General features: G+C 41.3%; 1 protein-coding gene across 1 annotated transcript; it reads left to right on the top strand.

Moving 5' to 3' along the window:
• Nucleotides 1-47008: 47008 nt before the first annotated feature.
• Nucleotides 47009-238833, top strand: ANOS1 (anosmin 1). The gene is made up of 14 exons (XM_040423757.1): nt 47009-47372; nt 98783-98830; nt 142897-142959; nt 147012-147234; nt 159651-159835; nt 165626-165755; nt 181648-181853; nt 182276-182420; nt 183657-183803; nt 211651-211739; nt 218890-219061; nt 227373-227593; nt 228088-228229; nt 236718-238833. Exons 1-14 carry the CDS (start codon nt 47175-47177, stop codon nt 236774-236776), a joined length of 2028 nt encoding a protein of 675 aa, XP_040279691.1. The 5' UTR covers nt 47009-47174; the 3' UTR covers nt 236777-238833.
• Nucleotides 238834-288358: the final 49525 nt, after the last annotated feature.

Below are 288358 nucleotides of genomic sequence, written 5' to 3'. Positions count from 1 at the left end.
AGTATATAATATGCAGCAGGTTCAGAGTTTGTATAGCATGTCCTGAGTTCAGTGTTGGTTTGGGAATATCGCCTCACACCAGCAGGAACCACCCCACTCTGAGTTCCAGGACCTTAATCAGAGCAGGTAACAGGCATATACTTGCGGTTAGTTGGTCCTGGCTAGGAAGCCAGCAGTGGGGAAGCCAGTGGCAAGAAGGTAGGCAGTCCTTCACAATGTTGTTAGGGATCCAGGTCTGGATATGTGGACAGAGTCCTCAGATGCAATGGAGCTAGCAGGGTGCGCACTCCATTAGTGGAACACCCTGCTTAGCACCTGTCTTCAATTTAAGGCCCGGAGGTAAGTGGGCGGAGTCACAGGGAGCCGCTGCGATCCAGGCTGTACTGTTACAGGATGTGTGTGAGCTTGCTGAGCTCCAAAGCCGCCACCAAGTTACGGCCATTATCAGACAAAACCATGCCTCGTTCTAGGTTGAGTGGCGAGAGCCACAGCTCAGTCGGGTCTCTTATCCTCTGCCACAGCTCTGAGGCGGTGTGCTGTTTGTCCCCTAAGCATACCATCTTCAGCACGACCTGTTGCCGCTTCCCCACTGCAGTGCTACACTGCTTCCAGATACTGACTAATGGCTGACTGGTGCTGCAAGATGATAATTCAGAGGTGGAAGTGGAGGAGGAGGCGGAGGAGGAGAAGGGGGGTTGCAGCCACTAACATAGGTGGTGGCAGAAACTCTGATGGAAGTAGAGCCCGCAATCCTTGGCGTTGGTAGCACCTGTATTATCCCAGTGTACGACTTGCTCCCGGCCTCCACAACATTCACCCAGTGTACCGTCAGGGAAATGTAGCGTCCCTAGCCGAATGCACTTGTCCATGTGTCATTGGTTAAGTGGACCTTTCCAGTAACTGCGTTGGTCAGGGCACGTGTGATGTTACGGGACACATGTTGGTATAAGGCGGACATGGAACACCTTGAAAAATAGTGGCGGCTGGGGACTGCGTAATGCGGGACGGCCGCCGACATCATGCTGCGGAAGGCCTCAGTGTCCACAAGCTTAAATGGCAACATTTCCAGGGCCAGTAATTTGGAAAGCTGCGCATTTAGTGCAATGGCCTCCGGGTGGGTGCTGGGTATTTGTACTTGCGTTCAAATGCCTGGGGTAAGGACATTTGTACACTGCGCTGGGACACAGAACGGGATGTGGTCGCTGATGGTGCTTGCAAAGGTCCAGGTGCAGGGCGGGAGGCATCTGGGCCTGCGCCTTTGACAGGGAATTGGCCAGCACATAACACAGGGGAAGAGGAGGCAGTGGTGTGACCTGCAGACACAGATTGTGGACCCAGACATTTGTCCCACTTATTAGGGTGCTTGGATGCCATGTGGTGTATTATGCTGGTGGTGGTGAGGTTGCTAGTGTTCACACCCCAGCTCAATTTTGTACGGCACAGTTTGCAAACTGCTATTCTTTTGTCGTCCGCACTTTCTTCAAAAATTTGCCATACTGCGGAACACCTACACCTTGGCAAGGGAGATTTACGCAAGGGGGTGTTCGCCGGAACAGTTGCGTGCCTGGTTGGAGTGGCCCGCCTTCTCCATTTTGCCACCCCACTGCATCTTCCAGCCTGTTGCGGTGCAGCAAATCCCCCGCCCTACCTCTGTACTGCTGTCCTTGCTCGGCTTTCCACCTTCCCAGGTTGGGTCAGTGACTTCATCGTCCACCACCTCCTCTTCCAGTTCCTCACTCTGCTCATCCTCCTGACTTGTTGACCTAACCACTACCTCAGTGATTGACAACTGTGTCTCATCCTCTTCATCAACCTCTTGAGACAGTAATTGCCGTTGTTATTGGAAACTGTGTCTCATCATAATCCACCTCAGTAAACAGTAACTGAGATTCCTCACCATCATCTTTTTGCGATTGTGGATGCTCAAGAGTTTAGGACTCAGGGCACAAGATCTGTCCCTCTTCAAGCGTGCTTTGCGAGAAGGCCAAATCTAGGCATGGCGCAGAAAAGAGGTCCTCAGAATATCCGAGTTTGGGATCACTTGTTTGTCCAGACTCTCCATGGTGGGAGGAAGGAGTATCAGGGTGAGGATTGGGTTGAGCAAACTCTTGGCTACTGAGACTGGACTTGGTGGAAGACAGGGTGGTGCTTAAGCGACAGGAAACATTATCTGCTGCAATCCAACCGACCGTCGCACTGGTCTGACTTCAAGAGTGGTGTCCTGGGACATAAAGCTAGGTATCGTGGATGATTGTTTTTCTTATGCTCTGGCAGGAGGCACAGTTTCACTGCACCCAGGGCCACGGCCTCTGCGTGCACCATCAGCATCATGGCCACTGCCATGTCCCTTACTGCTCGTCTTCTTCATATTAAATGTTATATATGATTGAAAGTCTGTCAAACCTACAGTAGTGTAGGACTTGGAAGTGTATGTGCAAACAAATTAAAAAAGGTATTTGGGATGTGGAAACGTCACACAGGAGATATCACGCAGGTAATGTCAATGCTATCACCAGTGGCTAATGAAAAATTACAGGGAATGTCACAGGTATTTGGGATGATTAAACATTATACAGGAGAGGTACCACCGGTAATGTCACTGTCCGCAGCGTCTACACAAAAAAGTACACTCTATTTCACAGATACATTTTTTCAGCGCACACGTTACACTGCAGATGTGGCCCTGGTAATGTGACTGTCAGAAGCGGACACCGTCTATTGACAAAGTACATTGTATGTCACAGATATTTTTTGGATGCGCACACTTTACACAGGAGATGTGGCGCAGCTAATGTCACTGTCCGCAGCGGACACCGTCTACGGAAAAAGTACACTATATGTCACAGATACATTTTTCCAGCGCACACTTTGCACTGCAGATGTGGCACTGGTTATGTCACTATCAGAAGCGGACACCGTCTATTGACAAAGTACACTGTATGTCACAGATATTTTTTGTATGTACAAACTTTACACAGGATATGTGGCGCAGCTAATGTCACTGTCCGCAGCGGACACCTTCTACGGAAAAAGTACACTGGATGTCAGATATTTTTTGGATGCGCAGACTTTACACAGGAGATGTGGCGCAGCCAATGTCACTGTCCACAGCGGACACCATCTACAGAAAATTTACACCGGATGTCACAGATATTTTTTGCATGCGCACACTTTACACTGGAGATGTGGTGCGGCTAATGTCACTGTCTGCAGCGGACACCGTGTATGGAAAAAGGACACTGTATGTCACAGATGAATTTTTTCAGCGCACACGTTACACTGCAGATTTGGCACTGGTTATGTCACTGTCAGAAGTGGACACCGTCTATTGAAAAAGTACATTAGATGTCACTGATTTTTTTGGGATGTGCACACTTTACACTGGAGATGTGGCACAGCTAATGTCTCTGTCTACAGCGGCCTAACTATTGTACGCTATTTAGCGCAGGATGCGCTAAAAATAGATATTGCTGTCACACACAATAGTCCTTAGAAGGACTTTGGGGTCTGTAAAGTTTTAGCAATTTAGCGCAGGGTGCTGTAAAAATATAGATTGCTGCTGCCAAACACAATAGTGCTTAAAAGTACTTTTGGGTCTCTGAAAAGTTTTTGTAGTAAAAATATTCCTAAATCACTCCCTACCCTGTCTGTCCCTTCCTCAGCACAGCTCTCCCTGACTAAGAATGAGCCGAACATGCGTCATCGGATGCTATATAGCACCCGATGACACGTTTCGGCCAGCCAATCACTGTAATGGATTGCAGCCAAGAAACGTGCGGGGCAGAGACTCGTGCATTGCGCTCGAACACATGCGGTATTCGCTCCAATACCGCCATGTGCTGCACCACTGAATGGCAAATACTTTTTTTTCCCCACTAATACATGCCAAAAAATGCTTTAGAACATATAACTGCACCGCTTAATGGCAAATCATACTTTTTTTGCCACTAATACATGCCAAAAAGGGCTGTAATTTTCTCACTTCGCCACACAACGGCTAATAAGCCCTTTTTTCCCCACTAATACCCACCAAAAAAGGCTTTATAACATATAACTGCACCGCTGAACGGCAAATAATACTTTTTTTGCCACTAATATACGCCGAAAAGGGCTTTAATTTTCTAACTTCACCACACAACGGCTAATAAGTCTTTTATTCCCCCCTCTTATACAAGCCAAAAAAGGCTTTAGAACATATAACTGAACAGCTGAACGGAAAATAACACTTTTTCTTGCCACTAATACACGCCAAAAAAGGCATTAGAAAATATAACTGCACTGCTGAATGACAAATTGTTCTTTTTTCCCCACTAATGCACGCCAAAAAAGGCTTTAGAACATATAACTGCACCTCTGAACGGCGAATAATACTTTTTTTTGCCACTAATACACGTCAAAAAGGGCTGTAAATTTCTCACTTCACCACACAATGGCTAATAAGTAGAGTTGAGCGAACACCTGGATGTTCGGGTTCGAGAAGTTCGGCCGAACTTAACGGAAATGTTCGGGTTCGGGATCCGAACCCGAACCGAACTTCGTCCCGAACCCCATTGAAGTCAATGGGGACCCGAACTTTTGGGCACTAAAAAGGCTGTAAAACAGCCCAGGAAAGAGCTAGAGGGCTGCAAAAGGCAGCAACATGTAGGTAAATCCCCTGCAAACAAATGTGGATAGGGAAATGAATTAAAATAAAAATTAAAAAAATTAAAAAAGACCCAATATCAATTGGACAGAGGTCCCATAGCAGAGAATCTGGCTTCACGTCAGCAGAGAATCAGTCGCTTCATGCCATAGCAAAGAATCTGGCTTCATGTCAGCACAGAATCAGTCTCTTCATGCCATAGCAGAGAATCTGGCTTCATGTCAGCACAGAATCAGTCTTCATGTAATAGCAGAGAATCAGGCATCACGTCACCCACCACTGGAACAGGCCACTGTCACACATTTAGGCCCTGGCACCCAGACAGAGGAGAGAGGTCCTGTAACAGAGAATCTGGCCTTATGTCAGCACAGAATCTGTCTTCATGTCATATCAGAGAATCAGGCATCACGTTACCCACCACTGGAACAGGCCACTGTCACACATTTAGGCACAGGCACCCAGGCAGAGGAGAGAGGTCCCGTAACAGAGAATCTGGCCTTATGTCAGCGCAGAATCAGTCTTCATGTCATAGCAGAGAATCAGGCTTCACGTCACCCACCACTGGAACAGGCCACTGTCACACATTTAGGCCCAGGCACCCAGGCAGAGGAGAGAGGTCCCGTAACAGAGAATCTGGCCTTATGTCAGCGCAGAATCAGTCTTCATGTCATAGCAGAGAATCATGCTTCACGTCACCCACCACTGGAACAGGCCACTGTCACACATTTAGGCCCAGGCACCCAGGCAGAGGAGAGAGGTCCCGTAACAGAGAATCTGGCCTTATGTCAGCGCAGAATCAGTCTTCATGTCATAGCAGAGAATCAGGCATCACGTCACCCACCACTGGAACAGGCCACTGTCACACATTTAGGCCCAGGCACCCAGGCAGAGGAGAGAGGTCCCGTAACAGAGAATCTGGCCTTATGTCAGCGCAGAATCAGTCTTCATGTCATAGCAGAGAATCAGGTTTCACGTCACCCACCACTGGAACAGGCCACTGTCACACATTTAGGCCCAGGCACCCAGACAGAGGAGAGAGGTCCTGTAACAGAGAATCTGGCCTTATGTCAGCACAGAATCTGTCTTCATGTCATAGCAGAGAATCAGGCATCACGTTACCCACCACTGGAACAGGCCACTGTCACACATTTAGGCCCAGGCACCCAGGCAGAGGAGAGAGGTCCCGTAACAGAGAATCTGGCCTTATGTCAGCGCAGAATCAGTCTTCATGTCATAGCAGACAATCAGGCTTCACGTCACCCACCACTGGAACAGGCCACTGTCACACATTTAGGCCCAGGCACCCAGGAAGAGGTGAGAGGTCCCGTAGCAGAGAATCTGGCCTTATGTCAGCGCAGAATCAGTCTTCATGTCATAGCAGAGAATCAGGCTTCACGTCACCCACCACTGGAACAGGCCACTGTCACACATTTAGGCCCCGGCACCCAGACAGAGGAGAGCGGTCCCGTAACAGAGAATCTGGCCTTATGTCAGCGCAGAATCTGTCTTCATGTCATAGCAGAGAATCAGGCTTCACGTCACCCACCACTGGAACAGGCCACTGTCACACATTTAGGCCCGGCACCCAGACAGAGGAGAGAGGTCCTGTAACAGAGAATCTGGCCTTATGTCAGCACAGAATCTGTCTTCATGTCATAGCAGAGAATCAGGCATCACGTCACCCACCACTGGAACAGGCCACTGTCACACATTTAGGCCCCGGCACCCAGACAGAGGAGAGAGGTCCTGTAACAGAGAATCTGGCCTTATGTCAGCAGAGAATCAGTCTTCATGTCATAGCAGAGAATCAGGCATCACGTCACCCACCACTGGAACAGGCCACTGTCACACATTTAGGCCCCGGCACCCAGACAGAGGAGAGCGGTCCCGTAACAGAGAATCTGGCCTTATGTCAGCGCAGAATCTGTCTTCATGTCATAGCAGAGAATCAGGCTTCACGTCACCCACCACTGGAACAGGCCACTGTCACACATTTAGGCCCCGGCACCCAGACAGAGTAGAGAGGTCCTGTAACAGAGAATCTGGCCTTATGTCAGCACAGAATCTGTCTTCATGTCATAGCAGAGAATCAGGCATCACGTCACCCACCACTGGAACAGGCCACTGTCACACATTTAGGCCCAGGCACCCAGGCAGAGGAGAGAGGTCCCGTAACAGAGAATCTGGCCTTATGTCAGCGCAGAATCTGTCTTCATGTCATAGCAGAGAATCAGGCTTCACGTCACCCACCACTGGAACAGGCCACTGTCACATATTTAGGCCCAGGCACCCAGGCAGAGGAGAGAGGTCGCGTAACAGAGAATCTGGCTTCATGTCAGCACAGAATAAGTCTTCATGTCATAGCAGAGAATCAGGCTTCAGGTCACCCACCACTGGAACAGGCCACTGTCACACATTTAGGCCCCGGCACCCAGACAGAGGAGAGGTTCATTCAACTTTGGGTTGCCCCGCAATATAATGGTAAAATGAAATTAAAAATAGTATTGAATGAGGAAGTGCCCTGGAGTAGAATAATATATTGTTAAGGGGAGGTAGTTAATATCTAATCTGCACAAGGGATGGACAGGTCCTGTGGGATCCATGCCTGGTTCATTTTTATGAACGTCAGCTTGTCCACATTGGCTGTAGACAGGCGGCTGTGTCTGTCTGTAATGACGCCCCCTGCCGTGCTGAATACACGTTCAGACAAAACGCTGGCCGCCGGGCAGGCCAGCACCTCCAAGGCATAAAGGGCTAGCTCTGGCCACGTGGACAATTTGGAGACCCAGAAGTTGAATGGGGCCAAACCATCAGTCAGTACGTGGAGGGGTGTGCACAGGTACTGTTCCACCATGTTAGTGAAATGTTGCCTCCTGCTAACACGTTCCGTATCAGGTGGTGGTGCACTTAGCTGTGTTGACAAAACTTTTCCACATCTCTGCCATGCTAACCCTGCCCTCAGAGGAGCTGGGCGTGACACAGCTGCATTGGCGACCTCTTGCTCCTCCTCTGCCTTCGCCTTGGGCTTCCACTGGTTCCCCTGTGACATTTGGGAATGCTCTCAGTAGTGCGTCTACCAACGTGCGCTTGTACTCGCGCATCTTCCTATCACGCTCCAGTGTAGGAAGTAAGGTGGGCACATTGTCTTTGTACCGGGGATCCAGCAGGGTGGCAACCCAGTAGTCCGCACACGTTAAAATGTGGGCAACTCTGCTGTCGTTGCGCAGGCACTGCAGCATGTAGTCGCTCATGTGTGCCAGGCTGCCCAGAGGTAAGGACAAGCTGTCCTCTGTGGGAGGCGTATCGTCATCGTCCTGTGTTTCCCCCCAGCCACGCACCAGTGATGGGCCCGAGCTGCTTTGGGTGCCACCCCGCTGTGAACATGCTTCATCCTCATCCTCCTCCACCTCCTCCTCATCCTCGTCCTCCTCGTCCTCCAGTAGTGGGCCCTGTCTGGCCACATTTGTACCTGGTCTCTGGTGTTGCAAAAAAACTCCCTCTGAGTCACTTCGAAAAGACTGGCCTGAAAGTGCTAAAAATGACCCCTCTTCCTCGTCTTCCTCCTGGGCCACCTCCTCTTCAAGGAGACATAGAAGTGGTATTGTAACGCTGATAACGGCGTCATCGCCACTGGCCATGTTGGTGGAGTACTCGAAACAGCGCAACAGGGCACACAGGTCTCGCATGGAGGCCCAGTCATTGGTGGTGAAGTGTGTCTGATCCACAGTGCGACTGACCCGTGCGTGCTGCAGCTGAAACTCCACTATGGCCTGTAGCTGCTCGCACAGTCTGTCCAGCATATGCAAGGTGGAGTTCCACCTGGTGGGTACGTCGCATATGAGGCGGTGAGCGGGAAGGCCGAAGTTATGCTGTAGCGCAGACAGGCGAGCAGCGGCAGGGTGTGAACGCCGGAAGCGCGAACAGACGGCCCGCACTTTATGCAGCAGTTCTGACATGTCGGGGTAGTTGCGAATGAACTTCTGCACCACCAAATTCAGCACATGCGCCAGGCAAGGGATGTGCGTCAAACCGGCTAGTCCCAGAGCTGCAACGAGATTTCGCCCATTATCGCACACCACCAGGCCGGGCTTGAGGCTCACCGGCAGCAACCACTCGTCGGTCTGTTGTTCTATACCCCGCCACAACTCCTGTGCGGTGAGGGGCCTGTCCCCCAAACATATGAGTTTCAGAATGGCCTGCTGACTTTTACCCCGGGCTGTGCTGAAGTTGGTGGTGAATGTGTGTGGCTGACTGGATGAGCAGGTGGAAGAAGAGGAGGAGGAAGCTGAGTAGGAGGAGACAGGAGGCAAAGAATGTTGCCCTGCGATCCTTGGCGGCGGAAGGACGTGCGCCAAACAGCTCTCCGCCTGGGGCCCAGCCGCCACTACATTTACCCAGTGTGCAGTTAGGGAGATATAGCGTCCCTGGCCGTGCTTACTGGTCCACATATCTGTGGTTAGGTGGACCTTGCCACAGATGGCATTGCGCAGTGCACACTTGATTTTATCGGACACTTGTTTGTGCAGTGAAGGCACGGCTCTCTTGGAGAAGTAGTGGCGGCTGGGAACAACATACTGTGGGACAGCAAGTGACATGAGCTGTTTGAAGCTGTGTGTGTCCACCAGCCTAAATGACAGCATTTCATAGGCCAGTAGTTTAGAAATGCTGGCATTCAGGGCCAGGGATCGAGGGTGGCTAGGTGGGAATTTACGCTTTCTCTCAAATGTTTGTGAGATGGAGAGCTGAACGCTGCCGTGTGACATGGTTGAGATGCTTGGTGACGCAGGTGGTGGTGTTGGTGGTACATCCCATGTTTGCTGGGCGGCAGGTGCCAACGTTCCTCCAGAGGCAGAGGAAGAGGCCGAGGCGGCGGCGGCAGCAGCAGCAGAAGAGGCCGAGGCGGCAGCAGCAGAAGAGGCAGCAGGGGGAGCCTGAGTGACTTCCTTGTTTTTAAGGTGTGTACTCCACTGCAGTTCATGCTTTGCATGCCGGTGCCTGGTCATGCAGGTTGTGCTAAGGTTCAGAACGTTAATGCCTCGCTTCAGGCTCTGATGGCACAGCGTGCAAACCACTCGGGTCTTGTCGTCAGCACATTGTTTGAAGAAGTGCCATGCCAGGGAACTCCTTGAAGCTGCCTTTGGGGTGCTCGGTCCCAGATGGCGGCGGTCAGTAGCAGGCGGAGTCTCTTGGCGGCGGGTGTTCTGATTTTGCCCACTGCTCCCTCTTTTGCTACGCTGTTGGCTCGGTCTCACCACTGCCTCTTCCTCCGAACTGTGAAAGTCAGTGGCACGACCTTCATTCCATGTGGGGTCTAGGACCTCATCGTCCCCTGCATCGTCTTCCACCCAGTCTTGATCCCTGACCTCCTGTTCAGTCTGCACACTGCAGAAAGACGCAGCAGTTGGCACCTGTGTTTCGTCATCATCAGAGACGTGCTGAGGTGGTATTTCCATGTCCTCATCATCAGGAAACATAAGTGGTTGTGCGTTAGTGCATTCTATCTCTTCCACCCCTGGTGAAGAGCTAGGTGGATGCCCTTGGGAAACCCTGGCAGCAGAGTCTTCAAACAGCATAAGAGACTGCTGCATAACTTAAGGCTCAGACAGTTTCCCTGATATGCATGGGGGTGATGTGACAGACTGATGGGCTTGGTTTTCATGCACCATCTGTGCGCTTTCTGCAGAAGACTGGGTGGGAGATAATGTGAACGTGCTGGATGCACTGTCGGCCACCCAATTGACTAATGCCTGTACCTGCTCAGGCCTTACCATCCTTAGAACGGCATTGGGCCCCACCAAATATCCCTGTAAATTCTGGCGGCTACTGGGACCTGAGGTAGTTGGTACACTAGGACGTGTGGCTGTGGCAGAACGGCCACGTCCTCTCCCAGCACCAGAGGGTCCACTAACACCACCACGACCATGTCCACGTCTGCGTCCCTTATTAGATGTTTTCCCCATTGTTCCCGTTCACCACAATTTTGAGAATGGCAAATTTGGGAATAGTTTTTCAACCCAGAAAAAAAAATGTGCTTTTACGGTCACTACAAATAACTTTACCAGCTAAAACAGTACAGATTTGCTTGAATAGAAATGTGAGACCTGTTTTTTTTTTGCACTCTGTGACAGGTTAAGGTTTAATCACAGAATCAGACTTCTATCTGCACGGTAGCGTGTGTCTTAGGTTTTTCTGAATGACACTATGAGTACCTTCAATGTAAGATATCCTTTTTGGGATAGATTTCAAGTAGGCCTCATATACCAGAAACTAGTTATTTTGAGAATGGCAAATTTGGGAATAGTTTTTCAACCCAGAACAAAAAGTGTGCTTTTACGGTCACTACAAAAACCTTGACCAGCTAAAACAGTACAGATTTGGTTGAATAGAAATGTCAGGTCTATTTTTTAGGCGCTGGGTGACAGGCTCAACTTGCCCCTGATGTAGTATATGGCCAAAAAATAACCACACTGTTGATGGTTAAATGCACTTCGGTGACACAGGCTCAGCCTGCAGCTGATGTAGTATATGGCCAAAAAATAACCAGACTGTTGATGGTTAAATGCACTTCGGTGACACAGGCTCAGCCTGCAGCTGATGTAGGATATAGCACAAAATAACCACACTATTGATGGTTAAATACACTTGGTGATAGCTTGTGCTGGCGCACCACAAGTCACAAAATGGCCGCCGATCACCCCAGAAAAAAAGTGATCTAAAAACGCTCTGGGCAGCCTCAAGAAAGTGAGCAAGTCAATATTAGCACTTCAATGATCCACAGCTGCAGATCGATCACAGAATGAAGTCTTTTGGAGGAGTTAATCACTGCCTAATCTCGCCCTAACGTCGCAGCTGCAACCTCTCCTATGCTTCAATCAGCAGAGTGACGTGCAGCGCAACGTGACCCAAGCTTATATAGAGGCTGGGTCACATGCTGCACTGGCCAATCACAGCAATGCCAATAGTAGGCAAGGCTGTGATGACCTCTTGGGGCAAGTAGTATGACGCTTGTTGATTGGCTGCTTTGCAGCCTTTCAAAAAGCGCCAAGAAAGCGCCGAACACCGAACCCGAACACGGACTTTTCCCCACTAAAACACGCCTAAAAAGGCTTTAGAACATATAACTGCACTGCTGAACTGCAAATAACACTTTTTTTTGTTACTAATACACGCCAAAAAGGGCAGTCATTTACTCACTTCACCACACAATGGCTAGTAAGCCCTTTTTTTAACCACTAATACATGCCAAAAAAGGCTTATATGACTGCACCGCTGAATGGCAGATAATAATTTTTTTCCCCACTAATACACTCCAAAAAAGGCTTTAGAACATATTACTGCACCGCTAAACGGCAAATACCACTTTTTTTTTGCCACTAATACACTCCAAAAAGGGCTGCAATTTTCTCACTTTACCACACAACAGCTAATAAGCCCTTTTTATCCCACTATACATGAAAAAAAGACTTTAGAACAAATAAATGCACAGCTGAACAGCAAATAATATTTTTTTTTGCCACTAATACAAAAATTCATTAGAACATACAGTATAACTGCACCGCTGAACGGCAAATAATACATTTTTTTTCATCTAATGCATGCCAAAAAAGGCTTTAGAACATAAATGCACCACTGAATGGCAAATATTATTTTTTTTCCCACTAATACACGCCAAAAAAAGCTTTAGAACATATAACTGCACCGCTGAATGATACTCAGAATCAGTGCTAACTGTGAGGTTTGATGATAATATTTTTGCCTGGGCCCCAAATTTCCATATAACAGCCAATATATTGGATAAAACTTTCTTCAAACTTTGCAAGACCATTATCACTCTTTTTTCAGTACATCAGTTTCCTTCTAAACAAAATAAGGTCCCTTTCTCCTATTTACAACAGCGAGCTGGATTCTGGCTAGTTTCCACTATTACACGACAAAAAAGGCTTTAGAACATATAACTGCACCTCTTAATGGCAAATAATACTTTTTTTTGCCACTAATACATGCCAAAAAGGGTAGTATATTTCTCACTTCACCACACAATAGCTAATAAGCCCTTTTTTCCCCACTAATACATGCCAAAAAAGGCTTTAGAACATATAACTGCACCGCTGAACGGCAAATAATACATTTTTTTGCCACTAATATATGCCAAAAAAATCTGTAATTTTCTAACTTCACCACACAACGGCTAATAAGTCCTTCCCCCCCCCCCCCCCCACTTATTCAAGGCAAAAAAGGCTTTAGAACATATAATTGCACCGCTGAAAGGGCTGTAAATTTCTCATTTCACCACACAATGGCTAATAAGTCCTTTTTTTTCCCCACTAAAACACGCCTAAAAAGGCTTTAGAACATATAACTGCAAAGCTGAACTGCAAATAATACTTTTTTCACTTTACCACACAGCGGGCTGTAATTTTATCACTTTACCACACAGCGGCTAATAAGCCATTTTTTTCCCACTAATACACGCCAAAAAAGGCTTTAGAACATATAACTGCACCGCTGAAAGGGCTGTAAATTTCTCATTTCACCACACAATGGCTAATAAGCCCTTTTTTTCCCCACTAAAACACGCCTAAAAAGGCTTTAGAACATATAACTGCACTGCTGAACTGCAAATAACACTTTGTTTTGTTACTAATACACGCCAAAAAGGGCTGTCATTTACTCATTTCACCACACAATGGCTAGTAAGCCCTTTTTTTAACCACTAATACATGCCAAAAAAGGCTTTAGAACATATGACTGCACCGCTGAATGGCAGATAATAATTTTTTCCCACTAATACACTCCAAAAAAGTCTTTAGAACATATTACTGCACCGCTAAACGGCAAATACTACTTTTTTTTTGCCACTAATACACTCCAAAAAGGGCTGCAATTTTCTCACTTTACCACACAACAGATAATAAGCTCTTTTTATCCCACTAATACATGCCAAAAAAGGCTTTAGAACATATAACTGCACCGCTGAACAGCAAATAATTTTTTTTTTGCCACTAATACAAAAATTCTTTAGAACATACAGTATAACTGCACTGCTGAACGGCAAATAATACTTTTTTTTTATCTAGTACACACCAAAAAAGGCTTTAGAACATATAACTGCACTGCCTAATGATAAATATTATTTTTTTCACACTAATACACGCCAAAAAAAGCTTTAGAACATATAACTGCACCGCTGAATGATACTCAGAATAGGTGCTAACTGTGAGGTTTGGTGATAATATTTTGGCCTGGGCCCTAAATTTCCATATAGCAGCCAATATATTGGATAAAAACTTTCTTCAAACTTTGCAAGACCATTATCGCTCTTGTTTCAGTACATCAGTTTCCTTCTAAGCAAAATAAGGTCCCTTTCTCCTATTTACAACAGCCAGCTGGATTCTGGCTAGTTTCCACTAATAGACGCCAAAAAGGCTTTAGAACATATAACTGCACCTCTTAATGGCAAATAATACTTTTTTTTGCCACTAATACATGCCAAAAAGGGCAGTATATTTCTCACTTCACCACACAACGGCTAATAAGCCATTTTTTCCCCACTAATACATGGCAAAAAAGGCTTTAGAAAATATAATTGCAAAGCTGAACTGCAAATAATACTTTTTTTTGCCACTAATACATGCCAAAAAAGGCCTTAGAACATAAAACTGCACCGCTGAACGGCAAATACAACTTTTTTTGCCACTAATACACTCCAAAAAGGACTGTAATTTTCTCACTTTACCACACAGTGGCTAATAAGCCTTTTGTTTCCCACTAATACACGCTAAAAAAGTCTTTAGAACAAATAACTGCACCGCTCAATGGCAAATAATACTTTTTTTTTGCCACTGATACACGCCAAAAAGGCTTTAGAACATATAACTGCACCGCACAAGGGCTAATGAGACATATAAATATTTCCAAGTAATACACCCTGTTAATGGCTGTATCACACAGCACTTGCACCCCAATAAAAAGAACGGTTTGCTGGAATTACAGAGGTATCATCTATTGCAAACCTGAAAGCAGCAGTATAATGGCAATTTAGATCCCCAGTCAGTTCAGCAAGGTGTAATAGAATTGTTCCTATTACCCAGGCTGTAAACTACCCTATTGAACCTTGTTCTGCTTCAATACTGTGAAATAATTCCTCCCTATTCTTTCCCTACACTTCTAATGCTCTTTCCCTGAACTTCTATTCAGCAAAATAAAAGTTTTCAAGTCTTTCCTAGCACTTTCCCTAGCGCCTGCTGATGTCACTCCCTGCACTAAGAACACTGGAAAATGGCTGAATCCAAGATGGCTGAGGCCATTTATAGTGCTGTGACATCACAGGGCTGATTGGCTGCTGATTGGCTGCAGGTATGGCATTGTGGATGATCCTTCGTTCCCAGAGTTATTTGCTCCATGTCATAACATGTGCAGCTTCCATTTTAGGAAAAAATGCGATTCGTTACCATGAAGAGTGAGGAAATTTGAATTCGGTGCAAATCAAATTTTTCTTGAAATTCTTATCGAATTCTACTTCATCAACTTCGATTCGCTCGTCTCTGGTTGTGAATCAATTTTTTGTGGACCAAAATATGGACACGGCTGTGGCCTTTGCATTTTAAAGTGGCCCTTGAGAGTGGTAGAGTCTGACAATGTGGCACCAGAAAAGGCTTTGCCCTTATGCTTTAGATAGCTGTCAAATGACATTTGTTGAGCAGACTGCCGTTCCTCCTGACTCCTCCATTAACATAAATGCTTGGCTTAGCTGAGCATGATGTTTTTTCAGTAAAGAGATGTAAATAAGCTGCTGACACACTCCTCTGCCAGCGAATTATCTTATGAGGAAACAAACACTCGGTGTGTTGAAATTTATGGCTCATCCTTCTTTCCCCCAACATCTGCCATCAGAAGAACATCAGGTGAACCTGGTTGGCCGATTTCGGTGACTTTCATCTAATGTGTATGGACAAGCTCAGATTCATTGTTGCATAGTAAATGGAATGCTCTTTGCCAACAATTGAATTTGTAATTTTTTACTCTACTAAAGCGTTTCCAGCCAACTGTAAGCTCAACAACAATGCTGGGGACAACACAGGCTCACAGAATAGGACTGACAAATGATAAAGGGCATACTGTCTGAACTCAGTTAAAACACTCACTTCTAACTTGTTCCTATCTTTGGAAGCAATGTTAGCAGAAGCAATGTCACTAGGGGAGCTTCAATGATTGTGTTTTCATAAGCACAAAAGAGTGAGTGGTGTAAAGCTTACCAGCGTTGAATGGTAGAACAGGGGAAGCACATTCCTTGGGGTGATGATTCATTCTTCTTTATATGGCTGAATGATGAATCTACATCTGGCTGATACTCAGAATCGGTGCTAACTGTGAGGTTTGATGATAATATTTTGGCCTGGGCCCCAAATTTCCATATAGCAGCCAATATATTGGATAAAAACTTTCTTCAAACCTTGCAAGACCATTATCGCTCTAGTTTCAGTGCATTAGTTTCCTTCTAAACAAAATAAGGTCCCTTTCTCCTATTTACAACAGCGAGCTGGATTCTGACTAGTTTCCATACACGTAATAATATCAAAGAGATTGATCAGACAAACATCCCAGCATAAACATTATAACAAAGAAAAAAATGCTAATTTCCATAAATTTAAAAATATATAATAAAAAACTTAGGCTGATTAACAAAAATTGTGCAAACAATTGCAATACCATAATGCTGTTCATTACAGCTAATTACATTTTAGCTCGTATTATATAGACTAGATTTCATCTAGCATCTGATTGATCTCCATAATGAACATTGTTCTTGCTGCATGTTTTACTAACAGTGTTTATTATGACAGCTTTAAAGCACTTGGGTCCTAAAGAACATCTTCATTGCGGTTGCATGTTCTCCCCAAGTTCTTCTGTCCAAGTAGTCCTGTCTAAAAAACTGCACATTCCAAAAACGTTCTATTCATACAAATCAGTTCAGCCTGTAGCTATCTAGCTAAGACTATCCCATGAACATGTGTACCTGGGTGGGTCGAACATGTATGCATATTGTGTCAGGAAGAGGAGGATCAAACATTGGGCAAAGATTTCATGCGCCAGTCACCATTAATTCATAATACAATGAATGCTAATTGACGACAGTAGCTAGAAGTCACTTACTGTATATGTGCTGTAGCGGTTACCATTAATTGTGATCAAAATTAATTGGATGACATGAAAATCACACCCTAGCCTAATTAATGTATCTTCTCACCCTTTCATTACCCAATCATGGAGTCTGACATGCAGTCTGCCTTGTGGGGTCAGACATCCATGAAGTAATCCAGTTGACTATTCTGTATATTTGCTTTAGTAGGCACTAAAATTTGCCCTTTTAAACCCATTGAGTCATTGCCTTTTAAGCCACTCACTAAACAAATAGAGGAAGTTTTCAGTATTTAGTTACGGGTAATAGAGCATGGCACAGGTTTTAGCAATATGTCTGCTTTCTGGCAGTCCTCTTATGTTAATGAGGAAACCAGACCTAGGCTCACTTCCTCCACATTTTTTTTCTCGGCAGTGCACCCTGTAACTGCTTTGTATTTTTTTTCTTGATCATGGCTATGATATTATTCACTTCCACCGTCTACTGCCTCTAAAGATTCATGTCCACCCTTGATAACCTCAATTGGCTATGTTAAATCTCCATGCCATGATCTGATCCTTTGTATACAGCTGCAGAAACACTTGAGGATCATTTTTAAGTTAATTTAAAGTCTGTTGATGGAAACTATCCATCAGTGAAAATAAGCTGCTATATTCGCATTCACATGATGAAAAGCATAGATTAACTCAGTAGGGGAATAAACAACCGTGGGGCGAGGAAATAAAATCACATTGGCGCTACATGCAGCATCAAACGTTATAAAGCTTCTATATGGTCTACTAAGAAAATGAGATTAACTAAGTAGGTACTATAATCAATGGATCAGAGGGCAAAATATATTATTTATCAGTGAGTGTATGGGTCTATCACTTTACAGCCCTCATACATTTGATGCACTCACGGACGCTAAGGTACAGATCATTAAACACAAAACATACATACATAAGTAGCTGCACACTCTCGTGTCTAGCATGCAGCCACGGAGCCTGCGTGGCTTGCCGCTAGACACGAGAGCGTGCAGCTACTTATGTATGTTTGTTTTTTTATGTGTCGGCTTCCTTACTTTGCATGTACGCTCCTGATGAATAAGCTGCAATATGCAGCAGCTAAGAAACGCGTCGAGAATGTGATCTGATTAGAGACATATTAGCCTCTTGTTACACACGATAGTAGCTAGGAAGTAGCATTACAGAATAGCCAGGGGAGCTATACAAGGTTCATCATCAACACAGAGTTTAATGATCTGTACCTTATCGTCGGTGAGTGCAACAAATGTAGGAGGGCTGTAAAGTGATAGACCCATACACTCACTGATAAATAAAAAATTTTGCTCTCTGATCCACACACAGACCCAGGATCCTGTCTTAGGGTGCAAGACAAATATTCACACCTGGAACGAGTGTGATCCTGGGGTCTATCTATGTTAGCACTGAAGTTTAATCATCCTTTTTTAAGAGTATATTTAATAAAAGTTATATTTTTTAGCGATTCACACCTTATTAGTTAACATACTAAAGAAAATGGTCTACAATGCTGGAGAATACAGTAGATAGAGTAGAAAGATAAATAGACTAGACAGACACATGCATTAGAAACATAATACTGTAGAAGATAGAGAGATAGACAGCACATAGACGGCAGATAGACAGCATGGTGGCTCAGTGGTTAGCGCTGGTGCCTTGAAGCGCTGGGTTCCAAGGTTTGAATCCAATCAAGGGCAACATCTGCATGGAGTTTATATGTTCTCAGTGTGTTAGCATGGGCTTCCTCCGACACACCAAAGACATACTGATACGGAATTTAGATTGTGAGCTCCATTGGAGACAACAAGCAATGATAATGTCTGTAAAGCGCTGCGGAACACGTCAAAACTATAGAAGTGAGTAAAACAGATAGTCTATCAATATTTTTGATTATGCTAAATTTCTGACAGCACTAGAAAAGGGCTGGGAATAAGAACAAACAGTATAATGGCACAAGCAGAGGAGTACCGCAACCTCCTGTGCTGTGTCTTAGGAAGCGTTATAACTAGAGATGAGCGAATCGTAGCTGAAGAAGTCGAATTTGTTCCGAATTTCATAAAAAAATTAGATTCTGAATGAATGCAAGTTTCCTCGCGCTTCGTGGTAACAAATCACAATTTTTACTAACATGGCGGCCACAATAGCGGCTACACGTGTGAGGACATGGGGCAAGGAACTCTGGGAAGGCGGGATGACCCATTATGCCATGCATGCAGCCAATCAGCAGCCAGCCAGGTGATGTCACAGCCCTATAAATACGGCGGCCATCTTAGTTTCTGCCATTCACCATCGTATTTTGTCCAGGGACAGATGTTTTTGCAGGCACTAGGGACAGTGAAAGAAAACCTCATTTTGAAAAAAAAAATGTTTTATAAGTGCACGATAGGAATAGGGAGGAATCATTTCACAGCATCTTAGTGCATGGACAGATGTTGCAGAGGCTAGGGAGGGTGATAAAGAAAACATTATTGGGAAAAAAATACAATTTACAAGTGCAGGGAAAGATTATTTGGGGATCCAAATAGCCATTATACAGCTCTGGCATTCCAGCAATTTGTTGTAAAGGTGCAAGTGTTTTGTTGAAAAGCTTTAGTGGCTTATATCTGTGGAAAAAGAGAAATATATACTCTGTTCACTTCTGCAGCTAAATATGGTGAAAGCGTTTAGTGCCCTATTATAGTACAATATGAGAAAAATAGACCCTGTTCACATTTCATGTTATTTGCACTAAAAACATTTATTGTCAGATCAGTACAATACGAGAAAAAAAGATGCTGTTCACATTTCGTGCTATTTTCACTAAAAGCGTTTCTTGTCAGTTCTGTACAATACGAGAAAAATACACGCAGTTCACATTTGCTGTTATTTGCGCAGAAATAATTTAGTGGACTATTTCAGTACAATGCGAAAAATATATACTCAGTTCACATTTGCTGTTATTTGCGCAGAAATAATTTAGCACCCTTTTTCAGTACAAAAAGATAAATATATTTGTGGCTTTTAGTGGTGTTTTATTTTGCTATTAATTTATTAAATTCAGCTAAAAGTATGTCAGACAGAGAAGTGCCAGGCCATGCAAATAGGAGTGGCAGAGGCGTAAATGATTCTGATGCAGGCACAGGTCGCAGCAAGGTAAGGGGGCGTTGCACCAGGGGTTTCTTCCCAAGGCCTGAGCTCCCAGTGTCAGCTAGCGGTCATGTCTTGACCAGAAACCCAGCGGTTCTTGATTAGTGGACTCGATCTTTAGCTTCGTCGCAAGTGACAGTAGCACCATCAGCCTGAGCCTAGAGTCGCTGATGAGCAGCTTTCTTCACCCGCATAGTGAAGAAAGTACTCACCAGCAGCAGCAGCAGGTAGACCTGGAGCAAGACCTGAACCAGCAGCTGGTGGCATACTTTGACAGCACCCTGCCAGCCATCATTGAAGATCCGCTGGACTACTGGGCAGCCAAACTGGATTTGTGGCTGCAACTGGCAGAGTTTGCCCTGGAAAAGCTGTCCTGGCCAGCCAGTAGTGTGGCATCAGAGCGGGTGTTTAGTGCGGCGGGGGCCATAGTTACCCCAAGAAGAACTCGCCTGTCCACCTAAGATGTGGAGAGACTGACCTTTGTCAAGATGAATCAGGCATGGATCAGCCAGGATTTCCACCCACCAATGCCTCATGCATCTGATTTAGATCATCCATGCCGCCTCACCTAAACCTTGACAAAAGATACAGGTTTCTTCTGTCTGCCTGCCTCAACTACTACTCTGATGCTGCCACCCGCCTAAAGCCACACATCTGATGCCAAGTGTTCCTTAATTCAACCAACTTTGTCAGTGGGTACTGGTATTGCCACCCATCGCCCCACTTTGTCAACGGGTCAATTTGTGGTATCCTTATGCTGCTGCTGCTGCCATCTCTACATTATGTCACCTTGCCACTCTGTGGTATCCTCCTTATGCTGCCGCTGCAGCTGCCTTCTCCACACTCTGTCACCTTGCCACTACTGCTGACAACTCCAGACTCTGTCATTGTGCCGCTCTGTGGCCTCCTCATACTGCTTCTAACTCCCCACTCTATCATAGGGCCACTCTGTGGACTTCTTATGCTGTTTCCACCCTCCCCACTTCATGAATGGGCCTGGCTGACATCATCATTTATTTGACCTTTCTTCTGATCTGTCAGAAGAAAGGAAAAATTAGACGTACAACGGATCCTGTCTGTGTAGCAGCTGTAAGGCCTGTATGGTCCCATCAGAATTGGCTTATCATTTGGTAGCCAAAAGCAGGAGTGGGTACAAAACACAGAAAACATGCAAATATGCTCCACATACAAGATCCGTTTTTTGTGGGTTATTGTTCTGACGGGTCAGAGGAAGGGCAAATTAATAATTGACGTCAACACAAACTTACTGCTGACACCCTCTCCACTCTGTCAGGGGGGGCTCTACTTGTATAAACGTTTAATAGAACAGATTATGTAGACATCTATGTGGAATCAGCTGACGAGGGTATAAAAGGAGTGCGCTTCTTCTTGACACTAACATGGACCTGAAAGGCTGAGTTCATACTTGTGTTATTTGGTCAGTTTTGGCGAATTTAGGTATACTTTCTTATATTTTTAATCAAGTTTTGGTTCAATTTAATATTAAATATTTATTGAATTTACTAATGAAAATTACATGTTGCTTATGACAGAAGAGAATTGTCCAGTCTTCTGTTTATTCAACGACATGGTGCTGCGATGGAGAAAGCATGTCAAGAAAACAATTCCTCTCCACCTGGAGACGAATCCTGTCAAGATTGATGCAAGTGCGGTATTGGCTGCTCATCGACCCAGATTCTTCTGTGGGAAACCTGCCTAGCATGAACAGGCCTACAATAGCTACAGACAATGAGAAGACAAAGCTTCAAGATGAGCTTTGAGCACGGAAGAGTCACAAAGTTAGTCAAGATTCAAACCAACCAACCAGGCCCCGGTCTCTTCATCCGGTGAAAACATCACGGGTTCCCAGTCATCATGAAAATGAATTGGATGATTATGGCTTACAGCTTATGAAACCCCAAAGTCCCAATTTTGAGGTACCCTTTGCTCAGGAGGTATGGACTAATTAGCTGACTAGAGTCTGACACTTTGAGCCTAGAATATTGAACCTTTTTACAAAATTCTAATTTTAAGCTGCATTAATGCAATTCCTTTTAATTTGCATTACTGAAATAAATGGACTTTTGCACAATATTCTATTTTTTCGAGTTTCACCTGTAAATCTACGCGAGCAAGTGTAAAATACGCCTAAGTTATGTAGAGGCTGACGCCTCTACATAACTTAAGCAGATGAACCACCTGTGCAGGAGGTACGGAGACTGGTGTCTAAATCGCTGGTCTTCATAAATGTCCCTCATACTACACCGACACATACACATTTAAATGGCACACACTTTACAAACATACACAAATTACAAACAGTATACTATATACACATTACATCCAATATATACTCATTAACTATAAATATGAATTACTTAAATATACTGTACATTCACATATCCATTACACACTCACACACAGACACACAAATAGAATCCCCTATATGCATACACACACATAGTCTTATATACATGTTCAGTCTCCTGTACACACACAGGCACACACAATCTCCTATACACACAGGCGCATACATACAGTCTAATATACACATAGTCTCCTATGCACACAGGCACACATAGTCTCATATACACACAGGCACACAAATACATACAGTGTCTAATATATACACAGTCTCCTATACGCATAAAGGAACACACATACAGTCTCCTATACACACAGACACACACACACACACATATACAAACAAAGGGAACAGGCCTCCAGAGGATTTTCCGGTCCTCCGGTGGGCCAGTCCAACACTGGATATATCAGAAATGCGTAAAACTGGTATTCTGATCATAACAAGTCATCCCTTATCCAAAGGAATGGATATAATACAAAAATCCAGCACTTCCGATCTTCAAACCGGTTTGAAGATCGGCAGTGCTGGATTTTTTATATTATATCTAAAGGGCCTCAACTAACAGTGACACGTCGGGTATATCAGTGCGGATTGCAGTCCAGTGTTGGAGCTGGTAAGGGGGGTTTACCCCCATTTTTTTCACAGGAATGCATAGGGATAACTATTGAATTGGTGTGGTCCTACTGCTGAGACCCCCACTGGTCATGAGAACGGGGACCTGGTAGCCATCAGGATGCCCTAAAATGAATGGTGCTGCACGTCATTAATCTCTATGGAAGTTCCGGAAATAGCTGAGTGTTGTACCGGCTATCTCTGGAAATCCCGTAGAGATAAGTGGAGCAGCAGAAGTGACAGTGCACATGCCCAATCTCCAAGTATAGGGTCCCTGTTCTCATGATCGATTGGGGTCAAGCCAGCAGTAGGACCGCCATCGTTCAAATAGTTGTCCCTATCCCTCCTGTGTCACAACAGGAAAACTCCTTTAATGGAGTTTTCTCATCTTAGATATTTTTGGCGACACAGATAATCAAGAATTGACACTGCATATGTGTATCTTCTTCATTCTCTCTCTTTATGTGCTCAGTGATAATGAAGAGAGAACTATTACTTTCATATATGTTATTGTAGATCTTTCCTTTACCTTGTACTACCATTTACTAGTTACAATGTTAGATCTTATGATAATTGTCGATGAGATCAATAAATATGTTTGTTAGGGTGCTGTTACATGTACCAGCCAATGTACGGCCATCACTCAGAGCCAAGTGGAGGGTGTGATGCAGCCATGGGCATGCAGATTACTAATAAATGAAGTTGTAACACTGCACGACCAATAATAAACTGCAGTGAGTTACTGTGTGACAGCTAAGTGGTGGCTAGTAAGTAACGGTTGTGCACCTTTCTTGCCTTTTTTTTCAGACTAACCCCCCCCCCCCCCCCCAGCATGGCCAACAACTTACTGCAGTGGTGACATGTGGGTGACACGTCGTCCCCGCTGCGACCAGGCTAAGGCGGTGGTCATGTGTGGAGACGTAACTCAATGGCGGTGATCAGGTAAGTATACTCACCACTGCAGGTACAGCCACAGTGAGGGGTCTGAAAAAATGGTCAATAAAGGTGTACAACCCCTTTACAGTAGTGTACAGGAATAGACAAGGAAAAGGCACCCTAAAAAGGCACTTTTTAGGGTGCCTTTACATTTGGCAGAATTTGTTGCAGGAAATTTTTGGGACAACCTTCCTGCCGATTTCCTTCAAAAACTGTGTGCAAGTTTTCCTAGAAGAACTGATGCTGTTTTGAAGGCAAAGGTCATACCAATTATATTGATATGATTTAGATTTCTCTCTTGTGTATTCACTTTGCATTTTCTTAATTGATAAACGGAAAGCATTAGGCTGGGTTCACACGAGCGTGTCCGGATTAGTTCCGGATGCGTCCCGGTGTGTTGCGGCAAACCCGCGCGAGTAGGAATGCAATTGCAGTCAGTTTTGACTGCGATTGCGTTCCGATGTTCAGTTTTTATCGTGCGTGTGCAATGTGTTTTGCACGCGCGTGATAAAAAACCGACTGTGGTACCCAGACCCGAACTTCTTCACAGAAGTTCAGGTTTGGGATTGGTGTTGTGTAGATGTTATTATTTTCCCTTATAACATGGTTATAAGGGAAAATAATAGCATTCTGAAAACAGAATGCATAGTAGGTGATCAGTTGAGGGTTAAAAAAAATAAAAAAAATTAACTCACCTTCTCCGTTTGTTCGCGTAAGTCCCGGTCTCTTCTTTACTTCTCAAAAGATGAACTATGGGCTAAAGGACCTTTGGTGACGTCAGATCACATGCTCCAATCACATGGTCCATCACCGCGGTGATGGACCATGTGATTGGAGCATGTGATCTTACGTCATCAAAGGTCCTTTAGCCCATAGTTCATCTTTTTAAAGAACTAAAGACCGGGAGAACTACGCGAACAAGAGGACAAGGTGAGTTAATTTTTTTTATTTTTTAACCCTCAATTGACCTTCTACTAAGCATTCTGTATTCAGAATGCTATTATTTTCCCTTATAACCATGTTATAAGGGAAAATAATACAGTGTATAGACAGTCACCTAGCAACCGTGCGTGAAAATCGCACCGCATCCGCACTTGCTTGCGGATGCATGCGATTTTCACGCAACCCCATTCACTTCTATGGGGCCTGCGTTGCGTGAAAAACGCAGAATATAGAGCATGCTGCGATTTTCACGCAACGCATAAGTGATGCGTGAAAATCATCGCTCATCTGAACAGCCCCATTGAAATGAATGGGTCCAGATTCAGTGCGGGTGCAATGCGTTCACCTACCGCATTGCACCCGCGCGGAAATCTCGCCCGTGTGAACGCAGCCTTAGCACTTCTATTTTTGAAAGCATTTCACTTTTTCCACACCTGCTTGAAACCTTTGAACAGTACTGTGTGTGTGTGTATGTGTATATGTAAATATATATATATATATATATATATACATACATATACAGTCAGGTCCATAACTATTGGGACATCGACACAATTCTAACATTTTTGGCTTTATACACCACCGCAATGGATTTGAAATGAAACAAACAAGATGTGCTTTAACTGCAGACTGTCAGCTTAAATTTGAGGGTATGTACAGCCAAATCAGGTGAACGGTCTAGGAATTACAACAGTGCCTTCCACTTGTTAAGGGACCAAATGTAATGGGACAATTGGCTTCTCAGCTGTTCCATGGCCAGGTGTGTGTTATTCCCTCATTATCCCTATTACAATGAGCAGATAAAAGGTCCAGAGTTCATTTCAAGTGTGCTATTTGCATTTGGAATCTGTTGCTGTCAACTCTTAAGATGAAATCCAAAGAGCTGTCACTATCAGTGAAGCAAGCCATCATTAGGCTGAAAAAAACAAAACAAACCCATCAGAGAGATAGCAAAAACATTAGGCGTGGCCAAAACAACTGTTTGTAACATTCTTAAGAAAGGCATCGGTGAGCTCAGCAACACCAAAAGACTCAGAAGACCACGGAAAACAACTGTGGTGGATGACCAAAGAATTATTTTCCTGGTGAAGAAAACACCCTTCTCAACAGTTGGCCAGATCAAGAACACTCTCCAGGTGGTAGGTGTATGTGTGTCAAAGTCAACAATCAAGAGAAGACTTCACTAGAGTGAATACAGAGGGTTCACCACAAGATGCAAACCATTGGTGAGCCTCAAAAACAGGAAGGCCAGATTAGAGTTTGCCAAATGACATCTAAAAAAGCCTTCACAGTTCTAAAACAACATCCTATGGACAGATGAGACCAAGATCAACTTGTACTAGAGTGATGGGAAGAGTAGAGTATGGAGAAGGAAAGGAACTGCTCATGATCCTAAGTGGTAGTGTCATGGCGTGGGCATGTATGGCTGCCAATGGAACTGGTTCTCTTGTATTTATTGATGACGTGACTGATGACAAAAGCAGCAGGATGAATTCTTAAGTGTTTCGGGCAATATTATCTGCTCATATTCAGCCAAATGCTTCAGAATCCATTGGATGGCGCTTCACAGTGCAGATGACCCAAAGCATACTGCAAAAGCAACCAAAGAGTTTTTTAAGGGAAAGAAGTGCAATGTTATGCAATAGCCAAGTCAATCACCTGACCTGAATCCGATTGAGCATGCATTTCACTTGCTGAAGACAAAACTGAAGGGAAAATGCCCCAAGAACAAGCAGGAACTAAAGACAGTTGCAGTAGAGGCCTGGCAGAGCATCACCAGGGATGAAACCCAGCGTCTGGTGATGTCTATGCGTTCCAGACTTCAGGCAAAGGATTTGCAACCAAGTATTAAAAAGTGAAAGTTTATGATTATTATTATGTCCCATTACTTTTGGTCCCTTAACAAGTGGGAGGCACATATGCAAACTGTTGTAATTCCTGCACCGTTCATATATTGGTATGTTTAGGAGATATATCTGTAGATACCTGTCACAGCTGTGTCTCGGTCTGGTTGTTGTGCGCCTTGACACGTTAGCCGTGCATGCTGGTTGCCATGGGCAACGTGTTGTTTTGCAGCATGTTTGTGTTTTGTTCCTTCCTCCGGGTTCATTCCCTGTCTGGGACTGGAGGGGTTAATTACCTGTCTGGGTGTGGTCACTAGGTGTCTTAATTGCCTGTGGCTTTAGGCTACGTCTACACGGCGACATTTGTCGCACCAAAGTCGCGCGACAATTTTTATAATGGCAGTCTTTGGTGTTGCACTGCAACATGCAACATGCTGCGACTGCGATGCAACAGTCGCAGAAAATCCATTTGAGATGTTGCATGTTGCAGTGCGACACCATAGACTGCCATTATAAAAATTGCCGCGCGACATTGGGCCTTGTGGCCTTTCACATTGAGCTCCAAATACAAACGGTTTGGCTCTAATTTGTTATTATGATCCCACTGTGGCTGGAACAGCCTCGCAGTCCAACCTGTGACTCTACTGTACCCTCATACTGCAATAGTAGCTTGAAACCAATGAGACGCATTACACAAAGTCTCAGTGTAGCCCAGGCATAATATCTGTAGAAGACTATTATGTATCAATTGCTGGGCATTTCATGATAATGATTAAGTTAAGAACAAAATTACAGGAACACTTATTTTATATCATTGCACATTCATGGCCCTGTTCACATCTGCACAAACTTCATCAGATGGAAACCCATTGTCTTATAGTGGGGTTTCTGTGGGACTCCATCAAGGTGTCCGTATTTTTTTTTGGAACATAGCCTTAGTAGGGCTGAAAAGAAATGTATGGTTTAATTTTTGTACAATAGGGATTGTAATTCTTAGAATGGACAGCAGGTGGAGATGTTGCCCACTAAACTATCTGCAAAGTAGACCGCTTACAATCTTGTGACAGTCTAGGAATGTTTTAGGTTGTATGTTGAATGGTTTGATCACATTAACATATGTTGGTGATTCTGTATTTGCTGCACTTGCAATAAGCTCGGGACAAGCTTTCTATTCAGCATACAATATTATGTTACAATGATACAATTTTATATAAACCTTTGTAGTGTTTATTATATTGCACAGGATTTAACATAATGATTCCCTAAACTATACTCTTCTTGTGTGATGGGATATTCTTAACTGTATTTATTGATATGGAGTCTGGATCCATTCCCAACACTGGATCACATGTAGGAAAATCGTGTAAATGGGCCCACTGTGTGCTTAAGATAGGTGCTGGTGCACACATTCGGCAGCTCTCAGATCCTGCACCATTTTAATATTGGAGCAGAGAAAACATTTTCATCACAAATCATGTCCCATCAAAATGTCACAAGATGTAAAAAAAAAATAAAGAAATGGGTGAATATATAATATTTACATTTATTTGACACTGTAGCTAAACTGCAATGCCAAAATGAAACAGAGATCAGGACTTTGTCAATGGTTTTGCTAGTTGTTAACATAATGGAAACGATTAACTATCGGTAAAGAAGATTTGATAAGATAGCAGATATCCCAGGCCAGACTGGCCCACCAGAGTACCAGAGGATCCTCCAGTGGGCCCCAAAGATCCAGGAGATTTGGAACTGCCTTTGGAGTAAATTACTTGTTTCTAGGGTCTTTTCTTTGACTCAAAATCTATTAGCCTTTATTGATGGGCCCTGAGAATAATTTCCTTTTGTGAGCCCAAGTAATCACAGTCCATCAATGCGGATTAGCTAAGATAGATTGTAGATGTGAAGACTAAAAATTGCATTTAAATGGTCACTAACTTTTCACACAACTTTGCATAAATTGATAGTCTAAATTACCACAAAAAACTTTGTAATATGTTTTATCAGTGAGAAAGGTCTACAGATCATATTATCAGCAGTTCCCCCTCTTAATTGCTTTTCACTTTCAAAAATGCTTTAATTCTGTCTCGAGACAGACTAGCTGCAGATCGTAGGACGGAGGAGTGAGCAGCAGTAGGATTGATATGGGACTCAAGGAGAGACACTAAGGAGACTGCACAACTACATCCTATCTCAGCATGAGTGCTAAATTCACAAACATGCAGATCATAACTTCTCTGTAAAGTCCTCCATTATCCCAGGGCTGGTTCTGACTGAGTAAGAGAAGGTTAGGAAGCAGATCCTCATCTACTTTCTATGTGTGTAATGGATGGCAGCTAGTCTTCACCCACCATATCTGAGAGAACTGCAAAGTTCACATTCACTGTGCAGAGGAAAAAACTGCTAGATACAATAACATATAATGGCCGAAAGTGGTGTTATTACTCATGTACACACACTGTACTATTGATTAAGGCAAAGTTTGTTGAAATGTATAGTGATGCTTTAAAGACAGAGCTGAGCACTTCTCTTCCAATACTTTGACAGCAGATATCTAGTAAATGGTCACAACTCTAGTGCTGCTGTAATTCAATAAACTGGTCCCCTTTGTTAGTTAGGGTATCACCCAGAGATATGGTATGTATGCCTAGACGTACAGGTACCGTAGGTCTAGAGAATGTCCTGCTCATGAGATTTCATACTCCGGCACTGAACACATGTATTCATTTACAACCTTTATTTGACCACATACATATAATAACTGTCTACCAAATGTTATTTGAATAGCAATTTTATTCTTGATTGTCTCATGAAATTCATATTGGGGGCATTTTCTGATGCCTAATGAAAAGGAAAGCAGGTTAAAGGCATTTAACAGTTCATACAGGACCTCACATTATCAGCTCATATACACCACAAACGTTTGAGTGAATCTACTCCTCTTAGGACATTGTAGACAACAGATGGGAATGTCACTAGAAACAGGAATTCTAAAGATGTGTTAGTTGAATTAAAATATCCAGGGACAGATTTGGTATCAAATCTAAGTTCAGCATCTAACAATGTGCAGCACTCATGTCGTTCTGGATAAGTTGCCTCCTGGCTGAACTTCCATTACAGCTCACTGCATTAGATGTACTATACGGCCTGTTTTCCATTAGTAGGGTGTTTGGCTTGTTTATCAGTGATTTCATTATCAGACATGTAGCACTGAGATTATCACTGACATTCAAGATCTACATAACATCACCACATGCTATATAAGAATAGTGTCCCTGTATGAATTCAGGGATTACACATATATGATGGGTGTCAACAAGTGATGAGCGAATTTATGGCAATTCAATTCGGGTCTGATTTGTCAAATTGATTCTACTCAAATGAAAAATGCTTCAATCTCCCCCTCAATCTCTTTCTCTCTCTCTATCAAAATTCTCCTGAATCAAAACACAATATCACATGACAGAATCAATTTGCTCAAAATCTTCTGTCTTCTCGGCTTCTCTATTAAAACAGTAACAGGCCGGGAAAGTGAAGGGAACCATTTCCTCACCAGCATCGCCTCTTTAGTCCTCCCTGCCAATGCAGCCATGAAATCATGTTCTTCATGACATCTGCAGCCAATCAATAGATGCAGAGGTGCTGTATATAATATGAGACTGTTAAGGCCTGTGATTGGCCACAGAGGTCATGTCACTACTGAAGTCATGTAAGCAAAACCCGGTTAGGAGGATTGGAGAAGCAACACTGGAGCAGAGGAGGTTTGAAATGGTGAGTTATTTCATTATTTCAACACTTTGCCATTCCTTTTGATTTCTTTCTTTTTTTTCAAACTTGAACGACACCCTTAGGATGCACATTTGGCTTGGCCACCAATCGTTTTATGAAGCAGAGACAACCTGATCATAAGCAAGTTAGGATTCAAAATTGAAGAAATCCAACATGTCCTTTAAAAGAGTGGTTAAGACATTACTACTGTTAATTTCAAGCAATTCAATCCTCACCTACATTTAAAGCAACTAATCTTATATCAGATGCACTGGAATATTCTCCACCCACTTTTGAGGTGGGACACTACACAGGTTGCCACTTGATCGCCCTATAGCTATATGTTTTAGGTTGATTCCTCTGGTAGTATAGACAATCCTGGCCAAAAGTCAAGTAATCTGACCTTTTCTGAAGCCTTTATGAACAGGGAAGCTCTTCTGGTGGCTCGAGCTAGATAGTATGAGGCAACCCCTCAATGTAAGGCAAAGTCAGTAATTCAACCCAAGTCACATTATGTGTTCAGCTTCATGCTATAAATACAGTAACAATTACTAAAAAAAATAATCTGTTTTATGGAGGCCATACACATTTAATAGCTGTCGGTCGAACAATAATTTGACTGACAGCTATCTCTACTGACTCCCCATACACATCGGCTGAACATGTATGTGTATTCTGTATTCTATGGAGAGAGGGGAAGAACGCTGCTGCCAGACACTTATGGCAGTGGGTTATCTCCCAGAAGAGCAAAAGGATTGGGCCTAATCTTTCTCTCCCGCGACAAGGGTCAAGGTCGTAAAACCATACTGGATGCCCGTGATCTCCGGGCCCTTAAACGACACTGCACCACAAACAGGAATGCTACTGTAAAGGAAATCACAGAATGGGCTCAGGAATACTTCCAGAAACCATTGTCAGTGAACACAATCCACCGTGCCATCCGCCGTTGCCAGCTGAAACTCTACAGTGCAAAGAAGAAGCCATTTCTAAGCAAGATCCACAAGCTCAGGCGTTTTCACTGGGCCAGGGATCATTTAAAATGGAGTGTGGCAAAATGGAAGACTGTTCTGTGGTCAGACGAGTCACGATTCGAAGTTCTTTTTGGAAATCTGGGCCATGTCATCCGGACCAAAGAGGACAAGGACAACCCAAGTTGTTATCAACGCTCAGTTCAGAAGCCTGCATCTCTGATGGTATGGGGTTGCATGAGTGCGTGTGGTATGGGCAGCTTGCATGTCTGGAAAGGCACCATCAATGCAGAAAAATATATTCAGGTTCTAGAACAACATATGCTCCCATCCAGACGTCATCTCTTTCAGGGAAGACCCTGCTTTTTCAACATAATAATGCCAGACCATATTCTGCATCAATCACAACATCATGGCTGCGTAGGAGAAGGATCCGGGTACTGAAATGGCCAGTCTGCAGTCCAGATCTTTCACCTATAGAGAACATTTGGCGCATCATAAAGAGGAAGGTGCAACAAAGAAGGCCCAAGACGATTGAACAGTTAGAGGCCTGTATTAGACAAGAATGGGAGAGCATTCCTATTTCTAAACTTGAGAAACTGGTCTCCTCGGTCCCCAGACGCCTGTTGAGTGTTGTAAGAAGAAGGGGAGATGCCACACAGTGGTGAAAATGGCCTTGTCCCAACTTTTTGGGGATTTGTTGACACCATGAAATTCTGATTCAACATATTTTTCCCTTAAAATGGTCAATTTTCTCAGTTTAAACTGTTGTTCCGTGATTTATGTTCTATTCTGAATAAAATATTAGAAATTGGCACCTCCACATCATTGCATTCAGTTTTTATTCACAATTTGTATAGTGTCCCAACTTTTTTGGAATCCGGTTTGTAGATAAATAAATAATTGATAGATAGCTATGAGATTAGATAGATAGATAAATAGATAATATATAGATAGATAGATAGATAGATAGATAGATAGATAATAGATAGATAGATAGATAGATAGATAGATAGATATGTGATTAGATTGATAGATAATTGATAGATATGAGATTAGATAGATAGATAAATAGATGATAGATAAATAGATGATGGATAAATAGATAGATAGATAGATAGATAGATAGTAGATAGATATGTGATTAGATAGATAGATAATAGATAGATAAATAGATAGAACTAAAATGTTCCCTGGAATTTCAGTAGCTGTACAGGGATACAGTTGCAAGAAAAAGTATGTGAACCCTTTGGAATTATAAGGATTTCTGCACAAATTGGTCACAACAATAGACAATCACAGTCTGCTTAAACTAATAACACACAAAGAATTAACTGTTACCATGTTTGTATTGAACACACCATGTAAACATTCAGCGTGCAGGTGGAAAAAGTATGTGAACCCTTGGATTTAATAACTGGTTGAACCTCCTTTGACAGCAATAACTTCAACCAAACGTTTCCTGTAGTTGCAGATCAGACGTGCACAACGGTCAGGAGTAATTCTTGACCATTCCTCTTTACAGAACTGTTTCAGTTCAGCAATATTCTTGGGCTGTCTGGTGTGAATCGCTTTCTTGAGGTCATGCCACAGCATCTCAATTGGGTTGAGGTCAGGACTGTGACTGGGCCACTCCAGAAGGCGTATTTTCTTCTGTTTAAGCCATACTGTTGTTGATTTACTTCTATGCTTTGGGTCGTTGTCCTGTTGCAACACCCATCTTCTTTTGAGCTTCAGCTGGTGGACAGATGGCCTTAAGTTCTCCTGCAAAATGTCTTGATAAACTTGGGAATTCCTTTTTCCTTCGATGATAGCAATCCGTCCAGGCCCTGATGCAGCAAAGCAGCCCCAAACCATGATACCCCCACCACCATACTTCACAGTTGGGATGAGGTTTTGATGTTGGTGTGCTGTGCCTCTTTTTCTCCACACATAGTGTTGTGTGTTTCTTCCAAACAACTCAACTTTGGTTTCATCTGTCCACAGAATATTTTGCCAGTACTGCTGTGGAACATCAAGGTGCTCTTGTGCAAACTGTAAACGTGCAGCAATGTTTTTTTGGGACAGCAGTGGCTTTCTCTGTGGTATTCTCCCATGACATCCATTCTTGTTTAGTGTTTTACGTATCGTAGATTCGCAAACAGGGATGTTAGCATATGCCAGAGACTTTTGTTAGTCTTTAGCTGACACTCTAGGATTCTTCTTCACCTCATTGAGCAGTCTGCGCTGTGCTCTTGCAGTCATCTTTACAGGACGGCCACTCCTAGGGAGAGTAGCAGCAGTGCTGAACTTTCTCCATTTATAGACAAGTTGTCTTACCGTGGACTGATGAACAGCAAGGCTTTTGGAGATACTTTTATAACCCTTTCGAGCTTTATGCAAGTCAACAATTCTTAATCATAGGTCTTCTGAGAGCTCTTTTGTGCGAGGCATCATTCACATCAGGCAATGCTTCTTGTGAAAAGCAAACCCAGAACTGGTGTGTTTTTTTTATAGGGCAGGGCAGCTGTAACCAACACCTCCAATCTCATCTCATTGATTGGACTCCAGTTGCCTGACACCTCACTCCAATTAGCTCTTGGAGATGTCATTAGTCTAGGGGTTCACATACTTTTTCCACCTGCACTGTGAATGTTTACATGGTGCGTTCAATAAAAACATGGTAATATTTAATTCTTTGTGTTATTAGTTTAAGCAGACTGTGATTATCTATTGTTGTGACTTAGATAAAGATCAGATCACATTTTATGACCAATTTGTGCAGAAATCCTTATCATTCCAAAGGGTTCACATACTTTTTCTTGCAACTGTATATACATCATAGGAAGTTAGATGATAATTGATAGATAGATGGATAATTGGATAGATATATAAAAAGATTGATTAGTCAGTAGATACTGTACATCACAGGTAGTTAGACAGACACAGAGATATATAGATAGATCGATAGATAAAAAGACAGATTGATAAATAAATAGATTGATCATAGGAAGTTAGACAGATGATCGACAGATAGATTATAGACAGACAGGCAGTCAGATAGATAGATAGATAGATTGACCTAAAATGTTCCTTGGAATTTCAGTAACTGTACAGGGAGATGTCTGTTGAATGGCAAATAGCTGTAATTGTGCTGAAACCGGTAGCAATGAATCTTCTCTAATTAGAATGATCAGCCAAAGAGCGATTTAGCAAATAACAACCATTATGAAACACATCCTCAGTGAACATAAAGGCAATGTTCACATTTCTGCTGAAATACAATTAGACCAAAGAAGTATGAAGATAAATGTGCTATCCTGTTTCTGATCCATTTGCACCCACAGCTTAATTGCAGTTGTTCACCCGCTAAGAATCAATTGCGTGCAGCCCAGCAAGGTCTCAGGCTGTGCTTTATTTATGGCGCTTCTGCTGGAGATTCATAAACTTGGAAGAAAAGGATCATTTAGCCTCATACAGGAGCAACCAAATCGACCGCAAGATGCTTTCTTTTCCACTGGATTTCAATATCTCATTTAGCTTTCGCCTTAGACAGATCACAGGGGTAATCACAGGCTTCCTTTGCAAGGCAATCCTCTTTGAAAAGATCAATGTAATTATGCCTGAGTATGACAACATTTTGTGTGGCTGAGCTGCGCTCCTGGTATTACTGCTGGAACTGAGCTGTATACATTGAGGGATATGGCAGTGAAATCTATCAGCCATTACTAATGCAGAGCCCCCTTGTGCAAATTCCTTCTTCTATATTTGAGGCCACAGAAGAAATCAAATTTGCTATTAATGGGTTGGATAGATTAGGCATAATCTATGTAATCTCAACAACGGCATGTGCAGTCTCAAAGGCTTAGCTCTGCTATATGTGACTACAGAAAGACTAAAAGTGATGGCTGCTTTCTCACGAGACAGCTCAGGAATACCTATGTAGCTGGTCCTTGTAGTGCAGCCTATGTCTAATGACAAAATGGCCATGGAATCCACACTATGGGCACATGCACAAGCTCTGAAATGTATATGTAAAACAAATACCATAAAAGTCTAATAGGTCATGTATAAAATAAGCTATGAATGACTATAGAAATTGGAAACAAAGGTATTTTGTCCAAGAAATTACTCCTATAGTAGAGTTTCTCTATAGTACAGTGCTATATACAGGAAACATATAGCAGCACAGGAAAGACCTACAACTGGGATGTGTATGAAGCTTTAGTATTAGTATCCTTGGACTATTATTAATAGAATGAAATGACCAAGGCATTTTAAAGGTAACTTGTACTTAAAGGATATGTACACCTTTGGGGACATTTTTTTTATTTATTGTATTGTTATCATTTTGAGCTAAAAATCTTTTTTTCAATTGGTCTTTATTAAAAGAGCCTCTTTATCTGTCCAGCCTTTAGATTCTATAGTATGAGGTTCAGAATTTTACTCTGTTCCATCAAGCAGCTCAGCAGATGGCTTATAATCTCTGATCTCCTAAACACTCATTATAGCTCAATTCTTATTTTATTGATAGGAATGTGGCTTAAATAAGTGTTTTATTTTTTTAGCCCAAAATTAGTCAAATGCAATCATAAGAAAATTGCCCCTGAAGGTGTACATATCCTTTAAATGCCAGAGAGTAGCATACAGTAATATTTAGCTACTATTAAACTAGACTGAGAGATAGATACATAGATGAGCAAATCAATTTGTTAGAATCAAAAATCTTCTTCAGATATGTTTAGGGAGAACTATTTTTGAGAGATTTTTTTTCTCATTATAGAGAATGCCTAAAAGGCGTGAGGAGTCTTATTGGTCAGCTGCTTTTCTAGGTTTCAGGGAATAAAGATATGCAAATGAACTTTATTTCCAAAATAAAAAGTCAGTGCTTGACCTTTTAAGCAGGCTTTGAAGCATAACTTGGATCTCATCTGCAGACAGCTGTTTTGGGGGAAAATATATGCAAATTAGCTTGCCTTCCAAAAGGTAAAGAAAGCTGAGGGTGCCTTCATATAAGATGGAAAAATCCACCAGAAAATATGAAGCTGCATTTGCATAGATTTCTGTGTGGACTACATTCTCCGCTAAAATAAATGGAGACATTCAGCTTAAGAAAATCCACAACAAATCATTATTTATGCTGTGGAATGTTAATGTAAGGTCTGTAGGTAGGGAAAGACATAGACAGTGAGCAATAACCTTGAACCCAGCCCTCTTTCCCTACCTACTTGCAGTTCAAACCCTAGGTAGCAAGACTGCAACTGGTCGACAGTCCCTATGCTACTAAGGTGCAGAGGCAAACACCAGGAAGCAAGGGATTTAAATAGAGCACCAAGTCCCAGGATCAGAACCTGATAGGTAATGACTCTATTAGTCAGAACACTAGCAGGAATAAAGCAGCTAAGCAATCAGCCCACTGCTAGTCTCCTTCAGCTCAGACCTGTTGTTGGAAGAAAGAGCATTGCATCTTGTTGCTAAGGACGCTGCTGCTTTACCAGGGAGTGTAGCTTAGCAGCACATCTTCTGGCCCAGTTGCACTGAAGCTAGAGATCTCGCGGCTGAAGTTGGGACAGGTAATAGGGATGAGCGAATGGACTTCGGATGAAACATCCGAAGTTGACTCGCATAAAACTTCATCAGAATACCGTACAGAGCAAGCGCTCCATACAGTATTAGAATGTATTGTCTTCAATGAGCCGAAGTTAATACTTCGCGGAGTATCGCGAGAGTTTGGGTAATTACTTCAGAAATTAATTTCTACTGTTAAAAACTTTTTACCGAACTCGGTTTCGTTTCCAAGTGGTACCATATTCGCTTATCCCTAAATGGTAAGTCTGTGACAGAAATGTTTAGTAGAAAGCAACACAATGTCTAATGTCAGGGGTGGTGAAGGTGACGATAATGACGTGTCGATGGACGTCACGTGGATGCCCACAAGAGAGGAAGAGGAGGGGAGTTCAGAGGGAGAGACAAAGCAGCAGATAGGGTGGAGAAGGAGGAGAAGCAGGCAGAACTCGCAGTGCATCGGAGGCAAAAAGCAGACTGCAAATGTATCTGGAGCAAGCCATCCACCATGCACGGTCACATCTTGCGCGCCAAGGACGCCGGCACATGGCTCCGCAGTGTGGGCATTTTTTAACGTATCAGCTGCTGACAATAGTGTTGCCATCTGGAGCCTGTGTTGTCAACGCATAAGTCGTGGTAAGCTCAACACTCACCTAGGGATGACCGTCTTAAGAAGGCACCTGGCCTCCCATCACTGAGCCCAGTGGGAGCAATGCCATCAGAACCCACAAAGCCACACTCCCAGCGCCCCACATCCTGCCTCTTCTCCTTCTACTCTCTCCTCCCATTTCTCCCCACTCCACCTTCCACCGAGCCATCGTCGCCTTCATCTGGCAGAAGGCAGGCTTCCGTGGCCCAAATGTTCGAGCGTAAAAAGTTTATGACGTCTGCCCAACTGCTAGCCCGCCAACTACTGCCATATAAACTGGTGGACTTGGAGGCCTTTAGAAAATTTGTGGCCATTGGCACACCGCAATGGAAAATATTTCTCCCAAAAGGGCATCCCAGAGCTATATGGCCACGTTCAGCGGCAAGTTATTATATCTCTGGCACACATTGTCGGTGCCAAGATACATCTGACCACAGACATGTGGTCTAGCAAACACGGGCAGGGAAGGTACATAACTTTTACTGCCCACTGGGTGAACCTTCTGACCGCCATCAAGCATGTACCCGTGGCACCCAAGTGGAATTGGTGTTACCGCCAAGGATTGCATGCAGGCCTGCCTCTTCTCCTCCTCCTACTCCATCTTCCATCTCCTCCTTGGCTGACTCCTCCTTTTCCACTGCTACCGCCTCTTCCGCTACACCCCCAAAGCTCCCCAGAACCTATTCGACGTGCCAGGTGAGACGTTGCCATGCTATGCCACGGCTGTTGTGCCTGGAAGCCAAGAGCCAAACGGGTCCTGCACTGCTTTCAGCTATGCGGTCACAGGCCGATCAGTGTCTAACCCCGCTCAATTTGACAGTTGGTAAAGTGGTGTGCGACAACGGTGCCAATCTGCTGAGCGCGCTGAAACAGGGCAAAATTACATACGTGCCACACATGGCACAAGTCCTTAACTTAGTTGTGCAGTGATTTGTTGCCAAATACCCCGGGGTCCAGGATGTCTTGCGGCAGGCCCGGAAAATCTCTGGCCATTTTTAAAGAACTTACACGGCTATGGCTCGCCTTGCTAACGTTCAGCGGCGTCACCACCTGTCTGTCAGACGTCTGATTTGTAACAGCCCGACGCACTGGAACTCCATCTTGTACATGCTTGATAGGCTGCTGAAGCAGCAACGTGCCGCTAACGACTACCTGTACGAACTCTGCAGCAGGACAGGTTCTGGGTAGCTTGGTTTCTTTTCGCCGCGCCAGTGGCTGCTCATACGCGACACATGCAGACTTCTGCGGCCATTTGATGAGATCACCAAACTGGTCAGTTGCAGACAGGGCGCCATCAGTGACATCTTACCTTATGCCTTCATTCTGGAGCGTGCATTGTGTCATTGATCAAGCCATCGAGGAGCAGTAGCTAGAAGATGAGGAAGTCGCATCGCTGAATTAATTCCCAGGGGGGGCAAATACACTTCAGTCAAGTCAACAGGAGTCTGAGGAGGAGTCAGAGGAGGATGGTGGCTGGGGGGAGGAGGAGGAGGAGGAGCAAGAATATCAGGCTTTGAGGGGGATTTTAAACTTTTTGGGGATCCCTGGTGTTGTCCGTAGCTGGGTGGAGAAGACCAAGGACGACATTATCCTGGGCGATGAGCAGTAGCCAGGGCGCTCCACCGCTTCCAATTTAGTGCAAATGGGGTCCTTCATGCTCCAGTGTTTAAAGAGGGACCCCTGTGTAAAAACCATAAAGCGCAGGGAACAGTACTGGGTGGCAACGTACTTAAACCCCCAGTACAAACACAAAATGGCAGACATGTTACCAGCATCACAGAGGGCTGACAGAATGCAGCATTTCCAAGCCTTGCTGCGAGAGATGCTGCATTCTGCTGTTGTGGGGGCTGGCAGAGGAATTTCCACCCACAGAGAAACAGGTGTGGGTACCAATCCTACTGCGCCTGCAAGAAGAGGGCATTTTTAAGATGTGTTGGTCACTTCGGATATGAGATCATTCTTGTAGCCAACCCCCCGAGAGCCGCCCTACGGATCCAGCCTCAGGGAACGCCTAGACCAACAGGTGTCCGACTACATTGGGTTAACGGCTGATGTGGACGCTCTGAGAAGCGAGGAACCCCTGGACTACTGGGTGTTCAGGCTTGACCTGTGGCCAGAGCTGGCACAATTTGCCATGGAACTCTTGGTTTGCCCCCCGTCGAGTGTCCTGTCCGAAAGGATGTTCAGCGCAGCAGGGGGGGATCGTGAGCGATAAGCGCACTCGCCTAGCTCAGGACAATGTGGACTACCTCACATTTCTAAAAATGAATGAGGCATGGATCTCGGAGGGATTCAACACCTGTTACGATCATGTTGTCACGGCCTATGGTGTGTTTTGTGACACTTTCCTTCACTTGGTTGCCCATGGCAACGTGTAGTGTTGTTTGCATGTGGTGGCAGTGTCTCAGCCCTATGGCTGATCCCCAGGACATGGTTGCCACGCATGCCGTTGCCCGCGGCAACAGGTGAAGTTTGTGTGTGTACTTCCCCTTTAAGTTGATGTCTTCCCTTCCCTGTGTTGGAAGGGTTAACTTCCTTCCTAGTGTGTGTGCACTGGATGTGTCCGATTGTGGGTGTGGCTGCATGGGCTATAAAGCCTCAGTTAAGACATGATGTCTGAGGGGTACTCCAGCCTTGTTGTAAGCTGGAGGAACTCTCCTGGTCACATTTCCATCTGCCAGTGAGGGCCACCCTTGTGGTCATAAATTGTGATTTACTATGTTATGAAGATGTGTGTTTACTTCATGTATGGTGTTTGGTAGATGTTTGTTTGGTCTTTTCTTATTGCAGCATATGGTTTCCTGGTTTCCTGTGATGTGTGTTGTGTGCTCTGTCTTTTGTGTTTGTGGACAGCAGCACTTGGGTTCCAGGTTGTGTGTCTGTGGCAGGTAAGTGTGGTACTAGGCTCACTTACCTGTCATTGCCATATGTCTGTTTATGTTCCCCTGTCTGTGTTGCTTGGCCACTTTAGACTCCTGTTCCTCCGTGTCCAGGAGGAACGGGCTGTCTACCCAGCTCCTAGTTTAGGGCCATCTTGAGGGCTAGCAGGGACTTCAAGGTTCCGAAGCATGAGCCCTCCTACCATCAAGGTCTGCTCATGTAGCTAGGAGTCAGGGTCAGGTTAGGGATGCGATTAGGAGGTGACCTGCTCCCTAATCCTGTTGTCCTGGTCGAGCAGCGACCACTCCATCTGCTGATACCGCACGGCTGAGGGTTTTCCCCATCCTCAGCCGTGACACATGTTTAATTGAATTTCCCCATGCCTGCCCACACATATCCGCCACCACCCAGAACAAAGAATCGTACTTGTCTTTTGCATATATAGGGGCATAAAAGGCCTTTTCTGTCAGGTGAATGCCTAATTTTTGGGGCCTCTACTCCACTGGCCTACAGTAAAATTGTTATTTAGTGACCGCCTAATGTACCTCCAGCCACATAATCACTTGTTCTTTTCTGTCAGGTGAATGCCTAATTTTAGAGGCCTGTACTGGCCTGCAGTAAAATTGTTATCCACTGACCGTCTAATATACCTCCAGCCACATAATCACTTGTTCTTTTCTGTCAGGTGAATGCCTAATTTTTGGGGCCTGTACTCCATTGGCCTACAGTAAAATTGTTATTCAGTGACCGCCTAATGTACCCCCAGCCACATAATCACTTGTTGTTTTCTGTCAGGTGAATGCCTAATTTTTGGGGCCTGTACTGGCCTACAGTAAAATTATTATCCACTGACCGTCTAATATACTTCCAGCCACATAATCACTTGTTCTTTTCTGTCAGGTGAATGCCTAATTTTTGTGGCCTGTGCTCCACTGGCCTACAGTAAAATTGTTATTCAGTGACCGCCTAATCTACCTCCAGCCACATAATCACTTATTCTTTTTTGTCAGGTGAATGACGAATTTTTGGGGCCTATACTCCCGTGGCCTAAAATAAATTTTTTCTAGGCTCCAGCAGGGCACATTTTTGATAGCTTCCCTTTAAGTTGCATAAAAATGGCCCCTGATTAAAATACATATTTTTTGTGGTATTTTTTGCCATTGATCCCCCTCCGGTATGTCACTGTCCATGTTGTTTGACTATTTGTGCACTTCTAGTAAATATTTGGTGGCTAAAAATATGACCTGAAGGTTTTTAAGGTTTGCCTGCCATTAAAGTGAATGGGGCCCGCAGCGATTGCGCGGTTCACGAACATTTGATCGCGAACGCGAAGCGTCTTGGCTGATGTACGTCCATCACTAGTTAATTCTTCAGCATATCACAGCTTAGGGATTGGTAATTTTCAGGCCCATAGGATAACATGAGGGAAGTCTTTATGTTGCAGTTTTTTTGTTCGAAGTTTCCACCACAAGTTAAGCCACCCTAAGCCTCTGATGCCACATGATGTAGGGTAGCCATCCAATTAGTCAACTTTTGACATTTTAAATAGGCCTTGAAACAAAATTTTAATAATACCTATGCCAGTACCTCATCTGTAGACAGCTGTTTTGGGATGATTGACTCTAATTAGTACAGAGCACTCCCCTCTGCACACATGAGGGCAATCTGTCTGCAGATGAGATGCTGGCTTAGCTATCATCCAATTTCTGTTCAACTTCTGTTTAAAAGGTTGAGCATTGACTTATAGGATAGCTACCTTACATATGGTGACATCATAGACTTAGCTTTTTTTCATTTTGAAAGGAATGCTAATTAGCATATTTTCCCAGGAACCCAGAGAAGGGTTGCCGGGCTTACTATGCTGTCTCTATAAGGATAGTACCCCATTCTCACAGTGAGGTTCACTGTGACACCGGTTGCCTTCTTGCTCACGTTTATGCTCTTTCATACTGGCTACGGTGGATTCCATGTAGGCCGGTTGCCAGGGGCAACGTGTAGTGTTGGCAACCTGTGTTTGTTCTGTCTCTTCCTTGCTTTCCCCTCTCTTTCTTCTGGTTTGTGTGGGTTAATTTCTTGGTCTGGGTGTGGTCACTAGGTGCTATTTAATCCTGTTAGCTTTGGGCCTGGGGTTCAGTCTGTCTCCTGCCTTGCTGGGTGTAAGAGCTATGCACCTGACATTGGGTTATTCCACCTGCCCTGTCTGTCTTGCCACCTAGTAAGACAACAAGATCACCTTGTCTGGTTCTGTGTCTGGTCTGTGACTGCCATGTGTCATCCCACAAGGGGTCCAGACTTCTGCCAGTTTGTGCTTTGTGTGCAGCTCTGTCTGGTCATCCATGGCATCTGCTAGTCCTGTCTTCGCCTTTGGTGAGAGGACTTCTGGTTTCTCCAGAGGGAGGACATCTCTGTCTTATCTGTATTTGTTCAATGTCTAGGTCTATGTTAGCCTGGCAGTGCTTACTGCTTTTGTTCCTTCTTGTTCTGCCTTCTGTGAGAGGGCTCCTGGGTTCGCTGGAGGGAGGACATCTGGTCTGTGTGCAGCTCTGCTTGAGACCGTCATTTGTCGTTCGGCATGGAGTCCAGGTATCTGCTTGTCTGGCTGTTTGGGCAGCTATGCCTGAGACCGCCATTCAGCCATTCCTCATTGGGTCCCGGCAGATACTTGTGTTCTGGTTCCCGTTTGTCTTGTCTGTACTGTGTCCTGTGTGGTTTGTTCGGGTTCCAGTACGTGTGCCTGGGTTCCAGTACTTGTTTGTTTGGACTGCTGGTTCTTGCACTATCAGTCTCTGCAGGTAAGTGGCCAAGTGCACCCGAACCATCCTAGAGGTTCATCCCCACAATCTAGGGCTCTGTGAAGAAAGAGTCTTACTGAGTCTCTGCCCTCTGGGTTTGGCCCCAAAACCAGTGCACTTTGTCTAGTGGTATTTCCTGCCACTGGTCCTTTACCTGCTGATCCAGTTTTCATCAAAGTATTCGGTTTTGGTTCTTGTCTTGTCTGTCTGATTGCTTGCCCCGTGTTTGTTTGCTTGAGATGTTCTAGCGGTCGGTAGGACCTTCGGTAGAACATGACACCCGTGGATCCTGACCACAGGCTCTTACCTAGCTAAGCCAATTTTCACTACTCAGATGTCTGCAGATCCAAGTTATAATTTAAGGCCTGTTTAAAAAGTTAAGCATTGACTTTACCTTTTGGAAGGAAAGGTCATTTACAAATCTTTTTCCCTATGGAGCATTGTTTGGCAATGTATTTCCCATGGGAGCATCGTTTACGACTTCTGACACCTACTAAGCACTGTCCATAAAGAGAAAATCTCACTCACTCACATTTCCCAGCCATTAAAATTTGTGTGAACCAACTCGTACACAAATTTCTTTGCTGATTCGGACAGAACAAAACAAGTTTAAGAAATTTAAGGATTAAAGGCTTTCTGTCACCAGATTTAACCCTATTAAGCTATCTGACATTAGTGATGTGCTAATGTCAGCTAAACCTAACTAGCTATTCCTACTTATCTATGCCTGTGTTACGCCAGAAATCTAACTTTTATAATATGCTAATTAGCCTCTAGGAGCAGGGGGTGCGTTGTTCCTGTTCCTAGAGGCTCCGTTCTCCCACCTTTGCCGCCTCCCTCCAAGACCGGATTGACAGGACCAGGCAGCGCTCGCATCTGTCTGCCAGCCCTGTGCTCTGGTGAAATCTCGCGCCGTTCAGTATTCCACACAGGCGCGGTGAGGAAGCTGGCAGCCTCGGTCTTTCCGTCACCGCGCCTTCGCCGATTGCTGAACGGCGCAAGATTTCACAAGAGCACAGGGCTGGCAGACAGATGCAAGAGCAGGAACAACGACCCCCCCCTTCTCCTAGAGGCTAATTAGCATATTATAAAAGTTAGATTTCTGGCATAACGGGGGCATAGATAAAAGTAGGAATAGGCTAGTTAGGTTTAGCTGACATTAGCACATTGCTGTCCTGATGCTGCTAGGTAGATGGTGTGCAGGGTGTAGAACCTATTTAAATAGACTGTATGTCATTGATCAGCTGATCAACAATCTGATATTGACAGACCATCTGTACTATGAAAAAAAATAGTTATGGGAAGCTCACCAAAATAGAGCACGGCCTGCTACCATCCAATAGCTAGACAATAAATATATAAAAAGATGACCAGCTCACAAGAAGTCAATTACATCAAATTTAATCCCAACCTGTAAAATTATGCCAGATATTGGCCAATCATACATAAAAATATGCACTCTTGTGTGCTGACATGGGCACACCAAATAGCAGTATAAAATCAAAAGGCAATTATGAATCTAAGATAGCAATAAAATGTAAATGACAATAAAATGATAACAGTCACGGTCCCTCCTTTCTATTAAGCTGCGGAGCTCTCGCAGCTTACTCTATATTATTTGGACTGCAGCCCTACATTGTTTTCCTTTACATTTTCTTAATTGATGTATTTTCAGCAGGATGGTGGAATGTTTTATGGGGCGTAAGTGAGTGTCCAGTGTCTCAATATACACGGATAGGTGCGTTAAATGATTAACAGTGATGGAGCTTTAGTCCACTTACGTGTCCAGTCCCTTCGGCGCCTTTGTAGTGTAACGGGTAGTTTTCTTTTTTATATAGCGCTTGTGCGCTTCTTACCCGATGTTGATAGTGTCTACACTGTACTATCAAGCTGAAGAACCCCTTTAAGTGTCAACCCATTTGACACTGATTCTGCCTTTACTAGGAAATAAAACTGGGAATACTCACATTTGGGATAGACAGTTCAGGGTCTTATTTTGGAGAGGTCCATAGATCAGGGATCAGCAACGTCCAGCTGTTCTGAAACTACAACTCCCAGAATCCTCCTTTTACTTCTTTGGGAGTTACAAAAACAGCCAAGTACGTTTTCATGCTAGGAGTTGTAGTTTTACAGCAGCTGGAGTGCCAAAGGTTGCTGACCCCTGCCGTAGATAGATGACAGACAGAAAGACAGAGATAGATAGATAGATAGATAGATAGATAGATAGATAGATAGATAGATAGATAGATAGATAGATAGGAAATATATAGATAATAGATAGATAGATAAATAAATACTTCCATTGAGCTTTTCGCTTTAATAAGTTCAAAATTCTAATATAATATATTCATAATATTCTAAATAAGAAGATATAGCAATATAGCGAATATTATGTAATAATTATGTAGTAAGTCAGTGATAATATCTGACACTGGAAAAGCTGAGTAATAACTCAGTGTAGATCACAAGTTATTACCCAGCTTTCCCAGTGTCAGATATGATCACTGAGTTATTAACCAGCTTTCCCAGTGTCAGATATCATCCTAGTGTAGATTACGAATATTCTAATTGCGAATTTTCCATGCAAAAGGCTACACTAATAAGCTTGTCATAAGAATGTCATAATACTCAGTCTAATATTCTTGTCAGAAGACTATGAAACCAATAGAGGGCGCTATTAAATTATGAACAGCGCCCTCTATTGGTTTCATATTCTTCTGACAAGAATACTTGTCTTGTCATAAGACTGTAAAGCCAATAGAGGGCGCTGTTCATTACTCCATAGCGCCATCTATTGGTTTCTATAGTCTTATGATAGCTGAAAACCAAGGCAGATTCTGCTCATTTGCATGTCTTTCCCATAAGCCCATTTTTATGCAAATGAGTTTTTACATGGCAAAACTGTATAGAAAGGTTATTGAATATTATGTTAGGACAATCGGAAAACTTTTTGTCGCTCTAATGATATTGATCTAGGTGTGCAGGTCCACCCAAGCCATCCAACAGATGCAAAATAACTTTGAAGTTTGCTGGCTGTTATCTGTCTTATGGATAGATTGGGCACATACCTGGCATTTAGCATACAGCCTTTGTGTGGTTGTCTATTGTATGTTGTACATAATAGGAGTCTAAGACGCATCCAGCTATCTTCTTAATGCTGTTGCCAAACCATTTTCATGGGGTTTCCATCAATTTCTAACCATTTTTTATGAACCAGACACCCTCTTGTCTTCCGAGCAGGGGGTGCCTGGTTGTCTCCCATTGACTTCCATTGTAATAAATTGTATTCGAGCACCCGAATTATTCGGCCGAGCACTCGGATCTGCCGAGCATAGCGATGCTCGGACCGCATTCATTTAAAAAAATAACTGAAGTCACTCCGCGTGCATTCCGTTTCCACACGTCCCGTACGTCTGCTCCGCAAAATACAGAATGCACGCGGACGTCATCCGTATTTTTTGCGGATCTGTTTTTTTGAGGACCACAAAATCCATACGGTCGTGAGCATGCGCCCTTTAGAGAAGGGATTTGTCACCCTAGCAGGGCGAGTTTATACTGCTCCTCTATTGTCCTGTCCCTTTCATGTACCACAGAATAACCTCAGCATCTTTTCACTTTTTCGTCACCCGTCTCATTCAACACTGCTCTCCCTCTTTTCAGAAGCCAAGCCGCTGTCAGTCATCTCCTTCCCCCGGCCAATGAGACTGGGTGCTGTCAGCCTGGTACCACCCTGAGGAGGTGCAGCTGTTGGGAGAGGGGTGGTGAGAAGCAACAGCAGGAGGAGGAGTGGGACTGAGTGCAGCAGCAGCTCCAACCAAATAGAGTTGAATGATTGAACTTTCTTTTTTAGTTTGTGCAGCTCCCCTGCCTCTCTCCCCTCCGCACTGAGTGTGGTCAGCACAGGGAAGCTCCACTCTCCTCTTCCCTTGATTGATCTCTTGTACAAGATGAAGGATCCCGGCTGTTCCATGACCCTTTTCCTATGGATTATCTTGCTGTGGGGCAGCTTTTGGAACTCAGCTTCTGCTACTTCTGGCAAGCAGGATGAGTCCTTCTCTACAGTCAGTGTGTACAGAGCAAGATGCACATCCAGGTGCCTGAGCCTGCACATCACTCGCATCTCTGCCTTCTTCAAACACTTCCAGGTACAGTCTGAGCAGATGCAGCAGCATGGAGCGCAAAAAAAGAATTGAAGTTTATGGATGAACCTTTAATCATCCTACATTATTATTATTATTATTTTTTTTTGCAATCACATATGTAGCAGAGCTCAACTTGTCATTGAACTCTTTGGGGATACGTCTTTGCAGCATTATGCTAAGTGTCTCGGTTATGATATAAGGTGGCAGGTTTAACTGCAGTCCTATGTAAAGCTACTTAGAAGACCTGGGAAGTCGCATTAAAAGACAAACTTTGCTCCGCTACATCACCTTGTTAATCTCTGGAAGGGAGATGACTTGAGTTGAATGCCAGTTAACGTCCATAACTTGCCCTTTATCCCAGTTGTGCATATATTTTGTTAATTAGTGAAGGAGCTTAAAAAAAAAAAAAAAAAAAAAAAAAAAAAAGATGTAGCAGTGTTGAATATGTCACTTGAAATAGATTTGTTTATGGATTTGGATAATGTTTAGTGTAATGTTAATACGGTAGATTTGTCTGCAGTCCTATGTAAGACTGCTGGAAAGGTTATGACATCGGCTACATCTGACGGACCCAAAACTTCTGTGTCAGACTCAACACTGGTACATCTGAATTTATCAACACTGCTGTTTCTGACATTCTCAGCCCTGCTACATCTGAGTTTATTAACATTGCTATTTCTGACATACTCAGCTCTGCTACATCTGAGTTTATTAACATTGCTATCTCTGACATACTCAGCTCTGCTACATCTGAGTTTATGAACATTGCTATTTCTAACATTCTCAGCCCTGCTACATCTGAGTTTATCAACATTGCTATTTTTGACATACTCAGCTCTGCTACATCTGAGTTTATTAATATTGCTGTTTAGGACATTCTCAGCCCTGCTACATCTGAGTTTATCAACATTGCTATTTCTGACATACTCAGCTCTGCTACATCTGAGTTTATTAATATTGCTGTTTAGGACATTCTCAGCCCTGCTACATCTGAGTTTATTAACATTGCTATTTCTGACATTCTCAGCTCTGCTACATCTGAGTTTATTAATATTGCTGCTTAGGACATACTCAGCCCTGCTACATCTGAGTTTATTAATATTGCTGTTTAGGACATACTCAGCCCTCCTACATCTGAGTTTATCAACATTGCTATTTCTGACATACTCAGCCCTGCTACATCTGAATTTATTTATATTGCTGTTTAGGACATTCTCAGCCCTGCTACATCTGAGTTTATCAACATTGCTATTTCTGACATACTCAGCCCTGCTACATCTGAGTTTATCAACATAGCTATTTCTGACATACTCAGCCCTGCTACATCTGAGTTTATCAACATTGCTATTTCTGACATACTCAGCCCTGCTACATCCGAGTTTATCAACATAGCTATTTCTGACATACTCAGCCCTGCTGAGAAAGGGCAGAAGGAAATTGCTTTTTTTTTTACCATTAGACAATAATTGTCTTCCAATTACACAAATCATGTAATTTGCCATGTCTAGAGGATCTCGGTATAAATGAAACACAATCTGATGACCTGGTGCTCTATAATGTGGCTATATGTGAGATATAGATGTAGGAGAGATACATTTGTCATTTGGTCCATATTGTAAAATCAATGCACATTTGGCAGCAGGGCTGAGCCCTCTGTTCAATCTTATCTCAAGTAGATAATGAACTGCACAAATCATACTATTCAATAGAGTAGACTGACAAATTCAGCTCAGCTATATCTATCATTCCAGACTTCTCTGTATACAATGCCATAGGGACGAGCATGTCTCATCTCAGACATCGGTAGATATGCCATTAATGTCAGATAGGTAGAGGTCCCACCTCTGGGATTTGCTTCTATCTCCAGAACGGGGCCCCCAAACCGAAATAGGACACACTGCGCATGTGCGCGTGCTCTCCATTCAAATTTATAGACGTCCCATTATAGTGATGAATAGAGAGCACGCCGCGCATGTATTGCCACCTCTCCATTCACCTGGCGGAAATAGCCGGGGCAGCCCGTAGCGGAGGACGGAGGGTGGCCACCTATGCACGAGTGGGAGAAAGGAGTGAGGTATCCTAGTGATATGCTATCGGTGTCTGAGATGGGAAGAATACCCCTTTAAATATATGGGTCATCTGTCTTCTAGTGCAGCGGCAACATCTGTCTACAAAAATCTGTGTTTCCAATTTCAATTTGGAGCACAGTTTGCGGCTTTCAAGTAAAATGGATAATAAGTGACAACTAAATAAAATAATCTTCAATTCTACCTAAATAAATAAACAAATAAATAAACAAATAAACAAACAAAGACAAGGTATCCCGGCGGCCCATACACTTTAGTGGAATGTACCAAGGTTTGTTTATTTGGTGCGGAGTATTTGTTTATTTTGTCTGCTGAAGAACTTCAGTCCCGTCGTTATTTTGTGGAAGTGAATAGCACCTGTTGGGTATTATGGTGACAAACGCCACCCCGGAGAGCGCTCCGTCACAGCATGCTGAAGTAATAAAAACTGAGAGGGGATGACTTCAGAGATGATACGTTTGCCCCATGCTTCAATTTCAGCCCCAGGCTCCTGATAGATAAGCCAGCATTAGCTTACCTCTGAAAGCAGCATTTTACTGGGGGGGGTAAAAAAAAATCTCTGCTCACCTATTAACCTATGAAATCCACATAATTATTAGTTGACCTTTAGGGGGCAATAGCTGAAAAGCGAAGACCATCAGTGTACATGTGTGATGCATTTATTCCGACAGGCTTAGGGTACGGCTTGGCCTGCTGTGGGGTAGCATGACTCGAACCACACACGCCATAAGCATCGTCTTGGTGAATGCAGGTCAAGATGACTTAAGGTATTTCTCTGAAATACTAGACAAGACATAGGGCATTTCACTTAGTCTGAGTGCTCGCAATTATCCCCATGTGTTTCTTGGCCAAGGATACATCTTTATATTTGCCTCACTTCTTCATGTTTGTCATTTGTGTAGGAGTTTGTGTTCCTTAAGAAAAGTTGCGAATCTGTAGCTGCTGAGGCTTGTCAAAGGGAATGTGTGAATCACTTGTTTTTCTCCTGCGATATCGTCAGGTTGCGATGAGGGGGCTGTCGACAACAGCTCCAATTAGCTAGCTGAAATAATAACAATATAACATTAATAGTATTACTTTTATTAAATAGTTTCTTCTGTTTGGGTCATTAAAAGTTTTAGGGACCTTCACACTCCACATGAGAAACATAGGAGACAAGTAAGCAGATATCTGGGGACATGTTTGGCAGGATCCTCATAATGATGGTGGTCGCCAGTGATTTTCTTGATTCTTGAGCTCTTCTGTTAGTTAATGAACTCTGGGCATCTGCTTCGCAAACAGCACTGCATGTCTTCGGCTCCCTGAACCCTGTTTAAAGTAGTATTCCAGTTATTTCAAGTTATATCCAATCCACAGGACGGCGGCTAACTATTTAGATAGGTAAAGGATTAGAAGACTTACCCAAAACAAGAATAGGGACCCCTATAAAACGTAGGGTGCCCCAAAATGAACAGAGCACAGGTTGGGCACATACTGCTACTACATTCATCTCTGTGGGACTGGCGAAGATAGCTGAGCACCACATTCACTATTTCTAGCAGGTCCCGCGTAGAACCAGGCTCCTCATTCTCGTGATCGGTGGGATGTTTATAATTTAATTAGGCTTCTGTGAAGACCAAACTTGGTAGCAAGACATCCAGTAGGCGAATGATGGAATGGGCCAATCAGCTTGCTTGTTCAACCACAAAGAATTAAAGGGGCTTTGCCACAGAAGATATTCTACATTTTTCAAACCAGAACCTGGAAAAATTTAGTTAAAAATTCTGTATAGACACTGAGCTATTCAATAAAATGTATCTGTATAGCGCCACCTGCTGTTTATTATTTTCCTTATTTCTTCATCCACCTAACTGAGGTGGTCACAGGCGCTCAGTTTAAGTCCAACTGCCACAAGTAGATATAAGTGTAGTTTTGGAAAATTTGTCACAAAGCGGGTGCAATGACAGGCAGCTGCGATAGCGCCGCTCCCCACCATTGTACCCCTCAGATGCCGCATTCATACATGATCGCGGCATCTAAGAGTAATAATACAGTGTAAAACATTTTTAAAAAATTAAATCAAACTTACCGTCTCCATTTGTTCGCGACGGGGCAGCCTCCGCCATCATGCTTGAAGATCTTGAGAGAAATCTCACGCGGCCCAAGATGATGTCATTATGCCGGCCGGCATGGTGACGTCATGAGTCACCATGCATAGGATTTCGGCCGAGAACTTCAATCAAGATGGCGGCAGCCAGCCCCTTGCAAACAAATAGAGGTGGTAAGTATCTTTTTTTTTTTTGCTTTTTGCGGAACGGAACAGGAGGCCCATTATACAGATGCCTATTCTTGTCCGCAAATGAATGGTTCCATATATGGACCATATACAGAATCAAAATATGGTCCATATACGGAACGCAAAATACTGTCGTGTGCATGAGCCCTTAGAAAGAGATAGTCATGTTCTATATGATGTCTTGTTTTCATTTTTTACATCGATCAAGGTGTAACCCCTTTAAATGGGATTTTGCATAACTGATGAGGCAGTTAAAATACCAACATTAGATTTTCAGGACCAGTTATTGACCAGAAGTATGTTGAATCAGAGACCTAGTTCAGAATGGAATCAGTATGAACAGAAGAGGGCACTGTGACTGAAGAACATAGCTAGAAGTCCAGATCCAGGCAGAGGACCTTTTTGGATGTTTTTACTACAGCAGCCAGATGTGCAATGTTAGTGAATAGGAATTTATGACATATTTCTGCGCTGATTTACTGAAATAAGGAAGAACCACAACAAAAGCAGCCATTTAAATATATTTTACTTGTGGTGCCTCATATGTCATTTTCAATCAAGCCAGTTCTATTACACTTTCCAGAGCTGTTCCAGTAAACTGGCATGGCTAAAAAAAAAACATGAATTTTGGGTTGCTGCTTTCTTTTCATAGAAGTATAGCTCTGAACCTCGGCGCTATCTTCTGGACTCTTCCATTTATGACCAGATCGAAGGGATTATACCCCTCAATATCTGTACTTTTTGAGCCGTGAGGCTGATTTAAAGAATATATGTGAATTCAATGTATACCAAATCCCTACCAGAATCTTCAAGTAAATGTGACTGTGCTGCAGTTCTGTACACAGCCTATCAGCAAGAGTGGCGCTATTTCTGTTAGAAAGCAGCCATGACTTTGTCTCTCATAAAGCCTATTTCAGCCAGGTGAGAAACCCTCATGTTGGTAGGCACAATAACGATAATGATTGCATTTGATATAATGGCATATTTAGTATGGGAGTTGGCTTGTAGGCTTCTGAACACCTACTGTAGGAGTTAGATGAATGGTCTTCCTTCAGTATCTTCCATCCAGGAGGAATGAAATTGGAGATGTACTTTACAACGCCGCTTGCTGACAATACAGCTGTGTTAGGGGTTTCTGTGGTCAGTATTGTGACTTGACTTTCAAGTGACACTGTGTTAAATACGGGCTGACATTTTCCCTCCAGCCATTTGCTTGTGACCATTTGTGAAGCACCAAACTGTTCAAGTGCAGCTCAGTTCTGTTCAAGGAATTGCTTAACTTAAATTACCTTTCTAGTCCTGAGCTATATATCTCAGGCAGACCGTTTGAGTGAATCATGGGGATGTTTCTTCGTTGATTTACATGTTCCTGTAGGAGGATACATCCATATTTTACAGATAAGTAAACATCTGCTGCATTACCCTCACCCTGAATCACAGGTGTATGAAGTCTCTGCTGGAACAGAACCAGAGCACGTGTTCACCTCCACCAGAAAGTCTGAGGTGGATCTACAGTCTATAGTCCACTGTTACCTACTCTGCAGGAGAAGGATGGACGGTCAAATGCGTCTGTCATCTACTCCTCGGACTTCAAAGATGACACCACCACACAATAAGTTAATCATCTTTATTATAGTATGTTAAAAAATCACAAAAATGGTTAAAATAAGACCCATAGTCACACACCAAATCAGGAAACCAAATTGTGGTATCTGAACATGTATGATAATAAAAGGCAATGATCAGACACAGCAACCCATTATAAATGCCACAAGGATGGCTGAATATCAGGACACCATATGCACGTAGACGAAGCTACATAGGAAAAAACGCCAACCAAAACGGCTCCTGAGACCCCAACACCATTATGCAGTTGTTTCTTACAGGGAGAAGAAGAGTCAGAAGCTAGTACACGTAGGTACGTCAAGAGTATATTCACAAGCTGTCAAAATCTGCCACGTATTCCACAGCAGAAGCCATTGGGTTGTCTGCCGCAGTTTTTAACTTTGAATGGCACAAACCTGCTTGCGATGTAGACCCTTTGAAAGGAGCTATCTTGTGAGTAAACACCTGCTGTGGCTTCCAGTGACATCGGTCCAGACACCTTGCTTAGAAGGGTCATGTCCATTCTTGACGCGGTCACGGCTTTAAAGCACTGCCCGCGCAAACGGTATTACTGTTTCCCATTGCAAACAATGGGAGGTGGACACCAGGCAGCCACTAGCAGAATTTTGGCCCTGAATCAGTGTGAAGAGGCCCTAAAGTGAATCTGTCACTAAACAACTTTTTTACTAAATAAAAACAGATGATGGCACACATTCCATTTTTTTCAAACCTGTTTTTATTTCGTACCATAATTATTTGTATTTTTGTACACTTGTTTTCATTTGGAATTATGATTATGGACCAGTCATCTTGCCTGAAGATATTCTTTATAGCATCCACATATATCATAGGGCACAGAGGAGAGATGTTCATTGAAGTCTATATGAGAATTTTCTAGACATGTTCTGTGACCTATGAGGAGGTCATTGTGTAGTGAGGGCGAGTAGATAAGCTGTGAGCATCACCTATTGTGTATAGTGTGATCCTGTGCTATCTATATATAGGTGTTATCTTTCATTGTAATCCTGCAAAATAACTGCTAAAAGTTATCTCTAAAAACCCAAAGTGTATACATATTGTTATGTATAGTGGACAGAATGAAAACTGCAAGATTTTTCTTGTTGTTTTATAAATATAGGAAGTGGCATGAAAAATTAAAAATAATATCACCCACATGTTTTAAAGGGAATCTGATTCTGTGATTAGTTTTAGGGTCCATTCACACGTCCGTAGAATGGGTCCGCATCCGTTCCGCAATCGGACCCATTCATTCTCTATGGGGCAGGAATGGATGCGGACAGCACACAGTGTGCTGTCCGCATCCGCATTTCCGGAGAGCGCCCCCGATCTTCTGGTCCGCGGCTCCGGAAAAAAATAGAACAAAATAGAGCAGTTATATGGGGGTGCCGGCCGGGTGTATTGCGGATCCGCAATACACTACGGACGTGTGAATGGACCCTTATACTGTCCTATCTGAGGGCAGCATGAACTGGTGACGGATATCCTGATCAAAAGTTGGGTCACTTTCTTGAATTGACTGTAGAAAACATAGTCTGCTGAGTGCAGAGCACATGCCAAGGAGTCCTCAAATTCTTGAGATCCCAGCTCTCCCTACCCGTCTTCGATTTATATCTTTCTTCCTATTGCAATTGGCATGAGGGAGAGATGGGAGCTCATGAATACGAGGACTCCCTGGAGTGTGCTCTGCATTGACCGGACTGGTCCCTTGCTAAGGCTTTTCATCACAGAGTTTAGCAAATCGAGTGTATCTGTCACACGTCTATGCTACCCTCAGATCGGGCAGCATAAGCTGCTGACAGCTTCCCTTTCTCCATCAAGAGTTGATATAACATTAGGTCATTTTCTGATAACACATTCTCTTTAAATGAATGCAATTTTGGCATATAAGTATTTAAATAGAACTTCTTATATTATATGTTGGTGCAGACAATTGGGTACTTTTATATTTTTAACATACTGTATTAACCCAGTGGTCTACTGGGAAGGGATATGATGGTTGTCTATGGCACTGTTTAGTTTGTACAACACCAATATCCCTTAAAGTGTACCTAAACTTTTAAGTACATTTTATTAAAATCTATAGTACATGTGCAAATAATATTTCTAATCAACTTTAATTATCTTCTTTTTTTTTTTTACTTAAAAATAAGTACCTATGGTGCTTTAGAGTCTGTACTCCCATACAGCACTGTGTATGAGTATGGATTCCCCTGTCGCCAGGCACCTGTATTTTGCAAATAAAAGTACATTAAAAAGTACATTAGAAATATTATTTCTAGCATATTTACCTTAGGTTTTAACTAAGTGTACTTGAAGGTTTAGGTACACTAACAATTCTCAGGGCAAACATTTTATGGATCTCCTATAGAGAAAACGTTCTGATTACTGATGCATTGACATTGATTAGAGGGGTTGTCTGACCCATGACCTATTCATCTGTGAACAGGAAGTGTGACATCCCATCCATCATCACACACTGTTGCAGCCATTTACTGCCTTCAAAGATGTGTCCCCAAGCTACCGCTGAGGCTAATGAGTGGAACGGAGGACCTGTGAATAGATAAATGATTATTTTAATTTAGGCTGGGCACCTTTGGGATCATAAGTAAAATTATTTAGAGATTGGGCAACCCCTTTAAATCACACCAGGCATTAATAAGGAAATCCATGCGGCATGACCTGTTGGGGGTATTTGAGGGCTGGGGTTTAACTGGGCTATAGGAACTACATTATGGCAAAACTAGACATATTTAGGCAGGACTTCTGAAGCTTTGCAACTGTTACCTCACCTTCCAAAACATGGGGTTGCTAGGGCCTCCATGGTTGAAGTCCATCCAGTGCTGGTTTTGTCCTAGAGCCCCTAACTTCTACGATGACCATTCCAGCCACCAGTTGTTCCTAGAACTACAACACAGCTCTAGTCATTTGACCAGCTCTACAGCCCCTTTATTCTTAAGATTATTGGTGGTCCCCACAGTGGGACCCCTACTTCTCATAGTGATGGCATATGATATCTGGTGTAAAACTACAATTCACAGTGTTGTAGTTTCATAACAGGTGAAGTGCCGCAGGTTGCCCACCCCTGGCACATGCCATTATTTTCTGTGATTAAAATAACACATTTTGGCAAACCTACTATGCAGTTGGCACTCACAGAATTGTAAAAATGCATAAATTATGAAGCCTCAATGGTGAATTTGACCCTATTACACATGTAAAACTAGCTTTCACAGTAACTGCCTTATTTGCGTTGGTTTACAGTGAATAGACCTCGCTGTTTTCCCTTTTCATACCAATTTGAGGTACATCTTAAGTAAGAAATACAATCCAAACAAAAGAGTACAAATAAGGCAGACAACAGGCCTTTGATCTGGTTGGTGTATAGATCTGTTGCAACAAGTTGTCCAAGTAGAACAAATAGCGACTTTTTGACATTGAATAGACTCTAATGAACACAACAGCATAACTGAAGTCCAACTGAAATTAGACTGTCATAGTTTTACTGAAAACCCACTGATTTAACTAATATTTTTCTTTTACTGCAAACACATACAAATAGTACAGGCCTTTTACATTTTTCATTGTTATACTATGAGTTATTGATGGTTTCATGTAGGTGCTAGCTACTGTGCTCAGGCATGCAAAGTTGACTCCATGTACAATATTATTCAGGAAAGAACTTACCAAGTGTGAGGTTACTCCAAACTTTGAGTAGGCATAATACTGACAACTAGTGATGGACGAACATCGGCCGGGACAGCTCGCGAATGAGCGTTCGAATGCTTCCAAACCGTGCTTTCGCGGCGGGCCACATTGACTTTATTGGCAGGCGAACCTGAAAAACCTTCAGGTCATATTTGCAGCCACCAAATACTTACTATAAGTGCACAAATAGTCTCACAACATGGACATTGACATACCAGAGGGGGATTATTGGCAAAAATTCCCACAAAAAATATGTATTTTAATTGGGGGCCATTTTTATGCATCTTAAAGGGAAATTCTTAAAAATGTGCCTGCTGGTGCCTAGAAATTTTTTATTTTAGGCCACGGGAGTAAAGGCCCCAAAAATTAGGCATTCACCTGACAGAAAAGAAAAAGTAATTATGTGGCTGGAGGTACATTAGGCGGTCCCTGGATAAAAATTTTACTGTAGGCCAGTACAGTCCCAAAAATGAGGCATTCACCTGACAGAAAAGAACAAGTGATTATGTGGCTGGAGGTATATTAGGCGGTCACTGGATAAAAATGTTACTGTATGTCACTGGAGTACAGGCCCCAAAAATTAGGCATTCACCTTACAGAAAATAACTTGTGATGATGTGGCTGGAGGTACATTAGGCAGTTACTGGATAAAATATTTTGTGGAAGAAGGTATATCACACCCCTCAATCAGTTTGTTTTGGGGGCAACAGGTATATCACACACCTATTGCAATTAGTTGTTCCAATAGCGTTTGTCCCTCTATATAGCTGCGGTATCTCAGCAGAACTACACACAACTGCTGCACTATACAAATGCACTATAATATACTTTCTTTGTTAGAAAGTACATTATAAATATAACACACCCCTCAGTATATCACACCTATCGATAGTACACCTATACCAGTCCTTAAAAGGACTTTTGTGGCCCTATTAGCTAGCGTTTGGTGTCCCTAACAGCCTGTCCCTGCTCCACAAAGCAACTTCTCCCTACACTGGCAAAACACAATGTAAAATGGCTGCCAGATCGGGTTCATTTATAGGGTGGGGGGGTGTCCATGTGCTGAAATATCTCAATTGACTGTCCTGTCCCACCTGATGGATGTGTCATGGGTCAAATGCAAAAGAATATGGCGCCGGCAGACATCGCCATATGTTCGCATGTTCGGCAAATCGCGAACGTGCAGAATTCGCATTGAAACGACAGCCGGGTGAACCGCAAGGCCAGCTCTACTGACAACAGGACGATTTATGTAGACCTTTTTATGGGGACAGAAAGGCTCAAAGTTAGTTGTTTTTGAACCATTACTGACACGTCCAGTGTCGAAAGTTAGGTAAATTTAAGTGACTTTCCAGATACTTTGCTTTGTTTGTACTGATTTTGAGTTACCAGATAGCAGTACATTGTGAGAATTTGGTGACAGTTGCACACTTCGAGCTAAGTTGTTAAGTCATGTGTCTGAGACGTAACTTGAAGCTCCTGGGCCCTGATCGAAAATCTGAAGCAGCCTTTCCATGTACCATGTTCCATAAACAATACTGGTCTCTTCTTATGTGGCCTTTGCACCCCCTTAGGAACCAGAGTCCTGGAGCAACTGCTACCTCTCTGCCCCCTATGGATTTGTCTCTATCTTATTTCCAAGGGAAACCAGAGGAGAGAAAGCTGCTAACAGACACCACTAGATGTGGCTTATCCTCCCTGAGAACAAACCGATTGGGCATGTTGAAATCCAGTTGCCCGATCATAAACATAAGATGATCAGCCAGTCCTGATAAATTTGGTGGGTTTGGTAGACAATAATATAATGTGTATACCTAGCACTAGCACTAGGTTTAACTTTCAGTGGCAAGTTTAAATAAATTACATTCCAAGGATTTCATAGGCCTAGATGTAAAGAAACATAAGATAAGCAAATCCATTCTACCGAATCATTTGTCACATTACCATAAGTTCCTCACTGTGAAAGGTTCTCTTTGCTGATCAAGAAGCACCCACCTGCCTCTTGATAGACATGGCTGGGCAATACCGTGCCTGTGCTGCTGCTTCGAGTAGTGGCACAAGAGCAGAGGCTCTTCTTCTGTTACCAGGACAGTGACTGTTCATGCGCCACAACCTGGAAGTGTAGCAGTAGGTGTGTAGAAGTTTAGTGTAAGTGTTATTGTCAGGTCCAGGTGAGATGTTCAACCCTGGAAATCAAGAAGCAGGAGTGGGGTTCTTCCCTGTATGGGGATAGCCCTTCACAGATGAAGAACTTTTTGTTGTTGAAACAATTCGATTTGTTGGAATCGATCTTCTCCTTTCTAAGGTGCCATGGATATGCACATCGATAAATGTAATTGGCATGATAAGAATAAGAACACCCCCCACCCACTGTACCTCATTGTAGAGTCAACCATTTTGTGAGCAGAATCAATATTTATTTTGCTAAGAATTAAAGCTTTTCATCCCAGCAGTGTTATTTGCTGCTAGTAACCTAAATTCACACACACTATGGGGCATATTCATTAAAGGGGTTATCCAAGACTGTTAAATTCCCCCCATATGCCCAGGCCCTCACTCCCTGCACCGCTCTTGGTCCCTGCACGGCTGCTGCTGCTTCTCCCAGTGTGTGGATAAAAACATCCGGTGTCGGGGGGGGGGGAGCAGCCGATGGAAGGCAGTGACTAGGACGAGCCACTCTATCGTCGCCCGCGATGCTAGGAAGGCTCGTCCCCGCCTGCCATTGGCTGCTCCTGCAACAACCCATGATGTTTTCATCCGCACACGGGATAAGCAGCGGCGGCGGTGCAGGGACCAGGAGCGGCGCAGGGAGCGGGGTTCGAGGTAGGTATATTCATTGTGAGGAGCTCGGCATATGGGGGGAATTTAATAGTCTCAGAAAACCCCTTTAAGACTGACTTTTCATACACCAATCTTAAAATTATATCACAGATAGGGCATGCATCAATATTTTTTACTTTTTTACACCATAAAAAATTTGGTACAAGCAACAATGACTCTGCCCCTTTAGGAAACCCCACTATTTATAGATTTGAAAAAATCAATCTACTATGTCACTAAGGTAATATGCTGACTGGGCCTAGAAAACACTGGTGATAATCTGTATCCAAATCCAATCTCCTACACTTCACTTCACATTGTAAATTAAGACACTGCTTCAACCAGCAAATTATACATTGGGTGAAAATGAAATCAATATTACGCATTCTCTCAATGATATATTCCGTATGTCATTTTTCATGTTCTGTCCAAATGTCAGAGCACGGCTATATATATACAATCTGCGCGCCCGGCACAAAATAAAAACTCATTATATCAAAATACGGCCAAGAGGTGCTGCTAATTTATTATCCAGATGTTTTATTGCATGGGATCTGAGTTCAGGAAAAGCACGTAAAACATACGCCTTATGTGTAGAGTAATCCTATATTTACATTGTGTATATATTCGTTGTTATGTCAGAATACTGTATGCATGTTTTATGTCTATGACATTACAGTTTGTATATTCAATTGCACGGAACAATGTTTTACGGCTGTTTATTTACTTCACTATTTCCGCTGTGCCTTGGTTTGATATTGGCAGCCATCTTGGAATTCCAAACCCTGGCTGCCCCATCAATGACCATGTTGCATAATGAATTCCCTAAACTGATTTAGCTGTGCTTGGCACAATATGGCCTTGTGAGGGCTATTGTTGTAATTGCCGTATTGGAATTATAAAGTAGGACAAATTACATTTTAATTACAGCGATGAGCCCTGCCAGCGAGGACGGGCCTCTACCTAGCTTGTATATTAATCATCATCAGCCTATGTCTCTCTGAACTGAGAAGATTACATTTCACAGCCAACAAAAATCAGATTACGATTAAAATGCATTAGGCGGTTAGGGCACGGAGAGCGAAGATGCTCCAGCATGGTGTAAACATCTAGTTCATCGCGGTTTACAGTCCCCTATGGTTTTAGTACATATTTTTGACAGGAAATATTTCTTCCTTTCATGTAGAAATACGTGAAGAATCTTAAATAATGCAGAACACAATCAGTCGGCCTCCGAGTTAATCCTCAGTTGGAAACATTAACATCAAAGCAACTTGCAAGCAACTCTCTGTAGATTGTGACTTTACTGGGCTACGACAGGCGCTAAGTGTCTGCCAACATCTGCTGCAGTGCAATATCATATTGGGAAAAATATTAGCTGGGAGACGGTTCTAGATTTCATTTACAATCATGTTAGAAAAGGTTACAGTGAGATCATGCAGCAGTAATGTCAGATATGCTGTAGCTTTTAATGTGTGCTATGGACATGCTAAATGATTACTTAACCTAAGGCTATACGGTAGTTGTGTCTGACTTGCTGTCATGTTTCATTAGTCTGGCATTTGGTTCTGTGTAACATGTCTCCAACTCGAGTGTGTACAACTCGAAGAGTGTAAATGGTAGCACTCGTGGCATCTGGTGTCAGCCATTGTAATATACCTCTAGGCCAGGGTTTCTCAACCTGCGGCCCTCCAGCTGTTGCAAAACTACAACTCCTAGAATGCCTGGACAGCCTACAGGTATCGTCCTACAGCAGGGCATGGTGGGAATTATAGTTTACAACAGTTGGAGGGCCGCAGGTTGATCATCTCTGCTCTAGGCTAATGCATACATTGCTGTAGGACGCATTAGCAAAGACTGATGTCTCTGTGTTCATTTTAGAACGATTAGAGTGTCTACTATATGTGTAAATGCTGGCACCAGGTCCATCACAGGTTCAAAGATCATCCGCATGTCAACAGTGATTAGAGGGAATCTGTCACCCCGATTCCAGACCATTATCCACAGTAAATTCATGAGTAGTACTGCAGATATAAAATCACTATTTTTATTTTCCTACTGCCCCCATTCCTCTGCTGTCAGCGCTCAGAGCTGCACTGAAATACAATGCGCACATGAGAGTCCTCTCCATTATGTTGGAACAGCACGGCAGTCTGAATTGGGTATTTCAGTGCAGCTTTGAGTCCTGATACCAGCGGACCAGGGGTCAGTAGGAAAAGAAAAAATTGTGATCTGGACTCCTTATCTGCTGTACTACACATGTATTACTTTAAATATATGTATCTACATTGTTTTATGTTTTTGGTGAATTATTCTAACTTCCTATAGTTTGAAACGTGCAATGATCAGGCCAAGCTCCAAGCTTGACAGATAATATTAAATGTTCAGCCACTATTGATTAAAGTGTACCTAACCTTCTGAATAAGTTTATTAAAACTATTCTAAATGGGCAAAAAATTAATTTTTTGTAATATGCGTTATTTACGTATTTTACTGTGCTTTGGAATCCATATACTTGTATACCACTGTCATGTCAGCGTTTTATGGGTATGTGGGTTCCATTTTCGGGCCAAAGTGAAAAATTTACAGGTACTCTTCCTGCCTATGCCAGCTCTCCTCTGCTAAAGCCTGGCATAGCACATCCATTGTGCTATGTCAGGATTTATTGGAATGGGCACTGTCAGAGGCAGCGTTGAGTGCTACTGCCTGTACATTGCTTACTGTGACCCCAAAATGGAATCCGTATATCTGTACAACATTAACCTGACAGTGGTGTACGAGCATATGGATTCCAAAGCATTATAGACACCTGAACTAAAACGGTAAAATAAGTAAATAAACAAAAATTAACTATGTCCAATTGAGAATAGTTTTAATAAAATTATTCAAAAGCTTAGGTACACTTTAAAGGGAATCTGTCACCGGGATTTTGGGTATAGAGCTGAGGACATGGGTTGCTAGATGGCCGCTAGCACATCCGCAATATCCAATCCCCATAGCTCTGTGTGCTTTTATTGTGTAAAAAAACTGATATGATACATATGCAAATTAACATGAGATTTGTCCTGTACGTGAGACGAGTCAAGGACAGGACTCATCTGAGATTAATTTGCATATGTATCAAATCGTTATTTTTTACACAATAAAAGCACACAGAGCTATGGGGATTGGATATTGCGGATATGCTAGCGGCCATCTAGCAACCCATGTCCTCAGCTCTATACCCAAAATCCCGGTGACAGGTTCCCTTTAAATCTACTAAAAACAGCAGAAAGGATATAATCTCAATATACAGTATGGTTGAAAATAATGTTAGATACAAATGTAGCAATTTTAATCTTGAATGTGATATCACATGATGAAAGCCATTGAAAAAGTCAATTCAAAGTTTCTTACCATTACTTAGTTTGTTAAGGATCAAGATAAGGATCGCTACATCTGTATATGTTCACACCCTCACTCCATGCACGCTATGTGCAAACTATCATAAATGTATCTTTGTAGTAATCTATGATTTCTTTTTGACACATGGATATTATATTGCAAGCTGTAAAGGTTTAATGCAATTTATAGTTTGATACAATTAAAGAGAACCCGTCACCATGAAAATGCAGTACAATCTGTAGGCAGCATGTTATAGAGCAGGAGGAGCTGAGCAGATTGATATATCGTTTTATGAGAAAAGATTCAGTGTAACTTGATTTTATTGGCTTAAATCCATGCTCATTCTGGGCTTTGAAGTTGAGGAGGCAGCCCTACCAGTTATTGACAGCTATATCGGTATGCACGGTCATAGAGGAAAGGCTGTCAGTCACTGATAGGACCATCTCTGTGACTTCAAAGCTAAGAATGAGCAGGAAGTTAAATCAATGCAATGCAAATTATACTGAATATTTTCCCACAAAACTATGTAGCAATCTGCTCAGCTACTGCTCTATACCATGTTGTCTGCAGCTCAGACACCATGTTCAGTGTGACAGGGTCCATTTAATGTACCAAAGTACCAATGCTGAAAATTACACATACCAAAAGACTATGGTATCCAAATATTTTCTTTAAGGTTTATAAATGTTCTAAACCAGGTGAAGAAACATAATTTGTTCAATGGCAATCTCATATCTCTTCCTTCCCAGAAGACAGGAAATCAGGAAGACCATGTAATAATAATGCAATACATAAAATAGCATGGCATAAAGCAGTCAGCAAATTAGTTTGTGTACATCAGTAATCAGCAACCTTCGGCACTCCAGCTGTGGTAAAACTATGACTCCCAACATGCACTTGCCTAGCTGTTCTCAAAACTTCCATAGAAGTGAATGGAGCATGCTAGGAGTTGTAGTTTGACGAGAGCTGGAGTGCCGGAGGTTGATGATCCCTGGTCTTCATAAAGTAGCAGCACGGGTTAAGCCTTACACATGCCCCATGTGCCTGTTATGGTATTTATTGGAAAGCATAATGAAAAATAGAACTAACCTCATATACTATCCTGCCAACTTACTAATCACTAGTCAGACCACACATGGAGTACTGTGCACAGTTCTGGGCTCATATGAATGATGAGTTATAATGATTTAGTCTCATATTTAAAGGATGCCACTTGCAGTAGCTGCCTGGATGAGATTCGTCTATCAAACCAATGTCTATAGATTATCTCAATTGGCTCTAGACAAATGCTGCAACTAGAGATGAGCAAATCGAAGCTGTCGAAGTGGAAATCGTTTAGAATTTCAGGGAAAATCTGTTTCGCAACTAATGCCAATTTCCTCGCGCTTTGTGGTAACGAAGCGCAATTTTCTTAAAATGGCAGCTACATGTGTGAGGACTGAGGACATGGGGCAAGAACTCTGGGAAGGCGGGATCACCCAGATTGAAATGCCTGCATGCAGCCAATTAGCAGCCAGTCAGCCCTATCAATATGGCAGCCATTTTAGATTCTACCATTTTCCAGCGTTCAGAGTGCAGGGACAGACGTGTGAAGGTGCTAGGGACAGCAAGTGAAAAAAAGAAAAAGACAGAAACCAGCACCAGCATCTTAGTGCAGGGAGAGAAGTCAGAAAGCGCTAGGGACATTGATAGGAAAGTGATTTACAAGTACAGGGAACGATTATTTGGGAATCCAAATAGACATTAGACAGGTCTGTCATTCCAGCTATTTGTTATTGGGCTGCAAGTGTTATGTTGGAAAGCCTTTAGTGGCTTATATCTTAGTATCTTATTCATTACTACAAAAAAAATATATACACATTTCACTTCTGTAGTTATTTCTGGTGAAGGCGTATAGGGGCATATTTCATTAAAAAAAGAAAAAATATATACGCACTGCACTGTTGCAGTTATTTTTGTTGAAAGCGTAGAGTTGCGTATTTCAGTACTTTAAGAAATATATATACGCACTTCAATCAGATTTTTGTATGGTCAAAGCGTATAGTGGCCAATTTCAGTGCGACAAGAAATATATATTCTCAGTGCACTGCTGCAGTGATTTCTGTTAAAAGCGTTTAGGGGTGTATTTCTGTACTTCAAGAAATACATATGCGCACTTCAATTAGATTCTTAAATTTTTTTCTGGTCAAAGTGTATAGTGGCCTATTTCCGTACAACAAGAAATATATATTCTCAGTTCACTGCTGCAGTTATTTCTGGTGAAAGTGTATAGGGGCATATTTCAGTACTTCAAGAATACTTCAAGAAAACGATATACTCTTTTCACTCATTGAGTTTTTTCTGATCAAAGCTGTTAGGGTCGTATATCAGTACAACAAGAAAACTTGACACATGGATGCCCTGTGCCCTCACCTGTCCTCAACCTGCCTCCGGCCTTTACTGTTCCCTAACCGCGAGAAGTACTACATGCTGTGGGCTCAGCTCCACTTTTCCCAGAGGAAGAGCTACTAGAGGACAGTCAGCAGCTACTGTCCAGCCAAGATTTGGAGTAGAAATCCGCCACTTCATCCGCTAGGCGGGCAAGTGGTGATGACGAGAGTGGTGCAGTCAGGCTCCTGACCCAGAGGCTGTTGAGGAGGACATCAGTGATGTGCAGACACTACTCGATGATGATGAAGCCGATCGCACTAGGGAGTCAGGTGAAGAAGGTGCTTCGTCATCATCAGGAGAAGAGGGTGGCAGATTGCCCGTGAGCCAGCAGCTGAGCCAGAAAGTCGCTAGCGTGGCCGTCAGTCAGCAGGGTGGCAGCAGTGGGAGGTCGGGAGCCAAACATGCCCGGGGTAGACCACCCACTTTACAGAACCCTACCTGCCTGGAAAGGAGTGGTGCAAGGGTTCACGGAAGCAGCGGCGGTAGCAGTCAACCAGTGAGTAGTCTTGGGGGGAAAATCAGGTACTCGGCGGTGTGGCAGTTTTTTGTGAAGCCGCCAGAGGAGGATAACATGGCCATATGTAGAATATGTGGGCAGAAGGTGAAGCATTGGCAGGGTGCCAATGTTGGCACCACGGCCCTGCGTCAACATATACAGCGTCACCATAAATTGGCCTGGTTGAATCGTGGCTCTGATGTGAAGGTCCAGCCAGCCGCAGCTATCGCTACATCACCCAGTGGCATGCACCCAGTTTCAGCCAGTCAAGGCTCCACCACCTTATCCAAACTGAGCTGTCTGTCAATCCCATCTTCTGCTGGTCCAGATGCTCCTGCTCCTACTCCTCGTCAGTCATTCCGTCAGCAATCAATCACCAAAGTGATTGCCAAGAGACTACAGTATGCTTGCACGCATCCAACATCGCAAAAGCTGAACGTGCTCCTGTCCAAGTTGCTGATGCTGCAGTTCCTCCCTTTTCAAATGGTGGACTCTGCACCTTTCAGAGAACTGATGGCTTGTGGCGAGCTGAGGTGGAGAGTCCCAAGCCGTCATTTCTTTGCAAAAAAGGCAGTACCAGCCCTGCACACACATGTAGAACAGAAGGTGGGCCAGTCCTTGAGGCTGTCAGTGTCTGCCAAAGTGTATGGCAGCGCCAACATGTGGAGCTGTAGCTACAGTCAGGGACAATATGGCCCACTGGGTGAATGTTGTTCCTGCACAGCCACACCAGCAAATTGGCCAGGTCATGCCGCTTCTGCCTCTATGTTGTCACACAGTTGGTCCTGTGACAATGTCCGTCTCTGCCTCTTTATCCTCTACCATGTCCTCAATAGAGATGGCCCGAACTATCCGACGGCGAACAGTTCCCGGCGAACATAGCTTGTTCGCGTTCGCCTCTGCCGGGCGAACACATGCGATGTTCGGTCCGCCCCCTATACATCATCATTGAGCAAACTTTGACCCTGTACCTCACAGTCAGCAGACACATTCCAGCCAATCAGCAGCATACCCTCCCTCCCAGACCCTCCCACCTCCTGCACAGCATCCATTTTAGATTCATTCTGAAGCTGCAGTCTTAGTGAGAGGAGGGAGACTGTAACTGCTGCTGATTTAATTGGGAAATCGATAGCTAGGCTAGTGAATTCAGTGTCCACTCCAGTCCTGAAAGACTCATCTGATCTCTGCTGTAAGGACAGCGTCCTGACAGCACCCCAAAAAGCCCTTTTTAGGGCTGCAACATTAGTCTGCTTTTTTTTTTTCCTTTATATACATATTGCAGTTGCCTGGCCTGCCTGTGTGTGAGGAGCTGCAGGCCCACAGACTGTAGTGTGCCCACTGCCAGTGCTCACCCCTGTCATTCCGTGTGGCACAGGACTTTGCTTAAAAAAAGGCACTTAATTTTTACACTTTAATCTAAGGTTAGTTGCCTGCCAGTGTGTGTCAGGCTGACTTCCACTGACTGTAGTGTGCCCACTGCCAGTGCCCACCACTCATACCGGCTGGCACAGGACTTTGCATAAAAAAGGCATTTAATTTTTACACTTTAGTGTAATTTCAGCTGCTTGCCTGCTGCTAGTGTGTGTCAGGCCGACTTCAACTGACTGTAGTGTGCCCACTGCCAGTGCCCACCCCTGTCATCCCGTGTGGCACAGGACTTTGCTTAAAAAAAAGGCACTTAATTTTTACACTTTAATCTAAGGTTAGTTGCCTGCCAGTGTGTGTCAGGCTGACTTCCACTGACTGTAGTGTGCCCACTGCCAGTGCCCACCACTCATACCGGCTGGCACAGGACTTTGCATAAAAAAGGCATTTAATTTTTACACTTTAGTGTAATTTCAGCTGCTTGCCTGCTGCTAGTGTGTGTCAGGCCGACTTCAACTGACTGTAGTGTGCCCACTGCCAGTGCCCACCCCTGTCATCCCGTGTGGCACAGGACTTTGCTTAAAAAAAAGGCACTTCATTTTTACACTTTAATCTAAGGTTAGTTGCCTGCCAGTGTGTGTCAGGCCGACTTCAACTGACTGTAGTGTGCCCACTGCCAGTGCCCACCCCTGTCATCCCGAGTGGCACAGGACTTTGCTTAAAAAATAGGCACTTAATTTTTACACTTTAATCTAAGGTTAGTTGCCTGCCAGTGTGTGTCAGGCTGACTTCCACTGACTGTAGTGTGCCCACTGCCAGTGCCCACCACTCATACCGGCTGGCACAGGACTTTGCTTAAAAAAGGCATTTAATTTTTACACTTTAATGTAATTTCAGCTGCTTGCCTGCTGCTAGTGTGTGTCAGGCCGACTTCAACTGACTGTAGTGTGCCCACTGCCAGTGCCCACCCCTGTCATACCGAGTGGCACAGGACTTTGCTTAAAAAATAGGCACTTAATTTTTACACTTTAATCTAAGGTTAGTTGCCTGCCAGTGTGTGTCAGGCTGACTTCCACTGACTGTAGTGTGCCCACTGCCAGTGCCCACCCCTGTCATACCGAGGGGCACAGGACTTTGCTTAAAAAATAGGCACTTAATTTTTACACTTTAATCTAAGGTTAGTTGCCTGCCAGTGTGTGTCAGGCTGACTTCCACTGACTGTAGTGTGCCCACTGCCAGTGCCCACCACTCATACCGGCTGGCACAGGACTTTGCATAAAAAAGGCATTTAATTTTTACACTTTAGTGTAATTTCAGCTGCTTGCCTGCTGCTAGTGTGTGTCAGGCCGACTTCAACTGACTGTAGTGTGCCCACTGCCAGTGCCAACCACTGATACCGGGTGGCACAGTAGCTTGCCGATAAATAAGGCATTTAATTTTTAGACAGTAGTCTAAATTCAGTTGCTTGCCTGCTGCCAGTGTGTGTCAGGCCCGCTTCCACTGACTGTAGTGTGCCCACTGCCAGTGCCAACCACTGATACCGGGTGGCACAGTAGCTTGCCGATAAATAAGGCATTTAATTTTTAGACAGTAGTCTAAATTCAGTTGCTTGCCTGCTGCCAGTGTGTGTCAGGCCCTCTTCCACTGACTGTAGTGTGCCCACTGCCAGTGCCAACCACTCATACCGGGTGGCACAGTAGCTTGCCGATAAATAAGGCATTTAATTTTTACACTTTAGTGTAATTTCAGTTGCTTGCCTGCTGCCAGTGTGTGTCAGGCCCGCTTCTACTGACTGTAGTGTGCCCACTGCCAGTGCCAACCACTGATACCATCTCCCCGTTCGAAAAATCTATTCAATAAATGGCACCCAGATTGGGGACGTTAGAGGGATTAAACTGATGAGAATAGTACTACAGAAAATACCACTCATATCGGGTGTGACAGTAAATTGCACGGCGCAGACGCAGTCACCGTGGATAAAAACAAAGGGGAGGGAGCCAGCGTTTTTTTAACCATCTCCCCGTTCGAAAAATCAATTCAATTGACCTTTCGGGGACCCTTGGTGTTGTACGTGGCTGGGTGGAGGAAGAAACCTTCAATGACATCACCGGGACGTGGCTAGCTTGGTATCCAACCTTGTGCAAATGGGGAGTTTGCGGTTGTGCAAATGAACTGTTTGCGGTGCATTAAAAGGGGAGTTTGGTCTGTCAATGTCTGTGATGCGGGCGTAACCCTTACACTACCTGATCGATACAACATCATACCTGATCGTATACACACACTGGATGTTTTAAAGCACGTTATTCCAAACAATTTAGGAATGTTAGTTGATTTATGCCCTTTATGGATTAAAACCCGACTCTGCGTCCACTACGTAATTTTCCATGGGAGTTTTGCCATAGATCCCCCTCCGGCATGCCACAGTCCAGGTGTTAGACCCCTTGAAACAACTTTCTCATCACTATTGTGGCCAGAAAGAGTCCCTGTGGGTTTTAAAATTCGCCTGTCTATTGAAGTCTATGGCGGTTCGCCCGGTTCGCCAGTTCGCGAACATTTGCGGAAGTTCTCGTTCGCTGTTCGCGAACTGAAAATTTTATGTTCGCGACATCACTAGTCCTCAACCTCCATTGCAGGGACAAGTCACAGTGCCCCTCCAGCATACCACATGTGCAGGGCTCGGCGGTGTCACGCTGTTCTGCACCTGGTTTGCCTTGGCGAACGGAGTCACACAGGGAAAGAACTGCACCCTATGATGCATTAAGAAATTGAATCCTGGCTTTCTCTGCGACAACTGAAAATCGGAACCATGTTGACCGACAACTGGAAGAACATGGTGTCAGCGCTGCGTCAAGGAAGGCTGAGCCATGTGCCCTGCATGGCACATGTGTTCAATATGGTTGTCAAGCGGTTCCTGAAATCTTCCACCCATCTGCAAGGCATCCTAAAAATGTCCAGGAAACTTTGCATGCACTTCAGCCACTCGTACACCGCAAAGCACACCCTCCTTTGTGCTGCAGCGGCAGAACGGCATCCCCCAACATAGGCTGATATGCAACATTTCCACCCGTTGGAATTCTATCCTCCATAGGTTGGACTCACTATACGAACAGACAAAGGCTATCAACAATTTCTCAAAGTGTTTTTTTTTTTTGTACTATTTATGGGTGATTGCAAAACTCCTTTTGCTGTATGAACCGAATGACGCTGTGGCAAAATTTTTTCTTTCAAATTCGTTTTTTTTTGTAAAAATTATGGGTTACTGAAAAACTCCTTTTGCTGTATGGACCGAATGACGTCGTGTGAGGTCGTGTGACGTCTGAAAGTGTGAGGAAAATATATATATTTAGAAACAACAAATATACAAAAAGTACATGAAAACAATGACAACCACCTGATGCCCTCTGGACTCTGTCATTTTGCCACTCTGTTGCCTACTCATGCTGCTGCCAGCCCCAGACTTGGTCATTGTGCCACTCTGTGGCCTACTCATGCTGCTGCCACCTCCAGACTCTGTCGTTGTGCTACTCTGTGGCCTAGTCATGCTACTGCCACCTCCAGACTTGCTGTGGCCTCCTCATGCTGCTGCTACCTCCAAACTCTGTCGTTGTGCCACTCTGTGGCCTACTCATGCTGCTGCCACCTTCAGACTCTGTCATTGTGCCACTCTGTGGCCTACTCATGCTGCTGCCACCTTCAGACTCTGTTGTTATGCCACTCGGTGGCTTTCTCCTGATGCCACCACCTCCATACTCAGTCATTGTGCCACTCTGTGGCCTCCTCATACTGCTGCCAACTCCAGACTGTCATTGTGCCACTTGGTGGCCTCCTCATACTGCTGCCATCTCCAGACTCTGTCATTGGGCCACTCTGTGGTCTCTTCATGCTGCTTCCACCTCACCACTATGTCATAGGTCCACTCTGTGGACTTCTCATGCTGTTCCCACCCTTCCCACTTCATGACTGGGCCACTATTTTTCCTTTCGGCTTGGCTGACATCATAATTTTTTTGACTCTTCTTCTGGTCTGTCAGAAGGAAGGAAAAATGAGACGCACAACGGATCCTGTCTGTGTAGCAGCTGTAGGCCTTTATGGTCCCATCAGAATTGGCTTATGATTTGGTAGCCAAAAGCAGGAGTGGGTACAAAACACAGAAGACATGCAAATATTCCATTCACGTGTCATCTCTGTTTTACATCCACTTACATCCACTTTTGGTATTAGCAATACTGATGGATTACTCACCAAATGCTGACCGAGTGAAGGCGTATGCTCCACAGACAGGATCCATTTTTTGGGAGTTATTGTTCTGATGGATCAAAGGAAGGGCAAATTAATCAGTGATGTCAACACAAACTTACTGCTGACACCCTCTGCACTCTGACCGGGGGGGGGGCTCTACTTGAATACGCGTTTAATGGAACAGGTTCTGTAGACATCTATATGGAATCAGCTGATGACGGTGTAAAAGGAGTGTGCTTCTTCTTGGCGCTAACGTCAACCTGTAAGGCTGAGTTCATACTTGAGTTATTTGGTGAGTTTTGGCCCTGTGACTGCCCTAATAAGTGAAGTGTGCAGTGCTTCTAAGAGCGACGCCTGTCATCTGCATGTCATACGGACTCACAGTATTATTTCACTACCAAAGCAGACTCCCTATGCGTGTTACTACAAGGCACAGTGTTCTACACCACTATAAAGGTTCTCAGCAGCCATGAAATAGCTGTTTTTCTACATAATTTGCAGCAAATATATCTAACCAAATTTTTCCTGAAAAGCTGGTGAACCTGCAAATTGAATTTTTGAAAAATTTACTCATCTCTAGCTGCAACCCATGGTCTCAAAAACTTATTTTTGGAAGCAATATTCCAACTGAGATATCCACTATGCGTACTATGGTAGTTAGTCAGTGGCGTAACTCCAATAGAGGCAGCTGCTATAGGGCCCGTGGGGAAAAGGGGCCCATAGTGAAACAGAGGCTCTGCCCCTAATTACACTCATTACTGTCCAGCTCCAGTATAGTATCCCTATCATCAGTGGAGAAAGCTAAAGGACCTATGATGATGTCATCACAGTTCATGTACATATAGTGAAGGAACTGCACAAAGAATGGTGTAGTTCCCAGCTTAGATAGGAGCATCTGCCAGGACCTGTGATGACATCATCTTCGGCATTACTGGTCCTGGATAAGAACTGCGGAGTGGTAAGAGAAGGTCCTCCTCATTCTCTATTTTCCCTCATATCTCACTCATATATAGAGTACTCCAGATAGTTAAAACCACTATTACCTCATGTACCTCACACAATAACCACAATATATAACTGACCACATATACACACTGCATTTTTTATACCTTGCATTTAGTATGCTGCTCTATAATATAAATATATATATTTATATATATATATATATATATATATATATACACACTGCATCTGTTAAACAGTATAATCGATGCAGTGGGTACAAATATATAGTATATACAGCAGTGTACTGACATGTCAGGTATGAGATATAATAGATGTAGTGTGTTAAGATATATAGTATATATAGCAGTGTACTGAAATGTGAAGTACAAGCTGTAATTTATACCTCATACCTCACACATCAGCTTTATGATATTTGTTTTTCTGCCACTGTATAAGCATACGTTTTTACATATATTTTTCTTGAACAAAATAAAATGCTGCAATCTCAAAAAATTAAAGCATGGACAATGAGGGTAAAGTCACATAACAATGGAACTGATTTTCAGTTGCAGAAATTTCTCCAACATCTGTGTCACTTGTCAATATAGCGTTAAGTGTTCTGGGCAGATTTTCATTGGTACTGAATTGTTTCTACTAATTTGCTAACCTTTGCATAGCCTCTAACTAGGGATAAGCATACAAATCGATTCGCTCATCCCTACCTTTAACATATTCCACTGCATATAGTATGCAGGAGAAGTAACAAACAAAGAAAGTGAGAAGTAATAAAAACCAGCAAACAATAAGACCTAAGAAATCAAGACCCTGCCCATAAGACTTACAGACATAACAATTTGTTTGGATTATTAAGGATAATCTTTCTGTTTATGGCCAATTTTAGCTCAATAATCCTTGAGTTTAAATCTTATTCTGTGACTCAGAAGTGAGTACAATACCCACAGCAATTTACAGTCCTAAATAGTCTATTTAAATAGTGTGAAAGGCTGGCCTCCGCAGTTATTAGCAGGCTGAGCTGCATGGGATGGATAAGTGGACAGCTGGCCTGTCATCTCAGATTTCAGGTAGCATCTTCCTAGGGTCAGTATTGTTTTACCATGTTATCAGTTGTTGGACATTTGGAACACTGTGAAATATGGGTAAATGTTAAATGGTGTGTTTTCACATCATTCACCATGTTATTTTAGGAAACGTAAAACTCATATTGATGTTCATGTGTGGTTATTCATGCTTGTGGGCTAAACTTTTGTTCGGACCCCTAAGAATACTTAACACCTAGTAAAACAAGACACGTCTAAACATCTGCTATGAAATGAGGCAGTGAGCTCTTGTTATAGCCCTGGACCCATTCCTATAAATATTTCAGAACGTGTTAATGAAAAGAACATCTCATCGAAACTGTTCTTTTCACAAACTATAATTATTGTCCTGTTTAATTACTTCTCCTTTGACATATCCACTCAATAAAAATCTAATAATGAGAAGGCTATCGTTGAATTTGTTCTCATATCTCATGTATTTCTTTGTCAAAGTTTTGCATAAGTAACTACTAACTAATGAAGATGTACAATCATGGTGAACATGTCCTGGTACAAATATATTTCTAGCTATTTAAGATATTTGTTGAAGTGGTTAAGCTACACTTCGGTAGAACATTTTATTACAAGTTAATTTGAAGAAAGAAAAATGATTTAGGCAATCAGATCAATTTGCAGTATCCAACCTTAACCACCAATGCATGGAGTGTGAAGCCATGTTCTGCACAACTAGTACATTAAGGGTTTCCATCAACAAGCACTAAGCACTCCCAGGAAAATAGCTGATATTACTAGAGAAGCCACAGCCAGCCAGGTGGCCAACTAGAACAATTGCCATCCATATACATTGAAGAAGTCCAGCATCAGAAGCATAGAATTTTCAGGCTTTATTGAAGCATTACCATTCTTGTGTCGGTAATAATGCAGTGTAAATGCTTGAATATATCATTTATTAATGATAAAACCATCTTGTTATCAATGCTATGGCCTGTCCATCTTCACTGAGAAAGTACTGTTATTAGTGGCATGGCCTATAAGCATAGTTGCCTAGTGCACAGCTTTTCACAATAGCCATCGCTAGTCAATAATTATGCTCCTGATCTGCAAGAAAAAAACTTTTTCTCGATCAACAGTAAGAATGATAATGATGAAAATCTCAATTAGATACTTGAAGCAGCTTTTCAAACGGACCATTGCTGGTCAAGACCAGCAATGGTCCGGAAGGGAACGCAAGGGAGGAGTTTCCACTCCATGCATAAATCTCCATCAAGTACTTGAAAGAGCTTTTCAACCCACTGATTGTCCCACCATGTTTCAAATTTTCTTTGTCAACTTAAATGTTAACAACTTAAAGTTAACAAATTAAAGGTTCTCTAACACCTACTCTGATGTCTCCACCCTGTGCAAGTCATTGCACTGGTTGCCCATACAGTATAGGACTCAAAAAAGTTCTCACTCTCACCCAAATAATTACCCACAGTGGTGCACTCCCATATATTTTCTCACTAATCTATGTCTATCACTCTGTTCTATACTCTGCAAATAAGTTAAGACTAACATCCACTATAATAAGTATCTCTCACTCCCGTTTCCAAGATTTCTTTTGCGTTGCACCAGTTCTCAGGAATGCCCTACCCCAAGCAATTATATTAGTTCCCAGCATCTACAATTTTAGGTGCTTCCTGAAAACCCACTTTTTAGGTTGGCCTATCACATCCCCTAATCTATCTCTTCTCCATTCACCCCCCTTCAACATTATTGTTCAGTACCTGACCTGTCATCCAACAGTATCCACTACACCCCATGCACTCAAAAGCACTACAGATATTGGCTGGTGGATGGCTTACAGTCTTGTGAAAAAATTAGGACACCCTTTGAAAGCATGTGGTTTTTTGTAACATTTTTAATAAATGGTTATTTCATCTCCGTTTCAACAATACAGAGAGATTAAAGTAATCCGACTAAACAAAGAAAACTGAAGAAAAGTCTTTTCAAGATCTTCTGTAAATGTCATTCTACAAAAATGCCTATTCTAACTGAGGAAAAAGATAGGACACCCTTGCCCCTAATAGCGAGTGTTACCTCCTTTGGCTGAAATAACTGCAGTGAGACGGTTCTTGTAGCCATCTACCAGTCTTCGACATCGGTCTGAGGAAATTTTACCCCACTCCTCAATGCAGAACTTTTTCAGCTGTGAGATGTTTGAGGGGTTTCTTGCACGTACAGCCCTTTTCAAGTCACCCCACAGCATCTCAATGGGATTCAAATCTGGACTTTGACTTGGCCATTCCAGGACTCTCCATTTCTTCTTTTTCAGCCAATCTTTGGTTGATTTACTAGTATGTTTTGGGTCATTGTCATGTTGCATGGTCCAGTTCCGCTTCAGCTTTAATTTTCTAACTGATGGTCTCACATGTTCTTCAAGCACCTTCTGATACACAGTAGAATTCATCGTGGATTCTATGATGGTGAGCTGACCAGGTCCTGCTGCAGCAAAGCAGCCCCAAACCATGACACTTCCACCTCCATGCTTCACAGTTGGTATGAGGTTCTTTTCTTGGAATGCTGTGTTTGGTTTACGCCAAACATGTCCTCTGCTGTTGTGTCCAAATAATTCAATTTTGGACTCATCTGTCCAAAGAACATTATTCCAGAAGTCCTGGTCTTTGTCAACTTTATCGCTGGCAAATGTCAGTCTGGCCTCTATGTTTCTCTTGGAAAGCAAAGGTTTCCTCCTTGCACACCTCCCATGCAAGTTAAACTTGTACAGTCTCTTTCTGATTGTAGAGGCATGTACTTCTACATCAACAGTAGCCAGAGCCTGCTGTAGTTCTCGAGATGACACTTTAGGGTTTTTGGATACCTCTTTTAGCATCTTGCGGTCTGCTCTTGGGGTGAACTTGCTGGGGCGACCAGTCCTGGGCATGTTGGCAGTTGTTTTGAAAGCCCTCCACTTGTAGACTATCTTCCGGACAGTGGAATGGCTGATTTCAAAATCTTTTGAGATCTTTTTAAATCCCTTCCCAGACTCATAGGCTGCTACAATCTTTTTTCTGAAGTCCTCTGACAGCTCTTTTGCTCTCACCATGGTGCTCACTCTCACTTCAACAGTCAGGAGCACACCAAACTAAATGTCTGAGGTTTAAATAGGGCAAGCCTCATTCAACATGCAGAGTAACGATCTACTAATTATGTGCACCTGGTGTGATATACCTGTGTGAGATCTGAGCCAATTTAAGAGGGAATACATGTGAGGGTGTCCTATCTTTTTCCTCAGTTAGAATAGGCATTTTTGTAGAATGACATTTACAGAAGATCTTGAAAAGACTTTTCTTCAGTTTTCTTTGTTTAGTTGGATTACTTTAATCTCTCTGTATTGTTGAAACGGAGATGAAATAACCATTTATTAAAAATGTTACAAAAAACCACATGCTTTCAAAGGGTGTCCTAATTTTTTCACATGACTGTATGTAGCTTTTTATCTACTCCCCTATTGTGTTAAGATGGCTGGCTCATTGTACAAAACAAGCACTTTTGTGTCGACCCTTGTCTCTTATTTACAGGGCACTCATTCCTCTTGTTTTAATTGTTGACTTGTTTTTTGCTATGTAATATATAATTTTATTTGTACATGAACCCTCTGATTGTACAGTAAAGTGTTGCAGAATGTTTTGGCCCTAAATAAAGATTATTATTATTATTATTATTATTATTATTATTATTATTATATTGAAGTTGTAATGTTGAGACAACTTTGACAAAATGGCCTGTTTTTTTGCATTGAAATTTCAATAATTACAGATTATTTTTACAGAAGTACTGTATTTATTTTTACAAAACTTAAACTGAAATCTGTGTCCTTGCCTTCTAAAATCAGCTACATGCTCTATAATATATATCTTTTCAATGGGTCCCAAACCAAATGAAAGGAATGCTTGTAAATTGGAAGGTTAAAGGCAGGTGCGGCACTACATGATTTTTACACATTTTGAAATATTAAATAAACTGGCCCCCATAGTGTGAGCTCTTGCTTAGTGTTACTTAATACTCAACTATATAGTAACTGCCAGACAACTCTACAAATGTTACATATTGCACCTATTTTAAAGCATTCCAGGAACTCTTTCTCTGTAGGTGTTTCCTTTCAGCCAAACACGTTCTTTATGATTGCATCAATGCAGTTCCTTAAAAGTATTTCATTTGGACACATTGCAGTGTAAGAAAAATATTGTATTATCAAAAGGAATTTTCCATGTGAGGAAAAACTGGTTGACACCTTTCCATACAAGTGCCTTATTCAGAGTCAAGTTGTCGATGCGTGGAATTATATTTCACAAAAACATTCATTTATCCAAATGGCAACATTTGATCAATGCAGCAAGCTGTTCAAAGTCTGTGTGCAGGCTACAATTAGTGCCAAATGATCCTTAAATGCATGGAAGTAACTGGAGTTGCTTGGAAGAGCGCTACAAAAAAAGTTAAACATACAAGCAATGATGTAGTTCTTTTATCAGTTGCCATTTATGGTTCTATTTTTGGCCTAATCCAGGGAATAAGGTTTCAGTAAATATAAAATAGCTTTTGTGGACCCAATGCTATTGTGCATGCAAGGTTGACTGTGCAAATGGAATGGGAAGATGTGCATCAACTACAGTATATCTGTTAATGAGACATCTCATCGTGATTTTGAAGCAGACATACTACACATCAAATTTAACATCCTATAAATAGAAATTGTTGTGTCTTTCAGGATCTTTTGCATGTCCATGGCTGCCTTTACATGCTTTGATAATGTGTAGGATTTGGTGAACTGTTCTAGGGTTAAGACAGCCCTGGATATATCCCCACATCTCACCAAAACTGTAGTCCTCAAAATAAAAGTAACAATAGCATGCTTTATAAGCAGATTTTTATTGTTTCCGGACAAGTATGCAAGCACGTTTACAATATCTGGGTCTTTTTCAAGCTTGAAAAAGACCCAACTATAGTAAGGGTTGAAACATAGTAAGGGTTGATTATCGCAATGGGTCAAATCAATAGCATACTGTCAATGGAGGCAGACCATGCAGTTACTATGGGACCCAGCCAGGATAGTGTAAACAGTTCCTGCACTTCCCTAAAGAGTCATGGTTAGGAGTCGTTGCTCTTTTCTAAAGAGTCCAATGTTCTAATAGTGCTTGAGGAAACCTCTGTATTTAACATTTTTATTTCACTTTTTTTCCAGATTATCTGTGTCATGAACTAGTGGGTGTGAACCCACTGTGCCACGTGTCCTTCCTCCTCAAAAGGCATTGTCTAAGTGAACCCCTCGTTCTTCTCAGTACCCCTGATGGTGGAAATAGAGTTTGTCAAGGGGAACATGAGGTCACTACCTCTTGAGGAGGATTTGCAGACAGACCAGGGGAACAGACGTAGTCAGCAGGCCGAAGGATGAGGTAAAGGTGAAGTCAAACAAGCAATAGGTCAAGGCAGGTGGCACAGGTAAAGGTCAGGAAATCTGGATCAGCAACAGGAGAGTCGAGGCAAGAAGGCAGGGATCAAATAAGTAGCAGAGCCCAGAAACACAAGCACAGGTTAGGTAAACACAAGCAGAAATAACAGTAACCTTTGCAGGACACAAGGACCTTGACAGTCAGGCACCTGGGAAGGGGGCTAGACCATTTATATACATGCAAGAGGGCTGGGATTGGTCAGCATGGTCATATGTGCTAAACCCATAAATCACAGGAAGTAATGCCAGCTGTCCCTTAAGGAAGCCCTGCAGTGAACAAACTGAAAGCATTTTGTGCCCAGGGCTAGAAATAAACCATGGAGCGGATTCACCACCGAACACAGAGCCTGGGACCGCAGTGGTCAGCAGGGGGACATTGGGGGACAGCAACCGCTGTTACAATCTGTTGTTTTGGTCTTGAGTTCAAGACCTGCTGTAGTGACAGAAACCTCAGCAGTTGAGCTACAGGCTTAATGGCTTAACTGTAGTGATTGAGAGGATTTTCTTTGACTAAAAACCTGGCTAGTATTCTTCCCATGTATAATGTACTATCTATAAATACATCTCTATATATCAGCATATTGTATAGATCCCAGCAAAAATATATATTTTTTTAGCTATTTAAAATAATTATTGGTGCAAAATAAATATTTTATTTACATTTATTATAGTTATATATTCACATAAAATATGTTTATTGTAATTGAATTTGCTTCATTGTTTTTTTTTTTTATTGCTGTTATCCCATGCATTGTACTAATTTATAGAGATGTATCATAGGAAGAATACTAGTGAAGCTTTAAGTTCGAGAAAATCCTCCGATTGACCACACTTAAGTAATATACCTCAACTGCTAAGGTTTCTGCCTTTCATAAAGCAGGATCTGGGAAAAATACTGTAGGAATATATATATATTTTTTAATACATAGGGGTGTCCTCAAGCACTATCAGGACACATTCACATCAACATTGGTTATTTTCATTGTTCTGCTGAATGTGGTGCATAATTGACACAGATGGTTCCAAACAGACCCCATTGAATATAATGGGGCCCTTTTTGGGTGCCTGCTTTTTTTATTTTAGATGAATAAACAGTCCTGCATTGAGGACATTGCTCCTTTTGGAATAAACTGCTATGAAGGCCCGAACAAAGCCTCCAGCACAGATGTGAACATGTCTTCAGACTGCTGAAGGCCTATCCCTAGCTATATTTAGGTGGTGGTGGTGGGGCAATTCTAAATATTTTTGCATTTGGCCCGGGGTCCAACCACTGGCATTATCAAAGCATGTAAGAATATAAAGCTTCTGTTAATCTTGTGAAGCTTGTAGGAACAACATCAGGACAATCAGAGTTCTAGGCTTTACAGTATCTGCTGCTATAACTTCTAGTCCACTATTTTCTAGAGAATGTTGGAATCTTTTGATGTTATTGTAATCAGTAATAGTAATGTTAAGAGACCAGTATTATTCTTAATTTTTTTTTCTTTGTAAGTGGAAGTGACCACTAATGACAAATGGTCTCAGAACTTCATTAAGGAGTTGTCAAAGGCACAATGTTATGCATTAATCATCCCTAACTTCTAATACGTGTGAGTTGTATTTTTTCACAAATAATTTAAATTGAAAGATTCCAATTGCAATAATCATTTCAGAATGATGTATGAAACAATGTGTCTAGTGCAGTGTCTCTTCTTAACTCATTTTGATTCAAGATATCTTTTAATAGTTCACATGCATTAAGCAAGTGTTAGACAATGTGTTGATGCACAGTTGAATTCTTCCATGAGGACATCATTAGATAGGAATGTTCTTTGTAAAGAAACATTTACTTGTTGCTAGTAAAAAGCTGTCACTGAGATAAAGCCTAATGATATTCACCACAAAAGGACGTAAGATTTGTAATAACCAGCAGTCTATACAATGACGACATCAAAATCTCCTTTTATGTGGTTTTCACGGTTGTATACGTTTGTTAGTTAATAGTGCATACAGTAGATGTAAGACTACATTTTGACTTGTATAAATATTAGGCATCATTGTATGCATTATGTAAAAATGTTCAAGTCATGTGATTCACTAAGATTCCATTAGGCTTAGAAACATACATCCTGAAGACATTAGAAGTGGGAATTTCCAAAAATCAGATGTGTAGAATGCCTTAATCCCAGAATAAAATAATATTGAGAACACCTGCTCAGTTGAAAGAAATCTTATATTCTGTTCGGAATAATTTAATTAAAAGTGCAGAGGAATTTATTAAATCTATTTACACCACTTCTTTCAGTACCTTTATGGGCTCAACCTAGTCTAGATTAGGAATGCTATAGTGCCATGGCTTCCCTCATTTTCAAGATTAATTTCAACCAAGAATGTACCAATCAATTACAAGAAATATACCATAGCACCTATATATGATATACAGGTTTAATAATGAAAAAAATAAAAATAAACAACTGGTAGCAAGTAGAACCATGAAAAGTTTAAGACCTATAATAATCAAATACAAAAAGCTGCTCCAATAAGAGAGTTAAAAACAAAGATTAAAATTGACCTAGCGGGAGGGTCACAAAGGTGCAGCATATCCCAACATAGTATAAATGTCCCAATAGAATACCTGTATGGACAGCATTTCCCAATGGAAGAATATGATGGGTGCACATCTCGCTGGGGGTATAGGTCAGTGCCCCCAAATAACAGGATAGACCAAAAAATAATAAAGAGCAATTGAGACAGCACTCCTTCATGCAAGTTTGTGTCCTTTAATCCAGATGTGATGTTTTGGGTAATCAAAGCCTTCTTCAAGCATTTTTTTTTTGTATAAATGCCCCAGGGAGTGCAAACTTTTATATCTCCGCATACTGTAGTATATATGCAGGATGCCATTGTATCAAAGAAAGTGCAAATAATAGATAAAATGAGTACAAACCCATAAGGGACCCAAGGTAACACAGCAGTGGACCATCACCTGAATACCCCAATGTACATTTCACTGTCGGTTTCCTTAAAGGGTAACAAGGTGATAGAGCAGCAGTGAAGATATATATATATATATATATATATATATATATATATATATAGGCAGACGGGTAGTGGTTCAGACCACCGGACATAAAGGAAGGTGCAAAATTAATCATCTAATAAGTGATTGTTTCGAGAGCCAATTATGTATTATAGGTGGAACAAAAACTAATAGTAATACCTTAGCTCTGCTCATTACATGGCACATGAATACCCCCTCACATGCCTCTACTCAATGTGTGGGTGGGCATCCAAAAGACAGGGAGAGCGCAGGTCAGTCGCACTATCCGCGTCATTATTGCACTACATTTTCAAGATTACTTAGCAGTAGAAGATGGTATGGAGGTGGATAAGCAATATGTGGAACAATTTGTGCCTCATTTTATTATATTCTCACGCATAGCAGTTATACTACCCATTTCCATACTGTATGCCTGCTGTCTTGAGCCTAAGCTGCTAACCCCAATTCACTTAAAAAGCCCACAGAAACCAACTGACAAACAAAACTTTTTACTGAAAATTGCAAACCACTAGGTCAGGCCCATAAATACTAACCTATTAAGAGATACACCTATGTATAAAAGTTGCCAGAATGGGATTTCAAGAATTCAACTTTTTTTTTTTTTTTTCACTTTCATGATTCTAGCATGTATACAGATGTCCTTTAAAGGTGTTGAAGGTGTTGTCTGGGTTCAGAGAAGAGATAAGTGAATTTTTGAAAAAAAAAATTAGCTTAGATCCGAATTTTTTCATGGCGAATCGCATAAAAAAACTGCTATTTCCTGGCTGCAGAGAGCCTTTATAGTGTGTAGAACATAGAACACTGTTCCTTGCAATAACACGCATAGGGAGTCTGCAGTGGTAGTGAAATTATACTGTGATGTCAGTAGGACATGCAGCTGACAGGTGTCGCTCTTAGAATCACTGCACACTTCCCTTATTTGGGCAGTCACGGGGTCAAAAGGGTGTCAGCAGTAAGTTTGTGTTGATGTCACTAATTATTTTGCCCTTCCTCTGATCCATCAGAACAATAACCCCCAATTAAGGCATCCTCCTTCACTCGGTCAGAATTTGGTCAGTAATCCATCAGTATTGCTAATGCCCAAAAAAACAAGAGTGTATCCAAAACAGACATGACACGTGAATGGAATATTTGCATGTCTTCTGTGTTTTGTACCCACTCCTGCTTTTGGCTACCAAATCACAAGCCAATTCTTTTTTTTTTTTGAACGGGAGGGAAAAAAATGTTTACTTCACAAACAGGACATTAACACACATAAAATACAACACAGAAGGGGAAAATCCACAAGATTTAAAAGACAAACTGAAAAAAAAAGTGCTTCATAAAGAAGAATGGATTTACAACCAGTGTTGGCGTGACCACGATGGTAATGCATATTGATCATGAAATGTATGGGGTTATGGCTGATAACTGGAGGACAGTTCAGCACGTCGACTCCAGCTCATTCCTACAGTGTAGGCTACACAATTACAGCTGGAAGGTAACTGGTCGGTACAGGCAACACCCAAAAATCTTCATAAATAAGCCTTAGTATGTGCAGGTCTCACAACCGCTGTAACAGAATGGTAAGAAACAGTATAACATGTAGTAAGCACTGTAGGGATCATCTCTAAGACATGTAAGACGTCCGGGGCGCCCCAAACATTGTGGACAAGGTCCGAGATGAGAGTCGTTGATGTGTTCAATACTGGATGTTATTGATGGCCAGCTCCATGATGAATCCCAGAGCTTCACAATGCGCTGATGCCACAGATGCCGTCACCTTGACGAGCTAGGTTGCTGATAAGTGGATTCTAAAGTGTCTGAAGAAATGCGAGTAAAGACATTGGAATAAATTGTCCACTTCCTCCAACGGGACCTCGTCCTTTCATTTATTAATATCATTCCATAACGTCTTGAAGTCCTCTGCGTGGATGGCATAAGAAATGTCTCTGCGAGGTTTGACGGGCAGAGAGAAAACAAGCTCTGTGGCCGATACTGATCAAGACCTCTTCCAAATCGCTGCTAACCACATAAGGTCCTGAGAACTGATCACCAGCTTACCGAAAGTCAAAGTTTCGGAGCCGTTATATAGGAAGAGCTGGAGGCTCTTGGGGAGTTTTTTCATATTTTTTACACCATTAGGTGGAGGCTTCCACCTAGCAGTGTTTCCGGTGACATCTCTGGCACTGATGGGCGGGATTTAGCTCTGCCTTAGCTGCCTGGATGAAAATGGGGATATGTCTGGGTTCATCTTTGAACTCAGACAACCGCTTTAAATGGGAATTCCAGGGTTTTATTATTAATGATTTATCCTCAGGATAGGACTTCAATATTTGGTTGGCTGGAGTCTGACAGCCCACACACCTGCCAATCAGCTGTTCTGGGGTAGAGCCAACCCTAGAAGTTGGTGCCGGAACTACACAGCTCCATTCATTATGTAATAGATAGAGCTGATTACTACAGTGCTGCTCCCATTCACTTCAATCGGAGAAGTGCTGCACTAACCAGATCCACTACACAGTGGGAATAGTTGTGTAGTTCCAGCTGAAACCTTCAGTGTGAGAAAACATGAAGCTGAAGAACAGTTGTTTGGCAGGAGTACAGGCCTGAGGGGTGTCACACCCTTGCCAATTAGATATTGAGGATAAGCTATCAGCAATAAAATCCTAGAATATCCCTTAAATAGATTGTCTCAGTATAGATGTTGATAATATTTCACTAGGACATGCCACAGTTTTTATATTATAGTCTGACTGCAGTGACCCCCAGAACTAGGAAAGCACCATGGCAATTCACATATCTGCTCTATTTTTTCTAAAGGCCAGCTCACCTTTTCTTTTGCTCCTAGAATCTGTGCTGCACGGATGTGGAAAACATAGAAAATAGTCCAGTATCTCAGAATCCATAAATCTGGGTTTTATTCATGAAAATCCATACATAACACGGAAAGGCAAAGAGAGCCAAACAACTCCTATGCATTTCAGACATTGGCACTAGCCGATTCATGCATTCTGAGATGCTGGACTGTTTTCTATTTATGTTTGGTTTATTATAGTCAAGTGATGACCAGCAAGACTTTGGGAAAAGTGAAAGTACTTCATTCTACTGGTCAACATTCAAACCTCCACAAAGAGACAACTTTAACCCCTACTGGTTAGACATATCAACATGCCAAAAAAGCATATATAAAGTAATTTGAGTTTTCCATTCATTGATTTATTTTAGTAGAAAGTAATGTATAAATAACATGTTACCTAGATATCCATATTGTTGGGGAGGGCATCGGTCTGAGACCCAGCCTAGCAATTATAAGGAATAAATTACTGCTATTCTACTTTTCATTATATCATTTATCAGCATTAGTATAGACAAACTAAAAGGCAAAATGTTGTTATCTTGACCTCTGTCACTTTGGATAATTTGTTGTTTTCTTGTGTCTTAGTAATAATTAGTAATTAGGTGCAGCAATCTATCAACTTGTCATACAAGGCACCTTGTAAAGGAAATAGTTGCACAGACAGAAGATGACAGAAAAGGGAAGGCTTTTTTTTTATCCTTCTTATCTCACATATATGTGGAGGAAGGAATGGCTATGATGTCATATACACAAATTTTAGTTATCAGGAAGTTAATATGGTATTGTCTAGCCAAAACTACTTTGGAGTGTAGAACATCCATTGCATGTAACTACAGGATATTGCTTCATTGGGTTCCACCCCTGTTTGACATTACTTTATTGTATTTTCCTGAGTTTATTGGATTTTAATTTGTAAAATGTATCACGCAATTAACAAAGTTGGTTACTAAGATATATATTGTTGCTCTGCAGTATACTACTTTGATATAGATTTGGTTTGGGAACTCCAAATGAACATTTTTTTTCCACAAGTGCAGTGTTCAGAAATAGAGCACTGCTAAGGATTTACTTCATGTTCCATCATAACTACAAAATAATTAATCCATGGGGTGGTCCTAGAAATTTTATTTTTCGGCATTTTATGATAATAGTTATCAGGCTGTGTGTAGTACTTTTGTTACATGCAAGAATGAAGTGAAAGACTTCATTGAAATACTAGAGCTAACAGTGGAATGGGGGTCTAATTATAGGTCAATATCTCTCTAAAACTTGGATATCTACTTGCATATGGCCACATTATGGTGACCTCATTGTAACAGAACGCCTGGGTACCTCCGCTGATGGATGCTCCTAGTGCTTCCCGAGGGCTCCATGCACTCCACTTGACATCGTAAGCACCACAGACCCCACGAACCGCCGCAGCTTGGTTCGGGTCTCGCAGTCCTCCACCCACTCTGGACCAAATACCAGGCTTCTAGCTTCCAGTGGGAGAACCTCTCCTAAATCCAGAGAGCATTAACCAGGAACAATCTCTTACAAGAGCTTATACTCAGGGGAGTATTGTGATATAACAATCCCCAAGAGTGTAGTTATCCCGTCTCCCAAACATAAGCCAAGACTTCATGAAGGGGTAAAGCAAGTCTGTTTAATGAGCACAAAGGCATTTCTTATATACAGTTTTCCCCACAAGGTTACCACCACGTGGACCTTGTGGAGCACAGGACACAAAGTTACAACAGCCAATCAACACATTATTGTACAGTTAGACACTCCAAGCTAATGTACACAACCCCCCCCCCCCGCCTGTGATACAATTAACAAACAAATGAAATAACATAATCACTCATAGGCAGAAAACACACCTGTGATAAAATTAACAAACACAATTTGATAACTTTATCACTCACAGGCAGAAAACACAAATTTTTCCCAACCACAGAAAACACCACATATCCCCATAAAAGTCACATCCCCTGATAGCCTTGATCTGGGTGAACAAACTATCCAAAAATCCCCCAGAATTAGTTCAGGGGTTCAGGAATTTCCTGGAAGTCATATTTTTGCCCCACCGTGCACATGGTTCCATGCCCAAAATAGTTCCATAGACTCGACGGCAAAACACTTCTGGACATTTTAAGATGGCCGTCGCCACATGTTTGAATCTGTTCCACTTAAAAGTCCAAGGGACAGAAACAGCGCCTTTAAAATCCAATATGCCAAAATAGTGTCCCAGGCCACTCTTAGGGTATGGCCACACAGAGTGGCTGTGCTGAAGGCAGGTTGAGGCCATGCTGTGGTGAAGAACCGCATAACGAATTAGCTCGCAGCTGCCTTTCATTTAATAATGAAGACCTCACTGTATAGTCAGTCTTCATTGTTAATGGCCGCCAAGCACCTTTAATGCACCTTTAAACAGCATTTTGGGTGATCTTGTGTTCCCAAGTTTGTCTCCATTACACTTAGTTTTGCTTTGTAACACTTGCAGCCACCATTTTAGTAAAACCTGATTAGTTACACGAAGTGTGAGAAAAATCGGATTCCTTGCAAATTTAAGTTTTCCTAAACGTTAAACCAAATTCTGCTTTGCTTGGCTTAACATTACTAAATAACAAGCCAAAAAAGCATATATAAAGTCCATTTTGTAAATTCCATCAAAATCTGACAGATTAGCTGATGTGATGTGAGGTGGTAGGTTTAGAAATCTGTTGGACTGGGGAGATTAGTTTATCTGCATACTCCTTGTTGTAAACATATTAGATTTCTGTATTAAAGCCAACATGACAGCGCTGTTTAACAGACTGTCACAAGTGCTGATGCTTCCTGCTGCTTGTAACCATCATGTCATGGATTACACAGCAAAGGTCTCTTTTAAGAGCAGATTGAACTCATGATCTATTTTCCTATGACATATTCTCCTATGATTTCATGAGATATTTCCCTATTGAGTCGAGAAATATGTAAGAGCATTAACATCCACAGATATGTGATAGTTCTACTTCCTCATGGAATTGATCCATTCACAATTAGATCTCATTTTGATTCTACTACTGTAGAACATTACTGACTTGGGGATGACTGTGATTACAATTAGAGATGAGCGAATCGAAGCTGACAAAGTCGAATTCGTTCTGAGGTTCCGGGAAAATTTGATTCTGAACAAATGCGAATTTTCTCTCGCTTCGTGGTAACGAATCACAATTTTTCCTAACATGGCAGCTACAATGGCAGCTAAAATGGCGGCTACACGTGTGAGGACATGGGGTAAGGATCTCTGTGAAGGCGGGATGACCCATAATGCCATGCATGCAGCCAATCAGCACCCAGCCCGGAGATGTCACAGCCCTATAAATACGGCGGCCATTTTCGATTCTGCCATTCACCGTTGTACGTTGTTCAGGGACAGACGTTTATGCAGGCGCTAGGGAGAGTGAAAGAAAACCTCATTGTGAAAAAAAATGCGTTTTATAAGTCCGCAATAAGGATATGGAGGAATCATTTTACAGCATCTTAGTGCAGGGACAGACATTGCAGGGGCTAGGGAGGGTGATAAAGAAAACATAATTGGGAAAAATATATAATTTACAAGTGCAGGGAAAGATTATTTGGGGATCCAAATAGCCATTATACAGCTCTGGCATTCCAGCAATTTGTTCTTACGGGTGTAAGTGTTATGTTGAAAAACCTTTAGTGGCTTATATCTGTGGAAAAAGAGAAATATATACTCTGTTCACTTCTGCAGCTAAATATGTAGAAAAATTTACTCTGTTCACATTTGGTGTTATTTGCTCTAAAAACATTTATTGTCAGTTCAGTACAATACGAGAAAAATAGACGCCGTTCACATTTGGTGTTATTTGCATTAAAACCATTTATTGTCATATTTCTAGAGAAAAAGATATAGACATCTATGTGGAATCAGCTGACGAGGGTGTAAAAGGAGTGTGCTTCTTCTTTATACTAACATCGACCTGTAAGGCTGAGTTAATACTTGAGTTATTTGGTTGGTTTTGGCCCATGACTGCCCAAATACGTGAAGTGTGCAGTGATTCTAATAATGACGCCTGTCATCTGCATTTAAAAACTAAAAAAATGGCTTTATATGCAATTAGAGTGCTCCAATATATTCGTGATTGCGCTAATCGGCACTAATGATGCAAATATTTTGGCACAATACGTGAAACTTCACATTTTAGCAGGTTTGCATGTATATATGGACAGCAGAACCTATCACACTACCTAACACACTGCACTGCAACAGCTACACTATATCAGGATATAACCTACACTGCTTATCTCCTACTAACTATCTGTATTATATATATATATTAGCTAACTAACTATCTATCTACTGTAGTGTGGAAAGCACAGAGCACAGCAATGACACTGCTGTCTCTCTCAGAACTTTAAAAAACTGTAGAAAATGGCTGCTGGGGAGGTTCTTATATAGTAAGGGGTAGGTAGCTTTCCTATTGGCTGCTAGGGATGTTGCTAAGCTCAGACAAAGACATTGCAGCCTTCTCATTGGCCCACAAGCTAGAAGGGAGGTTACTGATGAAAAAAAAATCTAGAATATTCAAAATTACGAATATATAGCACTATATTCTAAATATTTGCGAATTCTCAAAGTGCCGATATTCGTGATTAATATTCGCAATTCGAATATTCGCGCCCAACAATAATTGTTTCACTATTACAGCAGACTCCCTATGCGTGTTATTGCAAGGCACAGTTCTACACCCATATAAAGGCTCTATACAGCCCGGAAATAGTCGTTTTTTTATGCGATTTGTCAAAGCAAATTTTTCTAGAAAATTCGGTGAATTGGCCGAGTTACAATAGGTCTGTTAATCAGTAGGAAACAAAATAAATATATATATTTTTGTGTGTATATATTTATATATACATATACTGTATATATATTGTGTGGATTCGCTCTGGTAGTTAGGACTAGCGAATGCAGTATAGAGGCAAAGTACACAGTTCTTAAATCAAACATCGGTGTTTATTCACACATTGGTGTATAACAAAATGCAGATAAGGTGTATCACAAAACGCAGGTGGCCTGGTGTTTGTTCACACACAAGGAAAGTCCATAAACAAAAAAAGCCACCTTTTCTCCTGGGTGTTAATTCACACCCTGTTAGCAGTTCAGCCTCATCAAGTCCATAGGCGGCCTGTTCGCCTTTAGAGGGGCCTGAGTCCTCCAGCCCGGCTCAAACCTCAAATCCCAGCACAGCCCTTAGTTCACAGCACACAGACTCCTGAGCTCCACTGTCAGAGGGAGGTAAATCCACATACCTGGCAGTGCTGGCTGGTTTTTATGCCTGGCAAAACCTGGCCTGGAACATGGGGAGTAGTCACCCACCCAGCACTTTGACTACTCCCAGCAAGAGCAATCCCGGATCAGCTATGACAGCCATGCTAAATCTCAAGGTGTCAATTAGCAATAGCTGCTGCTGACACATAAAATATCGTCTCTTACTTCACCGAGGCCAGGAACCTCGGTGACACATACCTTCCATCCACGATGATTCCAGGTACCTTCTTAATATATATATATATATATATATATATATATATTTATATATTCATTTTTATTGTAAAACCTTTTTAGGTTTACAATGGCAAAACATGGGCGTGAGAAATGTCAACATCCCTGTTTGACAGTAAGTTTAAATATTCTTGTTGACATCTAGAGGCTTAAAACTCATAGGGGAAAATGGATTAGTTGTGTGTATGAGATTGATTTTTGGCAATTGCTTTATCAGAGAGGTGCCAAAGATGGGTGTGCTATATCGCCCTAGTAAGTGGCAAGTACACCTAGATTTTGACATGCATTGCTCCAAAACGTGTCACAATTTGCCAAATCTAGGTTCAGAAAAATTGTCTGTGCTTAGCCTGAGATGAAAGCATGACATTTTGCACCATAATTTTGCCACAATTCTCAAATAAAAATGTGTCTAAGTCAACCAGTACTTTGCATAGTGTTAGAGAAAAGTGTCTAGACATACAACCTATTTATCATCCAGTCTGAGCCACTAAATTGGATAATGGAGTACCGCACACTGTTTTACTCTTCCCGGTGCCAGCAAAGACCCAACTGTCATCCAATAGTATAAATATGTGGCACACAGAATATTCTTTGCAATTTAAAGGTAATTTTATTTAGTGATTTTTACAATAAGAGGTTCATGATCCAGTTTAAAGGGAATTAAATGCTGTGTAACCACTATCCATATATGAGCCAGACGTTTCGGTCCATAGGTACCTTCTTCAGCGGCTAGGAGTTTCTGTGGCCGGATATCCCTTTATCTCTGACCACAGAAACTCCAAGCCGCTGAAGAAGGTCCCTATGGATGGAAACGTCCGGCTCATATATGGATAGTGGTTATGCAGCATTTAATTTCCTATAAACTGGATCATGAACCAGACTGAGACACTATGGTAAATTTGGTGAAGGTCTAGAAAATCTAAAGTTACAGAATCCAACAGAAAAATCTCTATAACTCCATATGAATTAGTGGCGTACAGAGGTAGAGTATGGTACTTTAGAGTAATATGAATGACTTGCAGTACAGTGTAGTTTTTGTGGGAACCCTTTTAACTACCCCTTTCTCCTGGCTTATTTATTATCCAATCCTATCTCAGAGTCTTTTTAAAGGGTTGAACATTGACTTATAGGATAGCTGCTTTACACGTGGTGGCATCAGCGGCAGAGCTTGCTAACAGCTCATTTGCATCCCTTTCTTCCCAGAATTCCAGAGGAGTCTAATGTGTATGGCCAGCTTCAGGCGTAATCTCTTTTCTGCTGTCCAATTTGCAGGTTGTGGCCTCCTACCACTAGAAGACTGCTTGCTGTAGGTTATACGAATATACTGTATGATCAGGGAACTTCTCCTCATGCAGTTCTCTAGCATACTAGTACAGATTCCCTTCGATTCTTGCAAATTTTCACCTATTCCCAGCAAACCATTTTAACAATTTAGTAAGGTTATATTTTCTGCTCTGGACAACCTAAACCAGCAAGAATTTTATTTTTCTTCCCAATTAAGAATTTCATGCTGTTAGATAATTTAAACATTATTTTTAACTTTCTAAATCAAACCTTTGATGTTAATATTGGTAGATGTTCATGGTTTATTCGCCTTGTAGATTTGTCTCTTTTCCAGCAATAACATTTATTTGAGCCCTGGTTTGGCAATTACTGACCACAAAACGGGGCCAAATGCTTAACTACTACACTAATCTCTACTTAACTATTAGGCTCTTGGCCTGTAACGGTCTTCCTCTGCCAAGCCTTGTGTGGCTGTTTCATATTGCACAAGCACAAGCTTATATGATAGAAGGTATAACGTTACTACTGAAATAAAATCACTGCTTACCAAAGAAGACAAGTAGTCTTAATAACAGAGGATCAAAGTGAAATATCCAATTCTATATTTTAAGTACTTATTTGTATATTTTAAGAAATTGCATCTATTAGTGATCATTCTAGTAATCATTTCATAATATCCTAAAATATTACGCCACTCATGACACATGTACTCTCACTTGTCTCTCTAGTTTCTGAATAGCTTTAGGCTAGTTTCACATATGTGCTTAAGATTCCAGTATTCTGTTCCAGCATAGGAGCCGAATACCGGAATCTGTGGATCCGGCAGATGCTGTCCACTGCCGACACCGGTTGGATCCATTCATGTGGTCTGCCGGGTTCCAGCTTGAGTGTGGGCATTTTGCTGGACAAAATACTACTGTATGCAGCACTATTTAATACTTTTTTTTGCCATAATCTGTGATGGAGGCTCCTTATAGCTAGTGTTAGCCCCAGCTTGTGCAGATTTCAGCTTTTGGAGCACGGGCCATTGTTCTGCCAGATTCCTATACCTTGGCAGAATGCTATACCCGGAAGTGAGGCGGCCGCACCGGAATTAGCTGGAGGAGGGTGTGTGTGTGGATCTGCACAAGTGCAGATCCACTGGATTCGTAATAATAATTGCACCACCGCGGGAGAAGCACCTACTTCATTTGCATGCGCGAAACCATACATCGCACGTGCGCACTCAGGGACCGCACTACGCTCTGCTATGTGGTGACCCCACCACCCCAATATCCTGCACTCAGCTTTGCTATGTGGTGAGGTAAACAGCTCCAGATGATGTATCCGCGCGTGCGCACTCAGGGGTAGAGAGATCTGATGGAACATTTTGCACTGAAAAATCTACCTACTCCTGAGTGCGCATGCGCGGTGTGCGGTTTTGCACATGCAAATTAAGTAGGTGCTTCTCCCGCGGCAGTGCAATTATTTTCACAAAGCCAGTGGATCTGTGCTTGCGCAGATCCACACACAACCTCCTTCAGCTAATTCCGGTGCGACTGCATCACTTCCGGGTACAGCATTCTGCCAGGTAAAGGAATCTGGCAGAACACCATCACTAACTTATCTGTCCAGGCTCCAGGGGCAATATCTCCAACTTCAGAGCAACCGCATCAGAAGAGATGCCCTGTGAAGCCACGGCCCTTAGTTAAGCGACAGCATCCTTAGCTACAGGATGCAATGCTGTGTTTCTCTTACAGTGGTCGTGTGCTGGAGAAAAACTAGCAGTGCTATATTATTTAACTGTTCTGTTCCTGTGTGATGTGTCTGACTAATGGAACACTGAGTCATGGACCGATCTGGTTTTGATCCTTGAACTCTGTGCTCTATTTAAATCCCTTGCCAGTTATAGGTTTACTCCCCTCTTGTGCTCCTGTTTCTGTCTGTGAGTTCAACATTTTCAACCATTTTCTTTTTTTTAAAAGTGGCACTGAATAATACCAAATAAAATGAAGTTGCAATTAGAGATGAGAGATTTGATTTTATAGAATCTTTTGGTGTATGTGTCACAGGTAAAGGGGAAGGGAAAAACACTAGATACACACAAAAGAAATAGACAACAGTCTAGGCCTCAAAATCTAGGGAAGAGGGATGGTGACCTCCTAGTAATCCCTAGACCTTTCCCTAACTCCTGCCAGTTATATGAGCAGATCCTGATGGTGGAAATGCTCATATACCGTATACCTATGCCCTGCTAAAACTGACGAGCCCTAAGATAGGTAGCAGGGGACGAGACAGTTGGTTCCTTCCCAGATGAAGAAACCCGCGTCTCCCTGAGGCCTAGAACCAAAACACACCAGAGAACAACAAACTGAACAGGCAACTTGAACTTAGCTTTTAGATGAATGGAGAAGCTGGAGATCCAAGACAAAATAGCTCTAGCAACTCCAAGAGAAAATATCAACCGCATGGTCAGCAGTGTGAGGCAGACCTAAATAGAGCCTCATCACTGATAACAAGCAGAACCTTAGGAGAGGTGAGATCCTGCCAAACAAAAACATACAAAGAGGAAAACAGAGAGACCTGTCAGATAGCTTCACGTGCAGCAAGTCTATCCTATCTTCTCACCTCTGTCACGGGAGGGACCATGACAGTATGAGAGAGCGAGACCAAAATGTCATCAGCACCTATTCAGAGCTATTGATGCACTTTTCATTCAGATGCAATCAATTTAAATCTGAGTCAAACCTGATAATGGATGTGGTTGAATTGGACCAGAATCGAATTTACCGAAATTTGCTCATCTCTAGTTCCAATATATTCCCCAGCCGTTTGCAATATATTCAACAACTGGTTTTCCATCTTTGTGGGCCACAGCACAAAATAATAAAAGTATTATTGTCTAGTATGTATATATATAGTCCAGAGAATGAACGGCACTCCAATTGATCGTGGACAAATAACTCCTTTATTCACCCGTGCGGTGCAACGTTTTGGCTCAATACTAGAGCCTTTTTCAAGCCTTGAAAGGCTCTAGGATGGAGCCGAAACGTTGCACCGCACGGGTGAATAAAGGAGTTATTTGTCCATGATCTATTGGAGTGCCGTTCATTCTCTGGACTATTATTGGGGTAAGAAGCCTATTCCCTAAAGGACGTGCACCCAGATTTGTCCATTTGCCTGTGCCGCCATTTTTCGTTGATTATATATATATATATATATATATATATATATATATATAAAGTTTAGAATATATCTGATATGTCTATATTGATAGATATTGATAGGGTATGACATTGTTTCATAATGAGTAATGGTCTGACAGCTAAGACCCCAAAGATTCCTAGAAAAAGGAAAGGAGCTTTTGCCTCTCACAACCAGATGGTGTACAGAGAATTACACACAGATCTAGTAAAGTATTGGGACTGTATTGCGGTACCAGCATAGTGACAGTTTAAGTGGCATAAATCTGTATTGTAGTCACTTCATAATTGGTGTGGGTTTAACCTCCTTCAAGACAAGTCAATCAAATCATGAAAAAAAAGTGGATACAAAACATCCTGCACGATATGATACTAAATATGCAGATGTACATGGCTACATTTATAAAGTCACATAGAATAATGCACTATAATAATAGATGCAAACATAACATGTGGACTAAGCCCTCACTCTAGTAATAAAATCTGAGACACTTAGCCAATACATTTTGATCAAAATACATCTGTGCCCACTTACCCAGCGCTAAGGTGGTCTCAGTTAAGGCAGGTCCTATGCTAAACCTACCTATGCCGTTATGCAGCCCCTGCTCATATAGTGTGTTGCTCCTAGTTACCTCTGTGTGCATCAGCAGCCGGTGATAGGAGAAGCACACACACCTATATGTACCACCCTAATCAAGGTCACCTATTAGATAGGTGGGGCAAAAGTGCACATAAATGCTACTCCCAGGATAGGAGCATATTCACACCTGAAGGTGCCACTCCTTCAAGACAAGTCAAACAAATCATGAAAAAAGAAAAAGGGGATACAAAACATCCTGCACGATATGATACTAAATATGCGGATGTGCATGGCTACATTTATAAAGTCACAAGGCATATTTAGTATCATATGGTACAGGATGTTTTGTATCCCCTTTTTTTAAAGATTTTTTTTGACTTATCTTGAAGGAGTGGCACCTTCAGGTGTGAATACGCTCCTACAGTCGTGGCCAAAAGTTTTGAGAATGACACAAATATTAGTTTTCACAAAGTTTGCTGCTAAACTGCTTTTAGATCTTTGTTTCAGTTGTTTCTGTGATGTAGTAAAATATAATTACACGCACTTCATACGTTTCAAAGGCTTTTATCGACAATTACATGACATTTATGCAAAGAGTCAGTATTTGCAGTGTTGGCCCTTCTTTTTCAGGACCTCTGCAATTCGACTGTGCATGCTCTCAATCACCTTCTGGGCCAATTCCTGACTGATAGCAACCCATTCTTTCATAATCACTTCTTGGAGTTTGTCAGAATTAGTGGGTTTTTGTTTGTGCACCCGCCTCTTGAGGATTGACCACAAGTTCTCAATGGGATTAAGATCTGGGGAGTTTCCAGGCCATGGACCCAAAATGTCAACGTTTTGGTCCCAGAGCCACTTAGTTATCACTTTTTCCTTATTGCACGGTGCTCCATCGTGCTGGAAAATGCATTGTTCTTCACCAAACTGTTGTTGGCTTGTTGGAAGAAGTTGCTGTTGGAGGGTGTTTTGGTACCATTATTTATTCATGACTGTGTTTTTGGGCAAAATTGTGAGTGAGCCCACTCCCTTGGATGAGAAGCAACCCCACACATGAATGGTCTCAGGATGCTTTACTGTTGGCATGACACAGGACTGATGGTAGCACTCACCTTTTCTTCTCCGGACAAGCCTTTTTCCAGATGCCCCAAAACAATCGGAAAGAGGCTTCATCAGAGAATATGACTTTGCCCCAGACCACAGCAGTCCATTCACCATACTTTCTGCAGAAGATCAATCTGTCCCTGATGTTTTTTTGGAGAGAAGTGGCTTCTTTGCTTCCCTTCTTGACACCAGGCAATCTTCCAAAAGTCTTCGCCTCACTGTGCGTGCAGATGCGCTCACACCTGCCTGCTGCCATTCCTGAGCAAGCTCTGCACTGGTGGCACTCCGATCCCGCAGCTAAATCCTCTTTAGGAGACGATCCTGGCGCTTGCTGGACTTTCTTGGACGCCCTGAAGCCTTCTTAACAAGAATTGAACCTCTTTCCTTGAAGTTCTTGATGATCCTATAAATTTTTGATTGAGGTGCAATCTTAGTAGCCACAATATCCTTGCCTGTGAAGCCATTTTTATGCAACACAATGATGGCTGCACGCGTTTCTTTGCAGGTCACCATGGTTAACAATGGAAGAACAATGATTTCAAGCATAACCCTCCTTTTAACATGTCAAGTCTGCCATTTTAACCCAATCAGCCTGACATAATGATCTCCAGCCTTGTGCTCGTCAACATTCTCACCTGAGTTAACAAGACGATTACTGAAATGATCTCAGAAGGTCCTTTAATGACAGCAATGAAATGCAGTGGAAAGGTTTTTTGGGGATTAAGTTAATTTTCATGGCAAAGAAGGACTATGCAATTCATCTGATCACTCTTCATAACATTCTGGAGTATATGCAAATTGCTATTATAAAAACTTAAGCAGCAACTTTTCCAATTTCCAATATTTATGTATTTCTCAAAACTTTTGGCCACGACTGTACTCTGGGTGTAGCATTCATGTGCACTTTTGCCCCACCTATCTAAGAGGTGACCTTGATTAGGGTGGCACATATAGGTGTGTGTGGTGCTCCTCTCACCAGTTGCTGCTGCACATAGAGGTAACTAGCAGCAACACACTATATGTGCAGGGTCTGCGCTCCTGAACATAGATGCATAACGGCATAGGCAGGTTTAGCGTAGGACCCGCCTGAACTGAGACCACCTTGGCGCTAGGTAGGTGGGCACAGATGTATTTTGATCAAAATGTATTGACCAAGTGTCTCAGATTTTATTACTAGAGTGAGGGCTTACTCCATATGTTATGTTTGCATCTATTACTATAGTGCATTATTCTCTGTGACTTTATAAATGGGTTCAACCTCCACTAATAATAATAAAATTATGGCATGAGTTAAGATGTTAATACACTTTCAATAGTGGCTGATCAAACAATGATTTGGCCGACAGCTACATTATCTCTAATTGCACTATTGGTGGCTTATCTGTTGAAAGAACAAAAGGCTCAGGAGTTCAAATTGAATACTTCGATCCTTCTCTCCATGAAAATGAAAGGTACAGCAAACAATACTCCAATGTGCATGAGTGACCTTTATACATGACCTCAACTCAATAGAAAGAAAGTCTTTAAGCTTTTTAATACATTAATCTAAAGAAAGGGTGCCAATGTAGCACATTATATATTGCCAACAAATGCCTCAAAGGAATCTGTGGACATGATCTATTTTAATCAATAGCCTAAATACCGTCTACAAACTATTTGCCACCTGCAATTCTTGTGTCCTTAAGCTAGATTGTCTAGGCTGCAATGATCGAATACAGGACATAGCTTCTTAATATTAAACTCTACACTTTGACGGTTCTGTACAAGGCTCAATTATGGACAGGTCAATTTATTACACCAACCAAGAAAATAAGAGGCACGGGTAAAATGGTGTCACTTTAGATTTATATCTTATGAAGGAGCAGGGATCTATTGATACTGAGTTTGTACTGAATGATCTCTCTATTTTTTGTTTCAGAATAATGGTTCCTTGATATGGTGCCAGAACCACAAGCAATGCTCAAAGGTAAGCACATGATTTTGTCCTTTAATGCTTGTTGATTGTTATATCTTGATTAAAAAAAAGAAAGTGAGAAAAATGAACCATTAATAGAAGATGTGGAGAATGCTCTCTCTTTGTGTGATTCATCCTTCTGTCATTACTGCCAGGGCTTTTTAACCACCTCAGCCCCCAGTGCTTAAACACCCTGAAAGACCAGGCCACTTTTTACACTTCTGACCTACACTACTTTCACCGTTTATTGCTCGGTCATGCAACTTACCACCCAAATGAATTTTACCTCCTTTTCTTCTCACTAATAGAGCTTTCATTTGGTGGTATTTCATTGCTGCTGACATTTTTACTTTTTTTGTTATTAATCGAAATTTAACGATTCTTTTGCAAAAAAATGACATTTTTCACTTTCAGTTGTAAAATTTTGCAAAAAAAAACGACATCCATATAGAAATTTTGCTCTAAATTTATAGTTCTACATGTCTTTGATAAAAAAAAAATGTTTGGGTAAAAAAAAAATGGTTTGGGTAAAAGTTATAGCGTTTACAAACTATGGTACAAAAATGTGAATTTCCGCTTTTTGAAGCAGCTCTGACTTTCTGAGCACCTGTCATGTTTCCTGAGGTTCTACAATGCCCAGACAGTACAAACACCCCACAAATGACCCTATTTCTGAAAGTAGACACCCTAAGGTATTCGCTGATGGGCATAGTGAGTTCATAGAACTTTTTATTTTTTGTCACAAGTTAGCGGAAAATGATGATTTTCTTTTTTTATTATTTTTTCTTACAAAGTCTCATATTCCACTAACTTGTGACAAAAAATAAAAAGTTCTATGAACTCACTATGCCCATCAGCAAATACCTTGGGGTCTCTTCTTTCCAAAATGGGGTCACTTGTGGGGTAGTTATACTGCCCTGGCATTCTAGGGGCCCAAATGTGTGGTAAGGAGTTTGAAATCAAATTCTGTAAAAAATGACCTGTGAAATCCGAAAGGTGCTCTTTGGAATATGGGCCCCTTTGCCCACCTAGGCTGCAAAAAAGTGTCACACATCTGGTATCTCCGTACTCAGGAGAAGGTGGGGAATGTGTTTTGGGGTGTCATTTTATATATACCCATGCTGGGTGAGAGAAATATCTTGGCAAAAGACAACTTTTCCCATTTTTTTTATACAAAGTTGTCATTTGACCAAGATATTTATCTCACCCAGCATGGGTATATGTAAAAAGACACCCCAAAACACATTCCTCAACTTCTCCTGAGTACGGGGATACCAGATGTGTGACACTTTTTTGCAGCCTAGGTGGGCAAAGGGGCCCATATTCCAAAGAGCACCTTTCGGATTTCACAGGTCATTTTTTACTGAATTTGATTTCAAACTCCTTACCACACATTTGGGCCCCTAGAATACCAGGGCAGTATAACTACCCCACAAGTGACCCCATTTTGGAAAGAAGACACCCCAAGGTATTCCGTGAGGGGCATGGCGAGTTCCTAGAATTTTTTATTTTTTGTCACAAGTTAGTGGAAAATGATGATTTTTTTTTTTTATACAAAGTCTCATATTCCACAAACTTGTGACAAAAAATAAAAACTTCCATGAACTCACTATGCCCATCAGCGAATACCTTGGGGTCTCTTCTTTCCAAAATGGGGTCACTTGTGGGGTAGTTATACTGCCCTGGCATTCTAGGGGCCCAAATGTGTGGTAAGTAGGTAAATGACCTGTGAAATCCGAAAGGTGCTCTTTGGAATGTGGGCCCCTTTGCCCACCTAGGCTGCAAAAAAGTGTCACACATCTGGTATCTCTGTATTCAGGAGAAGTTGAGGAATGTGTTTTGGGGTGTCTTTTTACATATACCCATGCTGGGTGAGATAAATATCTTGGTCAAATGCCAACTTTGTATAAAAAAATGGGAAAAGTTGTCTTTTGCCAAGATATTTCTCTCACCCAGCATGGGTATATGTAAAATGACACCCCAAAACACATTCCCCAACTTCTCCCGATTACGGAGATACCAGATGTGTGACACTTTTTTGCAGCCGAGGTGGGCAAAGGGGCCCATATTCAAAAGAGCACCTTTCGGATTTCACAGGTCATTTTTTACAGAATTTGATTTCAAACTCCTTACCACACATTTGGGCCCCTAGAATGCCAGGGCAGTATAACTACCCCACAAGTGACCCCATTTTGGAAAGAAGAGACCCCAAGGTATTCGCTGATGGGCATAGTGAGTTCATGGAAGTTTTTATTTTTTGTCACAAGTTAGTGGAATATGAGACTTTGTATAAAAAAAAAAAAAAAAGAAAAATAAGCATTTTCCACTAACTTGTGACAAAAAATAAAAAATTCTAGGAACTCGCCATGCCCCTCACGGAATACCTTGGGGTGTCTTCTTTCCAAAATGGGGTCACTTGTGGGGTAGTTATACTGCCCTGGCATTTTCCAGGGGCCCTAATGTGTGGTAAGTAGGTAAATGACCTGTGAAATCCTAAAGGTGCTCTTTGGAATATGGGCCCCTTTGCCCACCTAGGCTGCAAAAAAGTGTCACACATGTGGTATCGCCGTATTCAGGAGAAGTTGGGGAATGTGTTTTGGGGTGTCATTTTACATATACCCATGCTGGGTGAGAGAAATATCTTGGCAAAAGACAACTTTTCCCATTTTTTTATACAAAGTTGGCATTTGACCAAGATATTTCTCTCACCCAGCATGGGTATATGTAAAATGACACCCCAAAACACATTCCCCAACTTCTCCTGAGTACGGCGATACCAGATGTGTGACACTTTTTTGCAGCCTAGATGCGCAAAGGTGCCCAAATTCCTTTTAGGAGGGCATTTTTAGACATTTGGATACCAGACTTCTTCTCACGCTTTGGGGCCCCTAGAATGCCAGGGCAGTATAAATACCCCAAATGTGACCCCATTTTGGAAAGAAGACACCCCAAGGTATTCAATGAGGGGCATGGCGAGTTCATAGAAATTTTTTTTTTTGGCACAAGTTAGCGGAAATTGATATTTTTAATTTTTTTCTCACAAAGTCTCCCGTTCCGCTAACTTGGGACAAAAATTTCAATCTTTCATGGACTCAATATGCCCCTCACGGAATACCTGGGGGTGTCTTCTTTCCGAAATGGGGTCACATGTGGGGTATTTATACTGCCCTGGCATTCTAGGGGCCCTAAAGCGTGAGAAGAAGTCTGGAATATAAATGTCTAAAAAATTTTACGCATTTGGATTCCGTGAGGGGTATGGTGAGTTCATGTGAGATTTTATTTTTTGACACAAGTTAGTGGAATATGAGACTTTGTAAGAAAAAAAATAAATAATTCCGCTAACTTGGGCCAAAAAAATATCTGAATGGAGCCTTACAGAGGGGTGATCAATGACAGGGGGGTGATCAATGACAGGGGGGTGATCAATGACAGGGGGGTGATCAGGGAGTCTATATGGGGTGATAACCACAGTCATTGATCACGCCCGTGTAAGGCTTCATTCAGACGTCCGGATGCGTTTTGCGGATCCGATCCATCTATCAGTGCATCCGTAAAAATCATGCGGACATCTGAATGGAGCTTTACAGGGGGGTAATCAATGACAGGGGGGTAATCAGGGAGTCTATATGGGGTGATCACCACAGTCATTGATCGTGCCCCTGTAAGGCTTCATTCAGACGTCCGGATGCGTTTTGCGGATCCGATCCATCTATCAGTGCATCCGTAAAAATCATGCGGACATCTGAATGGAGCTTTACAGGGGGGTAATCAATGACAGGGGGGTAATCAGGGAGTCTATATGGGGTGATCACCACAGTCATTGATCATGCCCCTGTAAGGCTTCATTCAGACGTCCGGATGCGTTTTGCGGATCCGATCCATCTATCAGTGCATCCGTAAAAATCATGCGGACATCTGAATGGAGCTTTACAGGGGGGTAATCAATGACAGGGGGGTGATCACCACAGTCATTGATCATGCCCCTGTAAGGCTTCATTCAGACGACCGGATGCGTTTTGCGGATCCGATCCATGTATCAGTGCATCCGTAAAAATCATGCGGACATCTGAATGGAGCTTTACAGGGGGGTGATCAGGGAGTCTATATGGGGTGATCACCACAGTCATTGATCATGCCCCTGTAAGGCTTCATTCAGACGTCCGGATGCGTTTTGCGGATCCGATCCATCTATCAGTGGATCCGTAAAAATCATGCGGACGTCTGAATGGAGCTTTACAGGGGGGTAATCAATGACAGGGGGGTAATCAATGACAGGGGGGTGATCAGGGAGTCTATATGGGGTGATCACCACAGTCATTGATCACGCCCCTGTAAGGCTTCATTCAGACGTCCGGATGCGTTTTGCGGATCCGATCCATCTATCAGTGGATCCGTAAAAAACATGCGGACGTCTGAATGGAGCTTTACAGGGGGTTGATCAATGACAGGGGGGTAATCAATGACAGGGGGGTGATCAGGGAGTCTATAAGGGGTGATCAGGGGTGATTAGGGGTGATCAGGGGCTAATAAGGGGTTAATAAGTGACGGGGGGGGGGGGTGTAGTGTAGTGTAGTGGTGCTTGGTGCTACTTTACTGAGCTACCTGTGTCCTCTGGTGGTCGATCCAAACAAAGGGGACCACCAGAGGACCAGGTAGCAGGTATATTAGACGCTGTTATCAAAACAGCGTCTAATATACCTGTTAGGGGTTAAAAAAAAAACATCTCCAGCCTGCCAGCGAACGATCGCCGCTGGCAGGCTGGAGATCAACTCTCTTACCTTCCGTTCCTGTGAGCGCGCGCGCCTGTGTGCGCGCGTTCACAGGAAGTCTCGCGTCTCGCGAGATGACGCGTATATGCGTGACTGTGCGCAGCGCTGCCACCTCCGGAACGCGATCCTGCGTTAGGCGGTCCGGAGGTGGTTAAGTACCATAATAACTCCTTCACTGTTGAGGACTCCATTTAAACATTGCTTTTCAGTGATAGTGCTTATTCAAGACTTGAAAAGTCTAGAATAGAAGTAAGTACTTGTTCATTTAACCCCTTGTCTCTCTGGGAGGGGTAGCTGATCAGATGCTTCTAATGATTTAGGGGTTGAAGACAGCTCATTATTTATTGCAGCCCTGCCATTAAAAGCCCAAAGAGCAAATAAACTTATGGCTAATTAATTCTATTAGACTATTAGACAGAAATCTGATTAAGATGTGTAGACGAAATATGTGTTTCATCAAATGGTATGGTAATTTAGATTGAGATCTGTAATATGTGTATGAATATCTATCTATCTATCTATCTATCTATCTATCTATCTATCTATCTATCTATCTCTCTATTTCTCTTTTTAGTTGTATATGTATTGCATCTGTATCTTATATTATTTTTAGAGATAAGCAAATTGATGCGAAATAAATCAAATTTGCCAAAAGTAAAAAAAAAATAATTCAATTCTAATGTATCGGAAACTTTTGTGGTTAATTTCGGATGAATCATTCAAAATGGCTGCCATCATCATTTTACAGATGACAAGACAGAGAAGAAATAATCTGCTACCAAAAAAGGATACTATTTGGAAAAGAAAATAATTTACAGAAAAATCCAGCAGTGCAGTGTGTTTTTAAACAGGCTGTTTGTTACTCATAGCATCCATTTACTCATAGTCCTACATGTTAGTCACTCTAACATTACTAATGCTGTCTTGGCATTAACAAGCTTGAAAGTGTCATACACAACTTTTCACGGCAATTGATCTTGTGAAAATACCAAGGTGGATTTTGTGAGAATTCCAAATCCAGCAGGCACACCAATGATGACCTATGTTAAAGTAGGCAATAAAAAAACTCAAAACTGGACAGCACTCCTAGTGATCAAGATATGTGGGTGCCAACTCACCCCTAAAGATGGAAAATTGAGTGCAGAACAAGGGATAGAGGCAGCACTCCAAATATGTTGCAAAAAGTGGTTCTCCTTTATTCCAGATACAACATTTCAGCTTGATAAAGTCTATAACAGCTGAAACTTGGCAACTAGAATAAAGTAGAACCACGTTTTGCAACATATTTGGAGTGCTGCCTCTATCCCTTGTTCTGATTTTGGATATTATATCTTAAAGAGGGTTTACCTTGAGAAACATTTGTCACATATACAGGTGAAACTCAAAAAATTAGAATATCATGCAAAAGTACATTTATTTCAGTAATGCAAATTAAAAGGAGTTGCATTAATGCAGCTTAAAATTAGAATTTTGTGAAAAGGTTCAATATTCTAGGCTCAAAGTGTCAGACTCTAGTCAGCTAATTAATCCATATCCCCTGAGCAAAGGGTACCTCAAAATTGTGACTTTGGGGTTTCATAAACTGTAAGCCATAATCATCCAAATAATACCAAATAAAGGCGTGAAATATCTCGCTTTGCATGTAATGAGTCTATGTCATGTTAGTTTCACCTTTTAAGTTGCATTACTGAAATAAATGAACTTTGCACGATATTCAAATTTTACGAGTTTCACCTGTATATAGATTGAGCAAGAAATGTTTTATCTCTGTAAACTGTTAGGGCCCACCAATTACTAGAGCAGAAGTTTGATGTCCTCTGTTTTCTATAAGTGAACCAACAGCGGGGAAGAGCTGAGAAGAGGTTATGTTTGAGCAGGTAGTATCCATTCTTCAGTTTTGGAGATATGATAAAAAATAAAACTTTTAATGACATGGCAGCAGATTGACTAACCATTGAAAGCTTAAATTGAACAGGTACTTATTCCTATATTTCTTATTGGATCACAAGGAATCTTGATAAAAAAAAAATATCTTCAAGGTAGTGGAGATGGACAATGTGATGTTTTACCAAGCTCTACTATTCATAGACCATTTTGATATATAGTATCTCTCTCAAAAATGAGTACACCCATCACATTTTTGTAAGTATTTTATTATATGTTTTCATGGGACAACACTGAAGATATGACACTTTGATACAATGTAAAGTAGTCAGTGTACAGCTTGTATAACAGGGTAAATTTGGTGTGCCCTCAAAATAACTCAACACACAGCCAATAATTTCTAAACCACTGGCAACAAAAATAAGTACATCCCTAAGTGAAAATGGCCAAATTGTGCCCAAAGTGTCAATATTTTGTGTGGCCACCATTACTGACTTAACTCTCTTGGGCATGGAGTTCTCTAGAGCTTCACAGGTTGCCATTGGAATCCTCTATCACTCCTCCATGATGACATCACATAGCTGGTGGATGTTAGAGATCTTGCGCTCCTCCTCCTTCCATTTGAGGATGCCCTACATATGCTCAATAGGGTTTAGGTCATCTTGGAGGTCTGTTTGGGGTTGTTATCATGTTGGAATACTACTTCAGAATGTCACAGTACATGTTGGCATTCATGGTTCCTTCAATGAACTGTAACTCCCCACAGCCGGCAGAACTCATGCAGCCCCAAACCATGACACTCCCACTACCATACTTGAATGTAGGGAAGACACACTTGTCTTTGTATGCCTCACCTGGTTGCTGCCACACATGCTTAACACCATCTGAACCAAATAAGTTTATCTTGGTCTCATCAGACCACAGCACATAGTTCCAGTAATCAATGTCCTTAGTCTGCTTGTCTTCAGCAAACTGTTTGCGGGCTTTCTTGTGCATCATCTTTAGATGAGGCTTCCTTCTGGAATGACAGCCATGCAGACCAATTTGATGCAGTGTGAGTTGTATGGTCTGAGCACTGACAGGCTGACACCCCACCACTTTAACCTCTGCAGCAATGCTGGCAGCACTCATATGTCTACTTTGAAAAGACCACTTATGGATATGACTCTGAGCACATGCACTAAAATTCATTGGTCATCCAATGTGAGGCCTGCTCTGTTCTTGTTAAACCACCGTATGGTCTCGGCCACCGTGCTACATCTCAGTTTCAGGGTGTTGGCAATATTTTTATAGCCTAGGCCATCTTTAAGTACAGCAAAAAAAAATATTTTTTTAATCCTCAGAGAGTTCTTTGCCATGAGGTGCCATATTTAACTTCCAGTGACCAGTATGAGAGAGTGTGAGAGCGATAACACCAAATTTAACACACCTACTCCCCATTCACACCTGAGACCTTGAAACACCAACAAGTCACATGACACGAGGGAGAGCGAAAATGGCTAATTGGGAACAATTTGGCCATTTTTTACTTGAGGTGAACTCACTTTTGTTGCCAGCAGTTTAGACATTAATGGCTGTGTTTTAAATTATTTTGAGGGCACACCAAATTTACACTGTTATACAAGCTGTACACTGACTACTTTACATTGTTTTAAAATGTCATATCTTGAGTGTTGTCCCATGAAAAGATATAATAAAATATTTAAAAAAAATGGGAGAGGTGTACTCACTTTTGTGAGATACTGTATATATAAATCTTAGCGTGTCTTTTTCTTGTAGAACTCTTATATACAGTTGCAAGAAAAAGTATGTGAACCTTTTGAAATGATATGGATTTCTGCACAAATTGGTCATAAAATGTGATCTGATCTTCATCTAAGTCACAACAATAGACAATCACAGTCTGCTTAAACTAATAACACACAAATAATTAAATGTTACCATGTTTTTATTGAACACACCATGTAAACATTCACAGTGTAGGTGGAAAAAGTATGTGAACCCTTGAATTTAATAACTGGTTGAACCTCCTTTGGCAGCAATAACTTCAACCAAATGTTTCCTGTAGTTGCAGATCAGACGTGCACAACGGTCAGGAGTAATTCTTGACTATTCCTCTTTACAGAATTGTTTCAGTTCAGCAATATTCTTGGGATATCTGGTGTGAATCACTTTCTTGAGGGCATGCCACAGCATCTCAATCGGGTTGAGGTCAGGACTCTGACTGGGCAACTCCAGAAGGCGTATTTTCTTCTGTTTAAGCCATTCTGTTGTAGATTTACTTCTATGCTTTGGGTCGTTGTCCTGTTGCAACACCCATCTTCTGTTGAGCTTCAGCTGGTGGACAGATGGCCTTAAGTTCTCCTGCAAAATGTCTTGATAAACTTGAGAATTCATTTTTCCTTCGATGATAGCAATCCATCTAGGCCCTGATGCAGCAAAGCAGCCCCAAACCATGATGCCCCCACCACAATACTTCACAGTTGGGATGAGGTTTTGATGTTGGTGTCCTGTGCCTCTTTTTCTCCTCACATAGTGTAGTGTGTTTCTTCCAAACAACTCAACTTTGTTTTTTATCTGTCCACAGAATATTTTGCCAGTACTGCTGTGGAACATCCAGGTGCTCTTGTGCAAACTCTAAACGTGCAGCATTGTTTTTTTTGGACAGCAGTGGCTTCCTCTGTGGTATCCTCCCATGAAATCCATTCTTGTTTAGTGTTTTACGTATCGTTGATTCGCTAACAGGGATGTTCGCATATGCCAGAGACTTTTGTAAGTCTTTAGCTGACACTCTAGGATTCTTCTTCACCTCATTGAGCAGTCTGCGCTCTGATCTTGCAGTCATCTTTACAGGACGGCCACTCCTAGGGAGAGTAGCAGTAGTGCTGAACTTTCTCCATTTATAGACAATTTGTCTAACCGTGGACTGATGAACAGCAATGCTTTTGGAGATACTTTTATAACCCTTTCCAGCTTTATGCAAGTCAACAATTCTTAATCGTAGGTCTTCTGAGAGTTCTTTTGTGCGAGGCATCATTCACATCAGGCAATGCTTCTTGTGAAAAGCAAACCCAGAACTGGTGTGTGTTTTTTACAGGGCAGGATAGCTGTAACCAACACCTCCAATCTCATCTCATTGATTGGACTCCAGTTGGCTGACACCTCACTCCAATTAGCTCTTGGAGATGTCATTAGTCTAGGGTTTCACATACTTTTTCCACATGCACTGTGAATATTTACATGGTGTGTTCAATAAAAACATGGTAACATTTAATTCTTTGTGTGTTATTAGTTTGAGTAGACTGTGATTGTCTATTGTTGTGACTTAGATGAAGATCAGATCACATTTTATAACCAATTTGTGCAGAAATCCATATCATTCCAAAGGGTTCACAAACTTTTTCTTGCAACTGTACAATCTACAGCATTGCAGAATACATTACTAGTAACATTGTAATGTACTGAAGCTAGCAGTGTGAATCCAGTTGATTAATGTGAATGTACATTTGCGTCCATTAAATAGGATGCATTCAGTGATTAAATCAACAAGAATAATGTAGAGAACATTTTGAGCTGTATAGCTTCATCCCATTTGACTATTTAATGTCAGTGAATTATATCTACAGACAGTTAGATACTTGGCCACCATTTAAACATTTAGACTAATCTGATTAGAGATGTCCAAATTGTATATGTGGTCTGCAGTTTATGGATCATCTTCCCTTTTATGATCCTCTTGAGATTCCTGGTCTTTAGCTTTTGACCGAGGATAATAACTTAGAGCATAAATAAGGTAGATGATTATTCCACATTATTGGAGTTTACCCTGCCATATTAAGATTGATGTCAGTGTTGGCAGTGCTTCGCAGCTGGGCCAAATCCAGCATAAATGATTAAAATAATAAAATACTAGTCAAGTGTTCTGTCTGCATGAACAATGTGGCTTACTGTTTAATTCTGAACAAGTCAGGGTTCTATGTATGCCAACGGAGCAGGGATGTTGCACATAGGAAAAGCTGCTTCTTTCTGAGATAAATTTCAAGAAAATGATCTGCATAGTCATGTGACATCCTTCACAAAAATACTATTAAATAAAAGGCATATTAGGTACTAGTTAAAAAAAGTATAATAAAATAAATGACCTGTTATTTTTTTATTCCCATTTTATTTTCATATAGTAGAAAACAACACATATTGTAATAGAAAAAAACAGCCAATACAAGGAAGCCACTATACAAAAATAGTCAGCTATCCTATAACGAATAGCAGAATCCTACAGAGATTATAAATAGGGCTGTAAATTCATACTTACTACATATAATAAAACTATAAGCACCCATCCCTTCCCCCCCTGTTATTTAAGTATTTTTTATTTATTTTTTTAAATGTCCATGTCACTATCAATATATTCTTTTGAATGTACAGTACAGACCAAAAGTTTGGACACACCTTCTCATTCAAAGAGTTTTCTTTATTTTCATGACTATGAAGGCATCAAAACTATGAATTAACACATGTGGAATTATATACATAACAAACAAGTGTGAAACAACTGAAAATATGTCATATTCTAGGTTCTTCAAAGTAGCCACCTTTTGCTTTGATTACTGCTTTGCACACTCTTGGCATTCTCTTGATGAGCTTCAAGAGGTAGTTCCCTGAAATGGTCTTCCAACAGTCTTGAAGGAGTTCCCAGAGATGCTTAGCACTTGTTGGCCCTTTTGCCTTCACTCTGCGGTCCAGCTCACCCCAAACCATCTCGATTGGGTTCAGGTCCGGGACTGTGGAGGCCAGGTCATCTGGCGCAGCACCCCATCACTCTCCTTCATGGTCAAATAGCCCTTACTTTCAAAGTTTTCCCAATTTTTCGGCTGACTGACTGACCTTCATTTCTTAAAGTAATGATGGCCACTCGTTTTTCTTTACTTAGCTGCTTTTTTCTTGCCATAATACAAATTCTAACAGTCTATTCAGTAGGACTATCAGCTGTGTATCCACCTGACTTCTCCTCAACGCCACTGATGGTCCCAAACCCTTTTATAGGGCAATAAATCCCACTTATTAAACCTGACAGGGCACAACTGTGAAGTGAAAACCATTTCAGGGGACTACCTCTTGAAGCTCATCAAGAGAATGCCAAGAGTGTGCAAAGCAGTAATCAAAGCAAAAGGTGGCTACTTTGAAGAACCTAGAATATGACATATTTTCAGTTGTTTCACACTTGTTTGTTATGTATATAATTCCACATGTGTTAACTCATAGTTTTGATGCCTTCAGTGTGAATCTACAATTTTCATAGTCATGAAAATAAATAAAACTCTTTGAATGAGAAGGTGTGTCCAAACTTTTGGTCTGTACTGTATATTATATATTATATATCTTCACTAATAGCCCTAGCTGTACTGTAATAGCCCTGGTCTGTACTGTATAAAATACTGCAGTTTTCAATATGGCCACTAGGTTTCAAATATGGAATACTTCCTCTCTTTTGAGAGCAGCTAAATGGTCCATAGACACAATGGACAGGAGCTGAACCATTCACTTACATGAGATCGTTTTCTAGGCATGCTCTGTGAAATGTACATTGGTCAGGAGGGAGTAGATAAGCTTCTTCTATGATCCCATGGTTGGTGCTTGAACCTGTGGAAAATAAATTGCACAGGATGCAGTTACATTCTCTAGTTTAGTAATTCGGTAATGTTATTTAGGCAACTGTCTGGAAGTCTTATTTGGGTATCTTATGGCAATGGTATGTTTATTTGAATGCTGTAAGAGTTGGGCATTGTATGGTACTGCACATGGCACCCTCCAACTTACGACTTAACATATATACAGTTTTAAGTATTCATAAGGATGTGAAATATCAGAGAGAGCTAAACCACAAGGGCTTGAATTGAAGGCTAAAGAGATTTGTGCTGTGATTTGAATGTAATTCTGTTTCCCAAGCAAGAATGTTTCAGGTGTGGATATGAAGGTTACCATTGTAGAATAATGACAATCCATTGGTGCACTATACTTGGTTAATCCTCCATGAGATATATATCTTAATCCGGCGCAGTAGGCAGTTGGACGGTGGATAAGCGCCTTGAGTGCCTACATGACAGCACGGGCAGTGTTCTGGATATATAACTCTTCTTCTGCAGCTTCTTTCATTATTGCTTTAGGCCATATGCTGAGACAAAACATTTACTTGAAAGAACTACAGGATAGTTATGGAGTGTACAAAATGTTCTTGTTTACCTGGCCACTTTTCAGCGCCCTGAGTTGTAAATTTCCCTTGTGCTTTGACAGCAGGAAATGGTCTGCTGGTGTTTGTTCTTTGAACAGATGCTCTAAGTGGACAGGCTTCATTACATTGTTTGTCATGATGAAATATTAGCGACAATGCCTGCAATTGGAGGACGAACTTATTCAGCGCCCTGGTTGCTTCAGAAAGATAAAAATCAGGCTGCAGAGCTATTAGTAAGAAAAAGTTGAAAAACAATTCTGGTCAACAACTGACTGAAGACATTTTTCTTCTTCATTATCGTAATCAAGAACTCCTAGATCATTTCAAAACTAGCAACTAGCTCTACCACAGCAGAGCTTTTCAGTGACCTCCTCATGTACAGTAGTTCATTCTTTTTCTTGCCATAGCTGATTTTTTGTGATCAGGAAAGAAAAATAGCACGTCTATGTGTCAGGAAAGTAGTTTTGCCGTAATTTACTTCATTTACCCTCTACCTAAAGTATACAGGGAGTTTACTGTCCTGCTGTTGAAAGAAACATGGATCAGACACACTGGATGAAGAGTCTGGCAGACGTGTACCCACTAGAGAAATAAACTTGGTCTCTCTGTAGGTCTATCATCTTACTTTGCATGGTTATGAGGATTTTAGGGAATATAGTGTCACACAAATACATATATTATATGGCTATAATAGGGTTTTCTGGGACTTTCTCATTAAAGGGGAATTAAGAAAATGAAAATACTTAAATATTACTTCATTATAAATATATTCCCAAATACCTTACATTGGATCGTTTTGTCTCGGGAGCAATCATTTAGAGAAATAAAATGGCTGCCGTCCTATTAGTGCACACAAAACCTGTCCTAATCACACATTAGGACAAAATACTTCACAACACTGAGATAAAGAGCTGCCTCATCCTCCTCTCTGCTCTGCTTGTCTGGGATTATGATCCTGAGGAAAATTATGTATTAATATAAGCAGATAAACCTCTAGGAACAACCGGGGTGTTGCCATTACACCTAGAGGCTCTGCTCTCTCTGCAACTGCTGCACCCTCTGCACTTTAATTGACAGGACAAGAAGTGAAAATGTGACCAGTTAATCAAAGTGCAGAGGGCATGGCAATTGCAGAGAGAGCTGACCCTCTAGGTCTAAAGGCTCATTAGCATATATTAAAACATAATTTTTCTCAGCAATGCAGACATATGAATTGAACATGGGACCAACACAGATGTCGTCACCTACCAAGTGCAAATGTAACAAGTCAGCCAGTTTCTTAGGTACAAATCTGGTGACAGATGCCCTTTAAATAATCTTTTCAATGTACTCTGTAAATGTTTGACAAATGACAAACATGTTTCTGTACTAAATTCAACTACCAAATCTATGTAGGCAAAGCCATCCATAATCGTGCCTTGGATTTATGAATATATTTTCTGAAAATAGAGTGTAACAAGAATTCATAGGACCTCATTGGCAACTGTATTGCCATTACTGCACTTAAGTGGATTCCCTGTTTTGCTTATACCCATGTACTCTAATTGTCTTCCACATCTTACTTCTTTAGAGGTACTGTAGGGGTCACTGATAAATAATTTTTAAGAGGACCTTTCATTACAATAAAAATCTAAACTAAGTATGCTGACATGGAGAGCGACGCCCAGGGATCTCCCTGCACTTACTATTATCCCTGGGCGCCGCTCCGTTCTCCCGGTATAGGCTTTGGTATCTTCAGGATTTCGTCTCAGCTGGGAGGAGCCTGCTCTTGTTCTCCTGGGCGTCTCCTTCTCCCAGGCTAGAGTTCTGGCCAATCGCAGCACTCAGCTCATAGCCTGGGAGAAAAAAAACTCTCAGGCTATGAGCTGAGCGCTGCGTTTTGCCAGCGCTACAGCCTGGGAAAAGGAGACGCCCAGGAGAACAAGAGCAGGCTCCTCCCAGTTGAGCCAAAAATCTGAAGATACCGGAGCCTATACCGGGAGAACGGAGCGGCGCCTAGGGATAATAGTAAGTGCAGGGAGATCCCTGGGTGCCGCTCTCCATGTCAGCATACTTAGTTTAGATTTTTTATTGTTATGAAAGGTCCTCTTTAAGGTAGCACAATTTATGTTAAGGCATTCCTAACATTCATTTCCTGACCCAATTGACTGCCACCAAAGCTAAGTAATACATACCTATCCTTCATTAGGCCAGGTGTACTATCATTGTACACCATGCATATTCTTTGTATAACATCTATCATCTCCACTTACATTCCTTTACTACATATTCCTATTTGCCGGTGCCTGCTATGAGTGCCACAAACCACACACCTCTTCATGAGAACTACAACTTAATGCACATAACTGGTGGGACTGACGGACATTAATCACTGAAGTTGTCTTGTATTATGGGTTCAAATCGAAGCACAGATACATCTAAACATAATTTTTACGGTCTTTTGAGGTCTTCTTCGTGGTACTTCAATTTCATATCTTCAAATCATCTACTTGTAAAATCTCTTGCTGAACTTATGCCAACGCTTCCCTGGTCTCTCGTCAGTCTGTGTTTACTGGACAACAGCAACATTGTGTCGATATGACATGTGACCTCTACAGCCAGTCACTGACTGTAGTGGTGACATCAGTGGTGTCAAGTGTCAACATGTCACTGCTACAGACACGTATTGGCTGCAGTGAGTGGTCATGTGTCAACATACTGCATCATTTTTGGAGCTTGGTAAACAGAGACTGACACCAGATCAGGGAAGCATCTGCTCGGCAGGTTGATTATAATGAGTAGTACTCGCTTTTTGATACCAGTGTAAGGCTTAATTCACATCTGTATTGGAGGCCCCATTAGGTTCCTCCATCACAGATTAAATAAATGTGATAGAATAATGCAGCATGCTGCGTTATTTTGTCCGGTAAAATGCCAGGTTTTCTAATGAAAACTAATGGACCTATTAATAGGCAATGGGGTCCACAGAGTTTTGCTGGAGATGGCACTTCTGTTAGTCTAATTCTTATGCTGTTTGTAAGGCCTCATGCACACGACCGTATGGCTTTTTCAGTGTTTTGCGGTCCGTTTTTCACGGATCCGTTGTTCCGGTTTTTGTTTCCGTTGTGTTTCCGTTTCTGTTCCGTTTTTCCGTTCCGTTTTTCCGTATGGCATATACAGTATACAGTAATTACATAGATGAAATTGGGCTGGGCATAACATTTTGAATAGATGGTTCAGCAAAAAACGGAACGGAAACGGAAGACATACGGATGCATTTCCGTATGTGTTCCGTTTTTTTTGCGGACCCATTGACTTGAATGGAGCCAAGCACCGTGATTTGCGGACAAGAATAGGACATGTTCTATCTTTTCACGGTACGGAAATACTGAAATACTGAAACGGAATGCACACGGAGACACTTCAGTATTTTTTGCTGAACCATTGGAATGAATGGTTCAGTATATGTTCCGCATACTGAACTACAAAAACGGCCAGTATACTGAACGCAAAATACTGTCGTGTGCATGAGCCCTAAAAAGTATAATGACAACGGAAAACGCCTTTAAAATGACTGTACGTAGTTCGGCTTCTTGTCTCCACTGATATTTTTGTCTCATTCTTCTGTACGTTTCAATGTTAGTCTCAAAGGCAGAATAAATAAGAATCTTTCCTTTAAGTCGTCAAAGTTTAACAGGAGCAGAATAATACAGAACCTTTTAAACACACTCATCCCACAGCATCTAAAAGAATGTGAATAGTCTTTGAACCAAGCTAAGGAATTGCCAAGCATTAAAAATCCCCGTTTTACAATCCTACAGTAGTCTAAACAAATAGAGATTTATAGAGTAGCTGGTGAGCACCATCAGATGGCATGTTGTGAAAATGGCTATATAAATGTGATAACAATATAACTTTTCAAAAAGACAGCAACATCCGAGCATACCGCAGTGAATGTGAACTCCAGACAATAGTTATGATGTTATATTGGAAACGTGTGTGGCGCCTTCAGCTAATCTGGTTTATTTACTGTGAGGCAAGCTTGAAGTTCATGACAGTGAGCTGTAATTTTCAAGCCCAGTAATAGTGAAGAATTGCTTGATAGAGCTATGTTTAAACATACATGTTATGGATTATGAAGAAGTCGGTATCCATGTAAAGTTTTCTAGTAATAAAATAATACTTAAGACCCTCATACACATTAGCGTATTATCAGCAGGTTCGGCTGACAGCCCAATATGTGTGGGGAGCTCCCAACTCTCCCTGACAGAGGTGGTCCCCAATGACACCAAAATAACAGTGCCATACAGATAGCTATAGTAATACAAGCCCCACCAATAGTAATCATTTTCTCCCAGAGTTGCCTCATTAGTAATAAATTCCCTCTACAATGCCCCCAAAAACAATACTGCTCCCCAAGAAAGGGGCCTTAGTAGTAGTGCTCTCATAGTGTGCCTAATAATAATGCCCACCATAGTGCACCCAGTAGAAAGATGGCCCTCTGTAGTGCCCCAGTAGAAATTTGGCCCACTATACTGCCCCCAGTAAGGATAAGCCCCCCTCATAGTGCGCCCAATAGTTAAGACTCATCTACAGTGCCTCCAATAATAATAAGGCCCATGTAGTGCCCCCTACTAGTTGAAATTCCCCTATAATGCCCCTTTTAGTGCCTTGGTAGTTATAATCAGCCCCATAGTGCCCTAGGAGTAGTTATACAGCCCCTGATTCATATAGCGCCGTAGGAGTTATACAGCCTCTGACTCCCATAGTTCCCCAGTAGTTATCCAGCCCGAACCCTATAGGGACCCATCAGTCATGCAGCCTCTATCCCCTATAGCGCCATGGTAGTCATGCATCCATAGCAACAAAACAAAAAATACTCACCTCACTCCCCTCCATGCTGCCATGACACACAGACCTCTTCCAGCTGCAAACTGTGCCAGCACCTGCAGCCAACGCAGGCGATGAGGTGATGTCATTGCGCTGCTGATATGTCCTCTAATAGGCTTTAGGTCTAGTGGTCTGTGGCCTATTAATGGGAACAGCGGAGAAGGGAGCCTTTGGGTGCCGTGCCACGCCGGTTGCAGAATTCTACTATATCGCTGTCTTGAGGATGGCGATGCAGTTGAATGTGCAGCACTGCCACCACAGTCGCAATGTGGTGTTTTGTCCTAGCGATGCCCCTGGTTTAAACATAGGAATTATACAAGCAATGATGTCATAGTATGTGGTAATTCTGAAAGTGTTGTCAAAGCATGAAAATAACCCACACAGGGATGCAACAGTACAGGAATAATGCATACAATGATATAATATAGAAATATTCCAATAAAGTCAAATGGGGAGATTTATCAAACTGGTATAAGGTAGAACCGGCTTAGTTGCCCATAGCAACCAATCAGATTCCATCTTTCATTTCTCATAGCTCCTTTGGAAAATGAAAGGTGGAATCTGATTGGTTGCTATGAGCAACTGAGGCAGTTCTACTTTACACCAGTTTGATAACTCTCCCCCAACATTTACACAATTACATCACAGCACAGGAAAAACGATATACACTGTTGTCGTAATGCAGAGATAATGCAGAAAAAGCTGTCCTAACATGACAACAAACCATGATGTCATGGTACTGAAATAACACACACAATAATATAACATGAAAATATTGCATTAAACTCATCATGCACACAGTGACATTATAACAAATAAAATAAAGCACACAAATGTATCTCTGTACACGGATAGCGCAATAAGTGATGCCACAGAAAAGGGATTCTGCACATACTATGGGCCCTACAAGTAAAATAAATCCAAAGAACCCATCCTTAAAATGTTGTTCCCTTCATGTTCTCAGACTACATTGATTTGTAGGACAGTTCAATCAAAGAAATGTATGGACATTGGTAAAGCACTATTATACAGCACAACAGTGGACCTGATATGGACAATATCACTCCAATAGTAGGGAATATTAAGTGTTGCATCTGCTTGATGATGGCACTTTGGTCTCAAAATCATTTTTTAGACAATTTTTTTTTCTTGCTATTTTAATTCTACACACAGCACAGGCTGTACAGTTCCAGATACGTCCTATCCCTAGAGCTGTCAGAATCATCCATGATGGATGATGGTGTGTGCTTCAGAATGAGGCAACCATCTAGGAAATCTAGGAAACCATGGCTCATAGCAGTCGCAACACAGGCAGCTGTTGGAGCTGTGCTCAAATATATCAGATTATATTGGAGAATGAACATACATAGTTTTCTAGTAAAATTGTACTTTCTTAATTTTCATATGAAGCACTGTACATTTAACTTCCTCGTATATAACATTTCAGATGAACGTTGTAGACCTAGCTTTAGAGTGACATAAGAATTTCACTGTGATTGTATACCATGCCCCAGTGACATGAAGCCACTGTCAATCTGTTACAGGATTATCACGCACCAATAACACTTCCAGGGTGGTATGGAGCAGAGACAAAAATAGCGGGACCTTGCTTGCTCATATAGCTTGTCTACAAATAGTTAGAACCTACTGTAAGAGTCACAATAGGCAGTGAAAACATCTTTAATTTATGGAAAACATACAAGAATAAGAATGGAGACTTAACACAGTGATGCCCACTTAAAGGGGCTGTGCAGTGTCAGTGCATTGATGATCTATCCTTAGCATAGGTCATCAATATCAAATTGGTGGGAGTCTGACTCCAAGACCCCCACCGATCAGCTGTTTGAAGGAGTTGTTGCACTTCTACAACCACCATATCCTCTTCAAAGTCTACCTATATGCTATCCCATTTTCCCATTCAAGTGCAGCTCACTTGAATGGGAAAGAAAGGTCTAATTAAAGTGCACCACTGCTACAAGGCAGATGATGCAGGACTCACACGAGCGCCATGGCCTCGCCAACCAGTTGATCGGCAGGGGTGCTGGGAGTCAGACCCCTGCCAATCTGATATTGATGACCTATCTTGAGGAAAGGTCATCAGCATCCTGGCGCTTCACAACCTCTTTAATTACTGAAGCCCAATCCTCATTTGTGAGTGTTCAGAAAAACTGCTAGCAAAGTGAGGAAGACAGACTCCAAACTTTATAGATTCCAGAACTGAGGTAAAATCTTATCTTTATTAGTGATCTGTGAAAATATGTTGCAACATGATAGACCTACACAGAGATCAGCCCACTTACTTCTCAGTTCTCGATTAAGGCATGCTGTGCTCAAAATGCGCAACACCGCAGATTTTTGAGTGTGTGGACTTTATTGCAACATATTCTAATGTATCAATAAAAGAGTGATGGAATTAGGAACATTGCTTCCGTATAGATCAGGGTTTTGATAGCTAAGACGGATCTGTCTTCAGATTCCAGTGGATTCCATTGATTTTCTTTTTCTCATTCATTTTCATTGAATCAAGGACTTATAATGTGGTCTCTTTCTGTCAGTGTTCTGGTATTTCTACAGTAAGAACAGTGCAGCAGAATAGGACACTCGTGCTGTCAAAATTATCAGATAGAACCCCTGATGGAAAGTGAATGAAGTGACTCTTATATACTGTAGATTGAATATAAGAAAAGGACAGGAAGCATACTAGATAAACTATTGCAAATGATAAAGTTGAAATAAGGACTCATTGTCTATTATATATTCAGTTGTTCCAAACTTCCTGCAGAACCACTTTTACAGATAATTCAGGTGGAAAGATGAGTTAATGATTCCAACAGATTTCCTGCTCTTTCCTGTCACTCAAAAGCTACTTATATCACGGCATACAATGTGAGCCGTAGCATCAGACTCAGCCAGAGACTGTGTCGGGGATATGCCAAGCTCCTAGTTCAGCTATTCTTATGGTAAATGTTTTGTGCTTTCACGCTGAGAGACCTTTATCAAGCATATTAGTCTGCTTTGGGAGATCATTAGCCTTCAAAGGCTGAAACATTCCAAGTTCCTTATCCTAGGAACACTCATGTCAGCTAGATGGCATGCGGTGGATACGTCTGTGGAGCCTTTACCACTCAGGAGAATTTAGCTTTATGTGATTGTTAGAGTGAGGGAGGATGATATAATTTCATTCAAACACTGCTCTTTGCAACATTGAATAGTAAAAATGCTTGAAGTAGAGATCACAGATGTGTTTTCAACAGGTTGAGGAGATGACACATGGATTTTATTGAAGTTGAGCTGCTGATGGAAGTTTGAGAACTTGGATATGGGTTAAAATAACACTTAGCAGCAGAAGTGTTATTTCTGGCAGATGATAATTAGCTATTAACTATAAATACAGACGAGTATCAGTCTATAAAGTATAAATATCATATAATACAGTAGATACAGCACATTTCATGTTATAGAGAACTACTAGGGCCAAGTAGAGAAGCTGACGAGAGAAGCTGTCCTGTGATTTCCTAAATGAACATAAAGGGTTCCTAGACTAGTTCAGAATAAATCACTATGTGCTGAAGAGCTTTTATTCCGGGGAAGAAACCTCTCCAGATCTTGTGTTATTTTATGGAATCTCCATTACGGTGCTAGAAAACATTAGTACACTTCAGTATGAGAGCCCTAAAGAAGAGGCTTTTTGTTACCTTGCTTCTCCAACACTATAAGTAGACAACTTTAAGGAGTTCTACATTTTGTTAGAGAAAATTGTTAGTTATATTTTCAAGGTATAAAACATTTATCTATTTAATAGATAGACTAATAAAAAATAAAAAAATATGCATATTGTATATATTGTAAAGTTTTTGTGCTTTGTTATTTCCAGTCCATATGTAAGATGTATCACTAGAGTCAGACAAACAACTCACCAGCTTCCACAGTTAGGCCACACAAGTACTAGGGTTGGGCAACATGTCAGATTTGTTTAATTGTGGTTCTGTGGCTTTATTTTCTTGCCACAGAGTCTAGACATTCTGCCATTGTTTTAAGTTGCCCTGGATACTTCTAGATTAAATTGCATCAAGATGCTTGTCTATCAACATGTTGATCGCAGGCAAATTCTGCTCTGTAGACAAATCTCATCCACCATCCATAATATAGGAATATTATGAAAAAATTTACAATGAATTATGCCTAGTATTGGTTTGTTTTTATGGAGCAAAGCTGTGCCTACTGACCAGATTTGGCTTGGGGCTACTCCTAAGGGGCATTATCTGTTGCAGTCCCCTGGTCCTAATCCATATAGAGGGATCTGGACTCCGCTGTAGGGGAAGCACCAGGCTGCTATGTCCTCAAGCAGTCCAAGTTCATAGAAACAGAAACATAGAATGTGTCGGCAGATAAGAACCATTTGGCCCATCTAGTCTGCCCAAATATACTGAATACTATGAATAGCCCTTGGCCCTATCTTATATAAAGGATTGACTTATGCCTATCCCATACATGCCCAAACTCCTTCACTGTATTTGCAGCTACAACTTCTGCAGGAAGGTTATTCCATGCATCCACTACTCTCTCAGTAAAGTAATACTTCCTGATATTACTTTTAAACCTTTGCCCCTCTAATTTAAAACTATGACCTCTTGTAGCAGTTTTTCTTCTTTTAAATATTCTCTCATCTTTTACCTTGTTGATTCCCTTTATGTATTTAAAAGTTTCTATCATATGCCCTCTGTCTCGTCTTTCTTCCAAGCTTCTTCAGAGGCTGCTTACTTATGGGGGTGAACGGACACCGTTATAAAGCTCCGAGGTGTCAGGCAAAACCTTAGCCAGGAGCAAGCAGAGGTCAAGGCCGGCAGAGATTTTGCTATCCAAAATCGGTCCAAGTGTCAGGGTCAGTAAGAGGAACAAGCTACAAAAGTCAAATCCAGAGACAGACAGAGGTCGGCACACATACAGGCAATACAAGACAATGGTGAATCTTAGAAGGACACTAGACAACTAGAATTTACTGCTCAGACAACTATCCATACCCTTAAGCACCCTAAGGTGACCAACCATTGGCTTGAGAAGACCAAGACAAGTTTGCACCTGCATTTTAAGAGCCAGGGGAATGTGCATAAAGCCTACAACCAGCAGAAGGAAGAACAGGACTCGGCCTACGTAGAGGAAATAGAGCAGTGCTTAGGTAGTTGTGCCTGCTAGCAAGGAACAGCAAGATGCTGGTGGACATGAACTGCTGAAGAAAGAACACAGGGGACCCGTCAAGTGCTTCCGTGGCATTGCTCGGTGTTACATGTTATAACACTAGTGTTACATGCATGGTGTGATATGTTCTACAGGACAAAATCTAGTGTTCTCTCCCCCAAAAGAATTCAGTTAAAGCACATGATGTAAACCTGAATCTTTGGCTTTTTTTTTTAGCTATTTAGTCTAGATGGCACTTTTATGAAGGGGAGCTGAGAATTATATTTGAAATAAACCTTGTATGTGATCATACACTTTAGATGTATTTCTAGACTCCCCCATACTCATGCATGCTACATGTGTTCTGAATGGGGACAGAGATATCTCCCCTGAGAACCAAACATCTGCCGCCGGGCGAGAGAAAATTTTATCTGGCATTTTAAAATCAGTGCAAGAATGAAATCTACGGTATTTCCTTATGTGAGCATTCCCGTGCTTTGTATTGCCAACCAGTGGGTAGTGTAAGGAAGTATATGACAAATTTGATTTGACATCTACAGTATAATTTGGATGATGTGGTTTCTCCGGTTCCCACATTCAGTTAGTTCTGACTCGCTATACGAAATCGGAAAAGCCATAAACATGGCCAGAAATAATGAAAGTATTTTAGTGTAACCAACGCAACATATTTGACATTTTCGACTGCATTGACTGTATGACTTTGCTAGTTTGATGTGAATGTATTATTGGGCATGCTCACCTCTGCTCTATAAACTTGTTCTCGTTTTAATTTTTTAAATTAAATGCAAAGTGACATTTATATGATATGATCACATATATTTAAAAAAACATAACCGTTCCTTTTAAAAATGGCCCCATCTGAGAATCCAGTGCTTCTGTTTTTGGTTTAGACAACTTGGATTTTTCCAACAATAGTTTCACTGTTAAATCTTCCATTTGTGACGGGTCCAATGTTTCTTCTCGGGTTAATAACAATTGAGTTTTTGCAAAAAAATAAATGCAAGATATACAGTCAAGGAGCAGAAAAGTTAACACACGCATGGATGGTGCCCCGCTTGGGAACTAAATGCATCTTTAAATTTGCTTTATTCGCTCGGCTGAACACAGTGTTTAGAATGAAGAGCTATTCACTATGCAGACCCAGAGCAAGCCCTCTTCTTTCTTTAGAATTACTTGGGCACAAAAATAATCTCTGTTTGAAAAAGCAAGTGAACTATGCAGACTAATCAACTGTAAATTTTAGCCATCTAGAGAGTCGTTGATTAAGTAGTGTCTTGCAGTAGCCCAATTATCAGTGAACCATAGTTGATCTAGCACGTTAGCAGAAGACAGTGCTTCAAAGATGCAAGGCAAATTAGTGACACAAATGCTTTAATGTAAGTGTCAGTGTCTGCCAGCTCCTGTTAAAGCTATACCGTCACTATGTGCCTCACAGACTGATCCATGAATATATGACTAGACGCTGAGGGAATTCAAATGTCAAGAAAAGTGTACAATTATATGTGTTCCTCAATGATTTCACAGTAATTCTTAATTATCTATCTATCTCATATCTATCTATCTAATATATATCTATATTCTATCTATCTATCTATCTATCTATCTATCTATCTATCTATCTATCATCTATCTTTATCTATTGTATATCTATCTAGTCAGAATTTTAAAGGGGTTGTCCAATTTCATGGATGATCTGCATGAAATAAAAAACAGGTAAGTACTTAGGCTACTTTCACACTAGCGTTCAGAGCGGGTCCGTCTGATGTTTCCTCAGACGGATCCGCTCCTATAATGCAGACGTTTGTATCCGTTCAGAACGGATCCGTCTGCATTATAGTTTGAAAAAAATTCTAAGTGTGAAAGTAGCCTGAACGGATTCGTCCAGACTTTACATTGAAAGTCAATGGGGGACGGATCCGTTTGAAATTGCACCATATTGTGTCAACATCGAACGGATCCGTCCCCATTGACTTACATTGTAAGTCTGGACGGATCCGCTTGCCTCCGCACGGCCAGGCGGACACCCAAACGCTGCAAGCAGTGTACAGGTGTCCGCCTGCTGAGCGGAGCGGAGGCTGAACGCTGGCAGACTGATGCATTCTGAGCGGATCCGCCTCCACTGAGAATGCATTAGGGCTGGACGGATGCGTTCGGGGCCGCTCGTGAGCCCCTTCAAACGGAGCTCACGAGCGGACACCCGAACGCAAAGGTGAAAGTAGCCTTACCTGACAGAGCACTTCTACTATGTTTTTTTTTCCGGCCTGGCTCTATTTACCTGACTGCAGCAATCCTCTTATGACTGCTGCAGCCAATCACTGACCTTAGTGGTGCCAGTAATTGGCTGCAGTGGTCACGTATTGTCGATGTGACATCACTGCTGCAGCCCAGTAAAAGAGCCCAATCGGGAGAACCAAAGCGGTGGTGCGGGACCTGTCAGGTAAGTATTGCTCAGTTTTCTATTTCAGGCAAAGCTAAAGATTTGTTGCTGCAAATTTGCATGTGGAAAATCGACAGCATTGTACAGTACCGGCAATGTGGGCAAGATTTTTAAAAATCTGCAGCATAATTTGACTTGCAAAGGGTGACATTTATGAAAAATTCAGAGGTATATCTGCAACAGATATGCATGTAAATCATGTGGATTTTCTTTCATATCCATCAGGGATTTTACCCAGGATTGTATGTAGTTTGTGTGTTTTCCCCGTGTTTGCTGGGATTTCTCCCACACTCCAGAGACATACTGATAGGGACCTTAGATTATAAGTCCCATTAAGGACTGAGAGTGAGGATAATGTCTGTAAAGTGCAGCGGTGTATAGCAGCGCTATATACTGTAAGTGCATAAAATAAATACCCTTATAAGTATGGTCTTTGTAGAACCAAATGTATCAATATAAAGGGGAGGGTTGTCAGTAATAGAGGCTAGGCAATTACTCCATGGCAGATCTCAACTGTGCAGAGAGAAAAAGTGAGTATTTTTCTCCAAACTATCCCCAGACCATGTAATGTCCTCCAAGAATGCGGCCAGTCTCAAAATACCGTCAGACTATTTCCCTTTTTTTTCCCATGAAGTCTTTCAGAGCAAGTATTTTCTGTTCCTATCATTTTCTTATCTCCCAGAGCTTTGCACTCATTACCACAGAGGTCACTGGACTCATACAGAATATCAATGAGCTTGGGCCTGTTAAAGTAAGAACATAAACTATTCCTTGGGAGGCCTTTCTCAGAGCAAAACTTCTCTGACCCCCGGGAGGGGAAAGGTTAATACTGGGCACTGATTTCTCTGGGAAGATCCCTGTTCAGCTATGGTTGGCTGAGGGTTGCAGAAGCTCCTTCTGGGTGGTGTGTGCACCCAGCAGGACGGCCTCGATCTGGCTACGGTTGTTAATTTTTGTTTGGTTCTTAACCATGCTGCTGACGGATATTTGTAGGCTTCATTATTCACTCACTGGGTGGCAGATACATAAGTAACAACTTCTAAAAACCTTTTTACACTGCCCTGGCCGGGGTCAGATGCTACTGCTGAGAAGATGCAGAGAGACAGCTGACAAATGGAAACAACTGAGCGACATAATGTGAAGCTGCCTGCGTATGTGCAGGTTCCAAAATCCAGCCGCTCTGCATGTGATTCATGGGATCTCATTTTGCTCATTGACATGAATTAATACAATGTATCATTATATCTGGTTTATCACTTTATTATGTTCCTGCTGTTGTCTAGTCTCTGTAACCTCTGAAAGGGGTTGTCCCACGAACAATATTGTACAGTTTTCAAACTAGCACCTGTAATTGCATGTAATCAAAAATGTACTATAGCTACTGTGTTATTCACTGAAATCTATCTGTATAGCGCCACCTGCTGTTTGCTCATTTTCTAATTTCTCTGTCCTGCTCACTGAGGCGGACGCACATGCTCAGTTCCATCCTTCAACTGCCACCAGTTGCAGCAGATGGGACTCACCCCCTGAAAAAGGACACATCCCCTAATCTAACAGCTTGAAATAAATCTAGCAGAACAATTGGAGCAATGAATGGGGAGATCTCTGGATCCATGTGAGGTACAGGGCTGGTTGTAGCTCTGTTACAAAGAGCTTGCCCTTTACTAGATAATGTATGATTTTCATTTTTTTACATTATTGATTAGATAACCCCTTTAAGTATGTGGTATTGGGGTCATTTATCAAACTGGTGTAAAGTAGAACTGCCTTACTGTAGTTTCCCATAAGAACCAATCAAATTACACCTTTCATTTTCCATAGGAGCTGTCAAAAAATGAAGGGTGGAATCTGATTGGTTGCTATGGGCAACTAAACCAGTTGTACTTTACACCAGTTTGATAAATGACCCCCTACGTGTTTTATTTCTTGTTCTATTACTGCCATTGATAATTTATAATCTGTGTTGACTCCCAGTGTCTGTATGGATACACTGGTACCATAGCATCTCCAAACAGTACTCCCACCCCTGTACCCATAGACTTTGAAGGGGGTTTCCAATCTCATATTGCTAGATTTTGCCATACCCTCATGACCAGTGACAGTCTGACCTCTGGGAGCCTTACCCATCCTGAAGATAGGAGAGATTTCTGCACTGCTGTAGTATCATCCTGCACAGTGGCACTCCGGGCCCCCTGACTGCACTGGGACTGCAGCTGACCCCATTCACTTGAATGTCTTGAATGCTACGCTGCAGTTCCCTGCACAGCCAGGGGAAAATCCGGACAATGGATGAGAACATCATGTTCTTGGTCCTATCTTCCTTGGTGCCCGCATTCTTGAGAAAATTGATGTTTTATAATATACAAATGAGCCCCTAGGAACAAAGGTTGCACCTCATTGCTCCCTGTAGCTCCGCTTACTGCCCTTCACTGCACCTCCATCTCTGTACAGCGCATGCGCTGAATGCGCTTCTGCATGACATCAGGGGAAGGAGAGAGCATGTTGTCACTGCCTGGCCCCATCAGTCAGAGGTGGGGGAGTGGCATGAAGGACAGTGAGCGGAGCCTCTGAAAGCAACAAGGTGCAATGGCACTACCCTTGTTGCTCCTAGGATCTCATTTGCAAATTATAAAACATAGATTTCCTCAAGAATGCAGGCACCTAGGACAATGGGACCAAGACCATGATATTCAACTGTCAATCGCACATGCCAGGTGAGATGGTTTTATTACGACATATCTGATGACAGAACCCCTTTAATAAAGGCACTTTGGATTTTTTTCTCTAGACATTACTAATCCCTACATGGCACTGTGCAGGAAATGCTTCTTAGCACTATTCACTTGAATGGCACTGTACAGTTCTCTGCGCAGTACCTGAACAGGAGCAGTACTGTGAAAAACCAAACTTAATGGGGCCATTGAGCTCTACTGGTATAAGTCATGGCAAATTCTAGCAACTAACTATGGATGGAAAATGTAATAAGATACCCCATGGCTCTGCTACCTCTGTCTACACTTAACATAGCTGCACAGGCAGAAATAATTGGAATTCATTGACAATTCAGAATTATGGACACTTAGATTCCATGTAAAAGCTAACCTTCACCTTCTTCCACATTTGTGACTGTAGTGGAGGTGAGAAATCTCATCATTATCCTTAATGTAATGGCATTAAAGAAATATCCAGCACGTTACAGCTGGGACACCCAGTCAATAATGTAGATAACCGTGTCACGTCTACTCAGGACTAATCAATGTCTGCCAGGCATCTGTCATTTTGTTGATTTCCTTTTGTATGTTGTGTGCTGGATTTACAAAGCAATTCTGAAGTCGTTAGTAATTTACTATGAATTAGAATGTCGGATTCTCTAAATAGAGATTGTGTTGAGATTCCACATTTTACAGCGTTATTTATTGAGGTCACGCACATGCCGGTCAGCAACTTGTGTGTCAAGTCACATTTCCACGTAGCAGTCTCTCGCTGCCCGTGTCACAATCATTCACATTGACGAGTGAGACTGCATCAGCACTGCTTACACATCCTATGTATACTGTATAATGAATGTCCTACTTATTATCTATCCATCTATCTCTTTCTATCTATGTCCGTCTGTCTGTTCACCAATCCATCAATTCATCCATCCAGCCAATAGCTATGTATTTATCTACATCTACATCCAGAACATCCGATGTGAAACACCCTATTCAGAACATATATTCCTGGAGGGTATCTCTGTCTTCTGGGTGGCTTCCCTTATTTCTGGCCTCCAGGAGGATGCCATGGATGTCTTTTATGACAATAGCTCCACTATTCAGTGTAATAGTAATAGGGATGCTTGAACGTTAGCATTTTTGTCATGATACAAACCAGAGGAATCAGTGGTTTCCACAGTTGATGCCAGTATAATCTACACCATCAGCAGGTCAATATCCTTTCTAGGTTAGGAACCATTTCAGTGAATTCATGGTCTTGCTGTCTCTTTTCTCTTTTCTGAAATTAAAATGAGGTTTTATTTTGCTTAATAAATAAATGAGCCAGCGGGCAGTAATGAAAATGTCAGCAGGTTTTAATGTCCATCATGTTCGTGCAAAATTAGATGAAAGCATGTGCTCTGTCTGAATGTGAACTTCATAGGCCACTTTCCTCTGTGAGAAGCGGGAGTCATAAAGCAGCCTGTAGTCAGGACTGTGGTTATGAATATTAACATTTCATCTGACCTGCATGAGTATTGTAATATCGCCGATGCAAAATACCGCACTTCTGCTAATAACACGATATAGCTATATACATGGAGACACAATAGGATTGTTTATTAGGGAGTCCTTTCGGTTCCTTAAAGCAAATGTATATATTTTTTAAAAGAACACTTAAGGGTGCAGGTTGTTTTTTTTCAGTCCCTTCAAGTGAATGGGACTGAGCTACAATACAGATGTAGGTCATGGATGACATCTGGGTTGATTCTGGAAATAAAGCAGACCTTTTGAAAGAATTAGCTTTGATGCTAGGCCCCGTGCTGGCCCGTAGCTTTGCCCCTTAAGTTCAGAGAATGATTATTTGCATATTGTTGAGCTATTTTGTCAGATTTTTTCATTGATTTCAACTGATTTTTCTCATGCTTTAATGTTTATATTGTTGTGGCCCTTTTATTTCTAGATATACCAGCACCAAACCACCCCTAAAGTAATGTTCTAAAATGTACTAATGGGGCACATACTATCAATTACTTGTTTCAATTTACTTTGTTTTCTGTTAAAGGGGTTGTTCACCTGTAGTAACCTTTTCTACAGACTCCACAGCATGGCTGGACCTGAGGTGGTATCAGACTTACTTGATCCACGCCATTGTGTTCCAGCTCCATCGTTACTCCACCGGCTTTGCGCTGAACATTGATGTAGGGGACTTGGGAACTGCAGAGCTGGTGGGGCAATGGAGTCAAAACCCAGCAGGAAAGATCAGGTCAGTATAATTACCACCATGGGTCCGAATACGCTGTGAGGTCTGTAGAAAAGGTCAATAAAGGTGAACATTCCCTTTAAATTTGCTACTTGCTTATAGATTTGAAAGGAGCCATTGAACTACATTTGTCCCTGTTAAAGCTCTACCTATTGTGTTTTTAAATTTTTTTGTTACTTTTTACATGTTATAGTCACATGTCAGAAGTTTTGATCAGTGGAGGACTGGATGCTAAAAAAACAAGTTTCCTTAACATTTAATAAAAAAAAAAAAAAGATAGATACCCTTTTAAGGGGTTCTCTGGGAATAAGGACATTTTAGCAAGTCCCCACAGCCTGCCTCCCTTCATATTTACCTGCTACTTACTGCTCTGGTCCTTAGCGCTGACTCCAGAGTGTCCATGTTGCTGTCTCCCGAGTGTTCATATCTGGTGCATTATCTGGTGCCGTCCTGTATTTGTATTGCTCCATGCAGCTCTTTGAAGGGTGGCCAGTTCAATACGTTATACAGTATCTCATACAAGCATGTGCTCATGGAGTGGCTTGAATTGCAAGACCTGTCACTTTTATCAGAGAATTAATGCTACTCGTGAAGAGAAATGGACTTCCGTATCATTCGCGTGTCAGTAATAAATGACAGTATCTTAATGAAATTACTTAGCAGATGATTTATCATAACTTTTGCACCTTGGTTACAATGTGTATGTTTTTTCGGATCCTCAGGTGGTTTTAGAAATAACCTTGTTCTATTAATTATAGGTCTAAGTATCCTGCGAAGTATGGTACAGTAAATCACAGTCAAGTAATGTCAGCTATACATCTGCCAGAAGGATCATTTTAGAATGAACATAACCAATTAGGAAATCACGAGTCGTCTTCATGAAGTCTTTATAATGGATAATTCTGGCATTTGTCATGCAAGGGTTGTTCTGGGAACTTGTGTAGCAGGCGCCAACTTATCAGCTGTCTTGTTGCAATTTTTTAAGCCCTCTTTATGTCTGACAGTTTAGCATTTAAGGTTCTTACTTAATTTGGCCATAAGGGTGGATTACATTTATTTTCTGTGGCATTTTTACTCCAAACTATTGCCAGGATATAATGTAATATAATATCAGATTATGAGTCTGTATAGTACAGTGAAACCGTTCAAAAGCAAACCCCTTACCTCCTTAGGATGGCCACCCTCTTATCCAGAACAGATCTCCTGTTACAGATTTTCAGTTCCACCATATACTGTCCATCTGCTTTGAGATGTCCATCCCTTTAGAAGACCACTTTTCAATGCAATTGTGGGTGTTCATGTCATAGTTGTATTTTATATGATTATGTTTTTTAAATTAAATGGGTTATCTCATCAGGCGAACCTCCCACAATCAGCTCTTCATCCTCTTCTTAATGCAGTGGTTCTTCACTCTGGCTTCAAGAGGGGATCTCATGCATGTGCTTCCTCAATGATATTCATATTCCTTAATTGAGGAGAAGGAATTGATTTGACAACCTAATAGGACAATCCCTTTAACATGGCATTACATGTTGGTCCAGAAGAAGGCATCTATATAACACTGGGTTCTTCTACCACACATGAAACCATAGTCTAGCAGTTGTTAAATGCTGCCTTTCCTAAATGGAGTATAGTTTACAATGCACTTGAGGTCAGTTTTTGATTTATAGGTACTTTTTAATATAAATATGAGCAAATCACCAATCTAAAACACAGAAATATAGTGGCAATACTGGAGGAGCGGCTCAACCCCTAACACTGTAGCGTGTTTTTCATTGGGGGAGCAGCCCCACCGCATGTGGACCGCAGCAAACGACTATCCCCAGCAAAAAATGCATACGGTGGAGGATGTCGGCGCGGTCCACATGCACCACAAGGGCATCCTACACAAAACGGAGCATTGTGCGGATGTAAATACAATCATATAAATCACAGAAAAAATGCACCAAACGGATATGCCACTGACTATACTGGCTAGTCATAAATGCAGATATTAAAAGCTGAGACTTTCGCCAATATATTCCTGTCAGGAAAATATCGGAGCCCTTCATGCACCACGTCACGGTCACTCAGCATGGCAAAGGGTCCTACCACTACGCTAACTATGGTGTGAACAAGGTCTGAAGGTGATGTAATCCAGCTCACAGCCAGGCTTTCACACAAACGCCTAGCAGGACAACTAGTGCAATGTGAACAAAGCCAAGACTGCAAGCCACACCCATATCAGACCCTGTGATGGAGGTCACCAGGTGCAAAAGAGTGTTTGAATGCCAGGTAAAAGGCACATACACTACATATAAAACAAGACAAAAACACAGAAATATAGTGGCAATACTGGAGAAGCGGCTCAACCCCTAACACTGTAGCGTGTTTTTCATTGGGGGAGCAGCCCCACCGCATGTGGACCGCAGCAAACGACTATCCCCAGCAAAAAATGCATACGGTGGAGGATGTCGGCGCGGTCCACATGTACCACAAGGGCATCCTACACAAAACGGAGCATTGTGCGGATGTAAATACAATCATATAAATCACAGAAAAAAAAGCACCAAACGGATATGCCACTGACTATACTGGCTAGTCATAAATGCAGATATTAAAAGCTGAGACTTTCGCCAATATATTCCTGTCAGGAAAATATCGGAGCCCTTCATGCACCACGTCACGGTCACTCAGCATGGCAAAGGGTCCTACCACTACGCTAACTATGGTGTGAACAAGGTCTGAAGGTGATGTAATCCAGCTCACAGCCAGGCTTCCACACAAACGCCTAGCAGGACAACTAGTGCAATGTGAACAAAGCCAAGACTGCAAGCCACACCCATATCAGACCCTGTGATGGAGGTCACCAGGTGCAAAAGAGTGTTTGAATGCCAGGTAAAAGGCAAATACACTACATATAAAACAAGACAAAAACACAGAAATATAGTGGCAATTCTGGAGGAGCTGCTCAACCCCTAACACTGTAGCGTGTTTTTCATTGGGGGAGCAGCCCCACCGCATGTGGACCGCAGCAAACGACTATCCCCAGCAAAAAATGCATACGGTGGAGGATGTCGGCGTGGTCCACATGCACCACAAGGGCATCCTACACAAAATGGAGCATTGTGCGGATGTAAATACAATCATATAAATCACAGAAAAAATGCACCAAACGGATATGCCACTGACTATACTGGCTAGTCATAAATGCAGATATTAAAAGCTGATTATAGTCAGGGGCATATCCGTTTGGTGCATTTTTTCTGTGATTTATATGATTGTATTTACATCCGCACAATGCTCCATTTTGTGTAGGATGCCCTTGTGGTGCATGTGGACCACGCCGACATCCTCCACCGTATGCATTATCTGCTGGGGATAGTCGTTTGCTGCGGTCCACATGCGGTCGGGCTGCTCCCCCAATGAAAAACATGCTACAGTGTTAGGGGTTGAGCCGCTTCTCCAGTATTGCCACTATATTTCTGTGTTTTTGTCTTGTTTTATATGTAGTGTATGTGCCTTTTACCTGGCATTCAAACACTCTTTTGCACCTGGTGACCTCCATCACAGGGTCTGATATGGGTGTGGCTTGCAGTCTTGGCTTTGTTCACATTGCACTAGTTGTCCTGCTAGGCGTTTGTGTGAAAGCCTGGCTGTGAGCTGGATTACATCACCTTCAGACCTTGTTCACACCATAGTTAGCGTAGTGGTAGGACCCTTTGCCATGCTGAGTGACCGTGACGTGGTGCATGAAGGGCTCCGATATTTTCCTGACAGGAATATATTGGCGAAAGTCTCAGCTTTTAATATCTGCATTTATGACTAGCCAGTATAGTCAGTGGCATATCCGTTTGGTGCATTTTTTCTGTGATTTAAATCACCAATCTCCCTCCTATTTTGTTGAAGGGAATGTCCGGGATTAAAAATAAAAATGAAAACAGCATAAGATAATAAAAATAAATGTTATTTATAAAAGGAATCTGTCACCACAATTTTAAACTATTACACGAGTAGTACTGTAGATATGGAGTCAAGATCACAATATTTTTTTCCTACAACCCCCCGACCCCCTTAATTCCCATGCTGCTCTGAAAAACACAGTCTGGACCAATGTGCCACAATAACATGCACGGCACTCCCAACAATTAGTTTTAGTGCAGCTTTAAATGGTGGCAACAGGGAAATGTGAGGGGGAGCAGTAGGAAAATAAAAAAATGGCAATCTGGACTCCTAATCTGTAGTACTGCCGATGGTAGTCCAACATCCTGCTGACAGATTCCTTTTAAATCTCCTGCTGCTCCATGTTCCTGACCAGCATGACGTTACATTGACATACGTGACCACTGTAGCCATTTCCACCCATGAATTTTTTTCTTGTTCCAAAAAGCCGGTTTAATTCACCCAAAATCTGTTCAAAACTTTTGTTTTTTAACTTTGGGTTAATGAGATCCACTATCCACAAATGAAACATAGAACGGTCTGCTTGGAATTTATTTTATATTGTTACAATGTTAAAGTACTGTTTGGGTATGAATATTACTGATATAGTCCTTCAAACAAAGAAATGTCTCCAATTTAGGTGAACTGTATTAATATTCCTAAAACCATAATTTTGTAAATTCCATTTAATTCTACCTGTCTCCAACATAAATCCTAGCAGAAAGTTCAAGTTAATTCCAAGCTTTACCCCTGCAGAGACTCCACCTAATTAATTGTCTCTTATATGTATAGATTGACAGGAACAGGAACACAATCCATTACTGTCGGAGAAAATATCAGCTTGGGTAGTACATGAAAATCCTAAACTATACAGTAATATTGACACTAATGTCAACTAACAGCTCTGTTCACATTAAGAATTTACAGGACTGAAGGTGCCAGTTGGATTTACGTACATGTGATTCAACATATAGTGCATTTATTTGCTATAAAAATAGCTGAAATTTACAAAAGATTGATGTTCTAACATTCCTTTTCTGTAACTGACATTATTTGGGCCACCAAACATGCTGCATCATGAAAGTCTTTTAAGGCATTAACTAAGAAACAATGGCATTTTATTATTGTGTGATTAGCGAAGAGAAAGCCTCAAGGCTACGGTAATCTTTTAATATGGAATGTATCCTTCATGTGGGGATGTGTACTTAAATGACAGATGGACCATTTAGGATAACTCTTCAGACAAATTGGTAATTCGGAGGCTATAGAGGTCTGAATTTCTGGTATGAATAACAGATTTTACATATAATAATGCCAATTACACAGTAATAAAATGTACTAAGACGTAAATTATATTGTCATTTCCTACAAAACAAATAGGTGTCTATGGGGATTTAAAGGGGTTGTTCAGTCTAGAAAGCCAATTTCCTCAAAGGGATTGCTAAGTTTTGGCTGGGCTCACATATTCACTGTGAACTGAGCACTCTGATCCAGTCACTGTATTCGGCATATATGCCGGCCTTTGTACGGACAAAAAATACTACACAAATAATATTTTGTCCAGCCAAATGCCGGGATATATGCCGGAAAACAGCCAGATCCCTACTGGATCCCATTATAATGACTGGGACCTGGTGGTCCACGGTGATATCCAGCTATGCTGGATACAGTGAGCTTCGGCAGTCTGTACCTCCGCTGGAACAGACTGCCAGACTTCATAGCACATGTGAATATGGCCTTTAAAATGTTCAGGATCCTCATCTCTTGGCCAGAGTGGAGAGTGGATACAAGCGGTTCATTGATTTGAATGAGAACAGTGCAAATTTTAATTTCCACTGTAGTGGCGCATTGCTGATTGTGAGGAGTCCCATGAGGAGGACATTTTAAAAACCGCTTACTGTCAAGTGACCTTTTTAACAAGTAGGGCTTGTTCAAAGTGGGAATCTTCTTTAAATTTGGTTCTGTAGAGCCACGAGATGTCCAGATATCTTTGGTGCAATTCAGTAGCTAAAATGCAACTGTATTATTGCTGAAATTGACCTTAGGCCATAGTATAGCTGCATTTTAACACTTGTTTTATGACCGAAAGATCCAAACCCTCCCATTGGAGATCTATATTCAATTGGGTAAAATTGTGGGGGTCTAGGTGTTACGACTGGAATGCAAATGTTAAAATTTAAAATGCAAAGAAAATTTAAAATCGGGTTATGCCTACACATAGGATGCAATGCGTCCTTATTCGGTCCCATGGGATTCTGTAAATGAGGAACCTCATTTGACCGCTATATTGTGTTCGTAAGTTGCACGAGTTATCTGATTCCCTAACAAGTCAAGAAGAGTCATTCTAAACACATATGCTTTTGTGTGTCATCCCACTTTCTTTTTCTTCCGGCTGTCAGATTCTCAGCATAGTGTCAAGAGTCACCAAGACCATTCGTGTATTAATTACATTGACTTCAAATGTTCTGCCATAGCTAAACCTTAAGCACAGGACTTGGTGCTAAAAATTGTTTGTTAGTTATCCAGTGTCACGTTCCATCACCTGGAGATAGGACAGCTTCATTAAATAATCCAAATACCTTTTTTAGATTGCACAGAGTTTTGTAGACACACAGTAAACATTAAAACCACATTGCAGTCATATCTACGAGCATCATGTTCTAAGCTATTGATATGCAAGTGGATGCAGATTGGATCTTCTTGTTGACAGAGTGACTGGTGACATTGGTGATATGATACGGTGTTGACAGAGCAAAAGTTCAAAGGCATGGTTGAAAGTTGTATTAAGCACATCTTATTAAAATCAGCCTATCATCCAACTGGCCTTAGGGGCACGTTAGCAGTTCTAAATACTGCAGTGAAAAATGACTGCTGCTTTATTGATGGTGGTAGAGCATTGTAGAGAATTGTAATATGATATAATGTTGCCAGACTAGAGAACATTTTACTAAATCTCAGTGACAAGAAATTGTATAAAAATTTTAACCATATATTATTCTGATTACATGCATTATGTTTTACCAGTGATATGGTCCATCTGGATGTCATAAAATAAGACACTTTGACCCTGATTTATCAAGGCCCGGCATGTGCTATGTCGGTCTTGATAGGGCCTGTGCTGCTGTGCTGCTGGAGGTGGCATTTCATTTATGATGAGCAGCAGGCCTTGTCATACATTTTGCTCCCTCCACCCGCAGTCCTTGCACCAGACTAAGATCTTGGAACTTGGAGCTTCCGTAGATGTCAGTCATTATTTGCTCCAGTTTCTGGCATAAAAAAAGACACATTTGCTGGAGCCTATGGCATCGACCACACCACACCCTCACTATTGGCCCCTTTTCAAGAACCTGCCGAGGTTGGCGTAAAATGCCCAAAAACTGGCATGGAGGATTGATACATTTCCCCATGTCTCTCTAGTGTTTTCTGGAAGGGGGGTGGCTGAAATGGTGCATTTTAGTTTTAAAAAGTAGCTTTTTAGTGCCATCGATGTTAAAATGTTGCAAATAGAGAGAAGTAGGCTGATAATCAGGTTTAGATTTTTATATATTTTTTGGTGCAAATTACATCATTATTGATAAATGTCCCCCACTCCGTCAGTTAACAGGCCCAAAGTATTGTAAAAGTTGTATTCTCCTTGTTATATACAATGTCTTGGAAACTGTTGGTGTTTCTACACGATAAAGTTGCTAAAATTGTAATGGAAAGTTTATACTGTAAGTTGAGTTAAACCCAGGTTGTCTCCAAATAAATCAGTAATAACACATATTTGCTATGATACACGGCTGTGTTCATATCTGCATCATGGCTTCCATTTTTAATGACAATCACAATGCCATTTATGATCTGACATTCAGCGGATCCATGTGGTGCCTGACAGAACTGACTGACTAATGGAGTCCATCTTGATCCCATCATGATTTCCATCATTTTAATGGTGAAAATGGCATCCAGTGCTGTTCATGCCAATAAAAGTGATGGAACTGCTGATGGAATCCATGAATGGCACCTCTAATGAAAACGTGGACATAGCATTAACACAAAGTGTCCTACACTAACGTGGTGGACTAGAGCTGTTGCTAAACTAAGTTGCCTTATATTAGTATCATGAAATCACAGGTTTAATACTGAATTGTCTTGATTCAATAGATAAATGAGAATAAATATAGCTGTATGGCAGCTACCGTACGTATGGATGGGGGAAATATCTATTTATTTCAAATATCATGTTCCAGTATTCCTAGTTGGAAACCAAATTTTTCAACTTTCTATAGCACAATATTATTTAACTCTGCTGTATTTTTTTTATTGAAAATAGTTATGTTTTGTTGTTTAAAAGCAATATAGAACTCAGTTTTTTTCTGATGTACAGTGTGATAAAGTGCAAACCTGTTTATGGCTGAGTTATGATGCACTGGTATCCTAAAAACAATAAAATGTCAGCACAGTTTATTTGGTTGTGTCTGCATTCACGCGCTTTTATTGTTCTGTCTAGAGAAAGCCATAACATACACATCATTCATTTCAACTGTACGGCAGTCGTCTAAAAATATTCTCAGCCCTGGCACTGACTCAAAATCAACCAATCAATTTACAAGTACTAAGATTTCAGATGGTATCATCTACTTTTTTGAGTGTGCGAAGTGTGTCCTGAAAATAACCTCTGGATTGCCGATGTAATTGAATTAACGCCCAGGAATCCAGTCTAGAGCAAATTGATTTGTCAGTCAATAAATTGCAAGTACCAATCAGTAGTTTCCTTTTGTTTTGAAATCTTTGCCATTGGATGAGCTCAATTGTGAGTGTGGTATTGTTCACAAAAATGCGTGTAAGGAGTATGGCAGCACACCCATTTCAAAACTATTTATCTTTATTGATAGCAAGTTACAAAACAGGGAACAAAGTCTAAAAACACGTAAAAAATGCATAACATGCATAGATGAAATGATCCTGATTTCCAATAAAATGAAGGATCTCAAAATAGATAATGGAAAAGGCAGCCAACTTAGAGCTCACTCCCAAAGCAAAAAAAAAAACATCTATGTATGCCAATAAATGTATGATGTATGGGGTAATATATAACATATCCACAGAGGAGAATATAACAAAAAATAAAAATAAAACTTTGTGACAAGGTTTTCTTGAATTCATTAAAGGGACATCTCAGGCAATTAATATTAATGACCTATCCTTAGGACACATCATCAACTTCAAATTGGCAAGAGTCTGACCCCCAGCATGATTGCTGATTGGCTCTTTGAAGGACCCTGGAATACCCCTCTTAAGTGCATGCATATAGTATATAATCTTTAGTTAATTGTATTTCACTTTTTTCTGTTTTTAAAAACTAAACAGAGAAATGATAGAAGCTTTGACTCCTTTTTTGAGACATTGCTGTAGGACACATGGATCCACTTGTAACATGGATGATGGAGAATCAATGAGTGAATCAGAAGCGGATTGGCCATAGACCTTACAGGGAAATTTCACTGTGTTGGACGATGCCTCATGGCTGGCCAGTATTTTGTGATGGACTGCGGTATTTGGTACCGTTGGGGTGGTATAATGTGCTGCAATATGGTATTGCTGGCCCTGCCTTCCATCACTTTGGACCTGACTACAAAACAAGGCCACTTTTAGTATTTTTTTCAGGGCCACTTTAAGTTCCCAGTCCGCCCCTGGGGTGAATGTATTACATGCATTTGTACTACATTTGTAGTGTGTTTTCCAGAAACATAGTAGTTTCGCTACATTGACCTATACTTCCTCTTCTATCACTTGGGATGAAAACTGGAGGTTACATTAACTGACACATATGTACGTTTTGTCTCTGTTAGATAAAGTTCAGTGGAGTACACAAAACATCTAAACAAGTACAGTAACAGCAAGTGAGGTGTCCATGAGAGTTAAAGTTCAGTGAAATAATAGGGCTCCAGAAGGGAACTCTTTCTAACTTTCTCTGCTCTCATAATTACAATTATTCTTGCCCTTGGGAAAGTTCTTGGTATCACTTAAAATGTTAACCTGCAATCTGGTGACTTATTCTATGCCAGAAATATGCATAAAATAATTCAGTCTAGACAGCAGAGATCACATACTTCAAGTCTGAATTTTGAAAAAAAGAGGGACATGAAAAGTATTAGCTCTGTGTGACCATATAGATTAAGAAGTCAGTGGAGTTGGATGATTCAGACTAAATATGAAATGCTTGGGTGAAATTTGGGACATGATTAATCTTTCTTCAGGGTGTTCACTGACTGGACACAGCATTTCACCTTTTTGTGGAATGACATCATAAAAATAGGGTTGTTTCTTGGACTAAAGGACCATTGTCTTTTATAGGATTAAAAAAAATCCTATATTGTCTTTTATAGGATTTAAAAAAATGTATTTCAGAAATGGTGCCATTCTTGTCCCATGGCTATGTTTGATATTGTAGCTCATCTTCCTTCAAGTAAATCGGGATGAGCTGCAATATCATAAACAGGCATATGCTAAATGATTTTTACAGACTCAGTTTTTGCCCTCAAAAGCTTTCCACATTTTTGGTCCTATCTCCCACAGGTCATCGTTGAAAGCTGCATCTTTTACACTTCCCATTGTCCTGATCCTCATTAATTATTTACCATAGTGTCACATCCTATCTGGGTTTTTCTGTTTACCCTTTTCCTGATAACCCCGTGGGAATCTAAATGCTGACTAAACAGCATATTTTTTTCCAGTATGAATATGTGCAAGACAGAATTAAAAGTAATTGATGTGTCTCTGTCCTTCAAAAATATTTGGCATGTAAATTTTAATATACTAGTGCAATGTGCTGACTACGGTAAGGAGATGCACCTCAAATGCTTTGTGCTTCCAAGCTGTAAAAATTTTAATTATGGTAAAGTGCAAGTGTTATTGGAAAGAGACATTGATCTCATTTTACGATTTTCTACTGGGAAACTTGTATCAGCAAGAAAATGTCTGTTTTAACTGGTTGTTATGTCATGTTGCCTATTAAAACATATTACACTTGCTCAACAACTTACCCATTTAGAATAGGCTTGCCTAATAAGCAAATGTTCCAAGTATATTAAATATGTTAATATGATCTTTAGGTAATGAAAAATGAGACAACAAAATATTCTAATAATTTTAAATGAATACTTTAGGAAACGCTGATACACTGTAATATTCCTAGTGCAGGGCCTTAAAGGCTAAGGACTCCTGACATAGAAAAATTAATTTTTACACGTTAGTAGTTATGTTTAGTAAAAAAAAGAATCCTCTAAGTTAATTTCTGCAATTTTCATTCCTTTTGTGATCCCCTGATATTTGATTAGCTACATGCTCCTAGTTTAAGAATCTTTTGATAATACATTATGAATGTGAGGTCTGTGGGTCCAGATTGCTGCTGCTATCACTAGCTATCATGTATCAGAATAGCTTCATTCCTGCTCTGATTTCCCCTTCTGTAGCTCAAAAGGGATCTCCTTTCTCTGGTGCTGACACTGATGATCAGGAGTGTGGGGTTTCCCCTTTCCCTGCAAAGGATGTGATTTCAACACAGAGTAATGGCCAGAGTGATTCACTCCCTCTCTGCAAACTGTTGTGTGTACTTTCCTCCCTCTACACAGACACAGTACAGCCTCTCCACTCTCTGATCAGCAATATACATTCTCCCCAGCCTGATTGCTATCTCCAATAATGAGAAAGTGACAGGGAAGAGAGAAGAGGGAACTGAAACGGTCAGGAGCAGTATTGTAGAAGAGGCAGATATATACAGAAATGGATAGCATGAAATATAGAATCTACAGCAAAATGGTAGACTTTCTCTATTTAGGAAGAATACGTAGAAATAAAAAAAATCTGTGCAAAGATGCCCACTGGATGGATAAGGCAATGGATGTTCATACTATCCATTGTTTTCTATGATGTGTCACTATAGTGCTGAATGCACAGCTCTGTTTATCTTATGGAGTGGGGTCTTGAGAGGGCAATCCTTATTTTATCAATGAAACATGATCTAGGACTTGTCCGAAAAAGACCACTCCATTAAAGTGCTCATGTTCAACAATATACAGCTTTTGGGTAAACATATGAGGTTCAATCAACCCTCTTGCCTAAGAATAAACCTCAGAGAGCATTACTGTTTCCAAAAATGAAATCTGAGGTTAGAAGATGACTGCAAACGAATATCTTGCAATCATCGTCTGACACTACTGTAGATTTGTTCTTGCTCCTGTTGAGTACTGGAAGCTTCATTGTCACCTATATATGATATGCTGACATCAACACAGTGCTTAGTGATTGCCAAGAGTCTTCACCACAGGGCGGGTGACTGATGGGAAACCAGAATATGCATACTCATTTACGTTGTTTGCTTTTGAAAGTATCTTTTTTTATAGTAAATGACAGCTGAATACTAAGATGCACTTTAATGCCTTAACAACCACAGTATAGTGTTTTTACAGTGGCTATTTAAAGGGGTTATCCCATAAATAATGTAAAAAATGAATATCATACAAAATCTAGTACATGGCATCCTCTTTCTAACAAAGCTAGAACCAGCACTGTACCTCACATGGATCTAGAGATCTCCCCATTAATTGCTCCAATTGTTCTGCTAGATTTGATTCAAGCTGTCAGCTTAGGAGGTGTGCACCTTCTCAGGGGTGTGTCCTTCTGCTGTAGCTGGAGGCAATTGAAGGTTGGGACCGAGTATGTGCATCCGTCTCAGTGAACAGGACAGAGAAATTAGAAAAAAAGCAAACAGCAGGTGGCGCTATACAGATAGATTTCATGAATAACTCAGTAACGATAATAACATTTTAATTACATGCAATTACAACAGTATTCAGATCCAGGTGATGGTTTAAAAACGGTAGAATATATTCCATGGGATAACCCCTTTAGGGAACTTCTTCTCATGCCCTACATTTTAGCAAAAGTACTTCAGAAAAAAAATACTGTCCCGATGCTGAGGAGCTTTATAAGATCCTTAGATATCAGGGCATGGATTGGAGGCATCTAAAGTGTACGACACAGGTAGGGGGCTAATGAAGGCTCCCCTGTCTGTAATAAGCCCATGCTAGAGGAATAATTTTTTAAAATTTAAATAGCCCCCCCTAAAAGAAATCTATCTATCTATCTATCTATCTATCTATCTATCTATCTATCTATCTATCTATCTATCTATCTATCTATCTATCTATCTATCTATCCATTATCTATGTTCTATCTATCTATCTATCTATCTATCTATCTATCTATTATCTATCTATCTATCTATCTATCTATCTATCTATCTATCTATGTTATACATCTCCTTATCTGAAAAACTTACTTTCCTAAAAACATTTAAACCAATGCAGACCAGTTACTTGTAAGCTTCCCATCAATGCGTCTAAGTATCATATGCTTATAGAGCATACTGCTGTTACTGGAAGCATATTGTCAGCTTTCATAGCTATAAATAATTAACTGTGTTAATTATAAATTCAGGAAAGCCGTGCTAGAGTTTCAGAAGGATCCAATTTCCATGAAATTGAAAAATATATAACAAGCTTTGTGTATAACCGGCTCAATATTCTCTGAAATAAAGTCTTCGTGGGTGGACAAAATCCCAGATATTACACTGAGCAAACTTCTCAGTTCACAGGAGTCATAGAGCGTTTAATGACAGATTCCATGTGAGACACAATGCGCGTAATACTGTTATGTCTGCTGCTTTTGTTTTTTTCCTGGGTTGCAGTATTACATTCCCAAGAAATAAAAATAAAACTCAAGCTGCAAAATGACAAACGTTTGACAAAGTGTTTGTTCAATCTTTCAACAGTGCTTGGAACCTTGCAAGGAAACCTGGGATTTGAAAAAGAATAGCTGCCAAAGTCTCTGCGAGGTATGTCAGATTTATTCTGGGTATGGAAAGAAATTTGCCTCCTATAATATACCGTGAAAGAATATACAAATGTCCTACTCTTTGACTTGAGAACATACTGCATTGTGTAAAAGAAACATGTCTTAAAGTTGCATTGTATCAATTTTTAAGGTGGCCAGCCACACACACGAGATATATACAATGGACAAACCCCTAAAATATGCCAGATAACATTAGTAGTGCTACAATTGGGAGATAAGCATACTACATTTTTTTTGACTAGAAAATAGAAAACATACAAATATTGGAAAATATTTTTTCTTTGGTCTTCTTCTGGATCAAGATTGCTTAGCATTTTCAATAATATCTTCTTTAAAAATGCACTGAAATATTATCTGTTGTCTAAGTTCCACAAATTTTGTACACTGACTCTTAGGGCTGTTTCACACGAGCGGATGCCATGCGTGTCATCCGCAGCGTGAATGACAGCCAAGCCCCGCTCCGGACAGTAGAGACACGGAGCATTAACATGACTGATAATGCTCTTTGCCTCTCTGTGATCTTTTTACTACAGAACCACAGTGACAACTTTATCACATTGTGATTTTGTAGTAGAAAGGTCACAGAGAGGCACAGAGAATTATTAATCATGTTAATGCTCCGTGCTTCTGCTGTCCGCATCGGGTCTTGGCTGTCATTCACGTTGCGGATGACACGCACGGGATCTGCTCGTGTGAAACAGCCCTTACAGTTTTGTGCTATTCTGCGTTATCATCAAGATCTAATGGATGAGGAATTGTCAAAGGTGACACAAGCTAGATAAAGGTACAATACCAATAGCAGGTAACGCATGACCCCTGATGAAGCCAGGGTTACTGGCGATACGCGTTGGGTGCTTTGCCCATCCCCCGGCTTGGGACACAGTGGTTTGCATTGTGCTTCATGTTATTGGTATTGATTTTTCATCTAGCTTTTGTTATCGTACTGTGATTGACTTGTGGTGTCATTATCTTTTGACTCGGGGGATGGTGTGTGGATGGGTGCCTTACTTGGCAGCCCTCCTGTATGTCAATCTGTTTTTAAATGTTTTTATGCTTTCTTATAAGTGGCTTGGTTTGTGATTTAACAAAAGGCGTTTTTGTATTCTATGTATGGTGTGCTCACTTTTTATGCCATACCACTTTCTCCAGTTTTTGCTCCATGTTATGCTAGATATGGCTGTGTAGACCCCAACTTCTTTTTACTTTTATGGTTGCGCACACACACTAGTGCTTTATCTTAACTTGTTCATTGGGTGATTATCAGACCCTTTACAAGGGGCAATTATCTGGAACGAGTATTCATACCAATGTTTTTCCCGATAATAGTTTTTATCCTATTCTGTAAAAAGGTCTAGAACTTCCACCAAAAATATCTCTGAGGTTTATCTTCTCATATGATTAAACCTCTATAATGTTCAGATGTAATCTGCTGTTAATAATACATTTTGTATCTCCTAATTGGTAGCACAAGTCTCACAGATTTGTCTGCCAACAGCCAGTTGCGGTGCAGCTGTGGGCCGTGCGATTCAGGACAAATCTGGAGCACCTTACTGATCAGTAATTGAACCTAAATTTAGAACTTCAAAGAATTATAATGAAGAGTAAAACACTTATAGCTCGGAAGAAAACTAGCTGCAAAACAGAGCAATGGAGATGAAGGCCAGGGGCCAAATGAGACCCCAAGGGATAATAAACCTTTTTAATTAACTAGCTGCAAATTTTCGACTCACAGAAGACAACACTTTTCTTCACATGTGCAGCGCTTTTAAACTATAATTAAAGGACCACGACTGTAAAAGACAAGCTGCATTATATGAAAAGCACTATACCCATAGCAGCGACACTTAGGAATGACTGCTTCAGGAGCTTATCAGGACTGAGGATGTTCAACCAAAGCTTTTCATCACGATAGAGGCATTTGTCCCTAAGCATAGCAGACATCCTGTCAGCTAAACTAAGTCTAAAATAGCTCACAACATATGGCAGCAGCTTCCGTGAAAATATATCAATGGTTACATTAGGGGCACGTCATCTATATAACTTCTAGAGTATATATGTTGACACAACTGTGTAGTACTCCTAGTTATCACTATCAGGTACATGAATCACTATCAGACCCCACAGCAAAACCTCTCACGTGACCCCACTCCACCAAAACTTCCTTCAGCTGCAAGTTCTGAAACCGATGAGGACTATATGGAGGGATAATGCACACAGTGATGTCATAGTACATGGATACTGCTCAAGGTAATGTTATGGTACAGGAAGAATGTGCCCACTAATGTCACAATAGTGGAATAATGGGCACAGTTATATCACACTGCTATGGTAGTGCACATAATAATGTTACAATAGCAGGATAATGCACACATTACATCAGAAGGATGATGTGCAAAGTACAGAGATAATCTACTCAATGATGTTACAACTCAGGAATTACATTAAAGATAGGTATGTAACAGTACAGAGTTAATCCATGCCATGCTATAATAGCACAGGAATGTTGCACTCAAGAAAGGTGACTATGTACAGTGTAACATCATAGTAGAGGGAAAAAAACATGTTATGACATCACATGCAGATATAAAGGGAAGAAAGGGATGGAAATTAGCTCTTTGCATGCTTTGCCTCTAATGCCACCAGATGTAAGGCAGCTGTCCTATAAGTCAATGTTCGACCCTTTAAATAGGCCTTGAGACATGACTCGGATATTAAATAAATCAGCATCTCATCTGCAGACAGCTGTTTCTGGGTGATTGTCCCTCATCAGTGCAGAGCAGAGAGTATGGGCTTACATGGGTGAGAGGCCTTATAGGATAGCTGCCTTACATCTGGTGGCATCAGAGGCAGAGCTTGTTAAGAGCTCATTTATATCTCTTTCTTCCCAGAATTCCAGAGGAGCATGTATGGCCTATAAGTCTCCTCACGCCGATTAAGGCGCTCTCTCCCCAAGGAGAGCTAGTACCCCCCAAATCCTGACTTAAGCCTCTGACTTAGGCCGTGTGCTGTCCCCACCCATAAGTCTGTTCCACGGCCATACAAAACAATAGAACATGTCATATTCTTGTCTGCTTTGCAGACAGCCTTTCTTCAGAGAAAAAAACATGACGGCAAGCACTTGGTCGCCATCCGTGTTTTGTGGAGCTGTAAAAACAGATATGGTCGTGTGCAGGAGCCCTTATTCAAAAACTTCTAGAAGGAATAATAAAGGAATAGCTCTACATACAGATATAAAATAAAATGCTTCGGAATTGTTATTACAAGGGGAATGCACACAGTTTTGGAGTCACTAAAACAGACATATCAGGAGAGGTGACAGGTCCTCCTTAATGGGTAAAACAGTACTTTCCACCATGGGAAAGAGGAGAGAAATGTGACCACTGAAGCATTTGTTGAGATGATCATTTTTTCTCTCTGCTTCTCTCAGTACTAGGTGTAGCAGGCGGTGTTTTTCTAAGAAAAACGAGACAGGCGCACCATAGGGTAATAACGTCAGACAAATTGGAGGCTCACCTTGTCAGGTTGTGCAAATGATAGGCACAATGCTACTGTAGACTTAGTAGAGGGTGATAAAAACCCAAAAGTTGGATGGTCATGTAGCCAGGGATACGAGCACTTCCACGCAGGTATGCCTGGAGTCCCCGAGGAGGCAAATGTATCCAATGGATGTTATAAATCAATTTGTGTATTATCAAGCACGGCCACCTAAGTGACATGTGGGCAGGCTTTGGAGCTCCCCCTTCACTCCATTTTGAGCCTTTTAGCATTTTTTTAATGTATTTAAGCATGTGTTTAGTGTCCTTTTAGTTATCAGCAGTCTTTACCTGATGAAGGGGTCTGTTTTCCCTGAAACGCATTGTACCACCTGCTATAATAATAAACCAAGTTCCTGTTGACACCAAAGGCTGGTTCTTTGCTCCGTGGGATTATATCCTTATACTTTGGATCTCTCAGTACTAGGGGGAGAGCAAAGTAGAAGTCGGAGTACCCAAAAGGAAATAAAATAGTAAAATCTTCTGTCATTTTTTTCAGCCACTGTTTCCGAAGAAGCATTATGAATGTTTAACCAGCTGTGAGTTTCTCAAATCCATCCTGTCGGTGAAGCAAGGTGAATGCCCAGCTCCGGAGAAAGCCAGTGGATTTGCGGCAGCATGTGTGGAAAGCTGTGATGCTGATAATGAATGCTCTGGGGTGAAGAAGTGTTGTTCCAATGGATGTGGTCATACCTGTCAAGTACCAAAAAACTTGTACAAAGGTAAGACTTTTTTAGGAAGATAATAAACTTTCTTGTAGTCGTGAACATAGACTTTAGTGCAATATATATTGAGAACCCATAATGTATTGAATTTAAAGGGGTTGTGCAGTGTGGTGATATTGATGACCTATCCTCGGGAGGTCTGTCAGATTGGCGGGGTTCCGTTTCCTAGTATCCCCACCAATCAGATGTTTGTACCGGTCGCGATCCACGTGTGAGTGATGCGCCCTCTTCAGTGTTTAGCCATCTAGCTTGTAGCGGCGGTGCAGTGTAATTTCGATTGCTGGTTCACATGAACAGGACTAGCTGTTGTAGTTACACTGCATCGGCATGCGGTTAAACAGTGAAGTGGACGCAGCATTTGCACGAGCGCTGCAACCCCTTTAAACTGCTGATCGGTAGGGGTGCACCAATATGATTTTGATGACCTATCCTGAGGATAGATCAGGAATATAATAGCCCTGCACAACCCCTTTAAAGATAAGAATGAGCATACACTCTTTGGGGCATATGTACTAAAACTGTAGGCCAGTTATTTGGCATGCAAAAGCCACAAATTAATGCACAAATGTCATTGTGCATAACAATGAGTGACTTTTTTAGATTTTCCACTGCTCATGCCACTTTTTATAAAACATGTGAGAGGCTTAACAGAATGAACAGAACTTCTGTGACACATTGAGCATAATTTTTGCGAGAAAACGGGCATACATTTTAATTGGAATCTATGCTAACCCATGATGGATTTTGGTTTCTGGCACAACCATAATATGTGACAAATCTATTAAGAGGCATTCACATCTTGCTCCAATTAACTTTTTACTAGGGGTACAACCTAGTTTTGGAGGCCAAAACTAGGAGTGAATTCAAAAAAGGGAAATCATATCTGTCCTTTTTACTTTCTCACCTTTTATGATCCACTCCTGATTTTGGTTTCCAAAACTGCATCAGGAGACCTGGCCGTACCCTTAGTGAGCTGCTGAAATGCCAGTCTTTAGTAAATGTGCCCATACACCTCTAGATCTTCATGTTCCATATATTAATAGAAAAAAATCGAAGTTGGATATACTTCAGTTACAGTTATAGCCTACACAATGGTAATCAGATAAAAATACAATACCAAAGTTTCTTCCAGATATATTTTATTATAGAGAAGTCAAAGGGAAAATGCCTGAAAAAAGTCACAACCAGAGCATGCAGCAATAAAAAAAAAAAAAGCTCAAGGGACCACAAAACACTAGGGAACTGTCTTAAAATGCCACTATAATAAATTCAGCCTTTGTAGTGTATTTTATAATTTCCTATTGGCCAGTAAGTAAGATCCAGCTGCTGCATATTTTGGTCCAACATAAAATACCAATAAAAAGCATGACATTTTTGAAAAAAATAAAAAGTTATGTGAAATCACGCTTAAAAGAGTTTTTCCCTTTGGATAACCCCACCTCTAAATGATCACTGCGAGATTGCTGTTGAGACTTTTTGAAGGGACGTTATTGTGGCCACCGCAGGATGTATATGCTGTAAATTTTACAATGCACTCTTTTAAAATGAATGGGTGACTATATAGTACTTGATCATGCTGAGTTATCCAGAAGAGAGTCTTGAGCTGGGGACTCCCTTCAATGGTGACCATATGCCCTATCAAGTTAAAAGTGACAACCCCTTTAACTGTAAACTAAGCTGTTGTTTAAATTGAAGGGGTTCTCCAGGATTTTCATATTGATGGCCTGGATAGTTAATTAATATGAGATCAGTGAGGGTCCAAATTCCAGCACCCCTGCTGATAAACTGTATGAAGAGGTTGTGGTACTCTAGGCCATGGTGCTTCTTCCTAGGTCATGTGATGTCACATTCATTGGTCACTTGGTCTAAGCATAGTTCAGTCCTATTCATGTGAATAGGGCTGAGCAGCCAATATCCAATGAATGGCGTTGTGTTTGGAGGCTGCAGCCCTCATCACCAGAGCTCCGGTGAGTGCCGCGGCTTCCTCAAACAGCTGATTGGCAGGAGTGCTTGGAGTCAGACCCCGGCCGATCTTATATTGATCTATCAATTATTGAATTTTATGTGTTTTTGTAAAAATACTACTATGAAAAAGTTTCTTTTACACAATGTGATTTATTATTATTTTTTAAGAGAGTGCGGTACATGTTCAGGTCTGGGCAACACTCTGTTCGTATTCAGCACATTCATTCATGAAGAATACAATACAGTAGGTCGACATCTGCGGCAGAGGTTCCCAAAAAAAAAAAAAAATACCACTGAACTAGTACAGTGTTATTTTGTCTGGCAAAGTGTCGGGATTCATGTCCGAAACATTGCAGAACCAGTCAATATACATCAGGCACCAGTGGTCTGTTTGGCATATGCCATATCTGGCGATTAAAATTTACAGGATAACAGGCTGAACTGGATGGACGGGTGTCTTTTTTCAGCCTTATAAACGATGTGGGTCATTTATTATCCAGAAATACTCCTATATTAGGCATATTTCTGGCACACATTGCGGCGCAACGGTTAGTTGTGGTGCAATCTGCGACTTTTCCCCGCTCACGCCAGGTCTAAAAAAAGTGGGCGTGGCATGTGGGCAGAGAACTGGCCAACAGGCCCGTCTCATTCATAATTTTCTACGCCTGTTTTAGGCATGGAAAAGGGTCTAAATGTAAGCCAGCTAGGAAGCTTTCTTACATTCAGACTGGCGCTGGATGGACCGGAATTATGTAGAGGCCGGCGCCTCTTCATAACTTCAGCGGATCTACCGCCGGCTATAGCAGTTAATCAGATCTGCATCTAAAACGCTGGTCTTAATAAATGACCCCCTATGTTTCTATGTTACTGTTCCTATGCCTGAATTTCACTGCAAATGTGACTCTAAAGAGATACAACAGGCGATTGTCGGGATGGAAGCATTCCTTCCTGGTAATCACCTGCTCGTTATCGGAGGAGGCCGCTGCCAGGGGCGTAACTACCATAGCGGCAGACCATGCAACTGCTATGGGGCCCAGGGCAAGAGGGGGCCCAGTTGGGATCCTCTCGTCGTCTACTGGGGGTGAACACTTGGTCAGGACTCTACCCTAAAGAAACAACTTTTAGCAAATGAGGCAGTGAAAAAAATGGCCCAAGGGTCACTAAAAGGGGTTTAGCCGGAAACCCTTCTGTCCTGTGTGGGGGCCTGGTTTGATCCTTGCTATGGGGCCCTTACTTCTCTATGTACGCCACTGGCCGCTGCTATAACATGCAGCAATGTCCTTCTCAGTATGGGTATCGCTCCTCCCCATAGTGGCTAGTTGTTTGCGGGCAGCAGATTACATTAGAAAGCACGATCTGCCGCCGGCAAGCAATGATTTTTAAGTGTGCTTAAAAATCTGGATTGCCTGATGAAAGAGAGTTCATAAGGTAATTGGTGGCAGTATTACACTGCTAGGTCATTTCTAGCAAGCGAACGCTCATTATAGATGATCTCGCGAGCAATTGGCCAATGTAATTCTGGCTTTAAATTCATTTTTTTTTTTTTTTATAGCTGTATAAAGCTATTACAATGTGAATATGGGTCAATTTTTTTGTCTCTAAGCCATGGGTTAGGGGTGGGGAGAAAGGTGGACTATTTAAATGCATAATGTCTCAAATTTAAGAAATAAATATTAGGGCTCATGCACACGAAAGTATTTTCTTTCCGTGTCCGTTCCATTTTTTTTTGCGGACTGTATGAAGAACCATTTATTTCAATGGGTCCGCAAAAAAACGGAAGTTACTCCGTATGCATTCCGTTTCCGTATGCCCGTATGTCGGTTCCGCAAAAAAAAAGTCCTACAGTATTATTGTCTGCTTTACATACAAGGATAGGACTGTTCTATTAGGGGTAAGCTGTTCCGTAAAATATTGAATGCACACGGACGTCATCCGTATTTTTTGCTGATCCGCAAAATACATACGGTTATGTGCATGAACCCTTACATATATAAAATAATTGTAGTAAAATAAGCAATCAAACGGCGCAGCACTGTGCTTGTGCCATAAGCATGTCCTTACGTCGTTAATCAGTTACACACACCTACACGGTAACTTGAAATTAAATTTTACCCTCAGAATGTTTTTGACCATATAGTTCCCAATCACAAGGCTTATATAGACACCGTGTATAGCTATCCTCGTGATTGCGATCCATGATCATTCTTATGCTTTGTATTAGGATGCAAACCACTTTAAAGTAGAATATTTTTAGAAGACTTCTGACAAATACTAGGTTGACAGTTCATTATGTTACTACTTCCCTCCCAGCTAGTGTTCAGTGAATAGCCTGACATCGGTTCATTGTCTGACCACTCACAGCAGGATCTCAGCATTCAATGAAAGGCTCTTAAAAAGCAGATGCTTTATACCTGGAGGATAAGAGGCTAATTGTGCTCCCTTTATAACCCATTCATTATCTAAAGAAAGTGATACTAAAGAGTAGTCGGACATTATAAAAGATACATTATTTAAGTCAAGCATGTCCAATTCTGCAAATGTAGGTTGCCTCTCAGTGAGCAGAAAGTAGTCATTATTCAGAATAGGGCATGTCGTTCAGGCCAGGAGAGCTCCGTGTACCTCACACCCTTTCATTACATGATGAATTAAAGGAAATACTTTGGTTAATAGTACTAATGATATCTCCCACATCTGGCAGTGTATATTGCTCTAACAGAAACACGCTGACATGTACCATCATTAATGAATTCATAGAAACTAAAGGAAACATTCCAAAGCTGAATCCATTCATTTCTCCAGAAGACAAGTGGGATTGGTGGTAACAATGCTGCTGAAAATAGATTGTTTAGAGAAATCCTCTGATGCGCTTAGGCCATCCACATGTTGCGGCCACCAGACGCCCAATGTGCAGCCAAGATGTCATCGTAATCACACTACATTTAAATCTGGGTGATTTTCAAATTGAGCAAAGTTAAACTCAGTTATTGTCATATTAAAAAAAGAACAAAGTCCATCAAGCTCAGCAATCTAGTACCTACAAAATAGGGATGAGCAAATTAATTGTTTTAATGAATGAAACGCAACAAATTTTCACTTTTTAAGGAGCGCCCCCACAGCTCAGGACACTCCCTCTGCTGGCAGATTAAATATGTCTGCACAACTCGAGTGGCCTTCTTAATCTTGTGCATGCGCCATTAAAGCGAGTATCGGCTCATGCGCTATGATATTTAAACAAATTGGCACCAACGAATTTTCACACACCGCTAAATAAATTTTAGCGGCACGTGCAAAATCCCTGATTCATGTGCAGGCATAGCATTTTTTTGCGCTGATACTCGCAGTAATGGAGCATGCGTGAGATTTTCATGGGCGTGTAAAATGTGTGGTCTTGTTAATCTGCCAGAGCATAATTATTCATATGAACTAATGAATCAATTCATATGAATCGATTCGCTCATCCCTACTACAAACCCAAGTTGACCCAGATGAGGGCAAACTCCACTCTAGATGGCCGAGACTCAATTCTCCATAGAGTGGATAAAATCTTAACTGACCCTTACTGGTAAGCAGAGAGATCCCTGGATCCACATTTTATGTTCTACGTAAATATATAGTAGTTACCCTGTATATTGTGCTTCACATGGAAGATATCTAACCCCTTCTTGAAGCTATCCACACTTTCTGCCATAATCGGTTACCATGCGGGCATGTATAGTAAGTTTATGGTTTGGTAAATAAAGTAATGCTTTCAAATGATATGACCAAATTGCTCTTCACCTTAATGTTAAAGGGGTATTTCAGTATCATGAAATTGATAATCTATCCTCCTGATAGGTCGGCAGTTTTGTTTCAGTAAGGGTCTGACTCTAGGCAACCCTCCAATCAGCTGTTTAAAGAGGCTTTTCCCCTCAAGAGGGCCCTGCATCCTCCTCAATGTTTATCTGGACGCCGTGTACATTGTATCGGTGATGTTGTGCACAGTAATAACAGCTTTGTCCGTTCAAGTGAATGCGTCGCTGATGCAATGTACATTGTGTGCAGGTAATCATTGCAGAGGATGCAGGACTTGCATGACTGCCGCGGCCCCTTCAAACAGCTGACTGGCAGTGTGCCGAGAGTCAGACCCCTACCGATCTGATATTGATGATCTATCCTAATAATAGCTCATCGATATCGACATTCCCACAGTGACTTTGTGTTCTCATGTGGTTCCATAAAATAAATTATTTATCACATAGGTTTTTATAGGGACCATTTACATATTTATATAAAGATACCATTTCCACCTCAGCCTTCTCTTCTCTTGAGTAAATAAATTCAGTTTTGTTAACATTTCTTTAAAACTGAGATCTCCCATGCTTTGTACTAATATGGCCCCCATCTTTGTATTCTTTCTAGCTCTCAGATATAATTTTTATAGACAAGTGACCTAAACTGAACTGCAGAATCAAGATGTGATCACACCAGTGCTTTATAGTGGGTTAATACTTTATTCTCTAGAGGCCATTACTTTCCACAGACAGTACAGTATGATCTATTAGCTGCAATACCGAGCGGCGATAAGCAATCAAACTACTTTTAGCTGTTTTTTGTTTTGATGTTGCACCCGACTTGTATGTGATGTGGTTTTAACCACATTGTAGACACAAGGAGTCAACACAGCTTAAAGGTTTTGCATTAGGGTAGTATCCACGGCACATAGCAAGAGAGGTGCATATGAACACTTAAAATGACCATACACTCCATACTGTATAATGTTTGGCCATAGCAGCAGATTTTGGCAATCGATCTAGAGTATATGGTGGCTTCAACACTCTTCCCTCACAGTAGATGTGTGGGATAGAAGGACGGGGCATGTTGATATACTTTTGTTTTCACAGCTTTTTGCCCAACAGTCATTTTATGTATATGGCCGCCTTTAGTAAGTCACAAACCTTACTACATTTTAATTGTGGGGCTTGCAAAAAAAAAAAAAAGTACCATGTCTATAGACGTCCAATCCAGAACTCTCTAATATATGAACAAGACCATACCATATGTGTTAGGTCTACATCTCCTAATTTGCATCCCCCAACTTACTTGAGGTACTAAATTTTAAATAGGAATAAAGTAATATAATTTAGTCTCAGCTAACATAAATTATGTCATTTTATAATAAAAATTGGGTGATTCTGAACAGATAAAATATCTTTCCATACACCGTCAGAAACTTCTCCTGCCTCTTTTTCCAGCATTCCGTTGATTTAAATGTTATTGTTGAAGAGACGCGATCATTCGCTATTTTGTATAATAACTAAATGCCACCTTTATACGAGGAGTTGGACTTTAATTTTCAGGATAAATCATTTTCTCATTTTGCCCGAGCTACTGTTCTCCATCTGTTAATATCATGGGACAACAATGTGAAATCCCAGCAATTATAAGATTAGACATAACAAATAGTTTGTCTGACATGAGCCACCTGCTTAGACAGTTTTCTGCTCCGTGCAGTGATTCTAGATGTTTCAATCCCGGCACTATCTGTGTAGTGTCTTATTTGTCATACATGCCTCATTTTATGTTCTGGCTTATTTGTGAGGTGCTATTGATGTTAATTAAAGTAATATTGTATGGTTTTAAATGTTTTTGCTTTACAAGTCAATCTAAATCAAATCTAAAGAAAAGTCTACCTCTGAACAGCATTTTGAAATTAAAATCTGCAATAAAAAGTTGAATAATTTTGTTTCCTTTACTTCTAGTACTAATAATTTAGTTATGCTGTTGTGTTTCCTGGATAAAAATAAAGGAATCTGCTGTTTCCTTTATGTATTTTGTATGTAATCTGGTCTGTTAATATTTAGGGGGCTTTCAGGCAGATCTCTCCCCTATGCCCTATGTTGGACCTGCAGAGGGAAGCATACCTACCTGCTCGCCACTGCTAGACTCCAGCTCCTTTGCTCCCCTGTTGCCACTGCAGATCTCCGCTCTCCAAGAGTCAACATCCTGTTTAATGACTGCTGCAGCTAATCACCCGCCTGGTGGCAAATTCACCTTGGCTTATGTGACCCAATGACCAGACACAAGGGGGATGCATCACTGCTGCAGTCAGTGATTGCCTGCAACGGCTATCAAACTGGATGTTGAGACTTGAGGAACAATGCTTTGCAGTGGTGGTGAAAGAGATGGCTATGCGGGGGAGATCTGCCAGATAATCTTTGAAGATGGAAAACACCTAACAGTTTAGCTTTTTTACACCTCTGCAATATCTCCGGTAATAGGAAGATGGTAGAATTTTGAATTTAGGATTTTTTCTTAGTGGAATATAAAGTATTACTGTATATGATTAATACATAGGAGAATAATGCATAAAGAGGTTGTCCAGTTTAGAAGCCCCCAGCCTCTATGGTCCTAATGTGTGGCCCGTAAAGAAAAGCATTGAACTGTTCACGGCCGTGCCATGTTCGTACTACTGTTCCATTCTTGACTGCTTTTATTCCTCGCATGACCGAGAAGTGGATTGGTCCCATGACCATATTCGACGGCAGGGGTCATATTCGAATTTGCGATATTTCGCGAATATTTTGTAGAATATTCGTTGAAAATTTGCAAATTCGAAAATTCACGATTTATTTTTTTACTCGAAAAATCGGAAAGGTAATGATTGTGTAATATGCAAATTTTTGAAATTAGAATTTTCGGATTCAAATTTTTTATTGCGAATTTTTCAACTTACAACTATTAGACAAAGAAGATTATAGCACTATATTAGCTAAATTGCTTTATATTTGATTTTTTAAAAATATTCTCTATATTGCTATAACTTAGTTTTTTCGAATATTCGTAATATTCTAAAACAAGAATATATAGCAATATAGCGAATATTAAAAAAAAACGAATATAGAGCAAAATTCGCAAACACTACTACTCCTAAAGTCAAGTATTTTGCAACCTTCTTACTGGCCCACAAGCTAGAAGCAGTGAGGGATCATGTGTACTGATAAAAAAAAAAAAATAATGTAATATTCGAAATTACGAATATATATAACTATATTCGAAATATTAGCGAATTTTCGAAGTACCTATATTCGCGATAAAAATTCGAAATTCGAATATTCGTGATCAACACTACCCATGACCACTGTGGCCAGTCAAAGGCCTCAGCAGTCACATCTTCTTGAACGATAGTTCGCAGCAACCCCTTTAAGCAAACTCCTTGCAGACATTTCTAACTTTATTTATTACATTTAAACTTTGTAAAATTCCAATATGTCGTGCTGAAGTGGAATTGTCCTTTATTATGCAGTTACCATGCAAAAAATAAGAGAAATTGTCATAATTTGTTGTGTAACACATTTAAGGGTGACCAGTTTGTTCAAAGCAATTTTTCTCAACTCGCTATTGCGCTGGTAAAGTCATGTATTCATATACATTGAGGTACTGTATGGTGCTTAGCACCCTAGTAAGAACGTGCATCGAGAAGACATTCTTAGTGATAGTTCAATGACCATTGCGTTTGGAAGTGAAGGAAATTGGCCATGTAATCTTAATTTCCTTCCTTTTACAGCCTGCGCTGATTGCAGGTTCCTGTTACATAAGCAGCAGCATAAACAGGTTAAAATTAACAGTAAAATGGTGTTTTCTTGTTCAATGAGACGTAATAGGTGCTCAAGACTGCAAGATATCCATTAGGAAGCATCCCCATAATAAAAAGAGCTCACCCATTTTAGACACCTCATCATAATCCTCTTTCATAGTATGGGAATGAAGTAGTAGTACACAGAGTGTGAGTACATCATTTTTATTAAACATCCACTGTTATTTACTCCTTTTTGCCATGTGGATAAAATTCCTCAACCATGCAATGCACCATTAAGTTGGATTGATTCTACTTGTATGTTTAGATACCATTAACACTGGATGAGTTGATCATTTACATTTGTTATAATTGGGGTCCTGGGAGTGAATAAACTTGGACAGCATCTGCATGGAATTTGTATATTTTTCCCATGGGTTTTCTTTAGGTAATCCTAATTCTTTTAACACTCAAAAGACATGCTGAATGATTATTTCATTGTCTTCCTATGATTTTGTCCTTCTAAACTGTGGTTTGTGTAACTTAGATGAGTACATTGGATCTGAGCTGCATTGGTGAGAAGATATGGGTGCATATTTGCTATCTATGGAAGTTGAAAATTAATCATTGTTAGGGCTCATTCGCTTGACCGTATGGTCGCCGTGCCCATGCTGTCCACAATGCATGGGCACCAGCCGTGTGAACGCCATACTGCAGATGCGGACCCATTGAAATAAATGGCTCCACGATCTGCAAGATACGGCAAAAGATAGGACATGTCCTATCTTTTGCGGTGCAGAGGCACGGACCTAAAAGCCCACGGAAGAGTCCTATCTTTTGCTGTATCTTGTGGATCGCAGACCCATTCAGGTCAATCAGTCAGCACTGAGTTCACAGGGCCAGTGCCTGGGTATTGCGGACTCACTGTTTGCGGTCCGCAGCACAGGCATGGCAACCATACGGTTGTGTGAATGAGCCCTTAAGTGTATGTAAATAAAAGGAATTAACACAAATATAGAAATTAATTACTGTCACATAATGTGAAAATAATGTTGGGAACAGACAGGAGCAGAGTACTGGAATTGCTATATCCAGCATATCCAGACACCACCTTCACCACCTACAGTATTCACTATAATGGGAGCTGTCGGGTGTAAGGCAAAAATGTGGACTTTATGTCGGAAAAGAAATGCTGCATGCAGCAGTATTTTTCCGACAGAAAGCTTGCATTCATGCCGGATACCCAACCAATTTCATTATAGTTAAAGGGAAGGCTATGCCGGATACTGTCATTCTGGTAGTATTGTCCCCTGCTGAAAAACAACTTATAGCCTTATAGCAGTAAAACAAAATGCCAGGGCAATAAATTACAAAATCTATATTACAATGCACCATATACTAAAAGGCCATCATTCCCAGCAATGACAATATAATAGGTGGTTAAATTCTCTAATATAATCTAATATCTTCCCTTTTAGATTACAACCAGGTACAGGTTACCAGCCTATCTATCTAACCCTATCATTTGTAACACTGGCTTTACACATCATGGCATATTTGTTGTCTAGCTGTTTTATATAACTTAAATTGAGTGTCCAATCCCAATACTGTATGTCTAAGATCATGTGGTGATTTATTTTTTATTGTAACTGTTTCGTAACTTTTTTATTATAACTTTATAAGAATCAGAGCTTAATTATTTGATGTAGAGATGTAATTGTCCTGCATAAACTCAGTATTAAGAATGCAGTTATTTATTACTGCTCACATATTGGACACAATGATACAACAGTATTCAGTAACCTCCTTCTAGCAGAGGCGGCAAGCGGTGAATAAATTCATCATTTAATGCTATATGAAAGCAGTGGAGCTCCGTAACAGAAAAAATTGGCTCTGATCCCTATGAACATATGTCATGAAATTTATCAGCAAATGATTTGACATCTAAAAATGATATGGTGCTAAATGATAGGCATGAATCAATGGCCGAATTAAAGGGTTATTGCTCCTTGGCCAAAGGCAACAATACTCTGATCTATGGTATATGTGGATGCATTTGCTCACTCTTCTTAATTCTAATAGTTTAATTTTATTAAGTCAATGGATGTGTGTGCTGTCTGTGGAGAAAACATGGACGTGATTTGCCGACATGTGAATAAAACCTTAGATCAAAAAAAGGAAGAAATAGTAATTAATTCACATCTGTTTTAGGTGTCCTTGGGGTGGTTGTACAGAGGAACATATTGAAATGCACTTGTACTTGTTCACCTCTTTTGTGATTTTGAAATCCATATGCTGACAATTACATTGGACAGAGGGGTTGAGTAATTTCCAATCAACTGAGTCCAATGGATCTTAATGTAAACCAGATGGGCATTTCGGCATGCACATTGCAGAATCATTGCATATCACAATTAAGGATGAGGTTTGAAGCCTACAAATTCAATCTGACAGAGTTCATAATGCTCATCAAGTAAAGCTAGAACTAACAATTGTTGGCTTGCAAGCAGCATATACATTTCATTGTTTATTCAAGTATATGTATATTGTGAAACATAAGATTTCAGCATGTGGTATACCATAGTTATAGGCATATGTTATTGTTGGATATGTAAATTGTCTTGTATGATCCAAATTGGAGCCATTTGTTCACAAATGCTTGGCATGAGATTAGCAAAAGGGTCTTCTTTTTTCCAGAAGCAGCACGATTTTCTGCGTCTTCCTTCTGAATGGGGCTGAGCTGCAGTACCAGGCGCTACCTCTAAAACTATTTCTGGACAAACTCTAAAACAGTCCCTTTAAAGATTATGATCAACAAGTGGGATTTAGAAACAAAATGCAGACATATTAGTCTCTGACCTTTCTTGATGTATAATATTCGCTTTCTATCTTGTAGGAGTTCCTTTAAAGCCAAGGAAGGAATTAAGCTTCAGTGAACTTCAGCATGGAAATCTTGAAATTAAATGGTCTTCAAAATTTAACATTTCCGTTGAACCAGTGATTTACGTGGTTCAGAGAAGATGGAATTATGGGATACATCCAAGTGAAGATGATGCCACCCCCTGGCAAACAATTTCTCAGGTTTGTTAAATATATATATATATATATATATATATATATTGTATATAGCAGGCAAATGTAACATTGAAATTCAGTGAAACCTCTGACCACCCGAAGTTGTCATTTAGTGGTCAAAGAAGATGCCCAGTGTGCCTAGAATGATAGAAGTGAAAATCTGCCACAGGAAACCTGAATTGTACATGGGTGTGTTCTTCTCAAAGAGGTGGTCTTTAGGAGACATTTCACTGTATTATACTGCTCTTTAATATATTCAGGATATTTTATGAACAAGCTCCTTTGGCAGTGGACTAAGGGCAGTATGATTTAATGTGAGGAGAAAGTCCTAAGAAAACCTATTTACTAGTGTGAAATTCCATAATGTCACATATGCCCCTCCCTTTTGTGGACCCTCTGAGCTGTTCAATGGAGAGCTGAAGGAGGTCATATGTCCCACTGCCTTGAAGCCTAGACACCTTTTTAGGCAGTCCACATGTGCCCATTAGCCCAACAGAGTATCCTTCAAATGTCCTAATCCAATGAATGCCTCCCATAATGACCAAGTCTCATTAAATAGTCAGTGACATTTAGATTAATCAAATGGTTACTACCTTGCAATAAAAAATGGGTTCACAATTTTGTACACATGAGTCATGACATACATGAGCAACAATCTGCACTGAAGCCCATGTGTATGCAGCATATTTAATTTTTATTAAATACCACATCTGGCTCAATTCTGCACCAAAACCAGATTTTCCATTCCAAACATAAAACTGCTTTTTCTTTACGGATATTTTAAAATAATGCCAAAATAAACATAGGAAGGAGTATAGTATAATGTGGTTAAGCACTAGTCTATGAAGTGGGAGTTGTTGGCTAAGAATCAATATTAACTTTGTGTGGCCTGGCAAGAATCGCAAACGGCCTCCATTACAGTAAATGAGGCTGTAAGCACTGAGGTCATATGAATTTACTATATCTGCTGACAGGTCAAAAGAGTTGAACTAATTAACTTTAAACCCTAAATCCTTACAATCAATAATATAAGAAAGAGACTCCACATGTTCTCCATCTGAAACTTTGGGAAGTGGACACAAAGATACAAAGTTTACTGCAAATGGGTAGAAAATGTTTTAAAAAAATAATAGAATAGCTATGTAGCATTGTAGCTACATAGCACATATAATTGTCCATTCTCATCCTCCTTCCATACATCCTATTGGTTGCCATGAATCTAAGTAGGAACCTTCCCTTTCCATGAGCACTTGACATGACAGAACAAGGGTGGCTACCTATGGATTGGTCTACATATTCCGTAACAGAGGGGAATGGGGGTTGTGCGACGGTTTGGATTCTCTCACACCAATTTCTAGGCTTACAGGTACGAACCAATATCAGAAAGAAGGCTAATCTCTGCTCCACCTATGATCCTCTCTCTCCTTTACATACATCCGTAATTTTACTTACTTTGTATTTCCTTATTCAACTTTAAGTGTATTTCCATCCTGTGGATATGTTTCTCCCAGTGATATTTGCCGGATATGTTAGCACTGGTGCCTTGCAGCGCTGGGGTCCTAGGTTCGAATCCGACCAAGGACAACATCTGCATGGAGTTTGTATGTTCTCCTCGTGTTTGCGTGGGTTTCCTCCGGGTACTTCGGTTTCCTCCCACACTACAAAAACATACTGATAGGGGACTTATATAAGTGCATAAAATAAATAAATAAAAAATATGAGGTCTATGTGTCCAGGATGCTGATGCCTTTACTAACTCTCCTATGTGAGCACAGCTTTATTCCTTTAGTTATTTCCCTGCTATAGCCTAGAGAGATCTTTTCTCTCAAGTGCTGACACACACTAATACTGATATTTCTCCTGTCTGCTGTATATGTGCTTTCCTCTTTATCTATACTTTAACACTGTATAGCCTGCGTGATCTGCAAACCCAAAATATATCTACAGGCCACTCACTCCCCTTCGCTGTTTTCTCTAAATCTGAGAGAATACAAGGGGTAAACAAAGAGAACTGATATACAATCATGTGCTGTTGGATATATGCTAGAAGGAGCATGACTGATAGCTATGTGAAGGAGTTACACAGACTCTACAACTACAAAATTATAGATTTATTTGTAATTAAGACTATTTTGTATTTAAGGCCCTATTTTAGCAGAGACATTGTATTGTATGCTGCTATGATATGTATGTGTTTGCATTATATATAACACTAGGCAATTTGCACCTCCGAACATAATATTAGAGTAAGGGATATATCTCTCAGTCTAATAATAAAGAAGTACTACCTTACATTCCATACTTGAGAATTGAATATTACATTTGATCCTCCAGTTGGTACAAAAACTCCCACTGGAATTCATGATTATATGTATACTGTTTATCCCACTAAACACAGAACGTAACTAGACACCAAAAAATACTATGTAAAAACTAGGCAATAGTAATTGTCCAATTTTAGTTTTGGAGCCTGTTCCCTATTGTGCACAATCTAGTAATGAGATGAGTGAACCCTAATTAAATTATAGATAATAAGCCTATGAAATATAATATTATATTCAAATGATGCAATAATAATCACTCATGAATTGCTTTTAACATTTGCTAAATGATTTACTTGACATTTTTTATCTTGTAATTTTAGCAAATTCATGGAATGTGCTGACATTTGCTAGACATTTTCCAGTAATTGCCGATAAAAGCTATGATCTTCTATGTAATTTGCAGATGAGAATACTTTATTTAAAAATATATTGAAGGCAAAAAGTGAATCCCAAAAACTTTGCTTCATTTTTCTCATGTACTTATTTCACATTTTGTTCGAAGAATACATTAGTAACCAAGTGATGTTAGCTAAAGTAAGGCTACTTTCACACTAGTGTTAATATTTTCTGGTATTGAGATCCGTCATAGGGTCTCAGTACTGGAAAAAACACTTCCGTTTTATCTCCATTCATTGTCAATGGGGACAAAACGTAACTGAACAGAACGGAATGCTTTAAAATGCATTCCGTTCCGTTCTCATACTGGAGAGCAAACCGCAGCATGCTGCGGTTTGCTTTCCGTCCGGGGATGTGGAGCAAAACGGATCCGTCATGTCCCACAATGCAAGTCAATAGGGACGGATCCGTTTTCTCTAACACAATTTGATACAATAGAAAACGGATCCGTCGCCCATTGACTATCAATGGAGTTCATGATGGATCCGTCTTGGCAATGTTAAAGATAATACAACCGGATCCGTTCATAACAGATGCAGATGGTTGTATTATCAGTAACGGAAGCATTTTTGCTGAACCCTGCTGGATCCAGCAAAAACGCCAGTGTGAAAGTAGCCTTAGTTGTTTCACCTGATAATGTAACATTAAAATGAAAACCTCTATCTTAATTTAGATTTTTTTTAAATACCTGCCGTCCTATGTAAATAATCCATCAAGGAGACAAGACCACTATCCATCTGCCATATAAGATGGAAATAAGTTACACTTCTTTCCTGGCAGACATGGCATCCGTAGAAACACTGCACCATCTACTCCATGCAGGCTGAGCTCTGCTTCTTACCTGCAGTGCTTTTCTATACTTGTAGGGCATGCTCCCACTGACTATTAAAGAGACAGTGCACACCTTAATCTTCCCAATCTATGGCTGCATACCCCAGGGTAATTGCACAGTTATGCTGTCTGACTACTCCTGCTTGACTCCTGCCCAGCTGACAGCTTTGACCCTCTGCTGCCTGACCTTATTTTTTCCTGATTCCTGGATTTGAATGTGTGCTGCCTTCTCTGACCTTTGATCAGTTAGCAGATTGTACAAACTTTGCCTGTCCTGACCTCAGCTTGTCCCTGACAATTTTACCTGATCCCATGGTGCTTTTCACTGGTGTCGCTCAGCAGTCACATAACATAGACTACTACAAGAAGTAACAGCATGGGGGTTCCCCTGTAGCAATATCCAGATACCTGTATATGGGTTAAAGAGCCATAATCTGAAGCCAAATCTGTTCAATGGCACAGGGCATCCACATCCAATCCGGTTCAAAAGTCAGTATAAAGGATAAATAACATGAGGAGAACAAATGCATCTAAATGCCCTCATCAAGGTAGAATGGTACATAGCTGCCTCTCAGCTATGTCCTAGAAATAGGGATATTTTTTTTTCTAGTTTTCTGACTTTATTTAAATAACCGGCACAGAACTGACAAACATGGCATTCATTTCAGCAGACACTTGACAAAAGCTTCTTTCATGGGGATAAATATGTGTAGAGATAAGATACATCAAGCAAATAGAAGCAGTGATGAGATAGCCACACAGTGTGCGAATGCATTTGACCTGCATGACGGTGACCTAGTCACATATATCAAATCTAAGACATACACTAAACTAATGGGGTCATCGAATGGTCGGTTTATAAATCCATTGATTTGTAGTCAACCTCTTTCCTGATGGCCAAATAAAACACATTTGCGGCAGCAACGCCTGGATGACGAGGCTAAAAAAATTAATGTAAACTATTTGAATAGCACTGCTTTACGCTATATATTGTAAATGATCAATTATGTAGCTAAGAAGCTGTATGAGAATTAAACTTACTTGTGCCCGGTTTTACAGGTTATAAATTTCAGTGATTTTGTGCAGTTATTTTAAGTTGAATACTATTGTTTTTGGCTTAAGCTAAACTGATATTTAAAATGCTATCCTTGATTAACTGTTTCATTAATATATATCATGATAGGTTATTACAGGTTCTTTAAGGGTGTTTCCCCCCCAAAAAAAAAATCTTCGGTAAATTATGTAAGCAAGTCTCTTCTGTTGTGCTGCTAACAATTTAGATGTATAACGGCTGAGCCTGCCAATTTTGGGTGAACTGGCCAACCATCCAATGTGTATGGGGATCTCCTTACCCTTCCCTGATGGCAGGAAATAAGTTTAAGGAAGTTGGATTTCAACTGCTCAAATTATTTTACTCTCAGTGTCTCCACAATGACTCCCCTCTCCTCAGACAGAACACATGAATGTGTATAGAGCAGTCAGGAGAGATAGCAGTTAGAGGACAGCTATCTGATGTGTATGGCCAGACATATATTCGTCTGGATGTTAGTTTTATCTGTTGAAACAACTGGGTGACAACCGACTTGGAGATTATTTTTATCTCCAATGGTGGATATCATCCATTTTTTCCAGATTTATTCATATAGTATAAAATTTAAGGCTGCATGCACACAAAGTTCTGTGTGGATGAACCTGAACAGCAGTGCATTAGGCGCGCTAACTGTTTGTGATATGGATTAGTAGGCACTCTATATGCCACACAGTGTGTGTTATCCTGTGTGCCTTGGTGTAAAGGGACACAGAAGCACACAGAGCTACAGTATAGACCTAAAAATGTATTTTGCCTGATAAGGACCCGTGTGTGTGTCCAATGCTAGCCAAAACCTCACACTGACATTTCTAATTAGTACTCTTTGATTACATACACAAATATTCCAATATTCTAGTATTTATATTCTAGTACTCTATTCTTTTCAATCTGTAGCCATATTTAAAAATTCAAATCGTTGGCAAAGATTTATTTAATAGGTGTTTATTTAATTGTTTCTTGTGCATTTTGATTAAAATGACAACATATTTTATGTTTGAACAAATAAAATCACAAAATATATTGATTTAATTTTTTACAAAAGAAAATACAAATGTAAAACATGCATTTAATGACTTCCTAATCACTTTTTATTGTGCAAGTAACAAGCATATTGCTTCCATTTAAATCTAATCAGCATGGAATTTTCTTGATCAGACCACAGATGAAAGGGTGCAGCTCTCTGATGTCAGACCGAGCAGGTGGTACCAGTTCAGAGTGGCCGCTGTTAATGTGCATGGAACAAGAGGCTTTACAGCACCAAGCAAACACTTCCGTTCATCTAAAGGTTAGTAGAACATCATCATCAAATCTGAACATTTTGATAGCCTAATAATTAATCATCTATCTGTCTATCTATCGCTTTATCTATCATTCTATATCTATCTAAGTTTCAGCAACAGCACCTGAAAACAATACAAGCTGCAGACCCCTTTGTTTTATCTTGGTCGGTTTACATTATAATGTTTTTATTTTCTGTATTGTAGTACAATCTCATGTTGGTAATTACCTACAAGCAGGCTGGCTGCTGTTGACTTGATCTTATTTTGTATTTTATTTTTTTACTTGACTTGTGTGCCTGAATACCGCCTGTATTACCATTTCTTACCATACCATATTTGGGGGGTACTATCTGTCCTTGGGGAGACAGCGCCTTAGTGGGCATGACAAGATTTATAGGCCCCACATGCTTTTCGGGAGTTCTGGGAAAAAAAGGGATACAAATGAGCTCTTTACAAGAGTTGCCTCTAATGCCACCAGATGTAAGGAAGCTATCCTATAAGTCAGTGGTCTTGAGACATCACTTGAATATTAAATAAGCCAGCACCTCATCTGCAGACAGCTGTTTTGGGGTGATTGTCCATCATCAGTGCAGAGCAGAGACTAATGGCTTAATTGGGTGAGAGGTATAAGTCAGCATTTGGGGGGTACTATCCATCGTTGGGAATGTTTATTCAGTTTGTATGAACATTCAAAAAGTCTTATTATCATACAATTGCTTAACTGTAACTGTCATCGCTAAAGGGAGTAATAAGGTTTTACACTGACCATTTACATGATCGATATCAGCCAAACACTTTCTGAGCCAACAGTTATGACTTCCAAACTTCTCATAAACTCTCCAACTTGGCCAAGCCATTATTTTTAATTTAATGATAAGGGCAGGCAAGAAACTATTGGGTGTGCTGAAATCCAACATATCTGATCCTCTTTTCCCTAGTTTTTGCTCACTGATTTCACAAGGACTTATCAAGAGTAAGGAATTTTTTGGTTCTATCATTGTGCGCTAGTTCTTTTTGCCAGCTTTGTAGCTACAAATTAATCACAGAGCCCCCACCCCCATATGTTTATTAAAGTACACCATCTCTGACCCGTTCTCCATCCTTACAACCCTGTATTGTCTATTCCTGTTCAGTATAATATAGTGGCTGATCTATGGCAGTTTGGAAGTGGCAGACAATGTTTTTTTTTACAATAAATCATAGTGATACAGATATGTCTCACAAAGGTTTAGATCTGCTTCGATCATGAGGACTTAAATCCTCTGCTAGAATCCATATAGTTTCCTAACTTGATGTTTTATACTTGGCAGTCTCACTCTGCTGAATAAACTGTTACCATTGATTAAAAGCATTCACCCTTAATATGATGCATTATGGCAAAATATGGCGAGAATCATGGATTGTGGTTCTGAACACTAGTTATATGTGTTCTATATTTATATAAGCACATCCTACTAGTGATGTCGCGAACATAAAATTTTCAGTTCGCGAACAGCGAACGAGAACTTCCGCAAATGTTCGCGAACTGGCGAACCGGGCGAACCGCCATAGACTTCAATAGACAGGCGAATTTTAAAACCCACAGGGACTCTTTCTGGCCACAATAGTGATGAGAAAGTTGTTTCAAGGGGTCTAACACCTGGACTGTGGCATGCCGGAGGGGGATCTATGGCAAAACTCCCATGGAAAATTACGTAGTGGACGCAGAGTCGGGTTTTAATCCATAAAGGGCATAAATCAACTAACATTCCTAAATTGTTTGGAATAACGTGCTTTAAAACATCCAGTGTGTGTATACGATCAGGTATGATGTTGTATCGATCAGGTAGTGTAAGGGTTACGCCCGCATCACAGACATTGACAGACCAAACTCCCCTTTTAATGCACCGCAAACAGTTCATTTGCACAACCGCAAACTCCCCATTTGCACAAGGTTGGATACCAAGCTAGCCACGTCCCGGTGATGTCATTGAAGGTTTCTTCCTCCACCCAGCCACGTACAACACCAAGGGTCCCCGAAAGGTCAATTGAATTGATTTTTCGAACGGGGAGATGGTTAAAAAAACGCTGGCTCCCTCCCCTTTGTTTTTATCCACGGTGACTGCGTCTGCGCCGTGCAATTTACTGTCACACCCGATATGAGTGGTATTTTCTGTAGTACTATTCTCATCAGTTTAATCCCTCTAACGTCCCCGACTCCCCAATCTGGGGGCCATTTATTAAACAGATTTTTCGGACGGGGAGATGGTTAAAAAAACGCTGGCTCCCTCCACTCTGTTTTAATCCACGGTGACTGCGTCTGCGCCGTGCAATTTACTGTCACACCCGATATGAGTGGTATTTTCTGTAGTACTATTCTCATCAGTTTAATCCCTCTAACGTCCCCAATCTGGGTGCCATTTATTGAATAGATTTTTCGAACGGGGAGATGGTATCAGTGGTTGGCACTGGCAGTGGGCACACTACAGTCAGTAGAAGCGGGCCTGACACACACTGGCAGCAGGCAAGCAACTGAAATTACACTAAAGTGTAAAAATTAAATGCCTTATTTATCGGCAAGCTACTGTGCCACCCGGTATGAGTGGTTGGCACTGGCAGTGGGCACACTACAGTCAGTGGAAGAGGGCCTGACACACACTGGCAGCAGGCAAGCAACTGAATTTAGACTACTGTCTAAAAATTAAATGCCTTATTTATCGGCAAGCTACTGTGCCACCCGGTATCAGTGGTTGGCACTGGCAGTGGGCACACTACAGTCAGTAGAAGCGGGCCTGACACACACTGGCAGCAGGCAAGCAACTGAAATTACACTAAAGTGTAAAAATTAAATGCCTTATTTATCGGCAAGCTACTGTGCCACCCGGTATGAGTGGTTGGCACTGGCAGTGGGCACACTACAGTCAGTGGAAGAGGGCCTGACACACTGACTGGCAGCAGGCAAGCAACTGAATTTAGACTACTGTCTAAAAATTAAATGCCTTATTTATCGGCAAGCTACTGTGCCACCCGGTATCAGTGGTTGGCACTGGCAGTGGGCACACTACAGTCAGTGGAAGCGGGCCTGACACACACTGGCAGCAGGCAAGCAACTGAATTTAGACTACTGTCTAAAAATTAAATGCCTTATTTATCGGCAAGCTACTGTGCCACCCGGTATCAGTGGTTGGCACTGGCAGTGGGCACACTACAGTCAGTTGAAGTCGGCCTGACACACACTAGCAGCAGGCAAGCAGCTGAAATTACACTAAAGTGTAAAAATTAAATGCCTTTTTTATGCAAAGTCCTGTGCCAGCCGGTATGAGTGGTGGGCACTGGCAGTGGGCACACTACAGTCAGTGGAAGTCAGCCTGACACACACTGGCAGGCAACTAACCTTAGATTAAAGTGTAAAAATTAAGTGCCTTTTTTTAAGCAAAGTCCTGTGCCACACGGAATGACAGGGGTGAGCACTGGCAGTGGGCACACTACAGTCTGTGGGCCTGCAGCTCCTCACACACAGGCAGGCCAGGCAACTGCAATATGTATATAAAGGAAAAAAAAAAAGCAGACTAATGTTGCAGCCCTAAAAAGGGCTTTTTGGGGTGCTGTCAGGACGCTGTCCTTACAGCAGAGATCAGATGAGTCTTTCAGGACTGGAGTGGACACTGAATTCACTAGCCTAGCTATCGATTTCCCAATTAAATCAGCAGCAGTTACAGTCTCCCTCCTCTCACTAAGACTGCAGCTTCAGAATGAATCTAAAATGGATGCTGTGCAGGAGGTGGGAGGGTCTGGGAGGGAGGGTATGCTGCTGATTGGCTGGAATGTGTCTGCTGACTGTGAGGTACAGGGTCAAAGTTTGCTCAATGATGATGTATAGGGGGCGGACCGAACATCGCATGTGTTCGCCCGGCAGAGGCGAACGCGAACAAGCTATGTTCGCCGGGAACTGTTCGCCGTCGGATAGTTCGGGCCATCTCTACATCCTACATGCCTCCAGCCATTCCAGATGTAGAAATTATTCTTCCTTTATATGGGCAATATACATGTCACGAGAGAGGGGAGGGATAAGTGATGCCCTAAACTCCACCCCACCTCTGTCCCTGCCTACTTGCACGGCCTGTCCTAACCGACGGTGTACAACTTGGCGGCAGTCCCTCTTGTAGATATGTGCAGGGGCCTAAGAAGGTAAGAGGAATACCGCAACAGAGTCAGGCAAGCCAAAGTCAAAGCCAGGAGGTCAGACAAGTACACAGGGAGCAATGCAATAATGAGGTCAAAACACAATCCGGAGTCAGACGTTAAGAGGTCACGTCAAATCCAAGGAGGTCACAAGGTCGAGGTCAAACAAAGTGTCGAGGTCAAAACACACAGAGTACATGATATACACAATGCAGGTAAGATCAATCACAGGCAACCTGTGCCCAGAAAACTGCCTGTTTAAATAACCCCTACAGGTGAGTGATGTGGCCGATGTCACCTGACTCTGATTGCTCATAACACTGCTGAGCGCCGATTCATTAATATCGGTGCTCAGATCCCCTGCTGCTTGTTATCTAGGGGATGGAGGATGCCGGCCACGCTGAGGAGGCATGCGTAGCCGAGTCCTCCCCCCTGGTCCCCATGGAGACGAGGACGCCAACCGCGTCCTCGCTCCGCTGTATGCGCGGGATGCCGGCATTGCTGCAAATGAAGAGCGTGCTTCCAGCTCCCCGTGACAATACAAATATAAACTAAACATTTCCGTTTCCATTTAACCATCATTCCGGTTTGAAAATTACAGAATTGAAATCTGTACCCACACTGCACATGCATGGTCACCTTTCCATTCCCCATTATGGGACTGCTGGAAATAGCCAAGCACTGGCTCAGCTATTTTAGGAACTCCCATCACAGGGAATGAAGGGTGGCAGCCCTTGCGTGGTGCGCTCTCCTTCACTTTGCAGGGCCTGTTCTGTAGAAAGGACCAGGTCTCAGTGGTGGAATTTGCACCTATCTGATATTGATTGAATATCCTAGCAATCTCTTTAATTTATCCCATGGTGGCTCAGCAGAGAAACTGAATGCTGATTTCTAGATAGGGTGGGACAACTTGGGATCAGGTGCCCTTCAAATAAAAATAGATTGTTCAAAGCAGACAGCCAAGTAAATCTAGCTGAATGTATGTATTTACAGTATAGTATGCACTTTGAATTCTGGAAGATATTTCGTTTGACAGGTCATGTTTATCTTCTATGGTTTCTTTTATATCTTTCAGTGTATTGGCTTTATACTGTAAATGACAGTTCACCTTTTCTAACTTGTATTTCTAGTTTTACTCCACAATTTGTGTTGTGGATTTATTTGTCATCAGCCTCAAAAGAAAAGGTTTTACGTCATGTTTTACACATAGGTTGTAAGGAGACAAAAATAGATATTCTTTGCCCTCTGCGTCACTAAGTAGGTAGACATTCCTTTTCAGGTGTTGTTAATACAATGAAAAGTGCTGACTGTTATAGCACATAAAAGAGAACATTAGATACAAGTATAGACCATATAAAAAAATAAATCTAATGATGCTGTTGTAACTTCAAACCCTAAAGGTGGGTTTAAATGAACCAATAATCGCCCAGATTATCGGCAACGACTTCTCCCGATAATCTGGCCATCTAAATGTTCCGCGATCACGTAATAAACAAGCAAAATGCTCATTCATCTGGTGATCCTGTTGTTCCTGCAGGCACCACTGATCATCATTTGTGGGCAGCAGATCATGCTGTCTAAAAAGCGATCTGCTGCCCAGAAGCAATGATTCTGCCCTGCTGATTGGACTAATTGATTTGGGTGAATCATTTTGCTCAGCTGCTGCATGTTTTCTACTGTATGGTCACTCCTTATGGCATAGTCATTCCTTAGAAGAGACTTTAATGCTTATTCAACGTATAAAGAACAACTTCACTGACCATTTGGTTTTGCATAAAAAATTTACAGTAGCTATGAAATGTATGGTAAATTTAGCTGTTACTTTCTGTAACCAACTTTTTGGGACTAGCTACATCATAATTTTCTTTCCAAGACCCCTAGGCCACATAATAAAATAATGCTTTTAGGATGATATCAACTTGGCATATTCATACTCGTGTTCCGAGGGCAGCTTTTTTACTTAGTATAATGTGCATGCGGCAAAATGCTAATAACTCATAACAACACAATGTAAATCTTGTTTTCAGGAACCATTAAGTCTTGCTCAGTTCAGATAAAAGGCAGGCCAAATGTTAACATACATCAGCCACTTTCTGGCCATTATCTGCACTCAAAGGCACCAGATAACAGTTAAACATGAACACAACAAAAGAATCAATATATTACTCACAAGCTGCTCACTTATCAACTTAATGCATCGTCTGCATCAGTTGACACTGTAGCAGATTGTGAAGATACTACTCCAGCTATTCAGACACTAGTGTGTGCCAAATACATTACTGGGCAATTTATCAGTAGTGATGAGCGGCATAGGCAATATTTGTTTTCGCGATATCTCACTAATGTTTTGCATAATATTCACAATAAATTCACGAATTCTAGAATTCGTGATCTCCAGTCATTATTTTTGCAATTGCGCAAATCGGCACTAATGATGCCCATATTTTTTGCGCAATAAATGCAACTTCACATTTTCTCAGGTCTGAGTAGATATTACTGATTGGTGCACTAAGTATTGTTGCGACATCACAGCACTAAGTCTGTAGTATGTATGTATGGACAGCAGAGAAACAGTAATTCCTATCACACTACCTAACACCCTGCACTGGAACCTCAGCTACACTATATCACTATCTAAGGCTACTTTCACACCTGCGTTCGGGTGTCCGCACGTGAGCTCCGTTTGAAGGGGCTCACAGGCGGCCCCGAATGCATCCGTCTGGCCCTAATGCATTCTCAGTGGATGCGGATCCGCTGAGAATGCATCAGTCTGCCAGCGTTCAGCCTCCGCTCCGCTCAGCGAGCGGACACCTGAACGCTGCTTGCAGCGTTCGGGTGTCCGCCTGGCCGTGCGGAGGCAAGCGGATCCGTCCAGACTTACAATGTAAGTCAATGGGGACGGATCCGTTTGAAGATGACACTATATGGCTCAATTTTCAAACGGATCCGTCCCCCATTGACTTTCAATGTAAAGTCTGGACGGATCCGTTCAGGCTACTTTCACACTTAGAAATTTTTCTAAGTTATAATGCAGACGGATCCGTTCTGAACGGATGCAAACGTCTGCATTATAGGAGCGGATCCGTCTGATGAAACGTCAGACGGACCCGCTCCGAACGCTAGTGTGAAAGTAGCCTAAATGTGACAGTCACTTATGCACGTCTTATCCCAGATGTGCAGTATATCAGAGTTTTTTTTTACCCCAGTAACCAAAAAGATGTATTTCTAGCCTAAATGTGACAGTCACTTATGCACGTCTTATCCCAGATGTGCAGTATATTAGAGGGTTTTTTCACCCCAGTAAGCAAAAAGATGTATTTCTGGACTTGCAGACATGCAGATAGCCTGTGCTGGTGCACTATTGTTGCATAAAATGGCTGCCGATTATGTATTGATATTGACAAACTGAAGTAAAAAAAGTTTGTTTTCAGTAGTAGTTGGCTCAGGGCAGGCTTAAAAATTTGTGCACTGCACCCACAAAACACTTTTTCTGTAGATCGCTGAGTACATAAACCAGTTATTGATAAGATTTCTCCCTGATCTCTCCCTCACAGCAGCTGCAGCCTCTCCCTACACTAATCCGAGCAGAGTGACGGGCGGTGCTACGTGACTCCAGCTTAAATAGAGGCTGGGTCACATGCTGCAGTTGGCCAATCACAGCCATGCCAATAGTAGGCATGGCTGTGATGGCCTTTTGGGGCAAGTAGTATGATGCTTGTTGATTGGCTGCTGTGCAGCCTTTCAAAAAGCGCCAAGAAAGCACCGAACCCGAACTTTTACGTAAATGTTCAGGTTCGGGTCCGGGTGCCAAAAAACCTAAAGTTCGGTATGAACCCGAATATTACAGTTCGGGTTTGCTCAACTCTATTGGTGGGAACTTTGTTTTTCCCAAATTTTGGTTGTCTGCAGCCACCATTGGGGGTTGTTTTGTTGCTTACTGCATGCTGTTTATACAATAAACTCAGTAAGAAAATAGTATGCAGTGAGAGTTTAAGCTCCCTCTAGTGGTGACTGCTGGTAACTATTTACAATATATTTAATACTATTTACAATATATGCAGAGTATTTGGAACACTATATCAAAAAAATGGAGCTCCACATGCTATAAAAATAGACATGTTGGGATTATTAAATAGTGGCGTACTTTCCCATGCATTATTTTTTCTTCAGTTATTGCCCATATGCCCTCTTCACAAATACATTGCTATACATTTGGCCAATAGTGAATGTTTAAATGGAAGGAACACAATTTGTTATTAGTCTTTAGACTTATATCTCATATTGAGAGTGATTTCATGGTTCCAATGCTTGGTGCTAGTAAAATCAAAACACCCCCAGCCTTCAATAAAATCTTTCTCTCCCACTCACGGGACTAATGATTTTCTAATGTTGAACAGCTGGGTGATGTGTGTCATTTGCTGAGCACTGTGGAATCCTAAGGATATGTCTTTAATGTTTTAGTGCTGGAAAGCTTGTCTTTACCACCAAAGCCAAAGCTCTAAGGTTGGAAACAAAACCAGCAAATACTAAAACGACAACTTTTTTAATACTTAAAGGGGTTATTAAATGAAAAGGATTGCTATGCAAAGAATAGAACATTTTAAATGAAGCATTCTTACAATATGCATGCAATATATTGTTCCTTTTTTATGTACATTACATTTTCCTCTTTAGTAGCTCCCTCTTCTATTTATCCTTTTGGTCCACCATTCAGTGGTGGACTAACACGTTCAGTAGCTTCCCTTTCCCTCCTTTCAGTGCTAGCATAATTATCTCATAGTAAAGCAGATGAAGTGATCCAGACATCTATTATTCATTAATTTCTGCTTCTAAATTCATGCAATATGTATCTCAGGAGCTATATGTGTGGGACTATTTTATATGCAGTGGAGGAAGGGATTAACTTGCAGTGCATCCTGGGAGATGCAGGTGCTCAATTGTCTTATGTAAACTGCTGCCCAGCCACATAAAGGAAAGAAGGATACCTAGATTTCTTGGTTAACCCCTTTAAAGCTTCAGAATGCAGTCTTTTTTAAAGATATATCGAACAGTGAACAGCACTCTTGCCATGATACTCATACATGAAGCCTTGTACATGGGTCTTTTCTGTTGAACTTGGAACTTCATCTAAACCTCAGTGAACAGAAAGAACGCTGGATGTATAAAATATATCAATCTAATTATCTTCATGTAAATGTAAGCCAATAAACTTAGGATATCAGATACAAGATGGCCTACACTGATGGAAAAAATGGTGAGGCCCTGGTGTAGACCCCATCTGAATCTGTCAGGGAACAGATGTTTTTTTTTACTATTTTATTGCTTTACTGATGGTGTCTCACATTGAGTCACATCACTACACCAAGACGGATGACATCATTAGTCCCAGCCCTCAGACTTTTATAGCCAGCCAAGTTAATTGTTAAAGATTATTGCAGTCAATGTTATTGAAAAAGGTAAAAATAAATTTACGTGCACTTTTGTATCTCCAGTCAGTTGCATGATGGGATATGGGGGTTATCTCGAGTTTTCAACGTATCATCTATCTTGTGTCTGATCTATGAGAATCCAACCTCTGGGATCCCATAACTCAATAGAGACTGTGGTCTGGTGTCCTCCTGTATAAACGTAACTGCATTTGAGCATATGTGCTACCACTTAATTAATCTCTATTGACCTGCCGAGGAGAAGCCAAGTACAGTACTTGCCTGTGTCCGTCAGTCCCATAATGATAAATGGCAAAGTACCTGCTTTCTCATGATCAGTATGTGTCTCCACTGAGAAGACACTTCATGTGTCAGCCTGCTTGTCTGGCTTTCAGTGACTTTACACCAAGAGTTAATTGTCATGGAATAAAAATAAAGCACAAACTTAAATACATTGCATTCATACCAGAGACAAAGTAATTGCCCTCCCTCGCCATCTCATTTTTACTGGGAGTCTTTCTTTTTCTTTATTTTTAACATCTGTTATACAATGAATGCGAATTACCCTCCATTTCTTTGTGATAATAGAAGATTACTACAAACAAAGAATGAGGATTCAACATAGTATGTTGATTATTTAACGAATGCAGTGACCGTGGAAATGTATTGAATACCTAATTTAGCACAGCAAAAACATCCAGGTGCACAGTGAAGTTAAAAGAACGCCTGACCTCATTTTGTTAAATGCTTTCAAGTTCTGCCTCTTTTTGTTCTCGGTCTATGAGTGATGCTCCACTTGACCTGCTATTTTTGTACTCGGTGAGGCTCATATGAAATATATTTCTGTGACTATATTGTGACATATTTCAAATTGAGCAGAGATACATCACCATGAAGGGATTTATGGAACTTCCAAGGAGAGGACGACATACAGTAAAAAAATAACATAACAGAAGACTAAAAAATATAACACCTGTTGACAACTGATGCATGACTAATCAGGTCTTGAGGAGCATGAAGGCTGTATATGGTTGTTCTTATGTCATAAATTAGGTATTTATGTTAATTTAATATTATCGGTTTTCATATGTCAGAAGCATATGTTAAACTTCTTGGGCCCATGCAATATCTGTAACTCCCTCCCATCCAAAATGTATAATTAATAATACTGTGTTAGAATCGCCAGTTGGCCCCTGGGCTTCCATATGCGACTGCTATTCACCCTCAAAACTAATCTTCTACTTACAGTTTATGTGCGCTTGATAATATTTATGTCTACATTTTGGTTAAAATGTAGGTACTCTACAGGTCACCTAGGTTATTATGTATGTCTCAGATTCCACTGAAAAATAAATAAATAAATAAATAAATATATATATATAAAGCAAAAATCTGGCAACACTAAAACCTAAATAAATTTAGCGCAATGGGTGCACACCTGAGGGGACTAGACATTTGCACAATATACAAAATAGCAAAAAGGCAGCACTCCAAAATCAATAAAAAAAGATAAATATATTCACCCATGTGGATGCACAATGTTTTGACTCAACCCTAGAGCCTTTTTTGAGAAAAGCCCTAGGGTTAAGTCGAAACATTGCATATCCACATGGGTGAATACATATTTTTTCATTTTTATTGATTTTGGAGTGCTGCTTTTTTGCTAATATATATATACAGTGCCTTGCAAAAGTATTCATCCCCTTGACTTTTTTCGTATTTTGTTACATTACAGCCTTAAGTTCAATGTTTTGTTAATCTGTATTTTATGTGATGGATCAGAACACAATGGTCCAAGTTGGTAAAGTGAAATGAGAACAATATATAAACAAAACTATTGTTTAGACATAGAAAACAGAAATTGGCATGTGCGTATGTATAAACCCCCTTTGTTAGGAAGCCCATAAAAAGCTCTGGTGCAACCAATTACCTTCAGAAGTCACATAATTAGTGAAATGATGTCCACCTATGTGCAATCTAAGTGTCACATTATCTGTCATTACACATTCACACCTTTTTTGAAAGGCCCCAGAGGCTGCAACACCTAAGCAAGAGGCATCACTAACCAAACACTGCCATGAAGACCAAGGAACTCTCCAAACAAGTAAGGGACAATGTTGTTGAGAAGTACAAGTCAGGGTTAGGTTATAAAAAATATTCAAATCTTTGATGATCCCCAGGAGCACCATCAAATCTATCATAACCAAATGGAAATAACATGGCACAACAGCAAACCTGTCATGAGACGGACGCCCACCAAAACTGATAGACCGGGCAAGGAGGGCATTAATCAGAGAGGCAGCACAGAGACCTAAGGTAACCCTGGAGGAGCTGCAGAGTTCCACAGCAGAGACTGGAGTATCTGTACATAGGACCACAATAAGCCGTACACTCCATAGAGTTGGGCTTTATGGCAGAGTGCCCAGAAGAAAGCCATTACTTTCAGCTAAAAACATAAAAGGCACATTGTGAGTTTGAGAAAAGGAATGTGGGAGACTCCCAAAATGTATGGAGGAAGGTGCTCTGGTCTGATGAGACTAAAATTGAACTTTTCGGCCATCAAAGAAAATGCTATGTCTGGCGCAAACCCAACACATCACATCATCCAAAGAACACCATCCCTACAGTGAAAAATGGTGGTTGCAGCATCATGCTGTGGGGATGTTTTTCAGCAGCTGGAACTGGGAAACTGGTCAGAGTTGAATGAAAGATGGATGGTGCTAAATACAGGGATATTGTGCAAAACCTGTACCAATGCGCAATGTGCGTGATTTGAGGCTAGGACGGAGGTTCACCTTCCAGCAGAACAATGACCTGTGGTCAGACTTAAAGATTGCTGTTCACAAGCGCAAACCATCCAACTTGAAGGAGCTGGAGCAGTTTAGCAAGGAGAAATGGGCAAAAATTCCAGTGGTAAGATGTGGCAAGCTCATAGAGACTTTTCCAAAGCAACTTGGAGCTGTGATTGCCTCAAAAGGGGGCTCTACAAAGTATTGACTTTAGGGGGGTGAATAGTTATGCACATTGACTTTTTCTGTTATTTTTTCCTATTTGTTGTTTGCCTCACACAATAAAAAAAAAAGAAAAACATCTTCAAAGTTCTGGGCATGTTCTGTAAATTAAATGTTGCAAATCCTCAAACAATCCATGTTAATTCCAGGTTGTGAGGCACCAAAATACGAAAATAGGGGGGTGAATAGTTTTGCAAGGCACTGTATATATACAGTTGAAACCAGAAGTTTACATACACTACAGTATATAAAAAGACACATATGCATGTTTTTCTCAATATCTGAAATCAGAAAAAAACTTTCCTGTTTTTGGTCAATTAGGATTAGCATAATTATTTTTATTTGCCAAATGCCAGAATAATGCGAGAGAGAATGTTTTAAGGCATTTTTATTACTTTCTGCAATGTCAAAAGTTTACATACACTAAGATTACTATGCCTTTAAACAATTCTGAACTGCCCATATAATTATGTCATGTGTTTGGAAGTTAATTAGAGACACACCTGTGGATGTATTTAAATGTACACCTGAAACACGCTCCTTCTTTGGGTAGCATCATGGGAAAGTCTAAAGAAATCAGCTAAGATATCAGGAAGAGAATTGTGGACTTACACAAGTCTGGCTCAACCTTGGGTGCAATTTCAAGATGCCTGAAGGTGCCTCATTCATCTGTACAAACAATTATACTAAAGTACAAACAAGATGGGAATGTCCAGCCATCATACCGCTCAGGAAGGAGATGGGTTCTGTGTCCCAGAGATTAATGCGCTTTGGTCCGACATGTGCATATCAACCCAAGAACAAAAGCAAAATACCTTGTAAAGATGATGGTGGAAGCTGGTAAGATTGTGTCAATATCCACAGTGAAACTAGTACTGTATCAACATGGGCTGAAAAGGCCACTTTGCCAGGAAGAAGCCATTACTCCAAAAGAAACATAAAAAAGCCAGATTAATGTTTGCAAATGCACAAAGGAACAAAGACCTACATTAAAATGTAACTTTTTGGCCATAATGACCATCATTACATTTGGAGGAAAAAGGGAGAAGCTTGGAAGCCTAAGAACACCATCCCAACTGTGAAACACGGGGGTGGCAGTATCATGTTGTGGGGTTGTTATGCTGCAGGAGGGACTGGTGCATTTCATAAAATAGATGGCATCATGAGGAAAGAAGATTATATGGAAATACTAAAGCAATATCTGCCAGGAAGTTAAAGCTTGGGCGTAAATAGGTCTTCCAAATGGACAATGACCCGAAGCATACTGCCAAACTGGTTACAAAGTGGCTTAAGTATAACAAAGTCAATGTGTTGGAGTGGCCATCACAAAGCCCTGATCTCAATCCTATTAAAAAAAGTATGGGCATAGCTGAAAAGGCAGGTGCGAGCAAGGCGACCAACAAACATGGCTTAGTTACACCAGTTTTATCAGGAGGAATGGACCCAAATCCTGCCCAACTATTGTGAGCAGCTTGTGAAAGAATATCCAAAACATTTGACCCAAGTTTAAGGGCAATGGTACCAAATATTAATGAAATGTATGTACACTTTTGACTTTGCAGAAAGTAATAAAAATTCCCTAAAACATTCTCTCTCTCTCTCTCATTAGTCTGGCATTTGGAAAATAATATTAATTATGGTAATCCTAATTGAGCAAAAACAGGAAAGGTTTATTCTGATTTCATGTCAGATATTGAGAAAAACATGCATATGTGTCTTTTTATATAGTGTATGTAAACTTCTGGTTTCAACTGTGTGTATGTATATGTGTGTGTATATATATATATATATATATATATATATATATATATATACACCATACCTTTAAGCATCAACTACCTCATTTGAAACCATAAAGAGGTGAAAGGTTCCATTGCACCCTCTTCTAGGCAAGTTAGTGTTATACATTTGGACTTGGCACTGTTCCATTTTCACTGCAGTTTTCCTCCCCTTAATGAACATTTAAAATAACCTCCTGCTTTGTTATGTTCTGCTTCTCAGTTTTGATGCATTCTGGAATCTTGTCTCTTAGGTTCCTCTAGATAGGTATCATGTGATATAAAATTAGAGTTGAGCAAATTGATTCAGCATGAATCGGATTTGTTACACATTTTCAAAAGATTTAGAGTCAGACTTTTATAAATCACTCAAAATGGCGGCTTCCATTTCACAGATCTGAAGATAGAGAAGAAGGATTGTATGACTTCTGGGGGCAGCCTTGCAGTCAACTTCCCTCTAGAACAGCCAGTCTTGAAGGACTACAGGTGTGAGTCACTGATGACTCAATGATTCATAGCCACTATAAAACAGCCCAACCAGGAAATGATGCTGCTTCATGGGAACACATTTAGGAGAGAGGGCATTAGATAGAGAATTAGAGATAGTAAAACACAAAATACAGATATATAGTGGATTAGTGTTAGTGAGTATATAGTGAGTTTATAATAAAGAAAATAGGTAGATTTGGAATTAATTTATACAGAGAGATATAAAAATCAAGCTCAGTCAGTCAGTGTCAATGTGTTAGTTGTTAGGCAGCTTTTTCATTTTAAAAAGAAAAAAAAAATCCCACAGTGTAGTCTGTTTTTAAACAGGATATTTGTTATCACCAGCTACTACCCTTTTATCCATAGCCATGTATGTTGCTTTTATTTTCACATTATTGATGCTGCCTTGCTGTTAAAGAGCTAGAATGGGATTCTATACTGTCCTAGGAAACCTCAGAATGTCAAACACGACTTATTAGGATACTTTCGGTTCAGACCAAAACTATTCTGTCAGAATGAAATCCAACGACTGTTTTGTTCGAATCAGGGCTAAAAGGAATTTTACTAACCTCTGGATATAATGCTATTATTGAATAGAAATCATTTGTAGTCCAGAGCTCCAGTTGATTAAATTAGTTCTGGTTGAGGTATCTCCAGTATGTGACCAATGCAGCCTCTACCCCTTCTTATCTCATCTCTGTGTCTTCCCACATGTGTCTGTCCCATTTCCCACAATTCCACCTATCTCACATTTCTTATCCACATCCTATAAAAAAAAATTGTTTTTAACATAAAATGTTATGTTTATTTATACTGTATGTTTATTTGTATGTTCTTCCCATGTTTTGCATGGGTTTCGTCTGGGTACTCTTGTTTCCTCCCACATACCAAAATCATACTGATAGGGAACTTAGATTATGAGCTCCACTGGCGACAATAAGCAATAATAATGTCTGTAAAGTGCTGTCAAATATGTTAACACTATATAATTGTGTAAAATAAATAAATTTTGATTTACATTCTGTCATTTAGATCCATCAGCTCCACCAACACCAACCAATCTCAAGATAGCCAACTCAACAACAAACCATGATGGCACTATTACTGTATGGGTCACCTGGGATCTTCCAGAAGAACCTGACATTCCTGTCCATCATTATAAGGTGTTTTGGAGCTGGACATCACATGGCAAATCTGTTGTTCCAGCTAAGAAGAAGCGTAGGAAGACAACAGAAGGGGTAAACAAGTAGATTGACTTAACATATCTGTGTCAGTTGTTAATGTCATTTTTTTTTTTAAATGACCAACTTTAAAACAGAAAAGAAAAACTTTGCACAAGTTTTTTTTTTTTTTTTTCAAGCTGGTCAATTTGCAATGCTCAGCCCAGGATAACGCAAATGAAGATGAAAAGTAAAAACAACACATTAGTGTAATTACTAAAACTACATTTTAACTAATTTCATTATTGAACTCAATCAAATTCCTAGACAGTCACCATTATAATTTAAGAGTGCTTAATACTATCATCAATGCAACATATTTTTTTTTACAGTTATAAATATTAATTTTTTTAGGTATCATATATGGCCATCTTTCTATTTCTATAATATTTTGTAAGAAATTTTCAGGAAAAGTAACTAATATTTTTGTTGAATTTCAGAGCCAGAAGTATGTGACATTAGAAGGATTACAGGCCAACAGCAATTATATGGTAGAGATTCAAGCTATTACTTACTGGGGACAAGTACGTCTGAAAAGTGCAAAGGTCTCTTTATATTTTTCCTCCAGTCCATCCAGCTCATCTAGTAAGTATATGTATGCATAAACTATGAAGGTTCAAGGGCACATTTTAAGATAAGTTTTGCAACAATAGTAAGGGAGGGTCAAAATGTAATGCTTTTAACCCCTAGGAACTAATTATTGTCCACAGAAGACCAGAGAGGTTTCTAGAATTTAATGGGTCCCATAGGAGCTGCTAACAGCTTAATAGGGAACGATTAAGGGGTGAAAAGTAGCTTGATATATCAATATGCATAAACCATAATTTAGCCCTAGACAACAAAAAGCCAACCATTTTTAATCATTGAGTACATACAAAGTATAATGAATAAAAATGTGGATTTAATTTTTTTTTTTAACCATAATTCCTAGATATAAGATTTTCCTTGTATATACAGTGGAGCAATTGACTAAAACACATTTGGATGGTTCATTTGCAGGAAATATTGAATTTTGTGGTGAACAGAAACATATGCTTGCAGTTAATAAGAGAGATAAGAAGATCAATCTCTACCTTTTCTAAACTAAAATATTGAAAGCTAGGCAATTTAAGGGGTTTTCAAGGAGTAAAATATTGATGGCCTATCTACAGGCTTGGTCGTCAATATCAGTGCAATTGGGGTCCAATCCACCATACCCTCGCGGTCTACCATTTGAAAGATGCCCATTGAGCATTGCCCATTAAACCTTTCAAACAGATGATCAGCATTAGTGATTGAAGTTGGACCCCCATCAACTTGATAGTGATGACCTATTCTGAGCATAAGTCATCAATACTGTACTCAAGGTAAACCCCTTTAAAGTAGGCTCCATGGCCAAACCAGGATTTGAGAAAGACACAGGTGCATATTATAGGAGGTGCAAAGGTTGCAATCACACCTGGGACCCTGTGTCTAAATGGTCCCAAAAGGTCTCCTGAGATCATATGAGGAGACCTTGTTACAGATTTTGTCTAGAGACCCAGAAGGTTCAAGTTGTGCCTCTGATAATACTTAACAAAAGAAAAAATAGAATAACAACAAAAATAGTACTGTAGTTGGTCCACAATTGCCAGTGTTGTTTCATATATTTACTTGATCATTACAGTATATCATATGTGCTTTACTCCATTACTTTTGCATCTCTATTTCACAGTTCTAATGAAGATCAAAATAGCACAGAAAAAAATAATAATAATTGCAGCAAATGAATTCATGGAAATGCAGCTTACTGTTGATATTAGAGGTTGCCAAGATTCTAATAAATCATTTAATTATTTGCAGAGGATCAAGTATCAAAAGTCAGTAAAATGAAGACTGATACTCTAGTGCCACCTCAAAGAAAACGCACAGCTCACATGCTTGAAATTGGAGCTCCATTCTATCAGGATAATCAACTTCAGGTCAAAGTTTACTGGAAAAAGACAGAAGGTGAATGCAAATTGTGTTCTTATAGTATTTTTTTTCACTATGCATCTCATACATAAGAACATAATAATGTGCAGTTTTTCCTAAGAAGGCCCTTCTGCCTCAAACCAAGTTGGTGATAAGTAGCCTTGAGTTAAAGCTCAATAAATATATATTAATATATATATATATATATATATATATATATATATATACAGTACAGACCAAAAGTTTGGACACACCTTCTCATTCAAAGAGTTTTCTTTATTTTCATGACTATGAAGGCATCAAAACTATGAATTAACACATGTGGAATTATATACATAACAAACAAGTGTGAAACAACTAAAAATATGTCATATGCTAGGTTCTTCAAAGTAGCCACCTTTTGCTTTGATTACTGCTTTGCACACGCTTGGCATTCTCTTGATGAGCTTCAAGAGGTAGTCCCCTGAAATGGTCTTCCAACAGTCTTGAAGGGGTTCCCAGAGATGCTTAGCACTTGTTGGCTCTTTTGCCTTCACTCTGCGGTCCAGCTCACCCCAAACCATCTCGATTGGGTTCAGGTCCGGTGACTGTGGAGGCCAGGTCATCTGGCGCAGCACCCCATCACTCTTCTTCATGGTCAAATAGCCCTTACTTTCAAAGTTTTCCCAATTTTTTGGCTGACTGACTGACCTTCATTTCTTAAAGTAATGATGGCCACTGTTTTTTCTTTACTTAGCTGCTTTTTTCTTGCCATAATACAAATTCTAACAGTCTATTCAGTAGGACTATCAGCTGTGTATCCACCTGACTTCTCCTCAATGCCACTGATGGTCCCAACCCCATTTATAAGGCAAGAAATCCCACTTATTAAACCTGACAGGGCACACCTGTGAAGTGAAAATCATTTCAGGGGACTACCTTTTGAAGCTCATCAAGAGAATGCCAAGAGTGTGCAAAGCAGTAATCAAAGCAAAAGGTGGCTACTTTGAAGAACCTAGAATATGACATATTTTCAGTTGTTTCACACTTGTTTGTTATGTATATAATTCCACATGTGTTAATTCATAGTTTTGATGCCTTCAGTGTGAATCTACAATTTTCATAGTCATGAAAATAAAGAAAACTCTTTGAATGAGAAGGTGTGTCCAAACTTTTGGTCTGTACTGTATATATATATATATATATATATATATATATGTATGTATATACATACACTCACCTAAAGAATTATTAGGAACACCATACTAATACGGTGTTGGACCCCCCTTTTGCCTTCAGAACTGCCTTAATTCTACGTGGCATTGATTCAACAAGGTGCTGATAGCATTCTTTAGAAATGTTGGCCCATATTGATAGGATAGCATCTTGCAGTTAATGGAGATTTGAGGGATGCACATCCAGGGCACGAATCTTCCATTCCACCACATCCCAAAGATGCTCTATTGGGTTGAGATCTGGTGACTGTGGGGGCCATTTTAGTACAGTGAACTCATAGTCATGTTCAAGAAACCAATTTGAAATGATTCGAGCTTTGTGACATGGTGCATTATCCTGCTGGAAGTAGCCATCAGAGGATGGGTACATGGTGGTCATGAAGGGATGGACATGGTCAGAAACAATGCTCAGGTAGCCCGTGGCATTTAAACGATGACCAATTGGCACTAAGGGGCCTAAAGTGTGCCCAGAAAACATCCCCCACACCATTACACCACCACCACCACCAGCCTGCACAGTGGTAACAAGGCACGATGGATACATGTTCTCATTCTGTTTACGCCAAATTCGCACTCTACCATTTGAATGCCTCAACAGAAATCGAGACTCATCAGACCAGGCAACATTTTTCCAGTCTTCAACAGTCAAATTTTGGTTAGCTCGTGCAAATTGTAGCCTCTTTTTCCTATTTGTAGTGGAGATGAGTGGTAGCTGGTGGGGTCTTCTGCTGTTGTAGCCCATCCGCCTCAAGGTTGTGCGTGTTGTGGCTTCACAAATGCTTTGCTGCATACCTCGGTTGTAACGAGTGGTTATTTAAGTCAACGTTGCTCTTCTATCAGCTCGAATCAGTCAGCCCATTCTCCTCTGACCTCTAGCATCCACAAGGCATTTTTGCCCACAGGACTGCCGCATACTGGATGTTTTTCCCTTTTCACACCATTCTTTGTAAACCCTAGAAATGGTTGTGCGTGAAAATCCCAGTAACTGAGCAGATTGTGAAATACTCAGACCGGCCCGTCTGGCACCAACAACCATGGCACGCTCAAAATTGGTATGATGTGGTTTGGCGTGCTGCCTCGCGCCCCGGCCGGCGGCGCACTGCTGCCGCAGGTGGAGGTGTATACAAAAGAGTGATTAGCGCTCGCTCGGAGCTGTGAGTGACGTCACTTGCAGCGGTCATCAATGACCACCGGTACCAGGTATCTCTTCTCCTTAGCGAGCGCTAATCACTCTTTTGTATACACCTCCACCTGCGGCAGCAGCGCGCCACCAGCCGGGGCGCGAGGCAGCACGCCAAACCACATCATACCTGGACTGATCCTGAATTCCAGCATTAAGAAGGACTAATTGCAGAAAAAGAAAAACCTTCATACCAAGTACAGGAGCGCAAGCAGAAGCATCAGCGCACGAATAGGAGTCTTCATTGCAGGTACACTGGTTAAGCCAGCTAAATACCTGTACACTGACATACTTCCATGTGCCAGATAGAGTATATCTGTAATACCCGTACACTAATATTAATTGTATTATGTCCTAAAGCGCAGTATCATAGTATTTAAATACAATATAATACCCCTAAATAGCTGCACGCGCATCTTACTGCCTTGTCTGGTCCATGCTGTGCTGCTACTGCTGGCGCTACGATTGCAGCTACATGGCACTATTACCCTACCCTTTCCACCTCCACATTGTACTGCTGCTGCTCCCAATTAACAGGGAGAATTTTCCAAGGCTTGTTCAGAACAAGCCCCTCTTTCTTCTGACAGTTAACACTTGTGTAACTGTATAAATATAGGCGTGTGTACATATGGGTAGGCATTTTGCTCCTGTTAAAGATGACCTTTCACCACTCCTGACATGCCCGTTTTAATAGCTTCATGCATCACTCATGTAATAACAATTCTGGAACATCTATTCTTACGGCTCTATGTTGTGCCATTACTTTATTATTTCATGTTATGAATGAATTGCTAGCAGTCTGCAGTAAGGGTACAGAGGGGTGGTAACCAGTTGGGGTGTGTACCTGCACAGACTCTCTCTATCCAATCAGTGCTGCCATTTTAAGCCTGTGCAGGTACACCCCCCCCCCCAACTTGTTACCACCCCCCTGTACACTTACTGCAGACTGCTAGCAATTTATTTACAAATTCTATTATTGTTATTAATATTATTATTATTTATTAGAGCGCCTTTCATTCCATGGTGTACATATGATAAGAGGTATATATACATAATACAGACAATTGCACTAAATATTAAAGGAATAGCACAGCATAGAGCCATAAGAATAGATGCTCCAGAATAGTTATTTCACAGGGAATGCATTAAGCTATTAAAATGAAAGGTCCTCTTTAAGGCATAATTTTGGACACTTTGGGGGAGCAAAAATTTGTAAAATAAGTTTAAAATAGAAGTAACAAAATATATGGAAAAAAAAATCTGTCCTTGGAAACCTCAGAGTTCCAGATACCAATTTTTAGGCAAATTGGAGCAACTTTGTTTTGTGCAGGTTTGATTTGGACACAAATCAAATTCTTTTTAAAATGCAATGAATTTAACACAAAAGAGGACTTTATTGTATTACAGGACACAAATGCAATACACAGGCAGCCTTTTACACTCTACTAGATCCTTCACATGCCATATGGGTTGAGAAGGTCTAGTAGTAGCTATATGGAATGAGAAATGCCTATATGTATTGAAGAACTTCTATCACTTGCTATATCAAATGAGATAGGCCTAGAAACTGTTGGATGGATTAAGAAAGGTCTATAAGGGAGATTCAGAAAGATCTAGTAGGGACCAATTGGTTTGAGAAAGACCTAGCAGGCGCTATATAGATTAATAAAGGCTTAGCGAGGACCATATGGATTCAAAACGGCCTTATGAGGATGAAACACTAGGGACAATTTATCAAGTCCTGCACTCTAGAATTTTAGTTTTAGAATCTGTCAAAAACAGGAATGGAGTGCATTTGCACATTGATATACAGTAGACAACTCTACATCTGTTCCATACTACATTAAAATGGCATCAGATCAAATTAGGGAGATGTTCTTGTTTACCATCATTTGCTGTTCATTATAAGAAGGCCATTCTCAGTTCAACCATAAAGACATTGGAATTTTCTAGTGTAAAGACTTCATTTTAATAGGATTATCAGTCAGTTGATTTCAACCTTTTTTTTTTTCAAAATCAAATTGGCTAACAAAACAACTAAAACAAGGATGCATGTTAATAAATGTACAATTAAACCACATCAAAGCTTTCATATAAGATAAAACATCAAACAACAATTAAAGGAATAGTATTACAAACACAAATCCTTTCCATAAACCCAAATTGGTCTCCTGCTCAGGTTGTTTGCCTGTTAGCCATAATGGAGAGCCACATGCAAAGAATGACTCTTGATCTGGTAAACCAGGTCTGCCATGCCTTTCTATTCTAACAATTCATTTGAATGCCTGGGATCTAGTATGACATACAGCCAGCTGCAATCTCTGGACCTACAGTAACCAGTTAATTGCCAGGCTGGTCTCAACTGAAAATTTGGATTATCCTAATGAAGCCAACTCTAAAGTCAACCAATTTCTAGATGATTTTGAATCATATGCTGCCTTAGATTATTTTAATATGATGCAGACCTTTTAGTGGATGTACTGTCATGGAAAGTGGGGATAAGGGGAACACCAAGTAAACAAACAGCAACAGGTAAACAGACTAGGCCCCAAAGCTAGGGAATGGTAACCTCCTAACAATCCCTGAGCCTCTCCCTGACTGCTGACAGTATGAGCAAGTCCTGATGTTGAACAAACTCATACGCTGGAACCTAAGCCCTGCTGACACTGTAGCAAACCCTAACTTAGGGAGCGGGGAATGAGACTGCCGGTACCTTCCACCGTGAAGGGACCAGCACCTCCCTGAGACCTAGAAGCAACACACGCACAAAGACGAAAACAGGAGGACTTATCTTGAGACGAGTGGGATGTAGAGGATCCAAAAACAACCAGTATAGAACTCCAGAAGGAAAATATCAATCGCAAAGTCAGCAGTAAGAGGCAGACTTAAATAGAGCCTCTTAAACAGCTAACGAGCAGAATCTGTGGAGAGGTGGGATCCTGCCCACAACAACAAACAGAAAGGAAAACAGAAAGACCTGCCAGATAGACTCACGTGCTGCAAGTCTATCCGATCTTCTCAGATATCTCACAGGGCAGGTAGTGACATGTGCTGAATGGCACAGATTTTTTTTCATGTTGATAGGTTTTATTATAGGAACCCTAAACCTAGAAATAAATGATAAAAACATGAGCGATTACTAGTGATGGGAGAGCATGCTCTGCCGAACACTAATTTTACTCGAGCATCGTGATGCTCGGTACATCGTTGTGTTCGAGCTATGCAGCCAATAAACGTGCGTGGAGATACTGGCACTCACTGTTATGCTGTAGCCATGTTGGCTACTGGCATTACAGCAATTGGCTGGCCGTAACGCATCATCGAGTGCTATATAGTACCCTCAAAGTCAGACCAATGCGACCAGGTGGTTGGTTGTATTGTAGCCGATAATGCTTCCAGTCGGTTAAGCACAACTCTGTCTTCCACAAAGTCCAGTCTCAGTAGCCAAAGAGTATGGTCAACAGAATACTCACCCTGATACTCCTTCCTCCCACCATGGAGAGTCTTGGCAAACAAGTGATCCCACACTCGGATATTCAGAGGAGCTCTTTTTATTGCCATTCCTTGATTTTGGCCTCTCGACAAGCCCGCTTGAAGAGGGACATGAGGAGATCCTCTGCCCTTTTCCCCAAGCTCTTAAGCATCCACAGTCACAAGAAGATGACAGTGGGGAATGGCAATTAGTGTTTCACGAGGTAGATGATGATGATGAGACACAGTTGCCAATAAGTCAATCGTAATTAGTGTCTCAAGAGGTTCATGATGAGGATGAGGCACAGTTGTCAATAAGTGAGGTTCTTGTTAGGTCAACAAGTCAGGAGGATGACCAGAGTGAGGAAGTGGAAGAGGAGGTGGTGGCCGATGAAATCACTGACCGAACCTGGGCAGGTGGCAAGCCGAGCGAGGGCAGCAGCACAGGGGGGGGAGGGATCCGCAGCACTACAACAGGCTCCACAGTGTTTTCTGTAGCTGGTCTCCCTAAGATCAGCTATTGTTTTGTTTGAGTAGTCTCCAAGGCATTGCTCCCGGTTAGCCAGAATCCTACTCCACACTGATGAGGGGCAACACCCCGAAACAGCTGTCTGTGGATGGATAACTGGCTTAGGTTTTCCCCGTCACATCCTTAAAACTTGTAAAAGAGCGGGATCTTGACATAGGGGCCACTTAATATGGTGGATTTGCTGATCTCTGTAATGGGGACACCCCTTTGCTCGGTTTTCCTTCCTTTGAGGGATATCTGGCTTTCACTGTGTTGAAGACCCATAACTGGGGCTCCACGGTTATTTTGCATATCACTGTTTCCCAGGGAGCTTTGCACTTTGGATTGCTGTGTCGAGACTCTTAAATGAGGCTTTATAGTGTTTTCTGTAGCTGGTCTCCCTAAGATCAGCTATTGTTTTGTTTGAACAGGCTGGAAGAGGCAGTGGGGTGTAAAAAGGAAAAAGGCAGGCCTGCAACTGTTGCCCGGAGCACCCCCTTGCGGAAATCTCCCTTGCCAAGGGGTAGGTGTTCCGCAGTCTGGCACTTTTTTGAGGAAAGTGCGGATGATAAAAGAATTGTCATTTGCAACCTGTGCCATACCAAAATGAGCAGGGGCGTAAACACTAGCAACCTCACCACCACCAGCATAATCCGCCACATAGCATCAAAGCACCCTAATAGGTGGGCCGAACGCCTGGGTCCGCAATCATTGTCAGCGGGTCACACCACTACCTTCTCTTAATGGCTGTAACTTGGTGGCGGCTTAGCCCACGTGTTCAACCTAGAAGTTCAGCAGTTTCTTAAAACCTACTCCAATTTGTCTGAGCTTCTGGTGAAGGTGCGCCACATGTGTGCCCATTTCCGCAAGTCATGGACAGCTTCCGCCGGTCTGGCAACGTTGCAACAGCGATTGCAATTGCCAGCTCACCGACTGTTGTGCAACATGAGCACGCGCTGGAACTCGATGTGGCCAGGCTTTGTGAGCAGTAGAGGGCAGTAGTGGAATACCAGCTGCAACATGGTCATCGCTTTTCCAGTCAGCTTCCGCTATTCACAAGGGAGGAGTGGGCATTGATGTCTGACCTCTGTGAGGTTTTACGCAACTTTGAGAAATCAACACAGATGGCGAGTGGTGATAAAGCTATTATCAGCGTAACCATCCCACTTCTGTGTCTACACAAACACTCGCTGCTCACAATTAAGGCGGATGCTTTGCATGTGGAAGAGGTGGAAATTGGAAGTTATCATTATGGGAGATTTCAATCTTCCAGATATAAACTGGAAAACCAAAATAGCAAGTTCTACCAGGAGTACAGACATTCTAAATTCCCTACTGGGGTTATCTCTACAACAAGTGGTTGAGGAGCCAACCTGGAGGGAGGCCATTTTGGATTTGGTATTCACAAATGGGGATTCGGTATATGATGTCATTGTAGGCGAAACCTTGGGATCTAGTGATCACCAGTCAGTGTGGTTTAATATAAGAACTGTGAAAGAGTCCCACCACACAAAAACAAAAGTTTTAGATTTTAGAAAAACAGACTTTTCAAAAATGAAATTAGTCATAAATGAGTCCTTATCAGACTGGAACGGATTACATGGAGTCCAGGAGAAATGGGACTACTTAAAAGGTGCATTATTGAAGGCAACAGAAAATTGCATTAGACTTGTCAGTAAAAGCAAAAAAAGGAAGAGACCACTGTGGTACTCAGCAGAAGTGGCCCAAATCATTAAAAATAAAAAGCTAGCATTTTGTAATTATAAAAAAAAACAGAGCGATGAAGATAAGGAAATCTACAAGATTAGGCAGAGAGAGGCCAAGCAAGTTATAAGAACTTCTAAAGCGCAGGCAGAAGAAAAACTAGCTCAGTCTATGAAAAAAGGGGATAAGACATTCTTCAGATATATAAATTAAAAAAGGAAATTAAAACAAGGAATAACTAAATTAAAAACAAAGGACGGAAGGTATGTAGAAGAGAATAAAGGGCTAGCCGACTGCCTTAATGAATACTTCTGTTCAGTTTTTACAAAAGAAAAAGGAGAAGGACCTCCACTAGAAAGGATGACTAATAAATCATTTGATGCATGTATCTTTACAGAGGAAGATGTTCTAAGTTTGCTGTCTAAGGTGAAGACAAATAAGTCACAGGGGCCTGATGAGATACACCCAAAATTATTAAAAGAGCTTAGTGGTGAGCTGGCAAAACCGCTAACAGATTTATTTAACCAATCATTAGTAACAGGAGTCATCCCGGAAGATTGGAAATTGGCAAATGTCGTGCCCATTCACAAGAAAGGTAGTAGGGAGGAATCGAGCAACTATAGACCAGTGAGTCTGACATCAATAGTAGGCAAATTAATGGAAACCCTATTAAAGGATAGGATTGTGGAACATCTAAAATCCCATGGATTGCAAGATGAAAAACAACATGGGTTTACTTCAGGGAGATCATGTCAAACAAATCTTATAGATTTTTTTGACTGGGTAACTAAAATAATAGACGGTGGAGGTGCAGTAGACATCGCATATCTAGATTTTAGTAAGGCTTTTGACACTGTCCCACATAGAAGACTTATCAATAAACTGCAGTCATTGAGCATGGACTCCCATATTGTTGAGTGGATTAGGCAGTGGCTGAGTGACAGACAACAGAGGGTTGTAGTCAATGGAGAACATTCAAAACAAGGTCATGTTACCAGTGGGGTTCCACAGGGATCTGTACTGGGACCAATTTTGTTTAATATCTTCATAAGTGCTATTGCAAAAAGCCTCGATGGTAAGGTTTGTCTTTTTGCTGATGACACAAAGATATGTAACAGGGTTGATGTTCCTGGAGGGAAACGCCAAATGGAAAAGGATTTAGGAAAACTAGTAGAATGGTCAGAACTCAGGCAACTGAAATTTAATGTGGATAAGTGCAAGATAATGCACCTGGGGCGTAAAAACCCAAGGGCAGAATATAGAATATTTGACACAGTCCTGACCTCAGTATCTGAGGAAAGGGATTTAGGAGTAATTATTTCAGAAGACTTAAAGGTGGGAAGACAATGTAATAGAGCAGCACGAAATGCCAGCAGAATGCTTGGATGTATAGGGAGAGGTATAAGCAGTAGAAAGAGTGAAGTGCTTATGCCGCTGTACAGAACACTGGTGAGACCTCACTTGGAGTATTGTGCGCAGTACTGGAGGCCATATCTCCAGAAGGATATAGATACTCTAGAGAGAGTTCAGAGAAGAGCTACTAAACTAGTACATGGGTTGCAGGATAAAACTTACCAGGAAAAGTTAAAGGACCTTAACATGTATAGCTTGGAAGAAAGAAGAGACAGAGGGGATATGATAGAAACTTTTAAATACATAAAGGGAATCAACTCGGTAAAGGAGGAGAGCATATTTAAAAGAAGAAAAACTACCACAAGAGGACACAGTTTTAAATTAGAGGGGCAAAGGTTTAAAAGTAATATAAGGAAGTATTACTTTACTGAGAGAGTAGTGGATGCATGGAATAGCCTTCCTGCAGAAGTGGTAGCTGCAAATACAGTGAAGGGGTTTAAGCATGCATGGGATAGGCATAAGGCTATCCTTCATATAAGATAGGGCCAGGGACTATTCATAGGATTCAGATATATTGGGCAGACTAGATGGGCCAAATGGTTCTTATCTGCCGACACATTCTATAAATGGGGAAAGACAGTACACAGGGTAATAGCCAGACCACCCTCAGTTCGTCTTCTCAGTGCAAATTGGATGATGAAGAGGAGGAGCAGGATGAGGAGATTGAGAATCATCCTCCTGATGAGGACAGCAAAGTCTTATCTGTTGGAACTCTGGCACACATGGCTGACTTTATGCTAGGTTGCCTTTCCCGTGACCCTCGCATTGTATGCATTTTGGCCATCACCGAATACTGGTTGTTCACCCTTCTTGACCCCTGCTACAAAGAGAACTTCTCATCTCTCATTCCTGTGGTGGAGAGGATGAGCAAAATGGTGCAATACCAGAAGGTTCTTGTGTAAAAATTGCTCCAAAATTTTCCAGCTGACAACAACAGAATACATAGTTCCTTGGCCAACCAAGGAGTGGATACGAGGGGAACACACAGCAGTTCCAACAGAGGCAGGGCAACACTCTCCAAGGCCTGGAACAGTTTTATGACACCCCGCCAGCACCCTCACCCTGATGCGTGGCCTAGTGTCCCAAGGAGGGAAAATTTTTGGAAGATGGTGGAGTACGTAGCAGACCGTGTCAGCATCCTCAGTGATCCCTCTGTGCCTTACAACTATTGGGTGTCCAAGCTGGACACGTGGCACAAACTGGCACTCTACGTCTTGGAGGTGCTGGCCTGCCCTGCCACCAGCATTTTGTCAGAGAGGGTATTTAGTGCTGCTGGGGGCATAATAACTGATAAGCGCATCCGCCTGTCAACTGCAAATGCTGACCGGTTGACTCTTCTAAAAATGAACAAGTCTTGGATTGCCCCTGACTTCTTTACTCCACCAGAGGAAAGCGGCTGAATATAAAGGCACCCTAAATATGGCTTTTATGGTGTATTGAATACACTGTATTCCCATGCACCCCTTCCACCACTAAAATGGGTATATGGTTCAATCTCCCTTTTCTCTTCCTTCTCGATCATATCAACATGCTTATTAGGCTGCCCTCGCTCCTAATGTTTTAGAGCAGGCATCCTCAAACTGCGGCCCTCCAGCTGTTGTAAAACTACAACTCCCACAATGACCTGCTGTAGGCTGATACCTGTAGGCTGTTCGGGCATGCTGGGAGTTGTAGTTTTGCAACAGCTGGAGGGCCGCAGTTTGAGGATGCCTGTTTTAGAGGGTCAGCTCAGCAGCAGGCCCTTACCCAAAATGTTTTTGAGGGTCACCAGAAGGCCCTCGCCCATAATGTTTTTGAGGGTCTCCAGCAGCCCCTCATCCCATAATGTTTTTGAGGGTCACCAGCAGGCCCTCTCCCATAATGTTTTTGAGGGTCACCAGCAAGCCCTCGCCCAAAATGTTTTTGAGGATCACCAGCAGGCCCTTGTTCATAATGTTTTTGAGGGTCACCAGCGATCCTTCGCCCCTTATGTTTTAGATGGTCAGATCAGCAGCAGGCACTCACCCCTAATGTTGTAGATGGTCAGCTCAGCAGCAGACCCTCACCCCTAATGTTTTAGATGGTCAGATCAGCTGCAGGCCCTCGCTCCTAATGTTTTAGATGGTCAGATCAGCAGCAGGCACTCGCCCCTAATGTTTTAGATGGTCACATCAGCAGCAGGCTCTCGCTCCTAATGTTTAAGATGGTCACATCAGCAGGCCCTTGCTCCAATAGTTTTTGAGGGTCAACAGCAGGCCATCAATTATAATTTTTCAAGGGTGTGTAGTATGCCCTCCTTTTTGTGTAATAAAGGGTGTATTGTAGTGCCGGTTCCTTGTAATTTTTGGCAGCCCTTTCACTTAGTGCATAGGCTTTATGAGTGTAGGAGTCCCACTACCTGAACAATTGTACCACAATGTGAATGAGGCCCTCCTTTATGTGATATTCAGGTTGTATCGGAGTGCCTCTTCCTTGTAATTTTTGGCATCACTTGCACTTTATATACAAGTAAATATACAGGAAAGAATGTTTCCTAACAATTTTTCCTCTGAAATCAATTTTATCTTTGGTTTTGTGCGTATTATTGTCAGTCTGTAAAGGTTGGGTACTACTCGGACAACACCGTTCCCAGCAGCGACCTGGGAGTCTAAGATGTATCCAGACATCCTCCCCATGCTGTTCCCGAATCATTTCGGTGGCGTTTCCTTAAATTTCTGACCTTTTCTTCAGAGCAGGGGGTGCCTGGTTTAATTCTCTGGTTCTCCCATTGTGCTCGGGTGCTCTGAAGAGCACCCGAGCACTTTGGTGCTCGATCAACACTAGAGATTGCCTTGCCTATGGTTTGTCAATCTGCAGGATTTGCTGCATATTCTTGAAGCAAAGGGTTTCTTTAAAAAATGGCTGTTTGGGGCTACTCTACAAGGATTGGCTTGATGATCTTTTTCTCCAACTACATACAGAGCAGAGGGGTTGGTTTCTGCTACAGTCAGTTGTCTTACAGACACACACAGAATGGCAAGAAGGATAATCTCTGTTTAATTCCAATGCAAGGCAAAATAGGATCAAAGAAAAGGGGGAAGTTAATTGAGGAGTTACTGTAATTTGCTGTTGGCGATCAATGGACCCACAAGGAGTTTTGGCATAGGGTCCTATGCTATCCTCTGTTCCCTATATATTTAATTTATTATACTGTATAGTATGAACAATTTTCTCGAAATCATGCAATAAAGTAATGCATATATTACTTTCCAGTAACAGTGAACTGTACACTGAGACAAGCCATGCATTAATAAGTCCTTCTCAGACATAACAGCTTTACAAAGTTAGAGCTATAGTGTTAGATCATGTGAAAATAATATGGAGATTAATGGAATGTCTTCATATTTTTGAAATATTCTCCTAAGAAGACTATTTATTTGAAGTATATATTGATATGGATGTGTATTCATCTCACTGACTTGTTTGTACTGGCCATCATTATGAAATATCTATGTTTATTAAAAGGCCTATGGTTCGGTAATCTTTAAACTAAGCACGGATCACTAACCTGAACTCCATCTGCTTTCTATACCATTGAAATGGTTCTAGTGATTTTCCAGTATGAACTTTATTGTAAATCTTTAGTTGGCTTAATTTAATGAAAATAATAAACCTAACCCAGAGAAGCTAATTCTTTTAAAACATTTTGACTGATAATTTTAAACTGTTAGGCTATGTTAACATCAGGTTTTTATCTTGCATTTAATGTATGCACAAATATGTTGAACAGATGCCTCCAATGAGTGCCCTACAGCAGTATCCCTTACCATAGGGTACCATCATAAAAAATATAAAAAAAATCTGTTTAGCATGTTTATATATTTTTTTGCTAGATCCTGAACAATGGGAACGCATAGTATACAACTCTTTTGCATCATTTTCCCCCCAACATACAGTATATGTTAAACAAAAGGTGAACACAGCCTTAGATTTATAATATAAGATTATATACAGACTACTAGACCTTAACTGATCCATGAATGGGTACATATGTAAAGTAGCAAAAGAAACCTAATTGAGGCTCCCAGCACCACATACATGGAATTGGAAGGTTTCTTTGGCCATTAATATCCATGGTCACTACAGGGGGAAGTGGAGAATAACTTTCTGGCTATAAAGATGAATGGTCTACCATGTAGTACAGTCACGTGGGATGACATCTGACTGTACTATTTGCCAGGAGTGTAGCCATAGGGTTTGAATAAATGGTTTCATTGTGAGTTTGGGTATTGTGTTTTTGACTAGTCATTAGTTTGTTGAAGTCATTTATAGGTCATTTTGTATTAGCAGCATTACACCTTTGTTCATTGAAACAGAGATGTATACAAAGCCTGAGACTCTGGTAGTCTGTTCTGGCGGAGGAGCAGACTACCAGTGTTACCACATCTGGTTCTCCTCCGGATCCCAATATGGTAAATGGGGATCTAGCAGTGGCCACTGGTATCCAACTATCCCTTATATTGTTACTCTAGTATCCTGCTTCTCTGATGGAACAGAATACCAGAGTTACCTAACCAAGATGTGAACAAAGCCTTAATCTGTATGTATATTTCCCTAAAGGTGTCTCCTGAACTTATATCTCTGGGAGTAACACATTGAGGCATGATAATAACGATTTAGCAGGATGTACCATCGTAATACTCCAGGATGGGGTTGTCCTTGTCAGGGCGTGGCCTCTGTTTATTTAGGGCATCCTAGGTACTTACTAATTTATCCCTCTCCTGCTTGATAATTGCCTTGTCCATTGGGTGTTACTTTTTCCTGGGATATCACAGATTTTTGTTGCTATTACACCTGTGGTTCTTGTGTGGTTTTTGTTTGGTTATCTTCACGGTTTCATGTATTTATTAACTGTTATGGTTTTGAGTCTATGTTTAAACAGTGATGGTGGCATTTGATGATGTTATACCTGTATTTCTGTTTCAATAGTTTTTATTGGTTTAACATCAATAAAAGTTATATTTCTATAGTGTGGTATTTCATTTATCAGTGATAGTAGAGGACTGGTTCTGCCAGACTGGGAGTCTAACTTACATAGTGGATTTCCGTGTTAGCACATACAGATGCCATCCCGCTTTTATTCCTTATAAAAATCCAGAAAATGGAAAACTATATGGAATAGAAAAGCCAAACAGAACCATGTCATCAGGTTCATGCTACATCCCAACAGGGTCCCTGATGAAGGAGAGCCATGCTTTACTTTCAAACACTGCAATGTTTCAGAGAAAACATAGTTTTAAAAGTGGGCATTAGGAGAAGAGTTCTTCATATGTGTCATCTTCACACTCTGCTTGACTTCATTGTCAACATAGCTTTTCTTACTTTGGCTAGCACAAACCAGATGATAAGTTTCCTTTAATGTGCTTTGGCCAAATATCATCCAACTCTTGTAGCCTCATTCTTTTTTTACTAGACATACACATGAGTTATTAGTGCATTCTGGTAATGTCAATTTAAAGTAACAGTTGCCATTTTAGTAAATTTTGGTTTTGTCAAATAATATTTATGATCCCACTAGAAGATAGCAATATTGTGGACATTGCTATGAGGTATGGAAAATCATCCAGCCATTATGAAAGAGAAGGGCATGTTGCTTTCTCATTTACAGTCAGGTCCATAAATATTGGGACATTGACACAATTCTAACATTTTTGGCTCTATACAACACCACAATGGATTTGAAATGAAACAAACAAGATGTGCTTTAACTGAAGACTGTCAGCTTTAATTTGAGGGCATTGACATCCAAATCAGGTGAACGGTGTAGGAATTACAACAGTTTGCATATGTGCCTCCCACTTGTTAAGGGACCAAAAGTAATGGGACAGAATAATAATCATAAATCAAACTTTCACTTTTTAATACTTGGTTGCAAATTCTTTGCAGTCAATCACAACCTGAAGTCTGGAACGCATAGACATCACCAGACGCTGGGTTTCATCCCTGGTGATGCTCTGCCAGGCCTCTACTGCACCTGTCTTCAGTTCCTGCTTTTTCTTAGGGCATTTTCCCTTCAGTTTTGTCTTCAGCAAGTGAAATGCATGCTCAATCGGATTCAGGTCAGGTGATTGACTAGGTCTCTGCATAATATTCCACTTCTTTCCCTTAAAAAACTCTTTGGTTGCTTTTGCAGTATGCTTTGGGTCATTGTCCATCTGCACTGTGAGGCGCCGTCCAATGAGTTCTGAAGCATTTGGCTAAATATGAACAGATAATATTGCCCGAAACAGTTCAGAATTCATCCTGCTGCTTTTGTCAGCAGTCAAATCATCAATAAATACAAGAGAACCAGTTCCATTGGCAGCCATACATGCCCATGCCATGACACTTCCACCACCATGCTTCACTGATGAGGTGGTATGCTTAGGATCATGAGCAGTTCCTTTCCTTCTCCATACTCTTCTCTTCCCATCACTCTGGTACAAGTTGATCTTGGTCTCATCTGTCCATAGGATGTTGTTCCAGAACTGTGAAGGCTTTTTTAGATGTTGTTTGGCAAACTCTAATCTAGCCTTCCTGTTTTTGAGGCTCACCAATGGTTTACATCTTGTGGTGAACCCTCTGTATTCACTCTGGTGAAGTCTTCTCTTGATTGTTGACTTTGACACACATACACCTACCTCCTGGAGAGTGTTCTTGATCTGGCCAACTGTTGTGAAGGGTGTTTTCTTCACCAGGGAAAGAATTCTTTGGTCATCCACCACAGTTGTTTTCTGTGGCCATGCCGGGTCTTTTGGTGTTGCTGAGCTCACTGGTACGTTCCTTCTTTTTAAGAATGTTCCAAACAGTTGTTTTGGCACGCCTAATGTTTTTGCTATCTCTCTGATGGGTTTGTTTCGTTTTTTCAGCCTAATGATGGGCTTGCTTCACTGATAGCGACAGCTCTTTGGATCTCATCTTGAGAGTTGACAGCAACAGATTCCAAATGCAAATAGCACACTTGAAATGAACTCTGGACCTTTTATCTGCTCATTGTAATTGGAATAATGAGGGAATAACACACACCTGGCCATGGAACAGCTGAGAAGCCAATTGTCCCTTTACTTTTGGTTCCTTAACAAGTGGGAGGCACATATGCAAACTGTTGTAATTCCTACACCGTTCACCTGATTTGGATGTCAATAACATCAAATTAAAGCTGACAGTCTGCAGTTAAAGCATATCTTGTCCGTGTCAATTCAAATCCATTGTGGTGGTGTATAGAGCCAAAAATGTTAGAATTGTGTCAATGTCCCAATATTTATGGACCTGACTGTATATAACTGTTAGGTGGAAAAGGCTACTGTATATGCATGATATACATTCCTAGTAGATTAATATTTGGAATGATGTTACTTACCTCTCTTGAGATATGATGAACAATGGTCAGATGTTGTGAGAGGTGGTATTAGATGTGTGGCACGTAGAGAGCCCACTCTCGGCGATATTCTAAGTTCCACGTTTATTCCGGAGCTCCAATGTTTCTAGACCGACATGGTTAAATTGTAGGGGTAACTTTAAGTGCGGCCATGGCAGGTGTATCTGCAGTGAGCATATGGTAATTAGTAAAGGTTTTAACTCTGAGGCTAATAATAAAGAATTTGAGATAAAATGTTACTTGAATTGTAATACCAAGCATGTGATCTATTTGGTCACTTGTACGGAATGTCACCTGCAATATGTCGGTTGTACTTCCAACCAACTTAAATCCAGGATCCGAAAACGCATCTCGGATGTGCCCCACCATGAGAGCCGCAGCGTGTCTGCGGTTAGCATGCACTTTGCGGTATGTCATGGTGGGGACACATCTAAACTGTGTGCACAGGGTATAGAAAGAGTGATGACCCCCGTGAGAGGAGGCGACCATAGAAGAAAATTATTAAATAGGAGGCTTACTGATGTTCCAGTTAGCCACTCACTATCCACAAGGTTTGAATAATCTTTGCAATATTAACAGCATACTGAGTCTATGTAAATGCATTCCTGTGACTTGCTAGAGCATTATGTCTTTCAACAATATTGACTTTTTACTTATATGTAATTTTTATAAAGTTGGAATTAAGCAATTAATTTTCTAGTATTGCATGTGATTTTAAATCATGCTATATGCGCCTCCCCCCTTCACCTGTTCCTAATTAGGAGCCTTGGTGGTGTGGGTGTGGGTGTGTGTGGGGGGGGGGGGGGGGGTTGTGTATATATAGCATGGTCAGTTAAGTTTTGTGTCATCATGAACAAGGACCCCCACTAAAATGGTCCGAAACGCGTAACTACTATTTCTTGTGTTGGAATTTTTTTAAAAAGCTGCTGAAATAAAGATACAATTTTTCACTTTGCTAATTGGAGCTGGACTTTTTCAAGTTTGTTGGATTTGGAATGATGTTTGAAACAAGTTGATTGAAAGAAGAAAAAGTCCTGTGTCTATTTTGTGGTTAATCCCCCAAAACAGCAATGAGCTGAACAAAGGGAACGTTGTAATTTCTTATATAAATATTACATTGCAGGCAGTGTGCAGATGAAGTTTGCCATGCACAAAAGATCATGCAATGCAAACCTATTCATATTAACTGCAAACATTAAAGACAATGGGAGAAGAAATCAAAAGATGAATATTTAAAATTCCTTCCCAGTGTTACCGTGTTCAAAGTGAAGAAGCGTGGCAAAAAATCCAGGGCACATCTGTATAAATAAGGCTCAAAGCAGACTTAATTGACAGAAGAGATACAAATGACATTCTTTTACAAGTGCCCTTAAGGAAAAATAGGGCACAACATGATGCACATTGGCTGAATTAAGAATTGGCTACAGTGATTAGTTCTGGTCTGTAGATAATCCATTCAATCAGACTGGAATGCTTGGTTCACTACTGTTTATCCTTACACTTTCTTAAGATGAGAAGGAAGATCTAGCGAGACAACGTAGATCATAAGTTCATCTCCGCACTGTACTACCATACAGTGTAAGGGCAGGAGAACAAAGCCTTATTGTACTGAGAAATTCTTGGGTTTTCTGAGGGCTTTATGCATGTGCAATATTTTCTTACATTATCTTTCATTGAAAGTGGTTTATTTTGCCTGGTTTAAATACTTCAGCTTATTCCTTTTATACCATTTTTTCACAGAATGAATAGATTTTAAGAAGGGATTTATGTACGTAGGTGACAACGTAGCTCATGAACACAATTGTTACTGCACAGTAGGTGTAGCCCATACAGTTAAATAATTTAATGGACCATTGGAAAGCAGTGAATATTATGGGTATTATAACCCCCAAATGGACCACAACTTGCAATCATCTGATTGCAACGTGTACAGAATAATGGAATTTGTTCTCCACCGGGGGAAAGCATGTCTGAACCAGAATTGGGTGCTTCTGAGTTTTAGCCTCCTCAGACTCCACGGTCACATTTGACCTCAGCATCTGAGGAGTTAAATGTACGTGGTTGGCATTACCACTGTTCGCAGGTATTAGCTGTCTGTTAGTTTGTAGTCTGTGACTATAGTGACATATCGGGCAATAGTGATGAGCTAAGTTTTAAGAAATTTGATTTGGCTGCTTTAACAAACATCAGAAAGAAATTTGATTTGTTACAAATTACTATGGAGTGGGCACAATGATGGGGAATGGCGATTGAGCTGCCCCCATCGTTTAATCCTTCAAATGCCACGATAGACACTGATCGTGGCATCTGTGACTCACATTAAGCTTTACAGAGGTTAGTCAGGGATTTTAAAAAAAGTATTATACTCGCCTCATTCACTTGCTTGCGGAGAGGTCATCCACTCCCGTCTTGATTAAAGAAAGCCCGCCAAAGGACATGCGGTGAGCGTGATGACATCACCACATGATCATGACACGGGAGCAGATGGCCTCTCTGCAAGCAAGTGGATGAGGGGAGTATAATTTTTTACATTTTTTAGCAACCATTTTAGTAAAACTTGATTCACTACCACAAAGCGCAAGGAAATTCAGCTTTGATTTGCTTTAAACTATCAGTCAACATAAGAACTGCAAGCACAAAATGGTAGAAAATTGGACTGCTAAGTTGCCTGTTTTTGTTTTATTTAGATGCTTTGAAGCAATAAAAATGAATGGTATTTAGTGAATATATATATATATATATATATATATATATATATACATAAACTGAACAAAAATATAAACGCAACACTTTCGGTTTTGCTCCCATTTTCCCATTTTGCATGAGCTAAACTCAAAGATCTAAAACATTTTCTACATACACAAAAGATCCATTACTCTCAAATATTGTTCACAAATCTGTATAAATCTGTGTTAGTGAGCACTTCTCCTTTGCCGAGATAATCCATCCCACCTCACAGGTGTGGCATATCAAGGTGCTGATTAGACAGCATGAATATTGCACAGGTGTGCCTTGGACTGCCCATAATAAAGGCCACTCTGAAATGTGGACAGTTTTGCCTTCCTGGGTGTGGGGGGAGGGTTCATAAAACCAGTCAGTATCTGATGTGGCCACCATTTTCCTCATCCAGTGCAACACATCTCCGTCGCATAGAGTTGATCAGGTTGTTGATTGTGGCCTGTGGAATGTTGGTCCACTCCTCTTCAATAGTTGTGCGAAGTTGCAGAATATTGGCAGGTTACATGTCCGGTGAGTATGCTGGCCATGCAAGAACTGGGATGTTTTCAGCTTCCAGGAATTGTGTACAGATCTTTGAAATATGGGGCCGTGCATTATCATGCTGCAACATGAGGTGATGGTCGTGGATAATGGCACAACAATGGGCCTCAGGATCTCGTCATGGTATCTCTGTGCATTAAAAATACCATCAATAAAAGCACCTGTGTTCGTGTGTCCATAACAGACACCTGCCCATATCTAACCCCACCGCCACCATGGGCCACTCGATCCCAAAGTGACGGCAGCAAACCGCTCACTCCACAACGACACACACACGCTGTCTGCCATCTGCCCTGAACAGTGAAAACCAGGGCTCAGCCGGAACAGAACGGCCTCTCCAATGTGCCAGACGCCATTGAATGTGAGCATTTGCCCACTCAAGTTAGATACGACGACTAACTGCAGTCAGGTCCAGACCCCGATGAGGACAACGAGCATGCAGATGAGCTTCCCATTCACGGTTTCTGACAGTTTGTGCGAATTCTTTGGTGTATGAAAACCGATTGTTGCTGCAGCTGTCTGGGGGCTGGGGCTTATGGTGGAAGTCTAAGACCTGTGCAATATTCATGCTGTCTAATCAGCACCTTTATATGCCACACCTGTGAGGTGGATGATTATCTCGGCAAAGGAAAAGTGCTCACTAACACAGATTTAGACAGATTTGTGAACAATATTTAAGAGTAATGGGTCATTTGTGTATGTAGAAAATTTTTTAGATCTTTGAGTTTAGCTCATGCAAAATGGGAAAATTGGAGCAAAACCGAAAGTGTTGCGTTTATATTTTTGTTCAGTGTATGTGTATATATATATATATATATATATATATATTTTAAATTGCTTAGCACATTGTATATATTACAACTGTATCATAACCTCTGTAAGTATGGCATACAAGAAAGGAAACCATTGTAAAAGTAAATTCAGAAGTGGTAGGGGGATGAAAAATTCCATATGTGAAAAATTCACTTTTTAATTAAAAACACACATCGTCATGGGTATGAAAAACCACAATGTTGCTGTAATTTAAAGAGGGTTTGTGGTTGGGCATAATTATGAATAAGTCTCTGAACAGAATTGCTCTATCACAGTCAAATGTTTTCAGAATTATCTAGTACAGGAACCTGCATTGTGGTATCTGCTGAATCTACATGTGGATCACACATTCTTTGTTAGAGATATCCATTTCAGTCATTCTCTGTTGCACGCAAAAAGGCTTTCACAGGCACATTATGTTTGGATAACCATGGTATAGAAATTATATGTTTGGTCCATTGCAAAATATTGGTCTGGGCTCTTCTACGTAGGGTGTAGGCCTTGTAAAGTGGATTTTTTAAAAGAACTTTAAGATTTCTGGAAGCATGAATCTAAAGATTTTCATCATTAAGTCTAAATGTTAACTTCCAAATCATGGTACTTTCTAGAGGTTCTTTATCAGCAATCAGTAAAGGAATTATCTGTTTGAAAGTAAGTTACTATTCATACTTTTTTTAAACTCAAAACCATTGAGTGGCCACACATAGAAACATATAGCGTAGACATCTCCTAACAGAGTATTGTAAAAAAAAATTGATTATTTAGATTCGTCCAAATCTGCAAAAATATTAAAATTGGGTACATATCGATTTACCGAATCAAATGTGCTTTAAGGCCTCTTGCACACGATCATTTATTTTCCATTTCCATTCCGTTTTTGCGTGTTCCGTTTGCGGTCAGTATGCGGAACCATTCATTTAAATGGTTCCGCAAAAAAGATGCAATGGTACTCCGTATACATTCCGTTTCCGTATTCCGTATATCCGTTATGCCGAAAGATAGAACTTGTCCTATTATTGCACGCAAATGACGATCCATGGCTCCATTCAAGTCAATGGGTCCGCAAAAAAATACGGATGCATACGGAACACATCCATATGTCATCCGTTTTTTGTAGATCCTTGCACCTTTGCACATGTTTCTAGAAAAATTCTCCCAAATTGAATCTTACAAAATTCTGATTCTAACAAATCAGTATGTCTTTTGCTGTGTTTTGCGGTCTGTTTTTCAAGGATCCATTGTTCCACAAACAATATCCGTATGGTTTCAGTATGCGATCCGTTTTTTGCGGATCGCAAATGGAAACATAACATTTTTAATCATTACTGTAATGTACAGTAATGTTTGTAAACAGTAAATACATGGGCAAAGTGGGCATGGATCCGCAAAAAACAGATGACATACAGATGTGTTCCGTATGCATTTTGTATTTTTTGCAGACCCATTGACTTGAATGGAGCCACTGAATATTATTTGTGGACAATAGTAGGACAAGTTCTATCTTTTAGCGGAACGGATATACGGAAATACAGAAACGGAATGCATACGGAGTACATTCTGTTTTTTTGCGGAACAATTGAAATTAATGGTTCAGCATACGGACTGCAAACGAAAACGGAACAGAAACAAGGCCGTAATCTGTAGCTCCTCTAGAGGTGGCATTGCAGGCCGGGGCATTGAAAATTTGCTGCAACCTTCCACAGACTACTTTCATTAACTGTGGAGACTCTTTGTCAGTTTAGTATGGGAGTACCCTTCTAATAAAAAAGAATTATCCAAAGCAAACAACCTAATTATATTATCATCGACTTATCCTAGTACAGTACATGGTAGATAGCATCTAGCACAGAATATTTTGTTGATTTATGTCAACTTTTGGTAAAAAAAAACAAAAAAACAAAAAAAACATTTTAGGAATGAAACACAAAAACTTGGAAATGACCCAACATTGATAAGAGGATGAAAGATTTAAGAGTATGATGTTACCTGAACCATATAAGATGCATGGTGTTGTCTATACAGGTGATTAAGATGACGATAACACATTCCTAGGAATTTGCACACATACTTCGTTTTCAGAATGTTCCTTCAAAATGTTATTTACAGTTTAGCAATGTTAAATGTCAGAAAATGAAATATTATTGAGTTTATAGCAGTGCTCCATTATATAGGCCATTAATTATTAATTGTAGTTGAGTGCTCTAACAGGCATTTGACACAGATCTAGAAAATTCATATTTAACTATTCCATTGCAAATGTCATAAATGCATGTATGGATGCTAACCATAGATAACATCATGTCTAAGTCAGGATTCTCTATTAAAGGCGTTATTCTGGCAAAGATAATGATAACCTATTCTCATGATAGGTTATCAGTATCACACTGACAGCGATCTGAGTTTGAGAAAGACCTCATTGTGTTGGGATAAAACGCTGCAGTTGGGGGTGAATAAAAGCAGGTACACTACCCTTTACCATATCTAGCGTGCTGCTTCTTCTTTGTAAATTTGACATTGTGAGACCTAGAACCTATGGTCTTGGAGGATTGTACTCAACTTACAGTGCTGTTTCTTCTTTTAGATACATAGATGCCTGTAGATAGATGGATAGATTTTGCAATGAATGCTGATAACTGATTTACCCAATTTATAGCGAATTGCTATAAATCAGGTATACCCAAGCCACTTTGCCTTCGAGTACAGCCACATGGAGCTAATGTAATAATGAATACCACACTGTATAGTTTCTCTTCATTGATAATGGGTGTGGGGACAATCTGCATATTATTGCTGTTCTTGTCTGAAGTCTCCTTCGAGTTATTTGACAGCAAACGCAAAATATTAATCAGCTCTGGCATACCCACTTCTCCAACTCCAGCATTCTACTGCCCTACAGATGGGAACCCTTCTTCTGCCATCTGCTTTTCCTCCTTTTCCACATCATCTAATATCAATGAGAAATATGTCATCAAGAACATCCAGCTCCTCCTCTCTCTCTCTCTGCACCTTGATGATTTTTCTAGGACATGAAGACTTTGAAGGATGAGGATGGTCATCATTAAGACCTGGCCCCCCCTAAGGAGTGCAGACTGGATGGTATTGGTTGGCACGCTGCCACCGGAATAATAAAGGCCTCTATCTTATTGGTATTGGATTACATTTATGGCTGATGTAGGAATAAGTACTGTAAATGTAGGAATAAATAAATAAAACTGATGCAGAATAAGTCTCCCTGCATTCTCCCTGCCATCTCCCTCTCCAATATTCTTCTATTAATAATTTTTTAGCAACACTGTCCCTAGTGCATGAGGGCGTGCCGCGTTTCTCCCTATGCTTAGCTCACAGGACAATGGAGGAGACCACGCGGGATGAGGGTTTTATAGGGCTGTGACATCACAGGGGATGGCTGTCTGCGGATTGGCTGGATGCACTGCATTAAGGGTGATCTTGCGTTCCCGGGCTTCTTACTTTCACTTTGTAACATATGCACCCACCATTTTAGGATAAACTGATTCTTTACCATGAAGCGTTAGGAAATTCAGATTAGTTGCTAATCAAAGGTTTTCTAAACTTCGTACCGAATTCAGATTCAAATACTTTGCTTTATTCAACACTACTGATAAATAATTTGAACATTGACTGAGTAGAAGAAATATTATAGTAAGTAATGCTTTGTAATGACATTCTCACTTATGAAAGGCATTAGCCTCTGATCTTTCACCTCCAAATAATATTTCACATCTCACATATTTCAGAACTATAGTCCTGAACATGCAGATACTGTTAGTGTTGAGCATGAATATTCTAATCGCAAATTTTTATCACGAATATCGTCACTTTGAGAGTTCGCAAAATCTAGGATATAGTGCTATATATTCGTAATCACCAATATTAAATTTTTTTTTTTTTATCAGTACTACTGCTTCTTACTTGTAGGCCAATGATAAGACTGCAATATCTTTGTCAGAGCCTAGCAACCAATAGGAAAGTTGCCTACCCCTTACTATATAAGAACCTCCCCAGCAGCCATTTTCTGTGTTTTTTTGCAGTTCTGAGAGAGAGAGCAGTGTCATTGCTGTGCTCTGTGCTTTACAGACTCATCTTGATCCTTATTTAATTACATTAGATAGTTAGCTCATATATATAATACAGATAGTTTGTGGGAGATAGTGTCAGTGTAGGTTAGATAGTGATATAGTGTAGCTGATAGGTTCCAGTGCAGGGTGTTAGGTAGTGTGATAGGAATTACTGTTTCTCTGCTGTACATACATACATGCTACAGACATAGAGGTGTGATGTCACAACAATACTTAGTGCACCAATCAGTAATATCTACTCAGACCTGAGAAAATGTGAAGTTTCATGTATTGCAAAAAAAATTATGTGCATCATTAGTGCCGATTTACGCAATCTCAAATATATTGGAGCACTCTATCTGCATATAAAGCTATTGTTCTGCCATGCATGCGAAATGTAATCAAAAACAGTGCTGTAATGTAAAATTACAGTGATCAGGAGTTCTTCCTACCATTTTCTTCAGTCTCAAGAAACTTCTAGCAGCTTGACAAATGTAACAAAAGTGAGCCACGCCTGTATTGCGCGCTATACGCGCAAACTACATTGCAGATTTTCGCAACCAAGAAAGTAATGACTGGACATTGCGAATTCTAGAATTTGCTAATTTATGGTGAATATTAAGCCATAAATTCGCAAATTATCGCAAAAACAAATATTGCCTATGGCGCTCATCACTAGATACTGTCCAATAATCCTGAAGATGCATGTTTTGCATTTATCTCCAAATCATTTTTACAATACCTATTAGAAAATTATATAAAAAGCTCATAGCAGGCAGATAAAGTGGACAGATTATATGATTTATCCTAATAAATGTATTTGTGAGGCCACCCATCCAGCTCCAGCATGTTTATGCACTGAGAAAAGCTTAGTCGGTCTTGCACTGCCCCCCAACCATCTGCTTACTCATATTGTCAAGATGATCTTATCAGATAAGACTGAAGATTCTTAAGTCTTTTGTCAATTCACATATGGAATCAACCCGTGGACGTCTCAAAGCTATATTACTACCATATTTTTTTTCTATCAATTTCTTAATATATTCATGATGGATTTTCATGCTTATAGTTAATGCATTTTTTTTTCACATGACATTGAATTATAGAGCTTGACAGCAAGTTTTCTACCGTTATAACCTCCTTTTTAAGCAGTAAGGCATGTGATGAAAAGCCTGTGCTTGACCTTACTATTGGAATCTCGTAGTGATCACAGCACTCTATCTATTCTGACTGGTTTGGGTGCATGTTGTGGTATGTTCCTAGCTCCACCTCTTGGAACTATAATATTTAGCAATTTAGACAGTAGTGATGAGCGGCAGGGGCAATATTCGAATTCGCGATATTTCGCAAATATTTGGGCGAATATTCGCCATATATTCGCGAATTCGCGAATTCATGATCTCCAGGCATTATTTTCTTGATTGTGAAAATTTGCATAAAATTCGCCTAAAATTCGCAATTTTCAAATATATTTTGCGATATTCTAAATATTCGCGAATTCTCGAAGTGCCGCTATTCGCGATTGAAATTCGCAATTCGAATATTCATGATCAACACTATTAGACAGCACTCCAGATTTTGCTTAGATGATTATTTGCTTAGCCGGACATGGTGGTCCCTTTGATAACAACGTTTCGGGCAGAGAGAATGCCCTTCATCAGGCTTGTCGTTACACATGGAAATGTGCTTGACCTTAACATGTCTGGAGCATTTTATTTAATTGAATTTCAAATCTTGAAATCACATATTTCGTTAAAATGCCAAAGAAGTACTAGGTTTCAAACAGTTTCTATTAGTGAGGATCAGGGACCTAAAAAATCTAGAATTGGTTCTCATAGCAATAATGTAAACTTCCTAGCACTAGTTCATATCACCACATGGCCCATCCTTATGGCCTGTGTTGTGGTATACAGGCTCCTTATATACTAAATATACTGCCATAGGGTGCCTTTGTACTTTACTGTATTATTTTTTCTGTGACTATCTCTGTAATAGCCATGCATACTATTTTCTGGTCCTACAGACTTCCATAGGCACTGTATTACTGATCTGTACATCTCAGAATAGTATAGCACTTTAATAATAAAACAAACCCTCAAATGGTGAAAAACAGCTATCATATTTAGCATTAGAGATTGAATTCTGCAATCCCACCATGACCTGTTGTCATTGAATGCAGTCACCTAGATGATGAAATATACTAGGGCACCAAAGTGCACACATGCTTTATCACTAAATATGGTCAGATGAATAATGAGGACTGAGGACACCTGGTTTGCCAGGAAGTTAAAGGGTCATAGGTCTCAGATTCCTAATTTTTGTGATGTTTTGACACATGTAGGTTCTGTGATTTCAGTATGCTTGAAAGTTCACCTCTGGTTTAGAGATGTGCAAAAACCATTAGGAAACGGAATACACAACATTTCCTTACATTAATATTATTATAATAATTATTGTTGGAGATGCTCCTCCTGGTAGAGCAGACTAGCCAAAGGAAACTGAAACTGTCACATCTACTTGATCAGATAAAAAATTTTAAAGGAGGAAGACAATATTCTGATTTATCTATCCCAGACAGTTCTGCTGCAGACTTAATCTAAAAAGCACTGTCTTGGAATAAAACATTTTAGTAGTCTTCTATTAAGACTTTCTGAGCAGACAACAGTATCTTAAGACGTATTTCTCTTTTCTGGATCGAACAGGGTCTAAATGGGGAGTCTAGTTTTTGCTTAGGATTTTACCCTGTACATTAAACAAATAAAATGCAATTGAGGACACTCTTGCAGCATATGACTTTATACCAACTCATGCAATTTACTAATGGTTAGTTACTTTTTTCTTATAATTCAGATCCTCTTTTGGGACTTTATCATGTACAATGGATCCCTGAATCATGTGCACAGAATGAAACAAAGGGACCCGAGAAAGCTGTAACCCAAGTAAGTTATGGTTAAGAATATTGAAACTGCAATATACAGATATGTCCACCCTTACTTTTGCTTCTTATTTGTTTAGGGACTCCAGTTTGACAAAGAACAAATTCAATGTAATATCATAATAAGGTAGAAAAATCATCCTTAAAGGGGTTGTCCAAGTTATATTTATTGATGACCTATTCTCAGGCTAGGTCATCAATATCAGATCGGCTGTGGTCTGACACCCGGCACCCCCTGCCGATCAGCTGTTTGAAGAGAAGGCGCGTGCCATGCTAGTGCTGCCGCCTCTTCACTGTTTACCTTCTAGCCGTTGCATCTGCAGCGGTGAGCAGCTGTAATTACACCCAAGCTGTCCCATTCAATTCAATGGTATGGATCGCTCATATACAAATGTATACAAGGGCGACAGTCCCTAGCTTATGTACGTGCAGGGGCCTAAAAGGAGGAAACAACAAAGTGAGAAAACAAAAGACAAATCTATTCAAAGGTAGTTAGAGCAGCTCTCACCTGTCTGGAAACTCCAACCATAAGGACACGGACCGCTCCCTCACCCGGACTGGGAGCAATGAGAATAAGTGAAGAAGAGTTGTCCAGCCTTTCTTTGAGAAGTTCCAATTGCACTTTATTCAATATCAAAATTTAAAAAGCATCCAGGTACAGGTTGCGTCGGTCTATGCGTTTCAGGGAGCAAAACAATTTCAGCCCTTACTCATGACCATTAAACATACACTCAGTCCTCGCCTTTATGTGGTCATGTGGCACTTAAAACAAAAGACAAGGACAGAAAACACAGAAGCAACAAGCTTCCCAGGCTGGGTAAAACCACAACTGAAACCAATGGAAGCCAAGGTCAAGACCCAGGAGGTAACAAGGGCACAAAGGGGTAATTCAAGATGGAAGTCAATACATCCCGAGGTCAGGAGCCAAGAGGTTGCGTCAGTACAAGGGGTAACACAAGATCGAAGTCAAACAAAAGTAGTCACATATGCAGAGAACGCTATTGAGGTAGCAAGGCCAATCACAGGCAACCTGTGGCCATCAGGTTACCTGTTTAAATAGGTCAAATTGATGGGTCACGTGACGCTGCCCATGTCCAGCACATCAATACACCTGAGCGCCGACTCATTGACATCGGCGCTCAGTTCTCCCCCTGCTCGTTGTCTAGGGGACGAAGGACGTTGGCCATGCTGAAGAGGCGTGCACGGCCGGGTCCTCTCCGCCCCTTATTACCATGGAGATGAGGATTCCGTCTGCTTCCTCGCTCTTCCTCATGAATGGGATGCTGGCGGCACTGCAGGGAGAGAGCGTGTCGCCGGCTCCCCTTTACAGTTATATTGAACTGGAGCCCTTGACCAAATTTAACCTAATGTAAATGGGACATATTTCTATGTTGAGCCAAGAGCAAAGGTAAGGAAGGATACATCTGTAGATAATCAAATAAGATTAATTAATGAGAACCAGTGATCAAGCATTTAAAAATAAATGGGTTTTCTGCTATAGATTATGCCTGGTTATATTATGGCATGTGGAATTAAGTATCCTTGAGAATCTAATTGTGGTTTTGACAATCGGAATTCACTTCAGTACAAAAAAAGGTGGGTATTATGGCCATAAGATATTCCATTCCAAAATAAATCCTTCTTAGATCCCTAAATGGCTTGTAACACAGCTACACAATATCATACGATAGCGGCTCCAAAGGTAAACCTCCGTGTAATACTAATTTATTAGAGGCTCAGTAAATATGCTAATTGGTTTTCATATCAAATGGATGCTTGGCCTTCTGTGCTCATATTTTGATCTATTATGCCATTTCATTATTTTCTATTGTTAAATTAAACTATTAGCAAGCATGAAACTCTTGGATGTCAATAGCACTCCCTTATTTATACAGTATTTTGTAGAAGCGTTATTGGTGTATCTTAAGCTGACCTTTTATGCTGGCTCTAATTCCCTGCTTGTTTTGCTTGGATGAACATTCACATTCAATGCTGCACTATACCAGTTATTATCACGTCATGGGAATTCTTTCAGTTGGAAGTAAGAAACTTTGATGCAGGGCAGCCCAGGTGATTCACAGTATGCTGCTGAAAAAGCCAGCCCTTCCAGGACATTTTAGTAGCCACCCACAATGTAAACAGACCTGTTTTTTTTGTTGTAAAGTATTATAGTCTGATTTATTAATGCAAAGTAAGAACAGTCTAGGTTCAGGAAACATGTCTGGGCAGTAGTAATATAACACAGATATCAGTACCTATAATACTGTACATAAAATTTTATAGCAATGTCTAGTCCCCAAGCCTTCAAGTAATATTCATACATGCAATAATATTTCATTGCCTATACGTTATAATTATTTTATTCTTGCAGTAATAGCGATTAGGACTGACTTACTAGTGAGATTATGATAGATATGGTTAGTACATGCTTATACACAGCTGGTAATCAGAATATAAAAGTATACAGCATAGGTGGTAGAGCAGCAGACTGAGAAAAAGAAGGGATTTTCAGTCTACTCCAAACTCCCAGTAGAGAATGCAGCCAAGGCTTTGAACAGACTGCGTTCCAGCCCTTTATCAGAAGTATACATTGGCAAGATTTCCCAATTTATAACTATAACTCCAGTTGTTCGCTCTGAATTATTCCATTTTATATCATATCTACAATATATATATACTGTGTGTGTGTGTGTGTATATATATATATATATATATATATATATATACTGCTCAAAAAAATAAAGGGAACACAAAAATAACACATCCTAGATCTGAGTTAATTAAAAATTCTTCTGAAATACTTTGTTCTTTACATAGTTGAATGTGCTGACAACAAAATCACACAAAAATAAAAAAATGGAAATCAAATTTTTAACCCATGGAGGTCTGGATTTCGAGTCACACTCAAAATTAAAGTGGAAAAACACACTACAGGCTGATCCAACTTTGATGTAATGTCCTTAAAACAAGTCAAAATGAGGCTCAGTAGTGTGTGTGGCCTCCACGTGCCTGTATGACCTCCCTACAACGCCTGTGCATGCTCCTGATGAGGTGGCGGACGGTTTCCTGAGGGATCTCCTCCCAGACCTGGACTAAAGCATCTGCCAACTCCTGGACGGTCTGTGGTGCAACGTGACGTTGGTAAATAGAGCGAGACATGATGTCCCAGATGTGCTCAATTGGATTCAGGTCTGGGGAATGGGCGGGCCAGTCCATAGCATCAATGCCTTCGTCTTGCAGGAACTGCTGACAAACTCCAGCCACATGAAGTCTAGCATTGTCTTGCATTAGGAGGAACCCAGGTCCAACCGCACCAGCATATGGTCTCACAAGGGGTCTGAGGATCTCATCTCGGTACCTAATGGCAGTCAGGCTACCTCTGGCGAGCACATGGAGGGCTGTGCGGCCCTCCAAAGAAATGCCACCCCACACCATTACTGACCCAATGCCAAACCGGTCATGCTGGAGGATGTTTCAGGCAGCAGAACGTTCTCCACGGTGTCTCCAGACTCTGTCACATCTGTCACATGTGCTCAGTGTGAACCTGCTTTCATCTGTGAAGAGCACAGGGCGCCATTGGCGAATTTGCCAATCTTGGTGTTCTCTGGCAAATGCCAAACATCCTGCACAGTGTTGGGCTGTAAGCACAACCCCCACCTGTGGACGTCGGGCCCTCATATCACCCTCATGGAGTCTGTTTCTGACCGTTTGAGCAGACACATGCACATTTGTGGCCTGCTGGAGGTCATTTTGCAGGGCTCTGGCAGTGATCCTCCTGTTCCTTCTTGCACAAAGGCGGAGGTAGCGGTCCTGCTGCTGGGTTGTTGCCCTCCTACGGCCTCCTCCACGTCTCCTGATGTACTGGCCTGTCTCCTGGTAGCGCCTCCATGCTCTGGACACTACGCTGACAGACACAGCAAACCTTCTTGCCACAGCTCGCATTGATGTGCCATCCTAGATAAGCTGCACTACCTGAGCCACTTGTGTGGGTTGTAGACTCCGTCTCATGCTACCACTAGAGTGAAAGCACCGCCAGCATTCAAAAGTGACCAAAACATCAGCCAGGAAGCATAGGAACTGAGAAGTGATCTGTGGTTACCACTCCAGAATCACTCCTTTATTGGGGGTGTCTTGCTAATTGCCTATAATTTCCCCCTGCTGTCTATCCCATTTGCACAACAGCATGTGAAATTGATTGTCACTCAGTGTTGCTTCCTAAGTGGACAGTTTGATTTCACAGAAGTGTGATTGACTTGGAGTTACATTGTGTTGTTTAAGTGTTCCCTTTATTTTTTTGAGCAGTGTATATATATATATACAGTATGTGTAAAACTCAAAAAATTTGAATATCATGCAAAAGTCCATTTATTTCCGTAATGCAAATTAAAAGGAATTGCGTTAATGCATCTTAAAATTAGAATTTTGTGAAAAGGTTCAATATTCTAGGCTCAAAGTGTGAAACTCTAGTCAGCTAATTAACCGATACCCCCTGAGCAAAGGGTACCTTAAAATTTGGGGTTTCATAAGCTGTAAGCCATAATCATCCAAATTATAACAAATAAAGGCTTGAAATATCTCGCTTTGCACGTAATGAGTCTATAATATATATTAGTTTCACCTTTTAAGTTGCATTACTGAAATAAATGAACTTTGCATGATATTCGAATTTTTCGAGTTTCACCTGTATGTATATACTGTATATATACAGTACAGACCAAAAGTTTGGACACACCTTCTCATTCAAAGAGTTTTCTTTATTTTCATGACTATGAAGGCCTCAAAACTATGAATTAACACATGTGGAATTATATACATAACAAACAAGTGTGAAACAACTGAAAATATGTCATATTCTAGGTTCTTCAAAGTAGCCACCTTTTGCTTTGATTACTGCTTTGCACACTCTTGGCATTCTCTTGATGAGCTTCAAGAGGTAGTCCCCTGAAATGGTCTTCCAACAGTCTTGAAGGAGTTCCCAGAGATGCTTAGCACTTGTTGGCCCTTTTGCCTTCACTCTGCGGTCCAGCTCACCCCAAACCATCTCGATTGGGTTCAGGTCCGGTGACTGTGGAGGCCAGGTCATCTGGCGCAGTACCCCATCACTCTCCTTCATGGTCAAATAGCCCTTACTTTCAAAGTTTTCCCAATTTTTTGGCTGACTGACTGACCTTCATTTCTTAAAGTAATGATGAACACTCGTTTTTCTTTACTTAACCGCTTTTTTCTTGCCATAATAACAGTTCTAACAGTCTAGTCAGTAGGACTATCAGCTGTGTATCCACCTGACTTCTCCTCAACACAACTGATGGTCCCAACCCCATTTATAAGGCAATAAATCCCACTTATTAAACCTGACAGGGCACACCTGTGAAGTGAAAACCATTTCAGGGGACTACCTCTTGAAGCTCATCAAGAGAATGCCAAGAGTGTGCAAAGCAGTAATCAAAGCAAAAGGTGGCTACTTTGAAGAACCTAGAATATGACATATTTTCAGTTGTTTCACACTTGTTTGTTATGTATATAATTCCACATGTGTTAATTCATAGTTCTGATGCCTTCAGTGTGAATCTACAATTTTCATAGTCATGAAAATAAAGAAAACTCTTTGAATGAGAAGGTGTGTCCAAACTTTTGGTCTGTACTGTATACATATATATAACAGTCTAGGATGCATACTTGGAAAATACGGCTACAGTCCCTTGCCATAGTTCCATAGAGCTTTATATAGCAATATCATGTGACTTCTATGGCCAAATCATATGAAGTATAATGTGGAAATATCCTTTACCACACTGCACTGTACAGTAAGAAAAAAACTCTTTTCTAATGTAAAATGCTTTTAAGATCCTAAAAACTGTATATTTTGATATTGCAACAACAATATAAAAATAAAACAAATACTTTATTTATCCCGTATGGTTACCATTGTAGAATTTTTTTTATAAAAAACAATGGCAATATTGTTGCCTTGCTTATGCTACCAAAACAAATTGAAAATGGTACCAGCTAAAAGCTAAAGGAAATCCCATAAAACAAATAAGGCTACTTTCACATCTGCGTTTTTGCTGTCTCCGTCAAGGGTTCAGCAAAAACGCATCTGGTATATAATACAACAGTCTGCATCTGTTCAGAACGGATACAGTTGTATCTATTGTAAGTCAATATGTCCCAGATCAGGTTTTTTTTCTTGTCCATCTTAATCAGTATCCCATGACGCACTCAAAAATTCTGCTTGCAACACTTTTGTGTGCGTCATGGAATGCTACAAAATGGGACGGAATGCATTCTAGTGCACTCCGTTCCGTTTGGTTCCGTTTTGTCCCCATTGACAGTGAATGGGGACAAAACTAAAGCGTTTCTCCTACGCTTTTGAGATCCTATGATGGATCTCAATAGCAGCTAGGGAAAGCGTAAGTGTGAAAGTAGCTTAAGCTACATTAAAGCTTTATTAATGGTAAAAAATATACATACAGTATATGGCTGCTGGAACATGACAACACAAAACATTTTTTTACGTTTATAATATACAATGTATAATGTTTATAAAAGTAGTAAAACAAAAAAAAATAACAACAAAAAAACTTTTTCATTTTAAAGGTCTAATCTAGGTAACATCCTCAAGGGTTAAAACATAATTTGAAAGAGTTTTTAGATGCCAGTCTGAATAACCTCTATACCTGGCGGTGGATCCGTCGAAGTTAGGAAGAGGCACCAGCTTCTACATAACTTTGGCGGATCCTCAGCCACTTCTAAATGTAAGACAGCTTCCTAGCTGTCTTACACTTAGACCATTTTCTACGCATAATACAGGCATAAAAAATGGTAAATAAGACGTGCCTGCTGGCCCTTGGCCACCCATGATACGTCCCCTTTTTTAGTACTGGCACTAGCGGAGAGAAGTCACAATCTGCACCACAAATAATCCGAATTTAGATGTATTTCTGTTTGATAAATGACCACCTGAAAGTTTATAATATGTTTTTAATCAATGATTGCAATCGTGGTAGTTAGTGATCCAGATATTTGTTTAACATAATGTGAGAAATTCTCCAAAGTAAGCATTGTCTGCAACAAACTGATTATCAGTACAAGTACTGTCTATTGTTCATTTTAACTTATTTTTTTGTGTGAATCAAATGTGTTTTCCCATATAGGATCATCACATTATCCTGCCAGGATTATTATTTTCATGCAAGTACAAAGTGACAATACAGCCAGCTAGATCTAAGGGCCACTTAAAAGCTGAAAGCATATTCTTCACAACTCCTCCCTGTTCAGTACTGAAAGGCAAAAACCACAAACACATCAACTGTCCAACTGAAGGAGGTAAGAAATAGTCTGACCATTTACTGGGATCAAATAAGTTTATTTTGTGTTTTGGAACAGTGTTGCTCCATTTCTAAGAATTATATCAAAATGAATCACATAATTGACCTGTCTTTGCCATGCTGTTTCCAATTAAATTTATAATAATATCAAGTGTTGAACGTTTAGTTAAAAGCACCATATGTGAAAGGGATTTTTTCAAAGGAACTAAAGTACAATACACCACATTATGGGCTGTATCTGGTAATTAAGTGAATATTTAGTTGCAATAGGTGACATAATCCATGTTCCTAAAATAGCACAGCTTCTGGAACAAAGCAAACTCTTATTGATAATTTAAGATAATTTATTCAATACCTCTGTCTATTAGTAAGTCCACTTTTTTACTTAAAAATATATTTTCCCTTTTTGTTATGTTTTACAGTGCTTTGCATTAAAACTGATTGGAATTTTTAACTCATGATTACATCACTACTTCAGATGGTACCCTTAGGTGTATATATATATATATATATATATACAGTACAGACCAAAAGTTTGGACACACCTTCTCATTCAAAGAGTTTTCTTTATTTTCATGAATATGAAGGCATCAAAACTATGAATTAACACATGTGGAATTATATACATAACAAACAAGTGTGAAACAACTGAAAATATGTCATATTCTATGTTCTTCAAATTAGCCACCTTTTGCTTTGATTACTGCTTTGCACACTCTTGGCATTCTCTTGATGAGCTTCAAGAGGTAGTCCCCTGAAATGGTCTTCCAACAGTCTTGAAGGAGTTCCCAGAGATGCTTAGCACTTGTTGGCCCTTTTGCCTTCGCTCTGCGGTCCAGCTCACCCCAAACCATCTCGATTGGGTTCAGGTCCGGTGACTGTGGAGGCCAGGTCATCTGGTGCAGCACCCCATCACTCTCCTTCATGGTCAAATAGCCCTTACTTTCAAAGTTTTCCCAATTTTTCGGCTGACTGACTGACCTTCATTTCTTAAAGTAATGATGGCCACTCGTTTTTCTTTACTTAGCTGCTTTTTTCTTGCCATAATACAAATTCTAACAGTCTATTCAGTAGGACTATCAGCTGTGTATCCACCTGACTTCTCCTCAACGCAACTGATGGTCCCAACCCCATTTATAAGGCAAGAAATCCCATTTATTAAACCTGACAGGGCACACCTGTGAAGTGAAAACCATTTCAGGGGACTATCTCTTGAAGCTCATCAAGAGAATGCCAAGAGTGTGCAAAGCAGTAATCAAAGCAAAAGGTGGCTACTTTGAAGAACCTAGAATATGACATTTTCAGTTGTTTCACACTTGTTTGTTATGTATATAATTCCACATGTGTTAATTCATAGTTTTGATGCCTTCAGTGTGAATCTACAATTTTCATAGTCATGAAAATAAAGAAAACTCTTTGAATGAGAAGGTGTGTCCAAACTTTTGGTCTGTACTGTATATTATATATTATATATCTTCACTAATAGCCCTAGCTCCATCTGTCACCCATTTGTAAGTCGCAAATAAGATTGTGATGGGCCGATATATTTCTATAGCAGCCTGGGGCTTAATGAAAGCTCCAGGCTTGCCAGCAGTGTATGCCTAGCAGGGTGAGCCTCTCTGCAGCCTGCTAGTGTCTGTCAGTACATCACTGACAGTGGATATTTTTCTTTTGTTTCACAACACAGGGCATTGGAGCTTTGAAGATGGAATGAGAGCACTGTAGTACAGCTCTAGGTCTACGAAGCATGCCCTGGAGCTGTACTACAGAAACTTGACTTCCAGTGAGAGGTATCCAAGATGGGAGCAGACACTCATGAATGACTATACATGCTCTTGCAATCTCAGTCACAACAGATACAAGAAGTGTTCCTTGTACAGCACAAGCCAGGCACCATGCTAAATGATAGCTATGTGCAGAGTAGAATGAGGTAGAAGAATGAATAAAGCCCTTAGAGGGAGGCACTTTAGCGTATACATTGCAATAAGGGCCTAATATTCCTCTTTTTGCACGTTGGGACCTATTTAAAAGATTGGACAGCCCTTTAAATTTTAACATTTTATGTATAAAAAAATAAGATACTGTGAACATCCATTCATGAGTAATTACCTGGCAACAGAACCACTATAGATCTCTATTTTCTTGTGATTACCAATGTAGTCACCCACTATTCTGCAGCACCTTTCTTGGTGTGCCACCATCCTTTATGTCCCTAGCTGTTTCACAGCATTGGTTAGATATATTAGGTAACTTTTTTATTATTTTTATTTTCAGCAGTTTTTTAAGGCTTAAAGCTGGATAAAGTTAAAGAGGTCCAGCACAAAAGACTGTGTGCAGCTTTCTGTTACAGGCTTTCTTTTACTATATTAGATAATGTTATTTGTACATTTAATGTTTTGTATCCCTCATTCCATATACACACATACCATTATATATTAAATAGGAATTGAAGGATTTTAATTGATTTTATATTTTGTTTTGTTCTTTTTTTTTTTTGGAGGTGCCATAAAATGTTGTGTTTATGCAAACTAATGCTATGTCTGTAATTGAAAAGGTAATGTAAGGCTAGATACAACAGAGAATGAAAGAAGTCAAGAGGAAAAAATTCCCTATATTCCTATATTTACCGATTCTATTGAAACCCTCTATTCAACTTGAAAATGAAAAAACACCTGGCTATACCCAAAGAACATTTTTGTACTACTAAATAAACTTATGTAGCTTTGATGTTCTTGGACTAGATTCCCTTGTATCATAATGGAATGTAAACTCTTCAAGTTTTTTTGGGTTAAGCAATTCACTTTTATTGCAAATCATTTCCAATTGATGTTTAAAAAACCTAAAAGCACTGAAAAAATAGAGACTTTTTTTGTGTGTAGTGAGGTGTTGAAGTTCAGTTAGCATGCTTTTATACCCCTGTTGCTTTTACAGAAATTTAGCATTGAAGTTTACTGTAATTCGCAGAAATGTTTGTGAAGTCCTGCCTGATATTGGTAAAGGCTTTCATTGTTGAAAAATATGCCCTTACTCAAGGAGTTAGCTCATTTTCGAAATGCATTTGAAGAACTTACAGAACATTATTTGCCTTGCAAAAACAACATTGAATGCAAAGAACAAATATTAGAGACAAAGAAAATAGAAAAACAATATTGTCTTATGATCCAATTTCACTATGAATTACATAGGATTACTTTGTGAGTTCTATATAAACATGTCCCTCCTAGATGCAGACAAGGTAATGACATTTAGTAAAAAGTGTAGTCAATTTGTGCATATAAATGTTTTTAATGTACTTAAGACTTAGAAATGAGTTTACACTGGCAGCTGGAATGCTATTAAAAAATAGGAAACAAAAGCCCTGATCTATCACGCCTTGACCCCAGGGTGAATGGGCTCAAGTGCAAAATTTTTTGGACTTTTTGCATTTTTACACCACTCACTCTACTTTTGAAATATAGGTGAGAAGGTGGGTGTGGCTAGCTGTATAAATGAGTTTCACTACAGATTTATCATTGAGACTTTTTTTTAAAGTCACTAAAAAGTCACCATGTCACTCCAGTAGGAGGCTGGAGTGGAAAAGTGGAGTAGCTTTTCTAGACAAAAGTGTTAGGTTGAAGGATAAGACACATTTATCAAACAACATGCAACATTTGATAAATGTGTCTTAAAGTACACCAAAGCAGACTGAAGCAAAACCGACTTCAAATGTTTCCCACAGGATAAATTCCCCCAGTAAGGATTATGACAACTTAGCAGTGTGTCTTGTGTTAGAGAGGTTGTCTCATTAAGAGTAAGACAACCCCTTTTTAGAATATAACCACTTGGATGATCAGCTGGTCACTGTATAGTATATTAGTATGAAATAATGTAATTGCACTGCAAGGAGAATTTCAGATAAAAACTGGATCTGGTCTAATTATGGCATTGTAACTATGGGGCCATTCTTTCAGACCACAGATATGCATCTAATATAGAAAGCTGAGTGTATGTATATATGTGTGTCCACTAAAGGACTCTGCACCATCGCATTTACAATCACAGATTTGGCACACAGTTACCTTGGGTTTCCAGGAAGGTTTTAGACCGAGTATCAGGTCCCTAGCGCGTATTGTTCCTGAGATATTCCAAAAAAATTCAAAATATCACATAACATGACCTACATTAGCCAATAGAAGCCTGCAGGTCTTTCTCCTCATATCCCAACTGCCATACACATGATCACATGACCCTTATCAGCCAATAGAAGCTCGCAGACCCTTAGTCTCTACATACACACAGTTTTAGACCATGTTTCCATAAGAACCCAGCCATTTTCTTCACTGCTTTAGGTCAGCTTTAAAAGGGCAGGGAGTTGTGGATGACACAGTTAAGGGAACAGTTCGCTATGGAGGTCAGTGTTAAGGTGCAGATTGCTGTAGAGGCCACTGTTAAGGGGGCGGGGTGTTGTGGAAATTACTGTTAAGGAGATGGCTTACTGTGGAGGTCACTAATAAAGGGGCGGCTGATGTGAAGGTCACTGTTAAGGGGACGGGATGCTGTGTAGGTCATTGTTAAAGGGGCCGGCACTGTGGAGGTCTTTGTTAAGGGGGAATAAAATAGTGGAGGTCACAGTTAAGGGTATGTTCCGCTATGGAGGTCAGTGTAAAGAGGCGGGGTGCTGTAGAGGTCACTGTTAAGGGGGCGGGGTGTTGTGGAGGTCACATTTTAAGGGAACAGTGCTCTGTGGAGGTCACTGTTAAGGGGGCAGATTATTGTGGCAATCACTGTTAACAAGACGGGGTACTGTGGAGGTCACAAATAAAGGGCCGGCCACTGTGGAGGTAACTGTTAAAGGGGCTGGCGCTGTGGAGGTTACTGTTAAGGGTGGGGGACTGTGGAGGTCACTGTTAAGGGGGCGGGTTTTTGTGGAAATCACTGTTAAGTATACGGGGTACTGTGAAGGTCACTATTAAAGGGGCGGCTGCTGTGGAGGTGACTGTTAAGGGAGGAGGGGACTGGAGTCCACTATTAAAGGGGCAGCGGGGTACTGTGAGGTCAATGTTAAGGCAGTGGGGTACTGTGATGTCACTGTTAAGGTAGCGAGGCACAGTGGAGGTCACTTTTAAGGGAGCGGGTTACTGTGGCAGTCACTGTTAACCTCTTCAGGACACAGGGCGTACTGGTACGCTCTTATGTCCTGGATCTTAAGGACACGGGGCGTACGGTTACGTCCTGTGTATTTCCGATCACCGCCGCCCGGCGGGCGGTGATCGGAACCCGGTGCCTGCTCAAATTGTTGAGCAGGCACCTTGGCTAAATGCAAGGGGGATCAATTCAGACCTGCGGTTTGCGGCTTTACCTGCGGTTTGCGGCGGCGATCGGCGGTGCCATCGGGTCCCCTTGCGGCTATAGGGGGGACCCGATGGCATGGAAGGCAGCGCGATGCCTAAGGAAGGAATCGTGCTGCATTCCGGTGACGAGCCTGTGAGATCCAGCCCACTGGATCTCACAGGCCGGAAGCTTGATGAGTAATACACACAGTATTACTCATACAGCCAATGCATTCCAATACAGAAGTATTGGAATGCATTGTAAAGGATTAGACCCCCAAAAGTTCAAGTCCCAAAGTGGGACAAAAAAAAAGTGAAAAAGAAAGTTGAAAAAATAAAGTTTTCCCCTCCAAAAAATAAAAGTTTCAAGTAAAAATAGACAAAAACATCATTTTCCCCAAATAAAGTAAAAAAAAATTGGTAAAAAATAGAAGGGAAAAAAAAGTATACATATTGGGTATCGCCGCGTCCGTATCGACCGGCTCTATAAACATATCACATGACCTAACCCCTCAGATGAACACCGTTAAAAATAAAAACTGTGCTAAATAAACAATTTTTTGTCACCTTGCATCACAAAAAGTGTAATAGCAAGCGATCAAAAAGTCACATCATCTCATCCCGCAAAAAATGAGACCCTACCTAAGATAATCGCCCAAAAACTGAAAAAAACTATGGCTCTCAGAATATGGAGACAGTAAAACATGATTTTTTTTTTTGTTTCAAAAATGATATTATTGTGTATAACTTAAATTAAAAAAAGTATACATATTAGGTATCGCCGCGTCTGTATCAACCGACTCTATAAAAATATCACATGACCTAACCCCTCAGATGAACACCGTAAATGTTTTTTAAATAAAAACTGTGCTAAATAAACCATTTTTTATCACCTTACATCACAAAAAGTGTAATAGCAAGCGATCAAAAAGTCACACGCACCCCAAAACATTGCTAATAAAACCGTCATCTCAAAAAATCATACCCTATCCAAGGTAATCGCCCAAAAACTGAAAAAAATTATGGCTCTCAGACTATGGAAACACTAAAACATGATTTTTTTTGCTTCAAAAATGAAATCATTGTGTAAAACGTATATAAATAAATAAAAGGTATACATATTAGGTATCGCAGCATCCGTAATAACTTGCTCTATAAAAATATCACATCACCTAACCCCTCAGGTGAATACAGTAAAAAAATAAAAATAAAAACGGTGTAAAAAAAGCCATTTTTTGTCACCTGACATCACAAAAAGTGTAATAGCAAACGATCAAAAAGTCACACGCACCCCAAAATAGTGCCAATAAAACCATCATCTCATCCCGCAAAAATCATACCCTACCCAAGGTAATCGCCCAAAAACTAAAAAAAATTATGGCTCTCAGACTATGGAAACACTAAAACATGATTTTTTTTTTGTTTAAAAAAAGAAATCATTGTGTAAAACTTACATAAAAAAAAGTATACATATTAGGTATCGCCGCATCCGTGACAACCTGGTATATAAAAATATCACATTATATAACCTGTCAGATGAATGTTGTAAATAACAAAAAATAAAAACAGTGCCAAAACAGCCATTTCTTGTTACCTTGCCTCACAAAAAGTGTAATATAGAGCAACCAAAAATCATATGTACCCTAAACTAGTACAACAATACTGCCACCCTATCCCGTAGTTTCTAAAATGGGGTCACTTTTTTGGAGTTTCTACTCTAGGGGTGCATCAGGGGGGGCTTCAAATGGGACATGGTGTCAAAAAAAACAGTCCAGCAAAATCTGCCTTCCAAAAACTGTATGGCATTCCTTTCCTTCTGCGCCCTGCCGTGTGCCCGTACAGCAGTTTACGACCACATATGGGGTGTTTCTGTAAACTAAAGAATAAGGGCCATAAATATTGAGTTTTGTTTGGCTGTTAACCCTTGCTTTGTTACTGGGAAAAATGGATTAAAATGGAAAATTTGCCAAAAAATTGAAATTCTGAAATTTCATCTCCATTTGCCAATAACTCTTGTGAAACACCTAAAGGGTAAACGCATTTGTAAAATCAGTTTTGAATACCTTGAGGGGTGTAGTTTCTTAGATGGGGTCACTTTTATGGAGTTTCTACTCTAGGGGTGCATCAGGGGGGCTTAAAATGGGACATGGTGTCAAAAAAAACAGTCCGGCAAAACCTGCCTTCCAAAAACCGTATGGCATTCCTTTCCTTCTGCGCCCTGCCGTGTGCCCGTACAGCGGTTTACAACCACATATGGGGTGTTTCTGTAAACTACAGAATCAGGGCCATAAATATTGAGTTTGGTTTACTGTTAACCCTTTCTTTGTAACTGGAAAAAAATTATTAAAATGGAAAATCTGCCAAAAAAAGTGAAATTTTGAAATTGTATCTCTATTTTCCATTAATTCTTGTGGAACACCTAAAGGGTTAAGAAAGTTAGTTAAATCAGTTAAAAAAAAAAAAATAGAAAAAAAAAATCCTATTTTGCTCCTGGTAGATAAAATTCCATTTAAATTATAAAGTGGAATGCTCTTGATAGAATTCTTGATGTTGACGGCATGGTTTATTACTGTTCATGGACAGCTTTTTTGACTTTAGAGTAAAAAATTCATATGATTTTATAGATATCTACACTACCTGTTTTACATTCAGTATACATTATAAACCCATCTGTAGATATTTATATATTCATTCCAGGCTGAAACAAACTCAGTCTATGTGTACATTATTTATTAAGTACCTCCATTTCTTTTACAATTAGCATATTAAATTTATTTAGGCTACATGTGAAGTAGGTCACAGAAGTCACGTTGAAACGCATTAATAAAATGCTGTCAGATCGTTCTAATCTTTTGTACAGTTTATACATTTATATACTGTATTAATTTAAGTACCATAAACTTAACAGTGTAGGAATTATTGCTGTTTCTGTATTTCTCACTTGTATTTTAGTCATAGTATAATTTATTGAAATTCGTCAATTTTTGTTGGTTCTTATAGGACAAATTGTCCCTAAAGTGTTGGCAAAACCTGAAAATCTATCTGCTTCTTTTAATGTCCATGAGGGAAACATTACGGGACATTTTTCATGGAAATTATCCAAATTAAACCTTCATCAACCAATGACAGGATTCCAAGTCACATGGGCAGAAGTCACAACAGAAAGCCGACAAAACAGCCTACCAAATAGTATAATTTCACAGTCTCAGATATTGCCAGCGGTAAGTGTGAATACTTAAAGGGGTTGTTAAAAGTTAACTCCTATTCACAGGAGATTACTATTAGATTGATGGGGTCCTACCTCTGGTACCTCCACCAATCATGAGAACAGGTACCCTTCAGAGCCCCTTGAAGTGACAGGTCTGGCATGCAACCTGTTGCTCCATTCACCTCTATGGTAGTTCTGGAAATAGCAAAGAGCTTTTCTCTGCTGTCTCATGGACTCCTGTAGAGATGAATGGAGCAGTGGTGCACATTTTCAAACTGCTAATCCATTCATTTCGGGATGCTCCGAGGGGTACAGGGTACCTGTTCTCATGATTGATGCGAGTCCAAGCAGTAGGACCCACACCAATTCAATAGTTACCCCCTATCCTTTGGATAAGGCATAACTTTTAACAGCTAGAATACCCTTTTATTTTTGTATTTGTATTGTATTGTAGCCCTTTGGGAAGTCTTTTTGAGAAGTCTTACATATATTATCTATTTCAAACAGGATCATTATGTTCTTACGGTCCATAATCTTAGGCCTTCAATGCTTTACCGACTGGAAGTTCAAGTTTTAACAACCGGAGGTGAAGGTCCAGCGACAATAAAGACATTTAGGACTCCAGATATACTTCCCCCTTTACCTCACCGTAAGTACATTTTTTCAGCCATCAGTTAGTAGCCAGCGGGGGCCCCCTAATCTCTGGCATCCCAAGCACAGGATTGGTCTGAATGGTGGTAAAGTCTGCCACTATGGATATTAACAAGCCTGGTCCCTTTTTCTGAAATTTCAATAAACGTGCATGTTCATCCAGCAGGTTTTATCTAGTTAGCAGTGTGTAAATAAATGGAGTTACAACAGCTAGTAACTAGTAGTAAGTATTAATAACACATATTTAAACTTATGCTACAGTGTATCAGAGGCATGTTTCAAATCATTTGAAATTAATAATGCTCAGAGTGAGAATGGCAAGAGGGCCCCTGGGCAACTGCCTCTTTTGCCCTGTCATTAATCCATCCATGCAAGAAAGTATAACATACTGTATTTACTAAATACTATTTATTTCAGCAAACCAACATAAATAAAAATCGAATTCATTGTATAAGTCACTTATAGCTAATAACAGCATAGTATACAGCTATTAAAAAACTCAGGTTATATTCTTTCCACTCTGATTTCATTGCCCTTCCCAAATGGGTTTGACAGCTGTTCACCCTTGCTACTTGCAGAGATAACAGGTCAAAGGAGTACAGTCATTTACTGATGCTGGATGTGCATGTTCAATATATAAAATTAAGAAGAGTGATTTGTGTCCGAAAACACACAATGGGGTACCTCTTTGGCGCACAGGGACGACCACAGTTTCAGGTTTTTAGGTAAAGATACTATTTATTCAGTTGACAACGCGTTTCGGAGTTTATAACTCCTTTTTCAAGTCTTGGGCGTGCCAACAGCAAGGGGCAACAGGCAGAAGGTGGCCGGGTGGCTGGGGACTCCTTCTGATGTGTGCTGCTGCTGTATCTGGCGTCGCTCGACGCCAGATACAGCAGCAGAGGTACCCTATTGTGTGTTTTCGGACACAAATCACTCTTCTCAACCCTAACAATCCCTAGGAGTTTTTGGCAACTCCATCCAAAGGGACTGAACGGGTACCGGCAGCACGGACCTCCCTCACCCTCCCAACCTATTGTGTGTCTAAACCTGTTGTGCGCTTACACCTGCACAACACCCAAAGGTGAGCACATTTTATTCATCACGTTATCTGCGTATCAGCGCTTACCACCCTATGAGCGCCTCTCCCTTTTCTCTTTTGCCATAATTGCAATATATAAAATTAGGGATGGTTATTTGGTAGAAAAAAAATATCTTGGGCCATCAATCCCAATATTTCTATAAGATTTTTCCATACATCACTCTAGATGCATTGCTTGAAATTTGTCGCTCTTCAAATTACCCTTTTAGTAAAAGATAAAGATTGTGCCTATATTATTCTGCAAGACAAAGCATTTTACATATACAGCTATGAGAAAAACAATGTACATTCTCTTTGAATTCTATGGTTTTACATATCAGGATATAATTTAAAAAAAATGGTCCTTAGAAGGTCTGTCTTGTCTTAAAGTTAGGTAAATACATCTTCAAATGAACAATGCACAAGAGAGAAATTCCACCATTTGATCGTTTAATCAACATAAATAAAGCCAAAATAGAAATGCCTTATGTGAAAAATTAAGTACACCCCATGAATCAATAGCTTGTAGAACCACCTTTAGCAGCAATAACTTGAATTAAAAGTTTCTGTAGACTTTATCAGTCTCTAACATCATTCTGGAGGAATTTTATGCACAGCTCTCTTAAGGTCCTGCCAGAACATTTGAATTGGGTTTAGGTCTGGACTTTGGACCATCGCAACACCTCAGTTCTTTTTTAGCCATTCTGTTGTAGATTTGCTAGTATGCTTGGGATCATTGTCCTATACTGCATGTTCTAGGGGTCAACAGAACCCCTGAGGATATCACTAGCAAGCAAAAACCACGCAAACAGATCAGAGAAGACAAAACCAGACTTTATTAAACATGATCAAACACAAAAGAGATAAGTCTGGACAAACAGGCAGGGTAAACAGTGGCAGATAAATAACCACTGGACCAAGTGCACTGGTTTGACTTGGGGCCAAACCCTAGAAGCATTGTCTAAGTTAAGCCCCAATCTTCACAGTAGCTCTGATGGTGGAGATAGACTTTACTGAGGGTTTCTACCTCCTGGGATGGTCCCACAGCACTTGGCTGAAACCTGCAAGATAACCGATTCTGGTGCATAACACCAGTGGTCCAAGCACAGAAACCAAATAGGAACTGTAACCCAAACAATGAGAAACATAGGACACAGTTCAGACATAAGCCATGCTGAAACTCAGACAGACATACACAGATGCCTGGACCCTAAGTGGAACGGATGCATGACGGTCACAGACAGAGCTCCTGCGACATGAGACAGGCAGGTGCCTGGACCGCAAGCGGAACAGAGGCATTGCGGTCACAGACAGAGCAGCTAAGATATGAGATAGGCATATGCCTGGACTCCATGCGGAACAGATGTATGGCAATCACAGAAAATAGCTGCTAAGACATGAGACAGGCAGATGCCTGGACTCCATGTGGGACGGATGCTGGCAATCACAGACAGAGCTGCATACTGTATTTGACGGGTAGCGGCCGGTTCTCCATCTGACCCCATTATAGTCAATGGGACCAGCCTGCATTCCAGTAATATCTGGCAATGCTAGATTCAGAGAGCTCCGGCAGACTGTTCTCTGCTAGGACAGCCTGCTAGAACTACTGCTGGCAGTGTGAATCAGGCCTAATTTTCTTCAATCAACACTAGTCCAATGGGTTTTACAGGTGTAATAGAAAGAGTGCATGACAGAGTACAATTTCAAGATTTTCTTGTCATTTTTAATGAATGGCCTATCCTTAGCGTAGGCTATCAATATATGGTGTCACGACTGTGACTGATCCAGACAGGTCTGGGAGGAGAAGGTCGCAGCGACTTGCTACTCGCGATAGCTTGTGAGTTTGCTCCATGGTTCAGGGTATGTCATCCGGGTTTTGCCTTGTGAACCTTTTTGTCCTGACTGGGAGTTTGTAGGCATCCTTCTCAGGTGAGTCCTGTCTGCCACTCCCAGCTACTATATTAGTTTCAGTTTCACTTGCAGTCATTGCCAGATATAGTCCTTACTTCCAGTTCTATTCTGACCTTTGAAGGAGATCGTTTGATGGTGTTGCTGTGGAGCTCTTGTCCGGCGTGGACTGTCGTGATTGGGATCGCCTTCTCTGCTCGTGACTGGATAAGTCTATCTCTGCTATAGTTTGTTTGTTGCTGTCTTCCCCTGCTGTTCTCCTAGACATGAGTGATGGTGACTAGTGCTCCCATCGGCCTTTCCCCACTCTAGGCTTGTTAGGGTGACTGAGGGTTTAGGCATCCTGCTCGCCACACGGGTTCACACCCCGTCTAGCGTATCAGGGCAGACAGGTGCCAGCTTAGGGTTAGTCAGGAGTGGCCATACTATTCCCATCCGTAGATAAGGGTCCCCCTTCCCCTCCGTCTGGTGCGACACGACTGCTGCTGGGGTAGCGGTCGTGACATATGGTCAGTTGAAGCCCAACCCCCAAGACCAATTCAACCAAATTACCCGAATAATCTTAAAAACCCTGTTTATTAGCTGTTAACTATGATGCCCAGAAGAGCCTCTAGGTGTAACGGCAATGCCTCCATTATGCATTTACATATATTAAAGCATCATTTTCTCAGCAATGCAGGCATATATTAACATGGGACCAACACAGATGCTTTCAGCTGCCAAGCATACAAGCAACAGGTCGGCCAATTTCATAGGTACAAATCCGCTGATAGATGCCCCTTAATTACATTGTATGTTTGGAGTCATTGTCCTCCTGCAGAAAAAGAGCCAATCAGATACCTCCGTGATGGAATTGCATAATGGATAAGCATTGAGAACATTATTAATTCTGACCAAGCTTAGGACCGTAGAAACAGTGCAGCTGATAGAAGACACATCATGCTTGCTTCCCTTCAAAATCGAAAGATGTCTAGTAGTGCCACCATCTCAGAACTGGCAGAAACCAGTGGGATACAGCTACACCAATGTTTGGACAAGTCTGCCCATAAGTGGCTTTCATTGAAAAATTGCAGCCAAAAAGCCATACTTTTGACATGGAAACAAGGCCAAACACTCAACTATGCATGAAAACTAAGAAACTGGGTTGCAGAAAAATGGCAGCAGGTGCCCTGGACTGATTAGTCAAAAATTTTAATATTTGGCTATAGAAGAAGAAAGTTTGTTTGCTAAAAAAAAAGGCTGGAGAGCTGTATAATAATGAGCATCTGCAGGCAACAGTGAGACATGGTGGAGAGTCTTAGTTTAGGGCTGCACTGCAGCACATGGAGTTGAGGATATGTCCAGGATCAGTATTGTCTTCAATGCTAAGAAATATAGACAGATATTTATCCGTCATGCAGTACCATCAGGGAAGAGTCTGAATGGCTCCAAATGTATTTAGCAACAAGACAATGACCTCAGACATACAGCCAATGCAGTTAAGAACTATCTTCAGTGTAAATAAATCAATGAGTCCTGGAAGTGATTGTATGGTTCTCATAGAGCTCTGATATCAACATCATTGAGTCTATAATGAGATTTAAGCAAGCCTACATCCACAATATATGTGAAGTTAGTTCTCCAAGATGTCTGGAATGATGTTCCTGCCAAGGTCCTTCAAAAACATGGTTGGGAAGGCAGAGAGCAGTCAAATAAACACTGATTTGATTTATATTTCTCTTGAGTATTCAATTTGCATTTTGTTAATTGATAAAAATAAACTATTAACACTTCTATTTTTGAAAGCATCCTTACTTTGCAATATTTTTTCCATGCCTGCCTAAAACTTTTGCACATTACTTTATAACAATCTGTGTTGTATATCAACTATCTAATTGAAAGGGGAGCCTCATGCATATGTCTTTTAAGCATTGTGTAAATTAATCTTCTTTAAGTCCTCACAAATTCTAGTACCTGATCTTCTCTACACTAAATTATTTTTAATAACCTTAGTTGACCCACCATTAAATGAGGACTATCTTTTCTAAAATGATTTTATTTTCAAACACAAGCTTTGGTGATCTTTGGGTGTTTGGATAATTGACTCTCATAAAAGTTGACAGAACTATGTATGTTTTAGTCAAGCATGGTGCTCCAGATCAGCTATGTACCTATGTACAGACAAGCTCCTAGCATACTGTTATATAGTATGTTCATGATTAAGGGAGATGACAAGATTTTTGCAGGCTTAACCACTTTCAACTTTTTGTTGATGACAGTTTGGACATTGATAACATTTGTATCTTGCTATGTCATGATTCATTTTGGCAGCAACATGGGGTTGTATGATTTGTTTCATATATTGGATCATGCCCTGTTTTTTTTACATGCTTTTCACTACTGAATTCATGATTAATTTAAACAAGAAAAAAAGAGGCTGATGGAAAAAAAAAATCAGGGAGGTTTTCCAGAAACATTTCAAAGCATACTCTTTGGAATGTTAAAACACAAAACAGTTATGAGATGAAAAACAATTAGGATGGTGATGAGAACACGTACCATTATCATACACAGCTGCACAGAAAGCCAGTGTAATTGGCAATTACGCCCAAAACTGTGTTTGTTGTTACATTCTTCCTTCAGTTTACATTCTTTGCAGTGTAAAGACTGCATTGTGCACCCAACCAAGAATGATTGATTCTAAATTCACCTTTAATCTCACCTATTTGGATCTGCCTGCTGGCATTTGGTTTTGCTTTTCTTTGAATGGAATGCCATTTGCTTTTTCCTCTAGCAGGTGGAAAGTCATTTTAAAATAGCATTTTAAAAGTGATCTAAGGAATATTTCTACTAACTTTATTTATAAGTAGTAAATGTGTATACATTTAGTATTTAGGGGGGGAATAAAAAAAAGGAGTAACATGTTATTATTTTGGATTATTTGCTGACAGTTGCCAGATTCACAACTGTTTTACATTTAAGAGGATCTTTAGAGTTCTGAAGCCCCTCACTTTGGGGTATAGTAATAGTTGTCAATTTTAGGGTTGTCCCAAAAATTTGTACTATTATAGGGTAACACTTGTTTATATAAACTGCTTAAAAGTTTATGCCAGTATGGGTTTGGAGACCCTCACTGATCATTGGAAGAAATAGTCAGAAATACTAGGCTGAGCACTATACCCCTTTGAAAGCTCACTTGAGTAGGACAGTTGACAGGATATAGAAAATGCATACCTAATATACACATAATCTTGCCTCCTAGAGTAAAGGTAGAGGCTTCTTAGGGGCACAGTGCTCAGATGAGTATTTCTGCCTCTTAGTTTTAGTGCTCAGTGGGATATCCGAACCTTGACCTTGGCTGATATAAGCTTCTTATATTGTATGTCTCTATAACATGTCATAGGTTAATTGAAACTGTAGGTACACTTTAACTTTCATAGTACAATACATAGTACAATGTCAAAGAATATTTCATATGATTTTTTATAATGGGTTAAAGGGCTTCTGTCACCCCACTAAAGTGATTTTTTTTTTTGGGGCTAGTTAAATTAGTTATATAGCGATATATGAAAATATAATTGTGTTACTTACATTGATCCAGCAGTTTATTAAAAAAACAAAGTTTTATCATAGGGCGGCTACTTGCTGGTAGCTGCTGCAGAAATCCGCCCCCTCCTCTTGTTGATTGACAGGGCCAGCCGGGATCTCCTCCTCCGGCCAGCCCTGTCGGCCGCCCTACTTGCTGGTAGAGACCGAATTTGCATATGATAAAACTTCGTTTTTTGAATAAACTGCTGGATCAATATTAGTAACACAATTATATTTTCATATATCGCTATATAACTAATTTAACTAGCCCCAAAAAAAATAATCACTTTAGTGGGGTGACAGAAGCCCTTTAAATATATCAAATGATCCTTATTTTGATCTATTGTGTCTATCTATGACATTTGCATCTGAAATATTTGTCAGCTTATAAAAGGTTCCTAATTATGTTTGCTGCTTTGCTAGAAAATTTATATTATTGTTTATGTTGTGCCTGTGTTGTGTATAGGTTGTATTTCATTATTTACTCCTTGGACTAGAATATGCCCTGTTTTTGGTTGATCACCTGCAAATTTATTGGACTTGTTATAAGGTTAAACAGTGCTAAATAACACTTACAGTAAAGGCCTTTTTCTATCTCAAAAATTGATGGCATATCCACAAGATTAACCAAAAAATGTCTAAAAGATATGACCTGCACCTATGTCTAAATCAAGCCCCCTAACTGTCTGGATATAGTGATTAGAGACGTTCACAACTACATTAACAGGCAAGTGGGATGTTTCCATAGTTGACGAGTTACAGAAATAGTGTCACTAGTTGTCTTCAGTTGTCTATGAGCCATATAAATATTGTAGCACAGCCTACTCTGCTGATTCCACAACTCTGACCACAATAGGAATACCCCTTTAAAAACAAAATTAAATCAGGGGCATTTCCCAGTTTCCAAATTGAACCAATCATTTTTCTAATACAGGTTGTACAATGAAGAAGATTGGTTGTAGTTGGCATCACTATTTTAATTTGCTATTTTAAAAAATAATTTCATGCTTTGTTTTATGTTTAAGATCATGTTTTAAAAGTAATTTCATTTTTCATGCTGTAGTGTATGAGTTTCCAAGAACAGAGAACAATTTCAAACAGCGTTTTGCTGCAAAAGGTAGTTTGATGCCTATATTCAGCATATATAACTACAGTAATGCCAACGTACTAATGTGCGCAACGACATCATTTAAACTGTACTTTTGGTACCTTTATCGCCCTTTCCGATCCCCCAGAAAAATAGCATTGATAGATGTGCAAATAAGGAACTAAGTGCCCGGCAAGGCATTTTCAGTCTTCCAAGGAGCCAAAGCCTGACACAGTACATACTGTGAGCATCAGTCTTACAGTGTATGGCGCATGTGCCACACCACTGAGGTCTTCAGTGCATGAGATTTGGATGTAGTGGCTAAACTACAGGTACATCACACGCAGGGGGAAGGGGATCAATGCTGTGACTGGCAGAGGGGACAGTCTTGAGAGCACAAGGCTGAGGAACTGGGACTGAGGGAAGATGAGGGCTTGAGCTCTTTGTAATATTGAAAATGCTCACCTGGGCACTTGGTGCTTTATTTGTATTTTCATCAAAGTCCCTTTTTGGGGATTGGAAACAGAAATAAAAGCAGCTAAGGTATGGTTTAAACTTAAATTAAGCTTTAGTAGACACCACTAATACTTTAGCATTAGTTATATATGCTAAATAAAGGGGACAGACTCAATCTTTTAATTCCATCAGAGTTTCATGATCTTGATAGTACAATGGTAGTCAATATCCTCTATTTCTTTGGGTCCTTCCTCAGGCTATGCTACGTGGTAGAAGGAATATGTGGCAATTTACACAGGCACTTACAAAACTGGAAACACTAAAAGATAGAATATTGGAAGTAAAAACTGCAGTTCATAAGCTTACAATTATTGCTTTGTGTTTTAGGGCCTCATATGAAGCAACACCATCCTCATCATTACAAACCATCTCCAGAAAAATTTTGAAGTTTTGTATCCAGAAGTATGTGAGCGGAATTTTGCATGATAACCAACGTACTCTTGGAAGGACAATGCAGAATTTTAAATGGAGCTTTCACAATTTCATGAAAACAGGAAGCTATGTCTGCTTCGTATTGTCCTGGATATTCAATGTGTCTTCTTCTCAAGTCCCAATATGCATTGTGTAGCATATATTGAAGGATAGATTTTCAGCTTGTGTTGTTTTATTGTATTTCACATAGATTGGAAAGTGTTTTATATGGCACTTCTGTTTTTTACGGTATGTGTATCATTTATTCCATGTAGTTATTGATTCTGTGAATATTATATATTGTAAATACAGCATAATATAGATGCTTAAATAATTATTAAGGAATAGGGGGAGACCAGTTTAGAAAAAATGGAAGCCACAAGATATGCAAACAATGTAAAACTTAGCATTGCAGAATGCTGGTCCAATGGACTAACTGGGCAGAACCTGTATGACAGTAAATAGATTGTTTAGCCATATATAACTACTATTTTACACAAAGGTGTTGAAACCAAGGATTTAGTTCACCTCAAAATTACCAACTTGATATACAGAAAATATTTAATTTATTAGCTACCTATCAGCTAAATTCATGTGCTTGTATGTTGCTTACATATCTTGTGATGTTCATGATATGCAGCAGCTTTGTTATTATCATTGGCAGCCATACTAAAAATGAAGATATACCATATTTATTGTTTTTATCTAATTTTATTTTTATTAAGTTACATCTCTGGGTTTCAAGGCAATGTCTTCCAGTGTTTATGTATGTTAATGTATAATGATACCTATAGCCATATCTGGAAAGTCTTCAAACATATTTTGAAAAATAATTTTAGTAGCTTGAAATGTGTTATATTTAATCATTGTTACTATTTATAGGAATCAGCTTGAAAATTCTTTTAGCCTAGCTTATATTTGTTTATTTTACATCACATGTGCATTGTCTTGATCATAAAAACTAGTACTCTTATTATTTGTATTCTGTATGTATGTAATATATGGAATTTAAGACAATTTCACAAAAGTCGATAAATATACAGATATGAATCCAAGTATTTATAATGTTTTTTTTTTACCAGTATTTAGACCACTTTGTCAAATTAAAACAGGAGTTCAGATTTTTTTTTATAGTTTAACTTGCTTAGAAATTATTTTACGCTATCATGGAAGTGGTTACAAAATACATGAATGTTTAAAAATTGGATTATGTCTGGGAAATGAATAGTAATCATAGTAATATTACAATAACATACAATTGAAATAACATTACTGCCCTCGTACAAATGGTACTGTGTAAAAGCTTACACCGAATATTTTCTGAAAATAAGATCACAACAACCAAATAACTAACATTAGACGTTGACTGAAACTCAAGCATCCAAATAGCAACCAACAAAACAGCACAATACAACCAAATCTACACACAAATGGCTACTAGCTAACACTATTCTCTGAATCATATACACAAAAATGTTTAAACAGACTAAAAAGCAATGGACATACCAATGCTATGCACCTGATCATGCACCCAAATCAATCAAAATAGATGCGAGCACACATGCAGGCTAACACAAATAAACCCACAAATACATGCATCATGCATATCAACAAAAGTCAGAAATGTTCATACCAATAATACATTATTTGTACCTATTGATAAATTCAGTCACATAATTAATAAATCTATAAAGAAATACACAATACATATTTTTTAAGCCACTGTATTACTTTTAAATCAATGCTGAGAAATGAAAGCAAAAAATGCAATTATATCAAGCAATGCTCCGATCTTTTTATATTTTTGCTACATTTTTGTTTTGTTATATACTTTTCTTAGTTATATCATTTTTAAAACAATGAAACATGTAATTATCTGCATATCACTCCATATCTCATAATAAGTAAATAAATCAAGATTGGTGCTGCTTAATGCATATTTTTTGCCCATAAGACGCACTTTCCCCCCAAAAAAAGTAGGGGGAAAATGCCCCTGCATTTTATGGGCCGAATGCTTCCCTTCTACATCGCAGTCTGCGATGCTACAGCATCGCAGATTGCGATGTATGAGCCGGGAGAGAGGAGGGGCTGGAGTCCGGAACTAGGGGCGGGGCCCGGTGCAGTCACTGTACTCTTACATCGGGCCCCGCCGCTCACCGCAGTATTTATAAACATTAATCCTTATCCTGTTAACAAGTTTAACTAATGCTGCGCTTAATGTTTTTAAATACTGCGGTGAGCAGAGGGCCGGTGTATTAGGGGACACTGTTATGAGGGGGATCTGTGGATGACATATAGCAGTGTCATCCACCGATCCCCCCATAACAGTGCCACCCACAGATCCCCCACCCCATAAAAATGCCATACACAGATCCTCCACCCCATAACAATGACATCCACAGATCCCCCACCCCATAGCAGTACCATCCACAGATGCCCCATAACAGTGCCATCCACAGATGCCCCATAACAGTGCCATCCACAGATGCCCCATAACAGTGCCATCCACAGATCCCCCATAACAGTGCCATCCACAGATCCCCCATAACAGTGCCATCCACAGATCCCCCATAACAGTGCCATCCACAGATCCCCCATAACAGTGCCATCCACAGATCCCCCACATGACAGTGCGTCATCCACAGATCCCCCATAATAGTGTCATGCACAGACCACCATTAATTCAAAACCCACCAGAAGCACACCTTTTGGTTAAAAATATTTTTTTTTTATTATTTTCCTCCTCAAAAACCTAGGTGTATTTTATAGGGCAAAAATTTGGTAATAACTCCCACTAAATATAATTTACTGTTTTTAGTGAAAGGATGTTCTTAATTGTTAGAATCTTGTTAGATTGTTAGATCACCATGACTATTTCCTTAAATAGGTTATAACTATTTTGCCAAAATTGAAAGGTGCAGCCTTGATGCAAAATAAAATTACTGTGGGTCCTTGTAGTAGTGACGTCAGCCAAAGTGGTGATGTCACATTGTGTGAGAAACTCAGCCAATCAAATGACAAACTGCCAAAAACTGACAGAGGGGTGAGAATTTCACTGAGAAGAACATTTGTATGTCGCTTTGTCTTTGCCTATTTAGAGACACTTTTCTGCTCTATACAAATGGGATAACTTTTATGGACATAAAGTATTTATACCAGTCTTAAAAACCCATTAACACAATGTGATATAACGGTACTGTTAATAGCAAACAGGTAGGGGTAAGCAGAAGGAGGGGCCTCCCCCTGCCCTCCTATCAGAAACTCTCAAGATGAATTTACAGGCTCTGATTGGTTGCTATGACAGCCTGGGGCAAGAGCTGACAGGCAGCTTGTGAAAATCCCCTAGATTGCAATAGTATTTTATTGCCGTCAATAGTACAAGCTATCAGAAGATTGCATGTACTAGTCCACTAAGGAAAAAAAGGTTTTTAAAATACAGGAACGCAATTATTAAAGATTCAAGTTACTTTTACATATGAAAATAAACAATAAAATATAAAGATATTAAAGGTAAGTAAAGAAAAAGATATTTGGTATCACTGTCCAAAAATGTCCAAACTATAATATAACAATATTTATTGTGCAAGGTGAACCCAGTAACAGAAATGCCAATTTGCTATTTTTTTTGTAAAATTGCTACAAAATTTTTTAAGAAATACAAAATCCTAGATCCAAAGTCACTTCGCTCAAAACTTTGATTTAATGCTGTACGAAGATATGTCTCCATACAGCATTAAAATGTATGGCCTCCGACTAGGCGATTATAGTTATTCTCGAAGAGAATAGTGTATGAGAAGAGATAGTTAGTTATTCTCGCGAGACTTCGGTGAATATATTTGATATTTGATTTTGAACCTGAAACACTATTTTAAAATTTGGATCCAAACTTGGCTCAGTTCAGAGGTACCAGTCAGAACCAAAGCCGAGTTCGGTCCCAAGTTTCCAATTTTTTTTTCTGTTTAAAAATCAAATACTGAACTCACTTCGCCTCGTCGGAGGCCATGCAGATCTCCGTACAGCAGTAAACCAAAGTTTTGAATGAAGCGACTTCGAGTTCTTTTTAATTTCACTTCACAACAAATTTTTTCCCACTTTCCAATGCAAGCTATGGTAAATTAAAAATACAACTTGTCCTGCAATAAATAGGTCCTTATATGGCTATGTGAAAGGAAAATCAAAAAAGTTATGGCTCTTAGAAGGGAATACAAAACCACAAAAATGAAAGTTTGCTGTGTCTTTAAGTGTTTAAAATATTTGTAGTGAGCAACGCTGAATGAGAGCTGCAATTGTTGAGGATTATAATCCCTAAAAACACATTCTGTATTGGGGAATGCAATCATCACTAATCTGGTACATCAGATATCTAATATCAGACCTTTATTGTGTGTATTAAATTGAATAAATCCATGTGCAAAGCATTTGTATCTAATTCAGTATTGGCATTTGCAACAAGTTTACACGTTTGGCAAATAATTGGGAATTTTCTTCCAGCAGCTGAATACTAGCCATCTAAGCACTGTTCCTTTATGTTCTATTTTATTTTCCTATCACCATACTGCCATACAGATGTAACCTTATGCATAAAGAAGGAGCTCTGTAGTAATTGCCCAGATGTGAATAAAATGATGCACGTCGCAATATGACTATTTTATTTAACATTATAAATGTATACATGCGGATGCTACTTATTGTGTTTTCTACGTGTTGTGCATGTCAATCTGTAAGTCTTCAGTTGTAGGCATGATTCATTGAAGCACATTAAATGTTTCCTGACTATATCTGCATACAATCGCTAATCATTAAATAGATTCACCTGCACAATAACCTTTTCTGTATCTATATCTGTTTGAACATAGAAAAAATATTCTCTACTGGCAAGCATGGCTAATGTCACAGCCTTCACATATTTATTTATATATGTTAGAGAAAAAAAATTGTTTTGTTCCACTCGTAAAGTTTATGAAATTAAAGAAAACAAGTGTAAAGATGATTTTGTAAAGAAATTTGTAAATGTAAATAGTATCCTATGTTGCCAATATCAATGTTAGAATTTGTACATAATGTTTATGAAATAAACTATCCCTAAATGTAAAAAAAAAGTATTTTTACTATACTTTGTAATATTTTATTGTTTTTAGTGTTTGTCTTTTTAAACTGGCTTAGACTAACCTGATACATATACATTCACCCGATTTTTATCTTTATTTTTCTGTGATTTTTGTTTGGTTTGTAGTGTACATTTGAAGGACTGGCACCTTCAGGTGTGAATGTGCTTCTATTTTATCTGCAGAACAGCATTTTTGTGCACTTTTGCCCCACCTATCCCACAGGTGACCTTGATTAGGTGGTACATATCGCTGTGCGTGCTCCTCCTCTCATTGGTTGCTTGGTGCATATGGAGGTAACTAGGAGCAACGCAATATAAGTGCAGGGTTTGCTCTCCTGAATGTAGATGCCTACTGCATAGGTAGGTTTAGAGTAGGACCTGCCTGACTAAGACCACCTTAGCGCGGGCACAGATGTGTTTTGATCACAATATATGTTGGCTGAGAGTCTCAGATTTTATCATTCTAGAGCAAGGGCTTAGTCCATATATAATGTTTGCATCTATTGTGTTAGTGCATTATTTTATGTATTTTTTTTTACTCGATACATATACAGCCACTCTCTTTAGCTGTATAATGCGAACTGCAAAAAGCTATTCTTTATAGCAGTCTTAAATGGAATGTTTTATCAAACTTGCTGTTCTGTAGAGATCACTTTTCAGCAGTCATCTCATTATCATCTTTAGTGAAGAACAAAGTATTGCAAAATTCGATTCAGCTGCTTTGCCGAATGAAAAAAAAATTGCTTTGCGACAAATTTCTTTGCCACGAAGCACATTTCTTTGTAAGTAGTGGGTGAAATGACAGGGAGCAGCGATTGCACCACCCCCTTCATTGTATCCCTCAGATGTTACATTCATAGCTAATCGCGGCATCTGACATTGATATTACAAATTTAAAAAATCATACTTATCTCATCCATTTGATCACAAAGAGCCAGCCACCACCATCTTGATTAAAGATCTACTGTGAAATCTCGTGTGGCCAGTGATAACGTCATCACGTCAGCCGACATGGTGATATCATACATCACCACGCACAGGATTTAATGGGAGATCCTTAATCAAGACGGCGGTGGTCAGCTCTATGCGCTCAAACGGATGAGGTAAGTATCATTTTTTTTTTGGTGGTATGTTGGCTTCTTCTAGTCACTGTATAGCACTATATGCTAAGGTAAGGAGTAGTGATGAGCGGCAGGGGCAATATTCGAATTCGCGATATTTCGCTAATATTTGGGCGCATATTCGCCATATATTCGAGAATTCGCGAATTCATGATCTCCAGGCATTATTTTCTTGATTGCGAAAATTCACATAAAATTCCCCTAAAATATTCGCATGAACTGGTATTTAAAAAAAAAACTAATATTCGCGATTACGAATATATTTTGCGATATTCTAAATATTCGCGAATTCTCGAAGTGCCGATATTCGCGATTAAAATTCGCAATTCGAATATTCGTGATCAACACTAGTAAGGAGAAGGCAGAAGCAATAGTAAACAACTGCTGTCTTCTCCTACGGGGCTGGTGACCAATGACACCAAAGGTCCCAACCTGATTCTGCCAAATTGGAGGAGCATGAGCTTTAGCAGGATCTTTGGAGCCTGGCTGTCACTGCATCATCCATGAATGGCACTCCTGATCAAAGACCAGCACCATTTGCAGTACATGTATGACACTTGGTTTGGTTAACATGATGCTGATCAGACTGCCTGTTTAACATGACAGGTTCCCTTTTATCCACTAGTGCACCAGTGGCCTTCAACCTTCTAAATAATTGAGTAGACCTCTCAGGTTCCTGAATTCATACACAGCAATTCAAAAGCCACCACATTCAATGATAATGGGGGATAGTTATCGAATCTGGTGCAAAGGAAAATTAACTTAGTTGTCCATAGCCACCAATTAGATCCCATATTTTCTACTTCAGAGCACCTCTGGAAAATCAATCTGATTTGTTGCTATGGGCAACTAAGCCAGTTTTGATAAATCACTCCCAATGTGTGGTGCTTCTGTGGTAAATCTGCTTATGAAATTGAAAGCACAAGGTTTAGAAGCTGTGAAGTCAATGAGCCTAGAAACAAGCTGCTGCCACTTAAGTTTTGCAATTGTTTTCTATTTATTTAAATGAAAGTTTTTAAATAAAACTGATATACAAAGAAAAACATATTTTTATACATTTTATTGCATTATTACCCTATTAGATAATGCACACATTACTCAGCCAGACTGATAAATGGTACATTCTTTACTAAACTTATGCTACAAAGTGCTCAGAAAATAGTTTCTGACAGTCAAAATAGATAGTGGAACATACACTGCTCAAAAAAATAAAGGGAACACTTAAACAACACAATGTAAAGTCAATCACACTTCTGTGAAATCAAACTGTTCACTTAGTAAGCAACACTGAGTGACAATCAATTTCACATGCTGTTGTGCAAATGGGATAGACAACAGGTGGAAATTATAGGCAATTAGCAAGACACCCCAAAAAAAGGAGTGGTTCTGCAGGTGGTGACCACAGACCAGTTCTCAGTTCCTATGCTTCCTGGCTGATGTTTTGGTCACTTTTGAATGCTGGCGGTGCTTTCACTCTAATGGTAGCATGAGACGGAGTCTACAACCCACACAAGTGGCTCAGGTAGTGCAGCTTATCCAGGATGGCACATCAATGCGAGCTGTGGCAAGAAGGTTTGCTGTGTCTGTCAGCGTAGTGTCCAGAGCATGGAGGCGCTACCAGGAGACAGGCCAGTACATCAGGAGACGTGGAGGAGGCCGTAGGAGGGCAACAACCCAGCAGCAGGACCGCTACCTCCGCCTTTGTGCAAGGAGGAACAGTAGGAGCACAGCCAGAGCCCTGCAAAATGACCTCTAGCAGGCCACAAATGTGCATGTGTCTGCTCAAACGGTCAGAAACAGACTCCATGAGGGTGATATGAGGGCCCGACGTCCACAGGTGGGGGTTGTGCTTACAGCCCAACACCGTGCAGGACGTTTGGCATTTGCCAGAGAACACCAAGATTGGCAAATTCGCCACTGGCGCCCTGTGCTCTTCACAGATGAAAGCAGGTTCACACTGAGCACATGTGACAGACGTGACAGAGTCTGGAGACGCTGTGGAGAACGTTCTGCTGCATGCAACATCCTCCAGCATGACCGGTTTGGCATTGGGTCAGTAATGGTGTGGGGTGGCATTTCTTTGGAGGGCCGCACAGCCCTCCATGTGCTCGCCAGAGGTAGCCTGACTGCCATTAGGTACCGAGATGAGATCCTCATACCCCTTGTGAGACCATATGCTGGTGCGGTTGGCCCTGGGTTCCTCCTAATGCAAGACAATGCTAGACCTCATGTGGCTGGAGTATGTCAGCAGTTCCTGCAAGACATAGGCATTGATGCTATGGACTGGCCTGCCCGTTCCCCAGACCTGAATCCAATTGAGCACATCTGGGACATCATGTCTCGCTCTATCCACCAACGTCACGTTGCACCACAGACTGTCCAGGAGTTGGCAGATGCTTTAGTCCAGGTCTGGGAGGAGATCCCTCAGGAGACCGTCCGCCACCTCATCAGGAGCATGCACAGGCGTTGTAGGGAGGTCATACAGGCAATGTGGAGGCCACACACTACTGAGCATCATTTTGACTTGTTTTAAGGACATTACATCAAAGTTGGATCAGCCTGTAGTGTGTTTTTCCACTTTAATTTTGAGTGTGACTCCAAATCCAGACCTCCATGGGTTGAAAAATTTGATTTCCATTTTTAAATTTTTGTGTGATTTTGTTGTCAGCACATTCAACTATGTAAAGAACAAAGTATTTCAGAAGAATATTTAATTAATTCAGATCTAGGATGTGTTATTTTTGTGTTCCCTTTATTTTTTTGAGCAGTGTATATCAAATTTGTTATGCCAGTTTTTTGGCATAAAAATTTCACAAGTGCTGCTGCACATGAGTTTTTTCACAAAATTTAGCAATTTTTGGTGGCTGCGCCTTTCTATGCCACTTTCAGAAGTGTCAGGATTTCAGAGTAGATCACTTTTAAGTCACATTTGCACTTTTAAGAGACACTTTTTAAAAAGTCTGAAAGTCACAACCAATTGCAAATCCAAACCAGGTATTCCCCCTGAGTAAACTTTCATTGAAATAGGTGCAACAACATTGCACTTGCATCAAAAGCCATTGGCCATGTTCATTAATCTTGCACACAAACATATTTTCATTCCGTGTTCGTTCCGTTTTTTGGGGGGGATTGTATACGGAACCATTCATTTCAATGGGTCCGCAAAAAAACACGTAAGGTACTTAGTGTGCATTCCGTTTCCATATTTCCGTTCCGCAAAAAAATAGAACATGTCCTATTATTTTCCGCATTACAGACAAGGATAGGACTGTTCTATGAAGGGCCAGCTGTTCCGTACAGCAAAATACGGAATGCACACGGATATCAGACGTATTTTTTGTGGGTCCGTTTTTTGTGGACTGCAAAATACATACGATCGTGTGCAAGAGGCCTTAGGGCTCGTTCACACGACCGTATGTCTTTTTCAGTGTTTTGCGGGCCGTTTTTCACGGATCCGTTTTTCCGTTTTTTGTTTCCGTTGTGTTTCGATTTCTGTTCCGTTTTTCTGTATGGCATATACAGTATACAGTGATGACATAGAAAAAATTAGGCTGGGCATAACATTTTCAATAGATGGTTCTGCAAAAACGGAACGGATACGGAAGACATACGGATGCATTTCCGTATGTGTTCCATTTTCTTTTTTGCGGACCCATTGACTTGAATGGAGCCACGGAACGTGATTTGCGGGCAATTATAGGACATGTTCTATCTTTCAACGGAACAGAAAAACGGAAATACGGAAACGGAATCCATACGGAGTACATTCCTTTTTTTTTCCCGGAACAATTGAAATTAATAATTCCGTATACGGACCGAATACGGAATGCAAAAAACGGCCTGTATACGGAACGCAAAAAAACCTTTGTGTGAACGAGCCCTTAGACTGAGGAAATTATTCTTGGTGTCAAGCCCCAATATTATCTATTAACTCTAATATGGTTTTGAATGAAAGAAATAGACTATACAATTGAAATTAATAATTCCGTATACGGACCGAATACGGAATGCAAAAAACGGCCTGTATACGGAACGCAAAAAAACCTTTGTGTGAACGAGCCCTTAGAATGAGGAAATTATTCTTGGTGTCAAGCCCCAATATTATCTATTAACTCTAATATGGTTTTGAATGAAAGAAATAGACTATACAGGCAAGTGATTAGATCCAAAGGTAGCTCCAAATGGGATTTTTTTCATAAATCGTTGGTGTCCACTGGAGGATCATTTGGTTCTCTGGTGGGCCAGTCCAATTTTGCAGGTGAGCATAGTAAGTGCTATTTTAAAACGAATTTCAAACACACCTACAAAGATAAATTCCCCTCAAAATGCCCGGCTACACCAGGTTAAAAAGTAACCGCCCAATTAACACGACAGAAGGGAGCATATAGTGACCATAAGTGAATAGTGCAATTACTTACCTTGTATGACTAGTTCTGGATATGATATATCCTACCTCTCTCCTCCTTTGTCTGCATTTGGGAAAAATAGCTAAAGGGTGATATGTCAGATTATTTATTAATAAATAAACTCTGAACATGTATTAATAAAAAAGGTGATTTTTTTTTTGGCCTATCTAAAAATAATACAGTGCATGGCTGTTAAATACCGTATTTTTTGCCCTATAAGGCACACCGGCCCATAAAACGCACCTAGGTTTTAGAGGGGGACAATAAGAAAAAAATATTTTTCCTTATACCTCAGGTCAGACCACCAATAAGACCCCCAATGTCAATCAGACCTCAGCTAACAGCCCCAATAAGATCCCCAATGTTAATAAGACCCCAATAAGACCTCAGATCAGACCCCCAATCAGACCTCAGCTCAGACCCTAATATGAATGACCCCCAATTAGACCTCAGATAAGAGCCCCATGCCTCTCATCAGCCCCCAGTAGCCTCATATCACCCCCCAGTAGCCTAATATCAGCCAGCAGTGGCCTCATAGCAGCCCCCAGTAGCCTCATAGCAGCCTCCAGTAGCCCTGTAGCAGCCCCCAGTAGCCTTATAGCAGCCCCAAGTAACATTATAGCAGCCCCCATTAGCCTCATAGCAGTCCACAGTAGCCTTATAGCAGCCCCCAGTAGCCTTATAGCTGCCCCCAATAGCCTTATAGCAGCCCCCAGTAGTGTCCATCAGCCTCATAAATATAAAATAAAAAAAAACACTTACCTCATCTGCTCCTGGACGCCATCGCTCTTCTCCTCCAGCGCAATCTGCATCCTCCTGCTGTCGCCTGTGCTGTGAAGGCTGCGCACAGTGTGACGTCACAGAGCGCCTCACGCTGTGTGCAGCCTTGCACAGCCGACAGCCGAGGACCAGGAAGCGGTGTGTACAAAGCCTTCACCGCTTCCCGGTTCTATGGTACTAATGAGCGCTTCCATAATGTAAGCGGCTTGTTAGTAGAGATGGCCTCGCAGTTCCCCCGGCGGTCGTTTAGCGGGGAATTTTGCTTGTTCGCGATTCGCCGAACATGCGAACATATGGCGATATTGGCACGCATCATTTTTTTTGCATAGCGCCGATCTTTGACCCATGACACATCCATCATGTGGGACAGGACAGCCAATTGAGACGTTTCAGCACATGGACATAACCCCAACCCTATAACAGAACCCGATCTGGCAGCCATTTTACATTATGTGTTTTGCCAGTGTAGGAAGAGGTTGCATTTTGGAGCAGGGACAGTTAGAAACACCAAACGCTAGCTAATAGGGCCACAAAAGTCCTTTTAAGGACTGGTATAGGTGTGCTATCGATAGGTGTGATATAGAGCGGTGTGATGTACTTATAATATACTTTCTAACAGAAATTATATGATAGTGCATTTGTATTGTGCAGCAGTTGTGTACGGTTCTGCTGCAATACCGCAGATATATAGAGGGACAAACGCTATTGGAATAACTAACTGCAAACGGTGTTATATACCTGTTGTCCCCCCAAAAAAACTGCTTGAGGGCTGCGATATACCTTCTTCCACAAAATCCTGATTGAGGGGTGCTAAATAACTGTTTCCACCAAATACTGATTGAGGGGTGCTATATACCAGTTTCCACCAAATACTGATTGAGTGGTGCCATATACATTCTTCCAAAAATTACTGATTGAGGGGTGCTATTGCTATATACCTTCTTCCAAAAAAAAACTTGAAGGGTGCAACATACCTGTTTCCGCGAAATACTGATTGAGGGGTGCTATATTCCTTCTTCCACCAAATACTGATTGAGGGCTGCGATACACCTGCTTCCACAAAATACTAATTGAGGGGTGCCATATACATGTTTCCGCCAAATCCTGATTGAGGGGTGCTATATACCTGTTTCCGCCAAATACTGATTGAGGGGTGCCATATACCTTCTTCCACAAAATCCTGATTGAGGAGTGCTATATACCTGTTTCTGCCAAATACTGATTGAGGGGTGCTATATACCTGTTTCTGCCAAATACTGATTGAGGGTTGCTATATACCTTCTTCCACAAAATACTTATTGAGGGGTGCTATTGCTATATACCTTCATCCACCAAATACTGATTGAGGGCTGCGATACACCTGCTTCCACATAATACTAACTGAGGGGTGCCATATATATGTTTCCACCAAATCCTGATTGAGGAGTGCTATATACCTGTTTCCGCCAAATACTGATTGAGGGGTGCCATATGCCTTCTTCCACAAAATCCTAATTGAGGGGTGCTATATACCTGTTTCCGCAAAATACTAATTGAGGGGTGCCATATACATGTTTCCGCCAAATCCTGATTTAGAGGTGCTATATACCTGTGCAGCACGCCAGACCTGCAGGGTATTGTGATAGTGAGGTCACGGTTATGGGCAATCGAGGGTTACTAACTTTTTAGAGGAGAACCCTGGGCAGGCATGCGGCAGTGAAGGAGAGGTAGACACAAGTTCCTCTGGGGCACACTCTGGATGTAGGGACCAGACCTGATGGTGAATGAGGTGCCCTGGATGTTGCAGGTATTTTGAGTGCCTGAGGCAAGGTCCCTTTAAGGATCGTGATGCCAGTGCCTGTAACGGTGGCACACCGGTTTTTAGGAGCAATAAGTGAGGTACACAGATGGTATAGTGAACCAAACGTTGCTTTACTTTGAACAGTCCAACTTTGTACATACAGTAGATAATGATGATGCAGTCCCTTGTAACAATATTCCACAAGCAGGTTTACTTCACAGTATGGCAGGTATAATCTTGCAAGATACTTGGAGGGTAAACAGTTAATGCTTTAGCAGAACTATGCTGCACTATCCCCTTCAGCTATTCTAGCTGGCTGGATCCCAAGGCCCGGATGCCTAAATGCTGGCTTTAATCCTTGGTAATAAATCCTTCCTCCAGTATTGGCTCTTGCTTTATATTAAAGTCCCTCTGCTCATCAGGTTACTTATCTGAACTTGTTGTATTGTCCTTGCTTGGTAGGGAAGCTGCAGGTTTCTCCCAGGAGGTAGATTCTTCTTCTGGGGTGACTCTACTGAGCTAACTTAGCCTCAGGAGCTTCAGGCTGACTACATTACTCTTCTAGCCACCTGGAATCAACTAACTCTCCCCTGTCTGGGCCTACCTATATATACTTAGGGCTCTCTAGCTCCCTCTAACGTCTAAGAGGCTAAACTACACCCTAACAGGCCTGACACCCAGATAACACAGGGAAATGCATAATTAAACATCACAGTAATGCAAAAGACAATGTTAACCCTTGTGTAGTGCCCACCTTTACCTAGTGGGACACTACACCTGTTTCCGCCAAATACTGATTGAGGAGTGCCATATACCTTTTTCCACAAAATCCTGATTGAGGGGTGCTATATACCTGTTTCCGCCAAATACTGATTGAAAGGTGCTATATACCTTATTCCACAAAATACTGATTGAGGGGTGCTATATACATGTTTATGCTAAATACTGATTGAGGGGTGCCATATACCTGCTTCCACCAAATACTGATTGAGGGCTGGGATACACCTGCTTCCACAAAATACTGAATGAGGGGTGCCATATACCTGTTTCCGCCAAATACTGATTGAGGGATGCTATATACTGTACCTTCTTCCACAAAATACAGATTTTGGGGTGTTATTGCTAAATACCTTTTTCCACCAAATACTGATTGAGGGCTGCGATGTACCTTCTTCCACAAATACTGCTCTTCTCTACAGACTTAGGCAGAGGGTCATTTAGAAAATGACAGGCAGAGGAAGAGGCAGTCCATTCCGCAGGGATAGTAGGGGTTGGGCAGGTGCACCAGGACAGATCCTAAGTGGGAAGTTGGAGAAGGTGCATGTGATTACTTCAAAGGGCGCACCAGAGTTGGTTGAGTGGCTTACTTAGCCTTCCGCTTCTGCACCCTCCTCATCCTCTGTATCTGCACCCTCTTCACTCTCTGCTGTGTGCACCCTTAAAGACACCACCACAACCACCATAGCCCCTCCACTCGAGTCAGAGGAATTATTTTCCCATCCATTCCCAGACCTTACCGATGAGCAGCCATTCTTGGCATCAGATGAGGAAGAGGAGGTAGCAACGGCCGCCACCCAGCGGTCTTACGAAAGTACCCAGATCAGCCCAAGAAGGGTGGTCCCAGCTGTTGCTGCCTACTCCGAGATCTCTAATGTCAGTGGTGGTGAAGGTGACGATGATGACGTGTTGATGGACGTCACGTGGGTGCCCACAAGAGAGGAAGAGGAGGGGAGTTCAGAGGGAGAGACGGAACAGCAGATAGGGAGGACAAGGAGGAGAAGCAGTCATTACTCGCAGTGCACAGGAGGCAAAAAGCAGACTGCAAATGTATTTGGAGCGAGCCATCCACCATGCACGGTCACATCTTGCGCTCCCAGGACGCCGGCACATGGCTCTGCATTGTGGGCTTTTTTTTAACGTGTCAGCTGCTGATAATAGTGTTCTCATCGGCAGCCTGTGCTGTCAATGCATAATTCACAGTAAGCCCAACACTCAACTAGGGACGACCGCCATAAGAAGGCACCTGGCCTCCCATCACTGAGCCCAGTGGGAGCAACGCTGTCAGAACCCACAAAGCCACACTTCCGGTGCTCCACGTCCTGCTTCTTCTCCTTCTCCTCCCATTTGTCCTCCACCTTCCACCGTGCTGTCGTTGCATTCATCTGGCACAAGGCAGGCTTCCATGGCCCAAATGTTTGAGCGTAAAAAAATTATGATGCCGGACAATCCTTTTTCCCAGCGGTTGACCGCTGGCTTGTTAGAACTGCTAGCCCGCCATCTACTGCCATATAAATTGGTGAACTCGGAGGCCTTTAGAAAATTTGTGGCCATTGGCACACCGCAATGGAAGGACCCCGGAAGGAAATATTTCTCCCAGAAGGGCATCCCTGAACTATATGGCCACGTTCAGCAACAAGTTAATATATCTCTGGCACACAGTGCCGGTGCCAAGATACAACACAGACACGTGGTCTAGAAAACACGGGCAGGGAAGGTACATAACTTTTACTGCCCACTGGGTGAACCTTCTGACGGCCGTCAAGCATGTAACCCGTGAAACCCATGTGGATTTGGTGTTACTGCCACGGATTGCATGCTGGCCTCCTCTTCTTCTCCTTCTCCTCCTACTCCATCCTCCGTCTCCTCCCCGGCTGACTCCTCCTTTTCCATTGCTAACGCCTCTTCTGCTGCACCCCCAAGCTCCCCAGTACATATTAGACGTGCCAGGTGAGATGTTGCCATGCTGTGCGGTAGCTGTTGTGCCTGGAAGCCAAGAGCCACAACGGTCTTGCACTGCTTTCTGCTCTGTGGTCACCGGCCGATCAGTGGCTAACCCCGCTAAATTTGACAGTTGGTAAAGTGGTGTGCGACAATGGTGTCAATCTGCTAAATGTGCCTGAAACAGGGCTGCGGCAGGCCAGGAAAATCTCTGGCAATCTTAGAAGATCTTACACTGCCATGGCTCACTTTGCTGTCATTCAGCGTCAACACCACCCAGACTTCTGCGGCCACTTGATGAGATCACTAAACTGGTCAGTCACAGCCAGGGCGCCATCAGTGACATCGTATCCTATGCCTTATTTCTGGAGCGTGCATTGCGTTGTGTCATTGATCAAGCCATTGAGAAGCAGGGGCTGGAAGATGAGGAAGTCGCAATGCTGAATTAATTCCCAGGGGGGCTACTCCATCTGAGACAAGTTAGCAGGAGTCTGAAGAGGAGTCAGAGGAGGATGGTGCCTGGGAGGAGGAGGAAGAGCAAGAAGAGCAGGCTTTAAACTTTTTGGGGATACCTGGTGTTGTCAGTGGCTGGGGGTAGGAGACCGAGGACGACATTCTCCTGAGCAATGAGCAGGAGCAAGGGCGCTCCACCACTTCCAATTTAGTGCAAATGGGGGCCTTTATGCTCCAGGGACCCCCGTATAAAAAACATAAAGGTCAAGGACCTGTATTGGGTGGCAACATACTTAGACCCCCGGTACAAACACAAAATGGCAGACATGTTAACAGCATCACAGAGGGCTGTCAGAATGCAGCATTTCCGGGCCTTGCTGTGAGAGATGCTGCATTCTGCTGTTGCGGGCACTGGCAGAGGAATTTCCACTCACAGCGAAACAGGTGCAGGTACCAATCCTACCGCATCTGCAAAAAGAGGGTGGTTTGAAGATGTGTTGGTCACTTTGAATATAAGATCATTCTTGCAGCCATCCCATCTACATCCGCCCTCCGGATCCTGCCTCAGGGAACGCCTAGACCGGCAGGTGTCCGACTACATCGGGTTAACGGCCGATGTGGACGCTCTGAGAAGTGAGGAACCCCTTGACTACTGGGTGTGCAGGCTTGACCTGTGGCTAGAGCTGGCACAATTTGCCATGGCACTCTTGGCTTGCCCCTCATTGAGTGTCCTGTCCAAAAGGACGTTCAGTGCAGCAGGGGGGATCGTAACCAATAAGCGCACTCACCTACCTTACGACAGTGTGGACTACCTCACATTTTTAAATATTATTGAGGCATGGATCTCAGAGGAATTCAACACCTGTGATGACCACGTGTAATTGAATTTCCTCATGCTAGCCCACACATATCCGCTACCACCCAGAACAAAGAATGGTCCTTGCCTAAAGTATATACAGCGGCATAAAAGGCTTTTTATGTCAGGTGAATGCCTAATTTTTTGGGCCTGTACTGGCAGACAGTTCCATGTTTATCCTATGACCACCTAATGTACCTCCAGCCACAGAATCCAAAGTTCTTTGCTGTCAGGTGAATGCTTATTGCCTAATTTTTGGGGCCTGTACTGGCCGAAAGTTACATATTTATCCTGTGACCACCTAATGTACCTCCAGACACATAATCCAAAGTTCTTTGCTGTCAGGTGAATGCGTATTGCCTAATTTTTGGGGCCTGTACTGGCCGACAATTACATATTTATCCTGTGACCGCCTAATGTACCTCCAGCCACAGAATCCAAAGTTCTTTGCTGTCAGGTGAATGCCTATTGGCTAATTTTTGGGTTCTGTACTGGCCGACAGTTACATTTTTTGTCTCTAGCCACATAATAACACCCCTGTCTCACTCCTCTGCCTCTCATTATGATGGCATATGAACCGCATTCATCATAAGGACCTTCAAATGTCACAGTGTCATGTGACTGTGCCCCCCACCCTGTACTGTGCCCCTCACTCTGTACTGTGCCCCCTTCTATCCTGAATTGTGCCTTCTTACCACACCCTGTGCAGTGCCCCTAGTCATTCCCTGTACTGTGCCCTCTTATACCCTTTTATCCCGTCACGGTATAGCGGTGTTATCCGGTCACTGTACAGAGGTGTTATCTGGTCAATGTATGGCGGTGGTATAAAATAACTGGTATGGCCATAACTGTATCCCTTTCCCTGCCCACGCCATCCTTTTTTAGACCTTGCATGAGCGGGAAAATTATGCAGATTGCGGTGCTAAGGACCTTTGTGCCACAATCTGTGTCAGCAATATGCCTATAGACGTATTTCTATATAATAAATGACCACCCAATTGTATTATTATTTGGGGGTAGGGCTAATATCTTTATATTATATAGATTCTAGTGTATTATACTATGCCCTGTATTTTCCAGTAGAAAATGATCCTTGGTAAATACAGTACTCATCCCTGACCACCAGGACCAGGTAGCGCTCTGTCAGTACATGGCGGCCTCCCCTCTCCACCACGCTGCTCCGTTGTGTACTGGTGCTTATTCTGACACTATGGCTGGGTTTACATCCTATTTTTGCCATCCATTTAATGCATACCAAAAATGTATGCGTTAACAGATGCCTCAGACTAATGCCGTACAGTGGCATCCGTTCACCATACAGTTCCATGGTAGAAAAAAATGTGTATTAACGTATGCATTTTTTAATGGACTCTGGAGGATACAAAAACGTGGAGTGCTGCACATTTATATACATCAAACCGATAGGAAATTAAATTTTTCTGGGCTCCAGCAGGGCACATTTTGAGAGTTTCCCTTTAAGACGCATACAAATTGCCCCTGATTAAAATATATATTTTTTGTGGGAATTTTTGCCAATGATCCCCATCTGGTATATCATTGTCTATCTTGTGGGACTATTTGTGCACTCATAGTTTGTATTTAGTGGCTGCAAATATGACCTGAATGATTTTCAGGTTCACCTGCTATTGAAGTCAATGGGCGCGATGCGAACGCGCAGTTCGCGAACATTTGCTCGTTCGCGAATCGTCCCGGCCCATGTTAGTCCATCACTACTCATTAGTATTCACCCCATAAGATGCAGGGGCATTTTCCTCCCAATGCGTTTTATGGGGTAAAAAATACGGTAATTAAAAGTTTTGCATACCCTAAAAAAAATCTAAGGGCTTAGCAATTAACACTGTTTCCAATTTTAAGTGCATGGGCTCAAGCAAGTCAATTCAAAAATTTTGGAAATGGCATTTAAACATGGTGCATGCCATTGCTCCATTTGTTTAAGCTCACCTTCTGACCTTAGATGATGCTGAAAGAAGTTTATTGGGCCATTTGCTATGCAGAGAACATTCTCACTAGATGTGACAAATAATCATCTGTGATATCTGTTATTTTTCAATAATTAATGCCAGAAGCCAGGAGTCGTTCTTCTCATAATCTAACATGACATCATAATAGCCAATACTCATGATGATGCTATAACATTTCTTTGTCGAGAATATATTAAGATTTTCATTTTTCCTTACTTTTCCTAAAAAAAAGCATAGAGGAGTGTTTCTTAACATTATGTTAGGTAATAATGTTCTCCTTAATCACTGAGAGAAATCTTCATTAAAAGTTTAATAACGGATTATACAAAATAAAGTGACTTAACTGCTATGTTTAATATCCCTAAGATGATGTCGATATAGGATTTGTTTAATTTAATTTTATATCTCCTAAGTGACCATTACTGCTATTACAACCTATACCTTTTATATATATTTTTTTACAAGGATGCAGAATGTGCAAAGGTTGTAGGAAGAATTTCGCAACCAGAAAATGGTCGGAAGAAGAACATAGGAAATCTGTTGTGGACACAAACCATTACTTTCTTTTACCACATGTGCAATGACCCATGCTGTATACACCTGTGGTTACTACCAACATGTTTATGTGAACGATTTTCCAAAAGTTTTAACATCTGTCTCAGAAGTTCAAATACAGATTTACAAAGGAAATTGCTTAAGACCACCAAGAATTCTGCAAATGCCAAACCCATAGCTGTGAGTCAGTCTGACTAAGCAATATATATTCTAAAATTTAGAAACTATAATAGTTATATACTAGTAAATGCTTGATATTTCACCAATTACACAACAAGATATAATAAATATAGCGTTTATAGTGCATTCTATCTAATCTCTAGTCAAAGAGGCATGTGAGTTACAAATGGTTTCAGCATCCATCAATCTCTGTGGAGAACTGGAGGCAAAAACCTTTTGTTTGGTCATGAGCATTTTTAAGTGTATTTAGAAAAGATTTTCCATGCTACTCGAAAATGCATATTAATCCCACATAAAACTTTTAAAAAAATGTGAATTCTTTTAGATTGAAACAAAAAAGATAACCCCTTCCCATTCAAGTTTTTGTCTTTTTTCTCCTCATCTTTACTGTATTATGACATTACTGACCCTTTGTCTTTCAGTTGTAAGATTCCAGATATAAATGGAATCGACATACATATCACAGTAAATAATTATTGTCAATGTAATGGACATAAGTAGAGATAAGCAAATTGATTCTAAAATAAATCAAATTCTACCAGATTTTTCCAAAGATCTAATTTTTGGGTGATTTGGTCTGTGGTGTCAAAGGAATTATATGGCTGCTTATAAAGTATCCAGAAAATTATGTTTATTAGGGAAAAAAGCAAAAAGCAGAATGTCTGAGTGAGTGTAATGATAGAAATGTAAAGGGTATAGAGGATATAAAATATGGGAAACATTTTGTTTATTGGGAGACATAGGAGTAGAATGACTAGATTAATATGACTATGGAGATATGATGGGGATATATTATTTATTAGGAAAGGTGAAGAGTGGAGGGACTGCCGAAAATTTTAAATCCATTTTTATCACCACATATAATATCAACCATAATATGTTGCGGAACATCCTTAACAAACATTGGCCCATCCTACAAGCGGATTCTTTTAAAAAAAATCACATTTGATCCAGACCTTAAATAACCTTCAGGAGGGCTCAAACCCTCAAGAACCTTATTGCTCCAGCCACTCTTTTTCCCCAAATTTTTGGGAGCTATAGATGCGGACATTGTTGGTGCAAATGTTGCCTAAATATTTCTTCCCGGGTCTCTAAATTCTCAAGCAATATCACTGGAGAACAAATCGAAATCAAATACTTTCTAAATTGTTCCTCGACTTACGTTATTTATCTATTGGAATGTACATGTGGACTACAGTACATAGGACCTACTTCCCTAACCTTGAGGGAAAGAATTAATAAACATCGCTAGAACATAACGAATGGCTTCATTAAACATGGAGTATCCAGGCATTTTCTTCAAGTTCATAATAAGGACCCCACAAACCTCTCTATAACACAGATCGAACAAATCCCTGTCACTCATCCCAACTGTTATTAGAAATTGAGACGCAAAGGAATGTTCTCGATCTTCAAGATGCAAACAATAGAACCATACGGCCTAAATGAATCCCTTGCGAGCAACTGCTTTTAATTGGTCGTCCCTATTCATCAATCCCTGACAATCATTCAGTCCCTCCGCACTTCACCATTCCTAATAAATAATTTGTTCCCATCATATCTCCATAGTCATATTCATCTAGTCATTCTACTCCTATGTCTCCCAATAAACAAAATGTTCCCCATATCTTATATCCTCTATACCCTTTACATCTCCATCATTACACTCACTCAGACATTCTGCTTTTTGCTTTTTATCTTTTTACCTTTTTATATTTATTTCCTAATAAACATTGTTTTCTGGATACTTTATAAGCGGCCATATAATTCCTTTGACACCATAGTCCCCATAGTCTAGACTCTCCTCTGCCCCGATACAGGTCAGGCAGCTGCAGCGCCCTGACACCCATCACACACATGGTGTGCACACGCTGCATAGAGAATGACAGCTCTGATCTTATGGGCCGGCTGGCTGTCAATCCAAGGCCCCGCCCCCTCCTCCGATTCTTTAAGGCTGCTTTCTCAGACATGTGAGAAGCCGCGCCATCTGCGCCAGCATGGACCCCACAGGTACCACCAACTATCCTCTTTTCTTTCCTTTCCATAGTGACATTTCAGGACATTATTTTATCATTCATTTTACCAGACCATGTTGTATAATCATTGCATTATGTTCCAGCTTTATGTCATCTCATTAGATCCATTAATCTTAAAGCCCTCTATATCATCCCCTCTGTATTAAATTTTTTTTACAGCTTTGACTACCCTCAGTTCCTCATATAAACTATAGTGGTTTCATCTTGAACACATATATTTCACCTTGGATAGTGATCTCTCTCCCCCATATTCACCAAATCTTGCATTTTTCCTTCATTTCTTTGAACCTTCCAATTTGATCACATGGACCAGTCCCCCTTCATCATATATATTTTTAACCATTTAATCATGCATTTTATATAAATCCCAACTTCACATTTTAAACGCATTAATTATCCTCTTTTCCCACCATCATTATATGCGACTTGAATCATATATTATTTATCATTTAATTATATACCATTATTATTATTATAAACCCAACGAGCGCCTCATGAACCACATATTTGACAGTTGCCCCACACGCTTCTTGCACTGTTCACTGTACGTTTACTTATTAACTAAATTTGACTATATTTTTTATCTATAGTACTTTCAAATCCTTTTAAAAAAATGTTTTAACTATCTATCATATTTTATTGTATTGATATATTTTTTTATATCTGCATAACTCCCTTTTTTGGGCAAAATATACAATTTTTCCGCCCTTGCAGTATCAAGACTGCAAATTCCAGGGTTATATACTGCTGTCAAATTCAGTTATTAAGCAAAAAAACGTTTGGGCAAAAAAAATATATTTGGCAGCCTTTGTTGCAGATGTCATTGTGAGATACACCCTTTATACAGGGAGTGCAGAATTATTAGGCAAGTTGTATTTTTGAGGATTAATTTTATTATTGAACAACAACCATGTTCTCAATGAACCCAAAAAACTCATTAATATCAAAGCTGAATATTTTTGGAAGTAGTTTTTAGTTTGTTTTTAGTTTTAGCTATTTTAGGGGGATATCTGTGTGTGCAGGTGACTATTACTGTGCATAATTATTAGGCAACTTAACAAAAAACAAATATATACCCATTTCAATTATTTATTTTTACCAGTGAAACCAATATAACATCTCAACATTCACAAATATACATTTCTGACTTTCAAAAACAAAACAAAAACAAATCAGTGACCAATAGAGCCACCTTTCTTTGCAAGGACACTCAAAAGCCTGCCATCCATGGATTCTGTCAGTGTTTTGATCTGTTCACCATCAACATTGCGTGCAGCAGCAACCACAGCCTCCCAGACACTGTTCGGAGAGGTGTACTGTTTTCCCTCCTTGTAAATCTCACATTTGATGATGGACCACAGGTTCTCAATAGGGTTCAGATCAGGTGAACAAGGAGGCCATGTCATTAGATTTTCTTCTTTTATACCCTTTCTTGCCAGCCACGCTGTGGAGTACTTGGACGCGTGTGATGGAGCATTGTCCTGCATGAAAATCATGTTTTTCTTGAAGGATGCAGACTTCTTCCTGTACCACTGCTTGAAGAAGGTGTCTTCCAGAAACTGGCAGTAGGACTGGGAGTTGAGCTTGACTCCATCCTCAACCCGAAAAGGCCCCACAAGCTCATCTTTGATGATACCAGCCCAAACCAGTACTCCACCTCCACCTTGCTGGCGTCTGAGTCGGACTGGAGCTCTCTGCCCTTTACCAATCCAGCCACGGGCCCATCCATCTGGCCCATCAAGACTCACTCTCATTTCATCAGTCCATAAAACCTTAGAAAAATCAGTCTAGAGATATTTCTTGGCCCAGTCTTGACGTTTCAGCTTGTGTGTCTTGTTCAGTGGTGGTCGTCTTTCAGCCTTTCTTACCTTGGCCATGTCTCTGAGTATTGCACACCTTGTGCTTTTGGGCACTCCAAACTGGTGGCAAGTGGCATCTTGGCAGCTGCACGCTTGACTTTTCTCAGTTCATGGGCAGTTATTTTGCGCCTTGGTTTTTCCACACGCTTCTTGCGACCCTGTTGACTATTTTGAATGAAACGCTTGATTGTTCGATGATCACGCTTCAGAAGCTTTGCAATTTTAAGAGTGCTGCATCCCTCTGCAAGATATCTCACTATTTTTGACTTTTCTGAGCCTGTCAAGTCCTTCTTTTGACCCATTTTGCCAAAGGAAAGGAAGTTGCCTGATAATTATGCACACCTAATATAGGGTGTTGATGTCATTAGACCACACCCCTTCTCATTACAGAGATGCACATCACCTAATATGCTTAATTGGTAGTAGGCTTTCGAGCCTATACAGCTTGGAGTAAGACAACATGCATAAAGAGGATGATGTGGTCAAAATAATCATTTGCCTAATAATTCTGCACTCCCTGTATAAAGGGGTTATATTCAGTTATTTGAAATACAGCCATTTTGGGCACAAATCTTTAATTGCGGCCTAGTGTGAGTCAGGTCGTGTAAAATACACCCTTTATATACTGTGGTTTAATTCAGTTATTTGAAATACAGAGATTTTGCGCACAAATCTTTAATTGCGGCCTAGTGTGGGTCAGGGCGTGTGAGATACACCCTTTATATACAGAGGTTATATTCTTCTATTAATAAAACACCCTTTTTTGGGCAAAATACACAATTTTTCCGCCCTTGCAGCACCAAGACGTTTGAAATTCCAGGGTTATATACTGCTGTCATATTCAGCTATTAAACAAACACCCGTTTGGGTAAAAAAAAAAAAAATTGTCAGCCTTTGCTGCAGATGTCATTGTGAGATACACACTTTATATACAGGGGTTTTATTCAAGTATTTGAAATACAGCCATTTTGGGCAAACAAATTTAATTGAGGCCTAGTCTGGATCAGGGCGTGTGAGATACACCCTTTATATACAGGGGTTCTATTCACGTATTTGAAATACAGCCATTTTGGGCAAACAAATTTAATTGAGGCTTAGTCTGGTTCAGGAGGTGTGAGATACACCCTGTACATACTGTCGTTCTATTCTACTATTAATTAAACACCCATTTAGGGCAAGATCCTAAATTCGAGAAATATGGGGAAAGCGTCAAATAAGGGACGTGGCCCACGTTGTGGTGCTGCTGGTGGAGCTCCTGTTGCAGGGAGAGGACGTGGTCGATCTGTGCCAGCTACACGCACAAGTGAAACCCCTTCCTCAGGTGCGAGTAGGCGACAGAACCTGCAGCGATATTTGGTCGGGTCTAATGCTGCTCTACGAATGGTGAGGCCTGAACAAGTACAGGCGATAGTAGATTGGGTTGCTGACAGTGCCTCCAGTTCATCCAGTTCGTTCACATTGTCTCCTACCCAGTCTCCTACCCAGTCTCCTGCTGAAAGATCAGAGTTGGCACCTGCAGGCGATGTCCATAAGTCTTTTACCTCACCCCCTTGCAAATCAGCCAAGCATTCTGAGCCCCAAGTCATGCAGCAGTCTCTTCTGCTTTTTGATGACTCTGTTAGCAGGGTTTCCAAGGGCTATCCACCTTTACCTGCCCCAGAAGTGCAAGAGATTGAGTGCACCGATGCCCAACCACTTATCTTTCAAGATGAGGACATGGGAGGACCATCGCAGCACGTCTCAGATGATGATGAAACTGTTGGGGCTTTCGAAAGTGTGCAGACTGACAAGGAGGGCAGGGGTGAAGACTGGGTGGAAGATGATGTGTCGGACGATGAGGTCCTCGACCCCACATGGAATCAAGGTCATGCGAGTGACCTATGTAGTTCGGAGGAAGAGGCGGTGGTCGCACAGAGCCACCAGCACAGCAGAAGAGGGAGCAGGGTGCAAAAGCGGAGCGGCTGTCCTCTAGACAGTACGCCTGCTACTACCCACCGCAGCACGGGACCGAGCACACCAAAGCCAGCTCCAAGGAGTTACCTGGCGTGGCAGTTCTTCAGACAATGTGCTGACGACAAGACACGAGTGGTTTGCACGCTGTGCAATCAGAGCCTGAAGCGAGGCATAAACATTCTCAACCTGAGCACAACCTGCATGAACAGGCATTTAAATGCTAAGCACGAGCTGCAGTGGAGTAGACACCTCAAAAACCAAGAAAGGTCTCTGGCTCCTCCTGCTTCCTCTTCTGCTGCAGTCTCGGCCTGTTCATCCACCTCTGGAGTGACAGTGTCACCTGCCACCCCGCAAACAGAGGATCTGCCAGCAATTCCACCACCTGGGTCACCAAGCATCTCCACAATGTCCCACGGAAGCGTTCAGCTCTTCATCATCCAAACACTAGAGAGGAAGAGGAAGTACCCCCCTACCAACCCACGATCCCTAGCCCTGAATGCCAGCATTTCTAAATTACTGGCCTTTGAAATGCTTTCATTCCGTCTGGTGGAGATGGATAGTTTTAAAGGCCGTATGGCGGTGGCTGTCCCACAGTACGTCGCGCACAGCTGCCACTACTTTTGCAGGTGAGCCATCCCTTCCCTGCACAACCAAGTAGGGGACAAAATCAGGTGTGCACTACGCCACATCATCTGTGGCAAGGTGCACCTCACTACGGATATGTGGACCAGTAAGCACGGTCAGAGACGTTATATCTCCATAACAGCAAACTGGCTAAATGCAGTGGCGGCTGGGCCTGAGGCGGATAGCAGTTTTACGCATGTCCTTCCACCACCGAGGATTGCAGGGTGCTTCAGTTTGCCTCCTGTTGCTTTCTCCTCCTACTCCGCTTCCTCATCCTCTACAGGCTCCTCATCCGGTCAGCATAACACCTTCACCACCAACTTCAACATAGCCAGGGGTAAACGACAGCAGGCAGTTTTAAAACGTATCTGTTTCAGGGACAAAACCCACACCGCGCAGGAGCTGTGGACGGGCCTTGAACAACAGACCGATGAGTGGTTGGGGCCAGGGAGCCTCAAGCCCGGCCTGATGGTGTGTGATAATGGGCGAAATCTCGTAGCAGCTCTGGGACTAGCCAGTTTGACTCACATCCCTTGCCTGGCGCATGTGCTGAATTTGGTGGTGCAGAGATTCCTTAAAAATTGCCCCGATATGTCAGAGCTGCTGCATAAAGTGGGGGCCGTCTGTGCGCGCTTTCGGCGTTCTCACCCTGCAGCTGCTCGCCTGTCAGCGCTGCAGTGTATCTTCGGCCTTCCCGCTCATCGCATCATATGGAACTCCACCTTGCACATGCTGGTCAGACTGTGCGAGCAGCAGCAGGCGATAGTGGAGTTTCAGCTGCAGCAGGCACGGGTGAGTCGCTCGGCGGAACAGCACCACTTCACCACCAATGACTGGGCATCCATGCGAGACCTGTGTTCCCTGTTGCGCTGTTTCGAGTACTCCACCAACATGGCCAGTGCCAATAACGCCGTTCTCAGCATTACTATCCCACTTCTATGCCTCCTTGAAAAAATGCTGCTGGCGATGATGGAAGAGGATGTGGCACAGGAGGAGGAAGAGGGATCATCTCGTAGGGTTTCTAGCCAGTCATTCACAAGTGGCTCAGAGGGTGGGTTCCTGCACCCACAAACGCCAGGTACACATTTGTCCAGCCAGGGCACAGTTCTGGAGGATGACGAGGTGGAGGATGAGGAGGAGGAGGAACCATGTTCACAGCAGGGTGGCACCCAGACCAGCTCATGGCCATCATTGGTGCGTGGCTGGGGGGATACAGAGGACACAGACGATACACCTCCCACAGAGGACAGCTTTTCGTTGCCTCTGGGCAGACTGGCACACATGAGCGATTACATGCTGCAGTGTCTCCGCAACGACCGCCGAGTTTCCCACATTCTAACTTGTGTTGATTACTGGGTGGCCACGCTGCTGGATCCCCGATACAAGGACAACGTACCATCCTTAATTCCGTCACTGGAGCGTGATCGTAACATGCGCGAGTACAAGCGCACGCTGGTAGACGCGCTGCTGGTGTCATTCCCACCGGACAGCGGGGGCACAGTGGAAGCACAAGGTCGAAGGCAGAGGAAGAGGTCGCCAACGCAGCTGGGGCACTGCCAGCACCTCAGAAGGCAGGGTTAGCATGGCCAAAATGTGGAAAAGCTTTGTCAGCACGCTACAACAACCAGCACCACCAGCTGATATGGAACGTCTTAGCAGGAGGCAGCATTTCACCAACATGGTGGAGCAGTATGTGTGCACACGCCTACACGTTCTGAATGACCGGTCTGCCCCCTTCAACTCGTCTCCGAATTGGGCACATGGCCTTAGCTTGCCCTTTATGCCTTGGAGGTGCTGGCCTGCCCTGCAGCCAGTGTATTATTTGAACGTGTTTTTAGCACGGCAGCGGGCGTTATCACAGACAAGCGCAGCCGCCTGTCCACAACCAATGTGGACAAGCTCACATTCATTAAAATGAACCAGGCATGGATCCCGCAGGACTTGTCCGTGCCTTGTGCAGAATAGACATGTATACGGGCCTTAACCAGCTATTGTTATACTGCAGTACAATTGCTCATTCTTGTATTTTGAATATTTCACACTCTTTTGTAGTGTACCCTAATAAAAAATAATAATAATTAAAACCAAAACCAGTGTTGGCTACCTCGTCCTCCTCCACCGCCGCTTCCACCTACACCGCTACGTCCACCGCCTCCTCAAACTCCTTCTCCATATGGAACTCCACCTCATAAATCTAATTTTTATTTTTTTATTTGTACGTATTTTATTTTATGTCATTTCACAACTTTGTCAGTTACATTTTCTGGTGAAATTCAAAAAATTTTCGGTGTGATGTACCACTGCTATACCTATTAGACAGGTTAAAAAAAAATAGGCAGTTACATTTTCGGGTGAAATTCACCAATTTTTGGGTGTGATGTACCACTGCTATACTGAGTAGACAGGTATAAAAAAATAAAAAAAATTGTCTGCTACATTTTCGGGTGAACTTCACAATTTTTGGGTGTAATACCTAGTTGACAGCTTAATAAATTTAAATAATTTTTCTTTTTCATTTTCCGGTGACAAAATTATTTTTTTTCTGTCATAAACCCCTGCTCTACCAAGTAGACAGGTTAATAAATTTATGTAATTTTTCTGTTACTTTCTTGGGTTGACATTTTACAGTTTTGGATGTGAATAAACCCCTGGATGTGAATAAACCCCTCTAGGTGACAGGGAATAAAATTTCAGAAATTCTTCTTTAATTTGATATTTGATATTTTGGTGGTCCCTATAGTAAATAGTGATAAGGTTACATTGATATTCTTTTTGATATTCTTTTTGATTAGCAGTTCCCAATGGGGCTGGTTTTAGGGCTTCTTTTTGATCCAGTTTGAGAATCCTCTGAGTTGAGGCCTTGATCACACATTCTCTCCCTCAATGTTTGAGTGGTCCTACCCACGTATTTTAAAGGGATTCTGTCATGAGATTTTTATAAGCTGTCACTCACCTACCTAAGGTGCCCAAGGGGTTTTACGTTAACCCAGGGTGCCCGCCCGCACCGCTCGCCGTCTGGTGCCCAGCGCCGCCTTCCTCACCTCAGCCCCGCCTCCGCAATCCTCCCGTCCCTCTGCTAGATCCGGCGCCTGCGCACTAGGCTCAGCCTGATGCGCCGCGGACTCCTGGCAGCGGCTTCGTTGAGCGAAGTGCGCATGCGCTGCCTGATGCGCTTCTTTTTGATCCAGTTTGAGAATCCTCTGAGTTGAGGCCTTGATCACACTTTTTGGGTAGCCCTTGTCCAAAAAATGATCTTTTAGGACTTCAAGTTGTGTTCTCAGAGTTTTATCATCAGAGCAATTTCTCCAGATTCTCTTCATCTGCCCGTAAGGTATGTTTCTCTTCCATTTTGGATGGTGGTAACTAGAATATTCAAGATAACTATTAGCGTCCAACTTTTTAAAGTGGGTATTAGTAGTGATCTTATTTGCAACAATTTCAATGTGAATATCCAGAAATGTTGCCACCTTGGAGTCTAATTCACATGTGAACTTGAGGCCCCAATCATTTTGATTTAGCGTGAAGATGAAGGATGTAAGATCTTGGATGCTACCGCCCCAGATGAAAATGATGTTGTCTATATAGCGACGAAAGAGGATCACGTCTTTATGAGATTGGAGACCCATTTTATCTTCAAAAAGGCACACAAACAGGTTTGCATAAGATGGTGCAAACTTAGTACCCATAGCGGTACCCCTGGTTTGAATATACAGGGTGGGCTATTTATATGGATACACCTTAATACAATGGGAATGGTTGGTGATATTAACTTCCTGTTTGTGGCACATTAGTATATGTGAGGGGGGAAACTTTTCAAGATGGGTGGTGACCATGGCGGCCATTTTGAAGTCGGCCATTTTGAATCCAACTTTTGTTTTTTAATAGGAAGAGGGTCATGTGACACATCAAACTTATTGGGAATGTCACAAGAAAAACAATGGTATGCTTGGTTTTAACGTAACTTTATTCTTTCATGAGTTATTTACAAATTTCTGACCACTTATAAAATGTGTTCAATGTGCTGCCCATTGTGTTGGATTGTCAATGCAACCCTCTTCTCCCACTCTTCACATACTGATAGCAACACCGCAGGAGAAATGCTAGCACAGGCTTCCAGTATCCGTAGTTTCAGGTGCTGCACATCTCGTATCTTCACAGCATAGACGATTGCCTTTCAATGATACGAGATGTGCAGCACCTGAAACTACGGATACTGGAAGCCTGTGCTAGCATTTCGGGGTCGAGTTCAAGAAAATGTCTGACTGCTCGTACTCCCAAATCATGCCGGATGTTGCTATTTAAGGACGCTACATCGAGCGTAACCCAGATGTAGTCATCCTTCCAATCTATGGTGTTGAGAGTATTTATAAGGTCTGAAGAGTCTCTTAGATATGAAGGAAGCTTTTGTACAGAGAGTGAGAGAGTTGATGCCAGATATGATTGGTCTACAAGGTGGATTAGTAAGAGATTTATGGATCTTTGGCGAGAAGTAGAAACGAGCTATAGTGGGGTGATTATTAGTGAGGAATATCCTTTCTTTTTTGTCAATAATGTTTTAATTGAAACCAGAGTCTAGTAGCTCTTGTAGTGTTTTTTTGAAAATTATGGTAGGGTCTTCTATAAGGACCTTGTAGTATACCTGGTCTGACAAGATCCTTTTGGATTCTCTTGTATAATAGTCAAGATCCATAATTAGCACCCCCCCTCCCTTATCGGCACTTTTTATTATAATTTCCTTATTTTTCTTTAGCTCCATTAGCGCTCTTTTCTCTCGACCAATAAGATTACTACAAGGTGGTGTGGCTCGGGATTTATTCAGGGTTTTTAGATCGTATAAAACCATAGTGAGGAAGCTCTCTAAATGGAGGCCTCTACTCTCCAGTGGAAAAAAGAAGATTTTCTCTTTAGACCTGACGGGATTGATATAGTTGTAGAGCCTTCTTCTATGGTGGAGGGGGACCTGTTATCTCGTTGTTGATGTTAATATCAAATAGAGGTGTTGGGTTTTCTCTATCTCCTGAGGTGAGTCTTTTGATTGTGAAATGTCTTTTTAGTGTCAATTTTCGGATCCACTGATTCATGTCAACAAATAATTCAAAGGGGTGCGGACAATTTGTTGGGCAAAAGGAGAGTCCCTTACTGAGCAAAATTAGTTCATCTGGTTTAAGTTCATATTTGGATAAATTGAATATTCCTCTAGTATCTTTTATTGTATGTTGGTTGTGGATAGAGTCTGTCTGTGTAGTTGTGACTAAGGTGTCAGATTTGGTCGATCAACTATTTTTACAGATTGGGATTTGAGTTTTTTCTTTCTTGGAGTGTTTTGCTCTTCCCCCTCTACATCCCGGAATCGTTTTTTTTTTTTTGTTGGGATAAAGGGATTGGGCTGAATAAATGTGTAATCTTCAGACTTTGGAAGTTGTGGGGGGACGAGGAGGGGGTTGGGCCTGTGGGAGTGAAAAAGGGGCTCAGAACCTGTATATTGGAGAGTATCTGTCTTGTAGGTGGATTGTGGTTGTGGTTGTTCAGTGAAGCTGAGACTCCCTAAAAAAGGGCTTTCTGAAAGATTGGAGGGTAGGGCTAAAAAAATATCAGATTGGTTGGTGGAAACTGAATGAGTGGAAAGGTCATTGATCGAGGGTTGGGAAACAAAATTATTTGGAGACGTAGGAGATTGCGTTGAGCAGGAACAAATGGATGCTGGTTTTATTTGTTTCTCTGGTAAGTTGTTGGACAAGGGGTGATGTGTCAATTTAGAATTGGAACTCTCCGCCCGCCGAGGGGTGGAATGTATTGAATTATTAGTAGTTTGTACTGTATGGACTGATAAAGTACCTTGGGGAGAAGGACAGATCCCCACGTTGGCGGTAGATGTGTCTTCTTTTTGTTGAAGAGGGGTAGTGGATGTCCGTGAAAGGCGGTAATTATTGCTTAGGGAGGATACTGGTGGCATGTTAGCTTTTTGTGGTGGATGCGAAGCTCTAACAGGTTTAAAATCTGATAAATGGTTATTGAAAAGTCTCGATGTCCCATGAACAGTACTATTATAGAATATAATTCAGAGATCCGCTCACCCCTGCTCTCTCAGGGCAGGTGCACCAACCAAAATCTGAGACACCCCTCAAAATTGAATTTAAATGTAGAAAAATATGGATGGGCACTCATATACGGAAATATAGGACACAATTTATTGAGACATATAATATAAACAATAATAACAATAAAATACAATATATTAAAATATAAATAAAATATAAATGGAAAAATTTATATCGTTTGGGCAGAGATCAACAACCCACTGTAGTTTTTCCCCAATGCAAATACGTGATTTGAGAGGGGGGATGATAATTTGTGTGGTTAGTCTCTGTCCAAACAGATGATGTATCTCCTACAAAGTTTGTATATCAATTATAAAAAATGGCGTACATGGCCAATTTCTAAAAAAACACATCAAATATTACAAATCAGTCCTATATCCAGATATAAAACACACACGTGCTGAAATGCCACTGAATATCCTAGATTAATATAAAGTGTATCCGAAATTAAGTACGCAGGTAGCGCTCCACATATGTAACTTTTCTTCTGCACTTAATGGTCTTTGCATAGTATGTCCAGTCTCTATTGTATCAACAAGATATTGTTGCGATTCATCCGAATCGAGTTACTGGCTGGAAAAGTCCTTAGTATATGGCTAAGTGCAATTCATTATCTCTCCTTCTAATAGCTTAATGTTTTGCCTCATAGGTTTTTACCACTGTGTGGGCTTACCTTTGCCTGGCTCTTGATTTGCTGGAGCTTGCGTACTCAATTTCGGATACACTTTATATTAATCTAGGATATTCAGTGGCATTTCAATTTTGTGTGTAGTGGACTGTGCTCTAGTGAGGGTAGATCTTGGATAAGGGCCCAAATTAGGAGGCCTATTCTGTACATTCTTTAGAAAACTAGATGGAATTGTGTGGGGAGGGGGAGAAGAGTGTTTTCTCTCCCACGCTCTGATTTTGTTTTGATCATAATCTTTAGTGTCTCTTAATAGTTTACTACATTTCCTATAGACCTCATTATACTCAAAACGTCTGAGTGTGTCCCAAAAGAAGCTTTATCATCTTCAGGTCTAATTTGCGGTTGTTTGGTTAGCCATTTTCTGAGTTTAAGACCCAGCAGTGTACATAAAGCTTTCCTTTTTTCAATTAACAGCTTCATATATTATATATATATATATTATCTAGGGCCTATACTCCTTTGTCTCTGTATTTTGCCCACTTTGACACGACTATTAAATCATAATGTCCGCATATTGGGGCCCCCCCCCTTTTTTGGGGGGTGGCTCCTCCCTCTTTTCTCTTAAATAACCAACCACCAATGGTGACTTTATTGGTATCATAAATCCTGTCATCAGCTAAAATATCGGATCAAAAGTGATCCTTTAATGTATATCATGATGCCGGAATGGTGTGTATTGTGTAATTAAATTTTCCCCATGGATGGCTGAAAAAATGCTCTGTCCGGTGTGACCCAGCCAAAGTCTAATTAACTGTAATCCTCATTGTTTTTTTGGCCAGACCTTTTCCCCCCGAAACCTCACCCTATTTGTCTCCTTCTCCCCTTGTTAGTACACTTTAACCAACTCCGGACCGCCTAACGCAGATTCGCGTTCCGGAGGTGGCAGCCCTGCGCAGAGTCACGCATATATGCGTCATCTCGCGATGGCCGAGATTTCCTGTGAACGCGCGCACACAGGCGCGCGCGCTCACAGGAACGGAAGGTAAGAGAGTGGATCTCCAGCCTGCCAGCGGCGATCGTTCGCTGGCAGGCTGGAGATGTGATTTTTTTAACCCCTAACAGGTATATTAGACGCTGTTTTGATAACAGCGTCTAATATACCTGCTACCTGGTCCTCTGGTGGTCCCCTTTGTTTGGATCGACCACCAGAGGACACAGGCAGCTCAGTAATATGTTGCACCAAGCACCACCACACCCCACCCCTTATTCACCCTTTATCACCCTTGATCACCCCTGATCACCCCATATAGACTCCCTGATCACCCCCCTGTCATTGATTACCCCCCTGTCATTGATCACCCCCCTGTAAAGCTCCATTCAGATGTCTATATGATTTTTACGGATACACTGATAGATGGATCGGATCCGCAAAACGCATACGGACGTCTGAATGGAGCCTTACAGGGGCGTGATCAATGACTGTGGTGATCACCCCATATAGACTCCCTGATCACCCCCCTGTCATTGATTACCCCCCTGTCATTGATCACCCCCCTGTAAAGCTCCATTCAGATGTCCGCATGATTTTTACGGATCCACTGATAGATGGATCGGATCCGCAAAACGCATACGGACGTCTGAATGGAGCCTTACAGGGGCGTGATCAATGACTGTGGTGATCACCCCATATAGACTCCCTGATCACCCCCCTGTCATTGATCACCCCCCTGTAAAGCTCCATTCAGATGTCCACATGATTTTTACGGATCCACTGATAGATGGATCGGATCCGCAAAACGCATACGGACGTCTGAATGGAGCCTTACAGGGGCGTGATCAATGACTGTGGAGATCACCCCATATAGACTACCTGATCACCCCCCTGTCATTGATTACCCCCCTGTCATTGATCACCCCCCTGTAAAGCTCCATTCAGATGTCCGCATGATTTTTACGGATCCACTGATAGATGGATCGGATCCGCAAAACGCATACGGACGTCTGAATGGAGCCTTACAGGGGCGTGATCAATGACTGTGGTGATCACCCCATATAGACTCCCTGATCACCCCCCCCTGTAATTGATCACCCCCCTGTAAAGCTCCATTCAGATGTCCGCATGATTTTTACGGATCCACTGATAGATGGATCGGATCCGCAAAACGCATACGGACGTCTGAATGGAGCCTTACAGGGGCGTGATCAATGACTGTGGTAATCACCCCATATAGACTCCCTGATCACCCCCCTGTCATTGATTGGGGGTAATTCAGATGTCCGCATGATTTTTACGGATCCACTGATAGATGGATCGGATCCGCAAAACGCATACGGACGTCTGAATGGAGCCTTACAGGGGCGTGATCAATGACTGTGGTGATCACCCCATATAGACTCCCTGATCACCCCCCTGTCATTGATTACCCCCCTGTCATTGATCACCCCCCTGTAAAGCTCCATTCAGATGTCCGCATGATTTTTACGGATCCACTGATAGATGGATCGGATCCGCACAACACATACAGGCGTCTCCCTGGAGCCTTCCAGGGGGGGTGATCACCTCATATAGACTCCCTGATCACCCCCCTGTCATTGATCACCCCCCTGTCATTGATCACCCCCCTGTCATTGATCACCCCTCTGTAAGGATCCATTCAGACATTTTTTTTGGCCCAAGTTAGCAGAAATTATAATTTTTTTCTTACAAAGTCTCATATTCCACTAACTTGTGTCAAAAAATTAAATCTCACATGAACTCACCATACCCCTCACGGAATCCAAATGCGTAAAATTTTTTTGACATTTATATTCCAGACTTCTTCTCACGCTTTAGGGCCCCTAGAATGCCAGGGCAGTATAAATACCCCACATGTGACCCTATTTCGGAAAGAAGACACCCCCAGGTATTCCGTGAGGGGCATATTGAGTCCATGAAAGATTTAAATTTTTGTCCCAAGTTAGCGGAAAGGGAGACTTTGTGAGAAAAAATAAAATAAAATCAATTTCCGCTAACTTGTGCCAAAAAAAAAAAATTCTATGAACTCGCCATGCCCCTCATTGAATACCTTGGGGTGTCTTCTTTCCAAAATGGGGTCACATGTGGGGTATTTATACTGCTCTGGCATTTTAGGGGCCCTAAAGCGTGAGAAGAAGTCTGGGATCCAAATGTCTAAAAATGCCCTCATAAAAGGAATGTGGGCCCCTTTGCGCATCTAGGCTGCAAAAAAGTGTCACACATCTGGTATCGCCGTACTCAGGAGAAGTTGGGCAATGTGTTTTGGGGTGTCATTTTACTTATACCCATGCTGGGTGAGATAAATATCTTGGTCAAATGCCAACTTTGTATAAAAAAATGGGTAAAGTTGTGTTTTGCCGAGATATTTCTCTCACCCAGCATGAGTATATGTAAAAAGACACCCCAAAACACATTGCTCAACTTCTCCTGAATACGGCGATACCACATGTGTGACACTTTTTTGCAGCCTAGGTGGGCAAAGGGGCCTACATTCCAAAGAGCACCTTTAGGATTTCACAGGTCATTTACCTACTTACCACACATTAGGGCACCTGGAAAATGCCAGGGCAGTATAACTACCCCACAAGTGACCCCATTTTGGAAAGAAGACACCCCAAGGTATTCTGTGAGGGGCATGGCGAGTTCCTAGAATTTTATATTTTTTGTCACAAGTTAGCGGAAAATGATGATTTATTTTTTATTTATTTTTTTCCTTACAAAGTCTCATATTCCACTAACTTGTGACAAAAAATAAAAACTTCCATGAACTCACTATGCCCATCACGAAATACCTTGGGGTGTCTTCTTTCCAAAATGGGGTCACTTGTGGGGTAGTTATACTGCCCTGGCATTCTAGGGGCCCAAATGTGTGGTAAGAAGTTTGAAATCAAAATGTGTAAAAATTGACCGGTGAAATCAGAAAGGTGCTCTTTGGAATATGGGCCCCTTTGCCCACCTAGGCTGCAAAAAAGTGTCACACATGTGGTATCTCCGTACTCAGGAGAAGTTGGGGAATGTGTTTTGGGGTGTCATTTTACATATACCCATGCTGGGTGAGAGAAATATCTTGGCAAAAGACAACTTTTCCCATTTTTTTTATACAAAGTTGGCATTTGACCAAGATATTTATCTCACCAAGCATGGGTATATGTAAAATGACACCCCAAAACACATTCCCCAACTTCTCCTGAATACGGAGATACCAGATGTGTGACACTTTTTTGCAGCCTAGGTGGGCAAAGGGGCCCACATTCCAAAGAGCACCTTTCGGATTTCACCGGCCATTTTTTACAGAATTTGATTTCAAACTCCTTACCACACATTTGGGCCCCTAGAATGCCAGGGCAGTATAACTACCCCACAAGTGACCCCATTTTGGAAAGAAGACACCCCAAGGTATTCCGTGAGGGGCATGGCGAGTTCCTAGAATACCTTGGGGTGTCTTCTTTCCAAAATGGGGTCACTTGTGGGGTAGTTATACTGCCCTGGCATTCTAGGGGCCCAAATGTGTGGTAAGGAGTTTGAAATCAAATTCTGTAAAAAATGACCTGTGAAATCCGAAAGGTGCTCTTTGGAATGTGGGCCCCTTTGCCCACCTAGGCTTTGCAAAATTTTACAACTGAAAATGAAAAATGTCATTTTTTTGAAAAAAAATCGTTAAATTTCGATTAATAACAAAAAAAGTAAAAATGTCAGCAGCAATGAAATACCACCAAATGAAAGCTCTATTAGTGAGAAGAAAAGTAGGTAAAATTCATTTGGGTGGTAAGTTGCATGACCGAGCAATAAACGGTGAAAATAGTGTAGGTCAGAAGTGTAAAAAGTGGCCTGGTCTTTCAGGGTGTTTAAGCCATGGGGGCTGAGGTGGTTAATTGGTGTTTTATTTCTCCCTCTAATGATCGATCCTGATTGAAATATTATATAAAAGAGGAACATCATACTATAAATATCGGTATTTCCTTGTATTAAAATATTGTGATGACTGGAAGCCGCATACATTGCTTTCCTGAATTTTGTGATCGCATGGTGGAACGCAATTTGCGTTCTAAAGTAACTTCCAGTTATCGGAGCAGCACTATGTACGTCACTTCCGGTTTAATACATCACTTCCGATCTTTGGAACTCACATGCGTTATAAATTGGCGTTCACATGCTGTGTCAATGGGGCATTCAACTTCAAGGTACTTTATGATCTTTTCTTTATAAATACAGTGTTATTATACATATGGGGACTGATAATTATACTATAAGATATCACTTATGATACCAATTTATCTCTCAAATCTACACTAAGAAAATAATTGCCTAAAGGGGAGGGACTAACTGGGGGAGGACACTTTATAAGGCGCTGATTTTGATTAGGATCTGGGGACACCGGTCATCTATTGCCTACATCTGGGCTCCTATTCCTGGAGGGTCTCGATTGAGGGACGCTAAATTGAAAATCTCTATTGTGAGACACTGCTGCTGGAGTATTGTTCTCCACTTCCCCTGACGAACCAGTCAGAAGTCATACTGGCTGGGGAAACGTAACGTTGGGATTATTTTTTTTTTCTTTTGTTTTCTTTAGTGTGTCTGTTATGTTATATACCATTGGTTAATGAGGATAGGGGTATACAGGAAGAGCTAGATTAGGCACGAGGACAGGGAACCTCTACCTTTAAGGGGTGTCCCTGGGCTGAGTCTAGCTAGGGTCATGGAGGGATTCATGTAGGATAGGATTATTTCTGTTACTATTGGATATTACGTCTCTGAGCTGCATCAATTTTACGGCCTCCGGACCATACTGGTTATCAGTAATGCTTAAATATCCACCTGACTGCTTTATCCACCAGTGTTGGTTCTCTACCTGGCTACATCCTTTGACATCTCAGTAAACCGTGAAGTTCCATATCCACTGGTATCTCAGCAAACCGTGAGTAACCACAAAACCCCTCTTTAGTATTTCAACAAAGCGTGAATTTTCACTGAATATATGTATAGTAATTCAGCAAACCGCGTATAATCGCGGAATATATGTTGAGTCAATTGACCATGTTGGATTACTGCCTTTCTATGATGGCCCCACCAATGCTGGGTCATCATTGAGCTATAAATATTGTTTTTTGTATCACAATTGATTCCTCAGCTGTCTCTTACATACATATCAAGGATTCCTTGTTGGGTTGTTGGTACATATACTACCAGTATACCTCCTGTCCCATTGATTATAGTGTTGTATTGTATGTCTTGCTGACTCTCCTGTTAGTTGTAGTCCGGCTGTAGGCCAAATTTTAGTTAGTTTTTGATTAATAAAAGGTATATTTTAATTGGGAAGGTGTTCTAGTGCATGATACATTTCCTATAGACCTCATTATACTCAAAACGTCTGAGTGTGTCCCAAAAGAGGCCTTCATCATCTTCAGGTCTTATAATTTTAATCCTTTCCGTTTAGCATATGTACTCTGGGTCCCTGCATTCTGCCGGTGCATGCCAAGTGACGACCGGTGACGCAGCCACACGATCACACGACTCGGCACCCGATCATGTGACCTGGCCATCGAACACTACATTCCTTTCATTGTTCTCTGGTGAAATCACGTGTACTTACGCCCTGGTCTAAGCCACTGGTGACCATACTGATCGGGGTCTGCTGCCTCCTGACCCCACCTCCTAAGTGCCTCACATATTCGAATATTATGACAAGATATATATGGTTTACTCGTCTGGTGTGCGCGGTGTGTGGCTTCCGGTTTGGATATGCGTTCCACAGTGGAACGCACCGGAAGTTCCGTGGGTGGCACGTCGCCATACTGGATATCTGAAGATCGCTGCGATGTTATAGAGCAGCGACTCAGTGTCCTTTTATACTTATCCCTGTGTTAGTTGTCTGTATATTGATTTCAATTTAAACTTTGTATATTAATTCCAATTGTAACTATATGGGCCGACAACTTGTGGTGCATCATTTCCGGTGCGTTCCAGCGTGGAACGCACGCGGAAACCGGAGGTGACGCTGCTAGAAGCCTTTTTGACGTTTTTTTCTTGTCTATTTAAATACCACCTTTTGTTATTGTATTTATATCTGCTCCTAATGAAGGGGACCTATGTTTTACTAAGAAATATATTTGTATAATATAATTTTTATTTTATTTTTTTCTTATTTATATTTTTCGGACATTGTTCTTTTTTTACTTCCCTTTGGCGCCCTGCTAAGTTATTCCGGGACCCTCTGCTAGAAGGTCCAGCGACTAACACTCTTTTTTTCTCTTCCTGTCCCTGACTTACATTTGTTCGGCCGATGGGTGACCAACAGCCGACCAGAGGAGCAGTGGCTGACATAGGCTCGGCATACTTTGAAAGAGATATCCATGGTCTAATCGAGAGAATCATAAGGGAAATCAAAAGATTACCCACCACCGAATTAAGACTGCCTTCCCCAAGCATGATCGGCAGCACCTGGCAGACTATTGGGAAGTCACTACCACCAGCAAATACCAATAAAGAAAATACCAACGATGGAGTTTTCCATGCACTGGACACCATCAAGGACTTCATAAAGAACGAAGTAGACTAGTACTTTCTTTTTATCTATGAGTTTATGGGGATCATCCCCCGAGGTCTAAGACTCTCACTAAAGCCTTCATTTACAAATGACCCTGAGTTTGTGAAGAGTTGGCTATATGAGAGCAAAAAATGATCACAACAATATATGAAGCTGTTAATTGAAAAAAGGAAAGCTTTATGTATACAGCTGGGTCTTAAACTCAGAAAATGGCTAACCATACTACCGCAAATTAGACCTGAAGATGATAAAGGCTTCTTTTGGGACACACTCAGACGTTTTGAGTATAATGAGGTCTATAGGAAATGTAGTAAACTATTAAGAGACACTAAAGTTTATGAGCAAAACAAAATCAGAGCGTGGGAGAAAAAACACTCTTCTCGCCCTCCCAACACAATTCCATATAGTTTTCTAAAGAATGTACAGAATAGGCCTCCTAATTTGGGCCCTTATCCAAGATCTACCCTCACTAGAGCACAGTCCACTACACACAACAGGGTTGTGGTGAAACTAACCTCGCCACTGGGTTTTGGAGGGGCCTGGTTGCCAGCCTCTTGCCCCAGGATTATGGGCCCTCTCATCAGCCCATGCTAAACTAAAACCCATGGCGATTTGACTGTGTCTGTGGCATCTGAGCGCTGTTTGGATATTTTGAGCGCTCAGATCCAAGCCATCTGGGAATATGTTAAATGTCTATGTTACTGTAATGATTGGGACATTGCATATTTAAATAGTGATGTCTGTCCTATTGTCCCCACGTGTGTATTGGCGTTTTCCTTTTGTCCTGAGAGATAATTGAATTACTCCTCGGTTGTCTCTAGGACAGAAGACATTGTGTATTCTCCTGCCTGTGATAATTACATCAACCCATTGTGTAAGGTAATTGTATCACAGGCAGAGGGGAGGATTTTGTGTGGGAGTGTTTTACTGTATTGTACGTGTTTATTGGTTGTTTTTACAAAACCCTGTGGGTGGTACTAGTGTGTAACAATGTTATATAAGATTAATAAACGCACAGCTCTGGGTGACCACTGCTTGACCCTCAACACGGAGCCTCGTCTCGTTCTTGGGGGGATTCACTGTATGCTGTTAGAGACTGATTGCTAGGAGTGTAAGCCGCTTGGGTGCGTATCCTATTCGTCTGCTAGCAGCTATTCGTGAGGTTCCATTCGGGAGTTTGGAGCATTGCCTTGTATGCCGTTAAAATTGGTGGCAAGCGGTGGGATCGTTCTCACAGCCCAGAAGGACAGCTACAAAGAAACATCATTCCCTGGAATTACAATTTGAGGGCAACGCATGTCCCAGTACAGCGACCCTGACAGCAGCAGGATGGAACCAGCAGTGGCATACGATGAGAAAGACCTGGATGGCCGGGATGTATTAAGGAAAAGCATCTGATACCAGGCCCTGGATAATGTACAATACCAGCGAGGCGAGAGTCTCCCCAGTGAAGAGCAGCGATTGCAGAAGCAAGTGGCCCTGCGGATGCCCTTCCTGGGAGAGCAGCCCCTGGAGGAATGGGTGAAGGAACTAGAGCATCGGGTATGGCAGGAGCTATGGCTGGAGGATGCCTACCAGGCGCTCTGGTGGTGTATGGCACAGTATATACCCTGGACAGCTGAGCAAGACAAGCCAGAGGGAGAGGAGTTTGATGGTCCTGGCTTGTTATTAAGTCCTTTGCAGAGCCTGACTTCGGGAGCCCTGCACAGTCCAGACTTCAGGACATTTTCTACGAGAGGGAGGCTAGGCAGGATTGGGATGACCCCCATGAGGTAGAGAAAGACCTGGCTCACCTAGCAACCCTGGAGTGGGAACTGGAGCAGGACTACCGAGATCTCTTCCACTCCATTGGGAAGGCTCAGCAGGACAGCAAGAAGTCAGACCCAGGTCCAGAGCTCTTCAGCTGGGAGGATATTGTGGATGTTTACTGGGAAGAACCCCAGGTGGCCGGTGGAGGTGGGACCGAGGTCTCTCCACCGGTCCTGCAGGGAATTGGGAGCCCAGTCTCCATTCTCCAGCGGCAGGCTGAGTTACAGGGGGCAGAGACAGTCGGTCCTGTCCTGCAGCGGCAATGGGAGTTATTGGGAATTGGGAGCCCAGTCTCCATTCCCCAGCGGCCGTGTGATGTACAGGGAATTGGGAGCCCAGTCTCCATTCCCCAATGGCAGTGTGATATGCAGGGAATTGGGAGCCCAGTCTCCATTGCCCAGCGGCCGTGTGATCTACAAGGAATTGGGAGCACAGTCTCCATCCCCCAGTGGCAGTTTAACGCACCAGGGGGAGACAGTAAGCCCCACAACAGTGCAGATGGGACCATGGTCTCTGCACTCACAGCACAGGGGGTAGGGACAGTCGGTCCTGTCCCCCAGCAACAGGGCCGTTTAGCCAAAGGGGAGACAGTCGGTCTCCCCCCACAGCAGCATGGTGGTCTATCTAAAGGGGAGACAGTCGGTCTCTCCCTACAACAGCAGAGCGGTGTATCTAAAGGGGAGACAGTCGGTCTCCCCCTCCAACAAGCAGGCTCCAACCAGGCTACTTCCGTGGTAGCGCTGGCACCAGGGCAGAGTACTGCTGGTCTCTGCCCACTCAGCAACCCACCAAGGCAGTCTACCAGTCCCCCACACAGCCGTGGTGAGGCACCTGGACATGGACAAGTTTATCCCTTGCTCAAGTGTAGTAACCATTTATTGTGGGTGGGCTGTACTGCTGTTTCTATTTTGTGGGTGGGCTGCTGGACTAACATGGGCACTGACCGGCAGAAGGTCAGATACCCTGTTAGTCTGTTTGGAAAAGGGGAGATGTGTGGCGAAACTAACCTCACCACTGGGTTTTGGAGGGGCCTGGTTGCCAGCCTCTTGCCCCAGGATTATGGGCCCTCTCATCAGCCCATGGTAAACTAAAACCCCATGGCGATTTGACTGTGTTTGTGGCATCTGAGCGCTGTTTGGATATTTTGAGCACTCAGATTCAAGCCATTGGGGATATGTTAAATGTCTATGTTACTGTAATGGTTGGGACATTGTATATTTAAATAGTGATGTCTGTCCTATTGTCCCCACGTGTGTATTGACGATTTCCTTTTGTCCTGAGAGATAATTGAATTACTCCTCGGTTGTCTCCAGGACAGAAGACATTGTGTATTCTCCTGCCTGTGATAATTGCATCAACCCATTGTGTAAGGTAATTGTATCACAGGCAGAGGGGAGGATTTTGTGTGGGAGTGTTTTACTGTATTGTACGTGTTTATTGGTTGTTTTTACAAAACCCTGTGGGCAGTACTAGTGTGTAACAATGTTATATAAGATCAATAAATGCACAGCTCTGGGTGTCTACTGCTTGACCCTCAACACGGAGCCTCGTCTCGTTCTTGGGGGGATTCACTGTATGCTGTTAGAGACTGATATTGCTAGGAGTGTAAGCCGCTTGGGTGCGTTTCCTATTCGTTAATAGTACTGTTCATGGGACATCAAGACTTTTCAATAACCATTTATCAGATTTTAAACCTGTTAGAGCCTCACATCCACCACAAAAAGCTAACATGCCACCAGTATCCTCCCTAAGCAATAATTACCGCCTTTCACGGACATCCACTACCCCTCTCCAACAAAAAAGAAGACACATCTACCGCCAACGTGGGGATCTGTCCTTCTCCCCAAGATACTTTATCGGTCCATACAGTACAAACTACTAATAATTCAATACATTCCATTCCTCGGCGGGTGGAGAGTTCCAATTCTAAATTGACACATCACCCCTTCTCCAATAACTCACCGGAGGAACAAATAAAACCAGCATCCATTTGTTCCTGCTCAACGCAATCTCCTGCGTCTCCAAATAATTTTGCTTCCCAACTCTCGATCAATGACCTTTCCACTCATTCAGTTTCCACCACCCAATCTGATATTTTTTTATCCCTACCCTCCAATCTTTCAGAAAGCCCTTTATTAGGGAGAGTCTCACCTTCACTGAACAACCACAACCACAATCCACCTACAAGACAGATACTCTCCAGTATACAGGTTCTGAGCCCCTTTTTCACTCCCACATGCCCAACCCCCTCCTCGTCCCCCCACAACTTCCAAAGTCTGAATATTACACATTTCTTCAGCCCAATACCGTTATCCCGAAAAAGAACAAAAAACGATTCCGGGGATGTAGAGGGGGAAGAGCAAAACACTCCAAGAAAGAAAAAACTCAAATCCCAATCTGTAAAAATAGATGATCGACCAAATCTGACACCTTAGTCACAACCACACAAACAGACTCTATCCACAACCAACATACAATAAAAGATACTAGAGGAATATTCAATTTATCCAAATATGAACTTAAACCAGATGAACAAATTTTGCTCAGTAAGGGACTCTCCTTTTGCCCAACAAATTGTCCCGACCCCTTTGAATTATTTGTTGACATGAATCAGTGGATCCGAAAATTGACACTAAAAAGACATTTCACAATCAAAAGACTCACCTCAGGAGATAGAGAAAACCCAACACCTCTATTCGATATTAACATCAACAACGAGATAACAGGTCCCCCTCCACCATAGAAGAAGGCTCTACAACTATATCAATCCCGTCAGGTCTAAAGAGAAAATCTTCTTTTTATCCACTGGAGAGTAGAGGCCCCCATTTAGAGAGCTTCCTCACTATGGTTTTAGACGATCTAAAAACCCTGAATAAATCCCAAGCCACACCACCTTGTAGTAACCTTATTGGTCGAGAGAAAAGAGCGCTAATGGAGCTAAAGAGAAATAAGGAAATTATAATAAAAAGCGCCGATAAGGGAGGGGGGGTGGTAATTATGGACCTTGACTATTATACAAGAGAATCCAAAAGGATCTTGTCAGACCAGGTATACTACAAAGTCCTTATAGAAGACCCTACCATAATTTTCAAAAAAACACTACAAGAGCTACTTTAAATGATGGCAGGTATATGCTGACTCCTATTTAACATGATTTTAAATGTGATTGCTTAATTCTGAACACAGCTACATCCCCAGTTATAAGAGGGTGTGCACACTTATGCAACGACATTATCTTATTTTTTTTTATTTTTTCCCTCCACCAAAAAGATTTCAGTTTGTTTTTCAATTGAGTGGTACAGTTTATAGGTCACATTAAAGGTGGAAAAAGTTCTGAAATGATTCATCTTTGTCTCATTTTTTTACATCACAGAAACCTGACATTTTAACAGGTGTGTGTAGACTATTTATATCCACTGTCCCATGTCACTGTCCATGTTGTGGGATTAGTTGTGTACTTCTAGTAAGTTTTTGGTGGCTGAAAATATGACCTAAAGGATTTTCATGTACGCCTGCCATTAAAGTGAATGGGGTCGACGCAAATTTGCGGTTCACGAACATTTGATCGCGTTCGCAAATCATCCCGGCTGATGTTCGTCCATCATTAGGTAGGTGTTCTGCAGTCTGGTGCTTTTTTGAGAAAAGTGCGGACGATAAAAGAATTGTCATTTACAACCTGTGTAGTACTAAAATGAGCAGGGGCGTGAACCACCAGAATGACCAGCCACATGGCATCAAAGCACCCTAATCGGTTGGCCGAATAACTGGGTCCACAATCAGTGTCTGCGGGTCACACCACTGCCTCCTCTTCCCCTGTGTTATGTGCTGGCCAATTCCCTGTCCAAGACGCAGGCCCGGATGCCTCCCGCCCTGGACCTTCGCAAGCACCATGATCTAGCACATCTACTTCTGTGTCCTAGCGCACTGTACAGATGTCCATACCCCAGGCCTTTGAACGAAAGCGCAAATACCCAGCCACCCACCCACAGGCCATAGCACGAAATGCACACTTTTCCAAATTGCTGGCCCTGGAAATGTTGCCATTTAGGCTTGTGGACACTGAGCCTTTACCGCAGCCTGATGGCGGTAGCTGTCCCTCGTTTATTGGGTCCCCAGCCATCACTATTTTTCCTGGTGTGCCGTCCCCGCCCTACACCAGCATGTGTCCCGTAACATCACCCGTGCCCTGACCAACACAGTTATTGGAAAGGTCCACTGAACGACTGACACATGGACAAGTGCTTTTGGCCAGGGATGCTGCATTTCCCTGACGGAACACTGGGTGAACGTTGTGGAGGCCAGTACAGAGTTGTACCCTGTGATGGCACAGCTGCTACCGGCGCCAAGGATTGCGGGCGAATACTTCCATCAGGATTTACGCCACCACCTACATTAGTGGCTGCAACCCCCCCTTTTACTCTACCTCCTCCTCCACTTCCATTTCTGAATTCTCATCTTGCAGCACCAGTCAGCCATCAGTCAGTAGCTGGAAGCAGTGTAGCACTGCAGTGGGGAAGCAGCAACAGGCCGTGGTAAAACTAATTTGCTTAGAAGACAAACAGTACACCGCCACAGAGCTGTGGCAGGGTATAAGGGACCAGACTGAGCTGTGGCTCCCGCCACTCAACCTACAACCAGGAATGGTTGTGTCTGTTAATGTCTGTAACTTGGTGGCGGCTTTAGAGCTCGGCAAGCTCACACACATACCATGCCTAGCCCACGTTTTCAACTTAGTGGTTCAGCGGTTTCTCAAAACATACCCCAATTTGCCTGAGCTACTGGTTAAGGTGCGTTGCGTGTGTGCCCATTTCCAAAAGTCCTCTACGGCTTCAGCCAGTCTGTCAACACCTCAGCAATTGCCAGCTCACTGACTGTTGTGCGATGTGAGCACGCGCTGGAACTCCACGTTCCACATGTTGGCCAAACTTTTTGAGCAGCAGAGGGCAGTAGTGGAATACCAGCTGCAACATGATCGTCACCTTTCCAGTCAGCTTCCACTCTTCACAAGCTATGAGTGGGCATGGATGTCTGACCTCTGTGAGGTTTTATGCAACTTTGAGGAATCAACACAGATAGTGAGTGGCGATGCCGCTATTATCAGCGTAACCATCCCACTTCCGTGTCAACTGAAACGCTTGCTGCTCACAATGAAGGTGGACTATTTGCATGTGGAAGAGGTGGAAATGGTGGAAGACAGTACACAGGGTAATAGCCAGACCACCCTCAGTACGTCTTCTCATGTATTCTCATGTATGATGAGGAGGAGGAGCAGGAGACGGTTGCCTCCGCTACAGAGGGCAGTACCCATAGCAGGTTTATTCCATATGCTCAGCGTGGATGGGCCTGTTGGGACTTTGGCACACATGGCTGTCTTTATGTTTTGCTGCCTTTCCCGTGACCCTCGCGTTATACGCATTATGGCCAACATTGATTACTGTTTGTTCACCCTTCTCGACGCCCGCTACAAAGAGAACTTCTCATCTCTCATTCCTATGGTGGAGAGGACTGGCAAAATGGTGTAATATCAGAAGGTCCTTGTGGAAAAATTGCTCCAAAAATTTCCAGCTGACTACGCTGACTGGAGTAGATAATTCCTTGGGCAACCAAGGAGGGGAAAAGAGGGGAACACACAGCAGTTCCAACAGAGGCAGGGCAACACTCTCCAAGGCCTAGGACAGTTTCATGACACCCCGCTAACACCCTCACCCTGATGCACGGCCTAGTGTCACAAGGAGGGAAATGTTTTGGAAGATGGTTAAGGAGTACGTAGTAGACCGGGTAAGCGTCCTCAGTGATCCCTCTGTGTCTTACAACTATTGGGTGTCCAAGCTGGACACGTGGCACGAACTGGCGCTCTACGTCTTGGAGGTGCTGGCCTGCCCTGCCGCCAGCGTTTTGTCAGAGCGGGTATTTAGTGCTGCTGGGGGCATAATAACTGATAAGCGCATCCACCTGTCAACTGAAAATGCTGACAGATTGACTCTTCTAAAAATGAACAAGGCCTGGATTGTCCCTGACTTCTCTACTCCACCAGAGGAAAACGGCTGAACATAAATGCACTTTAAACGTGGCTTTTATGGTGTATTGAATACACTGCATTCCCATGCACCCCTTTCACCACGAAAAAGGGTATATGGTTCAATCTTTCTTTTGTCATCCTCCTCCTCCATCAAATCAACATGCTTATTAGGCTGCCCTCGCTCCTAATGTTTTAGAGGGTCAGCTCAGCAGCAGACCCTCATCCCTAATGTTTTAGAGGGTCACCAGCAGGCCCTCGCCCATAATGTTTTAGAGGGTCAGCTCAGCACTAGACCCTCACCCCTAATGTTTTAGATGGTCAGATCAGCAGCAGGCCCCCGCCCAAAATGTTTTAGAGGGTCAGCTCAGCAGCAGACCCTCACCCCTAATGTTTTAGATGGTCAGATCAGCAACAGACCCTCGCCCCTAATGTTTTAGAGGGTCATGTCAGCAGCAGACCCTCAACCCTAATGTTTTAGATGATCAGATTAGCAGCAGGCCCACACCCCTAATGTTTTAGAGGGTCAGCTCAGCATCAGACCCTCACCCCTAATGTTTTAGATGGTCAGATCAGCAGCAGGCCCTTGCTCCTAATGTTTTTGAGGGTCACAAGCAGGCCATCAATCATAATTTTTCAAGGGTGAGTATGATGCCCTACTTTATGTGTAACAAAGGGTGTATTGTAGTGCCAGTTCCTTGAAATTTTTGGCAGCCCATTCCCTTAGTGCATAGGCTTTATGAGTGTAGGGGTCCCACTACCTGAACAATTGTACCATAATGTGAATGAGGTCATCATTTATGTGATATACAGGTTGTATCGGAGTGCCTCTTAGTTGCAATTTTTGGCAGCGCTTGGACTTTTTATACAAGTAAATATACAGAAAAAAATGTTTCCTAACAATTTTTCCTCTAAAATCGATTTTATCTTCGGTTTTGTATGTATTATTGTCAGTCGGGAAAAGTGTCGTACTTCTCGGACAACATTATTCCCAGCAGCGACCTGGGAGTACAAGATGCATCCAGACATCCTCCCCATGCTTTTCCCATACCATTCCAGTGGTGTTTCCATCAATTTCTGACTTTTTCCTGTGAACCAGACACCCTCCCCTCTTCAGAGCAGGGGGTGCTTGGTTTAATGCTCTGGTTCTCCCATTGACTTCGATTGTGCTCATGTGCTGTGGAGAGCATCTGACCATCCCAAAGTGTTCTACTCGAGCACCAGAGCACCCGAGCACTTTGGTGCTCGATCAACACTATTAATATCCTGTTTGTTAAATAAACATTGTTTTTTCTCCCCGTTAAAAAAAAAATTGGTTTGTGATTTGGTAGCCAAAAGCAGGAGTGGGTGCAAAACACTGAAGATTTTCCGTTCACGTGTCATCTCTGTTTTGGATCCACTCCTGTTTTTTTTTTACATTAGCAATACTGATGGATTAATGACCAAATGCTGACCGAGTGAAGGCAGATGCTCCACAGACAGGATCCGTTTTTTGTGGTTGTTGTTCTGACGGATCAAAATCAGTGAGGTCCACACAATCGTACTGCTGACGCCCTCTCTACAAGTGTTTAATAGAACAGGGTCTGTAGGCATCTATGTGGAATCAGCTGACGACGGTGTAAAAGAAGTGCACTTCTTCTTGGCGCTAACATCGACCTGTAAGGCTGAGTTTGTACTTGAGGTTTTTGTTCAGTTTTTGCCCCGTGACTGCCCAAATAAGTGAAGTGTGCAGTAATTCTAAGGTGCCTTTCACACGGGTCGAATTCCGTGCAGGTGCAATGAGTGAGGTGAACACAATGCACCCGCACTTAATCTGGATCCATTGACTTCAATGGGGCTGTGCAGATGAGCGGTGATTTTGACGCATTACTTGTGCATTGCGTGAAAATTGCAGCATGTTCTACATTCTGTGTTTTTCACGCAACGCAGGCCCCATAGAAATGAATGGGGATGCATGAAAATTGCAAGCATCCGCGAGCAAGTGCAGATGCGGTGCGATTTTCACGCATGGTTGCTAGGAGATGATAGGGATGAAAGCAACCCTGGACCCTATTAAAGTGTATTCACTGTATTATTTTCCCTTATAACATGGTTATAAGGGAAAATAATAGCATTCTTAATACAGAATGCTTACTAAAATGTGGATTGAGGGGTTAAAAAATAAAAATAAAATAACTCACCTCTTCCAATTGATCGCGCTGCTGGCATCATCTTCTTGCTTCTTCTTTCAGGACCTGCAAAAGGTCCTTTGATGACGTAATCGCGCTCACCAAGTGGTGAGCGCGGTTTCGTCAGCTCAGGTCCTGCTGAATGAAGATAGAAGAAAATAATAAAACACCTAACCCAAACACAAACTTCAGTTAAGTAGTCCGGGTTCGGGTCTGAGTACCACATTCATTTTTTTCTCACGCGCGTGCAAAACGCATTGCACTTGCGCGGAAAACACTGAACATAGGAACGCAATCGCAGTCAAAACTGACTGCAATTGCATGCCTACTCACATGGTTTTCCCGCAATGCACACGTGACGCATCCGGATCAAATACGGAACGCCCGTGTGAAAGAGGCCTAAATGTGACGCCTGTCATCTGCATGTCACAGTATAAATTTATTACCAAAGGAGACTCCCTATGCGTGTTACTGCAAGGCACAGTGTTCTGTTTTTTTACGTAATTTGCCACTAATTTATTCGGATTAAACCACATTTTTCTAAAAGAAATTCGGCAAACCGGCGAATCAAATTTTTGAAAAATTTGCTCATCTCTAGTTACTACCTCTTTTTTGGGGTTCAGGAGTTTAACTTCTTGTATTTTAAATGGCCACTATAGTCTCCTGTTACACTGCTTATTAAAGTTATGTACGGTATATAGATTGCATCAGCAGAGTTAGGGCCCATACACAGAACCATATTTTTTGTCTGCATCTGATAGGCATTTCTACAATAGTGTGGGACATGTGGAATGGGAAAGTGCGGGGCGAACGCAGCCGGTATCAGTGTTTTGCCGAACTGCGGTTTGAAAACTGCAAAACAGATATGG

Source organism: Bufo bufo, chromosome 3 (assembly GCF_905171765.1).
Source record: "Bufo bufo chromosome 3, aBufBuf1.1, whole genome shotgun sequence".
Lineage (NCBI taxonomy): Eukaryota > Metazoa > Chordata > Amphibia > Anura > Bufonidae > Bufo > Bufo bufo.
Note: the sequence above shows the minus strand (reverse complement) of the source record. Positions and strands in the feature narration are given on the sequence as shown.

Coding starts and splice junctions, on each gene's coding strand:
- ANOS1 (XM_040423757.1), top strand. CDS start 47,175: ATGAAGGATCCCGGCTGTTCCATGACCCTTTTCCTATGGATTATCTTG. Junction 147,235..159,650: donor ACCAAAAAACTTGTACAAAG/GTAAGACTTTTT, acceptor TCTATCTTGTAG/GAGTTCCTTTAAAGCCAAGG. Junction 227,594..228,087: donor AGTCTCAGATATTGCCAGCG/GTAAGTGTGAAT, acceptor TATTTCAAACAG/GATCATTATGTTCTTACGGT.